This window comes from Nycticebus coucang, chromosome 5 (assembly GCF_027406575.1).
Source record: "Nycticebus coucang isolate mNycCou1 chromosome 5, mNycCou1.pri, whole genome shotgun sequence".
Taxonomy (NCBI): domain Eukaryota; kingdom Metazoa; phylum Chordata; class Mammalia; order Primates; family Lorisidae; genus Nycticebus; species Nycticebus coucang.
The window spans coordinates 58,062,184-58,327,591 of NC_069784.1; the positions used below are offsets into that span (position 1 = coordinate 58,062,184).

The following is a 265,408-nucleotide window of genomic DNA, read 5'->3' on the forward strand; positions in this document are numbered from 1 at the left end:
GATGAGGGCCCCTCATCCCCTTGCTGGGGTGGTTCCTGGCAGAGCTGTCCAGAATCCCAGCACTCCCCATATTGGAGCTCTCCACCTGCCTCCTGTGTGCCCCTCTTCCACTTAGCCCTTGCCTTGCTCCCACTGCAGGATGCCACTTTTCCTCTTTTTTGCAATTTAAGTCTCACGTGTAATGGCTTTGTTCTTATTTGTATGTTTCTCTCCTCACAGGAAAAGAAAGGTAAAGATTACTTGGGCAATGCGTTTGAGAAAGCGGACAAGGATAAAGATGGGAAGATTGACTTTTCCGAGGTCCTCTCTGTGCTGGGAGACATTGCCTCTGACTACCACAACCAGAGCCACGGAGCAGAGCCCTGCTCCGGGGGAGGCCAGTGATGCATCCAGGCCAGGGCCTCCAGAAACCCCAGGACAATAAAGTGTCTCCTCTCACCACACACTTGCTTTATTTCCTTCCTCCCTTTTGTTACCTCCATTGTCAAAACTACCAATTCCTGGTTAACTTTTTCAGTGAGTTCCAGCAAAGCTGGGCCACATCTCTCACAGGACCTCTGCTCCTGCTCCCTAAACGCAGTCAACAACATGGGGCCTGGGTGGAGTCCATGCAAAGCCAAGTCACAGGGCTGCTCCTCTTTGTTAAGGCACACCCCAAGGTCATTCAAGCACTGCACTGACAGTGGGCGAGGTGGCTCATTCCTGTAATCCCAGCACTCTGGGAGGCCAAGGTGGGTGGATTGCCTGAGCTCACGAGTTCGAGACCAGCCTGAGCCCCAGCGAGGCTGCATCTCTGAAACATATCCAGGTTTTGTGGTGGGCACCTGTAGTCCAAGATACTTAGGAGGCTGAGGAAAGAGAATCACTTGAGCCCCAGGAGTTAAAGGTTGCTGTGAGCTGTGACACCACGGCACTCTACCAAGGGTGACAAAGTGAGACTCTGTCTCAAAAAAAAAAACCACACTGAGGACAAGCATGAAGTGCCTCCCATTGGCCCTTGCCCACCTACTCCTGCCCCAGCTGCTCCTCCAGGGCAGGGTAACAGATACCACTCACACAGGGCTTCCTTGGAGGACTGGGGGGCCTCATTGCATCTGGCACTGTGATTAGGAAATAGCAGTGCCCTGAGGGCTGGCCTCCTTGCCCAGTGTCCTAGGCTCCTGGGGCCATGCCCTTGCCCGGTGGTGTACGAACCTGTCCATGACCCTGTGGAAGTGAGGTTGAGTCTTCCCAATGCTGAGCTGGTCCTCACAGATGATTTGCTAAATACTAGGACTGGGCATCTGGGACATTCAGATGGTGATGAATAAATGTTCCAGATTTTGAAGAACTCAAAGTGGCCTTGGAATCTAGACAACATACAGGAATCAAGTAAGGAGACTGGGCTGATGACCACAGCAGTATTGGAAACACCCTGAAGACCAAGACAGGGAGCTCACATCAAGAGTTACAAAAAATCACAGCCACTGTGCCTGCCAAGTACAAAAGTTTTGTTTTAGGTCACCTGCCCCAGACCAGCCACTGTGCTAGGGGCTGAGGATCAGAAACCAGCAGGGTACAGGGATGCTTGGCAAAGTGCTGGCTCTGCCCAGAGATGTTGGTCTCTTAGTGGGGGCCGCAACTCCAGGCCAGCATTCATCTCATCCCCAGTGCCACTTCTAGATCATGTCCCCAGCAGCTGCCGTTAGCACCTGCTCTGAGGTTCACACCCTCTGTCCATGTCACCTCTACCCCCTGATCACATTATCCGGCTAATCTCTCAATCAGGCAAACAGTCTTCTCAGAGAAATCAGGCTGTGGTCGCACACACTTCTTCCATCCCACACAGGATTTGTCCGTGTGGATGGACAGACAGTCCACTACCTGTTCACGGTCCCAGAGCCCCACTACTCACAGAGCATCATTGCCTCTCTCTCCTCATCAGGACCACCCTCTGCTGACCATATTCTGCACTTTGGCATCATTCAGAGTTTATCCTGTAGGTTCTCCCTCCTCCATCCCAATGCCTAACCATTGCTTTTCTTCTCCCTCCTGTCTCCCACCCTCATTCTCATTCCAGCTGATCTCAGAGCTCACACAGACCTGCAGTTTCCAGGCTGTTTGTTTTCTCTCCTTATTGGCCCCTGCCTCCTGCTCCCTGCAGCCTGCCCCCAGGATCCATCAAAGTGCTCAGTCTTCTAACCCCACCTCTGCTTTTTGCTTTCCTCAGGCTGTTTCCTGTGCATCTCCAGCTCTGAGCCAGCCTCCCTCCATTTGCCCCAGAACTGCTGCTCCCTGCTAGGAACTGTCCAGGGCTCCTGCAAGCTGGTGTCTGACCTCTCTGCCCAGCCCTCCCACAGCCCCTTCTGTTAACCTAGCTCTCATTATTTTTGCAACCCTACCCACTAACATACCTTAGCATTTCCTGTCTCATTTCTAATTGTCCCTTCTGCCTGAAATGGCTTTTAATCCCTCATCCCTCATTAGTACCAAATTTCAAGACTGAGCTTAAAGTCAACTTCTCTGTGGACACTGAAAGGGTGAATCGCCATCACTTCACCCCAAAGAAATGAAGCCTGCCTCACTTATACATTAGCAACCATATCACCTCATTTTGTCTCTTCTCATTCAGACTTAGAGTCATGGAGAAGACACACCATGACCATAGCCCAACTGGATCCCCAGTTCCTGGCAATACTGCATCCTATTCCTATTAAATAAATACTCCAAGAGTTTTCTCATTAAAATTCATTGGTCCAAATTTTTTCCAATATCACCTAAGCTAAACAGCAGTCCAAAATCTAAAATTTTCCAGGCCCCAGAAACAGGCTCTGAGGCTTAGGAGAGTCCTCCAGATCTGGAGACAGATCAGAAAGAACAATGCAGCCACTACCAACTGCCCTCAAGACTCAGCTCTGAACTCCCAAGAGCAGAGGGACTCTCCTGCCAGGTGGGGGTTGCTAGACTCCCAAACCTAAACCCATGGCTGGTGTCCAGAAGACATGGAGAGCAGCACAAAGATCCTCTTACTGAGCCCCTCTACCCTTCACTCTCCCACTCATGTTGAATCTTATAATGATCCTTCCATGGGCAATGGTACATTAAATCAGGGTGAAGTATATGGACAAATATTCATCTTCCTATCTGGAATCAGAAATCACCTCCCCAAGGGAGCCTTCTCCCATACTCCTGAGATCTGCTCACACTCTCCCGGTGTGCATATGCCAGTTGTGGAACTCATCACATTTATGAGACTTTCCCTGTCCACACCCATGTCATCCCAGGGAGGTGATCTTTTTGAGGGCAGGGACCGCATGTCTGTCACGCAGTTCCTAGCTAACACCCACTGTCCTGAGCTAGTGCTGCTACTGCACTATGGAAGATTGTCAAAAGAAAAATATTCTTCCAAACTCACAAGGGTGGATTACAAAACTGAAGACCACTGATGTAAAGACAGGAGGAAGGCAGGTCACATCCCCCACAACATCTGAGAGCTCCAAACAGTCACCAGATGGAAAATTGAATTGGTTTTAGTCTGTGTTCAAACTACTTCAAGGAATAAAGTGGGAGTCAATATGTCATTCTGAACTGGATGTTTTAGAGTATGGCATAAGAGCTAAGTTTTAGTGTCATGTTGATCAAAATTGAAACTTTGTTCTGAAACATGCTAAAGAGCAATTAGCTTAAGAGCAATTAGCATATATGTTATATTGGTATTAAAGAGAAAGAGTAATTGAAAAGTCTGTGCCCACACTCACATGACAGCTAAAGTGGCAGAGATTCTGGGAATCTAAAAGGTCCCAAGGAATCTTGATATCAAAAGACCCCCATCTGCTTTAGCATCATGTACAAATATGTATAACCAGCATGTGTGTGCTGTCTGTGGTATCGAATCACTGTGCCCTCATGCTACTCACTCCTGCCTCTCTTTGCTTTGCTGTGATTCACATCCCTTAATCTTCTCTATAGGAATCTCTTTTTTTCCCTAATATTCATTTGAAAGATGAGCTCAATTTTTTAGGTAGAGAAGAGGACAAAGGGAACAATGTAGAGAAGAAAATCATAAAAGAGCATGACATGTTTGATAAGCAGCCAGAAAATTATACCATAGGCAGAAGCAGACATATTAGCAGTAATGCTGAGCTATAGGCAGTCCTTGTTACTACTAGCGAGAGTATCAGTCAAGCTGAAAGAACATATAATCCGAACATATAAGCACCATAAATGCACTGTGACAAGCACCCTTATACGTGACACCCATGGATGGATTTATGAAGTAATTTCTTCTGTACTCTTGCCTAGAATAGGAATTGATGGGTCATAGAAAAGACATATATTTAACTAAGTGTGAGATGACATCTAATTTTTCTTTAATTTGTACTTCATTTTCCTATTTAAATATTTTTAATTTTTTATTGTCATTTACCACTTTAAAACTAAATTGAAGTGGTTTATTTGAACCAACTAGCTTCCATGGGAGTCACATGAAAGAGCATGAGACCCTTTATTTGATGCACTCCCACAAAGCAGCCATAAAGAACTCTATAGGGGCAGTCCAACATGTGTCCCTGCTGCTCTGCGCACCACTGTCATCACTACATCTGAGCTGCATTGACGTCAGACTGTGCACCACACATGCCTAGCCCATTCTCATTAAGCCACCCACAAGCAACGCCATTATGAACATCAGTACACATATTCCCTTATATTACCTACATGAATGTTTTTGCCTGGGACACAGATTATGTGTTTCCCTGCGCATGACAGATATGCTCTTGCCAGCAGGGACTCCCTATAGCACAACGTTACGGCTAACATGTATACTTCTGGCTATAGTTTATTTTTATAGCAGACCACTTATCTCAATAAAACCTACAGAAAAATTTCAAAAAGTAATCTATTTAAAGCCATCATAATGCTACCAAAGTAGCCAGGACTTTAAAAACTACCCAGGAGAAAGAAGACTCTGTGAATGACCTCAATATTCTAAGCTGCTTCTCATCCTGAGAAATTTATTGATTCACAAGTAGTCTCAACAAAGATGTTAACATACCAGACAGAAAGTAACTTCTAAGAAGCAAAGAAGATTATTTGATATTTTAACAAACATTAGTGACATTAAATTTCAGGATTTCTAATGCAGCCAGAACTTGAAAGACCAAGATTCTAGATTAAAGGGACAGCAAAGCCACACATGCTCACTGTTAAACTGGAGCTAATCGGTCAACACCCATATGCATAGTAGGTAGTAAACCTCAGTAGAAAGCAAGCAGGTGAGAGGGACAGGAGTATATGAGTAAATTCACATGTGATGGGCACAGGCACACTCTCTGGGTGATGGGCACACTTACAATTTCAATTCAAACAGTACAAAAGCAATTCATGTAACCAAAACATTTGTACCCCTATAATATTCTGAAATTAAAAATGAATGTAATTTTTTTTACAAATAAAGGGAAACCAAGAATGGTGAATATGTCACTCTAACTCGCATTTTCCCTGTAAGGTATGCACCTATTCACATGCTGTACAGGACTAGAGGAAAAGCTAATCAGGGTGTTTTTGTTAAGAGCCTAAATTTCTAAATAGAATCTTTGGAAGATAAAAATCATTGCTCAGAGGATCGCTGAGGTAGAGGGACCCTTCTAAACATTCTGAGATTGCAGTTAGAATGCTTAAAGTGTTACTCCTACTAGTAAGCAAGCATATGGATCAAAAATATAACAAACTTACAAATCTTACAACTCAATTTTAAATCAAATTTATTCCAGATTGTATGACCTGCTACTCTAATTGCTCTTTAAAAACTAAAGAAAATTCTCTGGAGGGAGACAAATTATCTATACCCTGAAGTGAAAATTTTTCATATTCAATGGTCAACATTCAATTAAGGAATGCCAAGCACACCAGGAGAGAAGACAAAGAAGGAAACAGAAGTTGGAAATGAATCCCCACATGACCTGGTTATTCACATAAACATCAAGAATAACTGTGGCTAACTGCCCAGTTGCATGCACAGGAGGAGGGTTGCTGGTCCAGGGGCACCTAGTAAGGGGAGAGGCCGTTGTTCCAATGGGAACCATTAAAACAACAGCCTAAAACACAAACTGAAGCCACTTCCTGGTGAGCTTGCATAATTATTTCAGATGCAAAGTAAAGTTCATGTATTGAGCCTAACTTTTTAATAAACACAGTGCCTTTTTTTAAAAAACTGTGATTAATATGTTCAAGAAAATAAAGGACAAAATGAAAGATTTCACCAGAAAACTGGACTCTATATTAAAACATAAGACTCTTCAACTAAAAGGAAGGGAGTATGAGAGGAAGCAAGGGATAGAAACTTGCCTGTCAGGTACGATGTACACTATTTTGGTGACAGATATACTAAAAGCCCTAACATTGATATTATACAATTTATCCATGCAATAAGAACACTTATATCCCCTAATATTATTTTTTAAACTCTAATAGCAATTCTAGAATTAAAATAAAATAACTGGAATTAAGAATGCAATTAAACAATGCAATCAGTAGGAGAGGGGCAAGATGGCCAACCGAGAGCAGCTTCCAAGGGAGGCTCCTGTCCAAAAGGAAAGATAACATCCAAAAACAGCCCAATTTAGCTAAAGACTGGGAGCCCAGCTGAGAGAAAGATGATAACTGCAGGTCACCTCTTCTAAGGCAAGCTGTGACTCCGAGAAACCAAGCTTCAGGTACAAAATTCATCTGGAAGGAGGAATGTCCATCCCCTCCCCCAAGAAAGCTGTGGGTTTTTTTGTTTTTCTGTCTCCTTTCTTTTCTCTCTTTGTTTGCTCCTGCAGGTTTTCTATGGACAAGCAGTGAACTGTGGACCTCTTGCCTCACCCCACGGGTGAGTGCTGTGGGAAGTGGGGACTACTTCCTCAGAGGGACCTTGCTGTGACTCTGAACACTCTCTTGCTAGGCAGAAATATCAAACTTCCCTGCCATTCTGAACTTCCAGTACGCCCTTCACACCTTACCCAATGAACCAGAAGCCTAACCCCTGCTGAGACTGAGGAAGGAGGTTCTTGAGCAGTGCCCCCCATACCTGTCTACCAGACGAAGCACCCGCCCAGCAAGAGACTCTGGGGCCGCACAGAGCCCCCACCCCACCAGGATCTCTGCCAGCAGCCACGTGACCTTGCACAACACACCCTGCACCTACCCGGGTCTTCGTATGCCCACCCCAGCCAGGGACTCACCGGAGGCAGCAAGACGTCATGACACACAACCCATGCCCGTGGGGCCTCCGCACACCCTGGCCAGGAACTCCAGGAGCTGTGCAACCCGCGTCCTCCCTTCTGTACCCTCCCTGCCACCACACCAGCCCGCTTGTCTGGCCAGGGACTCTGGTAGCTGTGCACCCTCCAGAGCCCTCCCTCCCTCTGGATGGAGCTCTTCTCCTGGCCAGAAACTGCTGGAGCCTTGGGATCTCTATGACAAAGTCACTGGGTGCCAGGCACTCCCAGAACTGTGTGCACCACCCCCCGCCTTGTTGCTGGATCCGGGTGTGTCACACTCCGGAGCTGTTCTCACAACCAGAACTCCCTGGCTGGGGCATCCCCAGAGGAGCTACACAGGGTCACTCCCTACAAAGATCCAGCAACAACAGAGTCATCCTGCTGGGGTCTAATCTTGGAGAGACACCTCCCCAACTCTGAGGATGGCCAGAGGCAACGGTGAAAAACAATCATGAGGCAAAATCAACAGGAAAACTGTGGCACTATGAATAATCAGAGTAGATCAACTACCCTAAGGAACAATAAGGCAAACACAGCACAAGATCCCATCCACAAACAAATAGCTAAGATATCAGAAATCAAATTCAGAATCTGGATAGCAAATAAGATCGAATTAGAATTCCAAGCAGTAACCCAAAGATGTCTCAAGAACTCAACAAATTCAAAGACCAAATGACCAAAGATTTTGACACATTGAGACAAGAAGTTGCAGCCCTCAAAGATCTGAGAAACACAGTAAAATCCCTCAGTAACAGAACAGAGCAAGCAGAAGAAAGGATTTCTGACATTGAAGACAAAGCTTTCAAATGCTCCCAAACTCTCAAAGAGGATGAGAAATGGAGGGCAAAAACAGATCACTCTCTTAGAGAACTCTGGGATAATCCAAAGGAAACCAATATTTGTCTTATAGGGATCCCCAGAAACGATGAAGTGGCTTCACAAGGCACAGAGTCTCTTCTTCATGAGATTATAAAAGAGAACTTCCCAGACATGCCAAGAGATTCTGAAATTCAGATAGTAGATAGTTTCAGAACTCCAGCACGACTTAACCCAAATAAGATATCCCCCAGACACATCATAATCAATTTCACTAAAGTTAATAGGAAGGAGAAAATTCTGAAAGCAGCCAGACAAAAGAAAACCATAACCTACAAGGGAAAGAATTTTGAATAACTATAGATCTCTCTGCTAAAACCTTTCAAGCTAGAAGAGGATGGTCATTGACTTTTAATCTCCTAAAACAAAATAACTTTCAACCCAGGATCCTGTATTCAGCTAAACTGAGTTTCATTTATGATGGAGAAATTAAATACTTTAATGACATTCACATGTTGAAGAAATTTGCCATAACTAAACCAGCTCTCCAGGATATCCTCAGACATATCTTCCATAAAGACCAGCATAATCCTCCACCACAAAAGAAAACTCACACAGAAACTTTTGATTAAATTCCAACTTCCACAGTCACAAAAGGATTAAAAATGTCCACTGGACTCACAAAAGGCTTATCAATAGTCTCAATTAATGTGAATGGTTTATTTTTTTTTTTATTAAATCATAGCTGTGTACATTAGTATGATCATGGGGCACCATACACTTGGTTCATAGACCATTTGACACATTTTCATCACACTAGTTAACATAGCTTTCCTGGCATTTTCTTAGTTATTTTACTAAGACCTTTACATTCCACAGGGAGGTAGGTGGAGGGAGGGAGATTAATGGGATTACACCTGCGGTGCATCTTACAAGGGTAAATGTGAATGGTTTAAATTGTCCTCTAAAGAGGCACAGGTTGGCTAACTGGAAACAAAAACTCAAGCCAGATATCTGCTGCATACAAGAATCTCCTTTTACCTTAAAAGATAAATATAGACTGAAGGTAAAGGGATGGTCATCTATATTCCAGGCAAATGGAAGGCAGAAAAAAAGCAGTCAATGCAATTCTATTCGCAGATACAATAGGCTTTAAACCAACCAAAATAAAGAAAGATAAAAATGGACACTTCCTATTTGTTAAAGGTAATACTCAATATGATGAGATTTCAATTATTAATATTTATGCACCCAACCAGAATGCACCTCAATTTATAAGAGAAACTCTAACAGACATGAGCAACTTGATTTCCTCCAGTTCCATAGTAGTTGGACATTTTAACACCCCTTTAGCAATGTTGGATAGATCCTCCAAAAAGAAGCTAACCAAAGAAATTTTGGATTTAAACTCTCTGATTCAACATCTGGACTCAACAGACATCTACAGAACATTTCATCCCAACAAAACTGAATACACATTCTCCTCATCAGCCCACAGAACATACTCCAAAATCAATCACATCCTTGGTCACAAGTCTAACCTCAGCAAATTTTTAAAAATAGAAATTATTACTTGCATCTTCTCAGACCATCATGGAATAAAAGTTAACCTCAATAACAACAGAAATCTGCATACCCATAAAAACATGGAAGCTAAATAACCTTATGCTGAAGGATGATAGGTTATAGATGACATTAAGAAGGAAATTACCAAATTCATGGAACAAAACGACAATAAAGACATGAATTATCAGAACCTCTGGGATACTGCAGAGACAGTCCTAAGAGGAAAATTTATAGCACTGCAAGCTTTCCTTAAGAAAACAGAAAGAGAGGAAGTTAATAATGTAATGGAACATCTCAAGCAACTGAAGATGGAAGAACATTCCAACCCCAAACCCAGCAGAAGAAAAGAAATAACCAAAATCAAAGCAGAATTAAATGAAACTGGACTTCTGGACAAGATGGCGGACTGAAGCCAGCTTTCAACAAAGGCTCCCGTCCAGAAGGAGAGTTAAGGGACAGGAATTTAGTAAGTATCCTGGTGGACTTGAGCCTCACCAAGAGAGAAGGCTGAAGAACGCACATCAACACCGCTGAGGCAAGTTGTGATCACAAGGACACAAACAAAAGGTACAAAATCCACCACCAAGCGGACGGGAGTCCCCCTCCCCCATGAGACCGGCTCATGAGCCCCACAATTGAACAAGTGGGCAGAAATTAAAGGCCCTCCCACTACACTCCACGGGAGAGACCTTCTAAAAACTGGACCTACCTCCCCTACTGGGGTGCCGTGGTGTTCTCCTGCAGGACATAGGGCTGAATAAAACTTTGGGAATCCTTTGCCGGCAACCCTGAATCCCCGGCGCTCCCCTCCCACCCACTGAGGTCTGGAGGCCTGTCCCCCAGGACTTCGGATCCTTGGGTGATTTCTCAAGGGGAGTGGACAGTCCCCGAGTTGCGACTGGTCAGCATTGACTCTGAGGCGCTCAAGTGAGGAGAGGGCACCGGGCTGAGGGGGAGTCACGCCTCACGGCACTTCCCTGCGGTGCAGTGCAGCAACCCTCCCCGGGCATACGGAGCCCAAGACTGAATCAGACTCTGGCCTCCCCGCTGAGAGCTGAGAACCCCTACTCTCACTCGGGGTCTGAGGGCCTATCCCCCAGGAGTTCGGCTCCTTGGGTGATTTCTCGAGGGGAGTGCACAGTGCCTGAGCTGCGTCAGGTCAGCGCTGACTCTGGGACACGTGAGCGAGGAGAGGGCACTCTGCTGAGGGGAAATCAAGCCTTGGCGGCACTTCCCTGCGGTGCAGTGCAGGAGCCCTCCCCAGACAGTAGTATTGAGTAAAACTGAAAGAAACTCTAGCTTCCCCCCCCCAACTCCCAATCGGGGTCTGGGGGCCCATCCCCCAAGAGTTCTGATTCTTGGGGGATCTCTTAAGGGGTGTGGACCCAGCAAAAACTGCGGCCGCTCAGTGCTCACTCTGGGGCGCGGGACAGAGGAGAAAAGGGTCGCCTGAGTGCCCACACCAGAGCAGCAGTTCCCTGGAGGTAGATCAACAGCCGTTTTTTCTTTAACGGCAGAACGCTCACTTCTGGATATTCTGAGGCCACACCCCCTGTCTCCCTGGGCAACCAGAGGAGGCCACCGGTGACACGGCTCAAAAACCCGGAAGCCTCCAGGGCGGGGCCGACCCAGAGAGGTGTTCAGACGCAATTCTCCAGCAGCAAAGACGTTTGAACTCAAAACAGCCCGTCTCCTGTAGGCGACGACAGGAACAGAGACAGAACCTCACAAAGTTGTCTGTTCTCTTCTGTTCTGTTAGCAGCATCCATCAGGGATGGGGCTAAGCCTGAGTGAACACCTCCTTCCCATCACCTGCATCAAACACTCAAAGATGTCAGGCCCCATCTCCTCCTGCTAGATAGTGGCAGTCTGCGGGGGCCTGGCAGACTTCCTTGCGATTCAGGCAGGTGCAAACATCTGGAGTGTCTGTTCACTGCAGGCAACTGGGTTAGCCATCTGCAGAGATACCAGTGACTGGGTCCGACGGAGGGGCAAAGTGGGGAAGGAGACGTCAACCTTCCCAGACTGCTCTGTTTGCTGGGTGGCTCCTCCTGACTCCACACTGCACTGAGGTGAGCTGTGTCAGAGGAGTCACCAGGCCCCTGTGATCCAGTTCCCAGAGACCTCTTGAACTCTTCCACCTGACACAAGAGCCGATTGAGACAGTTGATTCGGACCTTTTGAACTGGGCTAATAGACTGAGGACTTTTCAGGCGGTGCCCTGGGTGTGCGATTGTAGGAAGGTTTGATTCTCCTTTTCCAACTGGGGCCAGCGGTGGGCAGGCGGGGCGACTTAATTGCTGATTTTTCCACACAGCTGAGACTTCAAGCCAGAGTAGAAGTTGCAATAGGATCAAACAGAAACCAGCTGAAAACAAGACAGAACCACTTTGCTCCACCACACCAGACAGGGCCCCAGTTTCTCAGGCCACAACACTGTACGGGCCCTCGATAAAACCCCAGGGGAAAAACCAAAGGGAGTAAACCATGGGGCGGAATCAGCGGAAAAACTCTGGTAACATGAATAACCAGAATAGATCAACCCCCCCAAGAAAAGATACGGCAGATGTGATTGAAGATCCCATTCATAAACAACTGGCTGAGATGTCAGAAGTCGAATTCAGAATTTGGTTTGCAGACAGAATTAATAAAATGGAATTAGGAATTCGAGGAGAAATTCAAAAATTGTCTCAAGAATTTAACGAATTTAAAGACAAAACCACCAAAGACTTAGACACACTGAAACAAGAACTTACAGCCCTCAAAGATATGAAAAATACAGTAGAATCCCTCAGTAACAGAATGGAGCAAGCAGAAGAAAGGATTTCTGACATTGAAGATAAAGTCTTCGAACGCTCCCAATCTCTCAAAGAGGAAGAGAAATGGAGAGCAAAAACGGATCACTCACTCAGAGAACTCTCAGATAATTCGAAAAAAAACAACATAAGGGTTATAGGAATTTTGGAGAACGATGAAGTGGCTGCCAAGGGCACAGAGGCCCTTCTACATGAAATTATGAAAGAAAATTTTCCAGACATGCCTAGAGAATCTGAAATTCAGATAGCAGACAGCTTCAGAACCCCAGCACGATTCAACCCCAATAAGCCATCTCCCAGACATATCATAATTAGCTTCACTAAAGTTAACATGAAAGAGAAGATTCTCAAAGCAGCCCGGCGAAAGAAAACTATAACGTACAAAGGTAAGAATATTAGAATAACTGCAGATCTCTCTGCTGAAACTTTTCAAGCAAGAAGAGGCTGGTCATCAACTTTTAATCTCCTAAAGCAAAAAAACTTTCAACCCAGGATCTTCTATCCAGCTAAACTGAGTTTCATCTATGATGGAGAAATTAAATACTTCAATGACATTCATATGTTGAAAAAATTTGCCATAAGTAAACCAGCTCTTCAGGATGTTCTCAGACCTATCTTCCACAATGACCAACCCAATCCTATACCACAAAAGTAAACTCACTCAGAAACTTCGGATCAAACTCCAACTTCCACACTGGCAAAAGGATTAAAAATGTCCACTGGACCTTTGAAAAACTCGATACCCAAAATTCCACCAGACTTATCAATACTCTCCATCAATGTGAATGGCTTAAACTGTCCTCTAAAGAGGCATAGGTTAGCTGACTGGATACAAAAACTCAAGCCAGATATTTGTTGCATACAAGAGTCACATCTCAACTTAAAAGACAAATACAGACTCAGGGTGAAAGGATGGTCATCCATATTTCAGGCAAATGGTAATCAGAAAAAAGCAGGTGTTGCAATTTTATTTGCAGATACAGTAGGCTTTAAACCATCAAAAGTAAGGAAGGACAAGAATGGTCACTTCATATTTGTTAAGGGTAATACTCAATATGACGAGATCTCAATTATTAATATCTATGCACCCAACCAGAATGCACCTCAATTTATAAGAGAAACTCTAACAGACATGAGTAACTTGATTTCCTCCAGCTCCATAATCGTTGGAGATTTCAACACTCCCTTGGCAGTGTTGGATCGATCCTCCAGAAAGAAGCTGAGCAAAGAAACCTTAGATTTAAACCTAACCATCCAATATTTAGATTTAGCAGACATCTACAGAACATTTCATCCCAACAAAACTGAATACACATACTTCTCATCAGCCCACGGAACTTACTCCAAAATTGATCACATTTTAGGTCACAAGTCTAACCTCAGTAAATTTAAAGGAATAGAAATTATTCCATGCATCTTCTCGGACCATCATGGAATAAAACTTGAATTGAGTAACAATAGGAATCTGCATACCCATACAAAAACATGGAAGTTAAATAACCTTATGCTGAATGATAGCTGGGTCAGAGATGAGATTAAGAAAGAAATCACCAATTTTTTGGAACAAAATGACAATGAAGACACAAACTATCAGAACCTATGGGACACTGCAAAGGCAGTTCTAAGAGGGAAATTTATAGCACTGCAAGCCTTCCTCAAGAGAACGGAAAGAGAGGAAGTTAACAACTTAATGGGACATCTCAAGCAACTGGAAAAGGAAGAACATTCCAACCCCAAACCCAGTAGAAGAAAAGAAATAACCAAAATTAGAGCAGAATTAAATGAAATTGAAAACAAAAGAATAATACAACAGATCAATAAATCAAAAAGCTGGTTTTTTGAAAAGGTCAATAAAATAGATAAACCTCTGGCCAACCTAATCAGGAAAAAAAGAGTAAAATCTCTAATATCATCAATCAGAAACAACAAAGACAAAATAACCACAGACTCATCAGAAATCCAAAAAATCCTTAATGAATATTACAAGAAACTTTATTCTCAGAAATATGAAAATCTGAAGGAAATAGACTGATACTTGGAAGCACGCCACCTTCCAAGACTTAACCAGAACCAAGTGGAAATGTTGAACAGACCCATATCAAGTTCAGAAATAGCATCAACTATACAAAACCTCCCTAAAAAGAAAAGCCCAGGACCAGATGGTTTCACGTCAGAATTCTACCAAACATTTAAAGAGGAATTAGTACCTATATTACTCAACCTGTTCCAAAATGTAGAAAAAGAAGGAAGACTACCCAACACGTTCTATGAAGCAAACATCACCCTGATCCCCAAAGCAGGAAAAGAACCAACAAGAAAAGAAAATTATAGACCAATATCACTAATGAATATAGATGCAAAAATATTCAACAAGATCCTAACAAACAGAATCCAGCAACACATCAAACAAATTATACATCATGACCAAGTTGGTTTTATCCCAGGGTCTCAAGGCTGGTTCAATATACGTAAATCTATAAATGTAATTCAGCACATAAACAAATTAAAAAACAAAGACCATATGATTCTCTCAATTGATGCAGAAAAAGCTTTTGATAATATCCAGCATCCCTTCATGATCAGAACACTCAAGAAAATTGGTCTAGAAGGGACTTTTCTTAAACTGATAGAGGCTATCTACAGCAAACCCACAGCCAATATCATATTGAATGGAGTTAAATTGGAATCATTTCCACTCAGATCAGGAACCAGACAAGGCTGCCCATTGTCTCCATTGCTTTTCAACATTGTAATGGAAGTTTTAGCCACCGCAATTAGGGAAGAAAAGGCGATCAAGGGTATCCATGTAGGGTCAGAAGAGATCAAACTCTCGCTCTTCGCAGATGATATGATTGTGTATCTGGAAAACACTAGGGACTCTACTACAAAACTCCTAGAAGTGATCAAGGAATACAGCAGCGTCTCAGGTTACAAAATCAACATTCATAAATCGGTAGCCTTTATATACACCAACAACAGTCAAATTGAAAAAGCAGTTAAGGACTCTATCCCATTCACAGTAGTGCCAAAGAAGATGAAATATTTGGGAATTTACCTAACAAAAGACGTGAAAGATCTCTATAAAGAGAACTATGAAACTCTAAGAAAAGAAATAGCTGAAAATGTTAACAAATGGAAAAACATACCATGCTCATGGCTAGGAAGAATCAACATTATCAAAATGTCCATACTACCCAAAGCAATATATAATTTCAACGCACTTCCTATTAAAGCTCCACTGTCATATTTTAAAGATCTTGAAAAAACATTACTTCGTTTTATATGGAATCAGAAAAAACCTCGAATAGCCAAGACATTACTCAGAAATAAAAACAAAACAAGAGGAATCACACTACCAGACCTCAGACTTTACTACAAATCAATAGTGATCAAAACAGCATGGTATTGGCACAAAAACAGAGAAGTAGATATCTGGAACAGAATAGAGAACCAAGAGATGAATCCAGCTACTTACCGCTATTTGATTTTTGACAAGCCAATTAAAAACATTCAGTGGGGAAAAGATTCCCTATTTAACAAATGGTGCTGGGTGAACTGGCTGGCAACCTGCAGAAGACTGAAATTGGACCCACACCTTTCACCATTAACTAAGATAGACTCTCATTGGATTAAAGATTTAAACTTAAGACATGAAACTATAAAAATACTAGAGGAGAATGCAGGGAAAACCCTTGAAGAAATTGGTCTGGGTGAGTATTTCATGAGGAGAACCCCCCGGGCAATTGAAGCAGCTTCAAAAATACATTACTGGGACTTGATCAAACTAAAAAGCTTCTGCACAGCTAAGAACACAGTAAGCAGAGCAAGCAGACAGCCCTCAGAATGGGAGAAGATATTTGCAGGGTATATCTCTGACAAAGGTTTAATAACCAGAATCCACAGAGAACTCAAACGCATCAGCAAGAAAAAAACAAGGGATCCCATCGCAGGCTGGGCAAGGGATTTGAAGAGAAACTTCTCTGAAGAAGACAGGCGCACGGCCTTCAGACATATGAAAAAATGCTCATCATCTTTAATCATCAGAGAAATGCAAATCAAAACTACTTTGAGATATCATCTAACTCCAATGAGACTAGCCTATATCACAAAATCTCAAGACCAGAGATGTTGGCGTGGATGCGGAGAAAAGGGAACACTTCTGCACTGCTGGTGGGAATGCAAATTAATACATTCCTTTTGGAAAGATATATGGAGAACACTCAGAGATCTAAAAATAGATCTGCCATTCAATCCTGTAATCCCTCTGCTGGGCATATACCCAGAAGACCAAAAATCACAACATAACAAAGATATTTGTACCAGAATGTTTATTGCAGCCCAATTCATAATAGCTAAGTCATGGAAAAAGCCCAAGTGCCCATCGATCCACGAATGGATTAATAAATTGTGGTATATGTATACCATGGAATACTATGCAGCCTTAAAGAAAGATGGAGACTTTACCTCTTTCATGTTTACATGGATGGAGCTGGAACATATTCTTCTTAGTAAAGTATCCCAAGAATGGAAGAAAAAATACCCAATGTACACAGCCCTACTATGAAACTAATTTGGGACTCTCACATGAAAACTATAACCCAGCTACAACTTAACAATAGGGGGAAGTGGGAAGGGGGGGTGAGTAGAGGGAGGGGAATCGGAGGGATCACACCTGTGGTGCATATTACAGGGGTATTTGTGAAACTTGGTAAATGTAGAATGTAAATGTTTTGGCACAGTAACTGAGATAACGCCGGAAAGGCTATGTTAACCACTGTGATAAAAATGTGTCAAATGGCTTATGAAGTGAGTGTATGATGCCCCATAATCATATCATTGTATACAGTTATGATTTAATAAAAAAAAAAAGAATTAAATGAAACTGAAAACAAAAGAATTATACAACAGATCAATAAATCCAAAAGTTGGGTTTTTGAAAAGATCAATAAAATAGATAAACCTTTGGCCAACCTAACCAGGAAAAAAAGAGTAAAATCTCTAATTTCATCAATCAGAAATGGTAAAAATGAAATAACAACAGACCCTCAGAAATTCAAAAAATTCTTAACGAATATTACAAGAAACTTTACTCTCAGAAATATGAAAATCTGAAGGAAATCGACCAATACTTGGAAGCACACCACCTACCAAGACTTAGCCAGAATGAAGTGGAAATGTTGAACAGGCCTATATCAAGTTCTGAAATAGCATCAACTATACAAAATCTCCCTAAAAAGAAAATCCCAGGACCAGATGGCTCCATATCAGAATTCTACCAAACCTTTAAAGAACTAGTACCTCCATTACTAAACCTCTTCCAAAATATAGAAAAAGAAGGAATATTACCCAACACATTCTATGAAGCAAACATCACCTTGATCCCTAAACTAGGGAAAGACCCAACAAGAAAAGAAAATTATAGGCAAATATCACTAATGAATATTGATGCTAAAATACCCAATAAGATCCTAACAAACAGAATCCAACAACACATCAAAAAAATTATACACCATGATCAAGTGGGATTTATCCCAGGGTCTCAAGTCTGGTTCAATATACATAAATCTATAAATGTAATTCAGCACATGAACAAACTAAAAAATAAGGACCATATGATTCTTTCAATTGATGCAGAAAAAGCTTTTGATGATATCCAGCAGCACTTCATGATCAGAACACTTAAGAAAATGGGCGTAGAAGGGACATTTCTTAAACTAATAGAGGCCATCTACAGCAAGCCCACAGCCAATATCGTATTGAATGGAGTTAAATTGAACTCATTTCCACTTAGATCAGGAACCAGGCAAGGTTGCCCATTGTCTCCATTGCTCTTTAACATTGTAATGGAAGTTTTAGCCATTGCAATTAGAGAAGAGAAGGTGATCAACGGTATCCACATAGGGTCAGAAGAGATCAAACTTTCACTTTTTGCAGATGATATGATAATATATCTGGAACAAATGGTGCTGGGTGAACTGGCTGGCAACCTGTAGAAGACTGAAACTGGACCCACACCTTTCACCATTAACTAAGATAGACTCTCACTGGATAAAAGATTTAAACTTAAGACATGAAACTATAAAAATACTTGAAGAAAGTGCAAGGAAAACTCTTGAAGGAATCGGCCTGGGTGAATATTTTATGAGGAGGACTCCCCAGGCAATTGAAGCAGTATCAAAAATATATTACTGGGACCTGATCAAACTAAAAAGCTTCTGTACAGCCAAGAACATAGTAAGTATAGCAAGCAGACAGCCCTCAGAATGGGAGAAAATATTTGGAGGTTATACCTCCAATAAAGGTTTAATAACAAGAATCCACAGAGAACTCAAACATATTAGCAAGAAAACAAACGATCCCATCTCAGGGTGGGCCAAGGACTCGAAGAGAAACTTCTCTAAAGAAGACAGATGCACAATCTATAGACACATGAAAAATGCTCATCATTCTTAATCATCAGAGAAATGCAAATCAAAACTACTTTGAGATATCAGCTAACTCCAGTAAGAGTAGCCCACATAACAAAATCCCAAAACCAGAGATGTTGGCATGGATGGAGAAAAGGGCACACTTCTACACTGTTGGTGGGAATGCACACTAATACATTCCTTCTGGAAGGTTGTTTGGAGAATACTTAGAGATCTAAAAATAGACCTGTCCTTCGATCCTATAATTCCTTTACTAGGTATATACCCAGAAGACCAAAAATCACGATATAACAAAGACATCTGTACCAGAATATTTATTGCAGCCCAATTCATAATTGCTAAGTAATGGAAGAAGCCCAAGTGCCCTTCAACCCACGAATGGACCAACAAATTGTGGTACATGTATTTATGCAACCTTAAAGAAATATGAAGACTTTACCTCTTTCATGTTTACATGGATGGAGCTGGAACATATTCTTCTTAGCAAAGTATCTCAAGAATGGAAGAAAAAGTATCCAATGTACTCAGCCCTACTATGAAGCTAATTTATAGCTTTTATATGAAGGTTATAACCCTACTATAGCACAAGAATATGGGGAAAGGGCCAAGAGAGGGGAAGGGAGGGGGGAGGTTGGGTGGAGGGTAATTAGGGGTTCCACACCAAAATAAGCTTTTTGTTAGATAATTTTTCCCAACTGTAGGCTAACATAAGTGTTCTCAGCACATTTAAAGTATGCTGGGCTGAGCTATAATGTTTGGTAGTTTAGGTGTGTTAAATGCATTTTCAACTGACAATATTTTCAATTTATGATAAGTTTATTGGGAAGTAACCTGATTGTGAGTTGAAGAGCATACAGTGATGTGGAATTTTTCAAAAATGATGAGTGATTTCAAGAAACAAATTGAATTAGTGCTATGAACCTCAAGCAGAATTGAGAATTGACAATTAACTTTTCAAACTCATGCTAGAAAAAGTGCTGCATACCTCATTGTTGAGTAATTATGGTCATGTTCAAATTGGTACCCTTGGGAAGCTATATATCAATTCCAGCCCCTAGCCCAACCTTCAAAGCAACTTTGGAACTTTTTTCTGTAATGACTATCAGAGCTGTCACACAACTATAATGAACAGCACTCAGGAAGACATCGCCACACATCAACATGAACACACCTGTGAGACACTGATATAAAGGTTATGAAACCATACCAAGTTGTTTGTACAATACTGCCAATGTAAGCACGCTGTGGCTAGTTTGCAAACTTCATTGTTAAACCTTCTATATTCAAATAAAACCATATTTAAGCATGTCATTGCAAATTGTTACAAAGCAAAGACAAGGAGAAAAATCTAAAGCACTCAAAGGGGAAAAGACTTTCCCTCCAAAGGAGCATCATTAAGACTCAGTGCCTGACTCTTTTTGGGGGGCGGAGGGGACAGAGTCTCACTACATCACCCTTGGTAGAGTGCCATGGCATCATAGCTCACAGCAACCTCAAACTCCTGGGATCAAGCAATTTTCTTGCCTCAGCCTCCCAAATAGCTGGGACTACAGGCACCCACCACAATGCCTGGTTATTTTTTCTTGCAGTTGTCATTATTGCTTCACTTGCCCAAGCCAGGTTTGAACCCACCAACTTTGGTGTATGTGGCTGGTACCATAACCACTGTGCTATGGGCACCAAGCCACAGCCTGACTTCTTAACAGATATGTTCAGAGCCAGAAAGCAATGGAACAATATCTTAAAAGAGAATAACTGCCAACTAAGAATACTAGTCACAGTGAAAACAAGCAAACAAAGAACCTTTTTTTAATTTCTTTTTATATTTTTTTATTTTTTATTTATTTTTTATTAAGTCTTTTGTACATAGATCATAAATTTATGCCCATTTCTGTGTGTTGATTATTTATACGAATTGGAGTTCTTACATCATACTAATCAGCATAGCTTTCATCTCATTTACCCAATTATAGCATTTGGACATTTGTGTTCTACACATGATAGAACCCACTTGTACTTGCAGTGTGCTCCATAGTTGTGGTCCCCCCCTACTGTCCCTCCCACCCCCTTCCCATTCCTCATCCTTCCTTTCCCTCCATCATCATTAAAGTTGTGTTTCATTCTTCATATGCAAGTGTGAGTTATTATAAATTGGTTTCTCATTAGTACTGAGAACATTGGATACATTTTTTTCCATTCCTGAGATACTTTGCTAAGAAGAATATCTTCCAGCTCCATCCATGTAAACATAAAGGAGGTAAAGTCTCCATTTTTTTTTACTGCTGCATAATATTCCATGGTATACATATACCACAATTTATTAATCCATTCATGGGTCGATGGGCACTTGGGCTTCTTCCATGACTTGGCAATTATGAATTGAGCTGCAATGAACAATCTGGTGCAAATATCTTTATTGCCAAATGATTTTTGGTCCTTTAGATATACACCCAGAAGAGGAATTGCAGGATCAAATGGCAGGTCTACATTTAGATCCCTCAGTGTTCTCCAAACTTCCTTCCAAAAGGAACGTACTAGCTTGCATTCCCACCAGCAGTGCAGAAATGTTCCCTTTTCTCCACATCCATGCCAACATTTGTTGTTTTGGGGTTTTGTTATGTGGGCTACTTTTACTGGAATTAGATGGTGTCTCAGAGTAGTTTTGGTTTGCATTTCTCTGATGATTAAAGATGATGACTATTTTTTCATGTGTCTGTAGGCCATGAGCCTGTCTTCTTTGGAGAAGTTTCTGTTCATGTCTCTTGCCCACAATGAAATGGGATCACGTGTTTTTTGCTTAGTAGTAAGTTTGAGTTCTCTATGGATTCTGGTTATTAGACCTTTGTCAGTAGTATAACTTGCAAAAATCCTTTCCCATTCTGGGGGATGTCTATTTTCTTTACTTAGTGTGTTCTTGGCAGTGCAGAAGCTTTTTAATTTGATCAGATCCCAGTAATGTATTTTTGACGTTGCTTCAATTTCCCAGGGTGTCTTCCTCATGAAGTATTCTCCCAGGCCAATTTTCTCAAGTGTTTCCCCTGCACTCTCTCTAAGAATATTTATAGTTTCATGTCTTAAGTTTAAGCCCTTTAACCAGTGAAGGTCAATTTTAGTTAGAGGAGAAAGGTGTGGGTCCAGTTTCAGTCTTCTACAAGTTGCCAGCCAATTCCTCCAGAACCATTTATTGAATAGGGAATCTTTCTCCCAATTTATATTTTTAATAGGCTTATCGAAAATCAAATGATGATAAATGTCTGGGTTCACCTCTTGGCCTTCAATTCTGTTCCATACATCTACCTCTCTATTTTTGTGCCAGTACCATGCTGTTTTGATCACTATCAATTTATAATATAGTCTGAAGTCTGGAAGCGTGATTCCTCCTGATTTGTTTTTGTTTCTGAGTAATGTCTTGGCTATTCAAGTTTTTTTCTGTTTCTTTTTTTTTTTTTTTTTTATTGTTGGGGATTCATTGAGGGTTCAATAAGCCAGGTTACACTGATTGCAATTGTTGGGTAAAGTCCCTCTTGCAATCATGTCTTGCCCCCATAAAGTGTGACACACACCAAGGCCCCACACACCTTCCTCCTTCCCTCTTTGTTTCCCCCCCATAACCGTAATTGTCATTAATTGTCCTCATATCAAAATTGAGTACATAGGATTCATGCTTCTCCATTCTTGTGATGCTTTACTAAGAATAATGTCTTCCACATCCATCCAGGTTAATACGAAGGATGTAAAGTCTCCATTTTTTTTAATGGCTGAATAGTATTCCATGGTATACATATACCACAGCTTGTTAATCCATTCCTGGGTTGGTGGGCATTTAGGCTGTTTCCACATTTTGGCGATTGTAAATTGAGCTGCAATAAACAGTCTAGTACAAGTGTCCTTATGATAAAAGGATTTCTTTCCTTCTGGGTAGATGCCCAGTAATGGGATTGCAGGATCAAGTGGGAGGTCTAGCTTGAGTGCTTGGAGGTTTCTCCATACTTCCTTCCAGAAAGGTTGTACTAGTTTGCAGTCCAACCAGCAGTGTAAAAGTGTTCCCTTCTCTCCACATCCACGCCAGCATCTGCAGTTTTGAGATTTTGTGATGTGGGCCATTCTCACTGGGGTTAGATGATATCTCAGGGTTGTTTTGATTGTTTTTTTCTGTTTCTATATAAAATAAAGTACTAATTTTTTCAGGTCTTTAAAGTATGAGAGAGGTGCTTTAATAAGGATCACGTTAAATCTGTACATTGCTTTAGGTAGTATAGACATTTTAACAATGTTGATTCTTCCCAGCCATGAGCATGGTATATTTTTCCATTTGTTAACATCTTCAGCTATTTCTTTCCTCAGAGTTTCATAGTTCTCTTTATAGAGATCTTTCACGTCCTTAGTTAGATACACTCCCAGATATTTCATCTTCTTTGGCACTATTGTAAAGGGAATAGAATCTTTGATTGTTTTTCCCCCTTGACTGTTGTTCGTGTATATAAAGGCTACAGATTTATGAGTGTTAATTTTGTATCCTGATACGTTACTATATTCCTTGATCACTTCTAGGAGTTTTGTAGTTGATTCCCTGGGGTTTTCCAGATATATAATCATATCGTCTGTGAAGAGTGACAATTCGATCTCCTCTGGTCCTATTTGGATCCCCTTGATTGCCTTCTCTTGCCTGATTTCGGTGGCTAAGACTTCCATTACAATGTTAAAAAGCAGTGGAGATAGTGGGCATCCTTGCCTGGTTCCCGATCTGAGTGGAAATTATTTCAATTTTACTCCATTCGCTATGATATTGGCTGTGGGTTTGCTGTAGATGGCCTCTATCAGTTCAAGAAATGTTCCTTCTATACCTATTTTCTTAAGCATTCTAATCAAGAAAGGATGCTAGATATTGTCAAAAGCTTTTTCTGCATCAATTGAGAGAATCATATGGTCTTTGTTTTTTAATTTGTTTATGTGATGTATTATGTTTATGGATTTACATATATTGAACCATCCTTGGGACCCTGGGATGAAACCCACTTGGTCATGATGTATAATTTGTTTGATGTGTTGTTGGATTCTGTTTGCTAGGATCTTATTGAATATTTTTGATCAATATTCATTAGAGATATTGGTCTATAATTTTCTTTCCTTGTTGGGTCTTTTCCTGGTTTGGGTATCAGGGTGATATTTGCTTCATAGAATGAGTTGGGAAGTATTCCTTCTTTTTCTATGTTTTAGAAAAGATTAAGTAATATAGGTACTAGTTCCTCTTTAAAGGTTTGGTAGAATTCTGATGTGAAGCCATCTGGCCCTGGGCTTTTCTTTTGGGGGAGATTTCTTATAGTTGATGCTATTTCAGAGCTTGTTATAGGCTTGTTCAACATTTCCACTTCTTTATGTCTAAGTCTGGAAGAGTGACATGTTTCCAAGTATTGATCTTATTTCCTTCAGATTTTCATACTTCTGAGAGTAGAGTTTTATGTAGTATTCATTAAGTATTTGCTGAATTTCTGAGGAGTCTATTGTTATTTGGCCTTTATTATTTCTGATTGATGAAATTAGAAATTTTACTCTTCTACTTCTGGTTAGGTTAGCCAACGTTTTATCTATTTTATTGACCTTTTCAAAAAACCAACCCTTTGATTGGTTGATCTGTTGTATGATTCTTTTGTTTTCAATTTCAAGTTCTGTTTTAATTTTAGTTATTTCTTTTCTGCTGGGTTTAGGGATGGAAAGTTCTTCCTTTTCCAGTTGCTTGAGATGACCCATTAAGTTATTAACTTCCTCTCTTTCCATTCTCTTGAGGAAGGATTGCAACGCTATAAATTTTCCACTTAGGACTGCCTTTGCTGTATCCCAGAGGTTCTGATAGTTCGTTACTTCATTTTTGTTTTGTTCCAAAAATTTAGTAATTTCCTTCTTAATCTTGTCTATGACCCAGCTATCATTCAGCATGAGGTTATTTAGTTTCCATGTTTTTGTATGCGTGTGCAGATTCCTGTTGTTACTGAGTTCAACTTTTATTCTGTGGTGGTCTGAGAAAATACAGGAATGCTTTCTATTCTTTTAAATTTGCTGAGGTTAGACTTTGACCTAAGATGTGATCAATTTTAGAGAATGATCCATGGACTGATGAGAAGAATGTGTATTTGGTTTTGTTAGGATGCAATGTTCTATAGATGTCTATTAGATGCAAATGTTGAATGGTTAAGTTTAATTCTAAAATTTCTTTGCTGAGCTTCTTTTTTGAGGATCTATCCAACACTGCCAGAGGAGTGTTAAAGTCTCCAACGATTATGGTGCTGGGGGAAATCAAATTGCTCATGTCAGTTAGAGTTTCTCTTATAAACTGAGGCTCATTCTGGTTGGGTGCATAGATGTTGATAATTGAAATCTCATCATGTTGAATGTTGCCCTTAACAAATAAGAAGTGACCATCATTGTCTTTTCTTACTTTGATTGGTTTAAAGCCTATTGTATCTGCAAATAAAATGCAACACCTGCTTTTTTCTGATTTCCATTTGCCTGAATTATAGACCATCCCTTCACCCTGAGTCTATGTTTATCTTTTAAGGTAAGGTCAGATTCTTGAATGCAGCAGATGTCTGGCGTGAGTTTTTGTATCAAGTCAGCCAACCTGTGTCTCTTTAGAGGGCAATTCAAGCCATTCACATTAATTGAGGGTAATGATAAACCCAACAGAGTTTTGGGTGTCAAGTTTTTTGAAAGTCCAGTGGACATTTTTAATCCTTTTGTCACTATGGAATTAGAATTTGATCAAAGTTTCTGAGAGATTTTACTTTGGTGGTGGAGGACTCTGTTGTTCATTATGGAGGACAGGTCTGAGAATTTCCTGAAGAGCTAGTTTAGTTATGGCAAATTTCTTCAACATGTGAATGTCATTAAAGTATTTAATTTCTCCATCAAAGATGAAACTCAGTTTAGCTGGATACAGGATCCTGGGTTGAAAGTTATTTTGTTTAAGGAGATTAAAGTTCAATGACGCCCTCTTCTAGCTTGAAAGGTTTCAGCAGAGAGATATGCAGTCATTCTAATGCTCTACCCCTTGTATGAAATGGTTTTCTTACGTCTTACAGCTTTCAGAATTTTCTCCTTCATATTAACTTTAGCAAAATTAATTATAATGTGTCTATGAGAATTTTTGTTCTGGTTGAGTTGTGCCATTGTTCTGAAACTGTCTGATATCTGAATTTCAGAATCTCTGGGCATTAAAGAGAATTAAATTCTCTTTAATTATTGCATGAAGCAAAGCATCTGCATCCTTCTCAGCAACCTTATCAATTTCAGGTATTCCTATAAGGAATTAGACCTCTTCAAATTATCCCAGAGCTCTCTGACAGAATGATCCATTTTTGTTTTCCACTTTTTTCCTCTTTGAGTGTTTGGGAGCATTCAAAAGCTTTGTCTTCAATATCAGAGATCCTTTCTTCTGCCTGCTCCATTCTGTTACTGAGGGATTCTACTGTATTTTTTAGATCTTTGAGGGCTGCAAAGTCTTGCTTTAATGTGTCAAAATCTTTGGTCATTTTTTCTTTAAATTCGTTAAATTTTTGAGACATCTTTTGAATTTCTGCTTTAAATTCTAATTCATCATTTCCTCCATTTTGTTGATCCTATTTGCTATCTAAATTCTGAACTCAATTTCTGTCATTCCAGCCATTTGTTTGTGAATAGGATCTTGTGCTGTATCTGCTTTATCATTTCTTGGGGAAGTTGGTCTACTCTGATTGTTCATGTTGCCTGAGGTTTTTCTGCTGATTCCACCTCATGATTGTTTTTCACTGTTGGCTAGGTGGTCTGGTAAGGTGAGATTGGATTGGGGTTTCCTGGGGTTGTTGTTAACAAGCCCCTTGTTAAGGATCTGGGATTGATGACTGCAGCTTTTTCCCCTTTAGCTTTGCAAAGGACCTGTACACTATTACAGTCTGAGGCTGGGGAAACCTGCTTGGTGTGGTAGGGTTAGGTGGCTCAGTCTTGTATTCAACTGGTTCTTGTCTAATCCTTGTTGATCAGTGACTCTGGTGAAGTCTTAGCTGGAGATTGTTGTCTTGGAACTGCAGCTTGCCTCAGCAAGGGTGGCCTGTAGTTATCTCTCTTCTCTCTCAGCTGGGCTTCCTGTCTTTAGCTCAATTGGATACCCTCTGGACATTATCCTTCTCTCTGGACAGAAGCCTATGTTGGAGGCTGCATCCAGTAGGCCATCTTTCCCCTTCCTCCCAAAAGAAACCTTTTTATATGAAGGCAAAATAAAGACATTTCCAGGATACTCTCATTAAACAAATAAATATATATTCTAAAAGTTCTACAGCAGTGGTTCTTAACCTATGGGTCATGACCCCTTTCTAACAATGAAAATACATCCTGTGGGCCAGAGCAAGATGGCTGACTGGAGCCAGCATTCCACAGAGGTTCCTGTCCAGAAGGAAAGTTAAAACACAGAAGTTCAGAAAATAAACTGATGGTTTGGAGCTGAAAGAAAGAAGGTTGAAGAATGCACATCAACCCTGCTGAGGTGAGCTGCGACCCCAACAATAAAAATAGTAGGCACAAAATCCATCGCCAAGCAGACAGGAATCCCCTCCCCTATGAGAATGGCTCACAGTATACTTTCTATAAACAAGTGAGCAGAGTTCAAACATCCTCCTATTTTATCCCATGGGAAAGATCCTCTAAAAACTGGACCTCCTTCCCCTACTAGGGTGCCATGGCACTCTCCTGCCAGGCATAAAACTATAAAACTGTATATATTATCTACCTGCAATTCTGAACTCCCAGCACTCCCCTCCACTCTCACCCTGAGGTCTGGAGGCCTGTCTCTCATGGAGTCCAGATTCTTGGGCATTTTCTCAAGAGGTTTGGACAGGGCGTGGGCTGTTGCAGGTCTGTACTGATTCTGCTGCATGGGAGCAGGGAGAAGATGGTGGACTGAAGGAACCGTGCAAGACAGGGAGAGGTGGTGCTCTGTGGCACAGAGCAGCAGCAGCTGCTGCAGGAACAATAGGGCTCACATACCTGGGGATATTTTGAACAGACACTCCCTGCCTCTCTGGGCAACCAGAGAAATCCAGTCATCTTCTCTGGTGGAGGACACCGGTGGAGCATATCTGGGATGGAAACACAGGCCCTGTGAGTAAAGGGTATGCCTGAGGTGGTACCTGCCTGGGCAGGGCATGGCAGGGATGGAGAATAGAAGATGCACACGCAGAGATGGCATACCCCCAGGGCGGGGCTCAACCAAAGAACTGCTTTAGTGAGCCTAAGAAGCACCTGGCCCCCAGGGCATCATACTTAAGAGAGGAGCAGGCAGGCAGGGCTGGAACTGATTGCTGATTGTGAGCTCTACCTGTGCCTGCCCTAACACAGATGCAATGGAGTCAGACACACCAGCTCTGGGCAGCAGCACAGACCGGGGATGAGTTTCAGTTTCTGTGAACTCAAACAGTGTCTGGTCCACAGGGGAATATAGCTGGGACAGAGCCACTAATCCTGAGAAAATATAGGTGTCAGCAACATCAATCAGGAACGGGGCTAGAACTGAGTGAACCACCCCAGCTTCCATTAACCACCCAAGGTTGTGAGGCCTCAGCTCCCCCTGCTGGATGGTGTCAGACTGTGGAGGTCTGGCTGAGGAGACATAGATCTTCCTGTGACTCAAGCAGGCACAAACCCCTGGAGCATCTGCTCATTGGAGGGAACTGGGTCACAGCCCTGTGGAGTTACCACTGATTGGGTGTGATAGAGGTGCAAGGTGGGGAAGGAGGCATCAACCTTCCCAGACTAATTTATTTGCTGAAGGGGGGTCCTTCTGACTCCATGAAGCACCAAAATGAGTCATACTCAAGCTGCCAGCAGATCCCTGCTATCTAGTTGCTGGGGACTTTTTAAACTCTCCAACTTGAGACTCAGTGCTTACAGGGACAATTGATTTGGGCCTCTTAAACTGGACCAATCACCTGAGGACTATCCAAAGTGGTACCCTGGGTGTGTGGTTATGGGAAGGTTTGATTTTCCTTTTCCAGTTCTTGCCCATGGGGGGCGGGGTGACTTAATTGCTGGTATTTCTCCACAGCTGAGACTTCAACCCAGAGTAACTGATTCACTAGGATAGGACAGAGACGAGCTGAAAACAAGACAGAGCCACTTATCCCCACCACACCAAGCAGGTCCCCAGTTTCCCAGGTCACAGCACTATACAGTTCCTTGGCAAAGCTCTAGGGGAAAAGGTACAGACACCAGTCCCAGATCTTGGGCAAAGGCCTGGTTAATCACTCTAGGAGCCCCCCAACCCAACTTCACCTTATTTGCTCATCTAGCCAAATGGTGTAAAATAATCATGGTGTGGAATCAGTGGAAAAACTCCAGTAACATGAATAACCAGAATAGAGCAACTCTCCCAAGGAACAATATGGCAGACACAACTGAAGATCCCATTCATAAACAAATGGCTGAGATGTCAGAAATTGAATTCAGAATTTGGATTATAAATAAGATTACTAGAATGGAGGGAAAGTTGGAATTAAAAATTCAAAGAGCATTTCAAAAGATGTCTCAAGAATTCAATAAATTCAAAGACAAAATCACCAAAGATTTTGACACATTAAGAATTTGCAGCCCTCAAACATCTGATAAATACAGTAGAATCCCTCAGTAACAGAGAGGAGCAAGCAGCAGAAAGAATTTCTGACATTGAAGACAAAGTTTTTGAATGCTCCCAAACTCTCAAAGAGGAATGGGATAATTCAAAGAAAACTAATATTCACCTTATAGGAATCCCTGAGGGTGACAAAGTGGCTTTGCAAGGCACAGAGGCTCCTCTTCATTAGATTATGAAGGAGAATTTTCCAGACATGCCAAGAGATTCTGAAATTCAGATAGCAGACAGTTTCAGAACCCTAGCACGACTCAACCCAAACAAGATATCTCCTAGGCACATCATAATTAACTTCACTAAAGTTATAATGAAGGAGAAAACTCTGCAAGCATCCAGAATGTCATCTACCAAAGTGATGAAAATATGTCGAATGGTATATAAAACCAGTGTATGGTGCCCCATGATTGCATTAGTGTACACAGCTATGATTTATTAATAAATTTCAAAAAAAGAATGTCATCTACATACTGAATAAGAGTCACTATAGGATATGAAAATGACTCAAGTCTTGGGCTAAGTCTTGTCCAAACAAGTGAGGGCTGCCCCTAAATCCCTGGGGTAACATAGTCCATATGAGCTGGGTGTTAGAGTCAGAGGGGTCTTCAAAAACAAAAGGTATTGGGAATTCTCATGAAGAGGAATGCAGAAAAAGGTATCTTTTAAGTCTGGGACTATGAAACAGGCAGTCTTTTCAGGGATATGAAATAAAGTATACGGATTGAGAACTACAGGATGGAGAGAATTACTGCTTCATTTATAATGTGGAGGTCCTGTGCTAGTCTCCAAGTTCCGTTTGGCTTTGGCACTCCTAGAATACAACAGTTACATGGACTTTTGCAAGGTACTAATAATTTCTGTCACTTTAGATTCTGTATTATAGATATTGGCCCATTCTTAGCATCTGCTTTTAGAGGATATTATTTTTTGTTGGAATAGATGATGGAATTTTTAAACTTAATTTGGACTGGTTGAGCATATCTTGTTTGCCCCACCAGTCCCTCAGTAGCCCACACTTCTGGGTTAATTTCTGTCTCTAATAGGAGAAGGCAGAGTATATGTTCTTGTCCCATATTCATATAAATGGTTGTTCCCACTTTAGTTAGTATGTCCCTTCCCAAAAGGGGAGAAGGACTTTCAGGCATGATTAGGAAGGTGTAAGAGAACAGCCAGTATCCCCAATTGCAGCTTAAAGCAGCCTTTAAAGAGGATAATTTGGTAACTGGCTTTCCAGACATCCTCTGTATGGTTACAGATTTGGGAGATAGAAGACCAGGGTTACAGAGGAGTACAGAAAAGGTTGCTCCAGTCTCCAGAAGAAATTCTGTCTCCTGGACCTCCACTATGAGGCAAACCCGGGGCTCCTGAGGGATGATGACACAAGCTGGAACCATGAGAATCTGTCAGGCACCCTCAGTCCAGTTTGAGCACTGATGAGATCACTGTCCCAGGATGCCTTTGCCTCTGGGGACAGGCCACTCTCCAGTGGTCACCCTTGCATTCTGGACAGGGGCCAGGTGGCTTGCCCAGCTGGTGGTGCTGCTGGGGGCAGTATTTCCTGAAGTGGCCAGTCTGACCACATTGGAAGCACTTGTTCTTAGCTCCTCGGGCTTCCCTCTGCCCCTGAATAGTGCCCATTTGTTGGAGTGCCATTAGTAGAGCTGTCATTCTTCTTCTATCCCTTCTCTCTTTTTCCTCCTCTTTCTCCTGATCTCAGTCATAAAAGACCACTGTGGCCATTTTAAGAAGAATCTCCAGGTTATGATCCAGGCCTAGAGCCAATTCCTGGAGTTTTCTTTGAATGTCTGGGGCTGCCTGAGTGATAAATTTATCTTTTAAAATAATTTGGCCCTCTGGGCAGTGCCTGTGGCCCAGTGAGTAGGGCACTGGCCCCTTATACTGAGGATGGTGGGTTCAAACCCAGCCCTGGCCAAACTGAAACAAAAAAATAGCCAGGCATTGTAGGAGGCATCTGTAGTCCCAGCTGCTCAGGAGGCTGAGGCAAGAGAATCACGTAAGCCCAAGAGCTGGAGGTTGCTGTGAGCTGTGACGCCACAGCACTCTACTGAGGGTGGTAAAGTGAGACTCTGTCTCTACAAAAAAAAATAAATAAATAATAATAATAATAATTTGGCCCTCCAAGGAGTTGGGTGTTAACTGAGTGTGTTTTCTCATTGCCTCCCTAAGCCACTTAAGAAAGGCTGAGGGACTCTCATTTTGTTCCTGGTAAATGGTAGACAACTTAGAATAGTTCATAGAATTTTTCTTGGATCCATGTAAACCTTCCAGATAAATGTTAGAAAATGTTTACACTACCAGTCACCTTGTCTCTCAGGGTCCCATTTGGGATCCTCAAAGGGAACTGCCTGCCTTCTCATGGGGTATCTGTCCCTTTCCACAGGGAACATATTGCCACCAGTATTGGCCATGAACCACAAGTCACCCCCACTTTCCTGCTTCATCTAAGACTTCATTTTTTTTTCATTAAAAGTTAAAGTTTGATCTAGTAGTAGCATTACATCTCTACTAGAGAAGTCAAAACTTTGTCCTAACCCTTGGAGAACATCTGTGTACTTATCAGAGTCATCAGAAAATTTCCCTAAATCTACCTTAATTTGTTTTATATCTGCCAGAGAAAATGGAGCGAATACTCGACCATTTCCCCTTTCACCACTCCGCAGTTTCAACCAAAGGACATGAAGAAGGATACAGTTGCCTTTGGGGGGTCCCAATAGGAACTGAAGAAACTCTAGGAATAAACTCCTTCTTGGGGGTTTCTAAAGATATGGAAGAAGGTGCAGGAGAAGTTGATGGCAGGTTTGAACTAGGTGGTGATGGTGTCTCTCTTGGGAATTGCTGGCCCTTTGGGGAAGTTATTACAACAAGGAGAACTAGATCCATCTGACAGGTTTTACACAGTTGAGGGTTTTCCCTGAGGAAAAAGAAAGCTTTCACATAGATAATTTAGACCATTTCTCCTCTTGTTTACCATAATTTTAGAATACCTTCTGGTAGTTATCATTCACCATTAGCAATACTAAGGCTAGCCCTGGGTGCAGAAGAAAACCATACATTCTTTTCCTAGCATTTGGGGATAAAACATGTCCCAACATAACTCAGTGGGGTGTTCCAGCAGCACAGGATGAAATGTGAGGTATCCAGGGGCCTGGTCCCACCTGATGGCAAGAGAACATGATACCTGGATGTTCTCTTACAGAGAAAATGTTAACCATCTGTGGGAAGGAACGTCCAGGACTTTAATCAATCCCACCCTGTATTCCTGGGTTGTCAAAGCATTCTCTGACCAACCCAGGAAAACTTCCAGCCAAACAAAAGGAAGCATTCTTCCAATGTTTGGGGAAGAATCCCTGAGGAGAGTGGCCTCCTCAGCCCCTGCACTTTTCTGGATTTAACCACTCTTACCAGTGTAGCGCTTTGTACTCGTGGGCTCTCCTGTGCTTATTACTTCCCAGCAGCACAGCCTAAGAAATCAGGTATCTGAGAGCCTGGTCCCACCTGATGCAAGTTCTTCCCCTTTCTGCACCTGCCCCAGAGTATCAATTAAAGTAGGGATGAGCCCTGCCCTGGAGAAAACAGCTGCGTGGTGCTTGCACTTTTAACCTTTTATAATTTTTACAAGCTTTTTTCTAAATTCCCAGTAACAAAGGAAATTAGGCTTTTTATTATGAGTAGGACTTAAATGCTATGTTTTCTTTCTTCCATCCAAAGTGAGCAAGACAACAATAATTAAACTCAGTAACAAATCACAGTTGAGAGACAGTATGAAACTTTTGCATTATAATTAGTTACAATTAGCCAAAGTCTTAGAGAAACCTGGAGTTATTTTAAACTTTCCCTTTTATACCAATAAACCAGAAAAAAATATATATCCAGGGTCATTTTCCTTGCCTTTCTTCATTTCAAGAGACTGAACTACAGCCTAGGGTTTAGGGCCATTCTTTCCTTGGGGAGTTGCTCTGGACTTCCCATCACAGGTCTCTGGTTGCCCAGAGAAGACATAGAGTCTGGAGCTGACTTCTAGGCCTCTGTTAATATGGTTCAGCTTCTTTCTCAAACACACACCAAAAAAAGCCAATTGAATTTAATTTTGCATAAAAGGCAATAAAAAGGAACTTACAACACACCTACAACATCAGAATACCAGAATAAGCCAGTAAAAAATTAGCTACATACGTAAAGCAATCCTTTACCAACATTCAGACAAAGCATGCAAACTACAAGGAGAGAGAGAAAAGCAGCAAGGGTCTATTGCAGTGGTTCTCAACCTTCCTAATGCTATGACCATTTAATACAGTTCCTCATGTTGTGGTGACTCCCAACCATAAAATTATTTTCATTGCTACTTCATAGAACAAAAATAATTTTATGGTTGGGGTTCACCACAACATGAGGAACTGTATTAAAGGGTCACAGCATTAGGAAGGTTGAGAACCACTGGTCTACAGAGATAAATAGGAAAAGTTTAGGACCATGGAAGACAAGAGCAGGTAGTAAAAGAGCTGGAAGAGCACATTTTTAGAAAGCCTTCCAGTGTCCTGGGGTCAGAACCATTGCTGGAGACCCCAGGTCTTCTTGTGCTACTTCTTTGCTTGCTCTCAACCAGAGAAAATGAATGAATACAGAACAGTTTCAAAAGCCTTCTAACATTGCCTTCAGTTCCTTTCTGGAGCCAATGGGATTTAGAAAGTTCATTCCTGAACAGCCTCTTGCCAGTGACCTGGAAGTCAGCAACTCCACTATGCACCTTTGACAGCTGACAGACCTCAAAATTATTAGTCTCCATTATTATAACTATAGAGAAAAGCAGGATAGAGGTAAGTGGTCACATTGCTAACCACAGATCAGCTTCTATCCTAGACAAGCCCCCCAAATATGATACTGGAATTTCATCTTCAGTAGGTTCTTGGTGTCAGTGATTTGAAGAATGAATCCATGAATCTCAGATCAGTGGTAAGACAGGATTTATTTTACAGAAAATAATACAAAAACACCAAAGCTCCTGGCAGAGAGAAACAACCCAAGGTGGGTGGAGCTCTCTCTCTGGGCTCTTTGCCCAGGTGTGTGTGTGTGTATTTTTTTCCTCTGTAGTTACATTTGGCCAAGACTAGGTAACAAAAGAATGAGTACAATCCCTTTGGTTCCCAGGCCCAGGAAACCTACATGAAATTGACCAGGCCTGGGAAATGGAGGTTCCCTGTTCAGCTGCAAGTGCAATGGGAGGGAGATACTAAGGCACTGGTATCTCCCCAAGAGTTGTCTGGCCCACCAGCTACTGGAGACTTCTGTGCCACTCACCCTGCCTACCCTCCAACCCGCTGGTTCCTCTGCCCACTGCCAGGCACCAACGCCAACAGACAGGGCAGAGGCTACAGGTCCTCCCCACAGCTAGGCTGAGCTGGCTGGGGCACCACCTGCCCTATATCACTGGCTCCCAGCCCAGAGGCTCCCCCATCTCATGTGAGCAAGGAGCAAAGTGCTTTGTGCCTTAGACCTAGAAGTAGTGGAAAGGAAGAGGGGAATGCACCAGACCCTGAAGAAGAGGCCCAGGGAGTAGATGAGGGATGTGCAGTAGGATAACTGGACGTCCTTTTTATGGTGCCTGCTGTCCGGCCTTTTGGCAGCTGCCTTGCTGGGGTCTCCTCAGGAAATGGGTGGGTGAGGGTGACCAAAAGGGTCCCAGCCCTCTCTTCCTTGAGGACCCACCACACGCCTGCACAGGGCCACCAGTTTCAGCAGCCATGCAGGGGGTGGGCGGAGAGCATGCGCCAAAGGACTTCACGGTGGTCTCAGGCGTGGGAACTTAGGGCTCTGCTCCAGCGTGGGTATTAAGCTGCCAGCACCACCTGTTGGGAGCTGCTGCCTGGTCTGGGGACTAGACAGCAGCCAGCGGCGGGGACAGAGTGCCCAAGAGCTAGGGAAGCGTAAGGGGCGCTGGCAGGAGGAACTTCTCAGAAGCAGGGGGACCCGTGGGCACAGGGCATCAGTGTAGCGCCAGAGCTCCAGGGACAGCAGCGTCCTCCCATCCGCAAGCCCAGCTGCCTGAGGGCGAAGTCTCGGCACCTGCTCCCCGCACGGATGCCCGGTGGCGGGCACCTAGCGGGACGCATAAACCACAGCTCTTGATGAGGGGTGAGATCATTTTTGCTGCCAAGTGCACAGAAGCTGAGGTCGCAGTAGGCGCAGGAAACGCGTCTACCTTGAATGTGAAATGGTTCTAGGAGGACAGGTGTATATTCCCCGAGTTACAGACGCCCAACTTACATATGACTCACACTGCCAAATGGAGCCTATTACCGGAAATAAGTAGACGTATTGTTCCAACTTACATTCAAGAACAAACCTACAGAACCTATCTTGTTCATACCCCAAGGACTGCCTGCATATCATGAAGGATGGTCACCCATTCTGCTGCGGCTGTTTTGAATCTCTGTACAGAATACTGTGAAACTTGGGGGGCAAAATTGGGGTCAGCCACGCGCTGACTGATGTTGGCATCACTCACACGCCCTACTGGCAGGCCTTTCTCCTGCCCAAGGGTAAAGCCACTTCAATGGGATCTCCTTCCTTCCCCACCAAGCTCAGATCTATTGCTCAAATTCATGCAGCCTTGGTGAGGATGTCGGTGCCTCTGATTCTAGCAGCGGCTACAGAGTGAAAAAACACATTGCTCTTTATAATGTAGTATTTCAGAATTTGAGTGTTTTTCTAATGTAGGGGTTCAAATATTAATCTTCAGATTTTAAAGCTGATATTTTTACATCCCTGAATTTTAAGACGTTTCTCTGCCATGCTAGATTTATTAGGAAACTACAAACATTATTTATGAATGAAATGATTCCTTATATTTTAGCCAGGGTTTTTAAATTTAGATGGTCAAATTCATGTCGTCTAGTGGTGGAAAGTTCAGGGGTTTTTTATTTTTCAATATTAAAGGGTCTCTGTATGCATGGTGGGGGCTATGAAAATACTCTTTAAAACTATAGCCCTATTAATTTTATGAGTGTTATTTATGAATCAAGCAATGTAAAATGTGTAACTGCAAAACCAAATAAGAACCCATACACCTGGTAAAAAAAAAAAGTAGAAGTTATGTGAGTGAATGGCTCTTTTCTTCCCTGAGGGAGGGGTGCCTTTCTCTCTCTCAGCAAAGGTAATAATTACCCGTTGTGAAGAGACCAGAGCAACAAGGATGTGCTCTGTGTGGTAAAGAACTTCTTAGGTTTATAGCTTGGAGAGTGTATTCCTTTTTATCCCTCTCTTCCAGCTAATTTGTTGACTTTTAACACAAATTTTAAAACTGGGAGTTTTTCCTTCTAATTTTTTTTTTTTTTTGAGACAGAGCCTCAAACTGTTGCCCTGGGTAGAGTGCCATGGCATCACAGCTCACAGCAACCTCCAACTCCTGGGCTCAAGCAATTCTCCTGCCTCCACCTCCCCAAGTAGCTGGGAGTACAGGCACCCACCACAATGCCCAGCTATTTTTGGTTGCAGCCATCATTGTCGTTTGGCTGGTTTGGCTGGATTCCAACCCACCAGCTCAAATGTATGTGGCTGCCGCCTTAGCTGCTTGAGCCACAGGCCCCGAGCCAGGATTTTTTTCTTTTAAAACCTTTTAATGAAAAAAAGTTAAAAAAATAAAACCTTTTAATGAGAAACTTCAGAAATTGCAACTGCCACAGGCACCTTTTCACATGGGCCAGGTGTGGCAATTTGAGTCTCACCTGCAGGCAGCCATCCCGGCACCTAAAACTGGTCTAGGATACCCCCACTTCACAGGAACAGCTCCACGGAGAGTTTGTGAAACCTGCCTGTAAAGATTTTTTTTGAGATTGGTGAAATCAACACTTTGGCAGGGTCTAGGAGGCAGAGCATAATGGCTGACCAGACAGACTTTAGCTCAGCTGTCCCAGAACAACAGGTGAGAGTGAGTGGGCTAGATCATTCCCAGCAGGGAATATCAGCCTAGACAGGCAGTTTGGGGTGTGCAGCAAAGGGGATTGCTGGACTCAACGTGTAATCTGGAGCTGCAGAGACTGCCAGAAAAATTTCTGTGCCTCTGCTGAAGTGACAGGTAGCAACAGTGGTTACCAGCCCCTCCCCCCCAGAGGATTACAATTCCCAGTTTGTGGGGAAGCTAGGTGTTGTTTGGAAAATTGGTGAAGTGTGGACTCCTGAGTAGAATTTGGCCGTCAGATAAGGATGCCATCTGGAGTGGCACTGCAGGGGCTAGGCAGCCAGAGAGACACTCAGGCGGGAAGGAGGCAGGTTAGGAAGTGGACATATTTTGAAATTTTGGAAATGGTGACTGCCACAGGCACCTTTTCCCGTGGGCCAGGTGCCGTGATTTGAGTCTCAGCTACAGGCAGCCATCCTGCACCCAAAGCAGGTCCAGGATACGCTGCACTTCACAGGAACTGTTGCAGGGAGAATTTGTGAAACCTGCCTGTGAAGATTTTTTGAGATCAGTGGAATCAACAACTCGATGGAGTCTAAGCGCCAAGTGGGTAGCCAGGTAACCACCAAAAAGTGTAAACTGTGAATTAGGTATAAGCCTCACAGCCTCACCTGGTGTCTAGAAAGTATATTGCAACATAAATATATTACCTACTAAAGTTGATCCCTACGGCATACATATAGTCGTATGTTTTTATAACATACGACTGTATGTTTTTATATATATATAAAATATTATTCAATATATGAATATATGAATAATATTTATGTGAATAATATATGAATAATACTTTTGTTCTTGGTGCCATTTTTTTCTTTCTTTTTTCTTTGCTCGCTCTTTTTGCTCTTTTGCATTTTTTCCTTTTCTTTCTTGTGGAAGTTTTTGTTAATTTTTAAATTATTATTAATACTATTTTTTTCCTCTTCTTCCCTTCTTAGGTTGCTGAGAGTGCTTATATCAGCCTATTAGAGTCTTTTGTTGTTGTCGTTTTGTTTTGTCTGTTTGTTTATTTGTTTCTGATTGTCTGTGCATCTGTGTACTTGTATGTCTGGTTGGTTTTTTGTTTGTTTATTTGTTTGTTTTGTTTCGATGTGTCTTGTGTTTTGCTAAATCCTCAGGTTGGCTATTTTCTCTAACTCTAATTTTTACATTCAACAAGAAAAGGGGAGAATGGGGGATGATGGCTGACTGGACCCAGCTTTCAACAGAAGCTCCAGTCCAGAGGGAGAGATAATGTCCAGAAAGAACCCAACAAAGCTAAAGGGTGGGAGTCAAGCCAAGAGAACAGAAAGATAATCACACGTCTTCTCTGCCAAGGCAAGCTGCAACACCAAAGAAATAAATTTCAGCTGAGACTTCAAACCAGAGTTACTGATTCACTAGGATTGGACAGAGATCAGCTGAATACAAGAGAGAGCCACCTAGCCCCACCACACCAAGCAGGTCTCCAGAGTCTCAGTCTGTACTACTGTGTGGGTACTTGGCAAAGCTGTAGAGGAAAAGCTGCAGTCACCAGTCCTAGCTCTTTAGTAAATGGCTGGTCACTCACAAACCCAGAAGTTCCCAATCCAATTTCACCTTACCTGCTCATCTAGCCAAATGATGAAAAACAATCCTGGGGTGGAATCAGTGGGAAAACTCTGGCAACATGAATAATCAGAATAGATCAACTCCCCCAAGGAGCGACAAACCAGCCCCACCAGAGAATCTCATTCATAAACAGATGGTTGAGATGTCAGAAATTGAATTTAGAATTTGGATGGCAAATAAGATTAACAGAATGGAAGTAAAGTTGGGATTAGAAATTCTAGGAATAATTCAAAAGTTGTCTCAATAATTCAATGAATTCAAAGACAAAATCACCAAAGATTTTGACACATTGAGAAAAGAAGTTGCAACCTTCCAAGACATGAGAAATTCAGTAGAATCCCTCAGTAACAGAATGGAGCAGGCAGAAGAAAGGATTTCTGACATTGAAGACAAAGCTTTTGAATGCTCCTAATGCACAAAGATGAAGAGAGTGGAGAGCAAAAATGGATCATTCTCTCAGAGAGCTCTGGGATAATTCCAAGAAACTAATATTTGCCTTATAGGAATGCCTAAAGGCAATGAGTTTGCTTCAAAAGGTACAGATGCTCTACTCCAAGAGATAATCAAGGAGAACTTACCAAATGTCACAGGAGATTCTGAAATTCAGATAGCAGTTTCAGAATCCCAGCACAACTCAACCCATATAAAGCATCTCCAAGGCATATTATACTTAACTTCACCAAAGTTAATATGAAGGAAAAAATACTGCAAGCAGACAGACATAATAAAACCATAACCTACAAGAGAAAGAATATTAGAATGACTGCAGGTCTCTCCGCTGAAACTTTTCAAGCTAGAAGAGGATGGTCATCTATCTTCAACCTCCTAAAACAAATTTTCAACCTAGGAACCTGTATCCAGCTAGACTGAGTTTCATTTATGATAGAGAAATTAAATACTTTAATGATATTCACATGCTGAAGAAATTTGCCATAACTAAACCTGCTCTCCAGGATATTCTCAGACCCATCATCCACAATGACCACCACAATGCTTTACAACCAAAGTAAACTCACTCATAAATTTTAGATCAAAGCCCAACTTCCACAGTGGCAAAAGGATTAAAAATGTCCTTAGGAGTTTCAAAAAACTCGATACCCAAAATTCTACCAGGCTTATCAATATTCTCAATTAATGTGAATGGCTTAAATTGCCCTATAAAGAGGCACAGGTTGGCTGGCTGTATACAAAAACTCGGGCCAGATATCTGCTGCATACAAGAATCCCATCTTACCTTAAAAGATAAATATAGACCCAGGGTGAAGAGATGGTCATCTATAATTCAGACAAATGGAAATCAGAAAAAAGCACGTGTTGCAATTTTATTCGCATATACAATAGGCTTTAAACCAACAAAAGTAAGGAAAGATAAGGATGGTTACTTCATATTTGTTAAGGGAAACACTCAACATGATGAAATTTCAATTATTAATATTTATGCACCCAACCAGAATGCTCCTCAATTTATAAGAGAGACTCTAACTGACATGAGCAACTTGATTTCCTCCAGCACTGTAACAGTTGGAGATTTTAACACCCCTTTGGCTGTGTTGGATAGATCCTCCAATAAAAAACTAAGCAAATAAATTTTAGACTTAAAATTAACCACTCAACAATTGAATTTAACAGACATCTACAGAACATTCATCCTAACAAAACTGAATACACATTCTTCTCATCAGCCCACAGAACATCCTCCAAAATTGATCACATCTTAGGTCACAAGTCTAACCACAATAAATTTAAAGTAATAGAAATTATTCCTTGCATCTTCTCGGACCATCATGGAATAAAATTTGAACTCAGTAACAACAGGAATCTGCAAATTCACACAAAGACATGGAAACTAAATAATCTTATGCTAAATGATAGCTGGGTCATAGATGAGATTAAGAAATAAATTACCAAATTTTTGGAGCAAAATGACAATGAAGACACAAACTACCAGAACCTCTGGGATACCGCAAAGGCAGTACTAAGGTGGAAATTTATAGCATTGCAACCCTTCCTCAAGAGAATGGAAAGAGAGGAAATCAACAACTTAATGGGACATCTCGAGCAACTGGAGAAGGAAGAACATCTCAACCCCAAACCCAGCAGAAGAAAAGAAATAACCACAATTACAGCAGAGTTAAATTAAATTGAAAATAAAAGAATTATACAACAGATAAATGAATCAAAAAGTTGGTTTTTTTAAAAGATCAATAAAATAGATAAACCTTTGGCTAACCTAACCAGAAATAAAAGAATAAAATCTCTAATTTCATCAATCAGAAATGACAGAGACAAGATAACCACAGACTCTGCAGAAATTTTAAAAATCCTTAATTATAAAAAAAAACTCTGCTCTCAGAAATATGGAAATCTGAAGGAAATTGACCAATACTTGGAATTGTGCCACCTTCCTAGAATTAGCCAGAAAGAAGTTGGAATGTTGAACAGGCCTATATCAAGTTCTGAAATAGTATCAACTATACAAACTCTTCCCAAAAAGAAAATCCAGATGCCTTCACGTCAGAATTCTACCAAACCTTTAAAGAGGAACTAGTGCCCTATATTACTTAACCTTTTCCAAAACATAGAAAAAGAAAGAATACTTCCCAACAGATTCTATGAAGCAAACATCACCCTGATCCTCAAACCAGGAAAAGACCCAACAAAAAAAGAAAATTATAGACCAATATCTCTAATGAATATAGATGCAAAAATATTCAATAAGCTCCTAGAAAACAGAATCCAGCAACACATCAAACAAATTATACATCATGACCAAGTGAGTTTTATCCCAGACTCTCAAGGCTGGTTCAATATATGTAAATCTATAAACATAATACAGCATATAAACAAATTAAAAAACAAAGTCCATATGATTCTCTCAATTGATGCAAAAAAAGCTATTTTTTTTTCAGAAAAAGCTTTTGATAATATCTAGCATCCTTTTATGATCAGAACACTTAAGAAAAAAGGTATAGAAGGGACATTTCTTAAACTGATAGAGGCCATCTACAGCAAACCTACAGGCAATATTATATTGAATGAAGTAAAATTGAAAACATTTCCACTCAGATCAGGAACCAGGCAAGGTTGCCGACTATCTCCAATGTTTTTTAATGTTGTAATGGAAGTCTTAGCCATTGCAATCAGGGAAGAGAAGGCAATCAAGGGTATCCATATAGGGTCAGAGAAGATCAAACTTTCACTCTTCGCAGATTATATGATTGTATACCTGGAAAACTCCAGGGACTCAACCTCAAAACTCTTAGAAGTGACCAAAGAATACAGCAGCATTTCAAGCTACAAAATCAATACTCACAAATCAGTAGCATTCGTATATACTAACAATAGTCAAGCTGAAAAAACAGTCATGGACTCTATTCCCTTTACAGTAGTGCCAAAGAAAATGAAATATCTGAGAGTGTACCTAACAAAGGATGCAGAAGATCTCTATAAATAGAACTATGAAACTCTGAGAAAAGAAATAGCCGAAGATGTCAACAAATGGAAAAACATACCATGCTCATGGCTGGGAAGAATCAACATTGTTAAAATGTCCATACTACCCAAAGCAATCTACAGATTTAATGCAATCCCCATTAAAGCACCTCTGTCATATTTTAAAGATCTGGAAAAACTAGTACTTCATTTTATATTGAAACAGAAAAAACCTCACACTATCAGACTTCAGACTATACTATAAATCTATACTGATCAGAACAGCATAGTACTGGCACAAAAATAGAGAGGTAGATGTATGGAACAGAATTGAGAACCAAGAGATGAATCCAGACACTTACCATCATTTGATCTTCAAGCCTATCAAAAACAAAAATTGAGGGAAACACTCCCTATTTAATAAATGGTGCTGGGTTCATTGGCTGGCGACTTGTAGAAGACTGAAACTGGACCCACACCTTTCACCTCAAACAAAAACCGACTCCCACTGGATAAAAGACTTAAACCTAAGATATGAAAACATACAGATTCTTGGAAAGAGTGCAGGGGAAACACTTGAAGAAACTGGCCAGGGAGAAAACTTTATGAGGAGCACCCCCAGGGCATTGAAGCAATACCAAAAATACATTACTGGGACCTGATCAAACTAAAAAGCTTCTGCACTGCCAAGAACACAGTAAGTAAAGCAAGTAGACTGCCCTCAGAATGGGATAGGATATTTGCAGGTTACATTTCTGACAAAGGTCTGATAACCAGAATCCACAGAGAATTCAAACTTATTAATAAGAAAAGAACAAGTGATCCCATTTCACTATGGGCAAGAGACCTGAACAGAAGCTTCTCCAAAGAAGACAGGTGCATGGTCTACAGACACATGAAAAAATGCTCATCATCTTTAATCATCAGAGAAATGCAAATCAAAACCACTTTGAGATACCATATAACTCTAGTAAGAGTAGCCCACATAACAAAATCCCAAAATTACAGATGTTGGCATGGATGTGGAGAAAAGGGAACACTTTTCCACGACTGGTGGGAATGCAAGCTAATATGTTCCTTTTGGAAAGAAGTTTGGAGAACACTCAGGGATCTAAAAATTGATCTGCCATTGGATCCTGCAATTCCTCTACTAGGATTATATGTAAAAGGCCAAAAATCACTTTGCAAAAAAGATATTTGCACCAGACTATTCATTGAAGCTCAATTCATAATAGCCAAGTCATGGAAGAAGCCCAAATGCCCATTGACCCATGAATGGATTAACAAATTGTGGTATGTATACCATGGAATACTATGCAGCCTTAAAAAATATGGAGACCTTACCTCTTTTATGTTTACATGGAGGGACCTGGAACACATTCTCCTGAGTAAAGTATCTCAAGAATGGAGGGAAAAGTATCGAATGTGCTCAGTAATTCTATGAAACCAACTTATATTTACTCACACTTTCTTATGAAATATGGAAAACAACTATAACCCAGGATGAAGGAAAGAAATGGAGTGGGAAAGGAGGGGATGGGGGAGGTTTGATAGAAGGAGGGTAAACAGCAGGACTACACCTATGGAGCATATTGCAAGGGTACAAGTCAAATCTATCAAGGGTAGAACATAAATGTCTTAACACAATAATCAAATAAATGAGGTGAAAGCTATATTAATTAGTTTGATGTAAGCATGTCAAATTGTATTAAAAAAATCAACACATTGTACCCCATATATTCATAAATGTATTCATGATCTATGTGTATATGACTTAATAAAAGGAAAAAACCTATTTTTTTAAGTATTTTATGTATTTTATTTAATTCTTGCAAAAACCTAATAGGTACATTATTATCATCCTTTTGGTGATAATCCTACAGGAAGAACTGAAGCAAAGGGAGGTTATCTAATTTGTTCCAAGTTCACAAGGCTTAGCTCCTAATTGTTGGAACTAAGATACTAAGAATGAAGATATTAACCATGCAGTTATAATTTCAAAGAGTTGGCTATTAACCGCTATACATTTCCAGGATTATAAAGTTTTATGCCTCCATTTCCCTAAAAACAGATAGTGTGGAATTAAGGAGACAGGCTTGGTAGCTCACATTTCAAAACTTTTTTTTTTTTTTTTTTAAGAATAAGAACAATAGGGTCAGCCTAGAGATTTGTGACAGACTGGCTCCCAAAAAGGCACATTCTATCTTTGGCTGCATTCATAGAAATATTGTATCAAGGAGCCACGGTCATGGTGTACCTCCATACTGCCTCCGCTCCCACCTGCACTTTGTAACTCACTTGAAGAAACACATCAACAAAGACAAGAGGTGGGGTTTGAGAGGAGACTAAGAATCAACAAGGGTGCCTTAGAAAAATGTGTTAAGAAACTGCAACTATTAGCTTGCAAGTAAAGGCCCAACTCAAAGCAGGAGGTAGTTACGATAACTGTCTTTACATATTTCAAGTGCCATATGTAAGAGGGATTAGATTGTTCTGTATGGTCCCAAGGAAATAGAAAAAAAGGAACAATTTGTGAACTTAAAAGTTGAGAAGTTACGTTAAGTTTGGGAAGAACTTTGTAGTGGTCAAAACCATTTGAAGATGAAATGAAATAGATTATCTTGGGAAGAAGGAGTTACCAGGACCTGGATGTGTCCTAGCAGAAGTTCCTGGTTGGGTATGTTGTTGAAACTTCTTTTTTATTTTTATTTTTTTTTTTATTGTTGGGGATTCATTGAGGGTACAATAAGCCAAGTTACACTGATTGCATTTGTTAGGTAAAGTCCCTCTTGCAATCATGTCTTGCCCCCAGAAGGTGTGGCACACACCAAGGCCCCACACCCCCCCCTTCCCTCTCTCTGCTTTTCCTTCCTCCCCCATGACCTTAATTGTCATTAATTGTCCTCATATCAAAATTGAGTACATAGGATTCATGCTTCTCCATTCTTGTGATGCTTTACTAAGAATAATGTCTTCCACTTCCATCCAGGTTAATAAGAAGGATGTAAAGTCTCCATTTTTTTTAATAGCTGAATAGTATTCCATGGTATACATATACCACAGCTTGTTAATCCATTCCTGTGTTGATGGGCATTTAGACTGTTTCCACATTTTGGCAATTGTAAATTGAGCTGCAAGAAACAGTCCAGTACAAGTGTCCTTATGATAAAAGAATTTTTTTCCTTCTGGGTAGATGCCCAGTAATGGGATTGCAGGATCAAATGGGAGGTCTAGCTTGAGTGCTTGGAGGTTTCTCCATACTTCCTTCCAGAAAGGTTGTACTAGTTTGCAGTCCCACCAGCAGTGTAAAAGTGTTCCCTTCTCTCCACATCCACACCTTTTCTAATTAGAACACTGAAGAGTATAGGCATAGGGGGCACATTTCTAAAACTGATTGAAGCTATCTATGACAAACCCACAGCTAATATTTTACTGAATGGAGTAAAACTGAAAGCTTTTCCTCTAAAAACTGGAACCAGACAAGGTTATCCTCTGTCACCTTTACTATTCAACATAGTGCTGGAAGTTCTAGCCAATACAATTAGGCAAGACAAGGAAATAAAGGGAATCCAAATGGGAGCAGAGGAGGTCAAACTCTCCCTCCTTGCTGATGACATGATCTTATACTTAGAGAATTCCAAAGACTCAACCACAAGACTCCTAAAAGTCATCAAAAAATACAGTAATGTTTCAGGATATAAAATCAATGTCCACAAGTCAGTAGCCTTTGTATACGCCAATAGCAGTCAAGATGAGAAGCTAATTAAGGACACAACTCCCTTCACCATAGTTTCAAAGAAAATGAAATACCTAGGAATATACCTAACGAAGGAGGTGAAGGACCTCTATAAAGAAAATTATGAAATCCTTAGAAAGGAAATAGTAGAGGATTTTAACAAATGGATGAACACACCATGCTCATGGATGGACAGAATCAACATTGTTAAAATGTCTATACTTCCCAAAGCAATCTACCTATTCAATGCCATTCCTCTCAAAATACCAACATCTTACTTTCCAAGATTTGGAAAAAATGACTCTGCGTTTTGTATGGAACCAGAAAAAAACCTGTATAGCTAAGGCAGTTCTTAGTAATAAAAATAAAGCTGGGGGTATCAGCATACCAGATTTTAGTCTGTACTACAAAGCCATAGTGGTCAAGACAGCATGGTACTGGCACAAAAACAGAGACATAGACACTTGGAATCGAATAGAAAACAAAGAAATAAACTAACATCTTACAACCACCTAATCTTCGATAAACCAAACAAGGAAAAAACCTTTTAATGAAAGGATAATATTGTGCCACTGAGCACTTCAGGTTAATAGGAGGTTCTAGTTCAAGGGAAAATTATGTTGAACTATTGAGCAACTATTTTGATATGTGCCATTCTTGAATTGGGTTGCAGTCCTAACTAAAGGTCCTACTGGCTTCTGGGACTTTTAGAAAGGTATTTAATAAATTCTTACTATGTAACCAAAAAAAGAAAAAAGTAGGCAAATAATCTGAATAGACGTTTCTCAAGAAAAATACATACTTACATATGGCCTACAAATATATGAAAAAATACTTAACATCACTAATTAGGGAAATGCAAATCAAAACCACAGTGAGATATCTCATCCCAGTTCAGACTGTTGCAGAAGGAAAGTGGTTTGGTCACCTGTCACGATAGCCAAACACAGAGATAGGGAGTAGATCCTCATATAGCTTTATTATGAGAAAAGCTGGCAATTCTGGAGAATAGTGAGAGTAACCTCTCCAACACTGCTCTGCCAGTGGTATAACTTCAGCAGTTTTTATAAACCAATTTAATGAAATAATAGCTAAAAAATATAATTTATGTGCCTGAAACTACATGAAAAATAATGACTAAAAAAATTAAGGAACGATTGAAAGGTAGCAATGATCAAAAAAGGTATGTCAAGGTCTTACAGCCACAATGATTGAAAGGCAACAATGATCAAAGAAAGCATGTCAGGGTCTTACAGCTACATTAAACTTTTCATTAGGGGCCAGGCACAGTGGCTCTCACCTGTAATCCCAGCACTTTGGGAAGCCGAGGTGGGTGAATCGCCTAAGATCACAGGTTCAAGACCAGCCTGAGCAAGAGCAAGACCCCATCTCTAGAAATAGCCCAGGTGTTGTAGAGCAGCTGTAGTTCCAGCTACTCAGGAGGCTGAGGCAAGAGGATCGCTTGAGCCCAACATTTTGAAGTTGCTGTGAGCTGTGATGCCAGAGCACTCTATCAAGGGCAACAAAGTTAGACTCTGTCTCAAAATCAATCAATCAATCAATAAAGTTTTCATTATGCCCCATCACCTCCCAGGTTTCCCTTTAAGATTACCTTCTTTGTGGCCAGTCTCCAGCTGGGTCTGTGCTCCTGCACAGACATTATCAGTTTATAGCTCAGTTCACAAGAACAATGTCTTTGACTGTTCTATATGTTAACTGTAATGAGATAAACAGTGTTCATATCCTGCTTCTAGATGGCTATTATCAAAAAGAGAAGAAATAGCAAATGTTGGTGAGGATGCAGAGAAAAGGGAACTCTTATACATTATTGGTGGGAATGTGAACTAGTACAGTCACTATGGAAAACAGCATGGACTTTCCTCACAAAACTACAGATAGAACCTTTTATATGGCATTTATTCAAAATAAAGTAAACAAGTACATTGAAAAGACATTTACACACCAATGTTTATTGCGGCACTATTCACAATAGCCAAGATATGGAATGAACCTAAGTATCCAACAAAAGGTAAATGGATAAAGACAATGTGATATATAAACACAATGCAATACTTAACCATCACAAAAAGTGAAACACAGAAACAGGGATGGAACTGGAAGACATTATGTTAAGTGAAATAAACCAGGAACTGAAAACTAAGCTCCCCATGTTCTCACTCACTTGTGGAAGCTAAAAAGGTTGATCTCATAGAAGTAAAAAGTATAGCAGAAGATACTAAATATTGAGAAAGGTAGAGGAAAGTGAAAGATAGAGATTTGTTTAAGGATACAGTGAGATAGGAGGAATCAGTTCTAGTGCCCCATACCAATATAGAATGATCATAGTCAGCAATATATTACATAGTTCAAATGACTAAAAAAAAGATATTCAATGTTCCCAACTCAAAGAAATAATAAATGTTTAAGTTAAGGTAAATGACATGCCCTGATCACTATACATTATATACATCAAAACATCACAAACATGTACAATTATGTGTCAAGTAAAAAAAGTATAAAACAAACACAAACACTTGCCCAAAGTGAAGCCTGGCTTCTGCCCTTGGCTTTTGGAAGTAATCTTTTTTGAAGTTTTTGGCTGGGGCTGGGTTTGAACCTACCACCTCCAGCATATGGGGTCAGCACCTACTCCTTTGAGCCACAGGCGCCACCCCTCTGCAGGTAATCTAAGTCTTTGGAATATCATGGCTGATTAGAGTGTTCTTATTTACCTGGAGCTTTGGACCACTGCAGAAAATCTAACAATTTTATGTATAGGGGGAGGGAGGTCATGTGATATCACCTTGACCTCTGAAGGGGTTGGAGACTGAGGTCAGCCACGTAGGCGGTCAACTGTGGGATTTTCATAAAAACTTAGAGCACCAGGCTCAGCACCCATAACTTAGCAGTTAGGGTACCAGCCACATACACGGAGTCAGGCGGGTTAGAACCCGGCTGGGCCTGCTAAACAACAATGATAACTGCAACAAAAAAATAGCCAGGCATTGTGATGGGGGGTCTGTAGTCCCAACTACTTGGGAGGCTGAAGCAAGAGAATCACTTAAGCCCAAGAGTTTGAGGTTGCTGTGAGCTGTGACACCACAGCACCTTACCGAGGGCAACATAGTAAGACTCTGTCTCAAAAAAACAAAAACAAAAACAAAACACTTACGGCACCAAAACTCAGGTGAATTTCTCTGGTTGGCAAAACTGCATGTGTATTAATCACAAATTGTCAACAGGAGAATTGCAGTGGGGAGAGAGGATGACTGGAAACTGCATGTGGAGCCCTCCCAGGTTCTGCTCCACCTCTTTTCCTGGTTGATTTTTTTTCCTTTTTTTTATTTGATTATAACTGTGCATATTACTCCATTTATGGGGTAAAATATGCTGATTTTACATACAATTTGGAATACTTACATCAAACTGGCTAACATAGCCTTCACCTCACTCATTTAACTGTTGTGTTAAGACATTTATACTCTACTCTTAATATATTTGACACATACCTTTGCAATATGACAATAGGTGAGGTCGCATCAATTACGCTCCCTCCATCTACTCTCCTCTCCTTCTTTCTGGGCTATAATTGTGTTTTATCATTCATAAGAAAGTGGGGGTGATTATGTATTGTTTTCATAATAGTACTGAGTACATTGGAAACTTTTTTCTTCCATTCTTGAGATACTTTACTAAGAAGAATATGATCCAGCTCCATCCATGTAAACATAAAAGAGGTAAAGTCTCCATCTTTTTTATGGCTGCATAATATTCCATGGTATACATATACAGCAATTTGTTAATCCATTCAAGGGTTGATGGACTTTGGGCTGCTTCCATGACTTAGCGATTATGAATTGGGCTGCTGCAATAAGCATTCTTGTGCAAATGTCTTTGTTGTAAAATGATTTTTGGTCATCTGCATATATACCTAGTAGAGGAATTGCAGGATCAAATGGCAGGCCTGGTTTTAGTTCCCTACGTGTTGTCCAAACTTCTTTCCAGAAGGGATGCACCAGTTTGCATTCCCACCAGCAGTGCAGAAGTGTTCCCTTCTCTCCACATCCATGCCAACATCTGTAGTTTGGGATTTTGTTATGTGGGCTAATCTTACTGGATGATATCTCAAAGTGGTTTTGATTTACATTTCTCTGATGATTAAAGATGATGAGCATTTTTTCATGAGTTTGTGGCCATGCACCTGTCTTTTTTTTTTTTTCTTTTTGAGACAGAGTCTCAAGCTGTCCCCCTGGGTAGAGTGCCATGGCATCATAGCTCACAACAACCTGAAACTTGGGCTTAAGCAACTCTCTTGCCTCAGCCTCCCAAGTAGCTAGGAATACAGGCACCTGCCATAATGCCTGCCTATTTTTTGGTTGTAGTTGTCATTTTTGTTTGGCAGGCCCAGGCTTGATTCGAACCCACCAGTCCAGTGTATGTGGCTGGTGCCCCAGTCCCTGAGCTACAGGCGCTGGAGCCAATGCACCAGTCTTCGTGAGAGAAACTTCTGTTCAAGTCTCTTGCCCACAATGAAATAGGATCACTTGTTCTTTTCCTATTAATTAGTTTGAGTTCTCTGTGGATTCTAGATATCAAACCTTTTGTCAGAAACATAACCTGCAAGTGTCTTCTCCCATTCTGAGGGCTGTCTGCTTGCTTTATTGTGTTCTTGGTTGTGTAGAAACTTTTTTTTTTTTTTTGTAGAGACAGAGTCTCACTGTACCGCCCTCGGGTAGAGTGCCGTGGCATCACACACGGCTCACAGCAACCTCTAACTCTTGGGCTTACGCGATTCTCTTGCCTCGGCCTCCCAAGCAGCTGGAACTACAGGCGCCCGCCACAATGCCCGGCTATTTTTGTTGTTGTTGTTGTTGTTGTTGTTGTTGCAGTTTGGCTGGGGCTGGGTTTGAACCCACCACCCTCGGCATATGGGGCCGGCACCCTACTCACTGAGCCACAGGCACTGCCCATGTAGAAACTTTTTAGTTTGATCATACCCAAGTAATATATTTTTGGTGTTGCTTCAATTGCCTGGGAGGTCCTCCTCATAAAATATTCTCCCAGGCCAATTTCTTCAAGTGTTTCCCCTGCACTCTCTTCTAGTATCTTTATAGTTTCATGTCTTAAGTTTAAATCTTTTATACAGTGAGAATCAATTTTTGTTAATGATGAAAAGTGGGGATCCAATTTCAATCTTCTACACACTGCCAGCCAATTCACCCAGCACCATTTGTTTTTGGGTTTTGTTTGTTTGTTTGTTTGCTTGTTTGTTTGTTTGTTTGTTTTTGAGACAGAGCCTCAAGCTATTGCCCAGGGTAGAGTGCTGTGGCATCACAGCTCACAGCAACCTCCAACTCCTCGGCTCAAGCAATTCTCCTGCCTGAGCCTCCCAAGTAGCTGGAACTGTAGGCGCCCACCACAACACCTGGCTATTTTTTGGTTGTAGTTGTCATTGTTTGGTAGGTCCAGGCTGGATTCAAACCCACCAGCTCAGGAGTATGTGGCTAGCACCTTAGCCACTTGAGCCACAGGTGCCAAGTCGCACCATTTGTTAAATAGGGAATCTTTCCCCCAATTTATGTTTTTGATAGGCTTATAAAAGATCAAATGACAGTAAGTGGCTGGGTTCATCTCTTGGTTTTCTATTCTGTTCCATACATCTACGTCTCTGTTTTTGTGCCAGTACCATGCTGTTTTGATCACTACAGATTTATAGTATAGCCTGAAGTCTGGTACCATAATTCCTCCTGCTTTGTTTTTATTTCGGAGTAATGTCTTGGCTATTTCAGGTTTTTTTTTCTGATTCCATATAAAACAAAGTACTATTTTTTGAGATCTTTAAAGTATGACAGTGGTGCTTTAATAGGGATTCTATCAAATTTTTATATTGCTTTGGGAAGTATGGACATTTTAACAATGTTGATTCTTCCCAGCCATGAGCATAGTATGTTTTTCCATTGCCTTTCTAACCCCAGCTATTTCCTTTCTCAGAGTTTCATACTTCTCTTTATAAAGATCTTTCATGTCCTTTGTTAGGTAAATTCCCAAATATTTCATCTTCTTTGCCACTACTGTAAAAGGAATAGAGTGCTTGACTATTTTTCAGCTTGACTATTATTGGTATATGTAAAAGCTACTAATTTGTAAATACTGATTTTATAGCCTGAGAAGTTGCTGTATTCCTTGATCACTTCTAAGAGTTTTGTATTTGATTCCCTGGGGTTTTCCAGGTATAAGATCATATCATCTGCAAAGAGTGAGTTTGATCTCCTCTGACCCCATTTGGATAATCTTGATCACCTTCTCTTGCCTGATTACAATGGCTAAGACTTCCATTACTATGTTGAATAACAGTGAAGACAATGGGCATCCTTGCCTTGTTCCAGATCTCAGTGGAAAAGTTTTCAATTTTGTTCCATTCAATATGATATTGGCTGTGGGTTTTCTGTAGATGACCTCTACCAGTTTAAGATATGACCCATCTGGGCAGTGCCTGTGGCTCAAAGAGTAGGGTGCTGGCCCCATATGCCAGGGGTGGCAGGTTCAAGCAAAGCCCCAGCCAAAATTGCAAAAAAAAAAAAAAAAGAAAGAAAGAAAAAGAAAAAGAAATGACCCATCTACACCTATTTTCTTAAGTGTTCTGATCATGAAAATATACTGGATATTATCAAAAGCTTTTTCCGCATCAACTGAGATAATCATATGGTCTTTTTTTATTTTGTTTATATTTGTATATGTATTATATGTATTAAATATAATATAATATATGTATTATATTTATAGATTTACATATGTTGAAACAACCATGTAACCCTGGGATAAAACCAACTTGGTCATGGTGTATAATTTTTTTGATGTGCTGTTGAATTCTGTTTGCTAGGATCTTATTGAATATTTTTGCATCAGTTTTCATTAATGATGTTGGTCTATAATTTTTTTTCTTTGTTGGACCTTTTCCTGGTTTGGGGATCAGGGTGATATTTGCCTCATAGAATGTATTGGAAAGTATTCCTTCTTTTTCTATGTTTTGGAAAAGGTTACATAATATATAGATACTAGTTCCTCTTTAAAGGTTTGGTATAATTCTGATATGAAGCCATCTGGATCCAGGCTTTTCTTTTTGGGGAGATTTCATATAATTGTTGCTATTTCAGTGCTTGATAATAGGTTTTTTTTTTCTTTTTGTGATTTTTGGCCCACCACCTCCGGCATATGGGACCGGCGCCCTACTCCTTGAGCCACAGGCGCTGCCCTTGATAATAGATTTATTCAACATTTCCAATTCTTTCTGGTTGAATCTAGGAAGTTGGTATGCTTCCAGGTATTGGTCTATTTCCTCCAGATTTTCATATTTCTGAGAATAGAATTTTTGTAGTAATTATTAAGGATTTTTTTTTTAATTTCTGAGGTGTCTGTTATTATTTCTCCTTTATCATTTCTGATTGATGGTATTAGGAATTTTTCTTTTCTGCTTCTGGTTAGGTTAGCCAAAGGCTTTTTTAATTTTGTTAATCTTTTCCAAAAATACAACCTTTTGATTCATTGATCTTCTGAATGATTCTTTTGTTTTTGATTTCATTTAATTCCATCTAATTTTGGTTATTTCTTTTCTTCTGCTGAGTTTGGGGTTGGAATGTTCTTCCTTTTTCATTTGCTTGAGATGACCCACTAAGTTGTTAATTTACTCTCTTTCTGTTCTCCTGAGGAAGGCTTGCAGCACTATAAATTTTCCCCTTATGACTGCCTTTGCAGTATCCCACGGGTTTTGATAATTTGTCTTCATTGTCATTTTGTTCCAAAAATTTGGTGATTTCCTTCTTAATCTCATCTTTGACCCAGCTATCATTCAGCATAAGGTTATTTTGTTTCCATGACTTTGTTTGAGTATAAAGATTCCTGTTGTTGTTGAGTTCAACTTTTATTCTGTGGTGGTCCAAGAAAACATAAGGAATAATTTCTATTCTTTTAAATTTGCTTAGATTAGATTTTTGAACTAAGATATGATCAATTTTGGAGGATGTTCATGGGCTGATGAGAAGAATGTGTATTCAGTCTTGTTAGGATGAAATGTTCTGTAGATGTCTGTTAAATCCATTTGTTGTAGGGTCAAGCTTAAGTCCAATATTTCTTTGTTTAGTTTTTTCTTGGAGGATCTAGCCAATACTACCAAAGGGGTGTTAAAATTTCCAACGGTTATAGTGCAGGAAGGTATCAAATTGTTCATATCTGTTAGGGTTTCCTTTATAAATTGAGGAGCATTCTGATAGGGCACATAAATGTCAATAATTGAAATCTCTTCCTGTTGAGTGTTTCCTTTGACAAATATGAAGTGACCATCCTTTGTTGCTTTAAACCCTATTGTATCTGCAAATAAAATTGCAACCCCCGCTTTTTTCTGATTTCTGTTTGCCTGAATTATAGATCTCCATCCCTTCACCCTAAGTCTATTTTTATCCTTTAAGGTAAGATAAGATTCTTGTATGCAACAGATATCTGGCTTGAGTTTTTATATCCAGTCAGCCAACCTCTGACTCTTTAGAGGACAATTTAAGCCATTCACATTAATTAAGAGTATTGATAAGCATGGAGATTTTGGTTGTCATAAATTTCAAGGGACAGTGTATCTTTTTAATCCTTTCACCATTGTGGATATTAGGTTTTGTTCAAGGCTTTCCAGGTAAGTTTACTTGGTGGTAGACCATTTAGCTGATCTTATGGAGGATAGGTCTGAGTGTATCCTTGAGAGCTGGTTTAGTTATGGCAAATTTCTTCAACGTGTGTAAGTGAGTAAAGTATTTGATTTCTCCATCACAGTTCAAACTCAGATTAGCTGGATACAGGATCCTGGGCTGAAAATTGTTTCGTTGTAGGAGATTCATTCTAATATTTTTTCCCTTGTAGGTTGTATTTTTCTTATGTCTGGCTGCTTGCAGAATTTTCTCCTCCATATTAATTTTGGCAAAGTTAATTATGATGTGTCTAGGAGATACTTTATTTGGATTGAGTCATGCTGGGGTTCTGAAACTGTCTGCTATCAGAATTTCTGTATCTCTTGCCATGCCTGGGAAATTCTCCTCCATTATATCTTGGAGTAGAGCATCTATGCCTTTAGGACCATCCTCTTCTCCTTCAGGAATTCATATAAGATGAATATTTGCTCTTTTGTAGTGGTCCCACAACTCTCTCAGAGAACGATCTGTTTTTGTTCTCCACTTCTCTTCTTCTTTGAAGAAGCACATATAAAAGCACTCAAAAACTTTACCTTTATCTTCAGAGACCCTTTCTTCTGCCTCCTCCACTCTATTATTGAAGGATTCTACTGTATTATGAAGCTCTTTGAATATCTTTCTCATTTCTTTAAGATCTGCAATTTCTTTTTGCATTATGTCCAGATCCTTGGAGATTTTGTCTTTGAAATTATTGATTTCTTGAGACATCCTTTGACCTACTCCTTGAATTTCTTTTGTTGTTGTTGTTGTTGTTTATATTGAATATATGGAACAGTTGGGGTCATACATTCCAACAATTTACAATGATGTACTGCTAAGTAAAATACTAAACAACTCTTTTCAGATTTCTTGAAAGAATATCTAGCAAGTGAATATATTATAAAGAGAAACAGATCTTAAAGCATTTTCCATATTTTTTTTTTCCAACATGTTCTGGGCCTTTGTGTTAGCAATGAAGTTGCTTTAGTTGTCTTTATTGTGCAGAATAAAGATTTTCTACTTTTATTTTTCTTAATTAAATCATACCTGTGTACATTAATGTGATCATGGGGCACCATACCCTGGTTTTATAGACCGTTTGACACACTTTCATCACACTGGTTAACATAGCCTTCCTGGCTTTTTCTTAGGTATTGTGCTAAGACATTTACATTCCACATTTACTAAGTTTCACATATACCCTTGTAAGATGCACTGCAGGTGTAATCCCACCAATCTTCCTCCTGCTTCCCACCTCCCCCCTCCCTCCCCTCCCTTTCCCCCTTCCCCCTATTCTTAGGTTGTAACAAAGTCATAGCTTTCATGTGAAAGCCATAAATTAATTTCATAGTAGGGCTGAATACACTGGATACTTTTTCTTCCATTCTTGAGATACTTTACTAAGAAGAATATGTTCCAGCTCCATCCATGTAAACATGAAAGAGGTAAAGTCTCCATCTTTCTTTAAGACTGCATAATATTCCATGGTGTACATGTACCACAATTTATTAATCCATTCATGGATCGATGGGCACTTGGGCTTTTCCCATGACTTAGCAATTATGAATTGGGCTGCAATAAACAAATATCTTTGCAATGGTACAAATATCTTTGTTATGATGTGATTTTTGGTTTTCTAAACCAAAATAATAAACAAATATCTTTGTAATGGTACAAATATCTTTGTTACGATGTGATTTTTGGTTTTCTGGATATGTGCCTAGTAGAGGAATTATAGGATTGAATGGCAGATCTATTTTTAGATCTCTTAGTGTTCTCCAAACATCTTTCCAAAAGGAATGTATTAATTTGCATTCCCACCAGCAGTGTGGAAGTGTTCCCTTTTCTCCACATCCACACCAACATCTCTGGTCTTGGGATTTGGTGATATAGGCTAATCTTACTGGAGTTAGATGATATCTCAAAGTAGTTTTTTTTTTTTTTTCTTTTGGCCGGGGCTGGGTTTGAACCCACCACCTCCGGCATATGGGACTGGCGCCCTACCCGCTGAGCCACAGGGGCCGCCCAGCTCAAAGTAGTTTTGATTTGCATTTCTCTGATGATTAAAGATGATGAGCATTTTTTTCATATGTCTGTCAGCCGCACACCTGTCTTCTTCAGAGAAGTTTCTCAAGTCCTTTGCCCAGCCTGCAATGGGATCACTTGTTATTTTCTTGCTTATACGTTTGAGTTCTCTATGGATTCTGGTTATTAAACCTTTGTTGGACACATAACCTGCAAATATCTTCTCCCATTCTGAGGGCTGTTTGCTTGCTTTACTTAATATGTTCTTGGCTGTGCACAAGCTTTTTAGTTTGATCAAGTCCCAGTAGTGTATTTTTGAAGCTGTTTCAATTGCCCGGGGGGCTTCCTCATAAAATATTCGCCCAGACTGATTTCTTCAAGAGTTTTCCGTGCACTTTCTTTTAGTATTTTTATAGTTTTGTGTCTTAAGTTTAAATCTCTAATCCAGTGAGAGTCTACCTTAGTTAATGATGAAATGTGTCGGTCCAGTTTCAGTCTTCTACAGGTCGCCAGCCAGTTCACCCAGAACCATTTGTTAAATAGGGAATCTTTTCCCCACTGAATGTTTTTAATTGGCTTGTCAAAGATCAAATAATGGTAAGTAGCTGGATTGATCTCTTGGTTCTCTATTCTGTTCCATATATCTACTGCTCTGTTTTTGTGCCAATACCATGCTGTTTTGATCACTATCAATTTGTAGTAAAGTCTGAGGTCTCGTAGCGTGATTCCTCCTGCTTGGTTTTTATTTCTGAGTAATGTCTTGGCTATCCAAGGTTTTTTCTGATTCCATATAAAACAAAGTATTGTTTTTTCAAGATCTTTAAAGTATGACAGTGGAGCTTTAATAGGGATTGCATTAAAATTATGTATTGCTTTGGGTAGTATGGACATTTTAACAATGTTGATTCTTCCCAGCCATGAGCATGGTATGTTTTTCCATTTGTTAACATTTTCAGCTATTTCTTTTCTTAGAGTTTCATTCTTCTCTTTATAGAGATCTTTCACGTCCTTTGTTAGATAAACTCCCAAATATTTCATCTTCTTTGGCACTACTGTGAATGGGATAGAGTCCTTAACTGCTTTTTCAACTTGACTATTGTTGGTATATATAAAGGCTACCAATTTATGAATGTTGATTTTATAACCTGAGACACTGCTGTATTCCTTGATCACTTCTAAGAGTTTTGTAGTAGAATCCCTGGTGTTTTCCAGATATACAATCATATCAACTGCGAAGAGCAAAAGTTTGATCTCTTCTGACCCTATATGGATACCCTTGATCACCTCTTCTTCCCTAATTGTGGTGGCTAAAACTTCCATTACAATGTTAAAGAGCAGTGGAGACAATGGGCAGCCTTGTCAGGTTCCTGATCTGAGTGGAAATGATTTCAATTTAACTCCATTCAATATGATATTGGCTGTGGGTTTACTGTAGATGGCCTCCATCAGTTTAAGAAATGTCCCTTCTATACCAATTTTCTTAACTGTTCTGATAATCAAGGGATGCTTTATATTATCAAAAGTTTTTTCTGCATCAATTGAGAGAATCATATGGTCTTTGTTTTTTAATTTGTTTATGTGCTGAATTATACGTATAGATTTACGTATATTGAACCAGCCTTGAGACCCTGGGATAAAACCGACTTGGTCATGATGTATAATTTGTTTGATATGTTGCTGGATTCTGTTTGTTAGGATCTTGTTGAATATTTTTGCATCTATATTCATTAGTGATATCGGTCTATAACTTCCTTTTCTTGTTGGTTCTTTTCCTGGTTTGGGGATCAGGGTGACGTTTGCTTCATAGAATGTGTTGGGTAGTCTTCCTTCTGTTTCTACCTCTTGGAACAGGTTGAGTAATATAGGTACTAATTCCTCTTTAAAGGTTTGGTAGAATTCTGACGTGAAACCATCTGGTCCCGGGCTTTTCTTTTTAGGGAGGTTTTGTATGGTTGATGTTATTTCAGAACTAGATTGGGCCTGTTCAACATTTCAACTTGATTCTGGCTAAGTCTTGGAAGGTGATGTGCTTCCAAGTATTGGTCAATTTCCTTCAGATTTTCATATTTCTGAGAATAAAGTTTCTTATAATACTCATTAAGGATTTTTTGAATTTCTGAGGAGTCTATTGTTATTTCATCTTTGTTGTTTCTGATTGATGAGATTAGAGATTTTACTATTTTTTTCCTGATTAGGTCGGCCAAAGGTTTATCTATTTTATTGACCTTTTCAAAAAACCAACTTTTTGATTTATTGATCTGTTGTATAATTATTTTGTTTTCAATTTCATTTAATTCTGCTCTAATTTTGGTTATTCCTTTTCTTCTACTGGGTTTGGGGTTGGGATGTTCTTCTTTTTTCAGTTGCTTGAGATGTCCCATTAAGTTGTTAACTTCCTCTCTTTCCGTTCTCTTGAGGAAGGCTTGCAGTGCTATAAATTTCTCTCTTAGGACTGCCTTTGTGGTATCCCAGAGGTTCTGATAATTCATGTCTTCATTGTCATTTTGTTCCAAAAATTTGGCAATTTCCTTCTTAATCTCATCTCTGACCCAGCTATCATTCAGCATAAGGTTATTTAACTTCCATGTTTTTGTATGAGTATGCAGATTACTGAGCTGAACTTTTACATGAGTATGAGTTACTGAGCTCAACTTTTACTCCATGGTGGTCCAAGAAGATGCAAGGAATAATTTCTATTCCTTTAAATTTACTGAGGTTAGACTTGTGACCTAAGATGTGATCGATTTTGGATTATGTTCCGTGGGCTGATGAGAAGTATGTGTATTCAGTTTTATTGAGATGAAATGTTCTGTAGATGTCTGCTAAATACAAATGTTGGATGGTTAGGTTTAAATCTAAAATTTCTTTGCTCTGATTCTCATTTGAGGATGGAACCAATACTGCCAAATGAGTGTTGAAATCTCCGACTATTATGGAGCTGGAGGAAATCACGTTGCTCATGTCTGTTAGAGTTTCTCTTATAAATTGAGGTGCATTCTGGTTGGGCGCATAGATATTAATAATGGAAATCTCATCATATTGAGTATTACCCTTAACAAATATGATGCAACCCTTCTTTTCCTTCCTTACTTTTGTTGGTTTAAAGCTTATTGTATCTGCAAATAAAATTGCTTTTTTTTTGATTACCATTTGCCTGAAATATGGATGACCATCCTTTCACCCTGAGTCTGTATTTGTCTTTTAAGGTAAGATGTGACATTTGTATGCAACAAATATCTGGCCTGCGTTTTTGTATCCAGTCAGCTAACCTGTGCTTCTTTAGAGGACAGTTTAAGCCATTCACATTAAGGGAGAATATTGTAAGTCTGGTAAAATTTTGGGTATCGAGTTTTTCAAAAGTCCAGTGGACATTTTTAATCCTTTCACCAGTGTGCAAGTTGGAGTTTGATCAAAAGTTTCTGAGTGAGTTTACTTTTGTGGTAATGAATTGGGCTGCTCATTATGGAGGATAGGTTTGAGAATATCCTGAAGAGCTGGTTTGGTTATGGCAAATTTCTTCAACATGTGAATGTCATTAAAGTATTTAATTTCTCCATCATAAATGAAACTCAGTTCAGCTGGATACAGGATCCGGGGTTGAAAGTTATTTTGCTTTAGGAGATTAAAAATCGATGACCACCCTCTTCTGGCTTGAAAAGTTTCAGCAGAGAGATCTGCAGTCATTCTAATATTCTTCCCTTTGTAGGTAATGGCTTTCTTGCATCTGGCTGCTTTCAGAATTTTCTCCTTCATATTAACTTTAGTGAAGTTAATTATGATATGCCTGGGGGATGTCTTATTGGGATTGAGTGGTGCTGGGGTTCTGAAACTGTCTGCTATCTGAATTTCAGAATCTCTAGACATGTCTGGAAAATTCTCTTTCATAATTTCATGGAGAAGGGCCTCTGTGCCTAGCAAGGCCACTTCATCAGATGCAGGGATTCCAATGAGGCAGATATTAGCCTTCTTCGAATTATCCCAGAGTTCTCTGAGAGAATGATCCATTTTTGCTCTCCATGTCTCTTCCTCTTTGAGAGTTTGGGAGCGTTCAAAGGCTTTGTCTTCAATGTCAGAAATCCTTTCTCCTGCTTGCTCCACTCTGTTACTGAGGGATTCTACTGTCTTGTTTCTGGAACTCCAATGATTCAGATATTGACCTTCTTCAAATTATCCCAGAGCTCTCGGAGAGAATGATCTATTTTAGCTCTCCATTTCTCTTCCTTTTTGAGATTTTGGGAGCGTTTAAAGGGTTTATCTTCAATGTCAGAAATCCTTTCTTCTGCTTGCTCCATTCTGTTGCTGAGGGATTCTACTGTATTTTTCAGATCTTGAGGGCTGCAAATTCTTGCTTCAGTGTGTCTAAATCTTTGGTGGTTTTGACTTTAAATTCGTTAAATTCTTGAGACAACTTTGAATTTCTCCTCGAATTCCTAATTCTGACTTTTGAATTGCTGCTCAAATTTCTAATTCCAAATTTTCCTCCACGTTATTAGTTTTATTTGCAATCCAAATTCTGAATTTGATTTCTGACATCTCAGCCAGTTGTTTATGAATGGGATCTTCAGTTACAATCTGCCATATCTTTCCTTGTGGGAGTTGCTCTATTCTGGTTACTCATGTTACCAGAGTTTTTTCGCTGATTCCACCCCATGATTGTTTTACACCCTTTGATTTTTCTCCTGGAGCTTTGTTGAGGACCCGTACAGTGCTATGGCCTAAGAAACTGGGGCCCTGTTTGGTGTGGTGGGGCTAAGTGGTTCTGTCTTGTTTTCAGCTGGTTTCTGTTCAACCCTAGTGAAACAGTTACTCTAGGTTGAAGTCTCAGCTGTGGAGAAATACCAGCAATTAAGTCACCCCGCCCACCACAGGCAACAATTGGAAAAGGAAAATCAAACTTTCCTGCAACCACACACCCAGGGCACCACCTGAGTAGTCCTCAGGCGATTGGCTCAGTTCAAAATGTCCAAATTAATTATCTCAGTCAGCACCTGTCTCAGGTGGGAGAGCTTAAGAGGTCTCTGGGAACTGGATCACAGGGGTCTGGTGACTACTCTGATATGGCTTGCTCCAGTGATGCGTGGAGTCAGGAGGAGCCACTCAGCAAATAGATCAGTCTGGGAAGGTTGATGTCTCCTGCCCCACCTTGCACCTCTGTCACACCCAGTCACTGATAGCCCTGCAGTTGGCTCACCCAGTTGCCTGTAGTGAACAGATGCTCCAGGGGTTTGCACCTGCTTGAATCTCAAGGAAATCTATTTCTGTTCAGCCAGGCCACTGCACTCTGCCTCTACCTAGCAGGAGGAGGTGAGGCCTGATGACCTCGGGCACTCGATGAAGGCTGGGGGGTGTTCAGTCAGTTCCAGCCCCGCCCCTGATTGATGTTACTGACAGAACAGAACAGAACAACTTTGCAGGATTTTGTTTCTGTTCCTGCTAAATTCCTCTATCAGTTCTATCCTGCTGCCTTCTTTGTCTATAGGCTGACGATCCCCTGAGGGCCATACGTGTCTTAGGCTCAGTAAAGCGGTCCTCTGGTTCAGCCCCTCCCTGGGAACTGTTGGGGTCTGCAAGTGCGTTTCTAGTCCCTGCGCTCCACCCAGGTCGGTACCGCCTCAGGCAAATCCTTTACTCACAGGGCCTGCATTTCTGTCCCAGATCTGTTCATGGTGGTTGCTGGCCTCCTCTAGTTGCCCAGGGAGACAGGGTGTGTGGCTTCAGAATATCTGGGAGTGAGCCGTATTGTTGCTAAAAGACAGCTGCTGTTCTGTGCCTCAAGGAACTGCCTGCTCTGGTGTGGTTCCCTCTCAGCCGACCGTCCTCTCCTCACTCCCATGCCCCAGAGTCAGCACTGACCAGCTGCAGTTTAGGCACTGTCCACACCCCTCAAGAAATCACCCAAGAATCTGGACTCCTGGGGGACAGGCCTCCAGACCTCAGAGTGAGAGTGGAGGGAAGTGCTGGAAGCTCAGAGTTGCAGGTAGAGAATATATACAGTTTTATGCCTGGCAGGAGAATGCTGTGGCACCCTAGTAGGGGAGGTAGGTCCAGTTTTTAGAGGGTCTCTCCCGTGGAGTGTAGTGGGAGGACCTTTGAACTCTGCCCTTTTGTTTGTGGGGCACTCTGAGCCATTCTCATGGGGGAGGGGACTCCCGTCTGCTTGGTGATGGATTTTGTACCTTTTGTTTGTATCCTTGTGGTTGCAGCTCACCTCAGAGGGGTTGTTGTGCGTTCTTCAACTTTCTCTCTTGGTGCAGCTCAAATCCACCAGGTTACTTGCTAAATTTCTGTCCTTTAACTCTCCTTCTGGACAGGAGCCTCTGTGGAAAGCTGGCTTCAGCCAGCCATCTTGTCTCCTCCTCCTTGAATTTCTAATTTCAACTTTACTTCCATTCTATTAATATTATTTGCCATCCATATTCTGAATTCTATTTCTGACATTTCAGCCATTTGTTTATGAATGGCATCTTCTATTGTATCTCCTTTGTCATTCCTTGGGGGAGTTGATCTATTCTGATTATTCATGTTGCCGAGTTTTTCTGCGGGTTCCACCCCATGATTATTTTTCACAGTTTGGCTAGTGAAGCTGGTAAGGTGAGATTGGGTTGAAGCCTCCAGGAGTTGTAGTTGACCAGTACTTTACCAAAGAGCTGGGACTGGTGACTGTGGTTTTTCCCGTACAGCCTTTTATTTTTTTTTTTTTTTTAGACAGACTGTCTAAAGCTGTCACCCTGGGTAGAGTGCTATGGCGTCACAGCTCACAGCAACCTCAATTTCTTGGGCTTAAGTGATTCTCTTGCCTCAGCCTCCCAAGTAGCTGGGAATATAGGAGCCTGCCACAATGCCCAGCTATTTTGGGGGTTACAGTCATCATTGTTGTTTGGCAGGCCTGGACTGGATTTGAACCCACCAGCTCTGGTGTATGTGGCTGGTGCCCTAGCTGCTGAGCTACAGGCACAGAGCCATTCCCCTACAGCTTTACAAAGGTTCCTTACAGTCCTGCAACCTGAGACTATGGGGACCCAATTGGTGTGATGGGGCTAGGTGGCTCTGACTTGTGTTCACTCTATCTGATCTGAATGAATTGCTGGCTTTGAAATCTCAGCTAGAGGGAGGTACAGCAACTAAGACACCCCACCACCACCCCACCAGCAACAACTGGAAGAGGAAAATCAGTCCCTCCTGCTAAAACACCACCAGGGCTCAACCTTGAAGGGTCTGCAGGTGGCCAGCCCAGGCAGGTCAAGAGTTCCAACCCAATTGTCCCAGGCAGTAAAATCACTGTTCAAGTGGGAGAGTTCAAAAGGTCTCCGGCAACCAGACTGCAGGGGGCCCTTGGCAGCTCAAATGTGACTTGCTCCAGTACTCAGTGGAGTCAGAAAAGCCTACCCAGCAAAAGAGTTAGTCCAGGGGGGTTGTAACCTCCTTCCCCACTTTGCACCTCAGCTATGCCCAGTCACTGGTAACACCGCAGGGCTGTGGTCCAGTTCCCTCCAATACACAAGTGCACCAGAGATTTGCATCTGCCTGAGTCAAAGGGGAGTCAATGCCTCCATGGCTGGGCCGCAGCACTGTCATCTGCAGGCAGGAGGAGCTCAAGCCTGACTCCCTCCAGTGCTCATTGGAAACCTGGGAGTGTTCCACCTGAGTCTGTTCCAGGCCAAAGGTTACCATCACAGCACGTGATTCTCTCCCTTACAGACCAAGCCTCTGCCCTGGCCACACTTCTCCTCTGAAACCCCTTCAGGGTGAGGTCTGGCTCACTCTGGTGGTCCACAGAATTAGGAAGGCATCTCCCAAATTTGACCCTGGCTGGAGGGTGAGAGTGCACCACTGTGATGGAGGTGCCACTGTGGGTCGGAAGAGCTGCCACCTCCAGTCAGAGGTGCCACTGCTGTTTGGAGGTGCAGGCACCAAGGGTAGAAGGTTCCACTGCACAGATCCCTGTGCTATGCTCTTTCCCAGCACAGGGCCAATCCCCCGCCCCTTGCAACTCCCTGCTTCTACTAGAGTCACAGCTTCAGTGCAGCTGTACCACAGCCCATGAGAAGCTCAGCCATAGCAAGGAACCACCAGATACTCTGGATTCTGCAGGGGGTATGCTTCCAGACTGCCAGGAGAGGGTGAAAGAGTAGACTGGGATTTCAGGAATGCAGGGAAAATATTTGTTCAACTTTTATTTTTTTTTTATTAAATCATAACTGTATACAATGATATGATTATGGGGCATCATACACTCACTTCATAAACCATTTGACACATTTTTATCACAGTGGTTAACATAGCCTTTCTGGCGTTATCTCAGTTACTGTGCCAAAACACTTACATTCTACATTTACCAAGTTTCACAAATACCCCTGTAATATGCACCACAGGTGTGATCCCACCGATTCCCCTCCCTCTACCCACCCACCCCCTTTCCCACTTCCCCCTATTGTTAAGTTGTAGCTGGGTTATAGCTTTCATGTGAGAGTCCCAAATTAGTTTCATAGTAGGGCTGTGTACATTGGGTATTTTTTCTTCCATTCTTGGGATACTTTACTAAGAAGAATATGTTCCAGCTCCATCCATGTAAACATGAAAGAGGTAAAGTCTCCATCTTTCTTTAAGGCTGCATAATATTCCATGGTGTACATATACCACAATTTATTAATCCATTCGTGGATCGATGGGCACTTGGGCTTTTTCCATGACTTAGCTATTATTAATTGGGCTGCAATAAACATTCTGGCACAAATATCTTTGTTATGTTGTGATTTTTGGTCTTCTGGGTATATGCCCAGCAGAGGAATTACAGGATTGAATGGCAGATCTATTTTTAGATCTCTGAGTGTTCTCCATATATCTTTCCAAAAGGAATGTATTAATTTGCATTCCCACCAGCAGTGCAGAAGTGTTCCCTTTTCTCCGCATCCACGCCAACATCTCTGGTCTTGAGATTTTGTGATATAGGCTAGTCTCACTGGAGTTAGATGATATCTCAAAGTAGTTTTGATTTGCATTTCTCTGATGATTAAAGATGATGAGCATTTTTTCATATGTCTGAAGGCCGTGCGCCTGTCTTCTTTAGAGAAGTTTCTCTTCAAATCCCTTGCCCAGCCTGCGATGGGATCCCTTGTTTTTTTCTTGCTGAGCGTTTGAGTTCTCTGTGGATTCTGGTTATTAAACCTTTGTCAGAGATATACCCTGCAAATATCTTCTCCCATTCTGAGGGCTGTCTGCTTGCTCTGCTTACTGTGTTCTTAGCTGTGCAGAAGCTTTTTAGTTTGATCAAGTCCCAGTAGTGTATTTTTGAAGCTGCTTCAATTGCCCGGGGGGTTCTCCTCATGAAATACTCACCCAGACCAATTTCTTCAAGGGTTTTCCCTGCATTCTCCAGTATTTTTATAGTTTCATGTCTTAAGTTTAAATCTTTAATCCAATGAGAGTCTATCTTAGTTAAAGGTGAAAGGTGTGGGTCCAATTTCAGTCTTCTGCAGGTTGCCAGCCAGTTCACCCAGCACCATTTGTTAAATAGGGAATCTTTTCCCCACTGAATGTTTTTAATTGGCTTGTCAAAAATCAAATAGCGGTAAGTAGCTGGATTCATCTCTTGGTTCTCTATTCTGTTCCAGATATCTACTTCTCTGTTTTTGTGCCAATACCATGCTGTTTTGATCACTATCGATTTGTAGTGAAGTCTGAGGTCTGGTAGTGTGATTCCTCCTGTTTTGTTTTTATTTCTGAGTAATGTCTTGGCTATTCGAGGTTTTTTCTGATTCCATATAAAACGAAGTAATGTTTTTTCAAGATCTTTAAAATATGACAGTGGAGCTTTAATAGGGAGTGTGTTGAAATTATATATTGCTTTGGGTAGTATGGACATTTTGATAATGTTGATTCTTCCTAGCCATGAGCATGGTATGTTTTTCCATTTGTTAACATTTTCAGCTATTTCTTTTCTTAGAGTTTCATAGTTCTCTTTATAGAGATCTTTCACGTCTTTTGTTAGGTAAATTCCCAAATATTTCATCTTCTTTGGCACTACTGTGAATGGGATAGAGTCCTTAACTGCTTTTTCAATTTGACTGTTGTTGGTGTATATAAAGGCTACCGATTTATGAATGTTGATTTTGTAACCTGAGACGCTGCTGTATTCCTTGATCACTTCTAGGAGTTTTGTAGTAGAGTCCCTAGTGTTTTCCAGATACACAATCATATCATCTGCGAAGAGCGAGAGTTTGATCTCTTCTGACCCTACATGGATACCCTTGATCGCCTTTTCTTCCCTAATTGCGGTGGCTAAAACTTCCATTACAATGTTGAAAAGCAATGGAGACAATGGGCAGCCTTGTCTGGTTCCTGATCTGAGTGGAAATGATTCCAATTTAACTCCATTCAATATGATATTGGCTGTGGGTTTGCTGTAGATAGCCTCTATCAGTTTAAGAAAAGTCCCTTCTAGACCAATTTTCTTGAGTGTTCTGATCATGAAGGGATGCTGGATATTATCAAAAGCTTTTTCTGCATCAATTGAGAGAATCATATGGTCTTTGTTTTTTAATTTGTTTATGTGCTGAATTACATTTATAGATTTACGTATATTGAACCAGCCTTGAGACCCTGGGATAAAACCAACTTGGTCATGATGTATAATTTGTTTGATGTGTTGCTGGATTCTGTTTGTTAGGATCTTGTTGAATATTTTTGCATCTATATTCATTAGTGATATTGGTCTATAATTTTCTTTTCTTGTTGGTTCTTTTCCTGCTTTGGGGATCAGGGTGATGTTTGCTTCATAGAACGTGTTGGGTAGTCTTCCTTCTTTTTCTACATTTTGGAACAGGTTGAGTAATATAGGTACTAATTCCTCTTTAAAGGTTTGGTAGAATTCTGACGTGAAACCATCTGGTCCTGGGCTTTTCTTTTTAGGGAGGTTTTGTATAGTTGATGCTATTTCTGAACTTGATATGGGTCTGTTCAACATTTCCACTTGATTCTGGTTAAGTCTTGGAAGGTGGCGTGCTTCCAAGTAACGGTCTATTTCCTTCAGATTTTCATATTTCTGAGAATAAAGTTTCTTGTAATATTCATTAAGCATTTTTTGGATTTCTGATGAGTCTGTGGTTATTTTGTCTTTGTTGTTTCTGATTGATGATATTAGAGATTTTACTCTTTTTTTCCTGATTAGGTTGGCCAGAGGTTTATCTATTTTATTGACCTTTTCAAAAAACCAGCTTTTTGATTTATTGATCTGTTGTATTATTCTTTTGTTTTCAATTTCATTTAATTCTGCTCTAATTTTGGTTATTCTTTTCTTCTACTGGGTTTGGGGTTGGAATGTTCTTCTTTTTCCAGTTGCGTGAGATGTCCCATTAAGTTGTTAACTTCCTCTCTTTCCGTTCTCTTGAGGAAGGCTTGCAGTGCTATAAATTTCCCTCTTAGAACTGCCTTTGCAGTGTCCCAGAGGTTCTGATAGTTTGTGTCTTCATTGTCGTTTTGTTCCAAAAAATTGGTGATTTCTTTCTTAATCTCATCTCTGACCCAGCTATCATTCAGCATAAGGTTATTTAACTTCCATGTTTTTGTATGGGTATGCAGATTCCTGTTGTTACTCAATTCAAGTTTTATTCCATGATGGTCCGAGAAGATGCATGGAATAATTTCTATTCCTTTAAATTTACTGAGGTTAGACTTGTGACCTAAAATGTGATCAATTTTGGAGTAAGTTCCGTGGGCTGATGAGAAGTATGTGTATTCAGTTTTGTTGGGATGAAATGTTCTGTAGATGTCTGCTAAATCTAAATATTGGATGGTTAGGTTTAAATCTAAGATTTCTTTGCTCAGCTTCTTTCTGGAGGATCGATCCAACACTGCCAAGGGAGTGTTGAAATCTCCAACGATTATGGAGCTGGAGGAAATCAAGTTACTCATGTCTGTTAGAGTTTCTCTTATAAATTGAGGTGCATTCTGGTTGGGTGCATAGATATTAATAATTGAGATCTTGTCATGTTGAGTATTACCCTTAACAAATATGAAGTGACCATTCTTGTCCTTCCTTACTTTTGTTGGTTTAAAGCCTACTGTATCTGCAAATAAGATTGCAACACCTGCTTTTTTCTGATTACCATTTGCCTGAAATATGGATGACCATCCTTTCACCCTGAGTCTGTATTTGTCTTTTAAGTTGAGATGTGACTCTTGTATGCAACAAATATCTGGCTTGAGTTTTTGTATCCAGTCAGCTAACCTATGCCTCTTTAGAGGACAGTTTAAGCCATTCACATTGATGGAGAGTATTGATAAGTCTGGTGGAATTTTGGGTATCAAGTTTTTCAAAGGTCCAGTGGACATTTTTAATCCTTTTGCCAGTGTGGAAGTTGGAGTTTGATCCGAAGTTTCTGAGTGAGTTTACTTTTGTGGTATGGGATTGGGTTGGTCATTGTGGAGGATAGGTCTGAGAACATCCTGAAGAGCTGGTTTACTTATGGCAAATTTTTTCAACATATGAATGTCATTGAAGTATTTAATTTCTCCATCATAGATGAAACTCAGTTTAGCTGGATACAAGATCCTGGGTTGAAAGTTTTTTTGTTTTAGGAGATTAAAAGTTGATGACCAGCCTCTTCTTGCTTGAAAAGTTTCAGCAGAGAGATCTGCAGTTATTCTAATATTCTTACCTTTGTACGTTATAGTTTTCTTTCGCCGGGCTGCTTTGAGAATCTTCTCTTTCATGTTAACTTTAGTGAAGCTAATTATGATATGTCTGGGAGATGGCTTATTGGGGTTGAATCGTGCTGGGGTTCTGAAGCTGTCTGCTATCTGAATTTCAGATTCTCTAGGCATGTCTGGAAAATTTTCTTTCATAATTTCATGTAGAAGGGCCTCTGTGCCCTTGGCAGCCACTTCATCGTTCTCCAAAATTCCTATAACCCTTATGTTGTTTTTTTTCGAATTATCTGAGAGTTCTCTGAGTGAGTGATCCGTTTTTGCTCTCCATTTCTCTTCCTCTTTGAGAGATTGGGAGCGTTCGAAGACTTTATCTTCAATGTCAGAAATCCTTTCTTCTGCTTGCTCCATTCTGTTACTGAGGGATTCTACTGTATTTTTCATATCTTTGAGGGCTGTAAGTTCTTGTTTCAGTGTGTCTAAGTCTTTGGTGGTTTTGTCTTTAAATTCGTTAAATTCTTGAGACAATTTTTGAATTTCTCCTCGAATTCCTAATTCCATTTTATTAATCTTGTCTGCAAACCAAATTCTGAATTCGACTTCTGACATCTCAGCCAGTTGTTTATGAATGGGATCTTCAATCACATCTGCCGTATCTTTTCTTGGGGGGGTTGATCTATTCTGGTTATTCATGTTACCAGAGTTTTTCCACTGATTCCGCCCCATGTTTTACTCCCTTTGGTTTTTCCCCTGGGGTTTTATCGAGGGCCCGTACAGTGTTGTGGCCTAAGAAACTGGGGCCCTGTCTGGTGTGGTGGAGCAAAGTGGTTCTGTCTTGTTTTCAGCTGGTTTCTGTTTGATCCTATTGCAACTTCTACTCTGGCTTGAAGTCTCAGCTGTGTGGAAAAATCAGCAATTAAGTCACCCCGCCTGCCCACCTCTGGCCCCAGTTGGAAAAGGAGAATCAAACCTTCCTACAATCGCACACCCAGGGCACCGCCTGAAAAGTCCTCAGTCTATTAGCCCAGTTCAAAAGGTCCGAATCAACTGTCTCAATCGGCACTTGTCTCGGGTGGAAGGGTTCAAGAGGTCTCTGGGAACTGGATCACAGGCGCCTGGTGACTCCTCTGACACAGCTCACCCCAGTGCAGTGTGGAGTCAGGAGGAGCCACCCAGCAAACAGAGCAGTCTGGGAAGGTTGACGTCTCCTTCCCCACTTTGCCCCTCCGTCGGACCCAGTTACTGGTATCTCTGCAGATGGCTAACCCAGTTGCCTGCAGTGAACAGACACTCCAGGGGTTTGCACCTGCCTGAATCGCAAGGAAGTCTGCCAGGCCCCCGCAGACTGCTGCTATCTAGCAGGAGGAGATGGGGCCTGACATCTTTGAGTGTTTGATGCAGGTGATGGGAAGGAGGTGTTCACTCAGGCTTAGCCCCGTCCCTGATGGATGCTGCTAACAGAACAGAACAGAACAGACAACTTTGTGAGGTTCTGTCTCTGTTCCTGTCGTCGCCTACAGAAGACGGGTTGTTTTGAATTCAAACGTCTTTGCTGCTGGAGAATTGCGTCTGAACACCTCTCTGGGTCGGCCCCTCCCTGGAAGCTTCCCGGGTTTGTGAGCCGTGTCACCGGTGGCCTCCTCTGGTTGCCCAGAGAGACAGGGGGTGTGGCCTCAGAATATCCAGAAGTGAGCGTTCTGCCGTAAAGAAAAAACAGCTGTTGATCTACCTCCAGGGAACTGCTGCTCTGGTGTGGGCACTCAGGCGACCCTTTTCTCCTCTGTCCCGCGCCCCAGACTCAGCACTGAGCGGCCGCAGTTTGTGCTGGGTCCACACCCCTTAAGAGATCCCCCAAGAATCAGAACTCTTGGGGGATGGGCCCCCAGACCCCGATTGGGAGTGGTGGGGGGGAAGCTAGAGTTTCATTCAGTTTTACGCAATACTACGGTCCGGGGAGGGCTCCTGCACTGCACCGCAGGGAAGTGCCGCCAAGGCTTGATTTCCCCTCAGCAGAGTGCCCTCTCCTCGCTCACGTGTCCCAGAGTCAGCGCTGACCTGACGCAGCTCAGGCACTGTGCACTCCCCTCGAGAAATCACCCAAGGAGCCGAACTCCTGGGGGATAGGCCCTCAGACCCCGAGTGAGAGTAGGGGTTCTCAGCTCTCAGCGGGGAGGCCAGAGTCTGATTCAGTCTTGGGCCCCGTATGCCCGGGGAGGGTTGCTGCACTGCACCGCAGGGAAGTGCCGCAAGGCGTGACTCCCCCTCAGCCCGGTGCCCTCTCCTCACTTGAGCGCCTCAGAGTCAATGCTGACCAGTCGCAACTCGGGGACTGTCCACTCCCCTTGAGAAATCACCCAAGGATTCGAAGTCCTGGGGGACAGGCCTCCAGACCTCAGTGGGTGGGAGGGGAGCGCCGGGGATTCAGGGTTGCTGGCAAAGGATTCCCAAAGTTTTATTCAGCCCTATGTCCGGCAGGAGAACGCCACGGCACCCCAGTAGGGGAGGTAGGTCCAGTTTTTAGAAGGTCTCTCCCGTGGAGTGTAGTGGGAGGGCCTTTAATTTCTGCCCGCTTGTTCAATTGTGGGGCTCTTGAGCCGGTCTCATGGGGGAGGGGGACTCCCGTCCGCTTGGTGGTGGATTTTGTACCTTTTGTTTGCGTCCTTGTGATCACAACTTGCCTCAGCGGTGTTAATGTGCGTTCTTCAGCCTTCTCTCTTGGTGAGGCTCAAGTCCACCAGGATACTTACTAAATTCCTGTCCCTTAACTCTCCTTCTGGACGGGAGCCTTTGTTGAAAGCTGGCTTCAGTCCGCCATCTTGTCTCCCCCCTCTTGTTCAACTTTTATTCTGGGCAAGAGACTACCCCAGCTCCCAGCGGGATCTCTCTGGAGAAGGAGTCCCAGCCTTCAGTCACTCTCTCCCATGGGGTGAAACAAGAGGTCTTCTGTTCACTGCTCGCTTATACAGAGCACACAGAGAACACTGTCTTGGGGGAGGGGACAGACTCTCATCCTCTTTGGGATGGGTTTTGTACCTGAAATTTGCTTCCTTGGAGTCCCAGCTTGCCTTCGCAGGGATGACTTAAACTTACCAATCTACTCTATCAGCTCAGCTTTATTGGGTTCTTTCTGGCCATTATCTCTTCCTCTGGATGGGAGCTTCTGTTGAAAGCTGGCTCCAGTTGGCCATCTTACCTCCTCCCTCCCTAGTTGATTTTAATCTGAATCCTTTCCCTGTAAACAAACTATAACCATGAGTATCACTGCTGCCAGTGAATTCTGTGGCAGCAGAGTTCCTGTGTCCGCTGCCCCTCACATCCTCTCAAGCCCCATTGAAAGCTCCCTGGGCAAACCAGAATCCCCATCTTATTCTCTGCTTCGAGGAAATATGACTGTCAACTTGCCCTGTAGATGTTCTCCTGGTAGTGTAGAAGGGTGAGTGTAAGCCAGGGTTTGACTGAAAACACCCTTCTGACAAGAAAGGAAGATAAAACTGTGTCAACATAGCATGAGCCCTTGGGGAAGGTTGTAGAGGTGTGAGGTGCAGTGGGGAGCTGACCTGAACAGGCCCTGCCAGGGCCTGGAGGTATTAAAACAGAATTAGCAGCCCCCAGTAGAGACAACTAAAATGATGGCACTTTCCGAGGAGGGGCCACCATTGCATCACTTTTATTTCTGCATCCTCTGCTGAGCAGAGTACCAGGCTCAGAGATGAGCAGCAGCAGCCTTCTCCTCCCTGCCCCTTCACCTGCCGCTCCTTCTCCTTTAATGACCACCCCAAAAGCACAGGCCTGAATCAGCTAGACTTGTGACTAGACTCACATGTGTTGTGAGGACTTCACTACTGGACTGGGAAATGACTCTTTGTCCTGTGCCTCCCCAGCTCCCAGCAGAATGCCTAGCATTCAGCAACCTGCATCCAAGAGCAAGAAAACCACATCTGCTCCCACTGGTCCCAACGTGCAGACACAGGAGAAAGGCATAGACAGCTGCAGAGGCCAGGCCTGGTGCCCAGACCGCTGCTGCCCCTCCAGGCACAAAAGTGGTTCAGAGAGCAAGTGTCAATCTGGCACCTGGCAAGGTCCCCGGCAAGAGCTCCAGCTGCATCCTGATTGATGCTCTCTGAGGGAGGTGGGTGCCTGAGCCCAGGTTTCAGAGTGCAGGTGAATCTTAAAAACCCATGCAGACCAGACTCCAGGGGAAGTTCACTGGGAGCAGACTGGTGCTAGAAAGGACTTCTGCATCTAGGGAACAACATAAAAAGCAGCTAACCCAAAATTTTCTATTCTAAGATATATACACAGCCAAAGAAAAGGAGGAAGTGATGCAGCATCTGGTGGGAGGAGACATTTTATTGTCCTGGGGTCGCTGGAGGCCCTGGCCTGGATGCATCACTGGCCTCCCCCGGAGCAGGGCTCTGCTCCGTGGCTCTGGTTGTGGTAGTCAGAGGCAATGTCTCCCAGCACAGAGAGGACCTCGGAAAAGTCAATCTTCCCATCTTTATCCTTGTCCGCTTTCTCAAACGCATTGCCCAAGTAATCTTTACCCTTCTTTTCCTGTGAGGAGAGAAACATACAAATAAGAACAAAGCCATTACACGTGAGACTTAAATTGCAAAAAAGAGGAAAAGTGGCATCCTGCAGTGGGAGCAAGGTAAGGGCTAAGTGGGAGAGGAGTGCACGGGAGGCAGGTGGAGAGCTCCAATATGGGGAGTGCTGGGATTCTGGGCAGCTCGGCCAGGAACCACCCCAGCAAGGGGATGAGGGTCCCTCATCCTCCCTGGCCCACCTGCCTCCCTACCTTACAGGTGCTGTCCACACTCTCCCTGGGGCCCCCACCGGCTGACCTCCCTTCTCATCTTGTAGTCAACTCTCCTCCCGTTCAGCTGCTCTCACTTGTGAGTTCAGGATTCCCTTACTTCAGGGCCCAGCTCTCTGTTAACATTTTGCTAATAAGTTCAGTGCATTCTAACAGAAAAAAAACAGCAGGTGTATGAATGAGCTCTGCCAAAAATAAGGGGTTCTGCTCCTGTCATAGTATTATGGTTTCCATTGAGCACCATCCTGGCAAGGCTCTGCTTGAACCAAGGAGTGACTCTAAAAGAGGAGGAGGAAGCATTAGGCAGGAGAAAAGGGGGCTAGGAGAGTGCAGGGAACCTGTGCAGAGCCATGTAGCAGGTGTGTCAGGGGCAGGACCGGAGATCCAGGCTCCATCCCCTGCATGCTCCACCTGCCCATTGGGCTGGTCCTGCCTAGGGCTGGGAGAGGATGATGAGGCACACTGGGCTCAGCGTCACCCAGTAAGACTAGTGAATTCACCTACCAGACGTGAGTCTGTGGGCATACCAGAACCCTTACAACCTGCCCAGGCATCACTATCCTCTTGACCTTACAAATACAAAACCTCTCCCTGCCCAGGGCAGGCACACTCCAACTCACACAGGCACTGAGGAAGTTGGGAAAATGGTCCTTGACCATCCTCGACAGGCCCGGCTTGTCCATCTTATCATCACTCCCAACGTATTTGTGAAACAGGTCGACCAAGGCCATCATGGACTTCTCAGCTGGAGTGCTGCCCATCTTTGCTTTCAGAAATGCTGCAGGAAAGATAGACAATGATATGTTTCCTACTCTGAAAATGACCAAAATTAGGAAGATGGGAAGGAATTACAGAGCAAGTGACAAAGTCTGTGGTGGAGAGGAAGGTGCATCTCTGTGTGCTGAGCTGAAGGCCCCCAAACGGGAGTCAGGGACCTGAACTCACACAGGCAGGGACAGGGGGACACGGAGAAGAGCACTACCAGCTGTGGATGGCGCTGGGCAGGAGGGCAGGCAGGGAGAACTGGAGACCACCCAGAGAAAGGGCCGAACCCTGACTGACACCCCTGAGCTGGCATTTGGCCTCCTCCCCAAACGGTATCAAGCCCACCTCCCTCAGCCTCACAGCTGGGGTGAGAGTCACAGGGGCAGGGGATGTCCTCGGTGGCCTGGTGTCTGACCCTCCCAGCTGCTTCACAAACCAGGTCCCACCCTGATCCTAGTGGGAACTCTGCCTGGAAAGGTGTGTGAAACCTCCAGAGGCAGGTGTGGGTGTGAGTGTGAACAGAAAGAGCCCCATCCATGCCTTCGGGGAGGCCTCCCCAGACCACCTGGGAGCCAGACAGGGGCACTGCCACCACAGCTGGCCTCAGATTTAAAATGAATACAAAAACCTGCCCTGTTTCTTAAGGAACTGGGTAGGGTAGACTGGGGGGGTCCTTCTGTCTGTCTGCTCTTGGGGATCATCTGCCCTCTGCTCCTGTCCTCTCCAGATCACCAGGCCTTGACTGTTTTTGTGTAAAGGGAAGGCTCTAGAGTCCACAGTCAGCATCCAGGAGAGCCTGGAGCCCAGGCCAGAGAACCGGGCAGTGCTGCCCCACACTCAGACATCCCAAGACCAGAGACTGACTGTGGCTCCCACATGTGGACACCTGATAACCAGCCATCACCACCTCCCAATGCAGGAGCGAGCCCTGTGCTGGTGTGTCACTGAGGGAACCCGAGAGGCTTTGGGGAGCCGTGGCCTTGGCCAGAGGCCCAGCTCTATGCCCAGTGGGTCGCTGGGCATTTCCTGGGCTGGGATTGGTGCAGAAGGCCTGGCTGAGCAGTCCCTTGCATGTGTGGGGACAGGTCATCTTGCCAGGGCTATTCTCAGTGGAGTCCCCAGGCCTGGGACTAGGAGAGCCCGCAAAGCCCTCTCAGGGCACCCTCAGCCCTCCAGGATCTGGGATGGGACTAGGGAGGGGGCTCAGCACCCTGGACCCTGGCAGGAAGGTGAACCAGGGAGGAAGAAGATGGGGGGAAGGGAGGGCCTTGACCTCAGCTCCCACTGGGGACCTGTCACAGGAGTGGACTCGGAAGATCCACGTGAGCCCTAGGGAGGGCATGGCCCAGAGACCTGATAGATGAGGACTCTCGGCTGGGATGGAGCTGGCACGGTCCTGTGATGGCACATGGGACTAGACCCCGGCCGCTGAGTTCTCACATAGCCTTCCCCTCCTGCAGGCAGCAGAGCAGCTGGGCACTGGGCCCTTCTGGAAAAGGCAAGGATGCAGGTGCAGACTTACCTGGGCTGAGGAAGCGTCAGGTGAGAAGGTCGAGTGAAATGCGTGTTGAGACAAAGAGCAGTCCCCTTATGAAGCTCAGCCTGGCTCCTCCCAGGGCTGGGAGCCCTGGGGCTCCTGTCACCTGCTTCCTGGAGCCTTGCCCACTGCAGCTGGGTGGGACGCACCTTGGGGGCTGTGCTCAGCATTTCCAGTAAGCTGAGGGTGGGAGAAGCAGGTGCTGCACCTACTAAGGGACCTCACCTGGGAACTTCTCCTGTCCCCATCTTGATCTGGGGCTGGGAAGGGCAGTGGATGTATTAGAATAGGATGGGGTTGGGGGAGAAGGCTGAGACTCTGGACCCAAAGAGGATGGAATTTTGAACTCTGGAGGGCAGGGTGCAGGTCTCTGTCTCTGCACCCATTCTACTGACTTGTTCTATGGCAGTTGTTACCGCCACCCCCTCACTGTGCATCTCAGTCTGCTGGGGTCAAGACACCTGATGTACCTACATTTCACTTCAGTCTTCTCAGCCCCATCAGGCAAGTGCTGGTATTGGAAATACCTACAATTTGCGGAAGAGGGCATTGAGACATAAGCAACCTTCTGAGTTTACTCAGCTAGTAAACAGCAATGTAAAAAATGATTCCAGAAAAGCCTGCTTAAATCCTAATTCCTACACCCTCTACTAAACCTCTAGGGTGTCACAAGGGCCTGCCCCGGGAAATCAAAGTCCAGGAGGAAGAAGGGTCACTTCCTCACAGGGGCTACGGGGAGAAGGGTGGTCTGGTGTCATAACCAACAGTGTCTGTCAAGGGATCCAGAGAGGGTTATGGTGTGCACAGTGAACAGCTGAGGAGGGAACACACAGGGCAGGCCAAGTCGTGACATCTAATAGCCCCAAGAGGGTCCCTGGCCCACACTGGGCCCTGCTTCCTGGATTCTGGGATGATATGCCCCCCCTGCAATGGAATTGGCTTGATCTCAGGGATTGAGTAAAGTTCCCTCCCAACCTTGTGGCAGGGACTTCCCACATATGTCCTTCCTTCTTGCTTTATGCAAAGCAGTGCATGTAAGAGTCTACCAGGCCCTCATTTCTCATATGCCCCAATCTGCTGCAGAAAGGCCTTCCTAGGTGCAGACCCAGAGCCTGGATGTCAACACCAGCATCCTGGGGCATCTGGGGCCGTCCTGATGATTTACTGAGGAGCTCTGCCTGGTGTAGATGTGGACCCCCGGACAGCTTCACGCTGAGCCTGGCAGGCCCCTCCCACTATGTCCACACCTCCTCCAAGCAGACTTTGGGGGTGCCTTTGCTCCACTCTCAGGCCTCTCAAAAGGAGACACAGGAAACTGGGAGTGGGTGTCACCTTCTGCAGGGGACCTGTGGGGAAAAATGGTCAGGGGAGAAAGAGAAACTAAAAAATAGTTCGTAATTTTTATATTTAAAATATTTCTTTTGAGGGCCAGGTGCGGTGGCTCACGCCTATAATCATAACACTCTGGGAAGCGGAGGTGGGTGGATTGCCTGAGCTCACAGGTTTGAGACCAGCCTGAGTCAGAGGAGGCCCCATCTCTAAAAATAGCCAGGCGTTATGTCAGGCTCCTGTAGTCCCAGCTACTCAGGAGACTGAGGCAAGAGAATCACTTGAGCCCAAGAGTTTGAGGTTGCTATGAGCTGTGACACCATGGCACTCTACCGAGGGCTACAAAGTGAGACTCTGTCTCAAAAACAACAAAAAGAAATATTTTGTTCAGTTTTTGACCTCAGGTTCAGAGGCTGTGTTAGGGAATCCTTCACTCCTGAACTTCAGTATCAGTCACTTGTTACAGGCACCTCTCTTTTTTGCTCGATGTGTCTTCTCTCTCACTAATCTCCACTCCCATTCCATGCCCCCACACAAAAAAAATATTTTATTTTCATTTCCATGTATTTTTGCAGAACATTTGTGCATTATGGCCCATGCACTGTTTTACCTATTTTATGAAATAAATCAACCTCACAGAGAGGAACATAAAACAAAGATGTAGATGAAGAGCCCTGAACGCCTGCCTCTATCGCCCAGGTCACAGATTCAAAAGTAGCTAGTGCCTCTCCCTAAAGCGGCCCCCTGCTCTCTCCTGAGACAGCCACTCTCTGCACTTTGCTGACAAAGCTCTATCTTTATTTGATCCACACCTTGACTAGCTGAGCACATCTCCCAAACACTGCAGTTTTGCCAACTTTCTGCACTTTAAATGATAGAAAATATACTCCGTACATTCTTTCCCATCTGCCTTTCTTTGCTCAGTATTAAATTTATAAGGTTTATCTATGCTAAAGTATTTGTTTCATTGTCATGTAATATTTCTTTCTATGAAGATGACCATAATTTCCAATAATCTTCCTCAGGTGCCATATGTAGTTCATTTCCTATCTTCTCCCCTGAGCAGCCGCCAACCAGGAATTTAAGCCAGTGGCCTTCCATTGTGCTGCTGCACCAGCCCCCATCTGATGAGGTAACCGGGAAGGTCCCTGGTGCTGGTGTGTGCTGGGCTGTTTAGGGAATGAGGAAGGGAAGCAGCCCAGGACAGAGCCCCAGGCCTCACGACAACTTCCAATCAGTCTTGTTTATTGCCAAATGCATAATGTTGACAGCTGTCAGCAGCAGCAGGTCACACTGCAGGCACACCCAGTATCACTCACCACGCCCGGAAGCACTGTGAGAATCTTTCAAGGCCTCAGCCAGAAAGGCCTCAGGCACCTTCAACTGCACCACATCAATTCTGTCCTGTGACCAAATCTTCTAAGGCATTTGTTCCAGTTCACTCTCTCATCTCATCCCTGTGGCCTCTTGGACTTCAACTTTTCTCAGCCATGTTCAACTGAGACCTGGACCCATTCCATTCCATCTACAACATCTATTAAGCATAAAGAACACACATAGCTTTTACCTTGAAGTTAGGACAAGGCGGCTCAGCACCTGTGGCTCAAGCGGCTAACGCACCAGCCACATACACCTGAGCTGGTGGGTTCAAATCCAGCCCGGGCCCACCAAACAACAATAACGGCTACAACCAAAAAATAGCCGGGCATTGTAGCAGACACCTGTAGTCCCAGCTACTTGGGAGGCGGAAGCAGGAGAATCGCTTGAGCCCAGGAGTTGGAGGTTGCTGTGAGCTATGATGCCACAGCCCTCTACCCAGGTCGACAGCTTGAGGCTCTGTCTCAAAAAAAAAAAAAAAAAAAGGATAGGGCAGTGCCTATAGCTCAGCGGGTAGGGCACCAGCCCCATATACTGAGGGTGGCAAGTTCAAACCTGGCCCCGGCCAAACTGCAACAACAACAACATAAAAATAGCCAGGTGTTGTGGTGGGTGCCTGTAGTCCCAGCTACTCAGGAAGCTGAGGCAAGAGAATTGCCTAAGCCCAGAAGTTGGAGGTTGCTGTGAGCTGTGACGCCACAGCACCCTACTGAGAGTGATAAAGTGAGACTCTGTTTCTAAAAAAAAAAAAAAAAAAGATAGGACAATGCATTTTTTAAAAAAGAAAAGGAATTTATCTCACCTAGAAATGCTCACACTTTAGAAGAGAAGGAAAGATAGAAAATAGAAGCTGTAGCTGCTCAGCAATGCACATGGGGGCACTGTCCAGCCCACAAGAGACAACAGCTTCTGCAGGGGCAGAGATGGGCAGAGGAAAGCCAGGCTGGACATGGCATCTGAATGAAGGCTGCACCTGATGACCATCCAACAAGCAGAGTAGGAGAGGGACCCAGACACTGACCTGTGGGCAAACGCTCAGGGGCAGAAAAACAAACCATGTCACTCCTGAACCAATTTTGACAAAGCTAAAATTGGTGCTGAGGGTTTGGGGAAAGAGGTTTGGGACAAGCAATCCCTGTGGCCCACCAGGCACCCAGCCCTTCTTCCAAGTTAACTGATCGCCAGTTGTGTTTGGTGATCAGACTGCCCAGGGTCAGGATATGGGTCCTGCTTAGTCTGAGATTCCTAAAGGTCCTGAACCTGCTTTCCCTGCCTCCTTGAGCAAGACCACGTCTGCCACTCAACTTCAGCCCCAGTTCAGCTAGGGGGCACTCCTAAGAGCTCTGCTTTCCTGGCTGAGGGGTGGGGGCAGCCAGTCCAGACTTCTGCTCCTGCCCTGCACCATGACTGAGCCCAGCAGCTGGCATGGAGCCGTCCATCAGGAACTTCACCTACCCAAGGTCCCATCCTGCAGGCCATATGAGCCCCCGTAGCTCCCAGCCATGAACAGTGGCCCCCTCCCGCCTTAACCCTGCCCTCTGCAGCGGTGGAGCATGGTCCGTGCAAGTTCCTGGTGTCCTCCGGCCCAAAGGCCCCTGCCTCAGCTTCAGTGTAGGGGCATCATTCCCCTCTCTGCCCCACAGGTGAACAGGAGGCCAGGCCCTCACTGGGACATACTAAGTTTATCTACAACCATTAGAAAGTTAGACTATTTTCTTTCATTAGCAGTGTTGTGAGTAGTAGCTATTTTAAGTCATCTACTACCACTAATTTAAGACACTATGCTGGACTAAGTTATTTCACACTAGTGTATTCAGGGGTTCCATTTTCAGTCCTCGATAGATTTTGTGTATTCCTCATACTCTTCTTCGCTCATTAGCTCATCTAGTTCTGAAGAGTTACTCAGCATCATCTTGGTCAGCCAGCCGTCTTCGTAGCAAGATTTGTTGACGAATCCTGAATTTTCTGCCAGAGCTTCATTAATTATAGTTGCTTCTCCTGATAAAGGAGAACAGGTTCCCCTAGCAGCTTTCACACTTTCCAAAGCACCTACCTCATTTTATTTGTTTAGTACCAACTTCAGGCAGACAATAGTAAACAACATCCCCAAAGCTTCCTGTGCAAAATTGCTATTTCCACACAACACCATTTTCCACTATTATCCATTCTTCTTTCTCCTTGAATTTACACACTGAGAGCAGAGTGGGTCCCAGTGCAGCACCCTGTGCCAAGTTCTCAGCATACCAAGAATCATCTCGCTCCTCCTCCATCACTCTATTAATTGATTTCTATTTTAATTTTGTTGTGGTCTGAAAGCACACATTGCATGATTTCTATTATTTTAAATTAGTTAAGGTGTGTTTTATGGTCCAGAATTTGGTCTATTTTAACATGCTATCAGAACTTGAGAAGAATGGCTCAGCACCTGTAGCTCAGTGGTTAGGGTGCCGGCCACATGCACCAGGGCTGGCAGGTTTGAACCAACCCTGGGCCTGTTAAACAACAATGACAACTACAACAAAAAAGTAGCTGGGCGTTGTGGCAGGGGCCTGTAGTCTCAGCTACTTGGGAGGCTGAGGTGAGAGAATCGCTTAAGCCCAAGAGTTTGAGGTTGCTGTGTTTTGTTTTTGTTTTTTGGCAAATACAAAGGCTTTACTCACTTCTACCTTTAGAGCACAAAAAATGATGTGTAAAAGGCACCCCTTCCCACTCCCCCCAAGTTCAGTGTGCGCTCCAGTGCTGGCTGTCCAGGGAAGGCTGCTGTCCACTGCCATGGCCCTCAGGAAGACAGCTGACCTGAGCAAGCCTCAGCCTTTGAACATGGCACAGCTGGCACACAGCACTTTCTTGTAAACATCACTGCAGTCCACGAGGCCACAAAGGGCAGGCCACGGTGCCGCAGCCCCAGCAGGTGCGCACCCACTGCTCACACAGAGCCCATTCACACTGGCCACAGACAGCCTTCCCGTCCACAGCTTGAATGTACGAAGAGCAGGCGATGGATGCTGCCCCACGTGGGTCAGCTTCAGAGGCCTGCCCAGCCTCCTGGTCAAGCGGCCATCAGGTTCAATCAGCATTTGCCCACTTGCAGCCCTCGGGGCCCCCCCTGGGCCACAGCACTCTACTGAGGGCAACATAGTAAGACTATCAAAAAAAAAAAAAAAAACTTGAGAAGAATATGTATTCTGCTGTAATTAAATAGTCTATTATTAAATTTTTGATTTGTAGGTGTTTCTATTTGTTATTCTTATTTTTTGTAATTGGTTTTTTCATATTTCATAATAATTACTAAATAGTTAAATAGTCAATTATATCAAGCTGATTAATGGTTTTGTTGCATTTAAATGTGTCCTTATAGATTTTCTGCCTGCTGGTTTTGTCCATTTTTGACAAAGAGGTATTGAATTCTCTGGCTATGACACCGGGCCCCTCTGTTTTGCCTCCTGTAGTTGTATGTTTTAAATAAAAAATAAATATATTGCCAGCTTGTAGAGACCTGGGGGACCCAGCATTGTCTATAAACTTTCATTATCATTTTTCTACAAATGCTGCCACTGCCATCAGAGTCCTCATGCTTCCTCTTGCTGAAGCTGTCAGTTCTTCAATCTCAGCATTTAATTTATGTATTACCTGTCCCATTGTTTCTTGGCCTTTACTAGCATTTAAAGATATGGTACTTGCCATCAGTCCTTCAAGTTAACTGCTAAGGCTGACTCCTTTCACAGTGATCATGGCTTCTTGAGTCAAAATAGTTTTTTCTGGATCCTGAGGATGTGGTTTGTATATATGCCTCTCATCTACTGAAACCATATTTGTAAATGAAATATTAGTAGATTTAAGTTCCATTGTCTTCTCCGTAAAAAGTAACAAGTAAATCCCTGCAATTAACTTTATCAGCTGTAGGGTTATTCTAGTTAGCAGGAATGCAAGCACAGCAAGAACCTTGACAAGACTGTTTGCCTTATTTTCATGAGATTTATGACTGTAACACTTATGTATGAAATAAATACAGAGCCAGCCTGATACTCGGGCAGCATACTGGAAGCCTCATGAAGAAGGGCGCGCCCCTCCCAAGCCCCACTGCTCTTAAAACTGTCTCTTTCGGGGAGGCAGAGCAAGATGGCGGCTGAGTAACAGCTTCCTTGCATCTGGGCACCGTGAGTCTGGGGAGATAGGACTCCAGGCATCTCTGGCTGGTGGGATCTGCCTATCATCACCCCTGAGAGGAGTCAGAGAGAGACTTCTGCACCCCAAGAGGAGGACTAAAACAGTGGAAAAACGGCAAGTGGTCGCGTGTGTTCAATCCGTCAAACCCGCCTGCAACTGTAAGTTCAGTAGCAGCGAGACTGCAAACCAGAAAGACCTTACCTGTGAACTGTTTTGGTGTCTTTGGACTTGGCACTCAGTTGAACTGCCTGGGGGAGAGCCTGAGCAGGAGTGCGGAGAACATTGGCCGTGGTCTAGGGCCCCTTTCTGAGCCGCTGAGCCAGACAGAGCTAATAGTGTTTGGCTGTGGGTCAGAGGGAGCCATTGTGAGCGATCTGCCCCGGCAAGCTCGGCCCTCAGGGTGGCAGAGCTAGAAGTGGGTGGGAGCTGGTAACCCAGCGACCAAGTAGCCTAATGGCGGGGTCTGAGCCGCCTTGCAGCCCTAACTCTCAGGGGCAGAGTGAGACCAGTTTTGGCACATTGGGTAAGAGGACACCCACTTCAGCATTGATTCCAGTGACAAGCACTTTCCCGGGAAAGCTTCTGCTCAGCAAGTGAACAAGTTCAAAGTGCCTTTTAAGTGGGCTGAAGAGAGATTTAGGGTGTCTACCTGCTGGGGTTTGAGAAATCAGCAGCCTCCAGTCGTATCAGAACTGTGATTAACATCTCATACCCCAGAAGACCACATGTTGCCCAGACAGTATTCAATAACATATACATACTGCTTTGTTTTTGGTTGTGTTTTTTTTCTTTTTTTTTTTTGGTTTGGTTCTTCTTTTTGTTTAGCTCGATGTTGTTGATGTTGTTTTGTTTTTTAAGTTCAACCTTTTCCATACAGATCCTTTTTCTTTCTCAATTTTTCTAGTTTAATTATAATTTCCCATTGCTGCCTTTTTCAATAATTAGAACTTCATTTTTGCTAGTGTTTCTACTGCTATTATTTGGTTTTCCACCCAATTTTATCCCATAAAGTTTTCTGTTTGCTTGTTTTAGTTTGATTTATAGCATTTTTGTCTTTCCTCTCTATTTGGTGGAGGTGGGGTACTGTGTCTGATCAGGTTAGCAAAGAGCTGCTGACCTCAAGGAAACCACCCAATTGGGCACCCCCAGAAGGTGGGGTTTTTTTAAGGTTGTGTCACAGTACCCTACTGTACACCTATATTGCTCTATCTCCCTCTTTCTGTGCCTCTCTTCTTTTTGTCAATATTCCTTTTACCCACCCCCTCTCCTTTCTCTATCTTTCTTTTTTTTCTTATCACTCGGTCCTCCTTTCTTTCATCCCTTTTTTGCTCTTCAACCTTCTCACCCTTCTGGTCCTGTAACCCTTAGTCCACAGGCACGAGAACTTAAAGAGCAAAAGGAAGTGAAAGGAAAATTAGGGCAAGGAAACAGATAAAAGAAATCACTCATGAGGAAGAATCAGCAGAAAACTCCAGGCAACATGAAGAACCAGTCCAGAACAACCCTGCCAAGGGACCATGAGGTAGCTACTGCAGAGGATTCCACCTATAAAGAAATGTTAGGAATGACAGAAAGGGAATTTAGAATACACATGTTGAAAACAATGAAAGAAATGATGGAAACAATGAAGGAAACTGCTAATAAAGTGGAAAATAACCAAAAGGAAATCCAAAAACAGAATAAAATAAGAGATGAACGATATGAAGAATATAAAAAGGATATAGCAGAGCTGAAGGAACTGAAACAGTCAATTAGGTAACTTAAAGATGCAATGGAAAGTATCAGCAACAAGTTAGACCATGCAGAAGAAAGAATTTCAGAGGTAGAAGACAAAGTTCTTCAGATAACTCAGATAGTAAAAGAGGCAGAAAAGAAGAGAGAGAAAGCAGAACGATCACTGTCAGAATTATGGGACTTTATGAAGCGTTCCAACATACGAGTTATAGGAATTCCAGAAGGGGAAGAAGAATGCCCCAGAGGAATTGAAGCCATACTAGAGAATATTATAAAAGAAAATTTCCCAAATATCACCAAAGATTCTGACACACTGCTTTCAGAGGGATATCGGACCCAGGTCGCCTCAACTCTAACCAAGCTTCTCCAAGACACATTGTGATGAACCTGTCCAAAGTCAAGACAAAAGAAAAGATTCTGCAAGCTGCCAGGAGTAAGCACCAGTTGACCTACAGAGGCAAATCCATCAGAGTGACCACAGACTTCTCTAATGAAACTTTCCAAGCAAGAAGACAATGGTCATCTACCTTTAATCTACTTAAACAGAACAATTTCCAGCCCAGAATTCTGTACCCTGCTAAGCTAAGCTTAAAAATTGATGGAGAAATCAAATCATTTACGGATATACAAACATTGAGGAAATTCGCCACAACAAGACCAGGAATTCGCCACAACCTCTACAGGAAATACTTCAACCTGTTCTGCACACTGACCACCACAATGGATCAGCAGCAAAGTAAGAACTCAGAAATTAAAGGACAGAACCTAACCTCCACACTGATGCAAAAGATAAAACTAAGCAATGGACTCTCACCAAATAAAACGAATAGAATACTACCACACTGATCAATTATCTCAATAAATGTTAATGGCTTGAATTCCCCACTGAAGAGGCATAGATTGGTTGACTAGATTAAAAAACACAAGCCATCCATTTGCTGTCTGCAACAAACACACCTGGCTTCAAAACACAAATTAAAGCTCCGAGTCAAGGGTTGGAAGACAATTTTTCAGGCAAATGGAATTCAGAAGAAAAGAGGAGTTGCAATCTTATTTTCAGATACATGTGGATTTAAAGCAACTAAAGTCAAAAAAGGCAAAGATGGTCACTTTATATTGGTCAAGGGAAAAATACAACAAGAAGACATTTCAATTCTAAATATTTATGCACCCAATTTAAATGCTCCCAGATTCTTCAAACAGACCTTACTCAGTCTGAGCAATATGATATCTCATAATACCATAATAACAGGGGACTTTAACACTCCTCTTACAGAGCTGGACAGATCCTCTAAACAGAAATTAAACAAAGATATAAGAGATTTAAATGAGACCCTAGAACAACTGTGCTTGATAGACGCATATAGAACACTCCATCCCAAAGATAAAGAATACACATTCTTCTCATCACCCCATGGAACATTCTCCAAAATTGATCATATCCTGGGACACAAAACAAATATGAACAGAATCAAAAGAATTGAAATTCTACCTTGTACCTTCTCAGACCTTAAGGCAGTAAAGGTGGAACTCAACTCTAACAAAAATGCTCGACCCCACCCAAAGGCAAGGAAATTAAACAATCTTCTGTTGAATAACAGATGGGTGCAGGAAGAAATAAAACAGGAAATCATTAACTTCCTTGAGCATAACAACAATGAAGACACAAGCTACCAAAACCTGTGGGATACTGCAAAAGCAGTTTTGACAGGAAAATTCATCACTTTAGATGCCTACATTCGAAAAACAGAAAGAGAGCACATCAACAATCTCACAAGAGATCTTATGGAATTGGAAAAAGAAGAACAATCTAAGCCTAAACTCAGTAGAAGAAAAGAAATATCCAAAATCAAATCAGAGCTCAATGAAATTGAAAACAAAAGAATCATTCAGAAAATTAATGAAACAAGGAGTTGGTTATTTGAAAAAATAAATAAAATAGATAAACCATTGGCCAGCCTAATGAGAAATAGAAAAGTAAAATCTCTAGTAACCTCAATCAGAAATGATAAAGGGGAAATAACAACTGATCCCACAGAGATACAAGAGATCATCTCTGAATACTATCAGAAACTCTATGCCCAGAAATTTGACAATGTGAAGGAAATGGATCAATATTTGGAATCACACCCTCTCCCTAGACTCAGCCAGGAAGAAATAGAGCTCCTGAACAGACCAATTTCAAGCACTGAGATCAAAGAAACAATAAAAAATCTTCCAACCAAAAAATGCCCTGGTCCAAATGGCTTCACACCAGAATTCTATCAAACCTTCAAGGAAGAGCTTATTCCTGTACTGCAGAAATTATTCCAAAAAATTGAGGAAGAAGGAATCTTCCCCAACACATTCTATGAAGCAAACATCACCCTGATACCAAAACCAGGAAAAGACCCAACCAAAAAGGAGAATTTCAGACCAGTCTCACTCATGAATATAGATGCAAAAATTCTCAACAAAATCCTAGCCAATAGATTACAGCTTATCATCAAAAAAGTCATTCATCATGATCAAGTAAGCTTCATCCCAGGGATGCAAGGCTGGTTTAACATACGCAAGTCCATAAACGTTATCCACCATATTAACAGAGGCAAAAATAAAGATCATATGATCCTCTCAATAGATGCAGAAAAAGCATTTGATAAAATCCAGCATCCTTTTCTAATTAGAACACTGAAGAGTATAGCCATCGGTGGCACATTTCTAAATCTGATTGAAGCTATCTATGACAAACCCACAGCTAATATTTTACTGAATGGAGTAAAACTGAAAGCTTTCCCTCTTAGAACTGGAACCAGACAAGGTTGTCCTCTGTCACCTTTACTATTCAATGTAGTGCTGGAAGTTCTAGCCAATATAATTAGGCAAGAGAAGGAAATAAAGGGAATCCAAATGGGAGCAGAGGAGGTCAAATTCTCCCTCTTTGCTGACGACATGATCTTATACTTAGAGAACCCCAAAGACTCAACCACAAGACTCCTAGAAGTCATCAAAAAATACAGTAATGTTTCAGGATATAAAAGCAATGTCCACAAGTCAGTAGCCTTTGTGTACACCAATAACAGTCAAGATGTGAAGCTAATTAAGGACACAACTCCCTTCACCATAGTTTCAAAGAAAATGAAATATCTAGGAATATACCTAACAAAGGAGGTGAAGGACCTCTATAAAGAAAACTATGAAATCCTCAGAAAGGAAATAGCAGAGGATATTAACAAATAGAAGAACATACCATGCTCATGGATGGGAAGAATCAACATTGTTAAAATGTCTATACTTCCCAAAGCTATCTACCTATTCAATGCCATTCCTATCAAAATACCAACATCATACTTTCAAGAGTTGGAAAAAATGATTCTGCGTTTTGTATGGAACCAGAAAAAAAACGTATAGCTAAGGCAGTTCTTAGTAACAAAAATAAAGCTGGGGGCATCAGCATACCAGATTTTTGTCTGTATTACAAAGCCATAGTGCTCAAGACAGCATGGCACTGGCACAAAAACAGAGACATAGACACTTGGAAACGAATTGAAAACCAAGAAATGAAACTAACATCTTACAACCACCCTATCTTCGATAAACCAAACAAGAACATACCTTGGGGGAAAGACTCCCTATTCAATAAATGGTGTTGGGAGAACTGGATGTCTACATGTAAAAGACTGAAACTGGACCCACACCTTTCCCCACTCACAAAAATTGATTCAAGATGGATAAAGGACTTAAATTTAAGGCATGAAACAATAAAAATCCTCCAAGAAAGCATAGGAAAAACACTGGAAGATATTGGCCTGGGGAAAGACTTCATGAAGAAGACTGCCATGGAAATTGCAACAACAATAAAAATAAACAAATGGGACTTCATTAAACTGAAAAGCTTCTGTACAGCTAAGGAGACAATAACCAAAGCAAAGAGACAACCTACACAATGGGAAAGGATATTTGTATATTTTCAATCAGACAAAAGCTTGATAACTAGGATCTATAGAGAACTCAAATTAATCCACATGTAAAAAGCCAACAATCCCATATATCAATGGGCAAGAGACATGAATAGAACTTTCTCTAAAGACGACAGACGAATGGCTAACAAACACATGAAAAAATGTTCATCATCTCTATATATTAGAGAAATGCAAATCAAAACAACCCTGAGATATCATCTAACCCCAGTGAGAATGGCCCACATCACAAAATCTCAAAACTGCAGATGCTAGCGTGGATGTGGAGAGAAGGGAACACTTTTACACTGCTGGTGGGACTGCAAACTAGTACAACCTTTCTGGAAGGAAGTATGGAGAAACCTCAAAGTACTCAAGCTAGACCTCCCATTTGATCCTGCAATCCCATTACTGGGCATCTACCCAGAAGGAAAAAAATCCTTTTATCATAAGGACACTTGTACTAGACTGTTTATTGCAGCTCAATTTACAATCACCAAAATGTGGAAACAGCCTAAATGCCCACCAACCCATGAATGGATTAACAAGCTGTGGTATATGTATACCATGAATATATACTATTCAGCCATTAAAAAAAATGGAGACTTTACATCTTTCATATTAACCTGGATGGAAGTGGAAGACATAATTCTTAATAAAGCATCACAAGAATGGAGAAGCATGAATCCTATGTACTCAATTTTGATATGAGGACAATTAAGGTTATGGGGGGGGAAGCAGAAAGAGGGACGGAGGGAGGGGGGTGGGGCCTTGGTGTGTGTCACACTTTATGGGGGCAAGACATGATTGCAAGAGGGACTTTACCTAACAATTGCAATCAGTGTAACCTGGCTTATTGTACCCTCAAGGAATCCCCAACAATAAAAGAAAAAAAAGAAATGTAAACTGAACGTGTAAGAAGCTACTGAGTTTCTTTTCTTCACATGGATGGAGCTGGAACATATTCTTCTTAGTAAAGTATCTTAAGAATGGAAGAAAAAGTATCCAATGTACTCAGCCCTACTATGAAACTAATTTATGGCTTTCACATGGAAGCTATAACCCAGTTACAACCTAAGAATAGGGGGAGGAGGGAAAGGGAGGGGAGAGAGGAGGGAGGTGGGCAGAGGGAGGGGGATTGGTGGGATTACACCTGCGGTGCATCTTACAAGGGTATATGTGAAACTTAGTAAATGTGGAATGTAAATGTCTTGGCACAATAACTAAGAAAATGCCAGGAAGGCTGTTAACCAGTGTGATGAAAATGTGTCAGACGGTCTATGAAACCAGTGTATGGTGCCCCATGATCACATTAATGTACACTGCTATGATTTAATAAAAAAAAATTATAAATTCAAAAAAAAAACTATCTCTTTGTCTGTGTCCATTATTTCTCTATATTAATATTCTATAACTCCTACTAATAATTTTCCAGTCTCCTCGCACCACCAGGCCACAAGGAAGTAAACCCACTGCATGTTGAGGCTGGTCCATGACACTTTTGGCAAATCTTCAAGCTCATGATCCTTTCCTTGGTTATGTCCAATCTACTGATGAGCCTGTTGAAGGCATTCTTCACCTCTGATACAGTGTTTTTTTATTTCTAGCATATCCATCTCATTCTTTCTTAGAGTTTCTATATTTCTTTCTATATTACTCACCTGGTCTTGCATGTTGTCCATTTTTCCACTATTGCCTTTGGCATATTAATCATAATTATTTTAAATTCCGAGTCTTAAATAGCCAGGCGTTGTGGTGGGCACCTGTAGTCCCAGCTACTTGGGAGGCTGAGGTGAGAGAATTGCTTGCGCCCAAGAGTTGGAGGTTGCGGTGAGCTATGATGCTCGACACTCTACCAAGGGTGACAAAGTAAGACTCTGTCTCAATAAAAAAATAAAATAATAAAATAAAAATAAATTCCCAGTCTTTTTCTTATATACTCTGGATTATACATTTATTACAACTTCATGAAGCTTATAACAAACACAAAATGCCAAACTGGAATTTATTGATAATTCTTACAGGAAGGACAAAACTATTACCAACACTTGCAACATTGCCCTGCTGTAAAATTCTTAGAAACAGCTGGGATACTAAGATAACTGAATATTTGTAGCTCTAATAAAAAGTACTGAAATTATTATTTAAGGATACTGAACAGCACCGGAGAAAAATGAAGAGAAATATCAGTAGAGCTATCAAGTAGGAAAACAGTGATTTCCTTGATTAATATATTTTTACTGTGTTCAAATGCTTCTTCTTACTAGGGAAAAAAAACTTGTGCTTTTTACTGTCATCTCATCTTCTTATTCCAGAAAGCCTAAACCTACATGTAGCTTCTCCTGGTTAAATTCAGGCACCACAACTGCCTTTGGTTGGTATCTCCTGGCTCCCCACTTTCCCAATCACAGTTGTCATGAGTCTTGAGAACCAGAGAGCAGAAAAGGGAAATCCCTGCTCTGCAAAGCAATAGTGGAACTCAGTTCATTCCCGGAATAGAATCATGTTTTCAAACAGAAAACTCAGCTGGACCCCACACAGCACTCTCTGCAAGAAGCCAGAGGAGCTCATTTCTCCAAAGTTGTCTACACCCAGAAAAGTAGTCCACACCTTGAAGTTTCACACCCCAAAAAAGAAAAGCTTGTCCATACGGATGACAGTGCTGAATCTGGAGGTCAAGGGAGGCCACAGGGGTTTATTCTCCACTCTGGCTACACAGTACAACCACCCAGAGAAGTCTTTTGAAAAACCCTAATGCCCCCACTGCCACCCTAGGCCAATTTAATCAGACTACCTGGGCATAGGGCCTGGGCATAGGTATTTTTTAAGGCCTGCCTCAGGTAGTTTGGTTTTATTTAATTGACAAGGAAAACTTGTATATACTTATTTATGGTGTACAAAATGATGTTTTGATATATATATATATACACACATTGTGAAAGGGCTAAATCAAGCTAATTAACATATATATTACCTCATATATAATTTTTTGTGATGAGAACTCCTTTTTTTTCTAGAGACAGAGTCTCACTTTACTGCCCTCGGTAGAGTGCCGTGGCATCACACAGCTCACAGCAACCTCCAGCTCTTGGGCTTATGTGATTCTTTTGCCTCAGCCTCCTGAGCAGCTGGGACTACAGGCACCTGCCACAATGCCCGGCTATTTTTTTGTTGCAGTTTGGCCGGGGCTGGGTTTGAACCCACCACCCTCGGTATATGGGGCCGACGCCCTACTCACTGAGCCACAGGCGCCACCCCATGATGAGAACTCTTAAAATCTACTCTCTCAAAAGTTTTTCTCTCTCCCTTTTTTTTTTTTTTTTTTTGAGACAGAGTCTCACTATGTCGTCCTCAGTAGAGTACCATGGCATCACAGCTCACAGCAACCTCCAACCCTTGGGCTCAAGCAATCCTCTTGCCTCAGCCTCCCAAGTAGATGGGATTACAGGCACTGACCACAAAACCCATCTATTTTTGTTGTTGTTGTTGTTATTTAGCTGGCCCGGGCCAGGTTCAAATCCACCAGCTCCAGTGTATGTGGCCGGCACCCTAGCCGCTGAGCTATGGGTGCCGAGCCACTCTCTCAACAGTTTCCAAGTATATATTGTTGCTAACTGTAGTCATTACTAAGGTGTATGATAGCTCTCTTGAATTTATGCCTCCTGTCTAACTGAAATTTTTTGTCCTTTGACCAACATCTCCCAGGTCTCCCCAGATCCTCCTGCCTCTGGTAGTAACCACTTTACTCCCTGTTTCTATGAGTTCGACATTTTTTACACTCCACATGTAGTGAGATCATCTGATATTTGTCTTTCTGGGACCAATTTATTTCACTGAACATAGTGTCCTCCAGACATTCATTCACGCTGCTGCACTGACAAGATATCCTTTTTAGAAGCTGACTTGTATTCCACTGTGTATATACACTACATTTCCTTATCCAGTCATCCACTGATGGACACTAGGGTGAGTCCAGATCTTGGCTGTAGTGAATAGTGCTGCAGGGAACATGGACACCTGCCATGTCTCTTCAATGTGCTGGTTCTATATACTCCTCAGTGGAGTGTCACACACGTCTGAGCATAACGCTAACTGTGGGTTGGGCATAGCCATCATTTGTTGAGGTACAGTCCTTCTACAACAAACTTGGTGAGTTCATCATGAGTTTTATCAGTTTACTGATATTCTGTTGAGGGTTTTGCATCTATGTTCATCAAGGACATTGTCCTCTGATTTTCTCCTCTTGCAGTGTCCTTGTCTGGCTTTGGTACAGATCAATGGGTGAAGAAATGTGGTCTATACATACTAGAACACCATTCAGTTATCAGAAAGAATGGAATCCTGTCATCTCTTGTAAAACAAGTGGAACTAGAGGGCATTATGTTCAGGAAAATAAGCCAGAAACAGAAAGTTAAATACCATATGTTCTCACTCATGTGGAAGCTTAAAAAAGCTTAGGAACATGCTGTTTAATTTACACATATTGGTGAATTTTCCAATTGAATTCTCAGTCTTGGAATTCCAAAATCCCTACCTATCTATGTTTCATTCTAATGTTTGTTTTGTCTCTTCAGATTATGATTTTTTTGCCGTTTAGCACACAATTTTTTTCTTAAAAGCTGGACATCACATATCAGGTAAAAGGAAGTGAGGATGTTTATCTGGCCAGGAGCTGTTTGCTATATTTGTGGTGTCAGAAGCTAACATTCCCTTTAGTGTTCTTTCTGTCTCCTCTCTTGTCTCAATTTCCCTAGAGACTCCTTCCCAAATAGAGTTTGAAGCCTGCAGTTCTTTCAGTTTTAATTCCCTGTTACTAAATAGGAGCCCTACTGACATGGCAGTGAGGTACAAGAAAAGAGGAAGCATCTTGTAGTCCGGTGATTAGGGCTCAGCCTCAGGGCTGCAACTGTCACAAGTGCTTCTCAGCTGCCCCCACCATAAGTGAGACTAGAAAAATGGGAGAGACTACAGCATGGCATTTCCCTTCTTGCAATTGGTTAGGCTTTGGTAAAACCCCAGCCAGTTTGTCTCTGGTAAAATAGTTTACCTTGAAGGCAGAGAAAAAGAATTGAAATCTCTAGCCTTCTTTCAAAATGGTTACTTTTCCCTTCCTCCTGCTAGAAACCCTTCTTTAATCTTCACAGATGAATCAGCTGGGGTTCCAGAAGATAAAACTTACAGATGTCTGGGGTCTCCCCTAAGGTTGGGCCTCCAGTAGTTTCCGTCTCTTAGCTTTATTCACACTGAGCTTCCAGCAATTAGTAAACTGCCCTTTAAACATTCCCACCAGGCTCCAGTGGTGGCATCTGCTCTGGTAAGCTGCAATCCTCTGTCTCTGCAACTCTCTCCTCCTAGTTCCCTGTCCACTTCCTTCACTGCCATATCACTCTCCTGGTCCCCTCTGTTCTTCACCACTTTGCCATTCCTAGCCAAAAGCAGCCACTAGGACCATTTAGTTAAGATAGCAGTTACTGTTGGAAAGCATCTTGAGAGGTTCAGGAAGGATGAAGATACCAAATTGCATCTGATTATGACAGACAGCTGAATCAATGACTGGCTCCATATTACAGGACCGAGTTCTTCCTCCCAACTGAAACTAGGAGTCATCCCAGCCACTGCCCTGGTTGCATAAATTTGTCTATGAACTCAAGCAATAAAAAAGTCAGTTGTATTCCTATATACTAGCAGCAGTCCAAAATATGTACAATTGTGATACATCAATTTACAAAAACAACAACAAAGAAAAAGAATGGAGAGTTTTTTTCTCATTCGCATACTAATCACCCAGAGAACCAACAGCATCTGAGCTATAACTGGGATTAAGAGAGGCCAAGTGGATGTCTGTCTAGGGCAGGTGGCATTCTCCTCCCACATCCCTCCCCTGAGGCACCCCACTACTACTTGTCCTAGAGTTATCAAGAAAGAAATCTGACAGGGCTGGGCCTCCTCATGCAAAAGCTTGTACATATCATGGACATCACAGATTAGGAAACTCTAGAATGTGGGCACACCCTACGCAGAAGTCCAGGCCTGCCAGCATCTTTATTGTGTTAAAATCACATGTGGGGCCGGGCGCAGTGGCTCACGTCTATAATCCTAGTGCTCTGAGAGGCCGAGGTGGGTGGACCACTTGAGCTCAGAAGTTCAAGACCAGCCTGAGCATAAGCAAGACTCTGTCTCTACTACAAATAGAAAAACCAGCCAGGCATTGTGGCTGTCACTTGTAGTCCCAGCTACTTGGGAGGGTAAGGCAGGAGGATCACTTGAGCTCAGGAGTTTGAGGTTGCTGTGAGCTGTGATGATACCACAGTACTCTTGCCAGGGTGACACAGTGACACTCTGTCTCAAAAAAATAAAAAGCCCTTATGCCAAGTGCCAGGGTCATGATGTAGGCCTACAAGTGAAAGAAAGATGTGTGAGACACTGAGACAGTGCCCCTGTGCTGAGAAAGTGACACAGTTGAGGAGGCTGATGTGTGTGACCCCATGGTAAAGAGCAGTAGGCCTTGGGGCCAACCAAGCCCAGGTTTGAACTGGGCCTTCTACCACCTAGCTATGTGACCTTGGCATCTCCAAGCCTCAGTCTCCTTGCCGGTAAAGTGGACATAGTGCCATTCACTTCGCAGAGTGGTTGAGGGTTATATAAGACAGGCTTCACTGAGTGGACAGCACAGACCTGCCACAGAGTCAGCTCTCAGTGAGGGGCCTGCTGGGTGGTGTGTGTGGCAGCGGCAGCACAACAGCAGGGTGGAGCGTGCTGGCGTCAGGCCTGTACTCAGCCCCATCTGTGTCTAATCAGCAGGGAGATAAGGACACAGTGAAAACAGAGCCAGACCTTTCTTCTGCAGCCCCAGGCAGCTGCTGTCACAACAGGCAAGTTCACAAAAGCCCGGAAAGTGGTGCTGGTCCTGTCCGGATGCTCCTCTATAGGCAAAGCCATCATCATGAACAACATTGATGATGGCACCAAGGACTGTCCCTACAGCCACTCCCTCTGACTGGGATTGATTGCTATCCCTGCAAGGCGACAGCTGCCATGGGCGAGAAGATGCCACACAAAGATGAAGTCTTTTGTAAAAGTTTGTAACTACAGTCGCCTCATGCCCACGAAGTATTCTGTGGGTATCTCCTTGGACAAAACCATCATCAATGAGGATGTTTTCAGAGACTCTGCTCCTAAACATAGGCCAGATGGGAAGCCAAGGTCAAGTGTGAAGAGAGATTCAAGTCAGGTAAGAAAAAGCGGTTCTTCCAGAAGCTGCATATTTAGATGGGTTTTGTTTCAGTCATTAAAAATTTTTTAATTAAAAAATAAAAATAGTGATATTCTGCTCAGGTATAAAATGGGAGACAGGAAACCCAGTTCCTCATGCCATCTTAGTTCTCACAGAGGGTCATCTCAGTTAAAGTGAGTATGACATCGCTGATTAGGACATATACTCACCGCAAAATCTGGCCCCTCAACCCAAGTCTCACCTAGAGCTCATCTCAGGCCAGGCATGGTGGCTCACACCTGTAATCCCAGCACTCTGGGAGGCCGAGGCAGATGGATTGCTTGAGCTCAGGAGTTCAAGATCAGCCTGAGCCAGAGCAAGACCCCCATCTCTAAAAAAACAGCTGGGTGTTGTGGCGGGCACCTGTACTCCCAGCTACTTGGGAGTTTGAGGCAAGAGAATCGCTTAAGCCCAAGAGGTTGAGGTTGCTGTGAGCTATGAGGCCATAGCACTCTATAGAAGGTGATCAAGTGACATTCTGTCTCAGAAAAAAAGAAAACAAAATAGAGCTCATCTTAGGCACTGGGAAATTGGGCTATGTTAGACCAGCTAAGAAGCAGCATGTCTGTCATCAGTGGAGCAACAGCCTGGAGCGTTTCCAAGGATACAACTCTTTACCCCAGTTAGTTCTCTTGATAGTGGATGGCAGCCTCACTCTGGACACAAGCCAGCCCTGTCCTTCCTGGTGACTGAATGAGATAGGCTCTGTTTTGTTTTGGTTTTTCACTGCTGCTGCTATTGCTATTATACTCTGCACCTGGCAGAAGTAAACGCCATGCATCTGGACTTGAATGGCTGGAACAAAATAAAGCCTCAGCAAGAAAAAGGAGAGGCTCACACTCACTGAGCACCAGCTCTGTCCCACACACTGCAGCGTCCACACCAATAGCCCAACACCCATTCATGAAGGAGGAAACCAAGGGAGGAAAGAGATCAGATAACTCGTCCAAAGTGACGAACTTGGGTTACAGATGCTGACCTGGCATCCCATGGGAGTCAATCTGTCCTCACTGCCCTTACCTGGGCTGCCCTTTCATATGAGATGAAACCCAGGCTGGGAAGAACAGAGGCCCTCACCCTCACTACAAAGAAGCAAACCCAGACACTTGGCCCTTCTTTGGGTACATGGGGACTCTGCTGACTTCTGAAAGAAGGAATACCTGTGAAATTCACTGACTTCTTACTTGACAAGCCAAGGGTGTGACAGAGTGAAGAGGAGGCATAGTGTGTCCTCACTTTTGGGGTGGGAGGCCCAGGCACTCCCACCTTCATCCCAAGCATTTGTGAAGAACCCCACCTCCAGACCAGGGCCCCTTAGGCCTTTCCTCAACTCCTCCTGCCAGAATTCTTTGGAACACTCCCGACCCAACCCTCTGCCTGGCACCCCCATGCACACTTGAATCCTCTCCCCACAAAGACTCCCACAGTGGGCCGCCAACTTCCAACCCAGCCTCAGCAGAGCACTGAGCCCCACCACCTCTCACAGAGGTGGAAGCTCCCCAAGCTGGGCTGCCACTTCCCCACCAGGCAGCTGTGTGCCAGCATCCTCCCTCCCACAGCTTAGAGCAGCAGTCTCAGACCTGGACATGGGAGAGAAAGAGATGTGTTCTCCTCCCTTCCCTCCCCAGTCCATCTTTTCCACCCTCTCCCAGGAATGCCTGGCTCTGAGTTTGTCCAATAGAGGCAGAAGGGATTCTGTTGCCAAGGATGCAACCCTAGCCTCCACCCTATGGACTCAAGGTGAATCCTTATGGTTGAAACTGGTAAGATGGGAAACAGATACTGAGATGACTCACTTTGATCTCACTGTCTAAGTAAACACCTGCCCAGTGTGATGAGTTGTTCCTCGTGCCAAACACAGGCTCCCTGGTATGCTGTGGACCCAGCATACAGACCATTCTTAGACCCAGATCTCCCTCCACCTCCTCCTGAAAGGCTAAGAGCTCAGTCTTCTTGCCTTTCTTCAGCGATTGTGCCACCGCTTTGTCCATCACATTTGCAACAATCGCTGTTCACCAGCCATCCACTGGGCCCCTTCTGCTCCTGCTTGCTGCCAGCTCCCACTTTCCACAACAAAGGCTGAAAATGCCAGAGACCTGGTTTCCATGCCTCCCTTGCATCTAAATGTGGCCTAGATGGGACCTTGCTCTGGCTGGTGATGGGATGAAGTTTTCTGGAGAGGTCATAAGAACGATGCTCTCTCTGCTTTGCTAAGAGAAGGGTGGAACAGTTCCCTGTCCTCCCTTCCTACTTTGGACACTGACATGGAATGAGGTGTGACCTTTGCTTCTTGAGAAGAGAAAAAAGAATCACAGAGAAATTGGCATGTTTGAGCTGCAGAATTACCCAAACCAGGTGCCTCTTAAGTCCGGATTTCTTGTTATATGAGACAATAAACCTGTATTATAATCTGCTTTAAATCAGTTATTCTGGGTTTTCACAATGAGAAGGATGCCAATTGGCGCAAATTTCCTCTTCCCAGACCAATTCCAGAGGGATGCTCAGTCTCCATCTCCCCTTTTTGGTACTCCCCAGAAATGAAGCATCATTTGTGAGTTCCAGCTGGACACTCTGTGGCCATGGAGCCCACTTGGGCTGAACTCCCATCTTCTGCTGTATGACTCAGCGGAGAAGAGATGGAACCAAGTTATGGGAATTGAGCACTAAACCAGATAATGACACCCCAAAGGGAGGCTGGAGCGATGCCGGGTGCGTTCAATTTGTTTTTTTCTGCTGATGCAGCTAGGTGTCATGTTTCTGCCATCTTTTAAATACCCAGACACTTGGCCTCTTCTTCCTGAACACCCTCCTCTTTGTTGAATTCCTGCTTCTCAGGGTGTCAGTTCCAACCCACTCTGCCCTTGCACCAAAGGCACTCCACAGCCACACCTGCAGAGCCTTTCCCAATAGCAAAAGCAGCACACTCTGCCCCAGCCTGACAGGTCTCACAGTGCCACTGCCCTGCCCCAGTGCTTGCCCTCAGGCTGTGCCTCCTTCTCTAGCCCACCATAGCTATTCCACCACCCAAGCCCAGGACAAGCCCCACTGGATCCATGAAGCCTCCCTGCTTTCAGCAACCCTGCTGCCCTTTCCCTTCCATAAACACCTAAGATTTCATTTCTCCACCACATCATTCAGCCTGGAATCATAGTTATCATTATTTAACTCCCACCAATATTTGCTGCATGTCACAAAGCCCGGCCAGGACTGTACTCTTGTCAGAGCACAAAGAAGATAAAGGCCACCCTGGCTTGCAGGTTCTCCAGCCCACAGAAGCAGGCCCTGCCTTTCTCCATTCTGACTCCAAAAAGAACACATTCACAAGGACTTTATCTGTGAGCAGCATGCTCTCCGGTACCATGCCAGCTGGGCCCAGCCTTTCATCACCCAAAGCAGTACACCCCATAAATAACAGCTGATGCCTTTAACAAGTAAGGGTAGCACCTGACATTTGCTGTCCACCTACCTCTAAACCATGCTGTCTTTATGTACTCCTTTCAACCAGAATCTGTAAATTTAAAATTCTAAATTTCATTTGGTATCCATGTGTCAACAGGGACCCCTCTGTCCATCACAACCACCAGCCCTGCCCTGATTCCACCCCCACATCCCATGTATGTCCAAAGCTGTCCCCAAGATCCCTACAAATGGGGGACCTTATATCCTGGTGCTCACCCCTGCCTCTGGAGCCTGCTTTCATGCAGGAAACATCTGTCCTGTGCAATAAGCCACATGCAAAATTCAACCCTTACCTCCATTTCCACACAAAACAAAACAAAACACAGATATCCAAAGCATTCCTGAAGGTAGATGATGTCACTGAGTATCAGGAGAGTCTCAAGAAAACCTCGTTTCTATCCTAAAAGGAAAGCCAGCAGACCTTCCATCAGAAAAGATTAAAAATGCACTAGAAGACCTTATTCTTCCTCAAAGCCAAGTATGACTAAAGGGGAGGAGGGAAGGAAAAATCAGAGCTGGGAGCCTCTTGTGGGCAGCCCAGACGGCTGTGCAAACCTGCCCTCCCCTGTCAAGGCCCTGGTGTAAAGCAGGATGGGCACCTTCCAATCCCCCTCTCCTCTGTGCCCACCAGCTCCCACCAAGCAGTCCTCTTTCTGAGCATCCTCTCCACCAGGACCAGCTTCCATAATTTTCACTCCCTCCTCCAAGACCAGCTTCCCTACTTTTCCCTCCCTCCTCCAGGTGCCCACCTCACTCCCCCAAGTCACACTCTGCCCCCTGCCCGACAGTCCTGACAGTGGCTCTGGTCTGCTCCCAGCCTGCTCCCTTCGTCCCCCCTTCTCTGCATTAACAGTGATGTTCCCACCCCATGTCCAGGACCCAGAGTTCAGCTACTGCCCCAGGGAAGCCAAGGGACACTTCAGAAGGCAAGGCAGGGGTCAGTGTCAGGGTCCCTCTAACTCACCCAAGGAGGAACTACATGACACCTACCCTTACCATCACACCACCAGCTCCAAGGCCCTAGAGCTTCCTGGGGCCACTCTGTGGTTAGGGTCGTGGTCTCTGGTTCTATTTGAATGAAACCAACAGAAAGGAATTTAACCAACCCCCAACAGTGGCCAATGAGGGTGAACATGGTAGATGAACCCATTCCAGCTGAGGAGGACAGGCTGTTCTCAGGAGACAGGTCACAACTGGGGTCACATCTGCTCTGAATTGCACTGTGACAGAGGATCTACTCCCATCAAAAATTCAAGGTGTGTTGAATTTTTCCCAGAGGTTAATCTCATTACAAAAGTGCAGAACACGTAACCTCCTCTGCCTGCCCAGGCTACCCCACCTGCCTGCTGTGACAGCAGGTCACAACCTCCTGGCTCCCCGGGGCCAGGCTGCTGATCACCTCAGCGCCCTAAGCCTCACCTCACATCCATCCTATCACTTCCTCCTGTCACGTGGGCTCCCCCAAATAGCTCAGGCCATGGCAGACACAAACACCAGGAACTCTGGAGGCTCTTCAGCAAGAGCCAAGGACCCAAACCCAGCTCTACAGACCCAGAGACCACAGAGCCATTTGGGGCAGTAAAGTTCAGAGAGGCCAGCAGGGAAGGGCCCAGGTCTCCACCCAACTCACATTGGAAACTGCCCCTGCCTCCCTCTTCTGCCAGGCACCTTCTCTCCGTGACTGTCTTCCCAAACCTGCAGAGCCAGGCTGCCTGGCCCTGGGAAAACAGACCAACAGGCCAAACTAGAGTCACACCCTCTCCAACCTTTTAGTGTGAGAATTAAAAAGTCTTTTTTTTTTTTTGTCTTCTTTTGATTTATTAATTATAAAAAATAACCCATCCTCCTTGGCTTGGCACCCATAGCACAGTGGTTAGGGTGCTGGCCACATACACTGAGGCAGGTGGTTTGGAACCCAGCCTAGGCCTGCTAAACAACAATGACAACTACAATAAAAAAAAAAAAAAATAGCCTGGCCTTGTGGCAGGTGCCTATAGTCCCAGCTACCTGGGAGGCTGAGGTGAGAGAATCACTTAAGCCCCAGAGTTTGAGGCTGCTGTGAGCTGTGATGCCACAGCACTACCAAGGGCAACATAGTGAGGCTGTCTCAAAAAAAAAAAAAAAAGTAACCTATCCTCATTGCAGAAAATGTAGACTATATGAAAGCACATAAATTAGAAAATAAGAACCATTATGTTAAAAATGATTTTTACTTTGTTTTTCTGCTTTATAATGCTTCTTTCGTTTTTATATTTTTATAAATATATATATATATATTTTTTTTTTTTTTTTTTTTTTGAAGAGACAGAGTCTCACTTTATGGCCCTTGGTAGAGTGCCATGGCATCACACAGCTCACAGCAACCTCCAACTCCTGGGCTTAAGCGATTCTCTTGCCTCAGCCTCCCAAGTAGCTGGGACTACAGGCACCCGCCACAACGCCCAGCTACTTTTTGGTTGCAGTTCAGCCAGGGCCGGGTTTGAACCCGCCACCCTCGGTATATGGGGCCGGCGCCTTACCGACTGAGCCACAGGTGCTGCCTTATATTTTTATTTTTTTTTTTTTTTTTTGGCCGGGGCTGGGTTTGAACCCACCACCTCAGGCATATGCGACCGGCGCCCTACTCCTTGAGCCACAAGCGCCGCCCATATTTTTATATTTTTAAGAGACAGAACCGAGCCCTGTCACCCAAGCTGGAGTATAGTGGCTGTTCACAGGCACAATCCCAGCTCACAGCAACCCCAACCTTCTGGGCTCATGCAGTCCTCCTGCCTCTGCCTCCCAAGTAGCTAGGACTAAAGCGCCCATCGTATCTGGCTGATTTTTCTATTTTTGGTAGTGATGGGGTCTCTCTGTGTTGCCTAGGCTGGTCTCAAATTCCTTAGCTCAAGCCTCCCATCTGGACCTCCCACCTGGGCTTCCTAAAGTGCTGGTATTACAGGTCTGTGGCACCACGTCCAGCACACATAGCTTTTTGAAAGTTAATTCATTCGAAAGTTTATTTAACAAAATAAACATTTCAGGCCCTGCCTGCAGTCCCTCTCCTCAAATGCAATTACTTTACAGATTTCTCCATCACTATTTCTGTGTACTACAATCATTCCAATGCAGTGGCTATGCTTCTGTAACCTCAGCCATTGATTTTTGATATTATCTGTTGAATTCTGGCAATGAAAGATTTAACTCTCCTTTGTGCCACTTCCCAACTCCTCTATCATCATCCCAAGTTTTGACAACCATAATTTTAGTTCTTTTCTTGACTCCCTATGTAACTTTTTATGATGAAGCCAAGCTTCCCTTTGTTTTGGACAATGCCTCTTAACTCCTAACTCAGTAAGATGAGGACCCTTCCCTCCACTTCCCTCTTCAATTCCCCCTCCCACCTTCTGTCAGTCACATTTTTACTTTTACATTGGTTGGTTCTGGCATGATAATTAGATCTTCAGGCTTTGTTTATAGGTTCATCAAAAATAATACTTTTTCAATAAGTTTCTTCAAGAAGAGAATATAATTGGTACATTTTATGAACCTTTGCATATCTGGGAATATTTTCTTGGTGTCTTCACAGATGACTAACAGCTGAGAATTACAAAATTCTAAATCAAAACCTTTTTTTCCATTGTTGGGCGGCACCTGTGGCTCAGTCAGTGGGGTGCCGGCCCCATGTACTGAGGGTAGCGGGATCAAATCCGGCCCTGGCCGAACTGCAACAAAAAAAATAGCCGGGTGTTGTGGCGGGCGCCTGTAGTCCCGGCTGCTTGGGAGGCTGAGGCAGGAGAATCGCTTGAGCCCAGGAGTTGGAGGTTGCTGTGAGCTGTGTGATGCCATGGCACTCTACCTAGGGCCATAGAGTGAAACTCTGTCTCTACAAAAAAAAAAAAAAAAAACTGCCTGGCTTATTGTACCCTCAATGAATCCCCAACAATAAAAAAAAAAAAAAAACTGAAAGTTGTGCTCATTTATCTTGTGACCCTTATGATTAACATCTAAGAAATATGGGATTCACTTGATTGCTCCTTCATAGGTAACATTTTTTTTCTTCTTTCTTTTCTGGTTTTTTGTTTGTTTGTTTGTTTTTCCCTGGATTGTAGGGAGCCCTTTTGGTCTACAGACTCATGTATGTTTTCAGTTTAGGAAAGTTTTCTTTCTTTGTGTTGTAAATAGTTTTTCTCTGTTCTATTTATTCTGGCTTTTCCTCAGGAACAAAGCAAGGCAATTTTTCTGTTCAGGGTCCAGGAGCCACACGCCAGCTCATATCCAGCAAGCTCTGTAACCTTCGGTACATTTTTTTAGTCTCCCAAGCCTGTGTCCTTGACGAGCAAAGATTAAAGATGATGATCAATATATGTCATTAGCATAGCGACTGCTACCTGGGAACTGTCAGGTAGCAAAGTACCTAGAATTTTAACTTCCTGTTCAAAATCAGTGAGGGGGAAATAAAGAGCAAGGAAGTAACTGTTTATGATAATTTCAGATTTGCTTCATCTTAATTTCTACTTGATACTTATCCACAATGCTTAGAAAAATTGTATCTTTAATTTTTCCTCTGCTAAAAATGATGCTGCCGAGCACAGTTGCTCACAACCGTAATCCCAGCACTTTTGGAGGCCTGGGGAGGAGGATGAGCCCAGTAGTTCAAAGACCAGCCTGGAAAATGATGAGACTCTGTCTCTACAGAAAAATTTTTAAACTTAGCTAGGAGTGGTGGTGTGTGTGTAGTCCCAGCTACATGAGAGGCTGAGGCAGGAGGATCTCTTGAGCCCAGGAGTTGGAGGCTACAGTGAGCTATGATGACACCAGGGCACTCCAGGCAGGGCCACAGAGTGAGATTTTGCCTAAAAAAAAAAAAGATTTGACCCTTTTACATAATCTAATAATTTTTTGTAAGGTGAATAATTTCATCCTCCAGTTTACCCATGTGCGATGAATGTAACTGAGTATTAATGGTAATATGTATGTCACGTTATGAACATTATGCACAATATGTTGTGCTTTTCTCCTCCTCTCGTTGAGTGGTTTTCCAGCGTCCACCCACCACCCAGGCAGCTGGACCAGAGTTGCCAGCAAACTTAGTGTGTGTGGTTAGGACAGGACCCAGAAAAAAAACAGGCATTACATTTTTGACACTTGCATTTAGAAAAGCCAGGGTGGAGATGCAAGTTCATAAGGATTTGAAAGCACCTATAACCCTTCTCTAAGCAAGGTTCCTCCTGCCCCCATCCAGGGAGTCCACACGGGGGAGGTGGACAGAAGCAGAGAGCCCTGAGCTGGCGACAGCCACTCCCAGAGATGACGGGGCCATCAGGAGGGCAACGCTGGGCCTGGGAACTTTATGTACAGTACATATTAACATTATGTACTTTATGTACAGTACACATTCAAACTATAGCAACTTTATGTACAGTACATATTAACATTATGTACATTATGTGCATTATGCTGTCCAGGGGCAAAGCCTCCAGGACAGTAGTCCTCAAAGTGTGGTCCCCAGGACAGCAGCACCAGCACACCTGGGATGTGCTAGCACTGCGTGTTGTCAGGCTGTCACAGACCTGCTGTGGTAAAGGCTCTGTGCCTCTGTGCACACTCACGTCCAGCAGCGCGCTTCAGATGCAGGGTCCTTCCACACTTCCCAGCCTGCAGGGACTAGTTAAGACAGGACAGAAGAGCAGAGTGCTGACCATCTGCACATTCTCTTATATTTGCTGTCTGCTGGGCTACAAAGTGCAGAGATTTTTGTCTTTCTCCCACCCTACATAACCTATTTCAAAAAATTGTGCTGGCGTCAGGGGCTGCAGGTCAGGGTACCCTCCAGAGATCTTCCTCCAGGAATATCTCTTCTAAATCTCAGGCAGCTTTGCAGGCTAGGTACTGTCACCCCCATTGCTATAGTTTGAATATTTGTCCCCTTTAAAACTTGTGTTGAAATTTAATCCCTACTGTGGCAGTATGGAGAGGTGAGGCCTTTCAAAAGTGATTGAGTCATGGCAGTAGAGCCCATTAATAGATTAATGAATTAATAACCTAATGGCTCATTATGAGAGGGGGACTAGTGGCTTTGGAAGGAGAGGAAAAGAGACCTGTGCTCAGCCATCAGCCACATCCTGGCCTCCACCGCCCCCACGAGCAAGAAGATCTTCACCAGATGTGCCCCCTTGACCTGCGACTTCCAAGATTCCAGAACTGTAAGAAATAAGTTTCTCACTTACAAATATTTTCTTCTGGAAAAAAAAAAAAATAATTCCTTTTCTAGAAAGCCAGTTTCAGGCTTTCTATTATCAGCAACAGAAAACAAACTAAGACATCCATTTTCAGATGATGAAGAATTAAATTGCAAAGAAGTTGGTGCCTTTTTTTAGTCAAACTCCAGCTCCCTGCCTTCTGAGATCCATGCTGCATAGTTGTATTGCCACCCCAGCCCGGCAACACCCGAACTCCTGGGTTTGCATCTCAGTTGTGGGCACAGCACCTCACTTCCCAAGCCTCTGTTTCTTCATCTGGGAAGTGGAGTAAATGCAGTGTCAGGGAAAAAAAAAGAAGAAGTCAGGCAGGCATTGTGTCGAGCCTGTAGTCCCAGCTACTCAGGAAGCTGAGGCAAGAGGATGGCTTGAGCCCACGGTGTATTAACAACTGCACTCCAGCCTGGGCACACATCAAGACTCCACCTCTAAAGAAAGAAACAAGAAAGAAAAGAACAGAGGGGAGGAAGAGATGATTCTCTCCCCCCCTCACTCTTTCACTCTCCCTCCACCTCCAAGGGCTCCTCCATGAGGACACAGGCAGCTCCAGTTCCCTCCATCTGTACTCGGCAGTCCCAGGGGAAAGAGGGCATTCTTCCCCCAGCACACTTCCCCCAGGAAAGGACTTCAAGTGTCCCAATTTAGGTCACATGCCTACCATTTCAACCATCACCATGGCCAGAGTAACATCCACAAAAGCTGAGTTTAAGTTTTGGAGAAAAGAGCACTCTGATGCCTCATTTGTGTAAAGTTGGTATCTTTTGCAGAAGACCCAGAGAACTCCCTTTCCTCACAACATTCCAGAGGATGTCAGACTGGAGGATGTTTGCTGTGCACCTCCTCAGTTTCCCCTCGTGTTCTCAACCTTGTCCTACTGAAACTGTAGCATGGTGACCTGACGTGGCTCCAAAACTGCATCTAGGAAGCTGTGTCACCTGGATCTGGCCTCTAGGTTTCAAGCCAATTTCTTCTCAGCTATGACCCCCATCTTGCTGCATCACCAACGGACCCTGAGTCACACAGCACCCAGGTCACGAAGGCCACTCAGCCTCCTGTAAGTGGCCTCCTATGTTACAGGGCTTTTAAGGATCAGGCAGGGCAGGCCCATCTGCCAGGTCCCGTCAGGGGACAGGGCTGTCAGGTCAGCCAGGCCTACAGTAGGAGTAAGGGACCACCAAAACCACATGGAAGTGGGGAAGGAAACTGCCCTAAAAAGGAGGGATGAGGTTATCAGAAGGGGGACCACACATGGTCATTCCTGAGGGCATGCAGATGAACACAGGAATGACACCAAGGCCCACTAGCTGCCCCTTTGCAGGCCCTCTGACCTTACCAGGCCCTCTCATGCCCACCATCTGGTCCCAGTTGCTGGCCCAGCTTTACGCAACCACCTGACTTTTTTTTTTTTGAGACAGTCTCACTTTGTCACCCTTGGGAGAGTGCCATGGAGTCACAGCTCACAGCAACCTCAAACTTTCTGGCTCAAGTGATCCTCTTGCCTTAGCCTCCCAGGTAGCTGGGACTATAGGCACCCGCCACAGTGCCTGGCTATATTTTAGAGACAGGGTCTCACTTTGCTCAGGCTGGTCTCAAACTCATGAACTCAAGCAATCCACCTGCCTCAGCCTCCCAGAGTGCTGGGATTATGGGCGTGAGCCACTGTGCCTGGCCACAACTGGCTGACATAACCAGCTCCATGAACAACAGTTTCTACTTCTAACGCCAGGGCTGAAGGAGTTGTGAAATTAATGCTAGAGAATCTAAAGAGCACATGAGTCAGCTGCCAGAGTGGAGGCCCAGATCCCTGTGGTAGGACCACCAGAGAGGAAGACCAGGCCCAGAAGAGAACAAGGGGAAGCAAAGAAACCCAGACTGGGGTGTGGGCAGCACAGGCTTCTGCCTACCACATCCACGTGGAGGGAGAAGGCTGGTGGTGCAGGACTGAGATGCACCCTTAAGGCCAAGATGAGGACCACACCGGGAGGGATGGGACAGTGCCTGTCTCTGCCTTTCTCCTCCCAGGGCCCAGAACCTGGCCTCCCCTCTGCCCTGAATTCCTCACCCCTGTCTCCGACCTCCCACCCCCCAGTGCTTTCAGCCAGGCCAAGACACCCAAACCCTCACCCACCCCTGCCCTGGTTAGCACAGCTATCACTATTGCTCCCAGGAGCAAAAATGCCAAAAATAATGAAAATACCAGAATGGGCTCAGCACCTGTAGCTCAGTGAGTAGGGTGCCAGCTACGTACACCAAGGCCGGCGGGTTCAAGCTCAGCCTGGCCTGCTAAGCAACAATGACAATTGCAACAAAAAAAATAGCCAGGTGTTGTGGCTGGCTCCTGTAATCCCAGCTACTTGGGAGGCTGAGGCAGGAGAATCGCTTAAGCCCAAGAGTTTAAGGTTGCTGTGAGCTGTGACGTCATGGCACTCTACCAAGTGCAATATAGTGAGACTCTGTCTCAAAAAAAAAAAACAGAAAATAGAGTGAAGTGTGTCTTGAGGATAAACACTAATCTACACCATCTCCTCCACCCTAACCCTATACGGTAGGCTCCACAACTGTCCCTATCTTAGAGATGAGGGGAATGTGAGAGTGGACAAGTGACTTTCCCAAAAACAAGGAGGCCAGGTTGCAAACCCAAGTCCACCCCTGCTTCCCTCACTCTGGCCTCTGGGAAGTAGACCTTACCGCAGGCCTCCATATTCTAGATTCCTCCAGTCACTGAGTCACTCTACAGCTCTTTACTTAGCAGGATGCTAAGACAGAACTCTGTCACTGCCACCTTCTTCACTGTGCCCTCAAAGCTGAGGACAGGGTAATAATGAAAGGAAGGCTACCCAAAACCTCGGTCCAGGGACTTTATCCCTCACATCAGGGATAAAGGCTGAGTTTGTTCAGTGAGGGTGGGGAGGTGTTGGGAGTGGTGTCGTTTACTCCCCACTTCCACCCTCCATGGAGGGGGCAAGGTGCTTCCCACCCCTTCAATCAAGTGAGACGAGCTTTAAGAGACCTGCTCAGAGAGCATGATTAGTAAGCTCTTATATGCTAAGCCGGGGGGCTGGATGTGAGGGCACAGTAGTGGACACAACGTCCAGGCCTCCTCCACAGGACTGAGCCCTTTCCACTTCCCTAAGAGGGTGACTCACACACTCCCTGCTTAGTGCAACAGTCCCAGCCCCCACCTGAGGACCTGGTCTCAAATAATTCCCCCATCTTCCCACCTCAGGACTGACCTGGATGAGTGTATCCAGGTACCGTAAGAAAGAGGAGACACTTACCCATGTCTAGGACCTAGATGTCACCAGGAAGGTGACATTTAGAGGGTGATAGCAAGAGACAGGAGAAATTGCATGAACAGATCAGGCTCAAGAGGCCAGGCTGGTGTCTGCCTCGAGCACTGCGCTCCTTCTTTCCGCCAGTGGGGGTTTGTTCCACAGAGCAGGTTAATGGGTGCTTTATCACTAGTGGAGTGCAAACACACCAATGTCTTCCTACATGAAGGATATACATTCCCCTGCTTATACCCCTTCACATCCTCTTCCTAAAGCACTGGCTTTATCATGCTACACTGTTTAATCTTTCAAAGGATACCACGTGAGCTGTGATTCCTCTGTGGGAGTCACCGGGCCAAATGGCTCCTTGCACCTGCATCTTGTCCTCACCCAGGTTTCTCTATACACTATAGCAAAGCTTTCTTTTGCCTCCAAAAGAGGCACAGATCCAAGCCTGGGAAAGGGACAAGTTGCAAAAAGTCAGAGAAGAGGTTAAGGCAAAGTTGTGAAGGCCCGTGGGAGCAAACGTAAAGAGCCATAACTTGGTCTGCACGCAGTGTGGGGAACAAGTGTAGTTCAAGCTTTGGAACCAGGTTCATTGCCCAATGGGGTAAATGTTAACAGAATGCAGAGGGCAAACAGGCTGAGAAGTCTAATTGGGCATTTTCCTTACACGATGGGGTTGCCCTTCCCTGGAGCTTGACAAAGAGGAGCAGAGGAGTCTGGCGCCTGTTCCGAACAGATGCTGTGCAACATCTGGCCACAGAGTCCTCCCAGGCTGTCCCTCAGGAGCCCACCACCCAGCAGATTCCCTCAGGCCTCCCTGCTGGCAGGAGCACGCAGAGTAGGGGCCGCATGGTCAGCAGGGGGCGCCAAAGCACCAGTGGTGGCGCCCCAGGCTGGTCGCATCCTCCTGCTGCATGAAAGAAAAGGAAGTCTTCCCGCCGCCAAGCCAAAGAAGTTGTCCAGTGTACAAGCCCTGGTGCAGCCTGATCCCCATGCTCTGACCCAAAATGGGAGGGAGAAAAGAGGGTGTGACTTAAAATTTTGAGCCTCCTGGCTGACAAATGGACCCCTTTCATGGCCAAGGGGACCCCACAAATATGAAGCTGAGTTGCTGACCAGGAGAAGGGAGGTCAGACATGCCTCTTCATGGCCCTTTCCCTCTTGGAGTTGTCCTTTGTAATTCATTGGCAGGCCTAAGGTTATGCAAGACAGAGCTGAGACCCCACCTGCAGGTCCTTAATTTACTTACTAGTGTAAGGACCAAATTAACTCCATTTTGTTAAAACTGAATTCATCTTGTCCCTCAGTCTTCATTTTGCAGCTGCATACCAAAGGCATCAGGCAACCTGCTTCCTCCACCGCCCCCACCACACCCCCCCCCGTCCTTGCCCCATGATCTACACCCTTGCACAACGTCTGCTCCGAGTGATAACAACACTCTCCCAGACAGCCAAAGACAACTGCTCGGTCCCCTAGACCCCTATCAGCTAGCCCCAGTGGCTCACCTCACAACCCCTCCCTTTTCTTTCCTTTCTGTACCCTTAAAAACCTCCCTCCTTTTTGAGATCGTGGCTTCTCCACTCTCCCGCTACACCAGGACCAGAGAGCCCAGGCTCAAGCTTGTAAATAAACAACCTCTTGCTTTTGCATCAGACTTGGTCTCCAGGTGATTTGTGTGGGGGATCCTGTGACTTGGGCACAACATTTGGGGGCTCGTCCAGGAAAAATCCCCAAAATCACCGAGTACCTGGTCCGGAGGTGAGTATGTGTGTGCCGGCATTTGTCTCATCCTGTTCCGTTTTGGTTCTGTTTGTTGAATCTGTAGTTGGGACATGGAATCCCTGGCAGAGTAGAAGAGGGGATGCCCCGTGATGAGGGATTGGGATGTGGATTCCCCAGTCCCTGGTCAAGAAGACCACGGAGAGGCGAGCCTTCTGGTTGAGAAACAAGGCGGGTCGCGACTGCCAGACGGGGTTACACCATCATTTCATTTTCAGTTTTGCCTGAAAACCCGCAAGGGCAGGCTTCTGTCTTCTGGAGGAATCTTGGGTGTTATTTGTTTTGTCTGTGTTTTATTATATTTGAAGGGTGACATGGGACAGACGCAGACAACCCCCCCTCCCTAACTTTGACTCATTTCCAGGACTTCAAAGACAAAACCCAGGAGTACAGCTTTAATGTGTCCAGAGGTAAACTTGTGGGGTTTTGCAGGAATGAATGGCCAGTGTACCACATTGGATGGCCACCAGAGGGCACTTTTCATCTCCCTATTATCTTTCAGGTCAAAGATATAGTCTATTGATCTGGGACCGGGCACCGGGACCAGATCCCATATATAATTGCTTGGCAGGACCTCGTGGAGAACCAGCCATCGTGGTCTAAACCCCTCCTTCCTCCATCAGGCAAGGAAGTAGCTAAACTCCTAGCCTTGAAGGAGAAAAAGGAGAAGTCCCCTGAACCCACTGCCCCTCCCCTGGTCCTCTAAGGATGAACTGATCCAGAAGTGCTCTTCCCCCCCTCCCTATCAACCCTCACCTCGGGAGGCACCTCTTCCTCAGAGTCCACCAGGCAGTGAGGTCCAGAGGGTAGCCACCGGAGCCCACCTCACACCTGCCGTAGAGCCCTGCGCGATCTGACAGCAGACTCCACAGTGTTGCCTCTCCGCGCAGCAGGCCCCCCTGATGGAGCAAACCCCCCGAATCAGCCGTACCACTATTGACCCTTCACCACAAGTGATCTCTATAACTGGAAAATGCAGACCCCTAAGTTCTCCGAAAAACCTACTGCCTTAATTGGCCTCTCAGACTCAATTCTTTTTACCCACCAGCCTACCTGGGACAATTGTCACCAATTGTTACAGGTTCTTTTCACCACTGAGGAACGGAACTGCATCTTGGCTGAGGCAAGGAAGGCTGTCAAGGATTCAGACGGAAGCCCCACCACCAACCAGGCTCTCATCGATGCTGCTTTTCCTCTTACTCACCTCAACTGGGACTTTAATATGGGAACAGGTCAGGTAAGACTCCAAGTCTACCACCAGACTCTAATGAGGGGTCTCCGTAAAGTGGCTAGAAAGCTGACTAATTTGGCCAAGGTAGGTAATGTACAGCAGGAAAAGGCAGAATCCCCAGCAGCTTTCTTAGAAAGAATTATAGAGGCATTCCGCATGCACACACCCTTAGACCCTGAAGCTGAGGAGAATAGAGCAGCAGTTGTCATGTTCTTTGTTAATCAGTCAGCTCCAGACATTAAGCGCAAGCTGCAGAGAATAGATACACTGGGCGAGAAGTCTTTGCAGGACCTCCTAGAAGGTGCTGAAAGAGTCTACAACAACCATGAGACCCCCGAAGAAAAGCAAATGAAGGCGGCTAAAAAACAGACCCAGGAATTAGCCAGGATTCTCCTGGCCTCCATGGCTGCGACCTCGGACGAAAGAAACAGGCGGCTGCACCGACTGGCGGCAGGAGGTAAGGAGGGCTCCCCAGGCAGGGAAAGGCTCTGCCTCCAGAAAGACCAGTGTGCCTATTGTAAGGAACATGGACACTGGGCCCAGGAGTGCCCCAGGAAACCACCTCCCAGACCTTCATGTCCCCCCTTAGTGCCAGTCTTGGAACTGAGCGGGCTCGAACGGTAGGGGGGTCAGGGCTCACCACCCCTCCCCTAGCCTCGGGTAACTCTTAGAGTGGAGAGGACCCCAATTAATTTTCTGGTAGATACCAGAGCCCAGCATTCAGTCCTGACACAGGACCACAGCCCTATGGATGCCAGGAAATCATGGATCCAGGGGGCCATGGGCATCAAACAATATTCATGGACTACCCAAAGAACCGTGAACTTAGGCATGGGCTGGGTATCCCACGGGTTCATGGTTATCCCAGATTGCCCCTACCCTCTTCTTGCGCGAGACCTCCTAACCAAGATAGGGGCTCATATCATCTTCAAAGACAAAGGACCCCTTGTCACAGACCAGTATGGGAATCTCATACAAATACTCACCCTACAACTTGAAGATGAGTACAGACTGCACCAGCAGCAGCCTAAGGGCCATCAGCCGACAGATGTCACTGTATGGCTGAAAACTTACCCACTTGCCTGGGCTGAGACTGGAGGAGTGGGGCTAGCTGCCCACTGACCACCATCGTAGAGCTCAAGCCAATGGCTGAACCTGTATGAGTACGGCAGTATCCCATGTCTCAAGAGGCCCGGCGGGGCATCATGCCTCACATCCGGAGGCTTTTTAAGAGCGGGATACTAGTGCTCTGTCAATCTGCATGGAACACTCCCCCGTTGCCTGTAAAAAAGCCACTGACTAATGACTACAGACCAGTCCAGGACCTAAGAGAGGTCAACAAGAGGGTACTAGACATCCACCCCACCATCCCAAACCCTTATACACTATTAAGTGCTCTCACCCCTGATCGAGTATGGTACACTGTTCTTGACTTAAAAGATGCCTTCTTTTTGTGTGTGTGTGGGTGTGGTTTTTGGCCGGGGCTAGGTTTGAACTCATGACCTCCGGCATATGGGACCAGCACCCTACTCCTTCAGCCACAGGCACCGCCCAAAAGATGCCTTCTTCAGCCTCCTGCTAGCCCCCTAGAGCCAGGCAATATTTGCTTTGAGTGGAATGATGAAGAGCAAGGGATCCATGGTCAACTTACCTGGACCCGGCTGCCACAAGGGTTCAAGAACTCCCCCACCATCTTCAATGAAGCTTTACATGAAGACCTGAGTGAGTACTGGCAGCAATACCCTCACCTGACTCTTTTACAGTATGTAGATGACATTCTGATTGCAGCTGAGGCAGAAGCAGAATGCCACCAAGGCACCTAGGACTTGCTGATAACACTAGGAGCTCTGGGGTACTGGGCCTCTGCCAAGAAGGCTCAGGTTTGTCAACAAACTGTGAGTTATCTGGGGTACATCCTTAAAGATGGGCAGTGGTGGCTGTCCCAGGCAAGAAAAGAAACAGTTCTGAAAATCCTCCCCACCACCACCACACAGCGAGGAGTGGGGGAGTTCCTTGGGTCAGCCGGGTTCTGCTGTCTGTAGATTCCAAGGTTCGTGGAGATAGCAAAGCCCCTCTATGAAGCCACCCGGGACAGCCTGCCTTTCCAGTGGAGTGCAGAACAAGAAAGAGCCTTCCAGGCCCTGAAACGAGCTTTGCTCTTGGCCCTGGCCCTAGGACTCCCAGATATTACCAAGCCCTTTCATCTGTATGTACATGAGCACAAAGGCATAGCAAAAGGGGTGCTTGCTCAACCACTTGGTCCTGGACCCGGCCAGTCGCCTACCTGTCAAAGAAACTAGACCCTGTAGTGGCAGGCTGGCCCCAATGCCTACACATCATTGCAGCTACTGCATTGCTAGTTAAAGACGCAGATAAATTAACTTTAGGGCAAGATCTGTTGATCATGACCCCTCACCCCATTGAGGGAGTCCTCAAACAGCCACCGGATCCATGGGTTAGCAATGCCCAACTCGCCCACTCCCAGGGCCTTCTGCTGAACCCTCCACGAATCCGATTCCTACCAAAGACCTCTCTCAATCTGGCAACTCTACTGCCAAATCTGGACCAAGACGCCCCCCTCCATGACTGTGTTAACATCCTAGCCCAGGTTCACAGCATATGCCAGGACCTTATGGACCAGCCCCTCCCTGACGTGGAGGCCACCTAGTACACAGATGGGAGCAGCTTCGTACAAGATGGATGCAGGTACACGGGAGCAGCAGTGGTGTCTGAGACCGAGACTGTATGGGCAGAGCCCCTCCCAGCTGGACGTCAGCTCAAAAGGCTGAGCTCATAGCTCTGACACAAGCCATGACCCTGGGGAAAGGCCTAAGACTTAACATCTATACCAATAGCCGATATGCCTTTGCCACTGCCCACATACACAGGGCAATTTACCAAGAGAGAGGACTCCTTAAGGCAGAGGGAAAGACTATCAAAAATAAAAATGAAATACTCAACCTCCTAAAAGCCTTATGGCTTCCCCAGAAACTAGCCATCATTCATTACCCTGGCCATCAGCGGGGCAACTCCCCTGTAGCCAGAGGCAACCAGCGGGCTGACCAGGTCGCCAGGACTACAGCCACTTCGGCTATCCAAGAGCTTCCTATTACTACATTGCCAGACCCTGGACCCTCAACACTTCCACAATCCCCGGAGTATACTCCAGAGGACCTAAAATGGATAAAGCAGATCTCACAAGCCCACTCCCCCGAGAAGTACAATGGCTGGTACGTTACCTGTGATGGCAAAGCGCTTGTGCCAGCAAAACTAGGGCAGGAAGTCCTCCATAGGATCCATTCATCCACCCACCTAGGGACACACAAAATGAAAGACTTGCTGTGCCACGCCAAAATCAAAATACAAAACCAGAATACTAAAATTGACAAAGTCGTAGCTTCATGCAAAGTATGTATTATGACTAACAGTGTATCTAGCTCCCACAATCCAGGGTCCAGAGAGCATGGGACGGAGCCAGGTACGTACTGGGAAGTGGACTTTACTGAAGTTAAGCCAGGTAAATATGGATACAAATATCTTCTTGTTTTCGTAGATACATTTTCAGGATGGGTAGAAGCATTTCCGACCAGAAATGAGACTGCGCGGGTAGTAGCAAAGAAAATACTGGAAGATATAATGCCTAGGTTTGGAATTCCTAACCAGATAGGATCAGATAATGGCCCAGCCTTTACTTCTCAGGTAGTGCAGAGTTTAGCAGAAGCCTTGGGGACTAATTGGAAATTGCACTGTGCCTATCGACCCCAAAGTTCAGGGCAGGTAGAGCGGATGAATCGCACCCTAAAACAGACTCTGACTAAATTAATCATGGAGACTGGTGGTGACTGGATGTCTCTCCTCCCCCTTTGCCCTGTACAGGGTGCAAAACTCACCCTACCTTTTAGGAAAAACTCCTTATGAAATTCTCTTTGGAAGGCAACCCCCTATAGTCCCTAAGTTGCATTACAACTCACTTCCAAGGGTCTGGATTTTAAAGCTTGGAAAGATTATGCAGTAACTTTACATTTCTATCAAAAGGCACAATGAGCTGATTGGGAGAGACTTATAGCCCTCTACAGCTCAGGACCTGTCCCTGAACCACACGCTTTCCGGCCTGGAGACTGAGTGTACCTGAAACGTCACCAACAAGAAATGCTGGAGCCCAGTGGAAGGGCCCATACACCATGGTCCTCGTTACTCCCACCGCACTCAAGGTTGACGGCATCACCTCCTGGATACATCACATGCACATTTGCCTAGCCGACCCGTTCGCCATCAAAGAAGACTCCACCCCCCAGTGGAAACTCCAACGGGACCCTGATAACCCACTGAAGCTCAAACTGCAGAAATGCCAGTATCCCTGATGCCACCGTATGTGTACCACTTACTAACTTATTCTGCCTTGCTGATTACACCCCTCGCCACCAACCCTCATCACCCCATTAAGATAACATGGCTAGTTACTGATGCCAGCATAGGGATGGTGCTCAACCAGACCTCTGGAGTTCATCCTAAGGGTACTTGGTTCCCCGAGCTCTTAGTGACCTATATAATCTGGTAGGAATTAGACCCTGCCCCTCAGGGTGGCAGTCATATTGATCCAGAAACACTCTAACCAAGTACTTTTATGTCTTCCCCAGTCACCTTCCTAATAGATGTGGAGGAGCAAGTTCATATTTCTGTAACTCATGGAACTGTGTTTCCACTGAGCAATTATGGTGGAACCCCCCGAGACAAGGAGACTTGATCCAAGTAAAGAGGAAGGGTGTTTGGAGAGGGCACACCTGTGCAGGAGGCCCCAAACCTGACACAGTTAGTATCACCTTTACAGAGAAAGGAAAGCGAATGTTGGATTGGGAACTCAGCAAATGCTGGGGCATGAGACTGTACGACATGCACGGCGCAGACCCGGGTAATGTTTTCCAACTAAAAATCTTATACACCCCTATTAATAATAAGCATGCTACAGTGGGCCCCGATATAGTGCTTAAGCCTCCCCCTGTAGTCATCCCTAAGCTCCGTGACTCCCCTGACTCCCTGGACCAAGCATTCAGTACACAAAGTCTGATTCTAAACCCCATACCTGTCCCTACCACAGATCCCGATCCACTTTGGAAATTGGTCATTGCTACATACCAAGTCTTAAATACTTCCAGACCAGACCTTACTAAGTCCTGTTGGTTATCTATAGAAGCCAGACCCCCATACTATGAAGGAATTGCCCTAATAAGCAAACCTAGGATCAGCTCCCAGGCTAGCGACTGCCATTGGCAACAGTCTAAGCCCCGAGTCACCCTACAGTCCATTATAGGACAAGGAACCTGTATAGGTCAGACACCCCTCCAATACCAACATCTATGTAATCAAACTCTCACCTGGGATGGGACTGGATATATAATTCCCACCAATAATTCCAGGTGGGCTTGCTCAACAGGGCTCACCCAATGTCTACATGGGGCAGTCCTTGATTTAACTCAGGGCTTTTGTGTCTTAGTGCAGCTCATCCCCAAGCTGATATATCACTCAGAGGAGGACATATCAGGCATACGAGTCAGCTGCAGGCACACTTACAAGAACCAAGAGAGAACCAGTCACAGCAATAACTCTAGCCATGCTCATGGGACTAAATATAGCAGGAGCAGGCACAGGAATCCCCTCCTTAGTCCTACAAGACAAGAACTACAGAGCTCTGTGTGCTGCAATAGACTTAGACATAGAAAGAATAGAAAACTCCATTTCCCACCTTCAAGAGTCCCTAACTTTCCTCTCTGAAGTAGTACTCCAAAATAGGCAGTGGCTAGACTTACTGTTCCTTCAGCAAGGTGGATTATGCATAGCCCTAGGAGAAGAATGCTGTTTTTATACTGACCACTCAAGAGTAATCAAACAGTCCATGGAGTTAGTGAGAGAAGGTCTCTGCAAAAGAAAACTCAAGCAGGAACAGTCTCAGAGCTGGTATAAATCTTTGTTTAGCAAGTCACCCTGGCTCACAACTTTAATTTCAACCATAGCGGGCCCACTTGTAATCCTATTACTACTATTAACTTTTGACCCCTGCATAATTAATAAATTACTGGCTTTCATCTGAGCTAAAATTAATACTGTTCAATTAAGGGTCTTATGGGCACAGTATACCCCTCTCAGCACTGAACACACCAGCAAGGGCATAGAGCTAGGGCTTGTAAAATGCACTGAAGACCCATGATTGGATCTTCTAGGCACAAGAAAAGGGGGAAATGTAAGGACCAAGTTAACTCCATTTTACTAAAACTAACTTCATCTTGTTCCTCAGTCTTCATTTTGCAGCTGCATACCAAAGGCGTTAGGCAACCTGCTCCCTCCACTGCCCCCCGTCCTTGCCCCATGATCTGTGCCCTTGCACAACGTCTGCTCCAAGCAATAACAACACTCTTCCAGACAGCCAAGGACAACTGCTGAGTCCCCTAGACCCCTATCAGCTCATCCCAGCAGCTCACCTCACACCCCCTCCCTTTTCTTTCCTTTCTATACCCTTAAAAAAAACCCTCCTTTTTGAGATCGGGGTTTCTCTGCTCTCCTGCTGCACCAGGACCAGGGAGCCCAGGCTCAAGCTTGTAAATAAACAACCTCTTGCTTTTGCATTGGACTTGGTCTCTGGGTGATTTATGTGGGGGATCCCACGACTTGGGCACAATAGATCACTTGAGTCTCCCAATACATCCAGTGGCTTGTCTCTGATTAGCAGACTTGCTTATCTTAACATAAAGCATTACAAGTCTTTAGACAAAGCTTCATTTCTTTAACCAATTACAAGTCAAAGATCTTTAAAGTTTAAACCCACCTACAAGCAGTAATCTCCTGTTTTAGATGTCCTGCCCTTGGGTCCAAACCAATGTTTCCCTTCTGTGTATTATCATTCTACCTATAATCCCTGTCTCCCTGACGGGAATAAATCCAAACTGCAACCCCATCACTGCTAGTCCACTTGCTCAAGGCTTCTTGGGTATGGCTCCAGGGTATTTACAAAGCTCTTTAAATTAAATTATTTTACAGAGTTTGGGGTCTTTTCTGTTTTTCTTGGCTGGAGATTTGAAGTATTTGTGTTTTATTTGATGTCTTGTAGTGTGTTTCTAAATTTTTTCAAAATATATTAAATACATAGTCCTGATGTTTTTAGTGCTATAAGTTCTGAAAATTATTACATAGAATATGTAGTATAGGCACTCACCTTCATATTTGATTGTGTGGAATGAATACCAGAATATAGGTATTGACATTTTACTCCCATAGAACAAGAGCTAAGAACGAGCCTTCTCAGGCTTGACTGCTTTTCATGTAGCTACTTTAAATTTCAGCTGCAGTGGCTCAGAGCCCTTAGCTCACTGGTTAAGGTGCCAGCCACAGCACCAGGAATGGTGGGTTTGAATCTGGCCCTGGCCTGCTAAAGCAATAATGACAACAACAACAAAAATATAGCCAGGCATTGTGGCAGACACCTGTAGTCCCAGCTACTTGGGAGGCTGAGGCAAGAGAACTGCTTAAGGCCAAGAGTTTAAGGTTGCTGTGAGCTGTGACACCTCTGCACTCTACCAAGGGCAGTAAGACTCCGTCTCAAAAAAAAATTTTTAATAAATAAATAAACTTAAGATGCAGTCAGATAAGGCTTTTGGAGTGAAGGGATGAAGGTGGTATAGAAAGGACAGCAGAAGGAAAAGGAAGTCTATAATGGGGAGTGTGGGATGGGGGCCCAGCAGCCTAGAAGGACTGTCAGGGGTGCTAGGCAGCTGGGCAAGAAAAGGAGCCCTGCAAAGGAGCCCTCTAAGGGTAGAACCAGCTCTCATGGCAGACCCCTCAGCCTTCACACCATGAGCACCAAGGACCTAGCCTTCCTTCAAGTGATGCTTTCTTTCTCCGGGCCAAGCACCAAAAGCTAACCATACAGGGAGCTCTGCCTGGCCTGAGGCAGTCATTGCCCTGATGCCACCAGATACACACACATCAGAGCAGCTTTCCATAGCACTCGTAGGACACTGACACAACCAAAGGGCACCCCTGCACACCAGAGGGATGGTGGGGAGGAATCCCCTCTGACACAGACAGCAGAAGGGGCAGATTTATGCTGTTGCGCCCAACAAAGACAGCATAATGCCCAATGGTGCTCTCACCCAAGGCAGAAATACAGAAAGGTAATATGAAAATCCAACTGTAAATTACTATGAGGGTAGAACTTTGAATTTTTAAGTGTTTTTATTTTTGTATTCTGTCATAGCATCTTCTCAATATTTCCAAAAGTTTATTTCCCCATGCTCTTCTCATGGCCTGACTATCCTCCACAGTAGACAAATTTGCTCCCATCACACTCCCCAGCCTCATCCTCTGATCACCTGCTACCAAATGGAACTCCTTTTACCCTACACCTGCCCTCCCTAGTCCCACCGGCTCCATTATTTCTCCTGTTTCTCCCAGATCCACAGGTATCTGTCCTAGAAGCTTCCCAGGAAGCCTCCCTCCTCCCTGCCCACCAGCTCCTCCCCAGTGTCCAAGGTGAGCAGGGAAGTTCAGAGTGCAGTGGCTTTGGCCACTTAACTCTATGTTGGTATTTTTTCTTATTGTTTTCATCAAAACAATAACCACACATGGTGACAAACTGAATTTGAAATTCTGTTGTCCCAGCTTCTGTACCCACAATCACTTTGGCTAATTTCTTTCAACTATTTCTGCCTTGAATGTCACCTATCTTCTGGTGACCACTTGGGTAATGGCAGATACAATGTTTATTTCCCTATTAATTGATCTATCACCTTTGTGGTGTTATTATTGTTTTGGCAAATGGATATTTGGTTGAAAAATAAAGAATTTGAGTAGCACCATATATACCTCCTATCACAGTCACAGAAAGAAAAAAAAACACCATGTAACAAAAACAACTTTCCTCTGCCCCCTACTCCATTCTCACTCAACCACTTTTAACACTTTGACCTATTACTTCTAGTCTCAAGCCTAACCTTGGTCACTTCAGCCTCGTCCTTGCCAGAGCCCAGAGTGGCTCCTCAGTAGGCCAGCAGGAGGCTTTGCCACCTTGGTGAGTGGCTGAGGCTTGGCTCATAGCTGTCCATCCTTGAGTTGTGAGGGATCTGCCCATGGAAATGTGTCTTTATTCTCTATCAGCAAATGCTTAATACTACCTAGTAAGTATTTACTATGGTGTTAATTATTGTTTATTACTTACTATGCTAATAATTATTATTATCATTTGCTATAGTACTGTGCTAAGTATTGTAAATACATGATTTCACTTAATTCTCACAATATCCCTAACAGGAAGGTATTTGAGTCTCCATTTAATATTGAGAAAATTGAGGCTCAGAGTGGTTTTTTTTGTTGTTGTTTTGTTTTTTTATTAAATCATAGCTATGTACATTAATGCGATCATGGGGCACCATACACTGGTTTTATAGACCGTTTGACATGTTTTCATCACACTGGTTAACATAGCCTTCCTGGCATTTTCTTAGTTATTATGTTAAGACATTTATATTCTACATTTACTAAGTTTCACATATACCCTTGTAAGGTGCACTGCAGGTGTGATCCCACCAATCACCCTCCCTCCACCAATCCTCCCCCTTCCCCTCCCTCCCCTCCCTCTCCTCCTTCCCCATATTCTTAGCTTATAACTGGGTTATAGCTTTCAAATGAAAGCCATAAACTAGTGTCATAGTAGGGCTGAGTACATTGGATACTTTTTCCTCCATTCTTGAGATACTTTACTAAGAAGAATATGTTCCAGCTCCATCCATGTAAACATGAAAGAGGTAAAGTCTCCATCTTTCTTTTTTTTTTAATTAATATTAAACCAAAGCTGTGTACATTAATGCAATCATGGGGCACCATACTCTGGTTTTATAAATAGTTTGGCACATTTTCATTACACTGGTTAACATAGCCTTCCTGGCATTTTCTTAGTCATTGTGTTAAGACATTTATATTCTACATTTACTAAGTTTCACATGTACCCTTGTAAGGTGCACCGCAGGTAATCCCACCAATCACACTCCCTCTGCCCATCCACCCCTTCCCTCCTATCCCTCCCCCTTCCCCATATTCTTAGGTCATAACTGGGTTATAGCTTTCATATGAAAGCCATAAATTAGTTTCATAGTAGGGCTGAGTACATTGGATACTTTTTCTTCCATTCTTGAGATACTTTACTAAGAAGAATATGATCCAGCTCCATCCATGTACACATGAAAGAGGTAAAGTCTCCATCTTTCTTTAAGGCTGCATAATATTCCATGGTGTACATATACCACAATTTTTTTCTTTTTCTTTTTATTGATTTATTTTCATTGTTAAATCATAGCTGTGTACATTAGTGCAATCAAGGGGTACAATGTGCGGGTTTCATATACACTCTGAAATATTCTCATCAAACTATTCAATGTAGCCTTCATGGCATTTTCTTAGTTACTATATGCAGGCATTTGTATTCTGCATTTAGTAAGTTTCACTATACCTATTCTTTTTTTTTTTTTTTTTTATTGTTGGGGATTCATTGAGGGTACAATAAGCCAGGTTACACTGATTGCAATTGTTAGGTAAAGTCCCTCTTGCAATCATGTCTTGCCCCCATAAAGTGTGACACACACCAAGGCCCCACCCACCTCCCTCCTTCCCTCTTTCTGTTTCCCCCCCCATAACCATAATTGTCATTAATTGTCCTCATATCAAAATTGAGTACATAGGATTCATGCTTCTCCATTCTTGTGATGCTTTACTAAGAATAATATCTTCCACGTCCATCCAGGTTAATACGAAGGATGTAAAGTCTCCATTTTTTTTAATGGCTGAATAGTATTCCATGGTATACATATACCACAGCTTGTTAATCCATTCCTGGGTTGGTGGGCATTTAGGCTGTTTCCACATTTTGGCGACTGTAAATTGAGCTGCAGTAAACAGTCTAGTACAAGTGTTCTTATGATAAAAGGATTTTTTTCCTTCTGGGTAGATGCCCAGTAATGGGATTGCAGGATCAAATGGGAGGTCTAGCTTGAGTGCTTTGAGGATTCTCCATACTTCCTTCCAGAAAGGTTGTACTAGTTTGCAGTCCCACCAGCAGTGTAAAAGTGTTCCCTTCTCTCCACATCCACGCCAGCATCTGCAGTTTTGAGATTTTGTGATGTGGGCCATTCTCACTGGGGTTAGATGATATCTCAGGGTTGTTTTGATTTGCATTTCTCTAATATATAGAGATGATGAACATTTTTTCATGTGTTTGTTAGCCATTCGTCTGTCATCTTTAGAGAAAGTTCTATTCATGTCTCTTGCCCATTGATATAAGGGATTGTTGGCTTTTTTCATGTGGATTACTTTGAGTTCTCTATAGATCCTAGTTATCAAGCTTTTGTCTGATTGAAAATATGCAAATATCCTTTCCCATTGTGTAGGTTGTCTCTTTGCTTTGGTTATTGTCTCCTTAGCAGTACAGAAGCTTTTCAGTTTAATGAAGTCCCATTTGTTTATTTTTGTTGTTGTTGCAATTGCCATGGCAGTCTTCTTCATGAAGTCTTTCCCCAGGCCAATATCTTCCAGTGTTTTTCCTATGCTTTCTTGGAGGGTTTTTATTGTTTCATGCCTTAAGTTTAAGTCCTTTATCCATCTTGAATCAATTTTTGTGAGTGGGGAAAGGTGTGGGTCCAGTTTCAGTCTTTTACATGTAGACATCCAGTTCTCCCAACACCATTTATTGAATAGGGAGTCTTTCCCCCAAGGTATGTTCTTGTTTGGTTTATCAAAGATTAGGTGGTTGTAAGATGTTAGTTTCATTTCTTGGTTTTCCATTCGATTCCAAGTGTCTATGTCTCTGTTTTTGTGCCAGTGCCATGCTGTCTTGAGCACTATGGCTTTGTAGTACAGACTAAAATCTGGTATGCTGATGCCCCCAGCTTTATTTTTATTACAGAGAACTGCCTTAGCTATACGGGGTTTTTTCCGGTTCCATACAAAACGCAGAATCATTTTTTCCAAATCTTGAAAGTATGATGTTGGTATTTTGATGGGAATGGCATTGAATAGGTAGATTGCTTTGGGAAGTATGGACATTTTAACAATGTTGATTCTTCCCATCCATGAGCATGGTAAGTTCTTCCAATTGTTAATATCCTCTGCTATTTCCTTTCTGAGGATTTCATAGTTTTCTTTATACAGGTCCTTCACCTCCTTCGTTAGGTATACTCCTAGGTATTTGATTTTCTTTGAAACTATGGTGAAGGGAGTTGTGTCCTTAATTAGCTTCTCATCTTCACTGTTAGTGGTGTACACAAAGGCTACTGACTTGTGGACATTGCTTTTATATCCTGAAACATTACTGTATTTTTTGATGACTTCTAGGAGTCTTGTGGTTGAGTCTTTGGGGTTCTCTAAGTATAAGATCATGTCATCAGCAAACAGGGAGAGTTTGACCTCCTCTGCTCCCATTTGGATTCCCTTTATTTCCTTGTCTTGCCTAATTGTATTGGCTAGAACTTCCAGCACTATGTTGAATAGTAAAGGTGACAGAGGACAACCTTGTCTGGTTCCAGTTCTAAGAGGAAAAGCTTTCAGTTTTACTCCATTCAGTAAAATATTGGCTGTGGGTTTGTCATAGATAGCTTCAATCAGTTTTAGAAATGTGCCACCTATGCCTATACTCTTCAGTGTTCTAATTAGAAAAGGATGCTGGATTTTATCAAATGCTTTTTCTGCATCTATTGAGAGGATCATGTGATCTTTATTTTTGCCTCTGTTAATATGGTGGATAACGTTTATAGACTTGCGTATGTTAAACCAGCCTTGCATCCCTGGGATGAAGCCTACTTGATCATGATGAATGACTTTTTTGATGATAAGCTGTAATCTATTGGCTAGGATTTTGTTGAGAATTTTTGCGTCTATATTCATGAGTGAGATTGGTCTGAAATTCTCCTTTTTGTTTGGGTCTTTTCCTGGTTTTGGTATCAGGGTGATGTTTGCTTCATAGAATGTGTTGGGGAAGATTCCTTCTTCCTCAATTTTTTGGAATAATTTCTGCAGTACAGGAATAAGCTCTTCCTTGAAGGTTTGATAGAATTCTGGAGTGAAGCCATCTGGACCAGGGCATTTTTTGGTTGGAAGCTTTTTTATTGTTTCTTTGATCTCAGTGCTTGAAATTGGTCTGTTCAGGAGCTCTATTTCTTCCTGGCTGAGTCTAGGGAGAGGGTGTGATTCTAAATATTGATCCATTTCCTTCACATTGTCAAATTTCTGGGCATAGAGTTTCTGGTAGTATTTAGAGATGATCTCTTGTATCTCTGTGGGATCAGTTGTTATTTCCCCTTTATCATTTCTGATTGAGGTTACTAGAGATTTTACTTTTCTATTCCTCGTTAGTCTGGCCAATGGTTTATCTATTTTATTTATTTTTTCAAAAAACCAACTCCTTGTTTCATTAATTTTCTGAATGATTCTTTTGTTTTCAATTTCATTGAGCTCTGATTTGATTTTGGATATTTCTTTTCTTCTACTGAGTTTAGGCTTAGATTGTTCTTCTTTTTCCAATTCCATAAGATCTCTTGTGAGATTGTTGATGTGCTCTCTTTCAGTTTTTCGAATGTAGGCATCTAAAGCGATGAATTTTCCTCTCAAAACTGCTTTTGCAGTATCCCACAGGTTTTGGTAGCTTGTGTCTTCATTGTTGTTATGGTCAAGGAAGTTAATGATTTCCTGTTTTATTTCTTCCTGCACCCATCTGTTATTCAACAGAAGATTGTTTAATTTCCATGCCTTTGGGTGGGGTCGAGCATTTTTGTTAGAGTTGAGTTCCACTTTTAGTGCCTTATGGTCTGAGAAGATACAAGGTAAAATTTCAATTCTTTTGATTCTGTTGATATTTGTTTTGTGTCCCAGGATATGATCAATTTTGGAGAATGTTCCATGGGGTGATGAGAAGAATGTATATTCTTTATCTTTGGGGTGGAGTGTTCTATATGCGTCTATCAAGCACAGTTGTTCTAGAGTCTCATTTAAGTCTCTTATATCCTTGTTTAATTTCTGTTTAGAGGATCTGTCCAGCTCTGTAAGAGGAGTGTTAAAGTCCCCTGTTATGATGGTATTATCAGATATCATATTGCTCAGACTGAGTAAGGTCTGCTTCAAGAATCTGGGAGCATTTAAATTGGGTGCATAAATATTTAGAATTGAAACGTCTTCTTGTTGTATTTTTCCCTTGACCAATATAACGTGACCATCTTTGTCTTTTTTGACTTTAGTTGCTTTAAATCCACATGTGTCTGAAAATAAGATTGCAACTCCTCTTTTCTTCTGAATTCCATTTGCCTGAAAAATTGTCTTCCAACCCTTGACTCGGAGCTTTAATTTGTCTTTTGAAGCCAGGTGTGTTTCTTGCAGACAGCAAATGGATGGCTTGTGTTTTTTAATCCAGTCAACCAATCTATGTCTCTTCAGTGGGGAATTCAAGCCATTAACATTTATTGAGATAATTGACAAGTGTGGTAGTATTCTATTCGTCTTATTTTGTGAGAGTCCATTGCTTAGTTTTATCTTTTGCATCAGTGTGGAGGTTAGGTTCTGTCCTTTAATTTCTGAGTTCTTACTTTGCTGCTGATCCATTGTGGTGGTCAGTGTGCAGAACAGGTTGAAGTATTTCCTGTAGAGCTGGTCTTGTTGTGGCGAATTTCCTCAATGTTTGTATATCTGTAAATGATTTGATTTCTCCGTCAATTTTGAAGCTTAGCTTAGCAGGGTACAGAATTCTGGGCTGAAAATTGTTCTGTTTAAGTAGATTAAAGGTAGATGACCATTGTCTTCTTGCTTGGAAAGTTTCATTAGAGAAGTCTGAGGTCAATCTGATGGATTTGCCCCTGTAGGTCAACTGGCGCTTACTCCTGGCAGCTTGCAGAATCTTTTCTTTGGTCTTGACTTTGGAGAGGTTCATCACAATATGTCTTGGAGAAGCTCGGTTAGAGTTGAGGCGACCTGGGGTCCGATATCCCTCTGAAAGCAGTGTGTCAGAATCTTTGGTGATATTTGGGAAATTTTCTTTTATAATATTCTCTAGTATGGCTTCCATTCCTCTGGGGCATTCTTCTTCCCCTTCTGGAATTCCTATAACTCGTATGTTGGAACGCTTCATAAAGTCCCATAATTCTGACAGTGAACGTTCTGCTTTCTCTCTCTTCTTTTCTGCCTCTTTTACTATCTGAGTTATCTCAAAAACTTTGTCTTCTACCTCTGAAATTCTTTCTTCTGCATGGTCTAACCTGTTGCTGATACTTTCCATTGCATCTTTAAGTTCCCTGATTGACTGTTTCATTTCCTTCAGCTCTGCTATATCCTTTTTATATTCTTCATATCGTTCATCTCTTATTTGATTCTGTTTTTGAATTTCCTTTTGGTTATTTTCCACTTTATTAACAGTTTCCTTCATTGTTTCCATCATTTCCTTCATTGTTTTCAACATGTGTATTCTAAATTCCCTTTCTGTCATTCCTAACATTTCTGTATAGGTGGAATCCTCTGCAGTAGCTACCTCATGGTCCCTTGGCGGGGTAGTTCTGGACTGGTTCTTCATGTTGCCTGGAGTTTTCTGCTGATTCTTCCTCATGGGTGATTTCTTTTATCTGTTTACTTGCCCTAATTTTCCTTTCAATTCCTCTTGCTCTTTAAGTTCTTGTGCCTGTGGACTAAGGGTTACAGGACCAGAACGGTGAGAAGATTTAAGAGCAAAAAAGCGATGAAAGAAATGAGGACCGAGTGATAAGAAAAAAAAAAAAAATGAAAAAAAAGAAAAATAGAGAAAGGAGAGTGGTTGGGTGAAAGGAATATTGACAAAAAGAAGAGAGGTACAGAAAGAGGGAGACAGAGCAATATAGGTGTACAGTAGGGTACTTTGATACAACCTTAAAAAAAAAAACACCTTCTGGGGGTGCCAAGTGGGGTGGTTCACTTGAGGTCAGCAGCTCTTTGCTAACCTGATCAGACACAGTACCCCACCTCCACCAAGTAGAGAGGAAAGACAAAAATGCTATAAATCAAACCAAAACAAGCAAACAGAAAGCTTTACGGGATAAAATTGGCTGGAAAAACCAAATAATAGTGGTAGAAACACTAACAAAAATGAAGTTCTGATTATTGAAATAGGCAGCAATGGGAAATTATAATTAAACTAGAAAAATTGAGAAAGAAAAAGGATCTGTATGGAAAAGGTTGAACTTAAAAAACAAAACAACAATCTAGAACGTCAAAATAAACAAAAAAAAACCAAACCAGAAAAAAAACCAAACAAACAAACAAAAAAAAACACACACGCAACCAAAAACAAAGCAGTATGTATATGGAATTGAATATTGTCTGGGCAACACGTGGTCTTCTGGGGTATGAGATGTTAATCACAGTTCTGATACGACTGGAGGCTGCTAGTTTCTCTAACCCCAGCAGGTAGACGCCCTAAATCTCTCTTCAGCCCACTTAAAAGGCACTTTGAACTTGTTCACTTACTGAGCAGAAGCTTTCTCAGGGAAGTGCTTGTTGCTGGATTCACTGCTGAAGTGGCTATCCACTTACCCTGTGTGTCAAAACTGGTCTCCCTCTGCCCCCGAGGGTTAGGGCTGCAAGGCGGCTCAGACCCCGCCCTTAGGCTACTTGGTCGCTGGGTTACCAGCTCCCACCCAATTCCAGCTCTGCGACCCTGAGGGCGGAGCTTGCCAGGGCAGATCGCTCACAATGTCTGCCTGTGACCCAGAGCCAAACTCTATTAGCTCCGTCTGGCTCAGCGGCTCAGACTGGGGCCCTAGACAAAGGCCAGAGTTCTCCGCACTCCCGCTCAGGCTCTCCCCAAGGCAGTTCAGCTGAGTGCCAAGTCCAAAGACACCAAAACAGTTCACAGGTAAGGCCTTTCTGGTTTGCAGTCTCGCTGCTACTGAACTTACAGTTGCGGGCGGGTTTAGGCGGATTGAACACACGCGACCACTTGCCGGTTTTCCACTGTTTTAGTCCTCCTCTTGGGGTCCAGAAGTCTCTCGCTGACTCCCTGTATCCTCTCAGGGGTGATGATAGGCAGATCCCACCAGCCAGAGATGCCTGGAGTCCTATATCCCCAGACTCACGGTGCCCAGATGCAAGGAAGCTGTTACTCGGCTGCCATCTTGCTCCACCCTCAACTATACCTATTCTAAGATGCACTATAGATGTGGTCCCACCCATTACCCTCCCTCCACCAAAACCTCCCCCCTCCCTTCCCCTTCCTTGGCCCTTTCCCCATAGTCTTGTGCTATAGTTGGATTATAACCTTCATGTGAAAGCTATAATTTAGCTTCATAGTAGAGCTGAGTACATTGGATCATTTTTCTTCCATTCCTGAGATACTTTACTAAGAAGAATATGTTCCAGCTCCATCCATGTAAACATGAAAGAGGTAAAGTCTCCATCTTTCTTAAAGGCTGCATAATATTCCATGGTATACATGTACCACAATTTGCTAGTCCATTCGTGGGTCAATGGACACTTGGGCTTCTTCCATGACTTAGCAAATATGAATTGGGCTGCAATAAACATTCTGGTACAGATGTCTTTGTTATATTGTGACTTTTGGTCTTCTGGGTATAAACCTAGTAAAGGAATTACAGGATCGAATGGCAGGTCTATCTTTAGGTCTCTAAGTATTCTCCAAACATCCTTCCAGGAGGAACATATTAGTGTGCATTCCCACCAGCAGTGTAGAAGTGTGCCCTTTTCTCCACATCCACGCCAACATCTCTGGTTTTGGGATTTTGTTATGTGGGCTATTCTTACTGGGGTTAGGTGATATCTCAAACTAGTTTTGATTTGCATTTCTCTGATGATTAAGGATGATGAGCTTTTTTTCATGTGTTTGTAGATCTTGCGTCGGTCTTCTTTAGAGAAGTTTTTCTTCAAGTTCCTTGCCCACCCTGACATGGGATCACGTGTTCTTTTCTTGCCAATATGTTTGAGTTCTCTGCAGATTCTGGTTATTAGACCTTTATCAGAGGTATAACCTGCAAATATTTTCTCCCATTCTGAGGGCTGTCTGCTTGCTTTACTTACTATGTTCTTGGCTGTGCAGAAGCTTTTTAGTTTGATCAGGTCCAAGTAGTGTATTTTTGATACTGCTTCAATTGCCTGGGGAGTCCTCCTCATAAAATATTCACCCAGGCTGATTCCTTCAAGAGTTTTCCCTGCACTTTCTTCAAGTATTTTTATAGTTTCATGTCTTAAGTTTAAATCTTTTATCCAGTGAGAGTCTATCTTAGTTAATGGTGAAAGGTGTGGGTCCAGTTTCAGTCTACTACAGGTTGCCGGCCAGTTCACCCAGCACCATTTGTTAAATAGGGAATCTCTTCCCCACTGGATGTTTTTAATTGGCTTTTCAAAGATCAAATAACGGTAAGTAGCTGGATCCATCTCTTGGTTCTGTATTCTGTTCCAGACATCTACTTCTCTGTTTTTCTGCCAATACCATGCTGTTTTGATTACTATCGAGGTCTGGTAGCGTGATTCCTCCTGCTGTGTTTTTATTGCTGAGTAATGTTTGGCTATTTGAGGTTTTTTCTGATTCCATATAAAATGAAGTATTATTTTTTTGAGATCTTTAAAATATGACAATGAAGCTTGAATAGGAATTACATTAAAATTATATATTGCTTTGGGTAGTACAGACATTTTAACAATGTTGACTCTTCCCAGCCATGAGCATGGTATGTTTTTCCATCTGTTAACATCTTCAGCTATTTCTTTTCTTAAAGTTTCATAGTTCTCTTTGTAGAGATCTTTCATGTCCTTTGTTAGGTATACTCCCAAATATTTCATCTTCTTCGGCACTACTGTGAAAGGAATAGAGTCCTTGACTGTTTTTTCAGCATGGTTATTGTTGGTATATATAAAGGCTACAGATTTATGGGTGTTGATTTTGTAGCCTGAGACATTGCTGTATTCCTTGATCACTTCTAAAAGTTTTGTAGTAGGATCCCTAGTGTTTTCCAGATATACGATCATATCATCTGCGAAGAGTGAAAGTTTGACCTCTTCTGACCCTACGTGGAAACCCTTGATCGCCTTTTCTTCCCTAATTGCAATGGCTAAAACTTCCATTACAATGTTAAAGAGCAATGGAGACAATGGGAAACCTTGCCTGGTTCCTGATCTAAGTGGAAATTAGTTCAATTTAACTCCATTCAATACGATATTGGCTGTGGGTTTGCTGTAGATGGCCTCTATTAGTTTAAGAAATGTCCCTTCTATGCCCATTTTCTTAAGTGTTCTGATCATGAAGGGCTGCTGGATATTATCAAAAGCTTTTTCTGCATCAATTGAAAGAATCATATGGTCCTTATCTTTCAGTTTGTTTATGTGTTGAAATACATTTATAGATTTACGTATATTGAACCAGCCTTGAGACCCTAGGATAAATCCCACTTGGTCATGGTGTATAATTTTTTTGATATGTTGTTGGATTCTGTTTGTTAGGATCTTATTGAGTATTTTAGCATCAATATTCATTAGTGATATTGGGCTATAATTTTCTTTTCTTGTTGGGTCTTTCCCTGGTTTGGGGATCAAGGTGATGTTTGCTTCATAGAATGTGTTGGGTAATATTCCTTCTTTTACTATACTTTGGAAGAGGTTTAGTAGTATAGGTACTAGTTCTTCTTTAAAGGTTTGGTAGAATTCTGACGTAAAGCCATCTGCTCCTGGGCTTTTCTTTTTAGGGGGATTTTGGATAGTTGATGCTATTTCAGAACTTGATGTAGGCCTGTTCAACATTTCCTCTTCGTTCTGGCTAAGTCTTGGTAGGTGGCGTACTTCCAGGTATTGGTCGATTTCTTTCAGATTTTCATATTTCTGAGAGTAGAGTTTCTTGTAGTATTCGTTAAGGATTTTTTGAATTTCTGAGGGGTCTGTTGTTATTTCATCATTACCATTTCTGATTGATGAAATTAGAGAATTTATTCTTTTTTTCCTGGCTAGATTGGCCAAAGGTTTATCTATTTTATTGATCTTTTCAAAAAACCAACTTTTGGATTTATTGATCTGTTGTGTAATTCTTTTGTTTTCAATTTCATTTAGTTCTGCTCTGATTTTGGTTATTTCTTTTCTTCTGCTGGGTTTTGGGTTGGAGTTTTCTTTCTTCTCCAGTTGCTTGAGATGTTCCATTAAGTTATTAACTTCCTCTCTTTCCGTTTTCTTGAGGAAGGCTTGCAGTGCTATAAATTTTCCTCTTAGGATTGCCTTTGCAGTATCCCAGAGGTTCTGGTAATTCGTGTCTTGATTGTTATTTTGATCCAAAAATTTGGTGATTTCCTTCTTAATCTCATCTATAACCCATCTATCCTTCAGCATAAGGTTGTTTAGCTTCCATGTTTTTGTATGGGTATGCAGGTTCTTGTTATTGAGTTCCACTTTTATTCCTTGATGGTCTGAGAAGATGCAAGGAATAATTTCTATTTTTTTTAATTTGCTGAGGTTCGATTTGTGGCCTAGGATCTGGTCCATTTTGGAGTATGTTCCATGGGCTGATGAGAAGAATGTGTATTCAGTTCTGTTGGGATGAAATGTTCTGAAGATGTCTGTTAAGTCCAGATGTCGAATGGTTGAGTTTAAATCTAAGATTTCTTTGCTTAGCTTCTTTTTGGAGGATATCTCCAGCACTGTTAAAGGGGTGTTAAAATCTCCAACTACTATGGAATTGGAGGAAATCGAGTTGCTCATGTTTGTTAGAGTTTCTCTTATAAATTGAGGTGCGTTGTGGTTGGGTGCATAAATATTAATAATAGAGATCTCATCATATTGAGTATTACCTTTAACAAATATGAAGTGTCCATCCTTATCCTTAATTATTTTGGTTGGTTTAAAGCCTATTGCGTCTGCGAACAGGATTGCAACACCTGCTTTTTTCTGCTTTCCATTTGCCTGGAATATAGATGACCATCCCTTCACCTTGAGTCTATATTTGTCTTTTAATGTAAGATGCGATTCTTGTATGCAGCAGATATCTGGCTTGAGTTTTTGTATCTGGTCAGCCAACCTGTGCCTCTTTAGAGGACAGTTTAAACCATTCACATTAATTGAGAATATTGATAAGACTTTCGAGAGTCCGGTGGACATTTTTAATCCTTTTGCGACTGTGGAAGTTGGAATTTGATCAAAATTTTCTGGGTGAGTTTACTTTTGTGGTGGATGATTACATTGGTCTTTATGGAGGATAGGTCTGAGAATATCCTGGAGAGCTGGTTTAGTTATGGCAAATTTCTTCAGCATGTGAATGTCATTGAAGTATTTAATTTCTCCATCATAAATGAAGCTCGGTTTAGCTGGGTACAGGATCCTGTGTTGAAAGTTATTTTGTTTCAGGAGATTAAAAGTCGATGACCATCCACTTCTAGCTTGAAAGGTTTCAGCAGAGAGATCTGAAGTTATTCTAATATTCTTGCTCTTGTAGTTGATAGTTCTCTTTCATCTGGCTGCTTTCAGAATTTTCTCCTTCATATTAACTTTAGTGTGTCTGGGGGATGTCTTATTTGGGTTGAGTCATGCTGGAGTTCTGAAACTGTCTGCTATCTGAATTTCAGAATCTCTTGGCATATCTGGAAAGTTCTCCTTCATAATCTCATGGAGAAAAGACTCTGTGCCTTGTGAAGCCACTCTCATCCCTATAAGACAAATATTGGTTTTCTTCTAATTTCCCAGAGCTCTCTGATAGAGTGATCTGTTTTTGCCCTCCAATTCTCTTCCTCTTTGAGAGTTTGGGAGCATTCAAAAGCTTTGTCTTCAATGTCAGAAATCCTTCCTTCTGTTTGCTCCATTCTGTTACTGAGGGATTCTACTGTGTTTCTCAGATCTTTGAGGACTGCAACTTCTTGTCTCAATGTGTCAAAATCTTTGGTCATTTGGTCTTTGAATTTGTCGAATTCTTCAGATATCTTTTGGGTTACTGCTTGGCGTTCTAATTCAATCTTATTTGTTATCTAGATTCTGAATTTGATTTCTGACATCTCAGCTATTTGTTTGTGCATGGGATCTTGTGCTGTATCTGCCCATTGATCCTTGGGGGAGTTGATCTACTCTGATTATTCATATTGCCAGAGATTTTCTGTTGATTTTGCCTCATGATTGTTTTTCACCATTGCCTCTGGCCATCCTCAGAGTTGGGGAGGTGTCTCTCCCAGTTTAGATCCCAGCGGGATCATTCTATTGTTGCTTGATCTTTGTAGGGAGTGACCCTGTGTACTTACTGTGGGGCTGCTCCAGCTAGAGAGTTCTGGTTGTGGAAGCAGCTCTGGCGTGTGATACACCCGGATCCAGCAACAGGGCGGGAGGTGGTATGCATGGTTCTGGGAGTGTCTGGCACCCAGTGACTTTGGCACAGAGAGCCCAAGTCTCCAACATCTCTGACCAGGAGGGCTCTGCGCAGAGGCAGGGAGGGCTCCAGAGGGCACACGGCTACCAGTATCCCTGGCCAGACGAGTGGACCAGTGTGGAGGCTTGGAGGACACAGGAGGGAGGACGCAGGGTTGCACGGCTCCTGCAGTTCCTAGTCAGGACATGCGGAGGTCCAGTTGGTGCTGTCCCATGACACAGATCTTAGGGAGGTCTGGGCAGCACCAAGCCCAGGAATTGAGGTTGCTATGAGCTGTGACACCACGGCACTCTACCCAGGGCAACAGCCCGAGCCTCCAGTGTGCCAAAACCGTCTCACTCTGCCCCTAAGGGTTAAGGCTATAAGGCAGCTCAGTCCCCGCCTTTAGGCTGCTCAGTCACTAGGTTACTAGGTCCTGCCCGATCCTTGCTCTGGGACCCTGAGGGCAGAGCTTGCTGGGGCAGTTCTCTCACATAATGGCTCCCTGCAACCCAGCTCAGTGGCTCAGTCTGGGGCCCCAGACAATGCCCAAAGTTCTCCGCACTCCTGCTCAAGCTCTCCCCAAGGCAGTTCAACTGAGTTCCAAGTCCAAAAACACTGAAACAGTTCACAGGTAAGGCCTTTCCGGTTTGCAGTCTCACTGCTGCTTGTACTTACGGTTGCCAGTGTGATTAGATTGATTGAACACACGCAACCACTTGCCAATTTCCCACTGTTTTTGTTCTCCTCTTGGGGTCCAGAAGTCCCTTGCTGATTCCCTGTATCCTCAAAGGGATGATTATAGGAAGATCCCACCAGCCAGAGATGTCTGGAGTCTTATATCCCCAGACTCACCGTGCCCAGTTGCAGGGAAGCTGTTACTTGGCCACCATCTTTCCATATACCACAATTTATTAATCCATTTGTGGATCGATGGGCACTTGGACTTTTTCCATAACTTAGCAATTATGAATTGGGCTGCAATAAACATTCTAGTACAAATATCTTTGTTATAACGTGATTTTTGGTCTTCTGGGTATATACCTAGTAGAGGAATTATAAGATTGAATGGAAGTCTATTTTTAGACCTCTAAGTGTTCTCCAAACATCTTTCCAAAAGGAATGTATTAATTTGCATTCCCACCAGCAGCATAGAAGTGTTCCCTTTTCTCCACATCCACGCCAACATCTCTGGTCTTGGGATTTTGTGATATGGGCTAATCTTACTGGAGTTAGATGACATCTCAAAGTAGTTTTGATTTGCATTTCTCTGATAATTAAGGATGATGAGCATTTTTTCATATGTCTGTAGGCCATGCACCTGTCTTCTTCAGAGAATTTTCTCTTCAAGTCCCTTGCCCAGCCTGCGATGGGATCACTTGTTCTTTTCTTGCTTATACGTTTGAGTTCTCGGTGGATTCTGGTTATTAAACCTTTGTTGGAGACATAACCTGCAAATATATTCTCCCATTATGAAGGCTGTTTACTTGCTTTACTTACTGTGTTCTTGGCTGTGCAGAAGCTTTTTAGTTTGATCAGGTCCCAGTAGTGTATTTTTGAAGCTGCTTCAATTGCCCAGGGGGGTCCTGCTCATAAAACCGATTTCTTCAAGGGTTTTCCCTTCTAGTATTTTAATAGTTTCATGTCTTAAGTTTAAATCTTTAATCAAGTGAGAGTCTATCTTAGCCCATAAGATTAGCCCATAATGGTGAAAGGTGTGGGTCCAGTTTCAGTCTTCTACAGGTCGCCAGCCAGTTCACCCAGCACCATTTGGTAAATAGGGAATCTTTTCCACACTGAATATTTTTAATTGGCTTGTCAAAGATCAAATAATGGTAAGTAGCTGGGTTCATCTCTTGGTTCTCTATTCTGTTCCATACATCTACCCCTCTGTTTTCGTGCCAGTACCATGCTGTTTTCATCACTGTCGATTTATAGTATAGTCTGAGGTCTAGTAGCATGATTCTTCCTGCTTTGTTTTTATTTCTGAGTAATGTCTTGGCCATTCGAGATTTTTTCTGATTTCATATAAAATAAAATATTATTTTTTCAAGACCATTGAAGTAGGACAGTGGAGCTTTAATAAGGATTGCATTAAAATTGTATATTGCGGGGTGGCGCCTGTGGCTCAGTGGGTAGGGCGCTGGCTCCATATACTGAGGGTGGTGGGTTCAAGCCCAGCCCCGGCCAAACTGCAACAAAAAAATAGCCGGTGTTGTGGCGGACGCCTATAGGCCCAGCTACTCGGGAGGCTAAGGCAAGAGAATCGCCTAAGCCCAGAAGTTGGAGGTTGCTGTGAGCTGTGTGACGCCATGGCACTCTACCGAGGGCGATAAAATAAGACTCTGCCTCTACCAAAAAAAAAAAATTGTATATTGCTTTGGGTAGTATGAACATTTTAACAATGTTGATTCTTCCCAGCCATGAGCATGGTATGTTTTTTCAATTGTTAACATTTTCAGCTATTTCTTTTCTTAGAGTTTCATAGTTCTCTTTATAGAGATCTTTCACATCCTTTGTTAGATAAACTCCTAAATATTTCATCTTCTTTGGCACTACTGTGAATGGAATGGAGTCCCTAACAGTTTTTTCAGCTTGACTATTGTTGGTATATATAAAGTCTACAGGTTGATGAATGTTGATTTTGTAACCTAAGATGCTGCTGTATTCCTTGATCACTTCTAAGAGTTTGGTAGTACAATCCCTGGTATTTTCCAGATATACGATCATATCATCTGCAAGGAGCGAAAGTTTGATCTCTTCTGACCCTATATGGATACCCTCAATTGCCTTTTCTTCCCTAATTGCAATGGCTAAGACTTCCATTACAATGCTAAAGAGCAGTGAAGACAATGGGCAGCCTTGTCTGATTCCTGATCTGAGTGGAAATGATTTCAATTTAACTCCATTCAATACGATATTGGCTGTGGGTTTGCTGTAGATGGCCTCTATTAGTTTAAGAAATGTCCCTTCTATACCAATTTTCTTAAGTGTTCTGATCATAAGGGATGCTGGATATTATCAAAAGTTTTTTCTGCATCAATTGAGAGAATCATATGGTCTTTGTTTTTTAATTTGTTTATGTGCTGAGTTATACTTATAGATTTATGTATATTGAACCAGACTTGAGGCCCTGGGATAAAACTGACTTGATCGTGATGTATAATGTATTTGACGTGTTGCTGGATTCTGTTTGTTAGGATCTTGTTGAATATTTTTGCATCTACATTCATTAGTGATATTGCTCTATAATTTTCTTTTCTTCTTAGGTCTTTTCCTGGTTTGGGGATCAGGGTGATGTTTGCTTTTTAGAACGTGTTGGATAGTCTTCCTTCTTTTTCTACCTTTTGGAACAGGTTGAGTAATATAGGTACTAGTTCTTCTTTAAAGGTTTGGTAGAATTCTGACGTGAAGCCATCTGGTCCCTGGCTTTTCATTGAGGGAGGGAGATTTTGTATGGTTGATGCTATTTCAGAACTTGATATTAGCCTGGTCAACATTTCCACTTGGTTCTGGCTGAGTCTTGGAAGGTGACCTGCTTCCAAGTATTGGCCAATTTCCTTCAGATTTTCAAATTTCTGAGAATAAAGTTTCTTGTAATATTCATTAAGGATTTTTTTAATTTCTGAAGAGTCTGTTGTTATTTTGTCTTTGTCGTTTCTGATTGATGAGATTAGAGATTTTACTCTTTTTTTTCTGGTTAGGTTAGCCAAAGGTTTATCTATTTTACTGACCTTTTCAAAAAACCAGCTTTTTGATTTATTGTTCTGTTGTATAATTATTTTGTTTTCAATTTCATTTAATTCTGCTCTAATTTTGGTTATTTCTTTTCTTCTACTGGGTTTGGGGTTGGGATGTTCTTCCTTTTCCAGTTGCTTGAGATGTCCCATTAAGTTGTTAACTTCCTCTCTTTCCGTTCTCTTGAGGAAGGCTTGCAGTGCTATAAATTTCCCTCTTAGGACTGCCTTTGCGATATCCCAGAGGTTCTGATAGTTCATGTCTTCATGGTCGTTTTGTTCCAAAAATTTGGCCATTTCCTTCTTAATCTCATCTATGACCCAGCTATCATTTAGCATAAGGTTACTTAACTTCCATGTTTTTGTATGAGTATGCAGATTCCTGTTATTACTGAGTTCAACTTTTATTCCATGGTGGTCCAAGAAGATGCAAAGAATAATTTCTATTCCTTTAAATTTGCTAAGGTTAGACTTGTGACCTAAGATGTGATGGATTTTGGAGTAGGTTCTGTGGGCTGATGAGAAGTGTGTGTATTCAGTTTTATTGGGATGAAATGTTCTGTAGATGTCTGCTAAATCCAAATGTTGGGTGGTTAGGTTTAAATCTAAAATTTCTTTGCTCAGCTTCTCATTGGAGAATCTATCCAACACTGCCAAAGGAGTGTTGAAATCTCTGACTATTATGGAGCTGGAGAAATCAAGTCGCTCATGTCCGTTAGAGTTTCTCTTATAAATAGAGGCGCATTCTAGTTCGGTGCATAAATATTAATAATTGAAATCTCATCATATTGAGTATTACCCTTAACAAATATGAAGTGACCATTCTTATCCTTCCTTACTTTTGTTGGTTTAAAGCCTATTGTGTCTGCTAAAAGAATTGCCACACCTGCTTTTTTCTGATTACCATTTGCCTGAAATATGGATGACCATCCTTTCACCCTGAGTCTATATTTATCTTTTAAGGTAAGATGTGACTCTTGTATGCAGCAAATATCTGGCCTGAGTTTTTGTGTCCAGTCAGCCAACCTGTGCCTCTTTAGAGGACAGTTTTAGCCATTCACATTAATGAAGAATATTGATAAGTCTGGTAAAATTTGGGTATCAAGTTTTTTGAAAGTCCCGTGGACATTTTTAATCCTTTTGCCACTGTGGAAGTTGGAGTTTGATCAAAAGTTTCTGAGTAAGTTTACTTTTGTGGCAGAGGATTGGGCTTGTCATTATGGAGGATAGGTCTGAGAATATCCTGAAGAGCTCATTTGGTTATGGCAAATTTCTTCGACATGTGAATGTTATTAAAGTATTTAATTTCTCCATCATAAATGAAACTCAGTTCAACTGGATACATGATCCGGGGTTGAAAGTTATTTTGTTTTAGGAGATTAAAAGTCGATGACCACCCTCTTCTGGCTTGAAAAGTTTCAGCAGAGAGATCTGCAGTCATTCTAATATTCTTCCCTTGGTAGGTAATGGATTTCTTATGTCTGGCTGCTTTCAGAATTTTCTCCTTCATATTAACTTTAGTGAAGTTAATTATGATATGCCTGGGGGATGTCTTATTCGGGTTGAGTCATACTGGGATTCTGAAACTGTCTGCTATCTGAATTTCAGAATCTCTTGGCATGTCTGGAAAATTCTCTTTCATAATTTCATGGAGAAGGGCCTCTGGGGCCCTTCATCACTTTCAGGGATTCCAATGAGGTGGATATTAGCCTTCTTTTAATTATCCCAGAGCTCTCTAAGAGAATGATCTGATTTTGCTCTCCATTTCTCTTCCTCTTTGAGAGTTTGGGAGTGTTCAAAAGCTTTGTCTTCAAGGTCAGAAATCCTTTCTTCTGCTTACTCCACTCTGTTACTGAGGGATTCTACTGTATTTTTCAGATCTTTGAGGGCTGCAAATTCTTGCTTCAGTACCTCAAAATCTTTGGTGGTTTTGTCTTTAAATTCGTTAAATTCTTGAGACAACTTTTTAATTTCTCCTCAAATTTCTAATTCCAAATTTTCCTCCATTCTATTAATCTTGTTTGCAATCCAAATTCTATTTCTGACATCTCCGTCAGCTGTTTATGAATGGGATCTTCAGTTACATCTGCCGTATCTTTCCTTGAGGTGGATTCCACCCCATGATTATTTTACACCATTCCACTTTTCCCCTGGAGCTTTGTTGAGGACCCATACAGTGCTATGGCCTGAGAAACTGGAGACCTGCTTGGTGTGGTGGGGCTAAGGGCTCTGTCTTGTTTTCAGCTGGTCTCTGTCTGACCCTAGTGAAACAGTTACTCTGGGTTGAAGTCTCAGCTATGGAGAAATACCAGCAATTGAGTCACTCCACCCCTCACAGGTAACAATTGGAAAAGGAAAACAAACCTTCCTACAACCATACACCCAGGGCACCACTTGAATAGTCCTTGGGTGATTGGCTCAGTTCTAAAGGTCCAAATTAATTGTCTCAGTCAGCACCTGTCTCAGGTGAGATAGTTTAAAAGGTCTCTGGCAACTAGATTGCAGGTGTCCACTGACAACTCAAATATGACTTGCTCCGGTGCTCCGTGAAGTCAGGAGTACCCACCCAGCAAATAGATTAGTCTGGGAAGGTTGATGCCTCCTTCCCCACCTTGTACCTCTGTCACACCCAGTCACTGATAACCCTGCAGGGCTGTGACCCAGTTGCCTCCAATGAGCAGATACTGCAGGGGTATGCACCTGCCTGAATCACAAGGAAATCTATATCTGCTCAGCCAGGCTGCTGCTCTCTGCCTCTATCCAGCAGGGGGAGATGAGGCCTGACAACCTCAGGCTCTTGATGGAGGCTGGTGGGTGTTCACTCAGTTCCAGCCCCACCCCTGATTGATGTTACTGACAGAACAGAACAACTCTGTGGGAATTTGTTTTTGTTCCTGCTAAATTCCCCTGCAGAAGAGAAGCTGTTTTAAGTTCCCAGAACTGCAACCAAAAAATAGCCAGGCAGTGTGGCGGGTGCCTGTAGTCCCAGCTACTTGGGAGGCAGAGGCAAGAGACTCTCTTGAGCCCAGGAGTTGAAGGTTGCTGTCAGCTGTGATGACACAGCACTCTACCCAGGGCAACAGCTTGAGGTTGTCTCAAAAAAAAACAAAATTGAAAACTTGTCCACCCAAAACCCTCTATGGGAATGTTCACAGCAGTACTCTTTATAACAACCAAAATGTGAAACTGACCCAAATGTCCACCAACTGGAGTTTCATTTCTTTTAAAAGCAGAAGAAATTTAACTATAATAATAGTAATGAATGTTTAATAATGAACATTATTGGATTGGATTTGCCTTGAGTTGGATTTGCCTTTTTACCAATGCAGTAATAAAATGTAATTCTTACTATTTTTCTATGGAGAAAAGGGCCCACATTGGCCTGGGGCCCGTGGGAGTGGTAATCGGCTGTTCCTACTGAGCTGCTGAGGAAACTGGTCCCAGTCTTCCCACTCCGCATCTTCCTCGCCCCTGAGTCTAAGACTCTGCCCCACCTGGGACACTGCAGAACTTGGGAGTCTTGAAGAACTGTGAGAGGAGCAGGGAGAAGAGCCATTGGCAGAGAGGCACAGGACCACGCCATCTAAAAGCCCACCTGGGCCCAGAGGCAGGAGAGCAGCTCTTCCTGACGCAATGACTCTCGCCCTCCCTCAGTGGAGGACGGGACGGGGTGCCTCCGGACCTTCCTCCATCCCCTCCTGGTGGACAGAGAGCTGGGCTGCTTTCTCTGGACTCTGGGAGGACACAGGCAAGGAAGCTGGGCCCTCAGAGGAGGGGAAAGGATCTGAATGGCCATCCCGCAGAGCCATGGGGCAGGGTTCCCCTCGCTTCCTCTGCTCCCCAGGCCCCACCCTGCTGAGTCTGAGTGGAGCTGCTGCTAAGCCCGGCTCCTCCCCTCCCGCACCCCCTGTGGGAGGTGCCCTCACCCAGCTCCTCCTCCTGCAGGCCCTCTAGGTGTGCACCTGCCCACTGCCTGGACTAGATGCCCAGGTGAGGCCCAAGGTGACCCGAAGGCTGGGTGCTATCTCCACTGAGTGCCCACGCACACCTCCCACATCCTAGATTCCCTCCCTAGACCCCATTCTACCCCAGAGCCCGGTTACCCCATACCAGTCTACATGTTCATCTGTGGGCACCTGTCTGCCATCTTCCTGTCATCGCACTCCACCCCTAGGCACGTCTTCACTTATCACTGGAGGTGCAGGACACCAGCTTCCTGGGAGGGCGCTTGGCCTCCACCCCCGACCTAGAACCCCTTCAAGTCCAGGCTTTCATCAGGTCAGCAAAACTTTCACTATTCACCCAATGCACCATAGCTTAGGGATGGAGCTTTCAAATATTCCTTTCTCCCTAGAACTTTTCTTTTCTTTTCTTTTCTTTTTTTTTTTTTTGTAAGATAGAGTCTCACTATGTCACCCTGGGTAGAGTGCCATGGTGTCACAGCTCACATCAACCCCAAACTCTTGCGTTTAAGTGATTCTCTTGTCTCAGCCTGCCAAATAGCTGAGCCTACAGGTGCCCACCACAATGCCTGGCTATGTTTTTGTTGCAGTTGTCATTGTTGTTTAGCAGACCCAGGCTGGGCTCAAACTCCAGCCCCGGTATATGTGGCCAGCGCCCTAACTACTGAGCCATGGGCGCCACCCTAGAAACTTTCTTTAAAATAAACTTTATGGGGAAGTCTGATATACAGGATGTCCATAAAATTCATGTGCAACTTAAAACAGACAACTATGCTCTGATTGAAACAGGGTAAGAGGCCAGGAGACCCACCATTTGAGCCACTGACCCTGGGGGAAGCTTTTTAAAATGATAGTCCCTAAGTCTGTCAGGAATGCCAGGAAAGGCTGTTCTCAATCTATTACTAATGGGGATTCGAATTGTTAACTGCTGTCTTGTAAAATAATAAACACAGCGGTAGCTATTTACATTAATATAGGTATGTGGGGCGGCGCCCATAGCTCAGTTGGTAAGGCTCGGCCACATACACCAAGGCTGGTAGGTTGGAACCCAACCCAGGCCTGCTAAAACAACAATGGCAACTGCAACAAAAAAATAGCCCAACGATGGCTCAGCACCCATAGTACAGTGGTTATGGTGCAGCCCTAGCCACATACACCAAGGCTGGCAGGTTCGAAACCCGCCCAGGCCAGCTAAACAACAATGACAACTACAATAACAACAACGAAAAATAGTTGGGCATTGTGGCAGGCACCTGTAGGCCCAGCTGTTTGGGAGACTGAGGCAAGAGAATCGCTTAAGCAGAAGAGTTTGCGGTTGCTGTGAGCTGTGATGCCACGGCACTCTACCAAAGGTGACATAGTGAGACTCTGTCTCAAAAATATATATATATAGACATAGATATGCCTGACAACCCAACAGTTTCACTTCTGGAAATCTGTGCTATAAAAATGAAATCATCAATCCTTATGCATATATATATACAAAGATATTTATTATATATTCCAAGATATTTATTATTATTATTATTGCTTGTAGTGAAAAAATATTAACTTGGGAAGGGACCATCACTAGGGAAACAGGAAATGGCAAGATAAATTATGAAGGATTTACATCTAGCTCCACTTGACCTGAAGAAATTTTCATGACATATTGTTAAATGGAGAACAAATAAAATGCAGAGAATATATATCACAGTATCATTTTATAATGCAATTACATTATACAAAAACATCTCTTATAAGCTGAGCTAACTTAATTTATATACAGTGACATGATCATAAAGAAAGCTATGGGAGAATGTATTCTAGTCTATTAAGATTGGTTATTTGAATGGGAGAAATAAACAGTCAACTTCAGTGAATTTCTCAATGCTTCCTAAAGGCTTTAGTCTCCTGGAATTCTTCACATACCTGAAGAATTAGTTACAGCCATTTGTATAGTTAATAGCTGTGATCTAAAAGAATAAAAAAAATTCTCTTATCTCCAAAAGAGGATGTCAAATGCTCACCCCCGGAGTAGGTCCCCAGGTTAATCCCTGTACCTGGAAGGCTGGAGTGTTACCTCCCCAGGGATTTAGACTTCAAAAGGGTTGAAGACCCAGAATTTAAAGACAACTCTAGGACAAAGCCAGAATGGGGGGGCGGGGGGCATGTATCTTGTTCCAGGATAGAATTTTACATTCCAAAGGGTCAGGCCCCTGACATTTCCAAAAAGACTCTTTCAGAAGGAGAGGAACACAACAGCCCTCTTCCCCTTTTGTAAATTGAGTAAAATCATTTTTCTGTGTCTTGAGCCTTTAGACGTTTGGTCCTCAAACAGAATCTGGTATTGGTTGTGTTTTCCCAGGGTAAGACCTGGGCCAAGGTGGGCACTGACATGGTGTTACTTACTGTAAGGTGATTAATGAGAAATCTATCTGTCCAGGACCTCAGGTGTGCATTCAGCGTAAAATGAGTAAAAATGGAGCCTGGCACAGTGGTTCATACCTATTATCCTAGCACTTCAGGAGAAGGAGAATTTCTTGAGGCTAAGAGTTCAAGACCAGCATAAGCAACATAGGGAGACCCCCATTTCTATAAAAAAAAATACTGAAAATACTAGCCTGTCATGGTGGCGCACACATATAGTCCTAGCTACTTGGGAGGCTGAGCCAGGAGGATCACTTGAACCCAGGAGTTTGAAGTTGCTGTGAGCTACAATTACACCATTGCACTCTACCCTAGGCAGCAGAACAAGACCTTGTCTAAAAAATGAAAATAAAATAAAAATATGGGAGGCCCCAGTAGCTCAGTGAGTAGGGCACCGGACACATACACCAAGGCTGGTGGGTGTGAACTCAGCCCAGCCAGCTAAAGCAACAATGACAACTACTACAACAACAACAACAAAATAGCTGGGCATTATGGCAGGCACCTATAATCCCAGCTACTTGGGAGGCTAAGGTGAGAGAATCACTTAAGCCCGAGAGTTTGAGGTTGCTGTGAGCTGTGACACCAGAGCACTCTAACCAGGGCAACCACTTGAGACTCTGTCTCAAAAAATACATAAATAAAATAAAATATAATATAATATAATATAATATAATTAATATAATATAATATGATACAATAAAATAACAATAGTAAAATGGTCCAGGCATGGTGGCTCAAGCCTGAAACCCCAGCACTTTGGGAGGCCAACGCAGAAGGATCACTTGAGGCCCCATCTCTAAAAAAATTATAATTAAATATTAGAGTCAGCCTAAATGTCTATCAAAGGATGAACGGATAAATAAATTGTACATATACACAATGGAATATTATATAGCTACAGAAAAGAAAGAAATATTGCTGTTTGCAACAACATGGATAGAGTTGGAGAACATTGTGTTAAGCGAAATAAGCCAAGTACAGAAGGATGTCACACGTTCTCACTCACATGTGGGAGCTAAATATTAAAACAATTGACCTCATGGAGACAGTAGAATGATGGTTACCAGAAGCTGGGAAGGGTACCAGGGAGGTGGGGATAAAGTGGGGATGGTTAATGGGTGCAAAAATATGGTTAGATAGAATGAACAATATTTGATAGCACAACAAAGTGACTATAATCAACAATAAGTGGCTCAGCACCTGTAACTCAGCAGTTAGGGCACTGGCCACATGCACCAGGGCTGCAGGTTCAAACCCAGCCCAGGCCTGCTAAACAACAACAACAACAACCACCACCACCAAAAAATAGCCAGGTGCTGTGGTGGGTGCCTGTAGTCCCAGCTACTTGGGAGGCTGAGGCAAGAGGATCGCTCAAGCCAGGACTTTGAAGTTGCTGTGAGCTGTGACACTCTACCCAGGGTAACAGCTCAAAAAAAAAAGAAAAAGAAGAAAGAAGAAGAAAAAAATTCACGGAGAGAGCAAGATGGCGGCCAAGTAACAGCTTCCTTGCATCTGGGCACCATGAGTCTGGGGAGATAGGACTCCAGGCATCTCTGGCTGGTGGGATCTGCCTATAATCATCCTTGTGAGGATACAGGGAGTCAGTGAGAGACTTCTGGACCCCAAGAGGAGGACTAAAACAGTGGAAATCCAGCAAGTGGTCACGTGTGTTCAATCAGTCTAAACCCGCCAGCAACTGTAAGTAAGTACAGTAGCAGCGAGACTGCAAACCAGAAAGGCCTTACCCGTGAACTGTTTTGGTGTCTTTGGACTTGGCACTCAGTTGAACTGCCTTGGGAAGAGCCTGAGCAGGAGTGTGGAGAACTTGGCCGTTGTCTAGGGCCCCAGTCTGAGCCGCTGAGCCAGACGGAGCTAATAGTGTTTGGCTGTGGGCCACAGGGAGCCATTGTGAGTGATCTGCCCCGGCAAGCTCCACCCTCAGGGTCGCAGAGCAAGAATCAGGTGGGAGCTGGTAACCCAGCAACTGAATAGCCTAAGGGCGGGTTCTGAGCCACCTTACAGCCCTAACCCTCAGGGGCAGAGTGAGACCAGTTTTGGCATACTAGGTATGTGGACAGCCACTTCAGCAGTGATTCCAGCAACAAGCACTTTCCTGGGAAAGCTTCTACTCAGCAAGTTTACAAGTTCAAAGTGCCTTTTAAGAGGGCTGAAGAGAGATTTAGGGTGTCTACCTGCTGGGGTTGGAGAAATCTGCAGCATCCAGTCGTATCAGCACTGTGATTAATGCTCATACCCCAGAAGACCACGTTGCCCAGACAATATTCAACAACATATACATACTGCTTTGTTTTTGGTTGTGTTTTTTTTTTCTGTTTTTTTTGCTTTGGTTGTTTTTCTGTTTATTTTGATGTTATTGATGTTGTTTTGTTTTTTAATTTCAACCTTTTCCGTACAGATTTTTTTTTTTTTTTTTTTTGGTTTTTGGCTGGGGCTAGGTTTGAACCCGCCACCTCCAGCATATGGGACCGGCGCCCTACTCCTTGAGCCACAGGCACCACCCAGATATTTTTTTTCTTTTCTTTCTCAATTTTTCCAGTGTAATTATAATTTCCCATTGCTGCCTTTTTCAATAACTAGAATTTCATTTTTGCTAGTGTTTCTACCGCTATTATTTGGTTTTTCACCGAATTTTATCCCATAAAGCTTTCTGTTTGCTTGTTTTGGTTTGATTTATAGCATTTTTGTCTTTCCTCTATACTTGGTGGAGGTGGGGTACTGTGTCTGACCAGGTTAGCAAAGAGCTGCTGACCTTAAGGGAACCACCCAACTGGGCACCCCCAGAAGGTGGGGTTTTTTTAAGATTGTGTCAAAGTACCCTACTGTACACCTATGTTGCTCTGTCTCCCTCTTTCTGTGCCTCTCTTCTTTTTGTCAATATTCCTTTTACCCACCCCCTCTCCTTTCTCTTTTTTTGTTCTTTTCGCTCATTCCTCCTTTCTTTCATCCCTTTCTTGTCCTTCAACCTTCTCATCCTTCTGGTCCTGTACCAAAAGAACTCATGAAAACCTTAGTCGACAGGCACGAGAACTTAAAAAGCAAGAGGAAGTGAAAGGAAAATTAGGGCAAGGAAACAGATAAAAGAAATCACTCATGAGGAAGAATCAGCAGAAAACTCCAGGCAACATGAAGAACCAGTTCAGAAAAACCCCACCAAGGGACCATGAGGCAACTACTGCAGAGGATTCCACCTATAAAGAAATGTTAGGAATGACAGAAAGGGAATTTAGAATACACATGATGAAAACAATGATAGAAACAATAAAGTGGAAAATAACTAAAAGGAAATCCAAAAACAGAATCAAATAAGAGATGAATGATATGAAGAATATAGAAAGGATATAGCAGAGCTGAAGGAACTGAAAGAGTCAATTAGGGAACTTAAAGAGGCAATGGAAACTATCAACAACAGGTTAGACCATGCAGAAGAAAGAATTTCAGAGGTAGAAGACAAAGTTCTTGAGATAACTCAGATAGTAAAAGAGGCAGAAAAGAAGAGAGAGAAAGCAGAACTTTCACTGTCAGAATTATGGGACCTTATGAAGTGTTCCAACATACAAGTTATAGGAATCCCAGAAGGGGAAAAAAAATACCCCAGAGGAATGGAAGCCATACTAGAGAACATTATAAAAGAAAATTTCCCAAATATCACCAAAGATTCTGACACACTGCTTTCAGAGGGATATCAGACCCAGGTCACCTCAACTCTAACCGAGCTTCTCCAAGACACATTGTGATGAACCTGTCCAAAGTCAAGACAAAAGAAACAATTCTGCAAGCTGCCAGGAGTAAGTGCCAGTTGACCTACACGGGCAAATCCATCAGAGTAACCGCAGACTTCTCTAATGAAGACTTTCCAAGCAAGAAGAAAATAGTCATCTACCTTTAGTCTACTTAAACAGAACAATTTCCAGCCCAGAATTCTGTACCCTGCTAAGCTAAGCTTTAAAATTGACGGAGAAATCAAATCATTTATGGATATACAAACATTGAGGAAATTCGCCACAACAAGACCAGCTCTACAGGAAATACTTCAACCTGTTCTACACACTGACCACCACAATGGATCAGCAGCAAAGTAAGAACTCAGAAATTAAAGGACAGAACCTAACCTCCACACCGATGCCTAAACTCAGTAGAAGAAAAGAAATATCCAAAATCAAATCAGAGATGAATGAAGTTGAAAACAAAAGAATCATTCAGAAAATTAATGAATCAAGGAGTTGGTTTTTTGAAAAAATAAATAAAATAGATAAACCACTGGCCAGACTAACGAGGAATAGAAAAGTAAAATCTCTAGTAACCTCAATCGGAAATGATAAAGGAGAAATAACAACTGAGCCCACAGAGATACAAGAGATCATCTCTGAATACTACCAGAAACTATATGCCCAGAAATTTGACAATGTGAAGGAAATGGATCAATATTTGGAATCATACCCTCTCCCTAGACTTAGCCAGGAAGAAATAGACCTCCTGAACAGACCAATTTCAAGCACTGAGATTAAAGAAACAATAAAAAATCTTCCAACCAAAAAATGCCCTGATCCAGATGGCTTCACACCAGAATTCTATCAAACCTTCAAGGAAGAGCTTATTCCTGTACTGAAGAAATTATTCCAAAAAATTGAGGAAGAAGGAATCTTCCCCAACACATTCTATGAAGCAAACATTGCCCTGATACCAAAACCATGAAAAGACCCAACCAAAAAGGAGAATTTCAGACCAATCTCATCATGAATATAGATGCAAAAATTCTCAACAAAATCCTAGCCAATAGATTACAGCTTATCATCAAAAAAGTCATTCAACATTATCAAGTAGGCTTCATCCCAGGGATGCAAGGCTGGTTTAACATACGCAAGTCCATAAACATTATCCACCATACCAACAGAGGCAAAAATAAAGATCATATGATCCTCTCAATAGATGCAGAAAAAGCATTTGATAAAATCCAGCATCCTTTTCTAATTAGAACACTGAAGAATATAGGCATAGGTGGCACATTTCTAAAACTGATCGAAGCTATCTATGACAAACCCACAGCTAATATTTTACTGAATGGAGTAAAACTGAAAGCTTTTCCTCTTAGAACTGGAACCAGACAAGGTTGTCATCTGTCACCTTTACTATTCAACATAGTGCTGGAAGTTCTAGCCAATACAATTAGGCAAGACAAGGAAATAAAGGGAATCCAAATGGGAGCAGAGGAGGTCAAACTCTCCCTCTTTGCTGACGACATGATCTTATACTTAGAGAACCCCAAAGACTCAACCACAAGACTCCTAGAAGTCATCAAAAAATACAGTAATGTTTCAGGATATAAAATCAATGTCCACAAGTCAGTGGCCTTTGTGTACACCAATAACAGACAAGATGAGAAGCTAATTAAGGACACAACTCCCTTCACCATAGTTTCAAAGAAAATCAAATACCTAGGAATATACCTAACGAAGGAGGTGAAGGATCTCTATAAGGAAAACTATGACATCCTCAGAAAGGAAATAGCAGAGGATATTAACAAATGGAAGAACATACCATGCTCATGGATGGGAAGAATCAACATTGTTAAAATGTCTATGCTTCCCAAAGCAATCTACCTATTTAATGCCATTCCTATCAAAATACCAATATCATACCTTCAAGATTTGGAAAAAATGATTCTGCGTTTTGTATGGAACCGGAAAAGACCCCGTATAGCTAAAACAGTTCTTAGTAATAAAAATAAAGCTGGGGGCATCAGCATACCAGATTTTAGTCTGTACTACAAAGCCATAGTGGTCAAGACAGCATGGTACTGGCACAAAAATGGAGACATAGACACTTGGAATCGAATTGAAAACCAAGAAATGAAACTAACATCTTACAACCACCTAATCTTCGATAAACCAAACAAGAACATACCTTGGGGAAAAGACTCCCTATTCAATAAACGGTGTTGGGAGAACTGGATGTCTACATGTAAAAGACTGAAACTGGACCCACACCTTTCCCCACTCACAAAAATTGATTCAAGATGGATAAAGGACTTAAATTTAAGGCATGAAACAATAAAAATCCTCCAAGAAAGCATAGGAAAAACACTGGAAGATATTGGCCTGGGGAAAGACTTCATGAAGAAGACTGCCATGGAAATTGCAACAACAACAAAAATAAACAAATGGGACTTCATTAAACTGAAAAGATTCTGTACAGCTAAAGAGACAACAACCAAAGCAAAGAGACAACCTACACAATGGGAAAGGATATTTGCGTATTTTCAATCAGACAAAAGCTTGATAACTAAGACCTATAGGGAACTCAAATTAATCCACATGAAAAAAGCCAACAATCCCATATATCAATGGGCAAGAGACATGAATAGAACCTTCTCTAAAGAAGACAGACGAATGGCTAACAAACATGAAAAAATGTTCATCATCTCTATATATTAGAGAAATGCAAATCAAAACAACCCTGAGATATCATCTAACCCCAGTGAGAATGGCCCACATCACAAAATCTCAAAACTGCAGATGCTGGCGTGGATGTGGAGAAAAGGGAACACTTTTACACTGCTGGTGGGACTGCAAACTAGTACAACCTTTCTGGAAGGAAGTATGGAGAAACCTCAAAGCACTCAAGCTAGACCTCCCATTTGATCCTGCAATCCCATTACTGGGCATCTACCCAGAAGGAAAAAAATCCTTTTATCATAAGGACACTTGTACTAGACTGTTTATTGCAGCTCAATTTACAATCACCAAAATGTGGAAACAGCCTAAATGCCCACCAACCCAGAAATGGATTAACAAACTGTGGTATATGTATACCATGGAATACTATTCAGCTATTCAAAAAAATGGAGACTACATCCTTCATATTAACCTGGATGGAAGTGGAAGACATTATCTTAGTAAAGCATCACAAGAATGGAGAAGCATGAATCCTATGTACTCAATTTTGATATGAGGACAATTAATGACAATGAAGGTTATGGTGGGGGAAGAAAAGCAGAAAGAGAGACAGAGGGAGGGGGGTGGGGCCTTGGTGTGTGTCACACTTTATGGGGGCAAGACATGATTGCAAGAGGGACTTTGCCTAACAATTGCAATCAGTGTAACCTGGCTTATTGTACCCTCAATGAATCCCCAACAATAAAAAAAAAAAAAAAGAATACTTTGGAAGGTACTCAAGTGAAACAGCATGAAGTATACTTTTTCCCAGGGAGGAATGGTGGCAGGCCTCATAGCTCCAAGACGAGCCTCTCCATACTGCAAATCCATGGCTATCTCCTCTGTTATCAGGAATCTAATTATTGCTCTGCCTTCTGCTCAATTACTAAAGACAAGGCCGTGAAGAGCCATGGAAGAGGGGGAAAGTCTGTTTTGCAGTAATGACAAACCGTATTTCATATGCATAAAGGGGAGAAATAAAAGAGCATTGCTTTTACTCTTAAAAAAAAAAAGAAAGAAAGAAAAAGAAAAAAATCCACAATAAGTTAGGGTATACTTTAAAATAACTAAAAGAGTGGACTGGAATGTTCCTAACACAAAGAAATGATAAATGCCCAAGGTGATGAAACCCCAATTACCGTGATTTGATTAATTCACATTGTATGCCTATGTTAAAAGTAGGGAGCTGGCACCATATACTGAGGGTGGTGGGTTCAAACCTAGCCCTGGCCAAACTACAACAAAAAAAATAGCCAGGTGTTGTTGTGGGTGCCTGTAGTCCCAGTTACTCAGGAGGCTGAGGCAAGAAAATCACCTAAACCCAAGAACTAGAGGTTGCTGTGAGCTGTGACGCCACAGCACTCTACCATCAGAGGGTGACAAAGTAAGACTCTGTTAAAAAAAAAAAAAAAAAGACTACCCTGGGCAAAATCAAGACCCTGTCTCTACTGAAAATGGAAAATATGAGGCAAGAGGATCACTTGAGCCCAAGTTGGAGGTTGCTGTGAGCTAGGATGCCATAGCACTCTACCCAGGGCCACAGATTGAGACTCTATCTCAAAAAAAAAAAAAACTTCACATCTACTCTGTAAAGACATACAACTATTATGTACCCATAGTAATTAAAAATTAAATAAAATATTGACAGCGAAAAATAAAATGAAAACATCTCTACCTGGAAATGAACATACCCCTTCCATCCACTCACCATTCCATTGTGAGAACAGTCTGTTCAGTATGTATGGCTGAGAAAGGCATTCCCTGACTGAATGGCCACTTCTAGCAATTCAGGTACATGATGGAAGGAGGAAGCATAACTTGATAAATAGCTGGTCCTGTTTGATTATGAATATCACAACATTCATAAATGATATTGGTCAACATTGCTTTTGCTTTATATTTCTCATATTTACATGTCAAAGCTATTCATGTTTCACAAAATAAGTTACAAGTACCTTTTCATATTTTTTCCATGTTCTGGAAACATCACAACAATTATTTGCTTAAAAACATTGCTTATGGGTGGCACCTGTGGCTCAAGGAGTAGGGCGCTGGCCTCATACTGCATCCACCATAGCCCACGTGTAGATTTCTTCCTGGTCAGGAATTTGCACCCAGGCAGAATAAAAGTCACATTGATAGAACAGAACCCTGACTCCATTTTCCTTTTGTCTCACGCCTGGGAATAATCTTTCATCTTTGGGTCCAGAAACTCTCAACATGAACATTAAAATCTCAACATTTAAGGCCCAGCATGGCAGCTCACACCTGTAATCCTAGTACTTGAGATTGCTTGAACTCAGGGGTTTGAGATCAGCCTGAGAAAGAGTGAGACCCTGTCATCTAAAAGTCATGGGGCATTGTGGTGGGGGCCTGTAGTCTCAGCTACCCATGAGACTGAGACAAAAGGGTCTCTAGAGCCCAGAGTTTGAGGTTGCTGTGAGCTATGACATCACAGCACTCTACGCAGGACCACTGAGTAAGACTCTATCTCAAAAAAAAAGGGCGGCACCTGTGGCTTAGTGGGTAGAACGTTGGCCCCATATACTGAGGGTGGTGGGTTCAATCCCGGCCCCAGCCAACGTGCAACAAAAAAAATAGCCAGGCGTTGTGGTGGGCACTTGTAGTCCCAGCTACTCAGGAGGCTGAGGCAAGAGAATCGCCTTAGTTCAGGAGTTAGAGGTTGCTGTGAGCTGCGATGCCATGGCACTCTACCAATAAAGTGAGACTCCATCTCTACAAAAAAAAACCTTAACATTTAGACAGCAGAGATGGAGGAGTAACCAAATGGAAAAAGGAAGAGGCGAGAGAGAGGAAAGTAAAAAGAAGAAACACTGACTTTTTTTTTTGAAAGAGAGAGGCTCTTACTCTTACCCAGGCTGGAGTGCAGTGGCACAATCACAGCTCACTGTGACCTTGAACTCCAGAGCATAATAGATCCTCCTGCTCAACCTCCTGAAATCCTGGGATTACAGGCCTGAGCTTCCACACTTAACCAGAACTGCCTTTAAAAAGTATCAATGCCTTAAAAAGGAAGGAATCCTGTCACATCTATAACATGGGTGAGCTTTGAGGACATTATTTATTCTAAGGGAAATAAGTCAGACACAAAAAGACCAATACTGCATAGAGGCCATCTACAGCAAACCCACAGCCAATATCGTATTGAATGGAGTTAAATTGAAATCATTTCCACTCAGATCAGTAACCAAGCAAGGCTGCCCATTGTCTCCACTGCTCTTTAACATTGTAATGGAAGTTTTAGCCACCACAATTAGGGAAGAAAAGGCAATCAAGGATATCCATATAGGTCAGAAGAAATCAAACTTTCCCTCTTTGCAGATGATATGATTGTACATCTGGAAACACCAGGGATTCTACTACCAAACTCTTAGAAGTGATCAAGGAATACAGCAGTGTCTCAGGTTACAAAATCAACATTCATAAATTGGTAGCCTTTATATATACCAACAATAGTCAAGCTGAAAAAACAGTTAAGGACTCTATTCCATTCACAGTAGTGCCAAAGAAAATGAAATATTTGGGAGTATACCTAACAAAGGATGTGAAAGATCTCTATAAAGAGAACTATGAAACTCTAAGAAAAAATAGCTGAAAATATTAAGAAATGGAAAAACATATCATGCTCATGGCTGGGAAGAATCAACATTGTTAAAATGTTCATACTACCCAAAGCAATATACAATTTTAATGCAATCCATATTAAAGCTCCACTGTCATACTTTAAAGATCTTGAAAAACTAATACTTCGTTTTATATGGAATCAGAAAAAAACCTCAAATAGCCAAGACATTACTCAGAAATAAAAACAAAGCAGGAAGAATCATGCTACTGGACCTCAGACTATACTATAAATCGACAGTGATCAAAACAGCATGGTACTGGCACAAAAACAGAGAGGTAGGTGTCTGGAACAGAATAGAGAACCAAGATATGAACCCAGCTACTTACCGTTATTTGATCTTTAACAAGCCAATTAAAAACATTCAGTGGGGAAAAGACTCCCTATTTAACAAATGGTGCTGGGTGAACTGGTGGCGACCTGTAGAAGACTGAAACTGGACCCACACCTTTCATCATTAACTAAGATAGACTCTCACTGGATTAGAGATTTAAACTTAAGACATGAAACTATAAAAATACTAGAAGAAAGTGCAGGGAAAACTCTTGAAGAAATCAGTCTGGGCGAATATTTTATGAGGAGGACCCCCAGGCAATTGAAACAGCTTCAAAAATACACTACTGGGACCTGATCAAACTAAAAAGCTTCTGCACAGCCAAGAACACAGTAAGTAAAGCAAGAAAGCAGCCCTCAGAGTGGGAGAAGATATTTTCAGGTTATGTCTCCGACAAAGGTTTAATAACCAGAATCCACAGAGAACTCAAACGCATTAGCAAGAAAAGAACAAGTGATCCCATCTCAGGCTGGGCAAGGGACTTGAAGAGAAACTTCTCTGAAGAAGACAGGCGCACGGCCTACAGACATATGAAAAAATGCTCATCATCCTTAATCATCAGAGAAATACAAATCAAAACTACTTTGAGATATCATCTAACTCCAGTAAGATTAGCCCATATCACAAAATCCCAAAACCAGAGATGTTGAAGTGAATGTGGAGAAAAGGGAACACTTCTACACTGCTAGTGGGAATGCAAATTAATACATTCCTTTTGGAAAGATGTTTGGAGAACACTTAGAGATCTAAAAATAGACTTCCATTCAATCTTATAATTCCTCTACTAGGTATATACCCAAAAGACCAAAAATCACGTTATAACAAAGATACTTGTACTAGAATGTTTATTGCAGCCCAATTCACAATTGCTGAGTCATGGAAAAAGCCCAAGTGCCCATCAATCTACGAATGGATTAATAAATTGTGGTATATGTACACCATGGAATATTATGCAGACTTAAAGAAAGATGCAGACTTTACCTCTTTCATGTTTACATGGATAGAGCTGGAACATATTCTTCTTAGTAAAGTATCTCAAGAATGGAAGAAAAAGTATCCAATGTACTCAGCCCTACTATGAAACTAATGTATGGCTTTCATATGAAAGCTATAACCCAGTTATAACCTAAGAATATGGGGAAGGGGGAGAGGGAAGGGAGGGAGGGGGGATGGGCAGAGGGAGAGTGATTGGTCGGATCACACCTACGGTGCATCTTACGAGGGTACATGTGAAACTTACTAAATGTAGAATATAAATGTCTTAACACAATAACTAAGAAAATGCCAGGAAGGCTGTGTTAACCAGTGTGATGAAAATATGTCAAATGGTCTATAAAACCAGTGTATGGTGCCCCATGATTGCATTAATGTACACTGCTATGATTTAATAATACATAAAAAATAAATTTTAAAAAAAGACCAATACTGCATGATTCCAACTACAGGAGGTATCCAAAGTAGTCAAATTCCTAGAGACAGAAAGCAGAATGGAGGTGCCAGGGCTGGGAAGAGGAGGAGATGGAGGCTGATGTTTAATGGGTATAGAGTTTTCCTTTCCCAAGATGAACAGAGTTTGGGAGGATGCATGCTCAGCAGTGTCAATGTGCTCAACACCACCCAGCTGCAGGGTTAGAAAGGGTGAAGGGGAGGGGTGCGGTGGCTCTCCATTGTCCTCCCAGTGTCTTGGGAGGCTGAAGTTCAAGGTTTACTTGAGCCCAGGTAGTTTGACACCAGCCTCTGTCTCAACAAAAAAATTTTAAAATCAGCTGGGTGGAGTGACACCTACCTGTAGTCCCAGCTACTTAGGAGGCTGAGACAAGAGAATCTCTTGAGCCTAAAAGTTTTGCTGTGAGCTATGATCCCATAGCACTCTACCCAGGGCACAGAGTAAGATCTGTCTCAAAATAAAAAGAAGTATCACCAATAAATAACTATACAATCCCATACATGTAAAACTATATATCTAAAAAGAGATGCTTGAAAGGATGTAATCAAACCAATGGTTATTTCATGGAGATGAGATTTCAGATGACTTGTTTTTCTTCACATTTTAAAATACTTTTAAAATTATTTACAATGACTATGTTTATAATCAAGGAATATGCATATTGTTGTGAAAAAAACATATAAAAATAAGCATCTCATGCCAGAATACTTCCACCTCCCCTCTCCCTCCAGGCTGGACTGTCCTACTCATCACACCACACCCACAGCTGAACTCTGACTGTCCTGCAGGTGAACATGCTGCCTTCTGGTCAACCTCTGACTCTGTGATCCCAACCAATTAAGCCACTAAATTACTTTTCTTTTTTGGGATTCTAGCACTTAAACTGCAGAATGGAGGAAGGGGGAACCATAGTAATGTGTTTTTTGAAAAATCAAAAACCTTATATGAAACCAGCTCATTGTACCCCTTGATTGCACTAATGTACACAGCTATGATTTAACAATAAATAAATAAATAAATAATAAAATAAAAATCTGTTAGAACTAGTAAATGATTCAGTAAGTTTACAGGATTAAAGAAATCAATACACAAAAAAAAAATCAAAAACCTCATGTTGGTTTGTTAATGAATTTTTACAAGAAACTACACATATTATAGGTAAAAGTAAGTGTCCTCATCAGAAAGTAGGAAGAGGTCCCAATGAGGCAAGGGAGTAAAGCAGAGCTGGACTCTGTCCAGTAACTCTGTACAGGCATTAGCCAGGCAGTCTGTGTCAGGTAGGAAAGCCACTAATTGCTACCCCTACTGCAGCAGATCTCTCTGTTATCTATGTGTTGGACCTATGTAGTAACCTTATAACTTCCCTAACCTTCTGTAATCTTTGAGGACAAGTGGCCCTGCACCAAGGGCACAGGCCAACCTGACCTTTCCCTGAATCACAAGACTTTCACCTGCACCCAAGCCCTAAAAAGTATAAAAGGAAGGCCAGAGATTGAGCCAGTGGGCTCAGTTTTTGGGACACTAGTCCTTCGAGTCTCCCAGCCAGTGAATAAAGCCACTTCCTCTTCCAACTGGTGCCTGGGGTCTTTCATCTGTATTGGCTCTTGCTACACCAAAGCTACCCAGAACACCCCCAGGTCTGCTAATCTGTACCCAGCCTTTGTGCAAATAAGAAAAAGGTGTCTCATCCTCCAGACAGATGTTTCCAGGCCCCAAGCTGGTGGCTTAGAAAGCTCAGCACAGGCTGAATTTCAGACCCCACTGACTCCCCTACTGGGGTCTTTTTGTGCACAAGACAAACTGTATTCCTGCCAAGAGGAACTCCAGGGAGCACAGCCTTGACACTCCAGACTAGACTTTCTCCAATATCCCGCCCTCCACTGGTACAGCTTCCTTCTTGAGGTGTGCAGCTCACTCCTGGGAAAGCAGTTGGGCCATGTATTCTTGTGAGATATTCTATTGCAGCTGTGAAATCCATTAAAACCCAAGTACCTAAGTAAACTGAAATGTCTTCCTCTGAATGGCCGTGGACAGGGAATTCCCTTAGGGCAGAGTGTGGATTTCATCCATCAAGACAGCCCAGCAACAAGGACAGCTACTGGTACACAGAAGGCTCTAAGTACTTATTTGTTGAATAAAACATTAAATAATGATAGAATAGGTACCTTGCTGAGCCAGAAACATCTTAAAATGCTGCATAAAATATGAACCCCTTTTAAAGTGCATCAGCAAAGAAACAATTTAGTAAGAAATATTCAGAAACTACATATGAATAAGAATGCAAATCCAATGAAATAAGAATACTTTGAACTGAGTTTTGCCTTGAGGGCATTTCCCAAACTTGGTGAAATGGAGCTTCTATTGGCTTAGCCTCCCAGGGTGATAAAACAGAAGACAAAGACCAAGGTCTTCTCTAAGAAGGAAATTTATTGGGAGAACCCCCTCCTTTCATCTCTGCATAAAGCTGAGGAGTTTTTTTTGAGACAAAGTCTCACTATGTCACCCTTGGTAGAATGCCATGGCGTAGCAGCTCACAGCAACCTCAAACTCTTGGGCTTAAGTGATTCTCTTGCCTCAGCCTCCCAATTAGCTTAGACTACAGGTGCCCGCCACAACGCCCAGCTATTTTTCTTTCTTTTTTTTTTTTTTTTTTTTGAGACAGAGTTTCATTTTGTTGCCCTCGGTAGAGTGCTGTGGCATCACAGCTCACAGTAACCTCCAGCTCTCGGGCTTAGGCGATTCTCTTGCCTCAGCCCCCTGAGAAGCTGGGATTACAGGCGTCCGCCACAACACCCAGCTATTTTGTTGTTGTTGTTGTTGTTGTTGTTGTTGTTGTTGTTGCAGTTTGGCCGGGGCCAGGTTTGAACCTGCCACCCTCGGTATATGGGGCCCGTGCCCTACCCACTGAGCCACAAGCACCACCCCATTGTTATTTAGCTTGCCTGGGCTAGGTTTGAACCCACCAGCCTCGGTGTATGTGGCTGACTCTATAACCACTGGGCTATCGGTGCTCACAAAGCTGAGATTTTTTTTAAAGCCTCACCTGTAGAGTGAGGTAAAATAGAGCTAAATCTACTCTTTTCCAGTCTCAAGAAAATTTGCCTTTTTTGAATCTGGATACTGAGTTCCCTCTTGGATGTGTATCTGGAATTCATACCACAGGGTGATTTAAAAAAAAAAAAAAACTTCAAATTAGTAACTTAGTTAAAAATGACTCCAGGAAAATAATACCCCAGGTGCGTGGTAGAAACCAATGCAAATCTGCTCTTTAAAAACCCACTTTGACCTAGGGCCCTAAAAAATTTCACATATAAGTTTTCCAGAAACATATGCTCACAGTCAAAAATTACAAAACACAGGTGGTGCTGGTAGCTTAGTCAGCAGGGCACCAGCCACATACACCTAGGGTAGCAGGTTCAAATCCAGCTCGGGCCTGCTAAGCAACAATGACAACTGCAAACAAAAAAGTAGTTGGGCGTTATGGCAGAAACCTGTAGTCCCAGCTACTTAGGAGGCTGAGGCAAGAGAATTGCTTAAGCCCAAGAGTTTGAGGTTGATGTGAGCTGTAACACCCTAGCACTCTACCCAGGGTGACAACTTGAGACTCTGTCTCAAAAAAAAATTTTTTTTTACAAAATACACAAGGAAACTAGGCAGTACGAGCAACAGCCAGAAGAAGCAGAGATCAGAATTTACCTTCAAAAGGCTCTAACACTGAAACATTAGCTATAGAATATAAACAATGTGTAATATGATGAACATAGGGAGTTGAAAATATTAGCTGTAGGCTTGGCAATTATAGCACAGTGGTTACAGTGCCAGCTACATACCTTGAGGCTGGCAGGTTCAAACAAGACCCGGGCCTGCTAAACAACAATGACAAATAAAACAAAAAATAGCCAGGCGTTGAGGTGGGTCCCTATAGTCTCAGCTACTTGAGAGGTTGAGGCAAGAGAATTGCTTAAACCCAGGAGTTGGAGGTTGCTGTGAGCTATGATGCCACAGCACTCTACTAAGGGTAACATAGTGAGACTCTGTCTCAAAAACAAACAAAAAAAAAATATTAGCTGCAATGCAGAAGGTTGAGACCAAGGAGGTTCACACAGGATTTGGACAAACCAAAATAAATAAATAAATAAATAAATAACCAAAGCACCAAAGGCAACTGTGATGCACCCTTTATTCAGCTCGTGACAGCAGGTGAGCAAGGGCAAAAAACTCTGTACAGGTGGAAAAATATCAGAGCCATATACATAGTGGCCAGAACAACAGTGGCTCTGAGTCAGCGCTGATTACCTAAAGATGATGTCATATTACTTAATCATGGTTATTTAGGCTAACATAGCACCTGCCATTACTTAAAATAACACAGCACCTGCCAGCCTTCAGCGGAGAGAGTCTAATTAACTCATCTTCCCCACATTAGCAAAGAGCAAAAAACTCCAAAACAGGCTCCGTGCCAGAAGTACAGTGGTTACTGCACCGGCCACATACACCGAGGCTGGCAGGTTCAAACCCAGCCTGGGCCAGCTAAACAACAATGACAACTGCAACAAAAAATAGCCAAGCCTTGTGGCAGGTGCCTGTAGTCCCAGCTACTTGGGAAGCTGAGGCAAGAGAATCACTTAAGCCCAAGAGTTTGAGGTTGCTGTGAGCTGTGACACTACAGCACTCTACCAAGGGTGACATAGTGAGACTGTCTCAAAAAAAAAAAAAAAACTCCAAAACACTAAGTATATCTGAAGAACTAAATATAGAAATGAAACATAATAGGGTGGCGCCTGTGGCTCAGTGAGCAGGGCGCCGGCCCCATATAAGGAGGGTGGTGGGTTCAAACCCAGCCCCGGCCAAACTGCAACAAAAAAATAGCCGGGCGCTGTGGCGGGCGCCTGTAGTCCCAGCTACTAGGGAGGCTGAGGCAGGAGAATCGCCTAAGCCCAGGAGTTGGAGGTTGCTGTGAGCTGTGTGACGCCACGGCACTTTACCGAGGGCAATAAAGTGAAACTCTGTCTCTACAAAAAGAAAAAAAAAAGAAATGAAACATAACAAAAATAAAATATAATATAATAATTAAAATTTAAAACTCAATGATGAAGTTTAACCACAAATTACATACAGCCAAAAAAACAATTACTAAACAAGAGAAAAAACTACATAGAATGTGGTACAGAAAGACAAAGAGACAGAAAACAGGAAAGAGAGGTTAAGAATGAAAAACATTCCATGACTTAGCAATTATGAATAGGGCTGCAATAAATATTCTGATACAAATATCTTTGTTATGGTGTGATTTTTGGTCTTCTGGGTATATGCCCAGTAGGGGGATTACAGGATTGAATGGCAGATCTATTTTCAGATCTCTAAGTGTTCTCCATATCTCTTTCCAAAAGGAATGTATTAATTTGCATTCCCACCAGCAGTGCAAAAGTGTTCCCTTTTCTCCACATCCACGCCAACATCTCTTGTCTTGGGATTTTGTGATATAGGCTAGTCTCACTGGAGTTAGATGATATCTCAAAGTAGTTTTGATTTGCATTTCTCTGATGATTAAAGATGATGAGCATTTTTTCATATGTCTGAAGGCCATGCGCCTGTCTTCTTCAGAGAAGTTTCTCTTCAAGTCCCTTGCCCAGCCTGCGATGGGATCCCTTGTTCTTTTCTTGCTAATGCGTTTGAGTTCTCTGTGGATTCTGGTTATTAAACCTTTGTCGGAGACATAATCTGCAAATATCTTCTCCCATTCTGAGGGCTGTTTGCTTGCTTTACTTACTGTGTTCTTGGCTGTGCAGAAGCTTTTTAGTTTGATCAAGTTCCTGTAGTGTATTTTTGAAGCAGCTTCAATTGCCCGGGGGGTCCTTCTCATAAAAAACTCGCCCAACCCAATTTCTTCAAGGGTTTTCCCTACACTCTCTTCTAGTATTTTTATAGTTTCATGTCTTAGGTTTAAATCTTTAATCCAGTGAGAGTCTATCTTGGTTAATGGTGAGAGGTGTGGGTCCAGTTTCAGTCTTCTACAGGTTGCCAGCCAGTTCACCCAGCACCATTTGTTAAATAGGGAATCTTTTCCCCACTGAATGTTTTTAATTGGCTTGTCAAAGATTAAATAACGGTAATCCCACAAATGGATCAATAAATTGTGGTATATGTACACCATGGAATATTATGCAGCCTTAAAGAAAGATGGAGACTTTACCTCTTTCATGTTTACATGGATGGAGCTGGAACATATTCTTCTTAGTAAAGTGTCTCAAGAATGGAAGAAAAAGTACCCAATGTACTCACCCTTATTATGAAACTAATGTAGGACCTTCACATGAAAGCTATATCCCAGTTATAACCTAAGAATAGGGAGAGAGGGGAAAGGGAGGGGAGGGAGGGGGGAGGGAGGGGAAAGGAGGGGGATTAATGGGATTACACCTGCGGTGCATCTTACAAGGGTATATATGAATCCTAGTAAATGTGGAATGTAAAGGTCTTAGCAAAATAACTAAGAAAATGCTACAAAAGCTATGTTAACTAATGTGATGAAAATGTGTCAAATGATCTATGAACCAAGTGTATGGTGCCCCACGATCATACTAATGTACACAGCTATGGTTTAATAAAAATAAATAAATAAATAAATAATAATAAAAAAATAATAAAGTTTGATACTGTACTATAATGTATATATACAACATAAAATATAAATCACTCAATAAAAATTATAAGTATTAAACATAAAAAAAAAAGAATGAAAAACATTCAGACCCGTAGGGGTCCAGCCCCCACACAACTCATGGGTATCTCCAATGCTCATTGGTGGTGACAGAATGAAAGAAATAAAAGCAATAGGGACAGAGTAATATTTAAAAGAATGGGCATGGAGACCAAGGCCACTTGAGACAAAGACAGTGAATTATGTTAACCAGTGTGATGAAAATAAGTCAAATGGCATATAAAAACAGTGTATGGTGCCCCATGATTGCATTAATGTACACAGCTATGATTTAATAATAAATAAATAAATAAATAAGACACTGAAGGCCCTGAACTGTAAATTGTGTACATTACCATTTAAATCAATCACATGAATAATCACAAAAAGAAAACCTTCTTCCCTGTGCTGTCATTCTTCTGGCATTTGCAATTTCAACTCATCTGTCAACTTTTTTTTCTCACTACATCACCCTCAGTAGAGTGCAGTAGCGTCATAGCTCACATCAACCTCAAACTCTTGGGCTTAAGCAATTCTCTTGTCTCAGCCTCCCGAGTAGCTGGGACTACAGGAGCCCTCCACACCCCCTGGCTATTTTTGGTTGCAGTTGTCGTTGTTTGGCAGGCACAGCTGGATTCAAACCTGTCAAGCTGGGTGATGTGGGCAGCACCCTACTCACTGAGCTACGGGCGCTAAGCCTAATCTGCCAACTTTTGTGGTACTTGCTATTTCATTCTGTTTTAATTGTAAAGAAATGGAATACGGTTGAACAAGGAGCCAAGCTTCCATGCTTTGAAGTAGGATGTGAAAGCAGTGGCAGGTTTGACCACACGCAGGCAGATTCTGCAGGAAGGGCTTATACCTCTGGGTCCCTGATAGGCTGATGTCACACCCATATCAGGAGCTGAGTAGAAAAGGGGAGATTTTCCCTATCTAGCCCCAAGACGCTTTTCCTCTTATCAGAGAACCAGATGCTTACACTGTCCCCAAGGCACGTTGCAGCAGTCCATTAGCCTGCAGAAACCTTTGTACAAGAGTCTATGTTAGGACGAGGTCCGGCCTGAGGAAGACGTTTTCCATCTTTTACGCTAATGGACTTTCCGTCGTTTTCAGCAGACTTTCCAGGGCTCTGGATAAGCATTTTGGTCTTCCTATGGACATCCTTTGCCCAAATGTTCTTTTCTCCATTAGCCACTTGTTCCTTGCCTAGAAATCCACCTTTTTTTTTTTTAGAGACAGAGTTTCACTTTATCACCCACAGTAGAGTGCTGTACAGTCACAGCTCACAGCAACCTCTAAATCCTGGGCTTAGGCGATTCTCTTGCCTCAGCCTCCCAAGTAGCTGGGACCACAGGTGCCCGCCACAACGCCCAGCTATTTTCTTTGTTATTATTGCAGTTTGGCCGGCTCTGGGTTTGAACCTGCCACCCTCAGTATATGGAGCCAGCACCCTGCCCACTGAGCCACAGGTGCCACCCTCACCTTTTTTTTTTTTTTTCTGAGACAGAGTCTCACTATGTCACCCTCGGTGTGCCATCACAGCTCACAGCAACTTTAAACTCTTGGGCTTAAGTGATTCTCTTGCCTCAGCCTCCCAAGTGGCTGGGAATACAGACGGCCGCCGCAATGCCTGGCTGTTTTTTTCTTGTAGTTGTCACTGTTTAGCAGGCCCAGGCCAAGCTCAAACCCTGCAGCCCCCATGTATGTGGCCGGCACCCTAAACACTGGGCTACAGGCACGAGCCAAGAAATCAATCTTTAATTACTTCATCAATCAACTGATAAAATTAAATCAAACAAAAACTTAAAAATTCAATCTTATAGGCCGGGCACCATGGTTCACACCTATAATCCCAGCACTCTGGTGTTGCATAAGATGAGGCCCAACGGAGAGAATGAGCACCACATTTATAAGAGGAAGGGCTTTATTCACCAGATGGGAGCTTACAGCATAGAAGAATTCCAAATGGCCACTCCCTGACTGGGTGGGTCTTTCCCTTTTTAGCAACAGTCAAAAAGTTCCACCCACAGGTACCCTTCTCATTGGCCAGTTTGAATCAAGTGGGAGATGCTATTCCAGCCCCTACAGAGCTACAGGATTTCACAGAACTTGGAAATTTCCAAGTTCCAGGAAGTTAAGTCTATAAATACCGTAGAGATGAGTCACCATGGAGAGGACCCTGCAGGTGTATCCTGTGGTCTCCTTGAGAAGACCTGTTCTCCCAGACCTTAACCTTATTGGGTATCCTCTCTCACTGGGAGGCCAAGGCAGGTGGATTGCCTGAGCCTCTCAGGCAGGTGGATTGCTGGTTCAAAACCAACCTGAGCAAGGGCAAGACCCCCATCTTTAAAAATATAGGGTTTTATGGTGAGCACCTGTAGTCCCAGCTACTCAGGAGGCTAAGGCAAGAGGATGGCTTGAGCCCAAGAGTTTGAGATTGCTGTGAGCTATTGAGAGAGGATACCCCTGTCGGTGGGTCTTCAAGGAGTCAAACACCGGGAGGAACTGGCATGCAGGAACAGGTACCTACACAGGAAGACGTCTAAGGCAAGGTATGATCGATCTGGGGATCCCACTACAATTTTAGTGGAAGAAGGAGACTGATCAACTCCTTGGGCATTAGATCACCAGCATGTCTGTTGCGAAGTGTGTGAGAGTGTGTGGATGTGGTGTGACTGAGAGAACGCCAAGGATGGAGTTGGACCTCCCTTCACAGGGCCTAGGGGAGTATTGGTTTGCCTCCTATGACTAAGTGGCAGCTCGAGTGAGAAATCGAGGCTGCCCAGGTTAAGAAATGGGTTGGAATTGTGTGCATGTGAGTGCTCTGAGAATGACTGAGATGGGTAACAATAGGTGGGGTGAAATTTCCAAGAGATGAGTCACCCTGGAGAGGACTGAAACCTTTCACCATTCATAGGGTGAAAGGAATCTGTGAGTGTGCCCTTCTTCCCTGCTCCAACTTTTCCCCCTAGCTATTCTGAGAGAAACTGGAAGTTCCAGGTTTTCCACTTTCTGTCTTTGGCAGAGGCCATGTGGCCATGTGGGACATGGGGGAAAATGAAAAGACATTAGAAAGAATGTTGTTGTAGTTTTGTTACTGGAATGTCTTTGGTGAGTGTTTGGTCTCAGGAATTTGAGAATTGAGCCTGTGGGCCACAGATCAGTGATAAAATGGCATTTTGTTGGACTGAGGGGCATGCAGAGAGAGTGGAGAGTAGCCAGAGCTATTGTCAGAGGGGTCGTGCCTTGGAAAGTGTTGTGGTTCAGGCAGTCCAGTGAGCTCTGCATGGCCCTTGAAAATCTGAGGAAGAGAATGTAAATCTTGTGCTGGACGAGGCTGTATCCACATAAGCAACAGGTCTCCAAGGTGAACAGCCTCTGGAAGGGGGGAGGAGGTCCAGATCGGAGGTTTCCTGCGTAAGTCCTTTTCCTAGGGGTAAATAATTGGCCCTGAGAGATATTTTGGCCAGCACTTGGTAGATGGAAAAACACCTTTACAAACTGAAGGGGTGTTCTAGCAAATGAATGAATGCAGCGCCTCACCTTGGACAAGGTTATTAGGTCTTTGCTGCAGTTTTTGTCTGGGGAGGGGATTAGGATGTGTACTCCTTAGTCAGGGTGGAGCCATCCAAAAGGTTTCGGGCTGCTTTGTCCATGACCTTGCTGGGGCTCAGAGGGTTTGTTCCTGGAGATGGGAGTCTGATGTCTAAGCTCACCTGAGCCTGAAAAATGGGGGTTCCCTATCCAGCCCTGAGTGGGAAAATCCTGTATCAATATTACATCTCATAAAATGTCTCTCATTTGTAAAATGTAATAATTTGGTTGTTTAATTTTTTTTTTTTTTTTTTTTTTTTTTTTGCAGTTTTTGGCCAGGGCTGGGTTTGAACCCACCACCTCCAGCATATGGGGCCAGCACCCTACTCCTTTGAGCCACAGGCACCACCCAGTTGTTTAAATTATTGGAGAAACTGAGTCTTTGTCAAAGGATAAGATTCTTGCCTTTTAAGCCTTCTAATTATCAGTTTGGCTGAATGAATGGGTGACTTCATGGTAAACCGGGATCCTGTTTTGTGGGAAGTGAGTTTCTGAGAGTAAGAGAAATTAAACAGAAAGGAGAATGGCATTCTGTAAAGAAAGAATCTTGTGTGCTAAATTTTGTCCTGAAACAGAATGGTTGTGTAAGAAAGTGGAAGGCAGGGCAAAAGTTAAAGAAAGTTTAGAATGTTTGTAGATGGTCTGTGCAGGTTAAATGAAGCTCATAAAAGAGAATTTGTGAAAGAATTTAAATGGGATCCAGTTGACTATGTGTATTTCCATTAAAATCTTTTGGCTTGTAATTTTGTTTAAACAAATGCTTTAGGCCTTTGATATTTGACAAACCTTCCAAAATAAAAACTCTAAATCTGAGGGTTGGTGCCTGTAGGGCAGTGGTTGCAACGCTGGCCACATGCACCAAGGCTGGTGGGTTCAAACTTGGCCCAGGGCAATAAAAAACAAAAAAACAGAACTCTAAATTTGGTCTTCTTGAAATATTAAGACTACTGAAAGTCATGGGAAAACAAATTAAACTTATTTGATTTATTAAAAATATGTAGGAAACATTGTCAAATATGAAATGGTGATTAATTTTATGTGGGTTATGGTTATATATATGTTCCAATATTATAAAGCATTGGCCTGTCCTCACCTGTCCTAATGTATAAGATATTGGTCTGTCCTAACATATATTGTCAGTTATAATTTTAATTCATCTAAAAAATAATTTTTTTTTTTATGTAACTGGCTGAGTCCAAATTTTATCCTTAAAAGAAAAAGAAATATTAAGAGAGGCTAACAAATTCTCTTGAATTCAAATTTCTGATGTCTTTGGAAATTTAATACCTTCGGACTAAAAAGCAGATTTTTAGAACTTTCATTGGAAAGTTAACATGTCTATGAGTATTGCTAACCTAACTTCAATAGAATAGAAATCAGTTATGTGGAACTGGGCTAGTTTGTAATGGCTTTTTGTTTGAAATATTGTTTATTCTTTCTGTGTTCTGTTTTCCAGAAGTCAAGAAAATAATTTTCTGTCTTTTGAGCTATTTGTAGCTTTTCAAGCAATGAATGTACTCACGGGCAAAGTTTGAAACATGTATTTTTCTCTCTCCTTGATTTCTCCGGAATTTGAAAGCCATTTGTAAGTATTCTTAATTTCTGACAATACAGTTATTTGCATAAGTTCAATAAGACTCTGTTTTGTTCTATGGGACATGATGAAGGTACTGGTTATTTTACCAAGGCTTTGGCTGGAATAGCATTTCCAGAGGTGTCCAGACTGCGTTAAGGAATTAAGGTTGACTTTATAAAGCCAATAAAAAAGCCCTTTGGAAAACTGGCCAGATACCCATCAGTAACATTTCCTGATCTATGGTAAGTAACGAAGGTCGCTTGTTGATGGGTCCGGGAATCAAAATGTACTTAGGGACCTCAAGAGAAGAGGGATTTACCCAATGCATACAGGTATCTAATGGCACAGATGAAACCTGGGCTCTGAAAGGCTTTTAAAAAGTCCAGCCTGAGATTCCTTATAAAAGGTTCCAGCAAAGCCAATTTTAAAGGAAAGAAGAGCCTAGATGGCTAATAATTAATTATTCTTACTGCACTTTATGCAAATAATCAGACCCCATATACTGAAGGTACAGTTTATTTTGGCAAATAAGTTAATTCTACTATAATTTGCCTTTAGTAAAGAGAGAAATTAGAGAGAGAAAAATGATTCAAAGAAAAAAGAGGCTGTGGTCCACCTGTATTTACATCCCAGCCTTGTCTGTACTGTCAACTCATAAAATGAGGCGTAACTGTTTTACCAAATTGATCTGTAAAATGGGACTAAGAGACTGGCCAAAGAGCATAGAATTATATGCAGTAGTTATATTTACTCTGAAACCTTAAGACTCCACAAAGGTCACCTGTTGGCTACACTGGAAAAATTTGTGCAGTATTAAATGTTATCTACTGTGTCTATATAGATACCTCAGGAAAAATTAAAACCTAAAATGAGAATTTCCCAGTAAATGGTGTAACTGTAACATTGTATACTACTATGCCTAATCTGTATACTCTGCTGAGTCTGCTGCCATCAGAAGCCAAGTGGCCCACTTGCCTGGACTTAAAAGATGCCTTTTTCAGTATAGGGCTGGCTCCGGGAAGCCAGAGACTGTTTGCTTTCCAGTGGGAGAGACCAGACATGAAAACTGCGATCCAGTACACATGGAACAGGTTGCCACAGGGATTCAAAACACCCACAATTTTTGGAGAAGCGCTGGCTCATGACCTCCAGAAATTCCCAGCTGAGGAATTAGAATATGTGCTGTTCCAATATGTCGATGACCTCCTTTCAGGACACCCTACCCAGGAGGGGTACACCCGAGGCATGGACTGTCTTTTATGACATCTAGAGGTATGTGGCTATAAAGTATCCAAACGGAAGGCCCAGATTTGCCAGCAGCAAGTACGTTATCCTAGATTTAGTATCCAGCAGGGGTAGAGGTATCTAGGCATGAAATTGAGGCAGGTCATTAATTGCCTCCTCAGCCCCATTAGCCAAAAGCAGGTTTGGAAATTCTTAGGCCCGGTCGGCTTCTGTCGTCTTTGGATTCCCAACTTTGCCATGTTGGCTGTCTTGGCTAAGCCCTTGTATGAGGCAACTAAAGGAGAGGAAAGAGAGCCCTTAGAATAGGGAGGAGAGGAGCAAGATGGCAGCCGAGTAACGGCTTCCATGCATCTGGGCACCGTGAGTCTGGGGTGGGCATCTCTGGCTGGTGGGATCTGCCTATCATCACCCCTGAGAGGATACAGGGAGTCAGCGAGAGACTTCTGGACCCCAAGAGGAGGACTAAAACAGTGGAAAACCGGCAAGTGGTCGCGTATGTTCCATCCGTCTAAACCCGCCCGCAACTGTAAGTTCTGTAGCAGCAAGACTGCAAACCAGAAAGGCCTTACCTGTGAACTGTTTTGGTGTCTTTGGACTTGGCACTCAGTTGAACTGCCTTGGGGAGAGCCTGAGCAGGAGTGCGGAGAACTTTGGCCTTTGTCTAGGGCCCCAGTCTGAGCCGCTGAGCCAGACGGAGCTAATGGTGTTTGGCTCTGGGTCACAGGCAGCCATTGTGAGCGATCTGCCCCGGCAAGCTCCACCCTCAGGGTCACAGAGCTAGAAGTGGGTGGGAGCTGGTAACCCAGCGACCAAGTAGCCTAAGGGCGGAGTCTGAGCCGCCTTGCAGCCCTAACCCTCGGGGGCAGAGGGACACCAGTTTTGGCACACAGGATAAGTGGAAAGCCACTTCAGCAGTGATTCCAGTGACAAGCACTCCCCTGGGAAAGCTTCTGCTCAGCAAGTGAACAAGTTCAAAGTGCCTTTTAAGTGGGCTTAAGAGAGATTTAGGGTGTCTACCTGCTGGGGTTTGAGAAACTAGCAGCCTCCAGTCATATCAGAACTGTGATTAACATCTCATACCCCAGAAGACCACGTGTTGCCCAGACAATATTCAATAACATACATACTGCTTTGTTTTTGGTTGTGTTTTTTTTTTTGGTTTGGTTGGGGTTTTTTTGTTTATTTTGATGTTGTTGATTGTTCTTTTGTATTTGAAGTTCAACCTTTTCCATACAGATCCTTTTTCTTTCTCAATTTTTCTAGTTTAATTATAATTTCCCATTGCTGCCTATTTCAATAATTAGAACTTCATTTTTGTTAGTGTTTCTACCGCTATTATTTGGTTTTCCACCCAATTTTATCCCATAAACTTTTCTGTTTTTCTTGTTTTGGTATGATTTATAGCATTTTTGTCTTTCCTCTATACTTGGTGGAGGTGGGGTACTGTGTCTGATCAGGTTAGCAAAGAGCTGCGGACCTCAAGGGAACCACCAAACTGGGCACCCCCAGAAGGTGTTTTTTTTTAAGGTTGTATCAAAGTACCCTACTGTACACCTATATTGCTCTGTCTCCCTCTTTCTGAGCCTCTCTGCTTTTTGTCAATATTCCTTTTACCCACCCCCTCTCCTTTCTCTATTTTTCTTTTTTTTCTTATCACTTGGTCCTCCTGTCTGTCATCCCTTTTTTGCTCTTCAACCTTCTCACCCTTCTGGTCCTGTAACCCTTAGTCCACAGGCACGAGAACTTAAAGAGCAAGAGGAAGTGAAAGGAAAATTAGGGCAAGGAAACAGATAAAAGAAATCACTCATGAGGAAGAATGAGTGATTCTCATTCTGCAGAAAACTCCAGGCAACATGAAGAACCAGTCCAGAACAACTCCACCAAGGGACCATGAGGTAGCTACTGCAGAGGATTCCACCTATAAAGAAATGTAAGGAATGACACAAAGGGAATTTAGAATACACATGTTGAAAACAATGAAAGAACTGATGGAAACAATGAAGGAAACTGCTAATAAAGTGGAAAATAACCAAAAGGAAATTCAAAAACAGAATCAAATAAGAGATGAACGATATGAAGAATATAAAAAGGATATAGCAGAGCTGAAGGAACTGAAACAGTCAATTAGGGAACTTAAAGATGCTATGGAAAGTATCAGCAACAGGTTAGACCATGCAGAAGAAAGAATTTCAGAGGTAGAAGACAAAGTTTTTGAGATAACTCAGATAGTAAAAGAGGCAGAAAAGAAGACAGAGAAAGCAGAAGGTTCACTGTCAGAATTATGGGACTTTATGCGTTCTAACATACGAGTTATAGGAATTCCAGAAGGGGAAGAAGAATGCCCCAGAGGAATGGAAGCCATACTAGAGAATATTATAAAAGAAAATTTCCCAAATATCACCAAAGATTCTGACACACTGATTTCAGAGGGCTATCGGACCCCAGGTCGCCTCAACTCTAACCGAGCTTCTCCAAGACACATTGTGATGAACCTGTCCAAAGTCAAGACAAAAGAAAAGATTCTGCAAGCTGCCAGGAGTAAGCGCCAGTTGCCCTACAGGGGCAAATCCATCAGAGTGACCGCAGACTTCTCTAATGAAACTTTCCAAGCAAGAAGACAATGGTCATCTACCTTTAATCTACTTAAACAGAACAATTTCCAGCCCAGAATTCTGTACCCTGCTTAGCTAAGCTTAAAAATTGACGGAGAAATCAAACCATTTACAGATATACAAACATTGAGGAAATTCACCACAACAAGACCAGCTCTACAGGAAATACTTCAACCTGTTCTGCACACTGACCACCACAATGGATCAGCAGCAAAGTAAGAACTCAGAAATTAAAGGACAGAACCTAACCTCCACACTGATGCAAAAGATAAAACTAAGCAATGGACTCTCACAAAATAAGACGAATAGAATACTACCACACTTATCAATTATCTCAATAAATGTTAATGGCTTGAATTCCCCACTGAAGAGACATAGATTTGTTGACTGGATTAAAAAACACAAGCCATCCATTTGCTATCTGCAACAAACACACCTGGCTTCAAAAGACAAATTAAAGCTCCGAGTCAAGGGTTGGAAGACAATTTTTCAGGCAAATGGAATTCAGAAGAAAAGAGGAGTTGCAATCTGCTTTTCAGATACATGTGGATTTAAAGCAACTAACGTCAAAAAAGACAAAGATGGTCACTTTATATTGGTCAAGGGAAAACTACAACAAGAAGACATTTCAATTCTAAATATTTATGCACCCAATTTAAATGCTCCCAGATTCTTGAAACAGACCTTATGCAGTCTGAGCAATATGATATCTGATAATACCATTGTAACAGGGGACCTTAACACTCCTCTTACAGAGCTGGACAGATCCTCTAAACAGAAATTAAACAAGGATATAAGAGATTTAAATGAGACCCTAGAACAACTGTGCTTGATAGACGCATATAGAACACTCCATCCCAAAGATAAAGAATATACATTCTTCTCATCACCCCATGGAACATTCTCCAAAATTGATCATATCCTGGGACACAAAACAAATATCAACAGAATCAAAAGAATTGAAATTTTACCTTGTATCTTCTCAGACCATAAGGCACTAAAGGTGGAACTCAACTCTAACAAAAATGCTCGACCCCACCCAAAGGCATGGAAATTAAACAATCTTCTGTTGAATAACAGATGGGTGCAGGAAGAAATAAAACAGGAAATCATTAACTTCCTTGAGCATAACAACAATGAAGACACAAGCTACCAAAACCTGTGGGATACTGCAAAAGCAGTTTTGAGAGGAAAATTCATCGCTTTAGATGCCTACATTGGAAAAACCGAAAGAGAGCGCATCAACAATCTCACAAGAGATCTTACAGAATTGGAAAAAGAAGAACAATCTAAGCCTAAACTCAGTAGAAGTAAAGAAATATCCAAAATCAAATCAGAGATCAATGAAATTGAAAACAAAAGAATCATTCAGAAAATTAATGAAACAAGGAGTTGGTTTTTTGAAAAAATAAATAAAATAGATAAACCATTGGCCAGATTAATGAGGAATAGAAAAGTAAAATCTGAGTAACCTCAATCAGAAATGATAAAGGGGAAGTAACAACTGATCCCACAGAGATACAAGAGATCATCTCTGAGTACTACCAGAAACTCTATGCCCAGAAATTTGACAATGTGAAAGAAATGGATCAATATTTGGAATCACACCCTCTCCCTAGACTTAGCCAGGAAGAAATAGAGCTCCTGAACAGACCAATTTCAAGCACTGAGATCAAAGAAACAATAAAAAATCTTCCAACCAAAAAATGCCCTGGTCCAGATGGCTTCACACCAGAATTCTAGCAAACCTTCAAGGGAAAGGAAGAGCTTATTCCTGTACGGCAGAAATTATTCCAAAAAATTGAGGAAGAAGGAATCTTCCCCAACACATTCTACGAAGCAAACATCACCCTGATACCAAAACCAGGAAAAGACCCAAACAAAAAGGAGAATTTCAGACCAATCTCACTCATGAATATAGATGCAAAAATTCTCAACAAAATCCTAGCCAATAGATTACAGCTTATCATCAAAAAAGTCGTTGATCATGATCAAGTAGGTTTCATCCCAGGGATGCAAGGCTGGTTTAACATACGCAAGTCTATAAACGTTATCCACCATATTAACAGAGGCAAAAATAAAGATCACATGATCCTCTCAATAGATGCAGAAAAAGCATTTGATAAAATCCAGCATCCTTTTCTAGTTAGAACACTGAAGAGTATAGGCATAGGTGGCACATTTCTAAAACTGATTGAAGCTATCTATGACAAACCCACAGCCAATATTTTACTGAATGGAGTAAAACTGAAAGCTTTTCCTCTTAGAACTGGAACCTGACAAGATTGTCCTCTGTCACCTTTACTATTCAACATAGTGCTGGAAGTTCTAGCCAATACAATTAGGCAAGACAAGGAAATAAAGGGAATCCAAATGGGAGCAGAGGAGGTCAAACTCTCCCTCTTTGCTGACGACATGATCTTATACTTAGAGAACCCCAAAGACTCAACCACAAGACTCCTAGAAGTCATCAAAAAATACAGTAATGTTTCAGGATATAAAATCAATGTCCACAAGTCAGTAACCTTTGTGTACACCAATAACAGTCAAGATGAGAAGCTAATTAAGGACACAACTCCCTTCACCATAGTTTCAAAGAAAATGAAATACCTAGGAATATACCTAACGAAGGAGGTGAAGGACCTCTATAAAGAAAACTATGAAATCCTCAGAAAGGAAATAGCAAGGATATTAACAAATGGAAGAACATACCATGCTCATGGATGGGAAGAATCAACATTGTTAAAATGTCTATACTTCCCAAAGCAATCTACCTATTCAATGCCATTCCTATCAAAATACCAACATCGTACTTTCAAGATTTGGAAAAAATGATTCTGCATTTTGTATGGAACCGGAAAAAACCCTGTATAGCTAAGGCAGTTCTCTGTAACAAAAATAAAGCTGGGGGCATCAGCATACCAGATTTTAGTCTGTACTACAAAGCCATAGTGCTCAAGACAGCATGGCACTGGCACAAAAATGGAGACATAGACACTTGGAATCGAATTGAAAACCAAGAAATGAAACTAACATTTACAACCACCTAATCTTCGATAAACCAAACAAGAACATACCTTGGGGGAAAGACTCCCTATTCAATAAATGGTGTTGGGAGAACTGGATGTCTACATGTAAAAGACTGAAACTGGACCCACACCTTTCCCCACTCACAAAAATTGATTCAAGATGGATAAAGGACTTAAATTTAAGGCATGAAACAATAAAAATCCTCAAAGAAAGCATAGGAAAAACACTGGAAGATATTGGCCTGGGGAAAGACTTCATGAAGAAGACTGCCATGGCAATTGCAACAACAACAAAAATAAACAAATGGGACTTCATTAAACTGAAAAGCTTCTGTACAGCTAAGGAGACAATAACCAAAGCAAAGAGACAACCTACACAATGGGAAAGGATATTTGCATATTTTCAATCAGACAAAAGCTTGATAACTAGGATCTATAGAGAACTCAAATTAATCCACATGAAAAAAACCAACAATCCCATATATCAATGGGCAAGAGACATGAATAGAACTTTCTCTAAAGACGACAGACGAATGGCTAACAAACACATGAAAAAATGTTCATCATCTCTATATATTAGAGAAATGCAAATCAAAACAACCCTGAGACATCATCTAACCCCAGTGAGAATGGCCCACATCACAAAATCTCAAAACTGCAGATGCTGGCGTGGATGTGGAGAAAAGGGAACACTTTTACACTGCTGGTGGGACTGCAAACTAGTACAACCTTTCTGGAAGGAAGTATGGAGAAACCTCAAAGCACTCAAGCTAGACCTCCCATTTGATCCTGCAATCCCATTACTGGGCATCTACCCAGAAGGAAAAAAATCCTTTTATCATAAGGACACTTGTACTAGACTGTTTATTGCAGCTCAATTTACAATCGCCAAAATGTGGAAACAGCCTAAATGCCCACCAACCCAGGAATGGATTAACAAGCTGTGGTATATGTATACCATGGAATACTATTCAGCCATTAAAAAAATGGAGACTTTACATCCTTCATATTAACCTGGACAGTCGTGGAAGACATTATTCTTAGTAAAGCATCACAAGAATGGAGAAGCATGAATCCTATGTACTCAATTTTGATATGAGGACAATTAATGACAATTATGGTTATGGGGGGGGAAACAGAAAGAGGGAAGGAGGGAGGGGGATGGGGCCTTGGTGTGTGTCACACTTTATGGGGGCAAGACATGATTGCAAGGGGGACTTTACCTAACAATTGCAATCAGTGTAACCTGGCTTATTATACCCTCAATGAATCCCCAACAATAAAAAAAAAAAAAAAAGAATGGGGAAGAGAACAGGAACATGCCTTCTCACAGCTAAAGATGAGGCTGATAAATGCACCTGCACTGGGGCTACTAGACTTGGCAAAGCCCTTCACTCTGTATATCCCAGAGAGAGGAAAGATGTCTGTAGGTGTGTTAACCCAGCTGGTTGGGTCCTGGCCAAGGCCTGTAGCTTACCTCTCTAAGCAGTTGGATAGAGTGGCAAAGGGATGGCCACCATGCTTACGGACTCTAGCTGCTACTGCTCTCTTTGTGCAAGAAGCTGATAAGCTGACTCTAGGGCAGGATCTCAGAGTGAAAGTACCCCAGTCTGTGGTCACTTTGATGAATACAAAGGGACATTTTTGGCTCTCTCATGCAAAAACTCCCTGAACCCAGCCACACTCCTTCCATTCAGTGGAAGAGAGTCTGAGCATGACTGTATGCAAGTTATAGATAATGTGTATTCTAGCAGACATGACTTGTGTGACCAGCCATGGACAGATGCAGACTGGGACTTGTATGTAGACAGAAGCAGTTACATGAGGGCACAAAGTGAGTGGGGGGCTGGCTATGCAGTTGTCACCTTAACAGAGACTGTGGAGGCTAAGCCCCTACCTCAAGGGACATCTGCTCAGAAGGCTGAGTTAATTGCCTTGACTAGAGCCTTAGAATTAAGCAAAGAAAAAAGTGTAAATATTTACACTGACTCTAAGTATACTTTTCTGACTCTCCAAGTGCATGGGGCATTATACAAGGAAAAGGGACTTTTAAACTCTGGGGGAAAGGACATTAAGTATCAGCAGGAGATAACTTCAGTTGCTAGAGGCAGTATGGAAACCCAGGAAAGTGGCAGTCATGCACTGTAGTGGACATCAAAGAGATGCTTCCACCATCACTAAGGGGAACACCAGAGCTGATACAGAGGCAAAGAGGGCTGCCTCCCAGCCATACCAGGTGTCGCGAGTGGCTCCCCTCATCCCATGGGTCCCAGAGCTCACCCTTATCTACTTCCGGGAGGAGGAGGAATGGTTGGCAGCAGAGGGAGTTCAGGAAGCAGAGGGAGAATGAATAAACATGCCAGACTGACGAGTAGCTGTCCCCCAATTCTAGGAGCCACTGTGGTGACAGGAGTATTTGATAAAGTTGCTGGGCCAGTACTTCTACATCTCCCACCTGGCAGCCCTGGCCAAAACTATCAGTCTATAGTGTGTCACCTGCAGCCAGTTCAACACATGCCAAGGACAAATGGTACCCCCAGGAATCCAGTCGTATGGTGCAATGTCCTTCAAGGACTTCCAGGTAGACTTTACTGAAATACCCAGGTTAAAAGGAAACAAGTACTTGCTGGTAATGGTCTATCAGACTTGGAATAGGTAAAAGCCTTCCCCACCAGGATAAAAAACAACTCCTAAAATAGTAAAAATATTGCCCAGAGAAATCATCCCATGGTTTAAGCTGCCACCCTGTTTTAAATTTGGCAATGGGCTAGCCTTCATAACAAAACTAGTGCAAATGATAAGCTAAAGTTTTGAATAATATATAGGCCTCAAAGCTTAGACTGAGTAAAGTGCATGAACAGGATCATAAGAACAGAAATTATTAATAAACTCTGGCAGGAAGCAAAGTCTAATTGGATACAGGCCTTGCCACTGGTATTGTTCAAAGAGGCCTCTGTCAATTCTCTGCAATTTAGCAGAAACTCCTAAAGGAACTGGTAAAGGACAAAAACCCTAGAAAGAATGGCAAGGAAAATCTCCACTGGAATAATTAACCTTATTCTGTTTAGTCTTTTGTGTCTGTACATCCTTTCTCTCTGGAGGATCAAGGGGACCAAGTCTAGGTCCAGAATCAAAACCTGATCCCCCTGCACCCAAGGTAAAAAGGACTTTCCACCATCATCCTGACCACATGCACAGCAGTGAAGGTGAAATAAATCCTCACCTGGAGTCATCACAACTGGCTGAATAGGGCTTCACTGCCCCTTGGGAAGTAAAGGTAACTAGACCTTTTAAGACAGTCAACATGCCCTGCTCCAGCCACATACTGGGAGCTGGCTGGTCAATGCACGGCTGAAGCCTGAGGAAACTCCTCGAGGCACTTGTCTTAATTGGACTTTGAACTTTGGAAAAAGAGGGGAAAATGTCACAGGGAAAAGTGAAAACTCGTATGTATATTAGCCCACCACCACAGTACTATTAAGGCCTGAATAGAGAACCCAAGAAGAGTCATAGTCCCTAAAACCTCAGTGCTAAAAAGTAATTAATATTGGCACCTGTGGAAACAAGCTGATATTGAGACCCCAAATTAAAATACATTGGAGTCTCGAAAGGGAGGAATGAGAGAGGATACCCAAAAAGGGTGAGGTCTAGGAGAACAGTTCTTCTCAAGGAGACCAGAAGGATACACCTGCAAGGTCCTCTCCATGGTGACTCAACTCTTGGGAACTTGTAAACTTAACTTCCTGAAACTTGGAAATTTCCAAGTTCTGTGAAATCCTGTAGTTCAGTAGGGGCTGGAATAGCATCTCCCGCTTGATTCAAACTGGCCAATGAAAATGGTACCTGTGGGGTGGAACTTTTGACTGTCAATAAAAAGGGAAAGACCAAGGTAGTTGGGGAGCACGGCCATTTGGAATTCTTCTATGCCATAAGCTCCTGGCTGGTGAATAAAGCCCTTCATCTTATAAATGTGGTGTTTGGGTGCTCTTTCTCTCCATTGGGCCTTGTCTTCCTGCAACACTATAACCCCATTGCACTCTACCAAAGGTCACTGAGTGAGACTTTTCCCTCCCCCCACCCAAAAAATAAGAAATAGCTGACACAGGGCTGACACCTATAATCCTGGTACTTTGGGAAGCTGAGGTGAAAGGATCATTTGAGCCCAGGAATTCAGAGGTTGCACTGAGCTATGATCACACCACTTACTCTAGCCTGAGTGATAGAGTGAGATCTTTTTCTCTTAAAAATAAAACAAAATTAATTAAAATAATAAAATAAAATTTTTTAATTTTTAAAAAAATTAAAATGTAAAAAGTAGTCAGAAGAAAGGAATGAATATGAAAAAGTAAAAATTAGACTGACAACTGACTCCTCTAAAACAAAAATAGTGACAGAAGTGAAAAAATGCTTAAATGAGCAATGAGAAAATAAAATAACTGTCAACCCACCAAAAATAGGCAAAGGCAAAGTAAAGAAATAAAACCTGAGAGAATTCACCACCAAAAGATAAGACAGTGCTTAAGGATTTTCAAGAGCCTGCTCAGAGAAGGGGAACAAAGCAGAGTGGAAATGGTGGGGATGAGGAAATATAACACAAGAGAAGACACAGAGACTAAAATAGGATCGGGAGGACTGACTCAGCTGATGGCTGCAGCCAGCCCCAAAACACAAAATCACCTTTATTTTATAGTATCTCAGCAGGGTTGTTTATGGGGAAATGGCATAGACAAAAGACATCTTTTTTGGTCTTACAATATGATTGGAAAATGTAAATAACTTTAACAAAAACAAATTATCCTGTTAATGGTTTCTACTTAACTTTATTTACATATGTTAAGTAAAAAGGGAAAGATCACAAGGATTTCTGCATAGTTCCTAAAGATTAACTAGACAAAGAGCTACTGTGACTTCTGGCAGAGGGAGTAGGAAGAAAGGAATATGGCTGTTTTGGTTAAGAAGGAAGAGCAGTTGGGGGTTCATTCTCTGAACCCCAGGCTGTGGGGGCCCTGCTGCCTCACAACCCACTCTCCACAAAGGATAAATTTCAAACATAAGGAAAATTAAACAAAACATAGGAAATGTGTGGCTAAATTAAATACACATTAACTCCATAAAATAATGATGGCATGTGGTGTTGCCAGAAGACTAGGCCCAATGGAGAGAAAGAGCACTCAAACACCGTGTTTAAAGAGGAAGAGCTTTATTCACCAGCTGGGAACTTGTGGCATAGCAGAATTCCAAATGGTTGTGCTCCCCAACTGGCTTGATCTTTCCCTCGTTATCACCAATCAAAAAGTTCCAACCCATAGGTACCTTTTTCATTGGTCAATGTGAATCAAGCAGGAGATGCTATTCCAGCCCCCACGGAACTACAGGATTTTACAGAAGTGGAAATTTCCAAGTTCCAGGAAGTTAAGTTTACAAATTCCCAAGGGCTGAGTCACCATGGAGAGGACCCTGCAGGTGTATCCTTGTGGTCTCCTTGAGAAGACCTGTTCTCCTGGATCTCACCCTTCTTGGGTATCCTCTCTCAGTGGAACCAAAAAAGGAACAACAAGATGTTTGACTAAAACAGTGGATAAGTCAGGAGTGGGTGATCAGAATTAATTATTATAAGGTCCTTATTTCTTTAAGAGAAAACAAAAAATAGTGAATTACATTATACTGTAATTAATCAATATACACTTGAATGTATCTATGGTAACCACTGAAATAACAAGAATAGAATATATTCCAGACTTGCTAGGTGCCCGTAGCACAATGGTTACAGCACCAGCCACATGCACCAAGGCTGGTGGGTTTAAGCCCGCCTCAGGCCAGCTAAGCAACAATAACAACTGCAACAAAAAGAAATAGCCAGGCACTGTAGTCTAGCGGGCACCTGTAGTCTCAGCTATTTGGGAGACTGAGGCAAGAGAATCACCTGAGCCCAAGAGTTTGAGGTTGTTTTGAGCTGTGAGGCCAGGGCACTCTAGTGAGGGCAACATAGTGAGATTCTGTCCCCTAAAAAAAAAAAGAATATATTACAGACTAATACGGGGGGGGGGGGGAGGGCAGAATGAGAATATAAATACTTCAATCAATCAAGAAGGATAGGAAGGGCGGCACCTGTGGCTCAGTAGGTAAGGCGCCGGCCCCACATACCAAGGGTGGCGAGTTCAAACCCGGCCCTGGCCAAACTGCAACCAAAAATAGCTGGGCATTGTGGCGGGCACCTGTAGTCCCAGCTACTCAGGAGGCTGAGGCAAGAGAATCGCTTAAGCCCAGTAGTTGGAGGTTGCTGTGAGCTGTGTGAGGCCGTGGCACTCTACCGAGGGCCATAAAGTGAGACTCTGTCTCTACAAAAAAAAAAAAAAAAAAGAAGAATAGGAAAAGGAAACCTAAAATATGAGAAAAAGAAAAAACAGAAAACACAAAGTAAGATAGGAATAAGAACAAATGTATCAGTAATCTCAATACATACGAATGATTTAGTTATTCTGGTTAAAAGAGAAAGATCATCAGATCACATTGTTTAAATTCATATGTGCTGTTTACAAGAAAAATACTAACCCAGAAGAACATCAAAAGATTGATGGAAGAAAAATGAAGAAGCAAAGAGGCAGATCATGATGATGATGGGATGGACGTGTAGCCCACCTCTCCCAAGTCATCAGGTGAGAGGAAGGGGGGTCTGGACCTTTTCCCCGCGTGGATTATTGGTGTGGATGGACAGCTGGAGATGCACAGCAAATTGGCAGATTGCTATATATGAGGTGCAATTTAAAACCATGGACTCTGTTGTAGAGATTCTCCCTGTCTGGCCATGATGGCCAGCAGGCCCCTCTCTCACAGAGGACAGCAGCTTGCAATTCCTGGCAAAACTCAATTGATGAAAATTTATTCCTGAGCCAACTTTGGCAACCAGAAAGGAGTGCCGCTAAGAGCCACAAGGCGCTAAGCAACCCGATGGAAAATTGAAGGAAAGGGATCCCACCAGGGAAACAGACATTTTGAATTGTCCGAAATGGCGGACATCTTCTCCCAGAAAAGCAGGAGTGATTAAATAGACCAGACCATTCCTGGAGGGGAATATTGGTGTGGGCTGGCAGTTCAGGCTATGCAACAAACTGGCGGGTGGCTGGACTCAAAGTCCAGATTCAAAAGTGAAACTCTGAGCCACGAAAACTAAGGAAAAGGTCTCCATGTGCACAGCCAGGGGAGCCGGAGGCAGCCAGCCCCTCCCCCCCAGCCAATTACAGTTGCCAGTTTGCAGGAGAATGTGGGAGCAGAGTGGAAAGATTTGTGAAGTGTGGACTCCTGAACCAAGTTGGGAGGTCGGATGGAGTGCTGTCTGGAACAGAGCAGCTGAGGTCAGACAATTAGGTAATAAACTTTTACAGAAACTCCAAAATGGCGATGGGCCAGGTAGGGTGGTTACTGTGGTAGCAATGTAAACTGTGAATCAGGTATAAGCCTGGGAACCACTCACAGCACCACCTGATGTCCATAAAGTATATTGCATATAAATATATTCCTACAAAAGTTGATCCCTATATCATACATATAGATGTATATTTCTACATATATACAAGAATAATATTTTTGTGGTTGGTGCCTTTTTTTCTCTTTTTTATTCTCATCATTTTCTTGGAGGAGCTACTGTTAATTTTTTATTTTTTATTTTTATTTTTTCTATTTTTAATTTTTTCTTTCTTCTTTTTTAACTTTTTTAAGAACAACACTTTTTTTCCCTTCTCTCTTCCTCTTCTTCCCTTCTTATGGTTTCTGAGAATGCTTACATAAGATTTTTAGAGGTTTCTTTGTTTGTTTGTTTTGTTTGTTTGTTTTTTACCTTTTTTCAATTATTTTACGATTATCATTATTTTTTATTGTAGTTTTTGTTGTTGTCTGTATGTCTATGTGTTTCTGATTGTTCATGCATCTGTGGGCTTGTGTGTCTGGTAGCCATTTTATCTGTTTATTTGCTCATTTGGTCTCAATGTGTTTGGTGTTTTGCTAAATCCCCAGGTTGGCTATTTTCTCTAACTCCAATTATCACATTCAACAAGAACAAGGGGGACGGGGGATGATGGCTGATTGGAGCCAGCCCTCAATAGAAGCTCCAGTCCAGAGGGAGAGATAATGGCCAGAAAGAACCCAACAAAGCTGAAGGAGGGGAGCCGAGCTGAGAGATGAGATAGATAATTGCTCATCTTCCCTGCTGAAGCAAGCTTTGACTCCAAAGAAACTATTTTCAGGTACATATCACATTCCAAAGAGGTTGTGTGGCCATCCCCTCCCCTAAAAATGTTGCTTGCTTACTGTGGGATCTCTACTGGTGGACAATAAACTGAGGCTCTCCTTCCTCACCCCACCAAAGGGAATTGCTGGAAGTTGGGACTCCTTCTCAAGAGAGCCCCTGCGATGAGTCTAGGAATTCCCTTGTCTGGCAGGAAATTTGAACAAATATTTTCCTTGCCATCTTGATCCTTCAGTCTACCCACCACCACCACACCACATTCCCCTGGCCTGGCAGTCTAGAAGTCCAACTCCTTCAGAATCCAGAATGTCTGTATTTCTTGGCTAGGGTCGGGCATTGCATAGACAGTGGCAGTACACCTGTGCTGTACCTGTGAATCCAGTAACTGCACAGAAAGACATAGAGGGAAAGGTGACTGACCAGGCCCAAAAAAAGAGTATCTCAGAAGCAGACGGAGGCTTGGGTTCCTGCACTGCAGGTGGAGGCTCAGAAACTGCTGAGGTGCATGAATCCAAGAGGAGGCACCTCCCACCCACCTTCAGCATCAGTAGAGTGATCCTGCTGATGTCTAACTCTGGAGAGTCATCTCCCCAACTCTGTGGCCTGCCAGAGGGAACCATACCTTGCCCAATAGGGATTCCAGAGCTCCAGAACAGCAGCAACAAAGGTGCAGTGGCTGAGGGACAAATTCTTTTGCTGTCTGGATATCCTCGGGTTTGGACTGAGCTCAGGTGGAACTTTCTTCACTTGCCATTGAGCTCCTGAGGCAGGCAGACCTCAGCTTCCCCTGCTGGATGGTGGTAGACTGTGGTAACCATGAGGAGGAGGCAACGACCTCACTTTGACTCTGGCAGGCAAATAGCCCTGGCATATTTGCTGATTGGACAGAACAGGGCCACAGAGACTGGGTTAACAGAGACTGCCAGTGGGAATACTAGAGGCTGGGGTGACCAAAGTCCGGTGGTGAAGAACGACCAAGATGGGGTAAAAGGCATCAACCCCCTGGCTCTAAATCTCCCACTGGACAGGCCTCTCTAACCCATCAGAGCACCAGATGCACTCAAATCACACTTGAGCTGCCAACAGACCCCTAACATCTAGTTGCTGAAGTCCTCTTGAATTCTCCAGCTAGAGAGTGGGGGCTGTCTGGGACAATTGGTCTGAAACTCTTGAACTGGACAAATTACCCAAGTACCCTCCAAGGAGGGACCCTGGTTTTACTGTAGTGGGAAGGTTTGATTGTCCTCTTCCAGATATTACTGGTGGGGGAAGGGATGTCCTAGTTGCTTGTATTACACTAAAGCTGAGACTGCAACCTAGAGTTGCTGATTCACTAGGATTGGACAGAGATCAGCTGAATACAAGGTAGAGTCACCTACCCCCACTACACCAAGCAGGCCTCTAGAGTCACAGACTGTAGTACTGTACCAGTCCTTCTGCAAAATTATATAGGAAAAGTCGCAGTCACCAATCCCAGTTCCTAGGTGAAGGGCCGGTCAACCACAACCATAGGACTCTCCAGTCCAATTTTACCTTACCAGTTCATCTAGCTAAACACTGAAAAACAATCATGGGGCAGAATCAGCAGAAAAACCCTGGCAACATGAATAAAAGAACAGTTCTACTCCCCCAAGGAATGACAAAACAGCCAATCCAGAGGATCCCACTTACAAAACAGATAGCTGAGATGTCTGAAATTGGATTTAGAATTTGGATTGCAAACAAGATCAACAGAATGGAAGTAAAGATGGAGGTAGAAATTGTAGGATTAATTCAGAAGATGTCTCAAGAATTCAATGAATTCAAAGACAAAATCACCAAAGATTTAGACACATTGAGAAAAGAAGTTGCAGCCTTACATGATATGAGAAATGCAGTAGAATCCCTCAGTATCAGAATGGAACAGGCAGAAGAAAGGATTTCTGACATCAAAGACAAAGCTTTTGAACGATTCCAAACATTCAAAGAGGAAGAGAAATGGAGAGCAAAAACAGATCATTCTCTCAGAGAGCTCTGGGATAATTCAAAAAAATAATAATATTTGCCTTATAGGGATCCCTGAAGGTGATAAAGTAGCTTCACAAGGCACAGAGCTCCTTCTTCATGAGATTATGAAAGAGAACTTTCCAGACATGCCAAGAGATCCCAAAATGCAGATAGCAGATAGTTTCAGAACCCCAGCACGACTCAATCAGAATAAGACATCCCCCAGGCACATCATAATTAACTTCACTAAAGTTAATATGAAGGAGAAAATCCTGAAAGCAGCCAGATGTAAAAAAAAAAAAAAACATAACCTACAAGGGAAAGAATATTAGAATGACTGCTGATCTCTCTGCTGAAACCTTTCAAACAAAAAGAGGGTGGTCATCAACTTTTAATCCCCTAAAACAAAATAACTTTCAACCCAGGATCCTGTATCCAACTAAACTGAGTTTCATTTATGATGGAGAAATTAAATACTTTAATGACATCCATATGTTGAAGAAATTTCCATAACTAAACCAGCTCTTCAGGATATCCTCAGACCTATTCTCCACAATGGCCAGCGCAACTCTCCACCACAAAAGTAAACTCACTCTGAAACTTTTTATCAAATTCCAAATTCCACAGTGGTGAAAGGATTAAATATGTCCAATGGTCTTTCAAAAAACTCGATACCCAAAATTATACCAGGCCTATCAATATTCTCAATTAATGTGAACAAATTAAATTGTCCTCTAAAGAGGCACAGGCTGGATGACTGGGTACAAAAACTCAGACCAGATATCTGCTACATACAAGAATCTCAACTTACCTTAAAAGATAAATATAGACTCAGGGTGAAGGGATGGTCATCTATATTCCAGGCAAATGGAAAACAGAAAAAAGCAGGTGTTGCAATTTTATTTGCAGATACAATAGGCTTTAAACCAACAAAAGTAAGGAAAGATAAGGAGGGTCACTACATATTTGTTAAGGGCAAGACTCAATATGATCATATTTCAATTATTAATATTTATACACCCAACCAAAATGCACCTCAATTTATAAGAGAAATTCTAACGGACATGAGCAACTTGATTTCCTCCAGGTCCATGGTAGTCAGAGATTTTAACACACCTTTAGCGATGTTGGATAGATCCTCCAAAAAGAAGCTAATCAAAGAAATTTTAGATTTAAACTTAACCATCCAGGGCAGCACCTGTGGCTCAAAAGGGTAGGGTGCCAGCCAAATATGCCGGAGGTGGTGCGTTCAAACCCAGCCCTGGCCAAAAACTGCAAAAAAAAAAAAAACTTAACCATCCAACAATTGGATTTCACAGGTATTTACAGAACATTTTATCCTAACAAAACTGAATACATACTCTTCTCATCAGCTCACGGAACATACTCCAAAATTGATCACATCTTAGGTCACAAATCTAACCTCAGCAATTTTTAAAGAATAGAAATTATTCCTTGCATCTTCTCAGACCATCATGGAATAAAAGTGGAACTCAAAACAACAAGAACCTGCCTACTCATACAAAAACATGGAAACTGAATAACCTCATGCTGAAATATAGCTGGGTCATAGACGAGATTAAGAAGGAAATAAACAAATTTTTGGAACAAAACAACAATGAAGACATGAATTATCAGAACCTCTGGGATAATGCAAAGGCAGTCCCAAGAGGGAAATTTATAGCACTGCAAGCCTTCCTCAAGAGAACGGAAAGAGAGGAAGTTAACAACTTAATGGGACATCTCAAGCAATTGGAAAAGGAAGAACATTCCAATCCCAACCCCAGCAGAAGAAAATAAATAACCAAAATTAGAGCAGAATTAAGTGAAATTGAAAACAAAAGAATTATACAACAGACCAATAAATCAAAACGTTGGGTTTTTGAAAAGGTCAATAAAATAGATAAACCTTTGGCTAACCTAACCAGGAAGAAAAGAGTAAAATCTCTAATCTCATCAATCAGAAATGGTAAAGACGAAATAACAACAGACCCCTCAGAAATTAAAAAAATCATTAATGAATACTACAAGAAACTTTATTCTCAGAAATACAAAAACCTGAAGGAAATTGACAAATACTTGGAAGCATGCTACCTCCCAAGACTTAGCCAGAATGAGGTGGAAATGTTGAACTGGCCTATATCAAGCTCTGAAATAGCATCAACTATACAAAATCTTCCTAAAAAGAAGAGCCCAGGTCCAGATGGCTTCACATCAGAATTCTACCAAAATTTTAAAGAGGAACTAGTACCTATATTACTCAAACTTTTCCAAAATATAGAAAAAGAAGGAATACTACCCAACACATTTTATGAAGCAAACATCACCTTGATCCCCAAACCAGGCAAAGACCCAATAAGAAAAGAAAATTATAGATCAATATAACTAATGAATATTGATGCAAAAATATTCAACAAGATCCTAGCAAACAGAATCCAGCAACACATTAGACAAATTATACACCACAACCAAGTGGGTTTTAGCCCAGGGTCTTAAGGCTGGTTCAATATACGTAAATTTATAAATATAATTCAGCACATAAATAAATTAAAAAAATAAGGACCATATGATTCTCTCAATTGATGCAGAAAAAGCTTTAGATAATATCCAGCATCCCTTCATGATCAGAACACTTAAGAAAATGGGTATAGAAGGGACATTTCTTAAACTAATAGAGACCATCTACAACAAACCTACAGCCAATATCATATTGAATGGAGTTAAATCGAAACCATTTCCACTCAGATCAGGAACAAGGCAAGGTTGCCCATTGTCTCCATTGCTCTTTAACATTGTAATGCAAGTATTAGCCATCACAATTAGGGAAGAAAAGGAGATCAAGTGTATCCATATAGGGTCAGAAGAGATCAAACTTTCACTTTTTGCAGATGATGTGATAATATATCTGGAAAACACTAGGGATTCTACTACAAAACTTTTAGAATTGATCAAGGAATACAGCAATGTCTCAGGCTACAAAATCAACACCCATAAATCTGTAGCCTTTATATATACCAACAATAGCCAAGCTGAAAAAACAATCAAGGATGCTATTCCATTTACAGCAGCGCCAAAGAAGATGGAAATATTTGGGAGTTTATCTAACAAAGAACGTAAAAGATTTCTATAAAGAGAACTATGAAACTCTAAGAAAAGAAATAGCTGAAGATGTTAACAAATGGAAAAACATACCATGCTCATGGCTGGGAAAAATCAACATTGTCAAAATGTCTATACTACCCAAAGCAATATACAATTTTAATTCAATACCTACTAAAGCTCCATGTCATACTTTAAAGATCTCGAAAAAATAATACATCATTTTATATGGAATCAGAAAAAACCTTGAATAGCCAAGACATTACTCAGAAATAAAAACAAAGCAGGAGGAATTACACTCAGACTATACTATAAATCAATAGTGATCAAAACAGCATGGTACTGGCACAAAAACAGAGAGGTAGATGTCTGGAACAGAATAGAGAACCAAGAAATGAACCTAGCTACTTACTGTTATTTGATATTTGACAAGCCAATTAACAACATTCAATGGGGAAAAGATTCCCTATTTAACAAATGCTGCTGGGTGAACTGGCTGGTGACCTGTAGAAGACTGAAACTGGACCCACACCTTTCATCATTAACTAAGATAGACTCTCACTGGATTAAAGATTTAAACTTAAGACATGAAACTATAAAATTACTAGCAGAAAGCACAGGGATAACTCTTGAAGGAATTGGCCTGGGCGAATATTTTTTGAGGAGGACCCCCCCAGGCAATTGAAGCTGCATCAAAAATACACTACTGGGACCTGATGAAACTAAAAAGTTTCTGCACAGCCAAGAACACAGTAAGTAAAGCAAGCAGATAGCCCTCAAAATGGGAGAAGATATTTGCAGGATATGTCTCCGACAAAGGTTTAATAACCAGAATCCACAGTGAACTCAAATGTATTACCAAGAAAAGAACAAGTGATCCCCTCTCAGTCTGGGCAAGGGACTTGAAGAGAAACTTCTCTGAAGAAGACAGGCGCACAGCCTACAGACACATGAAAAAATGCTCATCATCATTAACCATCAGAGAAAAGCAAACCAAAATTGCTTTCAGATATCATCTAACTCCAGTAAGATTAGCCCACATCACAAAATCCCAAAACCAGAGATGTTGGCCCGGATGTGGAGAAAAGGGAACACTTCTGCACTGCTGGTGGGAATGCAAACTAATACGGTCCTTTTGGAAAGATGTTTGGAGAATACTTAGAAATCTAAAAATAGATCTGCCATTCGATCCTATAATTCCTCTACTGGGTATATATCCAGAAGACAAAAAATCGCACTATAACAAAGATATTTGTACCAGAATGTTTATTGCAGCCCAATTCATAATTGCTAAGTCATGGAAAAAACCCAAGTGCCCATCGACTCATGAATGGATTAATAAATTGTGGTATTTGTACACCATGGAATATTATGCAGCTGTAAAGAAAGATGAAGACTATACCTCCTTCATGGTTACATGGATGGAGCTGGAAAATATTCTTCTTAGCAAGGTATCCAAAGAATGGAAGAAAATGTACCCAATGTACTCAACACTAATAAGAAACTAATCTATAGCTTTCATACGAAGGCTATAACCCAATCTCAGTACAAGAATATGGGGAAGGGGGCAAGGGAGGGGAGTGGAGGGGGAGGTAAGGTGGAGAGAGGGTGATTGGTGGGTCCACACCTAGGGTGCATCTTGGAAGGGTGCAGGTGAAGTTTACTAAGTGAAGAGTTATAAGCATTTGAACACAATAATTAAGAAAATGCCATGAAGGTTATGCTAACCAGTTCGGTGAAAGTATTTCAGATACTATATGGAACCAGCACATTGTACCTCATGATTGCATTATTGTACACAACTATGATTTAATAAAAAAATACTAAAAAATTTAATTAATTAAAAATAATTTTAAAAAAACAAAAAAAAAGAAAGAAAAGAAAAATGAAGCATATACCATGTAACTATTAACCAAACAAAAGCCGGTTAACATAAAATTATAGCATGCAAAGAGCATTATTACAGAAAATAGTTGAGAGGTCAAAGACCAAAAATAAAAGCTTATTTCAAGGCAAGAGATAAAAGGAAAACAGTATCCAGGCTCTGTGTGGGCAAACCACGGCCTTTATTCCACCCTGGTGAGGGTGAGCTGAGTTCAAGAAGGAAGTCAGCCATGGGTCAAGATGGAGGGGGATTTTAAAGGTCAAGAAGGTGGGGGTCGGACAGTCCCTTTCCTGGGTTGGACATCTGTTGGAAGATAGGGGATGGCCCATTTACCTTTCCCAGGTGGGACATCCGGTGGGGTAGGGCAGGGGGTTGAGTCTTTCAGGCAGATCCATCCTATTTGGGGGGGGTTTGATCTATCGATAATCACTACATATTAATACATTTTCAGAAGACATAATAATTCTAAATTTGCTTGCACCTATTAATATAGCTTCAAAATATATAAAACAAATACTGACTGAATTACTACTCACGAGAGAGATGTACAAAATTACAGTTTTGGTGGGATATTTCAGCATGCTTATTTCAGTAATTGAATGAACAAGCAGACAACAGACCTTTTTTTTGAGACAGTCTTACTCTGTGTCCCTGGGTAAAGCGGCATGGCATGGCATCAGCCTAGCTCACAGCAATCTCACAGCCCTGGGTTCAAGCGATCCTCCTGCCTCAGCCTTCCAAGTAGCTGGGACTACAGGCACTACCATACCCAGAAATTTTTCTGTATACAGCAGAGATGGGTGTTGCTCCTCCTCCATCTGATCTCAAACTCCCAAGCTTGAGGGATCCTCCCACCTCAGCCTCCCACAGTGTTGGGATCACAGGCATGAGCCATGAGGAAAAAAGGAAAATAGATAAATACAGAATACACATTCTTAATTATGAACATTGACTGACTACATGCTAGAGCAAAGCAGAAGTTTCAAAATATTTCATAGAATTGATATCACAGATTCCCTGCTATCTGAACACAATGCAATTAAAAATTAATAACAACTATGTTAACCAGTGTGATGAAAATATGTCAAATGGTATATAAAACCAGTGTATGGTGCCCCATGATTGCATTAATGTACACAGCTATGATTTAATAAAAAAATTAATAACAAAAAGATAACTAGAAAAAAGGCATATGTTTAAAAATTAAAATATAGACTTCTAAGAAATACTTGCAGGAAGATAGAAAATTATAATGGAAATTAGAAAACATTTAAAACAGAACAATTACATATTTATGCACATTTATACAACAATATAAATATCTGTGGTGTGGCTAAAATAGTATGTAGAGGAAAGGGTATAGTCTTCTTTTTTTTAAGTGAAGCAAATACTTTATTTAAATTCGTCGTCAAATCACAATTTATCCAAATAAACATAATGCAACACTGTTCTTAAAAGAATGGGCACAAATATGGCACAGACACAATTCAGTATCTATCAAAATACCATTTGTAAGAACCTGACTTATTTCATGCTGTGTGTAAGAAAGTGTATCGTCTTAAAGTCGTCAATCAGAAAAGACAAGTCTAGTGGCGCCTGTGGCTCAGTCGGTAAGGCGCCGGCCCCATATACCGAGGGTGGCGGGTTCAAACCCGGCCCCGGCCAAACTGCAACCAAAAAATAGCCGAGCATTGTGGCGGGCACCTGTAGTCCCAGCTACTCGGGAGGCTGAGCAAGAGAATCGCTTAAGCCCAGGAGTTGGAGGTTGCTGTGAGCTGTGTGAGGCCACGGCACTCTACCGAGGGCCATAAAGTGAGACTCTGTCTCTACAAAAAAAAAAAAGAAAAGACAAGTCTGGGTGGCACCTGTGACTCAAAGGAGTAGGGCGCTGGCCCCATATGCTGGAGGTGATGGGTTCAAACCTAGCCCCAGCCAAAAACTGAAAAAAAAAAGAAAGGAATCAGGTGCCCACTTTGGCAGCACACATACTAAAATTGGAGTGATACAGAGAAGATTAGCATGGTCCATTAGAAAGCATGACACACAAATTCTTTTTTTTTTTTTTTTTTGAGACAGAGTCTCAAGCTGTCACCCTGGGTAGAGTGCTGTAGAGTAACAGCTCACAGCAACTTCAAACCTTAAACTCTTGGTTAAGCGATTCTCTTGCCTCAGACTCCCAAGTACCTGGGACTACAGGTGCCTGGCTTTCTTTTTCTTGCAGTTATCGTTGTTTAGCAGGCCCAGGCTGGGTTCGAACCCGCCAGCCCCGGTGTATGTGGCTGGGATCCTTCCCACCGAGCTACAGGCCCCACCCAACACACAAATTCTTTAAGTGCTCCGTATTTTACATAGATGCTGGAGTGGTGGGATTCCAAAGTATGGAAAGAAATATAAAGAGTCCTCAAAGAATTGAACATAGACCTCCCTTTTGGGGGGGAGACAGTCTCGCTCTGCTTCCCTGGGTAGAGTGCTGTGGTCATAGCTCACAGCAACTCCAACCTCCTGGGCTCAAGTGATGCTCCCACCTCAGCCTCCTGAGTAGCTGGGACTACAGGTGCCCACCACCACGCTCGGCTAGTTTTTTTATTGTTAGTAGAGACAGGTCTCGCCCTTGCTCAGGCTGGTGTGGAACTCCTGAGCTCAGGCAATCCACCTTCCTTGGCCTCCCAAAGTGCTAGGATTACAGGCGTGAGCTGCCTCACCTGGCCATAAGCCTTCCATTTGATCCTGCAATCCCCTTCCTAAGTATCTATCCAAACAAAAAAAAAGTCATTTTTGTCATAAGGACGTTTGCTCCTGAATGTTTATAGCAGCTCAATTCACAATAACAAAGATGTGGAAGCAACCCAAGCACCCATCAACTCATGGATGGATTAATAAACTGTGGTATATGTATACCATGGAATACTATTCAACCATTAAAAAGATGGAGATTTTGTATCTTTTGTAACAATCTGGATGGATTTAGGGAATACTTCTTAGTATCCCAGGAACATACAAACAGGAATGTAAGTTTGGTTTAATTTTAGAAAATAAAGTTATATAATTCATTTTTGTTATAATTCATAACAAAGGAGAAAATTGAATAATCATCTTAACATATGTAGAAAAAGCATTTGAAAAAACTTAATATAATTTTATGACTTTAAAATAAAATGCAGAAAACTAAGAATAAAGAGAACCTGTTTCTGATTTCTAATAAAAGATATTTTTCTTTAAAAAAAAGTAGAGCAAATATCATATTTAATGGTGAAATGCTAAAATACGATCAGAAACAAGAAAACCATACTCACTATCGCCTCTATTTAACAATGTGCTAGAGCTTCTTATCAATGTAATAGACACAAATAAGAAATTAAAGAAATAAGAATTAAGAATTGATTATTTTAGGCTGGGTGCGGTCCTAGCACTCTGGTAGACTAAGGTGGGTGGATTGCCTGAGCTCAGGAGTTCAAGACTAGGCTGAGCAAAAGTGAGACCAGGTTTCTATTAAAAAACAGAAAAACTGAGGCAAGAGGATCTTTTGAGCCCAAGAGTTTGAGGTTGCTGTGAGCTATAATGCCACAACACTCTACCCAGGGCAACAGCTTGAGACTCTGTCTTAAAAGAAAGAAAAGAAAGAAAAAGAAAGACTAGTGCCGGACTTTGTGGCAGGCACCTGTAGTTCCAGCTACTTGGGAGGCTGAGGCAAGAGGACCACTTGAGCCTAAGAGTTTGAGGTTGCTGTGAGCTATGACCGCACGCCACTATACCCAGGGTGAATGAGTGACACTCTGTCTCTCAAAAAAAAGAAAGAAAGAATTGATTATTTGCAGATTGATATAATTGGCTCTGGAGAAAATCCAAGAGAATCTCAAATATTTGAAATAATAAGAGAATTGGGCGGTGCCTGTGGCTCAGTGAGTAGGGCGCTGGCCCCATATACCAACGGTGGCGGGTTCAAACCCGGCCCCGGCCAAACTGCAACAAAAAAATAGCCAGGCATTGTGGCGGGTGCCTGTAGTCCCAGCTACTTGGGAGGCTGAGGCAAGAGAATCACTTAAGCCCAAGAGCTGGAGGTTGCTGTGAGCTGTGATGCCACAGCGCTCTACTGAGGGTGACAAAGTGAGACTCTGTCTCTAAAAAAAAAAAAAAAAAGAAAAAGAAAGAAATAATAAGAGAATTTAGCAAAGTTTCTAGATATAAAATCGGCACGAAATTCAAGTACAAAAGGTAAAAAATCCTTTCAAATGCAACATGAATGAACCTTGAGGATCTGGTTTTAAGTGAAATAACACAGTCACAAAAAGACAAACACTGTATGATTCCACTTATGTAGGGTGCTGAGAGCAGTCAAACTTACAGAATCAGAAAGTGGAATGATGGTTTCCAGGGGCTGGGGAGAGGGGAAATGAGGAATTGTCATTTAATGGATACTGTTTCAGCTTTGCAACCAAAAAGGTTCTAAAGATCTGTTGCAGAATAATGTGAATATAGTTAACACTACTGAACTGTCATTTAAAAATGATTAATATGGTAAATATTTTTTAATTAACTTTTTATGAAATTATAACTTTTACTGCTTCAATATACAATGTAAAATGCTTACATTGAACTAAGTAACACATCCATCACAATTATACTCATTTCTTAATAGTTTTGAAATGTACCATTGCATCTGCACATTAGGTGAGGGCCCCCTCAAATACCTTCCCTCCTCTCATACTCCCCCTCCCCTTCCTCTCTCTCTCCTCTTCTCTTCTACTTTCTGGACTATAGTTATGTTTTGCCATTTGTATGAGTGTGTAGGTGGTTATATATTGATTTCATAGTAGTATTGAGTACATTGGATACTTTTTTTCCCATTTTTGAGATACTTTACCAAGAAGAATATGTTCCAGCTCCATCCAGGTAAACATAAAAGATGTGAAGTCTCCATCTTTTTATGGCTACATGGTGTACATATACCACAATTTGTTAATCCATTCATGGGTCGATGAGCACTTGGGCTGTTTCCATGTCTTGGCTATTATGAATTGGGCTGCAATAAACATTCTGGTGCAAATGTCTTTGTTGTAAAATAATTTTTGATTATCTAGGTATATACCTAGTAGAGGAATTGCAGGATCGAATGGTAGGTCTGCTTTTAGTTCCTTGAGTGTTCTCCAAACTTCTTTCCAAAAAGGTCATATTAGCTTGCATCCCCACCAGCAGTGTAGAAGCGTTCCCTTCTCTCTGCATCCATGCCAACATCTGTACTTTTGGGATTTTGTAATGTGGGCTAATCTTACTAGAGTTAGATGATATCTCAAAGTGGTTTTGATTTGTATTTCTCTGATGATTAGGGATGATGAGCATTTTTTCATATGTTTGTAGGCCATGCGCCTATCTTCATGAGAGAATTTTCTGTTCAAGTCTCTTGCCCACATAGAAATGGAGTTATTTATTCTTTTTTTATTGATTAGTTTGAATTCTCTCTAGATTCTAGTTATCAGACCTTTGTCAGAAGCATAACCTGCAAAAATCTTCTCCCATTCTGAAGGTTGTCTGTTTGCTTTACTTACTATGCTCTTGGCTGTGCAAAAGCTTTTTAGTTTCATCAGATCCCAGTAATGGACCTTTGGTGTTGCTTCAATTGCCCAGGAGGTCCTCCTCATAAAATATTCTCCCAGGCCAATTTCTTCTACTGTTTTCCCTGCACTCTCTTCTAGTATTTTTATAGTTTCATGTCTCAAGTTTAAATCTTTTATCCAGTGAGAATCAATTTTTGTTAATGGTGAAAGGTGAGGGTCCAGTTTCAGTCTTTTACAGGTCTCCAGCCAGTTCACCCGGCACCATTTTGTTAAATAGGGAGTCTTTTCCCCACTAAATTTTTTTTTTTGTAGAGACAGAGTCTCACTTTATCATCCTCGGTAGAGTGCCGTGGTGTCACAGCTCCCAGCAACCCACTGAATATTTTTGAAAGGCTTGTCAAAGATCAAATGACGATAAGCAGCTGGGTTCATCTCTTGGTTCTCTATTCTGTTCCATAAATCTACCGCTCTGTTTTTGTGCCAGTACCATGCTGTTTTGATCACTATAGATTTATAGTATAGCCTGAAGTCTTGTAATGTGATACCTCCTGATTTGTTCTTATTTCTGAGTAATGTATTTGATATTCAAGGTTTTCTCTGATTCCTAAAATGGTAAATATTATGCTATGTTCTTTACTACAATTAAAAAAAATTTGAAGCCAGGCATGGTGGCTCATGGCTATAATCCTGGCATTTTGAGAGGTCAAAGCAAGAGGCCAGAAGTTCAAGACCAGCCAGGGCAACAGCAAGACCCCATCCCTACAAAAAAATTTTTAATCACCAATCATAATGGTATACATGTATACTTCTAGCTATCCAGGAGGCTAAGGCAGGATGGTGAACACTGGAGCCCAGGAATTCTAGCCTGCAGCGAGTCGTGACTGCTTGGTACCCCAGGCTGGGTGACAGAGAGAAATCCTGTTTCTAAAAAAAGGAAAAAAAAGGGCAGCGCCTGTGGCTCAGTGAGTAGGGTGCCGGCCCCATATGCCGAGGGCGGAGGGTTCAAACCCAGCCCTGGCCAAACTGCAACAAAAAAATAGCCGGGCATTGTGGCGGGCGCCTGTAGTCCCAGCTGCTCGGGAGGCTGAGGCAAGAGAATCGCTTAAGCCCATGAGTTGGAGGTTGCTGTGAGCTGTGTAAGGCCACGGCACTCTACCGAGGGCCATAAAGTGAGACTCTGTCTCTACAAAAAAAAAAAAAAAAAAAAAGGAAAAAAAAAACTTTTTAGTATAAAAACTCAATTACCTGGGGTGGCACCTGTGGCTCAGTGGTTAGGACACTGGTCCCATATACCAAGGGTGGCGAGTTCAAACCCGGCCCTGGCCAAACTGCAACAAAAAAATAGCAGGGCATTGTGGTGGGTGCCTATAGTCCCAGCTACTCAGGAGGCTGAGGCAGGAGAATCGCCTAAGCCCAGGAGTTGGAGGTTGCTGTGAGCTCTGGCACCATAGCACTCTACCAAGGGTGATAAAGTGAGACTCTGTCTCAAAAAAAAAAAAACTCAATTACCTTTCCACATCAGCAATAGAAAATATATCTTTGAAATATATCTTATATACTTAAAGCATTGCCACAATGTCAATAAACTGCACAATTATGCACTTACATGGTGAAAATGATAGCATGTTATTCAGAGCCATTAAAGAGAACCTAAGTAAATGGAGAGATAAACCATGTTCATAGATTGAAAGAGTCACTATTCTCCAGAAATTGATCTTTAGAATAAATTCAATGCCAGCCAAAATTCCAACAAGTTGTTTTGTGGAATTTGGCAAGCTCACTCTAAAATGGATTTTTTGTTTGTTTGTTTAAAATTCTTTTATCATTATGGCATTACACCTTTTTTAAGTTTTTTATTTTATTTTCTCTATACATGTACATGTGTTTATTTTATATATGTACATTTATTTTATATATACATGTACATGGTTTCCACTTTTTGCCTTCACAAAATTAAAGAGGCTTAAAATTTAATAACAATAACAATGTTTAAGATAAGGATTAGAGACAAAAACCTCATAAAGAACTAATGAAGATGCATATAATCAGAAATCAGATGATTGCTGCAATGAAATATTGAGCAATAATAATAATAATAATGCAAAAAAAGTAACATTCACATTGTCAGATAAAAGTATGTCAGTCATAGAATGCTTTGACTCTGAGGTTCAGTATGGAGTCATCAGTTAACTTCTTTTTTTCTTTTCCAAAGTCTCAAAAAATAGAGAATATTTATTTTTATAAACAAAAATAGAAGATAATTTCTTTTTTTTTTTAATTGTTGAGGATTCATTGAGGGTACAATAAGCCAGGTTACACTGATTGCAATTGTTAGGTAAAGTCCCTCTTGCAATCATGTCTTGCCCCCATAAAGTGTGACACACACGAAGGCCCCACCCCCCTCCCTCCGTCTCTCTTTCTGCTTCCCCCCCCCATAACCTTAATTGTCATTAATTGTCCTCATATCAAAATTGAATACATAGGGTTCATGCTTCTCCATTCTTGTGATGCTTTACTAAGAATAATGTCTTCCACTAAAATAGAAGATAATTTCAAAAAACAGATCATGCCAAATCTTATGGACAATAGAAAAAGAAGAAATACTTCAAAATCATTCTACTTCATCTGGATATATCTGATATTAAAATTGGGGAAAAAATATTATTATAAAGGGAAATTACAAACATATTTCACTTATAAATGAGGATGCAGTATCCTAAACAACATATTAACAAGTTGAATTAAAAATTGTTGTTCAGGGCGGCGCCTGTGGCTCAGGGAGTAGGGCGCCGGCCCCATATGCCGAGGGTGGCGGGTTCAAACCCAGCCCCGGTCAAACTGCAACAACAAAAAAAAAATAGCAGGGCGTTGTGGCGGGCGCCTGTAGTCCCAGCTACTCGGGAGGCTGAGGCAAGAGAATCACGGAAGCCCAAGAGTTAAGAGGTTGCTGTGAGCTGTGTGACGCCACGGCACTCTACCCGAGGGCGGTACAGTGAGACTCTGTCTCTACAAAAAACAAACAAACAAACAAACAAAAAATTATTGTTCAAACAATGTACTTTGGTCAACATTAAATCCAATTTATGTGAGAATTAGTCACTATTTTCTTTTCCTTTTTTTTCCTTTCTCTCATCCCTCCCTCCTTCTCTCTGTCCGTTCTCCCCTTCCCCCACCCCCCCACTGTGTCATTAATTGTCATTAATTGTCCTTATATCAGAGTTGAATGCATAGGATTCATGCTTCTCCATTCCTGTGATGCTTCACTAAGAATAATGTGTTCCACCTCCATCCAGGTTAATACAAATGCTGCAAAATCTCCATTTTTTAATGGCTGAATAGTATTCCATGGTATACATATACCACAGCTTGCCAATCCATTCCTAGGTTGAGGGGCATTTAGGCTGTTTCCACATTTTAGTGATTGTAAATTGAGCTGCAATAAACAGTCTAGTACACATGTCTTTATAATAAAAAGTGTTGTTTTTTTCCTTCTGGGTAGATGCCCAGTAATGAGATTGCAGAATCAAATGGGAGGTCTAGGTTGAGTTCTTTGGGGTTTCTCCATACTTCCTTCCAAAAAGGTTGTATTAGTTTGTAGTCCCACCAGCAGTGTAAAAGTGTTCCTTTCTCTCCACATCCACCCCAGCATTTGCAGTTTTGAGATTTTGTGATATGGGCCATTCTTGCTGGGGTTAGATGATATCTCAGGGTAGTTTTAATTTGCATTTCTCTAATAATTAGGGGTGATGAACATTTTTTCATATGTTTGTTAGCCATTCATCTGTCTTCTTTAGAGAAGGTTCTGTTCATATCTCTTCCCCATTGATGTATGGGATTGTTGGCTTTTTTCATGTGGATTAATTTAAGTTCTCTATAGATACTAGTTACTAAGCTTTTGTCTGATTCAAACTTTGTAAATATCCTTTCCCATTGAGTAGATTGTCTATTTGCTTTGGTTGTTGTCACCTTAGCTGTACAGAAGCTTTTCAGTTTAATTAAGTCCCATTTGTTTATTATTGTTGTTGTTGCAATTGCCATGGCAGTCTTCTTCATGAAGTCTTTCCCCAGGCTAATTATCTTCCAGTATTTTTCCTATGCTTTCTTTGAGGTTTTTTTTTAATCATTTCAAGCCTTAAAGTCCTTTATCCATCTTGAATCAATTTTTGTGAGTGGAGAAAGGTGCAGGTCCAGTTTCAGTCTTTTTTATGTTCATAACCAGTTCTCCCAGCACCATTTATTGAATAGGGAGTCTTTCCCCCCAGTGTAAGTTCTTGTTTGGTTTATCGAAAATTAGGTGGTTATAAGTTGTTGGTTTCATTTCCTGTTTTCTATTCGATTCTAAATGTCTCTATTTTTGTGCCAGTACCATGCTGTCTTGACCACTATGGCTTTGTAGTACAGCCTAAAATCTGGTATGGTGATGCCCCCAGCTTTGTTTTTATTACTAAGAACTGCCTTGGTTATACGGGTTTTTTTCTGGTCCCATACAAAATGCAGAATCATTTTTTCCAAGTCTTGAAAATAGGATATTGGTATTTTAATAGGGATGGTGTTGAATCGGTAGATTGTTTTGGGAAGTATAGACATTTTGACAATGTTGATTCTTCCCAGCCATGAGCCTGGTATGTTCTTCCATTTGTTAAAGTCCTCTGCTATTTCCTTTCTTAGTGTTTCATAATTTCCTTTATAGAGGTCCTTCACCATTATACCTTTTTCAGAACAAGTATAATTTACAGAAATTTTACCAGGCAAACTTTTATCAAATATTAATATTTATCAATGTTTTGTTTTGCTGAAATGTTATTTCAGTTGTAAAAACCATTTGTGGTTACAAAAGGAAAAATCAGAAACTTTATCAGATTTAGCCTGCTTTTTACAAATGAGCTAAGAATTCCTAAGCTGAACAATATTTTAAGTAGAAAAACAATTTTAAAATAGTTTGTTATACTGTTTCTGTGGTTTATGTATATATATATTTCCTACATATCTATCTGTACATATATATATAGGAAACCTTTTTTTTTTTTTTTAATTGTTGGGGATTCATTGAGGGTACAATAAGCCAGGTTACATTGCAATTGTTAGGCAAAGTCCCTCTTGCAATCATGTCTTGCCCCCATAAAGTGTGACACACACCAAGGCCCCACCCCCTCCCTCCGTCTATATAGGAAATCTTTAAAATAAAGGCAAGAGATAATCACCTTTTAACAAAAATACTCTGTATGCTACAAATGCACACATCAAAAATATTATTTAGAAGTTAATCATTGCCTGCTACAAAATCTTAAGCAAAGTACATTTACTGGATTGTTTTTCCAGTTTGCAGCTGCCCTCTCCCACCCAAAATAAGAATTTCCCATAAATAAAAGCCTTAATGCAATTCACTTAGTGGTTAGTTTTGGCCAATCCTCTCCTCACTGCCCCTGCCTCTCACAGTGACACCGTATTATTAAAAACATTAAGTACCTGGGGTTTACGCTGCAGATCAAGACCAAATGATGTATAGATTTTCATGTAAAAAAGATGTTTTGTGGTCACAATTACTTCAAAAAGTAATTACACTCAAATAAACTGACATATCATGCCTTAGCAATTACAAAAGAAGGATTTTGACACATGGCAATTTATAAGTTAGGCAAATGTGAATTGCTAAAAGATACGAACAGCTGTTCTGTTTAAGTTTAGAGTGCTGCAAAACTCAGGTAATGACTTTATCTTTTTCGGCTAGCATAACCAGCCCCCAGCACAGCACACTAAAGCCACGAAGCACAAATCCAACGAGGGTAACATGATGCCTTCACTAAGTCAGAGCTCTGGGAAACCAGCACAGTGACCTTAATACAGTAAAAGCATATTTTTGTTGGAGCCATGTATTACTTTAGAGATAATTTTCATGCCAAAAATTTTAAGTATGAAACTAAAACACTGTGGGGTTTTTTTGTTGTTGTTGTTTACAGACAGAGTCTCACTATGTTACCCTGGGTAGAGGGCTGTGGAGTCACAGCTCACAACCTCAAACTCTTGGGCTTAAGTGATTCTCTTGCCTCAGCCTCAGCCTCCCAAGTAGCTGAGACTACAGGCGCCCGCCACAATGCCCAGCTATTTTTTTGTCGTACTTGTCATTGACATTTTCTGTTTTTTATTTTTTTAATTAATTTTTTATTGTTTGGGGTTCATTGAGGGTACAAAGAATGAAATTACACTAATTGCATTTGATGAGTCCCTCATAATTATGTCTTTCCTCCAAGAGGTGTGCCATACCCTATAACCCTAAAACCCTTTTCTCCTCCCTGCTCCCTCATTCACTTGCCCCCCACTTCGAATTGATTTGAGTTTTTCCTCTTATGAGGGTATATGTTAGGTCATCTACTAGCTTCATATTAGAATTAAGTACATTAGATTCTTCCTTCTTCATTCTTATGATACTTTATTAAGAAGAATGTGTTCCAACTCAATCCAGGTTAATACAAAAGATGGAACGTCTCCATCTTTTTTAATGGCTGAATAGGATTCCATCATACACATACACCACAGCTTGTTAATCCATTCCTGGGTTGGTGGGCATTTAGGCCGTTTCCTCATTCCAGCGATTGTAAATTGAGCTGCAATAAACACTCTAGTGCAAATGTCCTTATGGTAAAATGATTTTTTTTTTTTTCTGGGTAGATGTCCAGTAATGGGATGGCAGAATCAAATGAGCAGTCTAATTTGAGTTTTTTGAGGATTCTCCATACTTCCTTCCAAAAAGGTTATATTAGTTTGCAATCCCACCAGCAGTGTAAAAGTGTTCCCTTCTCTTCGCATCCATGCCAGATCTGTAGCTTTGAGATTTTTGTAATGTGGGCTATTCTCACTGGGGTTAGGTGACATCTCAGGGTGTTTTTTTTATGGTAAAAGGGTAAAATATTAATATTTATTACATTTGGAGGAAAGGTACCTAGGTTTTTACTATATTAATCTTTTATTTTTTCCATATACTTTGCTAAGATTCAAAAGTTATCATTAAATAATTTTAATATACCATAGACCAGGGTCCTCAAACTGCAGCCCACAGGCCACATGAGGCGGTGTGATTGTACATGTTCCTGTTTTGTTTTTTTACTTCAAAGTAAGATATGTGCAGTATGCATAGGAATTTGTTCATAGTTTTTTGTTGTTTTTTTTTTTACTAGAGTCCGGCCCTCCAATGGTCTGAGGGACAGTGAACTGGCCCCCTGTTTAAAAAGTTTGAGGACCCCTGCAACCCTTTGAACTAGCAATTCCATTTTTAGAAACTTCGAAAAATAATTATCCTGACATTATATATAAATGGTAGATATTTACTGCCACATAGCTTTCTTTTCATCATTGTGGTTTTTAGCAGGTCCAGGAGGGTTTGAACCCGCCAGCCTCAATGTATGTGGCCAGCACCCTAACCACTGAGCTATAGGCATAGAGCCAACACTGTGCGTGTTTTGGGGGTTTGGGGGGTTTTTTTAGACAAAGCCTCAAGCTGTCACCTTGGGTAGAGTGCCGTAGCATCACAGCTCACAGCAACCTCAAACTCCTGGGCTCAAGCAATTCTCCTGCCTCAGCCTCCCAAGCAGCTGGGACTACAGGCACCCGCCGCAATGCCTGGCTACTTTTTGGTTGCAGCCATCATTGTTTGGCGGGCCCAGGCTGGATTCGAACCCAGCTCAGGTGTATGTGGCTGGCCCCATAGTGGCTTAAGCCACAGGCATGGAGCCTTTTTGGGTTTGTTTGTTTCTTTTTGACTGGGGCCAGGTTTGAACCCGCCACCTCCGGTATATGAGGCTGGTGCCCTACTCCTTTGAGCCACAGCCACCACCCCAACACTGTGGTTTTTAATGGTCATTTATAGCAAAACAAGTTATTTTATATAAATTAATACCTTTTGGCTCGGCGCCTATAGCTCAGCAGCTAGGGCGCCAGGCACATACACTGGGTCTAGGGGGTTTGAACCAGCCTGGGCCTGCCAAACAACAATAACAACTACAACAACAAAAAAAATAGCCGAGCGTTGTGGCAGGCACCTGTAGTCCCAGCTACTTGGGAGGCTGAGGCAAGAGTTTGAGGTTGCCGTGATCTGTGACGCCACAGCACTCTACCAAGGGTGACAAAGTGAGACTCTGTCTCAAAAAAAAAAATTAGACATTCATTTCAAACAGCACTAAGTTCAGGTGATCCATTTACTCCAAAGACTTGAGTCCCTCTATTTTGATCAAGTTACTGTATAAACATTGCCACCTGGAAGAAAGACTCTGACCCCACTTCAGGTATAAATTAGATGGTGATTTATTACACCTGTGCAGGGGACCGCTGCCCAAAGGGCAAACAGCCCCAAAGTGAGGGACAGGCGGACTTTTATACCATTTTTGTTGCCATGAAAGCAAGCAGAAAGAAAAGTGGAACATGGCTGGTTAGCTCAGGGGTGGGGTTACAATCAGGGGGCTACAGCGTGGCAACTGTGTGGCATATTTCATAACAGTTAGCATGGAGACAGCTTGGGAGACACAGTGGCCTGGGAACTTTGTGTAGGTAATTTTTTTCCATTTTGTTTACCCATTGCTAGGAGGTTGGGGTAAGTTCAGGGGGGTTACAGAACCTGGGAAATTCTGCTTGATTGACTTTTTGCTACAGTCTGGCAACAGAGCCAAGGAACTCAGAGAGAACTTCCTTGTACTAGTCTGAAACCTGTTCTCAGAATTAACCTGGGGTGGGGACTGAGATGTGCGGGGACTCAGGCTTAGACAGGGGCCTTTAGGGGTCCTTTGGCTGGGTACTACATTACATCAGCTTAGTAAAAAAATTACACCTAAAATATAGTTGCATTTTTTAAATAACAAGTAAGTATATTGCCAGCTTGTTGAGACATGGGGGACCCAACATTGTCTACCAACTTTTATTATCAACTTTCTGCAAATGCTACTGCTGCCATCACAGTCCTTATGCTTCCTCTTGCCAGAGCTGTCAATTCTTAGTCTCAGCATCTAATTTATGTGTCACCGTTCCATTGTTTCTTGGCCTTTACTAGCATTTGAAGATATGGTACTTGCCATCAGTCCTTCAAGGAACTTCTAAGGCTGACTCCTTTCATAGGGATTATGGCTTCTGGAGTCAAAAGAAAGCCATTTCTGGGTCCTGAGGACATGGTTTGTATTTAAGTCTCTCATCTACTGAAACTATATTTGTAAATGAAATACTAGTCGATTTAAGTTCCATTGTCTTCTCTATAGGATCAACTACAGAATGTTCTTGCACATATGTTTTGGTTCTTGCTGCATCAATAAGAGACTTTACAATGGAAGGCAGTCCCCACTCTATGCTGAGAAGCCTATGGCTGTGCAACTTTCTGGAGTGATCTATGTGTCTGTCCAATACATCACCTCCAACCACACTTAAGTTCATCATAGAGTTTGAATATTTCTGCGTCGCCACTGTTGTAGCAGTTTCCCATGGCTGCTCAAAGACATGCTCCAAAGTCCAGATCTTCATGGTGCTGGTGGCCTGCGCAATGTACGTATGGGTGGCACTAGAGCACAAAGGGGCCTCAAGTGGACATTTGATGGTAAAGGGCCAACAATAGCCAAGATATCCTTGAAAAAGAAGAGCAAGTGGGAGATAATTTTAAAGTCATAACAATTAAGACAGCATTGTATTGGCATAAAAATAGATCAGTCAGTGTATAAAACAGAAAAGAGAGTCCAGAAGCAGACCTAGTATGATGTCGGGAAATAAACATTTGATTTTCACCCATTTCCTGACATGGAGGTCCTTAAACCCTTGCAATCTCCAGGGTGTTAATAGTGTCCTTTGTATACTAATAAAATGACTAGTGGCTGTGGACCCCTGGGTAGTTTCAGGTCACCAGAAAAATCAAGGCATTATTAGAGGGTTGGGACTTTTATCCTCTTCTCCACAACCTCCCAGGAGAGCAGAAGGGTTGAAGATTAAGTTGATCACCAATGGGGTGGCGCCTGTGGCCCCATGAGTAGGGCGCCAGCCCCATATACCAAAGGTGGCAGGTTCGAACCCAGCCCCAGCCAAACTGCAACAAAAAAATAGCCAGGCATTGTGACAGGTGCCTGTAGTCCCAGCTACTCGGGAGGCTGAAACAAGAGAATCGCCTAAGCCCAAGAGCTGGAGATTGCTGTGAGCAGCGACTCCACAGCATTCTACCAAAGGCAACAAAGTGAGATTCTGTCGCTAAAAAAATAAATGGTCAAAATGGTCAATGTGTAATCGTCACGCCCACGTAGTAAAGTTTCCATAAAAACCCATAAAGACTTGGTTTGGAGACTAAACCAAGACTTGGTTTGGAACTAAATAGAAATCAGGTAGGTGGGAGGGGAAAAAGGTTGAGTAAATTCAACCTAACTGGTCTAATGCACACATTCTGGGTGAAGGGCACTCTGACTTAAAATGTATAAAAGCAAATTATGTAACTAAAACATGTGTACCCCGTAATATTCTGAAATAATAAAAAAGACCTAATACAGGTGCAAATGTAACATATTAAAATTTGTAGGAATGTCAAATTAAAAGCTGACAAAATGCTGACTCTGCATCCTTTAAGCACTCAGCTCTCCCTCACTTATTCCCTTAGTCCTGCCACCTCTGCTTCCTAGAATGCTTTAGAAACTCCGGCCATTCCACTGGCTGCCTCCTTCTCACACTTCAAGTCTCAACCGACTTGCTTCTTCCTCAGTAGGCCTCCCTTCCTCTGTGATCCAGTCTAAATAGCGCCCCTGCTCATACTTTCTACTTTCAGAAAATTATTTCCCTCGCACACCCCACTGGTCACCATGCAGCTAGGTGATTTGTTCTCTTAAATGGCTATTTGTTCTCTTAAATGGCCCGGCTATTTTTTTGTTGCAGTTTGGCTGGGGCTGGGTTCGAACCTGCCACCCTTGGTATATGGGGCTGGCGCCCTACTCACGGGACCACAGGCGCCACTACATTGGTGATCAACTTAATGGAGAGTTTCCATCCTTGATCTTAGCCAAAAGGCTGAGAAGCAATGGAGTTTCCAGACAGCTGAGCACGTGGAGCTTCCTAGAGGATGGCATGCCCAGGGAAAGAGGGCCTGGAAGCTCTGTCCCCTTCCCACGTGACTTGCCCTATGCATCTCTTTCATGTGGATGTTCATCTGTATCCTTTGTAAAAGGTAAAAACTGGTAAAAAGCAAGTGTTTCTCTGAGGCTGTGAACGTCCAGCAAATTAATCTAATCCAAGGAGGTGCATGGTAACACCGATTTATAGCCGATTAGTCAAAGCACAGGTCATAATCTATGCTTTGGATTGATATCTGATCTTGTGAGGCTGAGCCCTCAACCTACGGGATCTGACTCTCTCAAAGTAGGTATGCCCAAACCAAACTGACTCACCTGGGGTCCACCCAAGAACTACTTGGCAGGTGTGAGGGTGAAAACCCACATCCATTTCAGGCCAAGAAGTATTCTGTATTAGCCATTGTGTAAGGGCAGGAAAAACACACGCTGGTATTTGAGTGTGTTGAATGGAATAGAGAATGGAGAGGAAGGCTGGGTAAGCCTTGCTCACACCTATAATCCCAGCACTCTGAGAAGCTAAGATGGGAGGATCACTTGAGCTCAGGACTTGAGACCTGAGCAAGAGTGAGGACCCATCTCTACTGAAAACAGAAAAACAAGCCAGGCATTGTGGTGGGCACCTAGAGTCTTAGCTACTCCAGAGGCTGAGGCGGAGGATTACTTGAACCCAGGAGTTTGAAGTTGCTGTGAGTGAGGCTGACACCACCGGGCTTTAGCCTGGACCAACAGAATGAGACCCTTGTCTCAAACTAAATAGAGTAGAGAGTGGCTCAGCACCCATAGCACAATGGTTACCATGCCAGCCACATACACCGAGGGTGACAGGTTCGAACCAGGCTGGGGACAGCTAAACAACTGAAACAACACCAAAAAAAATAACCGGGCATGTGGTGGGCACCTGTAGTCCCGGCTACTTAGGAAGCTGAGGCAAGAGAATTGCTTAAGCCCAAGAGTTTGAGGTTGCTGTGAGCTGTGATGAGGGCGACATAGTGAAACTCTGTCTCAAAAAAAAAAAAAAACACAGAGTAGAGAGGAAAAACTGCTTTTTCCTCTTTCCTCTACCACCCACACGTACATTTATTACACAAATGGCATTGCAGAATGATAGAGAAAGGAGGGGCTTTTCAGTACATTTTTCTAGCACAGTCATTTACTACATGGAAAACAATTCAATTTGACTCCTACATCATGCTGTGTACAAAGATTAAATGTGGATTAAAAACATGTAAAAGCAAACATATAAAAATTTTTAGAATACTATAGGAAAATACATCTATTACCTCAGGATAGGGAAATAGTTCTTAAATAATAGGCAAACATAGTACAAACCAAGAAAAGAAGGTTAATTTTAATTACATTTAAATTAAAACCTTAAGCTTCAACCCATAAGAGAGTAAAAAAAAAAAAATCAGCCAGGAACTAAGAGAAGTTATTTGCAACACATGTAAAGACAAGAGCCAAACTCTTGAACAGACAGTTCACAGAAAGAGAAACTTACAGCCAAGAAACATGAAAAGATGCTCAGCATCATCAGTAATCAGAGAAATACAAATTTTAAAAATCAGTTCATTTTTCATACCACTAGATTGGCAAAATTTTTACCCAACAAAAAATAAGGATGTGGAGTAACTGCAACATGCAGTGCTGGTGAGAGTGTGAATTAGTACAATAACCTAGAAAAACAGTTGGCATCTTCTAGTAGAACTGAAGGTGCCAGTCGTGGGTGGGCACAGACCTGGCACATCCAGGGCTACCCTAGACACATGTACAGGAATGTTGGTCCAAGAGGCCCTGTTTGTAATGGGAGAAAACAGAAGAAACATGCCCAAATGACAATCAGAAATAGGTAAGATAAATAAATTATGTGATAATCATATGAGGAACTATTATAATATATAGTGGTGAATTACAGTGACTTAGATGAATCTCAAAAACATAATATTGAGTGAAAAAATCCAATAGCATAAGAATGCATATGGTTTTGCTGCATTCATACAAAGCTCACAATCATGTAAATCCACAAATTGTTTAGAAATGAAAATATATGCAGTGAACATTATTTTCAAAAGAAAAGAGATAAACACAATTACTAGATACTAGTTCCACTGAGAGGGAAGAAAACAGGATGGAGAAGGCAAGTTAGGGCTTAAAAGGTAATGGTAATGTTCATTCCTTACTTTTTTGTTTGTTTGTTTTTTGGCCAAGGCTGGGTTTGAACCCACCACCTGCAGCATATGGGACTGGCGCCCTATCCCTTTGAGCCACAGGCGCCGCCCTCCTTACTTTCTTAAACTAGGTGAGTTTGTGCTATTGTTCTTATTATCTTAGATATAGTTTATAAACAGTTTATAAACAGTTTCGTATTTTCCAATATCTAATTAAAACACTTATAAAAAAAAAGATGAAGAAGAAGAGATGGCGTGAGTACATCGTGAGACAAGCCTAACGAGCCGGCCGTGATCCAGAAGGAGCGCATGGTTTTGCCCCAAGCTCCCTACTTCTGATCCGAGCGCGGCCCTGGCCCCTCCCCCGCAGCTCAGTCTTCTCACTTGCTGACTCATAGAGTCAAACCGAGGGACCCGCCCAGGAAGAAATGAGCTCACATGTCTCACCGAGGAAAGAGTACTATACCAATCTCTTCTCTTCCGACCCGTTAAAATTCCCACCCACGTGCTGACTGCCTTCTCGAACTTCCGTGTGGGAACAAAGGCCGCTGTTGCCCACACAGAACCTGGACTCCATTTTCTTTCATTTCACGTTTTGGAAGAATCTTTCATTTAGGTCTTCGACCTCTCACTGACTGGAGTTAATAATAATCCTCTGAAGATGACAAGAGACAACAAATACGACAGAGCCTTGTATAAACAAAAGTGCTGTACAAATGTAAGGTGGTGGCACCCTGACAATTTCAGATCTGCTGGCCCACCTGTAAGGCTCCTGGAGGAGTAACTAAGATTGCAGGATTAATGTGAATTGCAGGATTGGGAACAGATGAAGCTGAGCGGCTTTATTTGGGAGTTGATTGCCAGGAGTTAAAAGATTCCCCTACCCTGACTTTTCTTGGGCGCCCTAGTCCCCACTTTCTCTTCGCTGGGAGCGTCCCCAGCTCCTAAACTCCCGCCCTCACTCCAGCCCCAGCCTTCCTGTCCCCGCAGTGCCCCTGTCTGCCCACACAGGGGCGCGCAGCGCCCCTCAAGCTGTCGGCCGCCGGGCGGCGGTGGAGAAGGGCGGGGTCAGGGTACTTTGCCAGAGCGAACTGAACTGAACCAAGGCTTGGACAGGGCTATGCAGAGGGGGAGACTGGCCCGGAACGTTCCTGCTGCCAACTGCGTGACTTCTCCCTCCAGAGAAGAGAAGGGTCCCGGCCGTTCAGCAGTCCCCGCCTGATGGCGACAGAAGACAACTTCATTCCGCAAAGCTACCCGCCCCACCCTAGGAGTGGGAAGAAGGGAGGAAAGACGGAGTCTCCATCTGATTCTGGGATCTTTTCCCCAGGACCTAGAGAGGAATTTTCACAGCTTGCACTAGACCTAAAGGCCATCACCCTGAAACACAGTTTACTCCTTTTCCCCTAACCCCCCTGCCTGAAAATACTGGGGCAGTAATGCAGTTAGTCATCTCTATGGAGGCTGAGGACCAGGCTCTGAATAATTGGGTGATTCATTCTGCTGAAACAGCAGGGACAGCCTGGGTCGATATTGACTGAAAGGATTGAAGCTTTTTGGCCCAGCTCCAGGGACCCCCACCCTGCCCAAAAAGGACACTGTACCCCATGGTCCCTGTGTTCATTCAGCTGCCAGCTCCTCAGGCCACCACCTACGCCCAAAAAGGACACTGTACCTGAATACATGGACAGCCTCCCTCACCTGCAGCTGGAGCATGGGCAGCCATGTCATATACTATCCTCCTTGGTCTGAAGAAATTCCCCTGGACCAAGCCTCCAGCATCTTGGGTGAACCTTCTCTGCCCCTTTCACTGTGGTGAAAAAGTGGACTGGCCCCACCCCAGGCCCCCCTCACCATACCCAGAACAAAGCACATCTTCCAGGACTGTCTCTGTCTAACTTCTAGGGGCCCTCAAACTCCATCACAGCTTGGTGTAGGCATTGTCCCATCTCCAGGCTCCCAGGATCCTCTACTGGAGACCACATAAGCACCCCCTTAAGGTGGTTCTACCAAGGGATCCATCGTTTCTAATCCACACAAAAGGCACCTGAGGAGCTGGCAATGGCCCAGTGGGTCCACTGGCCTGTGAGGCACCTCAGAGGTGAGCTGTGAGCACATCTGATGGCTGGTGCAGCACCTGACGGAGGCTCAGAAAGCCCTGGAAAGCCAGGACACAGGGTCAACTTGACCAAAAAATATTTATTGTACAATTACCCATCCCTGGATTTGATGCAGGCCCCTAGAAGGTGTCTCCACCTTCCTGATTTATTTTCAGCCCCTGAGGGCTTCATTGTAGATCAGAGTCAAGGCCCCCAGGAAGGAGACATACTCCTGGAAGTTCACCTCCTGGTCTCTATTCCGGTCCAGGTCTTCCATCAGGCGTGCAATCTCTGCGTCCTGCAGCATCTGATGTTAAAAAAGGAAATCCAGACTCAATGGTGATAAGAACCTGGACCCTCCCTTCCCGGGCCCAGCCGGCCCCCTCACTTGTCACAAAAGATCTGTGACCACCTGGGCTTTGCTTCTCCTCAGCTCCTGTCCCTCACTCAGGGCAGAGAACACCCCACTCCAGGAGGGACCAGGTCTGCCAGCTTCCTCCACTGTGTGCCCCAGGCCTCAGAGTGAATAAATGGGTGTCAGAGGCACCTGTTCTGCTTGAGGTAGGAAAAGGGGCCTCCAGAGCAGACCACTCACCGGGCCAACGGTGAGCTCGTTCTGGATCAGCTCCTTCAGCTCCTTCTTGCTCAGGGTGTCTCTGCTACCCTCTCTCCTGGAGTACTTGTGGAAGATGCCCACAAGGAGGCCAATGGCCTGATCCAGGGGGCTCGCCATGGCTGAGGGCTGGACTGGAGGCCCAGAAGCTGGTCAGTGCCCTTGGCAGCAGCAAGGACACCTCACTCACCCCCACACTCCAGGAGCCCTGTCGCCACCACCTCCCACTCTTTTTGACTTCCCTGCCCAAACCACAGTCTCCAGCCATGCACAGCGTCCTTGGGAGACAGCCCAGGGCTGGAGAGGAGTGAAAGATGCAAGTAGGGCCAAGGGAGAAGTGGTTTAAGGGGTAGCAGCTTTGGGCACAGCTGAAAATTGTCCTCCCAGGGTTCCAGAGAAGTTAGGGAGTGTGACCAAGAAAGGACAGAGGCCACATACACAGCCTCGTAGGGCCAGACACACTAGCAATGACACACCCAAAGCACACCCTCGCGCACCCCAAAAGAGCTCAGGGAGCCTCCCATGAGGATGCCTTAGGCTGGGACCTGCCTGACACAGCCCGCAGCCCCTGACTCTGCCTCCAACCCGGGGAGCTCACGACCGGCCGGTCCGGATGCCGATGCCTACTACCACCCGCGGAGCCCACGGCCGCCGGGCTGGGGCAGCGGGCGGCTCGACTCCCAGCCTGAGGAACGCCCTGGCGAGAACTCACCAGAAGGGAAGAAGTGAAGCGCCAAGACAAGGGACGGGCTGTGTCGCAGTCCCGCCAGCCTTATAGCGGCCGCCGAGTTGGAGGCGAGAGCCCAGCCCCCACCCGACAGCCCGCGCCGCACCCCTCCCCCGCCTGCCCCGCCCCGCCCCGCCCCCATAACTTACGCTGCACACACCCCGGCTCCCCTGTGAACATTCCCCTCCATCCCAACACAGGGCTGCTCTGGGTTAGCACAGGAAGGGGCAACCTAGTGGAGCCCACTGCAAGCCCCCCAATCTCCGTTACTCAGGTTGCTCTTCCTGACGTGTGACACGGCGTGGGGGGAGGCAGGGGCCGGCAGTCACTTCTGCCTGCCCCTCTGCGGTGTGTGTGCTGATGCAAAAACTACTCTCGAGGCCAGCGTCAACATGAGGGAGGGATGAGACCCTCACGGAGGTGGGGGGCCGGGATTCTACCCTTCCTGCGCCAGGCCCTGTTATCCTGGGGTGACAGTTTCAAATGAACCACTCGGGAAGAGATTTTGATAGAGGGAGGTGGGAAGAAAAGACAGTATTGGCCCCAATACTGAGAGGATGGGGGTGGGTCCTACAGAAGGGAAATGGAGGAGAGAAAACATGGCATGGAGGCAGACTCCCCCTTCTCACTGCTGCTACCAGGACAGCCTCCTGTGGGTTAGGCCTCTGCTATGGGCTAGGTCGCACCACTGTCCTCAGGAACCACCACACTCCATTCCCTCCCAGGATCCTCACTCTCAAAGCACTTCCCCCTTAGCTTTCTTCACATCTGGCAGAGGTCCTGGGAGGCAGCAGAAGCCTGGTGAGTTTCCCCATTTTCCAGGAGGGAGAAACTAAGCCAGGACAACCTCAGTGACAGACATCTATGCTGAAGGACAGGAAGTGGGGTAGGGATAGGACCCAGGACACTAAAACCTGGAGGCCATCTCAACCCACCCCAGCCAAAGTGGCCAAAACATCTTCAAAACCAACCTCCCAATACCAGGAATGGAAAAATTTTTATTTCCTCTGTTGGAAGGGTCCATCTTGGAGGGAAAGAGGGGCAGAGACCAAAGAGGGCCTGGAAGAGGCCCTGCACAGGTCAGGGACAAGGGGCTGGTGATGAGGGCAGCGGGGACCCCTAGTCATTTGTTGTCCTCCAAGAAGAAGTCGTTGTAGGCCATGCACAGCGTGGTCAGGAACACCGAGTACTCCTTGAAGTCGATCTCCTGGTCACTGTTTCTGTCCAGGCTTTTCATCAGGTCATCAATGCTGCTCTCCTTCATTTTCTGCAAAAGCCAACCTGAGGGACAGCTTGGGGACCCTGCCAACCTTGCCCCCACTGCAGGGTGCACACACATACACACACACACCTGCAGCCTATGGGTGACCCCTGCTGAGTCAGGACTCTGAGTATCTGGCCTCTCAGAGCCTGGCCCCAGTCCACACTTTGTGAAGGGCTTGGCACCAGGTAGGGGCTCAGCAACCTGACTCCTGAATCTAAATAAATTACAGTAGGAACGCTAGTCCAGCCTTTCTGCTCCTCAACACCCTCCCCCACCCAAAAAATAATACCTAGATTGGATACCAACACCTAATTAAAATAGCCTGGTGGTTATATGGCTTACTCTGTCCTCATGTTAGGGGCTAGTTGAGTTCCATATCCCTGTGTTGTGTGCAGCTTGACCTGGACACCCTGGACTCCTTCACCACCCATTGCTGAGTCTAGCCCCACATCCCTCTGAGCCCTCAGATGAGCCACAGTCCCATCCAGACTTAGCCCTTCCTCTTTCCTAGTGAGACCCAAACTCATCCCCCAGCACAGAGTCCTAGAGTTCTGTTGGTCCAAGATGTCCACCTCCTTCCTTCCGTCTCAGTCCATACCCTTGGGCCACCCTGCCCCAGCTTAGGCCAGAGTACCCCAAAAGCAAGTATGACCCCCCACAAGGAACACTCAGACTTGGAGGGGAGAGGGATGGAACTGCCATCTACCTCCCCAAGACTCAGTTCCTTGGTGATAAGCTCCTTAAGCTCCTTCCTACTCAGGGTCAGTTTGCTGCCCTCTCTCCCAGAATACTTGTGGAAAGTGGTGACCATAGTGGTCAGGGCCTTCTCCAGAGGAGTCTCCATCACCGTTTGCAGCTCTGCAAGCGGACAGGGGGAAGATCGCTCTGTTTAGGAAGCCAAACTTTCTGTACCCTCCCGCCCCCCACCGCACTACCACCAGCCCAATCCCAAGGCCCCTCCCTCAAAGGACCAGAGACTGAAGCCCATGCTGAGACGGAAGCCCACCAAACAAATGACCCATGTAGACACGGGAGGGGTGGGAGGGGAGAGTGATAAGACCAGAGGCAACTCTGGAGCAACCAGGACAGGAAAACGGCCACCCTCCCCGCTAGGGGACTGCAGACTGTCCTGCCTAGAAGATGTTGACAAGGACCTGGGCAGAGCATGACAAAAGAACTGGCAGGTGGTAGGGCAGATAAAGGCTCAGGATTTTCTCTCTGCCCCTTCCAGTGTGGCACTAGTTTTCCAGTCCAGAGGCAGTTCCCACCTTAGTCACCTCCTTTTGCCCCAGTGCCTGAATCACCTGATATAAAGTAGTGTCCCTTATTAAAGTGGAGGACAGAGCAAAGACAGAGTCCAGGGGCCAGAGAGGGCTAGAGTTAGAACTGGGCAGTAAGGTCTTAGCAGGAAGCAGCAGAGAGGTGATAGGCCTGCAGCCCAAAGAACACACAGACTGCCTGGGAGGGGGAACGGGACCTACTGGAATCTCTAGGACGATTTTGAGACCTGAGCACAGGGGATGGGCTTGAAGGGGGGTCCTCCATTCCTTCAGCACAGCTACCTCCACCCAAGGGAAAAGGCAGCTGGAGCTCAGTGACTCAGGCTTGGAAACCACTTCCTCCTTAGGGAGGAAGGAGGCCACACCCACGGGCTGCAGGTAAATCCTGCCAAGAGCCCTCCCTGCGATTCTTAAACTGAATCTGTCATTCACCTCCCACTACCTAAAAACCCACCTCAAAGGAACTCAGCCAGCCCCACAGTGGAAGTCAGCTGCCTCAAGGCGTCTGCAGGGGGCGTCCTGCTGACCCCTACCTCCACCCTGCTTGGGGGGGGCCAGGCCTTTCTTGGTGGGGGTTACCACCACTTGTTACCCTCATCACCCAAGGTGGCCCACCAGGTAGGTGAACAGGAGCTAAGAAAGAAGGACTCACCACAGCAGAAGCAAGAGCAGAGAACTCTGGCAACAGACACAGTCTCCCTCCCTCTGCTTGCAGCCTTTGTTCCCTCACTCCCAGTCCCCAGGAAACAGGGAGACAGGCAGGACCAATGAGAAAGGGTCAGGGACAGTAGAGGCCCAGGTCAGAGCCTCCTGGTGTGGAGCTGGGGAGAAACCCCCCTGCCTACTTCCAAGTCCTTGTTTACACACAAGGCTGGGGACACATTGAGCTCATCATGGCACATGTCCTCAGTCCCAGAAGTCCCATCTTCCAACCAGAAATCAAAACTCACCATCTGAATCTGATGAACAATAGGCATGAGGGGGCGTCAGGCTGTCCTGGAGAGAAACCTGGGAGGCATGGCCCCAGCCCAGGGCATCTCCCCAAGTCTAGGCCACCCACCACATGGGGACCCTCCCACCCATCCTGCCACCCACTGTAAGAGAAGAGAAGATACACCCCAAGATGAGAATCCACGGGGGAAGAAGATATTCCCTGCCAAAGGCACGGTCAAAGTCATCAGCTTGCCTGGAACTAGAGGCTTTGAAGGGGCTTTTGTGCCTCACGGGCCCTCAGGGGAAGGACTTGTGAGACACTCTTGGCATAGAAGACTGAGCAAGGCCAGGGGAGGGACAAGGCCCAGTGATGGGGTGGAAGATGAGGACTGGGCAGGGTCTAGGTTAGGGTGCAGTCACGGGTAGGGTGGGGACAGGGAGTTGCCTGTGTCCTGGCACACACTCAAGAGTTGTTCTACCACCAGCCAGCTGAGTGTGAGGGCAGAACTGAGTCAGGCCCTTATTGCTCACCACTGCGCAACCCCTTCACCCCCCCGTCCTCCCACTGCCCCCACTCACCCCCACCCTGCCGCAGGCCCTGGTCGCTAAGCAGCAGGAGTGTCCAAAGTAGAGAGTGATGCCCAGGGGGCCTGCCAGAGAAGGTGCCGAGGTAGGGAGGCCAACTTGGTCCTAAACCAAAACTGGACAGAGTCTCCGCAGTCAGACCCTGAAGGAACATCCAGTTCCTGCCCCCTCCAAAACCTGAGAGGAAGCCAGTGCCAGCAGAGCTAACAGGAAGCCTGAGAGGTCAGGGCCACCAAGCCCTCAAGCATCTGGCCCTACCATCTCCACACTTAGTTCTCAAAGGTCCTGTGACCACCAGCCATAGCCTTGAAGTGTAACCTCAAACCCCCACCCCCACCGCACCCTGAGCCCCTCACCTCTAACCTTCCCTACAGGGAAGCACCTCCTGATCTCAGTTTCCTTCCTGAGATCATGTGTCTGGAACTTTGTCTTTAAAACTATGGCCACTACCCACCACCTAGCTCACTGCCCCCACCAGCCACTGTCCCCCACTCATCCCTCTGCAGTCACTGGTCCTTCTGAGGGAGCATGATTCCCAAGTGAGTACAGCCTGGCCTAGGCCTTGGCGACAGAGACAGGGCAAAGTGTGACTGCATTCTCATGCTGCCACCAGCCTGTTCCCCTGCAGATCACCCTCCCTGATGTAGACAAGGACAGGAGAGGGTTAATCCTCTGTGGCAAGGATTTCCAGTGATCTGGAAAGGGGCCGTAGAACAGGCTGGCCCCATACATGCTAGCCAGCCCTCCTCCCCATCCCTCCAACATGTTCCCTGGTCACCCAGACTCCACTCCAGATCCCAGCCAAGGGCAGATGTGACCTTCAATTCCTCCCCAGCCTTCATTCAAGGTCCTGACAGAGGCAAGGCTACAGTGAGGGGGTGGGGAGGAATGGGCTGGGAAACCCTTCTCTGCCTTTGGTCCCAACAGTCAACTCTGTCTGGTAGGTGTATACACTGCCCCCAAATCACCCCACATCCCTGTCCACCCTTCACTAGTCTGCTTTCTCATAAACTGCTTCAGCCCCACACACCCCACGCCACCACAACCAACCCCCAACCCAGGACCTGAGTGCCTCAGACCACCAGCCTTGCAGCTTCTAAGAATCTTTATTGTGCTTGCTCAACATGGCACATGTGACTGCAGGAGCAGAAACCAGCTGGCAGACACCCCCTGCCCTGGGGGGAGCCTTCATTTCTTTCGGGGCTCCTTATCTGGGAAACCTTCGAAGAACTCGTTGCACATCATGGCAATGCAGGACAGAAAGACGCAGTACTCCTGGAAGTCCACCTCGTTGTCCCTGTTGCTGTCCAAGTTGCTCATCAGTTTCTGGAACGCAGCTTCATCTGTCCTTTTCTGGAAGGGGAAGAGACTGCAGATAGAGAACAGATGCCTGGGACAGAGCTGAGACTAGACCAGGTTTCCGCTCAGGGCCTCTGCTGGGGAGGCCCAGGTTTGGAGCTCCAGCTCTCAGGGCTAAGAAAGGGTGTTTCTTAGAAGAGCCTTGAAAAATGCTGGGGCCACATCTTCCCCCAGTGTTGTTCTAATAGATTACATAATAGTTGTGAAAACAATGTAGAAATCTTTTTTTTTTTTTCTTTGAGACAGAGTCTCACTTTATCACCCTCGGTAGAGTGCTGTGGCATCACAGCTCACAGCAGCCTCCAACTCCTGGGCTTAGGCGATTCTCCTGCTTCAGCCTCTCGAGTGGCTGGAACTACCAGCAACCACCACAATGTCTGGCTATTTTTTGTTGCAGTTTGGCCGGGGCTGGGTTCAAACCTGCCACCTTCGGTATATGGGACCGGCTCTCTACCCACTGAGCCACAGGCACCGCCCGCAATGTAGAAATCTTAAAGGGAAGAAAGTCTGTGGGGGTGTGAGTATCTCCATATCTATGTTTGCACATCCACAAGCCAGTAGAAATTCAGACATCACCAGTTGTTATAGTGATGGCCAGAGTCAGACCATCCTGGCGCAGATCATAGTTTCATGCACCACCCTGGGAAGTTGCTTAGTGCCCTGAGCAAAGCCCTTGGCCGTGTCTGAACCTAGCCTACTTGCCCATCCTCAGCCCTTTTTCTGCTGAGGGCAGTACATAAGTGGTGCTGGTCACTGTTTTTCCATCCCAGGCAGCCAGAGCAAGTGCTCTGCCCTGTCCCCACCCCCAGCAATGGTTGCTCTGCTCAGACTGCTGTCCTCAGGGCCTGGCCCTCCTCTCTGGGACATGCCCGTATGGCACACCCCAGGCAGCGCCCCTTACCCCCAGGAAGCTGGGCAGCTCCCGAGTTAGCAGCTCCTTTAGCTCCAACTTGTTGAGCTTGTACTTGTCACCCTCTTTGCCTGAGTACTTGTAGAAGGTGAACACCATCGCATCCAGGGCCTTCTCCAAGGGGTATGACATGGCAGCAGTCAGGATCTGGGGGCAGGAGGCACAGAGACAGCCTTTACCTACCCCTGAGTGGTGGGTGCGCTCAAATGCCTCACTATACTACTCCCCTCCTGGACTGTTTGGTGAAATTCTGCTCCCACCCTTGGGGGACACAACATGGGCTCAGCTGCCTGCACAGTGACAAATGCATGTTTGCTTCCGGGGTAGGCTGGGCACAGGCTCTGTGGCTCAGGCCTCCTGCAGCACCAGGCACTTTTTCTACTACTGGCTCAGCCCAAGTACCCTCAGCTCAGCTGCAGCTGCCCTACCCACCCATTTTTCTCCATCCGGGTCTGGGCGCGGCTGCTGGCAGCCTGCCCAGGGAGCCCAGAGCGGAAAAAACCAGCCGCCTAGTGCCTCGTATAGGGAGGGGCAGGGAAGGTGACAGGCAGGAATACAAGAGGAAGGCAGGGATGCCAAGGCCTCTTGGGCTGGGCTGCCAGGCGCAGGGCACTACCACACAGAAGCCCACAGGCGCCTCTGCCTTCACTTTGCTTCTTGCGCTCAAGTGTGCACACAGGCTTGTGCAAGCCAGTGTGAGTCCAGAGGTGCCCAGCACACCCACACACATGGCAGCACATGCCAGCCCTGCTTCTTAGAAGTGCTGAGAGCTCAAGTTCAGCCCCCTGTCCACTCCTGTCAGCTCCCTCCCGTGCACGCATTCATGCATACACTCACTCACACCCACCACATTCCACACTCACATCAGGGTCCACGCACCACATCTGGACCCTCCAGCCAGCCGCCCCTTCTCCTGCCCCAGCCTTGGCCATCCAAACCCCTTGGGTGCCAGTTAGGCTAATGCCACTCACCAGGCTCACCAGGCTGAGAGAGAGAGGAAATGCTGAGGAGAAGGGTTGGGGAGAGGAAGCTTAGGGAGAGCCCAGCAGTCTGCCCTATTTATACCCCAGCCAGGCCCTGCCCCTGACAGGGGTGGGAGAGAGTGGACTACCTTCCTCTGTGGGCTCGTGTGAGTAGTGCCTCAGCCCCCTCCGACTGGAAGCCTGGGGACAGGGCTTCCTGTTCCCCTCTAAACAGATAAGCAGTGGGTAAGCTCCAGTGAGCACAGGCAGGGATCTTGAGGGGGTGGGCACCACACTGGGTTCTTAGATCAGCCTGAGTTTTAGGGAACTGGAGGAAGGGGCAGCCTGTGCCTGGGGTAGGGGGATAGCCCCGCTGACAGCTGTGACACAACAGGTAGGGAGTTGGATGACAAGTGGGAAATTGCCTAGAAATGTGGCTGCCCAGGTGGCGGCACAGTCCCAGTGCTGGGGACCATCTCCATCAGCCCTTCCCCACCCTGAAGAGCAAGGCCGGGTGAGGCTGGATAGTCAGGAGGAGGCTCTGTGACTACCTCAGGAAAGTCAGTGGATAGGTCTTGGGCCAGAGAATGATGGAGCAGGGCTGGCTGTGAGGTGTGGGGGCTTCCGGGCACATCAAAGGAGCAGAGGAGTGCCAGGTCAGGGTGGAGATGGGGACCAGAAACAGGGTGATCTCTCAGCGTGGGGCAATTGGGACTGCATGGAGCCAGAACTAGGGGGCTAAGTCACTCAGTGGGCTGCAGTTTCAGGGTAGGGGGCTGCTTCATGCAGTGCCCTTTCCCTCCACACAGGGCAGCCTCTCTGGCTGGGAGTGAGAGACTCAGATACCCTAATCCTATTAGTGCTGCTCTCTGGGCTCCCACTGCCTGGGGCAGGGAACAAACACCCACCCACCCCACACCCCGCCGTCCTCTCAGAACACAGGGTCATGAGGACTGAATTTCATCCCCCCTCCCACCTCCCCACGCCAGGAACCTCAGGCAGCCTTCTCAGCCTCCTTGACAGCCCGATGGGGTCAGCTCAGAGACCCCAGAGCAAGAGAGACAGGCCCTCCAGCCTCCACTGGATGGGAGGATGGGTGTCCCTGTGTTGGCCCCAGCCCCTCCTAGGGACCCTTGAGACCACTGCATTTCTGTAGGATCTGAAACTGCTCTCAGGGCCAGTGGGGAGCTCCCAGCTCCTGTCTTCGGAGCCTCCTTTCTCCAGTGGAAAAGGCCAGAGAGGAGCAAAGATCTCAGCAGGGCTGTGTGTCCTCTGAGAAGAATCAAACCCAGCCAGGCTGACATTGGTCTTTTATTAGGAGTTAAACAAGCATTTTCCCATCGTGGGCTCACACTCTGCTGAGAATCCTGGCCTCAGAGCAAATCCCACCCCTCCCACCCACACAGAGAGGCAGTGGGGCCCAGCAGGGGCTGGGGCTGCTCTAGCCCTCACTAGCTGGGCATCCTGAGAGGCTCCTACACACTCTGAGCCTCAGGGGAAAATGTGGTAACAGATGGGGAACCCAAGCCAGTCCTGACTGAAAGGGGTACAGCAGGGAGGGGAGCAAGTCCCCCAGGGTGGGGACTACTGGGAGCATGGAGGCTCTGGGGGGCAGGCCTAGTAGAGACACAGGCAGGCCAGAGAGCGCACATACTCCACAAAGTCCACCTCAAAGTCCTTGTTGGTGTCCAGTATACTCATGAACCTGTTGTAGTTACACTCTTAAAATTCAGTCTATGCAAAGGCAGGGTGGGTAGTGGAAAGGCAGGATGATGAAGGTAGAGCAGTCTGGGCACCGCCTCACCTTCCCAAGCCCTGTCCTATCCTGGTCTCATTGGTGCACACTCTGCTGAGCCTGGGTGGCCACTGGGCAGATTCCTCGCCTCCCATCCACACTGACAGGCACCAGTTGGCCACCCCAACTCACATCCCACCTGTCCTAATAGTGCACCCATTTCAATCTCTCTCCCAAATCCTCCTCGGATCCTTACTGAGGACCTGTGATTTGCACTGAGTGCCACTGTGGGGTAGGCATTCTTCATAGCACAAGGTGGCAGGCCCCACTTTATGAGTGATTGTCACCCCACTTTACGAGTGAGAAAACTGAGGCTCCTACCATGTCAGTTCCCTTCTTCCAACCCCCTCCAAACAGTCCAACCCCCCCGCCCCACTCACCCACCCCCCACTGTCCCTTGCTGTCCCATGTCCATGCCTGTCCCCTGGTCTCACCTTGCTGAGTCAAGCAGTGCCTCCCAGGGGCTCCCTGGTGCTCACTGGGGTCCAGTTAGGCATCTCCTTCTGCAGCAGCTCCTTGAGCTCCACCTGGCTCAGCTTGTGCTTGTCCCCAAAGTGTACTGAATATTTCTGGAAGGCGTCCACAATGGTGGCTATTGCCTGCTCCAGGGAACTGGCCATCCTCACTTTCACAGAATAAGGATGTGACTCACCTCTGCCCTTGGTGTTTCCCAAAGACTGTTCCCAGACCCATCTTAGTCTCCACCAGGCTCCAGGCCTCACAGGCCACCTCTTCTGTGCAGCTCTCCCTGACCACACCAGTCTCTCTTAATTTATGTCACAACTGTCTCCATTGTTATTTTGCTGAACAGAGGTCTCATTTCTCCAACATCACTGCAAACTCCTCAGGGAGGGAGCATCCCACCCCACCACCTGCACCCCCACAGGGCTCTCTGAAGACTCTCTAGCTCTCTGCCACCTCTTCTTACCCCCAGCACCCAGAAATGCCTGAGTCTCAGTCTGCCCCACTCATGAGATGAGGCCTCCTCGCCTGTGCAGCTACGCAAGAAGACCCTTGCCCCATGCTCCTTTGCCCTCAGACCCTTGGAGAAGTCTGCATTAGCAGAGAGGGTTGGGTATGAGAGGACCCCAACACATCTTCTCACCACTCCCCTCACCATGCTACTTGCCCCAAACTCAAGCAAAAACTTGTGGGATTGTCTCTACCTCTTACTAGCTATGCAATCCTGGCTGTGCCACGTACCCTCTCTGGCCCTCAGCTCCTCACCTATAAAGTGGTGTTAATCCTACCTCCCAGGGTTGTCAGGGGCCTAAACCAGATGTTCTCTTGAGAGCTGCCCACCTCAGGTTTTGTGGGTTTCTTGTTTTTTTTTAGACAGAGTCTCGCTATGTTCCCCTAGATAGAGGGCCGTGGTGTCACAGCTCACAGCAACCTCAAACTCTCGGGCTTAAGCGATTCTCTTACTTCAGTCTCTTCAGTCTCCCATGTGGCTGGGACTACAGGTGCCCACCACAATTCCTGGCTATTTGTTGTCATTGTTGTTTGGCAGGCCCGGGCTGGGTTCGAACCCGCCAGCCCCAGTGTATGTGGCTGACAACCTAGCCGTTGAGCTACGGTGCTGAGCTCAGTTTTTTGTTTGTTTGGTTGGTTGGTTGGTTGGTTGTTTTTTGGAGACAGAGTCTCACTCTGTTGCCCTGGCTAGAATGCCATGGCATCATAGCTCACAGCAACCTCAAACTCTTGGGCTCAAGAGATCCTCTTGCCTCAGCCTCCCAAGTAGCTGGGACTACAGGTGCCCACCACAATGCCTGCTATTTTTAGGGACAGGGTCTCACTCTTGCTCAGGCTGGTCTCAAACTCCTGAACTCAAGCAATCCTCCTGCCTTGGCCTCCCAGAGTGCTAGGATTACAGGCATGAGCCACTGCACCCAGCAAGACCAGCTCAGACATTCACCAATCTATGACCACCTACATTGAGCTTGCTCCCCGGACCTCTGGGGGACTGAGGTAGAGGCTGTGTAGGGCACCCTGTTCTGTTAGAGGGGAAGCCCTTCCTGGAGTTGCTCACCTACTCCCAGTTCCACTGTGCCTTCCACAGCCTTCTGGAATGATGCCTCCTGCCTGGGAAAGCCATAGGTAGCCAGGACAACCAGCCCAATGTTGTTTCCATGATTGCCCAATGACTCACTCCTAGATCCCCCAGGGCTGGGGGGCCTGCAACACAGGGCAGCCAGAGCCAAGACTCTCCCTGAAGATTTCCCTCTGCTGGAACCACTGCCCAGAGTGAATGGCTGGCATGGCTGTGGCTTGCAGGGAACTGGGGTGCCAAGCACTGCCTGGGGTCTAATTCCTTGTGACAGCCCAGGATTGGAGCAAGTGTCCAGGTTACCAGGAGAAGTGAGGGCCATGGCCCCAGGGGATGAGGAGCCTCAGAGGTATGCAACATACCCTCATGGGCCCCTGCCAGCCAGCCTGGCAACATCACTGCTGCTGTCTTGGAAGCCCAGTGCCTGGAGGCTGGTGGAGTCCTCTCTTCCCCGTGTAGCCCTGGCCAGTATCAACCCACCCTCAGGAATGGAGGAAGGAGGAAGAGGGTGCTAACGGGGGCAAACTGGACCTCAGGTCTCACACCCCCTCATCATGCCAGAGAACTCCTGAGAGTCCTCTCTTCTGACCCCCTCACACCAACAGTCCCTGCTGTGGTCATCTCTCTCTCTCTACGCCAGACACTCGGTCAGGAGAGAGGCTGAGCTACCCCCATGCCAACCCAGGGCCAGACCTGGGCAGCTGGTACTCACCACTGGTGCTGGCATCTCCACTGTGAGGGCCTAAAGATGGTGCTGCCTATTTGTACCCTCCCAACCAAAGAAGGGAGCAATTATAGGGACCAAGTAGGTCAGACCTGCTGAGGACGCCCAGGACATCCCCTGCCTCCTCCCTCCCACAGCCCCTGCTACATGCCCCACCTGCCCACCTATGGCACACTTCAAAGGCAATCTGAGCCTCAGACACCATCCCCCATTCATCCCCCCACCCCCTGGAGTGAGGACAGCCTCCTGCCCTTGTCCTTCCTGCATCATGGGAGGACAGGAGCAGGGCTAACCCATGGCATCCATCCCCCAAGTCTTCACTCTGAACAGGCACCCAGCTGAATGCAGTAATGCACTTTAGCATTGCTTGGGTTGTACCCCAGCAAATCCTTATGGGGGTGACCTGGAGAGCATCTAGCTGAGTGTTCACAGATGAGAAGATGGAGCCTGATGAGACACCCTCTGTGCCTGGCCTACAGGTTACTTTGGCTATGAGCTGCTTGCTTACCTAGGGGAAGTTATTACAGGAAGTCTTTGAGGCATAGGAGGAAAGTGTGTTCCTCCCAGGGGTGCTTTCAGCAATACGAGCTTGTGTTTTCCTGCCCTTCCACCCCTTGGGATGTGAATGGACTTGGACTACAGACTCGTGTGTCTGGCCTGGGCTGGAGCTCCTCCTCCCCGGCTCTGTTCAGTATGAAGACAACTTTCCTTGAGCCCTCTTTTGGGTGGAGCAGGGTGTCCTCTGGCTTTTAGCATAAGTGTGTAGCTTTTTGGGGTCCCAACATCATGGAGGGTCTCCCACTTGTGTCCCTTCCTCAGGTGAGCCCTGGGGATCTCCTCACTCCCCAAACCATTCAGGCCACAGCTCAGGTTCAGCTTGGCTTGGTCAGTGCCCTCAGGGCATGAGGGACCTGCTCACTCCGGGATTCTGCCCTCCCTTAAGGTTTTGATCTACTCCCTCCTTACTGCCTTACCAGCCCCTCAATTCTTTGAAAATGATTGATTTAATTCTATCCAGCATGTTTTGTTGTTTTTAGCTGGAGTTAGGCACAGACATCATGTTACCAAAAATGGATATTCCTTCATCAATCCTCTGTCCTCTCCCTCATCCCAGAGCCTGAGAGACCTCTCCCCACTTCACGGGAAGAGAACTCAAAACTTGGAAGTGTGTGAGAGGGAAGAGGAGGTTGACTCCCAGGCCAATGAGGAAGCCTTGGTGTGCTCAGAGGCAGCTAATGATACCTGGCCTCTCCTGGCACCGAACCCCTCCCTATGCCATGCCTCCTGGAAGATGAGCTCCTATGCGGGATGGGGGATGGAAGGGCTGTGATTAGCCCTGCTTTATAGGCAAGGAAGTACCAGGAGCTGGGGGCAGAGAAGGGCAGACAGTCACACAGCACAAGTGCACCAGCAGTTAACCCAGCTCTGGTCAAGCTGGATTCCCTCCTAGGATATCCCAGCTCTGTACCAGCCGCCTCCAGCAAGCAGATCACCCATCTCCCTGGGCTTCATTTCACTCCTCTCTCATGATGGAGGATAATAATTGTGACTACCTCAGGGATGTGTGGGGCTTAAATAAGTTAATTATATACAAAGCTCATCGAATACATAATGCCCAGCACATGGCAAGGCCTTGATAAAAGCTAACCAAGAGGTACCCATCCATATGTACCCAATGTCTCATAGCTAGTGAGCTGCTGGCATAGGAGGCATTCATTTTTCATATAAATATTTAGAGGCACCTGCATGCAGCGTTGAGAGCAGTAGACTTTATCTGCAGCATAGATAAAGTCCCTGCCCAGTGGAAGTGACAATCTAGGGAGAAAAACAGACAGCAACAATAAACGTTGAATAGATAGATGACACAAATGCAATGAAGATAAATAAAGTAGAGCTAAGAAGAAGAAAGTGAGGGTGGGGAGTGAGGTGGTGACACCAGGGAAGACCCCTCCCCCAGCCTCTGAGTTCATCACCATCACGCACCCTGCATGTCCTGTTGGGATCTGGCACCTCTGTTTGTGCACCAGGAGATAACTGGGGGAGGCCCAGAGGGGACAGCAGAGAAATCAGGAGCTCACTCTGGAAAGTGCTCCCAAGGGGCCAAGTGGGGAGATGGGCATCTAGATACAGGCACTTGGGGGCTGGGGGACTGCCATGGAAGGCGGCTCACAGCTCCACCACCCTCTCACCAGCAGACTGCAAGCAGAGACTGTTACGTTCTCTGTCATGTCAGGCCCTCTGTTTCCTCACCTCTGTGTGGGTTTGGAAGATCCCTGCCCTCAGAGTCCCATCCTCTGCCCTGTCAGGCCTTCTGTTTCCTCACCTCTGTGTGGGTTTGGGAAATTCCTGCCCTCAGAATCTAGTGCAGATGTGCTTTTTTTTTTTTTTTTTTTTTGAGACAGAGTCTCACTATGTCACCCTCAGTAGAGTGCTGTGGCATCACAGCTCACAACAACCTCAAACTCTTGGGCGTAAGAGATCCTCTTGCCTCAGCCTCCCAAATAGCTGGGACTACAGGTGCCTACCACAATGCCTGGGAGGGTCTCACTCTAGGCTGGTCATTGTTGTTTAGCAGGCCCAGGCCAGGTTAGAATCTGTCAGCCTAGGTGTATGTGGCTTGCGCCATAACCACTGTGCCTTGGGCACTGAACCCAGTGCAGATGTGCTTTGTCTCACTTGCCGTTGCCGTGGACAAAGCCAGGGCAAGGTCTGAGTCTGACTCAACACACACAGCTCAGCTCAACTCAGAAGAGACCACAGAGAGTGGACAGAGAGGACCAGCACCCCTCACCAGGGCATTTGGTCTTGTCTGCACATAGAGGGTGAGCAGAGCTGCCACTTCTCTTCCCTTGCTTTCCCCAGCTTTTCTTGGAGAAAGTGGATCACATTCTTATCCCATCTGCCCTGATCCTCTTCTCTGCAGTGGCTCCCCCTCCAAGACCCAGACAGGAAGCAGCCTCCTCCCTTCTTCCCTCCATGGTTCACATACTCAGTTCCTCCCCTTGGGCTGAGCCCAGGACCCTTGGCCTCTTACCTTTCAGAGATCCCCCACTGCAAATGTGGAGCTCAGCACTGGAAAATGCACTGTATATGGAGGGAAGGGAACTCTCTCCCCAAAGGGCTGGCAAGAAGGTGAGAGCAGATGCTGTCTCATAAGGCCGGGCTGCCCACAGCATGACTCACCCTCTGTCACTACATCAGCTTACCAAGGCCCCTGGGAACTGCATCGTCCTCCTGTGTAGCTCTGCACCTCAGGGAGAAACATGACAAAGTGTCCTAAGCACCTGGACATCCCACGTGTTTGTGCCAAAAGGGCCTGGGCCCCAGGGACAGGGTGACCCCACTCCCAATCCCTGGGGCAGTGAACCTTGTCAAAATACTGAACTTCTTTCTCACCATCCAAGCCAAATATGAGGGAAATGTGGGAAGGGTATTTGACTCCTGGAGTTAAGGCTGGAGCCGGAAGGCCTTTACTACAGACCGGGGAGCAGGAGGTGGACCTGAACTGGGATTAAAAAGAGATGGTGGAGCTACTTGATTTGACTCCCAAGTCAGTGAGTCATAAGGGCTCCTATCTCAGTCACTCTCTTGTGTCAGAGGCCCCCTTTTGCCTTCAGTCTCCCTTTTCTTAAAGAGTTAACAGGCTGCCCGGTGTTGAGCCCAAAAAGCAGGAGCCAAAGTAGTAGGACAGGATAGGGTAGGTGCCGGTTCTTAGGGCTCTCCTTCGGCAGTAATTCCCAAGGAAGTGGAAGAAAGCCTGCCCCAAAACCTTTCTAGGACTTCCTCCTCTCTGCCGCAGCAGAGAGTTGGGATGAGAGAAGATTGTAAAGACTGGCTAGGAAAGTCTGGTGTTTGTTAGTTTGTCAAACACCCAGAAAGAAAGGAAATCCAGCCCCCTTCAGAACCTACCCAGCTGGGGGGCAGCTCCAGAGGCAGCCAGCTGAGACCAGTCCCTACCAGCCAAAATAGCCCAGAACCTTCACCTGAGCCCCCAAAAGAAGCCAGGACCCACTGCGAGCCTAAGGCCAAAAAGAAAACAGTCTGTGCTAGTCCAAACAGCAGTGAGTGGGCCTGGGGAGACCAGGAGCATCTGGACTCTGCTGGGCAAGTCCCCTTCACCTTACACAAAGCCCAAGTCTTTGGGAGTGGCTGTGGGAAGAGGAGGAAGGCCCAGACTGCCACCTGAGTGTCCCATAGACATAGAGACTTCTCTTACAAACGCAGTCCTGATGCAATTCCCAGCCTCTATTTTCTCATCTGTGAAGTGCAGAGACTAGTAGCACATCCCTCATCTAATTGCTGCAGGGACTGAACGAGAGGCTTGGCAGACAGCGTGGCCAGGGAGTGCTCATGCTGCTTCCGCTAGGTTCCTCAGCTGTAGAAAGGGCCTTAATGACACAGGTCCTCTAGGATTACCAAGAGGCGGAAAGTGTGCACCCAGGAGCTTTGAGAACTGCTATAGAAATGTTAATATAGCAGTTAATGAATGTTAATATATTCATTTATAATAATAAATGAATTCCTGTGATTCCCTGACCTATATTTACTGGATCCCTTTCCTACAAGGTATTAAGAAGGTGGGCTTCTCTCTTTTTATTGCTATCAAAAGAGACCATTTGCCCTGGAAGACCTGTCCAGCCTTACCTCCCCAGCCCCGAATGTATGCTTAAGGCAGAACAGAGAGCAGGAGCACACAGGTGTCCCAACACCTACTCCCTCAGCCCCTTTCCATCTCTAGGGAACTCTAAGCTACTCTGTAAGTGGTTCCCAAGCATCAGAGTTTTCCCAAGAAGCAAGGAAAGTGAGAAAACAACTCAGGAAAACATTGCCTATCACACATACTTGCTCGCCATCCAGCCCCTCTTTCTTTATTATTAAAACCCTTTTTCTGGGCGGCACCTGTGGCTCAAGGAGTAGGGCGCCGGTCCCATATGCCGGAGGTGGTGGGTTCAAACCCAGCCCTGGCCGAAAAAAAAAACCCTTTTTCTTTCAAGGTGTCAACATACCCAGCAAAAAACACTTGGTTACAGCTAGGAATAGCGATAGCACATAGTCAAGGTCAAAAAGATATAGATTGAAGTCTCTGGGGAGGGCACTTCTACCATAATAAAAAGACAAAAGCTCCTGAAGAAAAAGCTTTTTGCACCTCACCCTTCCTCTGTCTGCCAACTTGGAACGTGGCGAGTGAGACCTGGAGGCACAGTAGCCATTCTGGGCTCATGAAGCAACATGTATGAGGCTTTGTCTCAAAAAAAAAGTGCATGTGTTATAAATTAAAAGACCCTGGGTCTCAGACAACATCTGAACCAGTCCTGCACTGCCTGCTTCAGACTTCTCAGTTTTTCTGTAACTTAAAGCTGAATAAACTCGTAAGTAGTATAGAATTTGTTATCTTCAAGTGGAATCCTCAAGTAAAAAAAACCTAAAATGTGGCTTGGTGCCTGTGGCTCAAGCGGCTAAGGCGCCAGCCACATACACCTGAGCTGGCAGGTTCAAATCCAGCTGGGTCCCACCAAACAACAATGACGGCTGCAACCAAAAAATAGCCAGGCGTTGTGGCAGATGCCTGTAGTCCCAGCTACAGGGAGGCAGAGGTAGGAGAATCGCTTCAGCCCAGGAATTGGAGGTCGCTGTGAGCTGTGATGCCACGACACTGTACCCAGGGCCACAGCTTGAGGCTCTGTCTCAAAAAAAAAAAAAACCTAAAATGTGGAGCTGGCAAAGTACAAAGTAGAAGGAGGCAGGCAGTGAGATATAAGAACCAATCTATCAGGCTGGAAAGTAAGAACCTTCACTGCGAAATAACAAGACATTTAATCACGTCTTACCCTGACATGTGTTGGAATGTAGACCAACTAGAAACCTAGATGTAGTGATAGAGGAAGTGGTAGAAAAAGCTTAGAAAGTTAACAAGAGCTGGCTCTTTGCATCAAAGTCCTGTAGGAGTAAGATGCCGCTATTATGAAAAACTAAAACAAGCATCACTGGCTTTGGGGCCAGGCCATGGATGGAAACTGGACGGGCCTCAAAGAGTTGTTAGTAATGATGTGAAGGACGTTGAGGAGTGACTAATGGAAGCTGGAGAGAAGGGGACCCTGTTAGTGGAGTGTCTGGCAGAACTGTGGTCTGTGGTTACGTGGGAAAGAAAGGATGCCTAACGAAAATAAAAGGTCCTCAATAGGTGTCTCCTCCCTAGAATAGAAAGGCAGCTAATGGGGCCGGGCTGGTACAGTGGCTCACTCCTGTAATCCCAGCACTCTGGGAGGCTGAGGCAGGAAGATGGCTTAAGCCTAAGAGTTTGAGGTTGCTGTGAGCTATCGTGCCACGGCACTCTACCAAGGGCAGAGTGAGACTCTGTCTCAAGAAAAGAAAAGAAAGGGCTTTCGGCCAGAGACGCCATCTTCCAGTAATTCACCAAAATGACAAACACAAAGGGAAAGAGGAGAGGCACCGATACATGTTCTCTAGGCCTTTTAGAAAATATGGAGTTGTTCCTTTGGCCACATATGTGCGAATCTACAAGAAAGGTGACATTGTAGACATCAAGGGAAAAGGCATGCCACACAGATGTCACCATGGCAAAACTGGAAGAGTCTACAGTGTTACCCAGCATGCTGTTGGCATTGTTGTAAACAAACAAGTTAAGGGCAAGATCCTTGCGAAGAGGATTAATGTTCGTATTGAGCATATTAAGCACTCTAAGAGCCAAGATAGCTTCCTGAAACATGTGAAGGAAAATGATCAGAAAAAGAAGGAAGCCAAAGAGAAAGGTGCCTGGGTTCAATTGAAGCGCCAGCCTGCTCCACCCAGAGAAGCCCACTTTGTGAGAACTAGCGGAAAGGAGCCTGAGCTCCTGAAACCCATTCCCTATTAATTCATGGCATAATAAGCATCTAACACAGCACACAGGAGTACCACTGGACTCATGTTTTGAGGTGCAAGAACCTAGTTATTCTCATGAACCCATGAGCTCATGGCATGGTAGGTGTACACCATAGCACACAGGATAACCAATAGACCCATGGAACAGTGATACAAGGTGCTGGAACCTATTTCCCATGAATTCAAAAGTCAATAAACACTTTGTCACATTCAATGGCAAGGTGCCTCCCTGAGCTACTGGAACCTATGAATTCATGGCATGGTAGATACAAATAATAGCGTAAAAATGTGTCATGTTCATTCACTACAAGTGTGATTTTTTTTCCCCAAAGAAGTATTAAAGCAAATTTTAATGTGTCCTAAAAAAAAAGAAAAGAAAAGAAAGTTACCTATTGAGAATAGAAAGGTACCTTAGGAATTTATATATCTGACTAAGGAAATTTTTAGCCAGAATAGTGAAAGTGCCAATTGGCTTCTTCTGTCTGCCAATGATAAAATGTGAGAAGAGAAAGTTGAATAAAGAAGGAACCCTTCAATTTTTTAGCAGAATTTAGCGGGAATATTGAGGGGCCAGTATAGTCCTTCCAGCCAGCAAAAGGCTCTCAAAATAATAAATGGCCTCAGGGCGAAACCCAAATCCAAGGTCTGACCAGTAAGGAGGGTCCCAGGGTAAAGATGAAGTCAAAGGCAAGACCGTTGAGTGAGACCTCAGAAACACTTAAAAGACAAGCTTCATTGATCTTTTCAGACTAACATGTTTAAAAATATGCCTCCTCGGCCCTTTCCAATAAGAAGGCTTTTAAGAATCTCACAGTCGGGCAGCGCCTGTGGCTCAAAGGAGTAGGACACCAACCCCATATGCCGGAGGTGGCGGGTTCAAACCCAGCCCTGGCCAAAAACTGCAAAAAAAAAAGAATCTCACAGTCATTTATTCACGGCACTTTGGCACTTTGCAGAAGTAGCAATCTCAGTGAGATTTGTAGGGTGGCTTTTGTCTTAGTAAGTGAACTATGAGTTGATGTACAGGAAGCCCACAACATTTTTAAAAGAATTATATCATTTAGACCAAAAGGTATGGAGACAGCCCAAAGCAAAAAAAGAAGATTTGGGTTCTAACTTTTATTTTTTTTTATTTATTTTTTTTTTTGTAGAGACAGAGTCTCACTTTATGCCCCTTGGTAGAGTGCCGTGGCATCACACAGCTCACAGCAACCTCCAGCTCCTGGGCTTAAGTGATTCTCTTGCCTCAGCCTCCGGAGTAGCTGGGACTACAGGTGCTCGCCACAGCACCCGGCTATTTTTTTGTTGCAGTTTGGCCAGGGCTGGGTTTGAACCCACCACCCTCGGCATATGGGGCCAGCGCCCTACTCACTGAGCCACAGGCGCAGCCCGGGGTCTAACTTCTACAGGCAACAGGCAGGCTGAGAAAGCCGCTGAGCTATCAACACAGATGTTTCTTGTGGAAAAGAAAGTGTTAACTCAGAAAAGGAAGTCAAAAACCAAGGGCCAAGAAGAGCCACAGAGAGAGCAGAACTGAACCCCAACCAAGAGCCTGGCTACAGGTGCGTAATGCGATTTCAGAATCACTGTTGTTCCATGTCCACTTTGGGCCCCAATACACATTTCCCCCTTCAGATAGGAGTGTTTATCACAGTCTTTGATCTTTCTATCTTTGAACACCGGCCATGTTCTTCCAGCAAAGAAGAACCATTGTCGTGGAGCTGTACAGGTATAAATGCTCCTGAGAGTCTCACTCATGACTAGATGCTGCAGGTCATGGAAAGAAGGCATGTGTGCGTCACACATGGGAGGGCTGTGGACTGTGGCTGCTAGAAGACGGACTATGGTGTATAGTCTCTGAGGATGGCCACCCCAGTGGCCAAGCTCACATTAAGAGATGTGTAAGCCTCCTCCGCTTGCATCTGGGCCAGCTTTAATGACTTGTTTGATCAATAGAATGCAGCAGAAATGATGTCCTGGAGTTTCTGAAATGATTCTTAAGAAGCCCACTTTCATTTGGGCCATACTCAATGCTCGCTGTGGGATCCATCTTTTCGTGACTCAGCTGCCACTCTTCAAGAAGCCCAAGCCACACAGAGAGGCCACAGGTAGGCACTAAAGCTAACAGTTTCAGCTGAGTTCCCAGCAACAACCAGTGTCAATTGCCAGGTGTGTTGTGTGAGACACCTTAGATCTTGAGTCAGCTTGAACTTTCAGATGTGTCCAGCTCCAGTTTCCATCTGCAACTGCATGAGAGACCCCAAATGAGAACCACCAACTAAGCCTGCTCTATCTACATAGCTATGAGAGGTAATAAAGTTATGTCTTAGGCAACCACATGTTGGGGTGGTTTTTTATGCAGCAAAAGGTAAGCCTTACAGCATCTCTGAGTCACTGAACCCAACCTGAACTGCCTACCCCAGACTTTTCTCTTTTTTTGAAAGAGTCTTACTGTCACCCAGGCTAGAGTGCTCTGGCATCATAGCTCACAGCAACCTCAAACTCTTGGGGTCAAGCAATCCTCTTGCCTCAGCCTCCCAAGTAGCTGGGACTACAGACGCCCACCACAGTGCCCAGCTAGTTCTTCAATTTTTAATAGAGATGGAGTTTGCTTTGCTCAGACTGGTTTGAATTCCTGAGCTCAAGCAATCCACCCATCTTGGCCTCCCAGAGTGCTAGGATTACAGGGTGAGCCACTGCGCCCAGCAACTCCAGACTTACTGTATAAGTCATGTAAACACTAATTTATTTAAGCCACTGCTAGTCAGGTTTTCTGTAATACATTCCTGACTGGTAGGGAGTTGGGTAACTAGAAGTGGGATGCACCAAGAAAAAGAACCTAAAATGTAGAATTAGATGGAGATAGGAAAGAATGAAATATGAGGACCTAACCTTCTCAGGCTAGAAAGTTGGGGACCCTTATTATTAGATGGAACAGCATCTGGCCAGTCTGTCACCTGGGCACCTTAGGATGCAGAATATATGACAACCTAGGCTGCAGCTTTAGGGCATATGGCAGGGAAAAATCAGACTTTTGATTCAAGTGGCTCCCAGTAGTAGCTTTTAGCAGAGACCAACAGAAAAGGAATGAACTCAAACCAGAGCTAGTCAGTCTGACAGCAGATGTCAAAAAAATACAGCTTTTTTTTTTTGGTGACAGAGTTTCACTTTGTTGCCCTCAACAGAGTGCTATGGCGTCACAGCTCACAGAAAGCTCAAATTCTTGGGCTCAATTTATTCTCTTGCCTCAGCCTCTCAAGTAATCTGGGACTACAGGCGCCTGCCATGACAACCGGCTATTTTTAGGGACAGGGAGTCTCACTCTAGGTCAGGCTGGTCTCGAACTCGTGAGCTCAGGTGATCTGCCTGTCTGGGCTTCCCAGAGCACTTGGATTACTGACATGAACCACCATGCCCAGCCTAAGAAATACGGCTTTTCCAAAAATAAGTACACTGCTTGCCTTATTCCATTTTGTACTGCTATAACAGAATACCACAGACTAAATAATTTTTAATAAACAGATTTTATTGGCTCACAATCCTGAAGGCTGGGAAGTCCAAGGTTGAGGGGCCAGCATCTAGTGAAGGCCTTCTTCCCACATCACTACATGGTAGGAGGACAAAGAGAAGGGGCAGCATGGGGCAGGGGGACTCATCCTTTATAAGGAGCCCTGTTCCCCTAGAATGGCATTAATCCATTCACCAGGGCAGAGCTCTCATGGCCTCATCACCTCTTAAAAGTCCCACTTCTTAACAGTGCTGCTCTGGACGCCAAGCTTCCAGTACATGAACTTTGGGGACACACTCAAACCACAGCATTGCTTATGGTCTGTAATCTGACAAGGAGTCCTTAAAACGAAGCTTTGTGGAGTTGGCTGATTTACATCTCTTGCGTAGGTCCTAGTGCCAACTCATTGCTCACAGTAATGAGTGCTCTAATCTGTCCTTCGTCATCAGACTATATCCTTCCTTCTGTATTGGAACTGAGATTCCTTCTTTTTATGAAATGATAGTGATGGGTGGGGTTATTTGCCTTTTTTGATGTCTTTATTTGGCAAAATAAAATATTGGCAACCTATTTCAATTTCCAAATTTTTTACTAGTATTTGTGTGGGGGGGGTTCTTTTTTACTGGTATTTGAACTCCAAAGTTGGGACCTAAGGCATAGCTCTGGCTTTGGAGAGATTTTCAGGTGACTCAGAGCTCAGAAGGGAATGGGACACAGGAGACACTTGGTTCCCAGGGCTCCAACTAAGCCAGTCGGGCTGTGGGACATCGCTGAGCAGCTTAGAACATTATCGACAAACAAAAAAAAGTGTATTGAGTACAAAACCAAAAGGGATTGGCAGTCCCAGACCAAGAGCTCCAACCATGGCAGGGAGTCAAGGGCTCTGCTTCAGGGGTAGTGGGCGTAGCCCTGGAAGATTTCATTGCACATGGTGCTGACAAGGGCCAGAAACACAGCATACTCCTGGAAGTCCATCTGCTGATCACTGTTCTCATCAAGGTCACTCATCAACTTCTTCAGCCCCTCTTCATCCACCTTCTCCTGAATGCAAGAGGGAACAAGGTCAATGTAAGCCAGCCCCAGGCCAACTCCACACCAAACACCAAGAGCCCGCACAGACTCACAGGCCAGCAGCTGGGCACACAGGGCAGGGAGCTTGGGGAGCTACTAAGAGGGCCCGTGAGTATGGACAGAAGACACTCCTTAGTGAGTCTCCAGCATGCCCCCTCCCCCAGGTATGGGGAAGACACTGGGCCCCTAAGCCACACCACAGGAACCCCACGAGGTAGGTGCTGTCCTTTACCAGCGGGTGAACTCAGAAAAGGCAAACACTTTTCAATACCAACCAAAATGATTAGAGTCTCGGCACCTGTAACTCAGTGGTTACATACATTGGGGCTGACAGATTCAAACCCAGCCCAGGCCTGCTAAACGACGACAACTACAACAACAACAACAAAAATAGCTGGGCATTGTGGCAGGCGCGTGTAGGTCCAACTACTTGGGAGGCTGAGTTTGAGGCTGTGAGTTTTGATTCTATAGCACTCTACAGAGGGCAAAATAGTAAGACTCTGTCTCAAAAAAAAAGAAAGTTTAATCAAAAACTATAAAAGGAAAAAAAGGACCTCTTATGTTCAAAGCCTGAGGCCTGACTTTGGGATTACCCATGAGGGCATGGGGCAAATGCAGAGCTGATTGCGCCTCCCTGCAGACTGTCCCAGCTGTGTGTTGTCAATGGGCTCTCCTCTCCCTACACACCTTCTTAGTCTGGCACCTAAACATGGAGAGTCAGGCCGGACATGGTGGCTTGTGCCTGTAATCCCAGCACTCTGGGAGGCCCAACTGGGTGGATCACTTGAGTTCAGTAGTTCAAGACCAGCCTGAACAAGAGGGAGCCCCCATCTCTACTTAAAACTAGCCAGGTGTTATAGAGAGCACCTGTAGTCCCACTTGAGCTGGAGTTTGAGGTTGCTGTGAGCTATGACCCCATGGCATTCTACCCAGGGCAACAGAGTGAGACTTTGTCTGAAATAAATAAATAAATAAACAAACAAACAAACTTGGACAGTCAGAAGGAAAGAGAGCACACACAATATGTGATCTTGGCCAGTCACATCCCCTTTCTAGCCTCTCCAGTGAGGGGACCAGACAGACAAATTGCACAGCTCTCAAACCTCACTCCCACTACCATAAGCCCTGAAGCAAAAGTGGGGAGGAAGGAAGGGCTTGCCCTACCTGGTGCCCTGGGCCTGGGGAGGGAGAGGTATATCCAGCACTCCATACTCACACTGGGCCTGCCCTCCCCCCAGCCTTCCCCCACTCACCCCCACAAAGCTCGGCAGCTCCTTCTCCAGAAGTTCTTTCATCTCCCCCTTACTCAGCTTGAACTTGTCCCCCTCTTGGCCGGAGTACTTGTGGAAGGTGGTGACCATCACAGCCAGTGCCTGCTCCAGAGGACTGGACATCTTGGATCTGGGGCCCAGAGGTGGCAGGCGAGGAAGATAACCACCAAGGCTTTTGGGGCCTCATTCCAGCCTGTAGGACCTGTTTCTTCCTGTGCCCCAAACTACCTCACCAAACTATCTTTGATGGGAAGACAGGAGCTCTAACTTCTCCTCAGACCCTGGCTCCCTGAGGGCAGGCCATGCCCCCTGCCCTCACCCTGCAGGCAGATGCTAACCCTCCCCCCACGTCTGGAGTCACCAAGAGGAGGGCCTCATGCCTCTTCCAATCATGAGGAACACACCCTTGACAACAGGGCTCCCATTTGAGTGTCCATGGGAAGGGAAATGACAGGGTGAGCAGGGTCTCATTTGACCCCTGTCTGTGCCAAGGGCTGGCAGAATGGGCAAACCCATGGGCTAGCGAGCTGGGCCAGTGCGCTGCCTGCGCTGCCTGGCAGTAGCCAGGGCCACCGCCCAGTAGTGGGGCACTCCTTGAAAGAATCGTTTCCCAGACCAAGTGCAGTGGCTCACGCCTGTAACCCCAACACTTTGGGAGGCTGAGGCAGGTGGATCCCTTGAGCTCAGGAGTTCCAGACTGAGCAAGAGTGAGGCCCCATTTTTACTAAAAACAGAAAAACTAGCCAGCGTTGTAGCAGGCACCTGCAATCTTAGCTTACTCAGGAGGCTGAGGCAAGAGGATCACTTGAGCCCAGGAGTTTGAAGTTGTTGTGAGTTAGTCTGATGCCAGGGCACTCTGGCCTGGAGCAACAAAGTGAGACGCTGTCTTAAAAAAAAAAAAAAAAAAGTGGGACAGTCCTCAGAGGCCTTGCTTCCAAGAATGTTCAGACCAGCCTGGAAAGGTTAGGTAGGATCAGGGTGTGGCCAGAGAAGCTGATGCCAGAGGCAGGAAAAGCCCTGGGATGTCTTGCCACCCCACCTTCCCTATGGCAAACCTCTGCCCCTACCCAGTACCACAACTCAGGGGAACTGTGTACTCAAGAACTCCTCTTGTTCCTTAGTCCTCTTCGAATCCAGAACTTTGGGAAAAACAGAAACGAAAACTCAGGACTCTGTTGCAGTGCCCCCACATGTAAACTCAGGACTCTGTTGCAGTTCCCCTACGAGCACACCTCCTACTCCTTGGCCTAGACCCCCAAAGAAGGACCCATCCCCAGACTGAGAGACCTAGCAGAGGGCCTCAGTGTAACCCCTGATCTAAGATCTCACAAAGAAACCTGGAAAAAGACCCTTCAATGATCTGATACTTCACAGAAGATCCTGTAAAGTGGAAACCCCAGAGAGGCCCCAGCCCAATCCACCCAAGAAAGCCAGAATGAAAAAACTATGGGGATTAGATCAAAGCAGGGTGACAAAGGCAGAGACCTCCCCACCCAGCCCTCAGCAGGATAGAGGTACTCACCAGACTAGGCAGCACAGAGAGACCCAGGAAGGAGAAAAAAGTGGCCAGGCACACAGGCTGAGGATTTATATACCAGCCCCACCAGCCCCCAACTTGGCATGTTGGGAAACCAAACCTGCCTTAACCTGATACTGCCACAGCCTGGCCTCTGGCCCCCTCCCTCCCAGGACTGCCCACTCTACAAACACCTGGAGGAGGGCTCTAGACCTGGCCCAGGGCAGCCTTGGAGCCAAACCAAGCCATATAGAGAAATGGGAGGTGTCATGGGGACAGAGCAGCCTGAGCCAGGGTTGATGGACTATCTCCTGCCAGGCCCATTCTCATAAAAAAAAAAAATGCCCATGAGTCATAGCCCCTCCTGTGTCAGAGGCTGCAGGCACATGCCAAGACTTAACAGCATGGATACATGTGATATGCCTATGCATATGTGCATGGATGTGTGTCTCTGCGTGTGTGTGTGAGAGAGAGAAAGACGGTCTGGGGCCACCCTTAAGTAGCTAGGGGTTAGAGAAGGCAGCTGGGGACACCAGGTAGAGGGCAAGGCTGACCTCAGGAGTTCAGGGAGTGAAGTTACTTCTTTTTTTTTTTCTTTTGAGACAGAGTCTCACTTTGTTATCCTCCATAGAGTGCCATGGCATCACAGCTCGCAGCAACCTCAAACTCTTGGGCTCAAGCGATCCTCTTGCCTCAGCCTCCCTAATAGCTGGGACTACAGGTGCCCACCACAACGCTTAGCTTTTTTTTTTTTTTTTTTTTTTTTTTGAGACAGAGTCTCACTATGTTGCCCTCAGTGGAGTAATGTGGCATCACAGCTCACAGCAACCTCAAACTCTTGGACTTCAGTGATTCTCTTGCCTCAGCCTCCCAAGTAGCTGGGACTACAGGAGCCCTCCACACCCCCTGGCTATTTTTTGGTTGTAGTTGTCATTGTTTGGCAGGCCGGACTGGATTCGAACCTGCCAGCTCCAGTGTATGTGGCTGGTGCCCTAGCCGCTGAGTTACAGGCACCAAGCCACCCTGGCTATTTTTAGAGACAAGGTCTCCCTCTTACCCAGGCTGGTCTCAAACCCATAAGCTCAGACAATCCACCTGCCTGGACTTCCCAGAGTGCTAGGATTATAGGCGTGAGCCACCGTGCCTGGCCCCCAGAATACTTCTTAATGAGGTAATAAGGTAACTGGGTGTGCACAGTAGACACGAGATGAAAGGCCCTTTTCATGTATTTTGCTAGTTTTATTAGCTTTCTACTACAAATTATTGGCAGAAACAATGAGTTAAGCATTTAAAAAGTAACCCACCAAGGGGAGCGCCTGTGGCTCAGTGAGTAGGGTGCCAGCCCCATATACCAAGGGTGGCAGGTTTGAACCCCGCCCTGGCGAAACTGCAACAAAACAAACAAAAAAAATAGCCAAGCATTGTGGCGGGCGCCTGTAGTCCCAGCTACTCCAGAGGCTGAGGCAAGAAAATCGCCTAAGCCCAGGAGGTGGAGGTTGCTATGAGCTGTGATGCCACAGCACTCTACCAAGGGTGACAAAATGAGACTGTCTCTTAAAAAAAAAAGTAAGCCGGGCGGCGCCTGTGGCTCAGTTGGTAAGGCGCCGGCCCCATATACCGAGGGTGGCGGGTTCAAACCCGGCCCCGGCCAAACTGCAACCAAAAAATAGCCTGGTGTTGTGGCGGGCGCCTGTAGTCCCAGCTACTCGGGAGGCTGAGGCAAGAGAATCGCTTAAGCCCATGAGTTGGAGGTTGCTGTGAGCTGTGTGAAGCCACGGCACTCTACCGAGGGCCATAAAGTGAGACTCTGTCTCTACCAAAAAAAAAAAAAGTAAGCCACCAAAACAAAGGATTACAGTGGTGTCATCATCCCATCACAAGCTCAATTTTGAGCACGTTATTGTGTTTTGTTTTGTTGCAGTTTTTGGCCATGGCTGGATTTGAACCCGCCACCACTGGCATATGGGGCTGGCTCCCTACTCCTTTGAACTACAGGTACTGCCTTTTCGTTTGTTTGTTGTTGTTGTTGTTGTTGTTGTTGTTGTTGTTTTGCAGTTTCTGGCCAGGGCTGGGTTTGAACCCGCCACCTCTGGCATATGGAGCGGGCACCCTACTCCTTTGAGCTACAGGCACCGTCCCGTTCTTGTGTTTTCAAAGTCTCCTTCTGTCCCCATACTGGGGAGATGAGATAGTTACAGGTAACCCTGAATTTTTCCTGCATCTTTAGATACCCTCTGTCAAGGTTTCTGGTGGGGATGGAGTTAGAACCCACTGAGTAGGAGGCCTCTGAGACTGGAGATTGGACTTCTCTGCCTCTGTCCTCTGATGAGGCTACACCTAGGCAGGAGCCCTGGTGACATGCCTAGCCCACAGCCCCAAGCACAATGGCAGTGGTGGAAGGCTATGACTTGGAGTGACAGCTGCATTGACAGGAAAAGAACTTTTCAGAACTAAACTACCAGAGATTCCATCTGCACCACAGAGCATGAAGGAGCAGGGCATCAGCAGACAGGCCCCTATGTGTGGGAAGGTGTGTGGAAGGACAGGGAAGCTGTGAGAAGAGGGGTTGCTCTGCACACTGTTAGGGGTTGCAGGGGTTGCTCTGCACACCGTTAGGGGTTGCTCTGCACACCATTAAGGGTACAGGTCTATAGGAAGTGTAAGGAAGCCCTCAGGTGGCAAAGGATGAGGAGGAAAACTTTGGCCTCCTCTGTTCCAGGTAGAGGATGGGTGAATGGGTAGGGTGCTTGGGACAGAAGTATGGAGCTGGACAGTGTCCAGCTCTGGAGGCCAGGCCTGAGGCAGAGATCCAGCCAGGACCACAGCCACAGAGAAAGGCAAATACCCCAGCCACTCAGCCCTTCGCATCCCAGCCTAGTATACTCCTCCCAGGGCCTCCTTCTCTGGGCCTTTGTCTATCCCAACCCCAGTCTGGCCACCGCCCTTCCTGTGGGCCCAGGTGCCCTCCACATGCCAGATGCCAGGCAGCTTCTTTCCCCTTCTTCTGTCCCCTCCTCCAGATCTAGGTGACTCACTGTGGTTCCAGGCCCAGATGTCCAGGCAATGACTCAACGGCACCACCCTCCTCCCTCAGGGCCAGGGCAGCTGCAGTCCCAGAACAGCAGGTGGAAACCCCAACCAGCCTGGAAGCAACAGCACAAGCATAGAGACCTACAAAGTGGAACTGTGAATTATGACCCCCAGGAGAATCAGACTGAGAACTGACAGGGTCAGCTCTGATGATAAGCTGGTTTCTTCCTGGGGCCACCGTGGGACTCAAGGACCAGCCTGAGCAGCAGAGATAAAGTCAGGCCAGGATCCCCCAGTGTCCTCTGCTATACCTTGGCACAGCCATCCAGTGTCCTCTGCTCCCAAAGGCATTTGAACCCCTCATATTACTTATCTTCTTATCAAAAACTACTTCAGGGGGAACTCAGCCAAGGGTGAGGCCCAATAGCTTGCTGTGCCCAGCTCTTCTCTGCAGCTGTTATTATTTTTTTTCATCTTTTATGTGTTTTTTTAATATATGATTTTGAGATCCTCTTGGAAAGGATCTCAAAATCTTCTGTGCCCTGCCTTCTTTCTCTGTCTTTTTTTTTTCTTTTTTTTTTAAATCATAGCTGTGTACATGAATGCAATCATGAGGTACAATGTGCTGGTTTTATATACAATTTGAAATATTTTCATCAAACAGGTTAACATAGCCTTCATGGCATTTAGCTCTGTTATTTTAACCAAGAGCCTCAGCAGGGTCCTCCCTGCAGGGAAGCTGCAGTGGGTCCCATAAAGCCTGGCAAGGCTGTACTCTTGGTGGCCCACCTGCCTTCCAACCCCCCTGAATCCACTGCACTGCACGCACCAGTGCACACTCCGCGTGGCTGAAACCCGTTGCCTACGCTGCTCTTCCCTCTGTTCAGAATGTGCCTACACCACCTACCCTTCAAAGCCCAGTTAGATGCCACCCACCTTACAGTGCCTTCCCAGACTCAACCAGATTCGGTGTCTAGCTGTTTTGTCCTATACAAAGCACTCCTTCTGTCCTTTGTGTGCTGAGAGCATTCCGATTTTGACTGAACCACTTGTGTGCTTGTGGTCTCTTGCCCTTGCCCCTACGCAGTGAGCTCACGGGCAGGGGCTGGACCTTCCTTCTGAGTGATCTGGAGGCCTGTCTGCCCATACCAGCTGCCTGCCCGGCTTCACAGCTGCCCAATGGCAGCGGGGGTACCGGAGTAGCATACGTGAGCTAGGGGGTCCTTCTCACCTCCTGAAAACTCTGAACGTGCTACCGAGTAAGGATTTCTCCTCAGGATCCCAAGAATGGCACTGAGACACCCAGCTGGAAAACAGCTCTCAAAGCTGCAAGCCGCCGGGGCGCCTGCGGGAAACAGCTGGCTCTGCGCGGTCCAGGGACGCTGGGCGGTGAGGGAGCCGTGAAAGCTCCTCTGAGGGCAGAGACAGAGGCAGGAGGCAAGCAGGACCGACAGAGGCCGCCAGGTGGAAAACTCAAGGGGCAGAGAGGGCAAGGACCCACGGAAGGGACTTGGGGAAGGGCGGAGATAAATAGAACAGAGGGGCCATGAGGGGGAAGGAACAAGGCGAGAGGCCCGCAGGGAGAAGAGATTTCCAGGGGCAGCACTGCCTGTGATCAGGTGCTGTGTCTCAGGACCTGAGGCCAGGACTGTGCCAACAAATGGCCATATTCCTGAGACCGGTGATAAGCATACCAGTGTGCCCTTAACTTGCTCTGTGACCTTGGGCAATCCCCTGCTCAGGAGAGGTGAATGGGACAATCCCTGGAGGTTGATCCCACTCTGACAATCTCTGATGTTTTGTGAAGGCAGGAACTCGGGACACAGGCAGGCAGCTGGACAGCCAAGGCAATGGCTCTGCGGTGCCCCCCCACCCCCACCCACCCCCAGTCCCCACCGCCGCACGGTGCTGACTTTTCCACCAGCCTGCAGGGTTTTGCCTCCGGCTCTGCCCCCCGGCGGCCTCAGTGTGTCACTGCAGGGGCGCGGTCTGCGGTCCCCGCCCCGCCCTCTGACCGCCGGGTCCCCCGCCCCGCCCCGCCCCGCCCTGCGCCACAGTTCTCCCGGCGCCTGCCCGGCTCCAGACTCACGCTGCAGGAGCCGAGCGAACTCATCCCCAGGAGCATTTCCATAACCACACTTGCTTCACACAGAAGGGGTTTCCCGGACAGTCCCTGCTCGGAATTTCCCCACTGGACCTCTCAGATGGAAGCCAGATACCCGGGAGTTCTTTTAAAAGCGAGAGGATGGGGCCAGGGCGGAACTAGATGCCAGAAGGGCTGGCCAGTGCAACGTTCTGCGCGCCCCCCTTTTCATGGGCGGTTCCGTGGAAATGGTCTCACTGTGGGCCCCAGCTGGACGTCCCGGCGTTGTCTCTGACTCACTGTGTAATCTCGCAACTCTAGGCTTGTCGGATAGATCAGCATGAGAGAACTGGGTGGGTCAGGTCAGCGCGGATTTGCAGTGGATATTTGCCGCAGGGTTGGGGCTGACGCTCCGCAGCATCTGTGAGTCAGGCGCGGTCTGCGTATTACCCGGTTTAGTTCACAGGACAATCCCAGCAAGTTGGGACAAGCTGACCCCACTTTATAGAGGAGAAACTGACCCCTGAGAGCCCTAGCATACCGTTCAGGCTCAGCCCAGCATCTCGCGTGTCCTCTCCCACCTCCACACCCACTTCTCAGCCCCACTTTTAGGGCCCATTTTCTCTGCCTCTGTGGTTCTAGCATTTTTTTCTTGTCTTCGAATGCCCTCTGGCCTGAATTTAAAAATAAGCTTAATTGCTGGGTTCTGTTTATTGCAGCTCAATTCATAATTGCTAAGTCATGGAAAAAGCCCAAGTGCCCATCTATCGAATGCATTAATAAATTGTGGTACATGTACACCTTGGAATATTATGCAGCCTTAAAGAAAGATGGAGATTTTACCTCTTTCATGTTTACATGGATGGAGCTGGAACATATTCTTCTTAGCAAAGTATCTCAAGAATGGAAGAAAATGTATCCAATGTACTCAGTCCTACTATGAAACCAAGTTATAGCTTTCATATGAAGACTGTAACCCAAATATAGCCCAAGAATATGGGGAAAGGCAATGGGAGGGGAGAGGGGAGATGGGTGGAGGGAGGGTAATTGGTAGGACCACACCTATGGTGCATCTTACAAGTGCATTTCTTACATGTGAAATTTACTAAATGTAGAATATAAAGTCATAACACAATGACTAAGAAAATACTTTGAAGCCTATGTTAACGAGTTAGATGAAAACATTTCAAATTGTATATAAAACCAGCACATTGTACCCCACGATTGCATTAATGTACACAGCTATGATTTAATAATAAAAATAAATAAATAAGCTTAAAAGAAACCTTCCTTAGATCTCCGACCCCTTTTTGGCTCCCCCTTTGCCACAAATAACACCACCATCCACCCAAGGACCCACACCAGAAACTCAGCTGTCCTCCCAGCCTCCTGTCCCCACTCCCCACTTCGCTGTCTTCTGGACATCTGGTCACTCCACCTATCGTGCCACCGCCTCAATACCCATCAGCTCTGTCCACACCACCTTAGAGCCTGTCCATAGCATTCTTGCTCCTAAACTATTGCAGACACATCCAGACTCCTCCCGCCTACACCCTCGTCCCCAACTCTAACCCTTCTCAGCTCTGCCACCAGAGTGATCTTCCTAAAATTCACATCAGAGCATGTTGCTCCCCAGATGCAAACACTTAGCAAATCCCCATCACTTTCAGGAAAAGGCCGCCTCACATGGCGTGCCTCTCAGGGCACACCGACTGCAACCATGCAAGCTCCTGGCTCTCTTTCACACCTCCAAGCCTCTGCCTGCATCATGTAGTTTTCTGGAAAACCCTTCCTCGGTTGGTCCATCTCTCGTTCTCCTAATCACCCTTGAAGCAGCTCACAGATCATCTTTGTGCGACATTCCTGCATCTACTTCCCATCTCCCCCATGAGTGTGCTCCTGTGCACACACAGGCAAGAACACCCCTGTGTGCTTCTGCAGCCCCCTGCCCATCACCTTATCTCATTTCTTATAAGTAATTGTGACTATTTATTTACATTTCTTCCCCACTAGAGTGGGCTTCTAGAAAATAGACACTAAGTGTTGTCAACCCCCAGGACCCCTGTTGCCAGACACAGAGCAGGTGTTCAGTGGGTGGTGGATGGAGGTGTGCTGTCTCTCGGAGCCGCCATCCCTTCTCCTCCCTTCAATATTACTTTTTACAGACACATGCTATAAACATCTACCTACCCTCCTAGAGCTTTCTGAAAACCAACTCACTTCCCTTCTACAGAACCAGCTCTCTTCAATGTCACCAGAATCTCTTCTTGTCAGTGCTGGAGTTTGAGAGAGAGAGCAGTTTAACACACACTCCTTAAGAATCCTTCAGAAGGGAGGAGCCACCCTACTCCTCTCTCATCACCTCTTCCCTCCCTCTAGGAACAGGGGCAACTAAGGAACAGGCTCTGGGCAGGCTCCCTCTTCCCAGGCAGCCTGGTCTCACCAGGAGGGCGCCCCTCCTTCTGTGCTGCCTCCACTGATGCCCTCACCCCTAGGCAGCTGCTATCTCTGATGAGATGTGGGGATGGTCAGTTCAGGAAGCAGCAGGAGAGGAATATCAAGATCTTTGGGGCCTCAACTCCTAATTACAGTCTCTGGTCCATGGCTAAGATTAGTGAAACACTCTTTTGAGTCTTTGTTCTCAGAACTCCAAAGGGAGAAGGGTATGAACAGCACCCTCAGAAATCCCACTACTCAAACCTCCACCTTCTTGGCCACTCTGTTATGGTCTACATCATTAACCAGGTTTATTCCTCTGGGGATCTGGTCAGGAACAAACCACTCCTTGTGGCCCCCAACCTCAGACCACATTTACCTCATATGTATCCTTGTGAAATCTGAGAAGAAGGAACATGGCCACTCTGGGCCATTCCTCTACACCACTGAACTTCAGGGTTAGGGACCTGCCTGCCCAGCCTACAAATGCTTATGGAAAGTCCAAGTACAAGGGACTGTGTTCCCTGATTCTGATCCCTGGCACTTGACTCAGAGCCCAGGACACTTCCACCCTGGTCTGCCAAGTGCTCATGGCCTCCCACAGACACAGGCTGGCTGCTGTCCTGACAAATGCAGAGGCCTGGATATCAAGGAGGCTTGAGTCTGCAGCCAATCTTCACCATTTACCAGAACAGAGGTCCAAGAATGAACGTCTCTTGGTGAAACCGATGCTAACAGGAATCAACATACACCAGAGTGGTAACAATCTTCCCAGAAACACCCAACTTGAGAGATGTATTCTGATGTGCTCTGATAAACTCATGTACTTCCTAAGTCTCAGAAAGAGATTAAAGGCAGCTTCAGAAATAGAAAGGTGACTCAAGGGAGGGAACAGTGATTTTAAAAAATGATAGGGTGTTGCTCATGAGGAAGTGTTTTAAAGAAAGACATTTTAAGGGATCAATGTGTAATATTAGGAAATGGTTAGTGCAGAGGAGAGAAGACTTTGGATTCTGGATTTGAATCTTGATATCACCAGAGTCTATAATACCTCTATTTATCAAGATCATTCAGCTATAAGAAAGAGAAGGTCAATTTAAGCTCACAGAAGCAAAAAGATGATGTGATGTGTGTTACATAGCATAAGGTCACTATGATAATTCACAGGTTTGATAAACCACGGCCTTGGGAGCCAGAACAGAAAACTTACCATCATCTATCCAACCATCCATCCTTTTTGTCTCTCTGTGCATGTTGGCATAATAAGGAACATGACCACCACTCTTTGAACCCAGGATCTGCATACTAATTCAGGGAAGAGGCTCAGTGCCTGTAGCTCAGCAGCTTGGTGCCTATAGCTCAGCCAGCCACATACACTAGGGTTGGTGGATTCGAACCCAGCCTGGGCCTGCCAAACAACAATGACAAGTACAACAAAAAAATAGCCGGGTGTTGTGGCGGGCACCTACAGTCCCAGCTACTTGGGGGACTGAGGCAAGACAATCGCTTGATGAACCATATCCAAGTGAGCAATGTTTGGCTACTGCTTCTGTCTGAAATGATGCTGTGTTGTTTTGGTTGTGGTCCAAAGCTCTGAAGTGCTACTTGGCGTCTCCTTTCTTCCCATGGAGCTCTCACCATTCGAACATGACAGGTCTGGTAAAATACTAGTAAGGTTGAGTCTTGCTTGCCTCCACTCATCACCTTTGTATGAATCCAGTGGTTCTTTCCTTCCTTCCCCCTTCCATTTGTTTTGGTTCTTTTTTTTTTTTTTAACAGTTTTTAGAACTGTACCGTGAATGAAAGGAAATCCTACCTAAAAAGGTGCATTTCTTTACAGAGTTGTGTCATACCATCCTTTGGGCCCTCTGCTGGAAAAGTAGAATCAAGTCTCAAATAATGCCTTTTTAATTGTATCTTCTGGTATTACAGATGTAGGACAGTATTGTATTATACCTGTGTGAATGTAAAATATCTTGTACCTGCTTTATGACATGTAGTAGTGACCATACTTTATCAGAGCTGTTTTTAATGATGTTATTCTAGAATGTTTTCTTTCCAGATGATGATCAGAAGCTAATAAAAAAAAAAATGGTGCCAGATACCACAACGGTAACAGAACTTTGCTGTTTTCTGAGGTTTTGTTTTTTACCTTCCCCCCTTTTTTTTAATGAGTGTGCTGATGTCTCTGTAATTTTGTTCAGATGACTGCAGAACCTGGGAAAGCTGTTGCTGCTATTGATGCATAACATACTGCTATTATTGGTCTTTTTACATAAATATATATATACATATATATAATTTGAATTTTTTGAAACTTTAGCTGTGCTGTCAACTTTGGAAAAAGTATCCCAGTTTACTGTGTTGAGCTGGCATTGTACAGAAATTAACAGCCATATTGGTCTAGAAATGTTAAACTTAATTTTTTCCCATTTGTATAGGGGTAATGCACCATATTAAATATGTAAGGTCTTATCTACATGGGTTTGATTACAGAAACAAATAAAGTATTCTCTAAATAATGAAAAAAGAGAGAGAGAGAATCACTTAAGCCCCAGAGTTTGAGGTTGCTGTGAGCTGTGACTCCACAGCACTCTACCTAGGGTGACATAGTGAGATTCTGTGCCAAAAAATAATAATAATAATCCAGGGAAGATCCCCGATTGGCCCTGCCTGGCTCATGTACTCAGGCCAAACCCTGTTGCTGAACCCTGTTGCTGAACAGAGAGAGTGCTATGATTGGCCAATGTGGGTCAGATACCCTGCCCTGTGGTAAAAAAAGGAAGCAAGTTATCAAGATACGACACTCCCCCTGTGTGACCTTAGAAAGATTACTTAGCCTCCCTCTCTAAAACATCAGTTTCCTCTGCTGTAACATTAGGATACTATTGCCCACTTCACAGATCTAAGCAGATAATACATATAAAGTTCATAGTGAGGTTATTAAATGTAGCAATATAAGAAACCATAACACATGGGCAGCGCCTGTGGCTCAGTGGTAGGGCGCTGGCCCCATATGCCGAGGGTGGCGGGTTCAAGCCCGGCCCCGGCCAAACTGCAACAAAAAATAGCCGGGCGTTGTGGCGGGCGCCTGTAGTCCCAGCTGCTCGGGAGGCTGAGGCAAGAGAATCTCGTAAGCCCAGGAGTTGGAGGTTGCTGTGAGCCGTGTGATGCCACGGCACTCTACCTGAGGGCGGTACGGTGAGACTTTGTCTCTACAAAAAAAAAAAAGAAACCATAACACATAGTTAGAATCAGAGTGGAACCATCTGACAAGTCAGCAACACAGAACCTCGATCAAACCCCACTCATCCACCAGGACAGAGGACCATGATCTATCCCTGGTTTCCCTGTCAATGTTTGTGTATCCTTTGAGCCCTCTTTTTTTGTCATTATTAGTATTTGTTTTTTAGAAATAGTAAAGAAGACCTTAAAATTGAGAAAAGTCTGTTCATTTGTTTCATCCTTCCTCCTACCCTGTTTCCCCGAAAATAAGACCTACTTACAGGAAAGACATCCCCTGAAAATAAGACCTAGCGCATCTTTGGGAGCACACCTTAAAATAAGACACTGTCTTATTTTTGGGGAAACGGGGTAGTTTGGAAATGATCATATTTTTTTCATTATAATCGACAAACATCTAGGTCCAACTTCAAACAGTGGAATTTGGTGACAACCTAGGTTGATCTAGTTCAATGCCTTCCCTTACTCCATATCTTTCTTTTTTTCTTTTCTTTTCTTTTTTTTTTTAAGAGACAGGGCCTCTCTCTGTCATCCCAGGCTGAAATGCAATGACAAGATCACACACAGCTCACTGTAGCCTGCAACTCCTGAGCTCAAGTAATCCTCCTGCCATAGCCTCCCAAGTAGCTGAGACTACATTCAAGTGCTACCATACCCAGCTAATTTTTTTTATTGGTTTATTTTCATAGAAATGGAGTCCTTGGGCGGTGCCTGTGGCTCAGTGAGTAGGGCGCCAGCCCCATATGCCGAGGGTGGCGGGTTCAAACCCAGCCCCAGCCAAACTGCAACCAAAAAATAGCCGGGCGTTGTGGCAGGCGCCTGTAGTCCCAGCTGCTCGGGAGGCTGAGGCAAGAGAATCACGTAAGCCCAAGAGTTAAGAGGTTGCTGTGAGCCGTGTGACACCACAGCACTCTACCCGAGGGCGGAACAGGGAGACTCTGTCTTTACAAAAAAAAAAAAAAAAGAAATGGAGTCCTTTTTTTTTTATTGTTGGGGATTCATTGAGGGTACAGAGAACCAGGTTACACTAATTGCATTTGTTAGGTTATGATTATGTCCCACCTCCAAGAGGTGTGTCACACACCATGACCCTGCATTCCCCTCCCTCCTTCCCTGTCTCTGCTTCCCCATTCCCCAGCCCCCCACTATGTACTAAGTCATCAACTGTCCTCATATGAGAATTGAGTACATTGGATTCTTGTTTCTCCATTCTTGTGATGCTTTACTAAGGAGAATGTGTTTCAACTCCATCCAGGTTAATACAAAAGATGTAAAGTATCCATCTTTTTTAGAGGCTGAATAATATTCCATGTATACATATACCACAACTTGTTAATCCATTCCTAGATTGGTGGGCATTTAGGTTGTTTCCACAGTCTGGCAATTGTGAATTGAGCTGCAATAAACAGTCTAGTGCAGATGTCCTTATGATAAAATAATTTTTTTCTTCTGGGTAGATGCCCTGTAATGGGATTGCAGGATCAAACTCAATCAAACTCTAGTTTGAGTTCTTTGAGGAGTCTCCATACTTCCTTTGAAAAATATTGTATTAGATTGCAGTCCCACCTACATGCCAGCATCTGCAGCTTTGAGATTTTGTGATGTGGGCCATTCTCACTGGGGTTAGGGTGGTTTTAGAAATAGTAAAGAAGAACAGTAATTTCTCAGATAATTAGTGACAATGAGCATTTTTTCATGAGTTGGTTAGTGTTTCATGTGTTTGTCTATCTACACATGAAACACTGAATAGAGAAGGTTCTATTCATCTCTCTTAACTATTGATATTAAAGGGATTGTTGCCTTTTTTATGCTGATTAATTTGAGTTTTCTGTAGATCCTAGTTATCAAGCTTCTGTCTGGCTGGGCTATCAGCCTACCAGACTTTAAGCCATACTATAAGGCCATAAGTGATCAAAACAGGATGGTATTGGCACAAAAACAGAGACATAGACATCTGGAACTGTATAGAAAACCATGAAATGAAATGAATATCTTACAGCCACCTAATCTTTGTTAAACCAAAAAAGAACATACACTGGGGGAAAGAATCTCTATTCAATAAATGGTGCTGGGAGAACTGGATAACTACATATAAAACACTGAAACTGGACCCGCACCTTTATCCACTCACTAAAATTGATTCAAAGCCTATAAACCTAGCACTTGGGAGGGTGAGGCTGGTGGATTGCCTGAGCTCACAGGTTCCAGACCAGCCTGAGACCCTGTCTCTAAATGAGACCCTTGTCTCTAAAAATATCTAGGCGTTATGGTGAGTGCTACTCGGGAGGCTGAGACAAGAGAATCGCTTGAGTGCAAGAGTTTGAGGTTGCTGTGAGATATGACGCCACAGCACTCTACCAAGGATGACAAAGTTAGACTCTGTCTCAAAAATAAATAAACAAATAAAATTGATTCAAGATGGATAAAAGTTCTAAATCAGAGTCATGAAACAATAAAAATCCTTGAAGAAACTGTGAAGTTATTAGACTGGGGAAAGACTTTATGAAGAAGACTTCAGTGGCAATTGCAACAATAGCAAAAATAAACAAATGGGACTTAGAGATGGATCTTGCTATGTAACTCAGGCTGGTCTCATACTCCTGCTTTGGCCTCTCAAAGTGCTGGGATTACAGGCATGAGCCACTGTGCCTGGCCCTCAAACCCCATTTCATAATAAGAAATTGATTCTCAGGCCAGGCGCTATGGCTCACACCTGTAATCCTAGCACTCTGGGAGGCTGTGGAGGGTGGATTATTTGAGCTCAGGAATTTGAGACCAACCTGAACAACAGCAAAACCCCACCTCTACTAAAAATATAAAAACTAGCCAGGCATTGTGGCAGGTGCCTATAGTCCCAGCTACTTGGGAGGCTGAGGCAAGGGGATCACTTGAGCCCAGGCATTTGAGGCTGCTGTGAGCTATGATGCCACAGCACTCTACTCAGGGGGGCTGAGCAAGACTCTGTCTCAAAAAAAGAAAGAAAGAAATTGGTTTCCTGCATGGAGATAGACACATACACCATTATCCAGACCTACTTGTACAACTCTTCAAGATTACCCACCCCCAGTTACCCACGCTCTCTAGTGACTGATTTATCATTTGGATTTTTAAAGGGATTTTCCTTTTGAGAAGAAATTGAGCTGATTCCTGGGACATTTAAGTTCACCATGTAGTCGGCTCGGCGCCTGTGGCTCAAGCGGCCAAGGCGCCAGCCACATACACCTGAGCTGGCGAGTTCGAATCCAGCCCAGGCCCGCCAAACAACAATGACGGCTGGAACCAAAAAATAGCCGGGCATTGTGGCAGGCGCCTGTAGTCCCAGCTACTTGGGAGGTGGAGACAGGAGACTCGCTTGAGCCCAGGAGTTTGAGGTTGCTGTGAGCTACGATGCCACAGCACTCTACCCAGGGCAATAGCTTGAGGCTCTGTCTCAAAAAAAAAAAAAGTTCACTGTGTAGTCATAGAGATGAATAGGATTAGCCTGTCAGAATAAGAGCATCCCTGATTGAAGTGATAATGAATGGCCTTCTGAACTTATCCAGCTTCTGGCCAGATAAACATCTGCTCCTAAAGGAAAAAAAGAAGGCAATCAGGCAGGTAGGCAGAAAGCAGCTAAAACTTACCTAGTGTTTACTCTGTCTAGGCATTGCACTAAATACCATACATATCTTATCTAATTTAATCCTCCCAACCACTCTATAATGTAGGCAATGTCTATGATTAATAGATCAGGAAACAGACACTCAAGGGATTAAGTGGACAGTCAAGGCCAGATGCAGTGGCTCACACCTATAATCCTAGCACTTGGTTAGCCACAGGAAGATCTCTGAGTGAGACCAGCAGTTCAAGACCAACCTGAGTAAGAGCAAAACCTTGCCTCTAAAAAAAAATAGAAAAGTTGGGCAAGGGTGGTGACATGTGCCTGTAGTCCCAGCTACTTGGGAGGCCAAGGCCAGGAATCCCTTGAGCCCAGGAGCTTGAACTTCTAGGGAGCTACAATGATGCCACTGCTCTCTAGCCCAGGTGCCAGAGCCAAGACCCCTGTCTAAAACAAAGGAGCCAGGATTTGACCAGACCCTGTGGCTCACACCTGACTGATGGATTGCCTGAGATCAGAAGTTTGAGACCAGCCTGAGCCACAGTGAAACCCCCATCTTAAAAACTAGCCTGGTGTTGTGGTGGGGCACCTGTAGTTCCAGCTACTTGGGAGGCTGAGGCAAGAGAATTGCTTGAGCCCAAGAGTTTGAGCTGTGAGCTGTGACTCCAAAGCACTCAACAAGGGTGACAAAGTAAGACTCTGTCTCCAAAAAAAAAAATCCAGGATTTGAACTCAGATCAACCTGGCTGCAGAGCACCATTCCTCAGTCACCTTGGATCTGCCACTCTACCCAAAGTTCCTCCTCTGTCCACTCCCCGGTTCCTCTTACTCTCTCTAAGCCAGCTAAGGGGCTCACATTTGTCCTGTAACATTTTCTCTCTTGCTTTCCTCTGCCTTCTTTCTCTCTTTCCCTCTTTCATGTGGTATTTTCACCCCCTCAGTTTATTTATTTATTTTTTTAAATAGAGACAGGGTCTTGCTGTGTTGCCCAAGCTGGTCTCAAACTCCTGGCCTCAAGCAATCCTCCTGCTCCAGCCTCCCAAGTAGCTAGAAACTACAGATGCAAGCCACTGCACCCCACGACACCCCTCGGTTTATATAACTCCTAGAAAGGGTTTAAATCTGCCCTGTGCCAGCTCTACCCTCCCAGTCCCAGACTCTTCCGGTGACCTCACCTCTTCTTAGTCCCATCCCCATCAGCTAAGCCCCAACAAGGGCGTTATCTCTGCCTTGCTCTACTGAACCCCTAATGCTGCCAAGCAGCTGTGCCAGCCCTAAGTCCTCACTGAACACACACCAAGAGCGGCAGGGTATTCCCTGGAACCACACCTAGCCAATCCTTCCTCTCTGTGCCTATCACTGCCGCCTCATCCCAGCCTGTCCTGGGACAGCAGCTTCCTGGCCAGTGTCTCCTGGACTCTGGTCTTTCCCTGCTTCATCCATTCTGCTCCGCAGCTGTTCATTGCATAACTTGCTTGCTCAGCAGCCTCCTGGGTCATCCAGCTCACTGTTTATTCCTGCAGAAAACAGATGTTTGTTAAGTACTAACACTAGACTAGACCCTGCAGGCAGACTGGTGAATAAAACAGGCATATTCCCTGCCCTGTGGTGTTAATCTTCTTTCTTTTCAGTGCCACATTGGAAGAATAAGAAGTGTCTTAGGCCACACATTAAATACACAAATACTAACAAAAGCTAATGAGCAAAAAAAAAAAAGTCTGTGCATACTTTTCACAATATCCAACGCCACAGATAAGCAAAACAGTCCCCCAGTAATCTGCATTCAGCCCTTAGGGCCCTTCCCCATTTGTCTTTTCCTGGGGAAAGACAAATCACAGTAAGAGCTATGAACAAAAACAGTGGTGCAATAAGAGAATTGTGCCAGGCTTGGCACCTTTGGCTCAAGCAGCTAAGGCGACAGCCACATACACCTGAGCTTCCAGATTCGAATCCAGCCCAGGTGGCCAAACAACGATGACAGCTACAACCAAAAAATAGCCGGGCATTGTAGCCGGCTCCTGTAGTCCCAGCTACTTGGGAGGCACAGGCAAGAGAATCGCTTCAGCCCAGGAGTTGGAGGTTGCTGTGAGCTGTGATGCCACAGCACTCTGCCCAGGGCAACAGCTCAAGGCTCTGTCTCAAAAAAAAAAAACAGAGAGGGAGAGAATTGTGCAGGTGACAGGCACCCACTCGGGTCAGGAAAGATCTGGTCAGGAGGAAACTTTCTTCCAAAGCCTGGTGAGGAGTTACCCATGGGGCTGGGGGCCCCCAGGGTGAGAAGGAGTTTGCAGAATAAAGGAAGTAAAAGAAGGCAGCGTGGCTGGGCACAGTGGTTCACACCTGTAATCCTAGCACTCTGGGAGGCTGAGGCCAGTGAATTGCTTGAGCTCATGAGACCAGTCTGAGCAAAAAGTGAGACCCTATTTCTACCAAAAATAGAAAAACTGAGGCAAGAGGATCGCTTGAGCCTGAGTTGGAGGTTGCCGTGAGCCATGACACCATAGCACTCTACCCAGGCGACAGCTTGAGACTCTGTCAAAGAAAGAAAAGAAAGAAAGAAAGAAAGAAAGAAAGAAAGAAAGAAAGAAAGAAAGAAAGAAAGAAAGAAAGAAAGAAAGAAAGAAAGAAAGAAAGAAAGAAAGAAAGAAAGAAAGAAAGAAAGAAGTGTGGGTGGAGCACAATTAGTGAGGGAGAGAACAGTGTGAGATGGAATTATACAAAGTCAGTAGGGTCAAATCATTCAGAGCTTTGCAGATCAGCATGAGGAGTTTGGGTTTTATTCTTACTCCAACAGGAGACATTAGAGGATTTTAAATAATTGAATAACATAATCTATTATTATTTTTTTTTTTTTTTTTTTTTGTAGAGACAGAGTCTCACTGGAGTCTCACTGTACTGCCCTCGGGTAGAGTGCCGTGGCGTCACACGGCTCACAGCAACCTCTAACTCTTGGGCTTACGCGATTCTCTTGCCTCAGCCTCCCGAGCAGCTGGGACTACAGGCGCCCGCCACAACGCCTGGCTAGAATAACATAATCTAATTTAGGGTTTTTTTGTTGTTGTTGTTGTTGTTGTTTTTTTGAGGCAAAGTCTCACTATGTCACCCTTGGTAGAATGCCCTAGCGTCACAGCTCACAGCAAACTCAAACTCTTGGGCTTAAGCGATTCTCTTGCCTCAGCCTCCCAAGTAGCTAAGACTACAGGTGCCCGCCACGATGCCTGGCTATTTTTTTGTTTCAGTTGTTTAGCTGGCCCAGGCTCGGATTCGAACCCGCCACCCTCGGTGTATGTGACTGGCGCCATAACCACTGTACTCTGAGCACCGAGCCTAATTTAGGTCTTGAAGATAACTCTGGGGAGCTACCAACAAAATATGGCAAAATAGAGGTATGTGAAGGTTTTTCCTCCACTTGGGAACTTCCCTAATAATAAACAGAACAAAATACAGAGGGGAGTAAAAGACCACAGTTAGTGAAACTGATATAATATCAAGCTAGAAATTGTGAAGGGCATTGGCCAAATAGGGTTTTCTATACTTAACAGATCTAAGCAAAAGCATTAAGTGAGAACAGAAATACGCTACCCAAACCCTTGAGTGGAATACCCTCTGAAAGGGCTATGCAATATCCTCTTGGATTTTTTTGTTTTTGTTTTATGAGGCAGAGTCTCACTCTGTTGCCCTGGGTAGAGTGCTGTGGCATCATAGCTCACAGCAACCTCAAACTCTTGGGCTCAAGTGCCTCAGCCTCCAGAGTAACTGGCACTACAGGCACCCACCACAATACCTAGCTAGTTTTTCTATTTTTAGTAGATACAGGGCTGATCTGAATGGTCTGGAACTCCTGAGCTCAAGCAATCCGCCTGCCTCAGCCTCCCAGAGTGCTGGTATTACAAGCATGAGCCACCACAGTAGTTCCAATGTCCCTTTGATTGGAGCAAAAATATTTGAGGTTGAGAACAGGTTGAGGGAGAGGTGTCCCTGTGGAGATCTAGTTTGATATTCCAGGACAGCAGGAAAGGTAGCTCAAGAAGAAAACCATGCTGGCATGATATACCCATTGCCTTGGGACACGGTCTCCTAATCAGAGACCACCAGAGTGAACTGGGATAAAATAGGAGAGAAGACAGAGAATATCAGGCCACATCCCACCAAGTTTTGCCATGATGCAACCCTGTCTGCTGTCAGGTTTGAGAACCAGATGTTAGGTCCCCATGTTCTCAGGTTCTTGGTTCCCAGTATCAAAGAATGGTTACTGGTACCAAGTGAAGGGAGTAAATGAGCAGAGCAAGCAGGTGCGAGCAAGCAGAGTGGCAAGGTTTTATTAAAGCACAGTACATTCCAGAAAAGGAATAGGTCAGCCCCTGAGAGTAGAGGAGACCCTAGTTTAGCAAGATTTCTCTTTTTATGCTGATTTCCTAATTTTATGTTAAGTTGGGGGGTGGAATATTCATGGTTTTTCTTGAAACAGGCTGGAGATTTCCTGGAATTGGAAACCCTCCCCTCTTCTAACCTTGTAAGGCAATTTCTAAGGTTGCCATGGTATTTATGAGCTGTCACAGTGCTGCTGAGCGTGATTTTTACTAAGTTAATGAGAGCAGGTCATTCAGGGACACTCTGACCTCAACTGTGTGCATGCCCAGAGACTCCCCATCAGAACCTAGACAATATCTCTACTTTGTGGGTTTTCTACCTTTTTTTGGTTGGTCAGTCCTGGAAGACCCTCTATCATAGACCAAACATCTGGTCAGGCCTTGACATGTCATCGGCTCTTCCTTGGGAGCCCCCACTGGCCAACTGTTTCCTCCTAGTAAGCAGAGCATCTCCTGGGGTCATATCTTCTTAGTGGAAATCCTTAGAATATCTGTCCCCCTCCTCCCTATCCCTACCTAACACTGCCAAATGCCAGATTTAAGAAGAAACGTGTCCTCCATCTCCCACCCACAAGTACCACCCAAGCCCACAACACTCCCACCCTATTTTACACCACACTATCCTTCAAGAAATAACTAGCTCTATTCAAAGAAAACAATCAGAAAGGAATTAATTTGGGAACTCAGCTTTTATTTTCTTTATTTTTTTGAGACAGAGCCTCAAGCTGTCACCCTGGGTAGAGTGCCGTAGCATCACAGCTCACAGCAACCTCCAACTCCTGGGCTCAAGCGATTCTCCTGCCTCCACCTCCCAAGTAGCTGGGACTACAGGTGCCCACCACAACACCCAGCTATTTTTTGGTTGCAGCCATCATTGTTGTTTAGCAGGCATGCACTGGATTCGAACTCGCCAGCTCAGGTGTATGTGGCTGGCGTCTTAGCTGCTTGAGCCACAGGCCCCGAGCCTAGGAACTTAGCTTTTAAATGCTTTTACCAGTCAGGCACTGTGGCTCATGTCTGTGATCCTAGCACTCTGAAAGGGCAAGGCAGAAAGATCACTTGAGGCCAGAAGTCTCAGACTAGCCTGGGCAACATAGCGAGACCGTGTCTCTACCAAAATTTAAAATAATTAGCCAGTCGTAGTGGTGCACGCCTGTAGTCCCAGCTGCTCGGGAGGCTGAGGCAGGAGAATCACCTGAGCCCAGAAGGTCGAGATTGCAGTGAGCTATGATCACACCACCCCAGGCAACAGAACAAGACCATGTCTCAAAAAATAAATAAATAAACTCTTTTTTAAAAACAGAGAAATGGGAGAAAGAAACATAGCAAAAAATAAAGTATAATTATCAAAAAAATATATGCCCAAAGAAACTCAGGAAGAATTCTGACAAGCACTTCTCCACTGTCTGGGGGGTGGGGGGGGGAAGCCTAAAAAACTTATATGACATGTCTTCTTGTAAAAAAAGACACAAAGTTTCAAAGAAAAGATTGTATATATAGTCAAGGTAAAGAAAGAAGAATTAACATATTTCAGAAAACAAAAGGGAAAAATGAAAACATTGCAAAGTTGAAGGTCATATTTTAAAATAGAATAAATACAATGTGAAACAAAATTAGGAACACAATTGGTAAGTTTAAAACTGTTATAATAATAAGCCCATGCAGTAGATCACACCAGTAACCCCAGCACTCTGGGAGACCCAGGAAGGAAGATTGCTTGAGCTAAGGAGTTCCAGACCAGCCTGAGTAAGAGCAAGACCCCATCTCTACTAAAAGTAAAAAAACTAGGGTGGCGCCTGTGGCTCAAAGGAGTAGGGTGCCAGCCCCATAAGCCAGAGGTGGTGGGTTCAAACCCAGCCCTGGCCAAAAACTGCAAAAAATAAATAAATAAAAATAAAAATAGAAAAACTAGCTGGGCATTGTGGGCGCCTGTAGTCCCAGCTACTCGGGAGGCTGAGGCAAGAGGATTGCTCAAGCTAGGAGTTTGAGGTTGCTGTCAGCTATGACACCACAGCACTCTACCCAGGGCAACAGAGTGAGACTGTCTCAAAATAAAAGTCATAAAAATGAAATGGAAGAGCTTAACAATTAAATATAACAAATAATTAACCTATCATTATAGAAAGAAGAAGAAATGTGGAAAACAGAAAAATGCAAATGATATGTAACTGGTATTCCTGCCAGCACGGTGGCTCATGCCTGTAATCCCAGCAATGTGGGAGGCTAAGGCAGGAGAATTGCTTGAGCTCAGGAGTTCTAGACTTGTCTGAGCAAGAGTGAGACCCCAACTCATCAAAAAAGAAATGAAAAACCCAGCCAGGCACCAAGGCAAGGGCCTGTAATCACAGTGGCTTTGGGAGCCTGAGTCTGAGGTTGCAGTGAGCTGTGATGCCACTGCACTCTGCTCAGGGCATAGGGTAGGACTATGTCTCAACAACAACAAAAAATAATAATAATAATAAGATATATAACTGGTATTCCTGAAGAAGAGTGCAAAGCACAAAATAATCTAAAATAAATATTTGACTCTGTAAAGCAAATGGCCACAGTATATTCCAATGGAAAAAAAAATACAGATTTTCACAGGAATGAAAGTCTCAGTGTTGGGCAGCACCTGTGGCTCAATGAGTAGGGCACCGGCCCCATATATCAAGGGTGGTGGGTTCAAACCCAGCCCCGGCCACACTGCAGCTTAAAAATAGCTGGGAGTTATGATGGGCACCTAGTAGTCCCAGCTACTCGGGAGGCTGAGGCAAGAGAATCGCCTAAGCTCAGGAGCTGGAGGTTGCTATGAGCTGTGAAGCCACAGCACTCTGTAGAGGGAGACAAAGTGAGACACTGTCTCTAAAAAAAAAAAAAGAAAGAAAGAAAGAAAAGGCTCAGCGCCTGTGACTCAAGCAGCTAAGGCACCAGCCACATACACCTGAGCTGACAGGTTCGAATCCAGCCCAGGCCCGCCAAACAACAATGATGGCTGCAACCCAAAAATAGCTGGGTGTTGTGGCAGGCGCCTACTTGGGAGGCGGAGGCAGGAGACTCATTTGAGCCCAGGAGTTGGAGGTTGCTGTGAGCTATGATGCCATGGTACTCTACCCAGGGTGACAGCTTGAGGCTCTGTCTCAAAAAAAAAAAAGAGGGCAGCGCCTGTGGCTCAAAGGGCTAGGGCGCTGGTCCCATATGCCAGAGGTGGTGGGTTCAAACCCAGCCCTGGCCAAAAACCACAAAAAAAAAAAAAAAAGAAAGTCTCAGTGTTGAAGACCAGATGGAGCAGTCATTCTTGTACTTTTGGGACCTTTTGGAAGGTAGTGAGAAAGCAATGGTAGGAACGATATACAAACATATAAACAATCTGCTGTCTAGATTGCTGAACCCAGGCTATTTTGAAAGTATTCCCATTCCCAAAAATGCCAAGGAAAAATAAGTACCATTGGAAGAAGAAAAGCTAATACAATCAGAGAAGGAAAAACAATTATCAAAAACTGAATCTGTCGGGGCGGCACCTATGGCTCAAAGGAGTAGGGCACCAGCCCCATATGCTGGAGGTGATGGGTTCAAACCCAACCCTGGCTAAAAACTGAATCTGTCAAAGAATCAGAGTCTCTCATGGAACTTGCACAGCCAGAGATACAATCACAAGAGTTTCTTAACAGATGCTATGTGATGAAAGTAGATTATTCAGACAAACAAGAGGAAGAGCAATGTTGGGAAGCAGATTATGCTAGAAAACCAAATCTCCCTAAATGTTGGGATATGCTTACCGAACCCCAGGCTCAGGAGAAAAAATGGAATCCTTCAAGTCCTGGAAGTCTCCTGTTAAGCACCAGAGTTCACAAAGGCTCCGGTTTCCTTAGAACAGAGAAAACAAGAAATTTCAAAACTCAGGTCTACTCTGCCACAAGAGCAGAAACAGCAGGAAGTCTCCAAAGCCACCTCCTGGCCTGTGGAAGCAAGAAATGCCTAAATCCAAGGCAGGATACATTCAAGAGGAGCAGAAGAAAGAGACACCAAAGCCTTGGCCAGTAGCAGAAAGAACAGGATCCAAAGAAGAAAATTCCAAAGTCTTGGATACCTGTGCAGAGTGAACAGAACATCACCAAGTCGTGGACTCCCCCACCCCCGTGTGAAGAACAGGATTCAAAACAGCCAGAGATGCCAAAATCCTGGGAAAATAGTGTTGAGAGTCAGAAGCTTCTGTGACATCACAGTCACAGATTCCTCCAAAGTCCTGGGGAGCAGCTCCAGCAAGCCTCAAGTTTAATGCCGAACCCAAAGATGTGCCCTACGCATCAGCCTGTAGGTTCTTCCTCTACCCTTCTGAAGGATCCAGTATTGAGGAAAGAAAAACTGCAGGATCTGATGACCTAGATTCAAGGAACTCGTAACTTCATGCAAGATAGACTACAATCCAATCTATTCTGGATTTTGACAAACCTTCAAGTGCAATTCCATCATCACAACCGCCTTCAGCTGTTCCAGGTAGCCCAGTAACATCTACAGAACAAAATCTATCCAGTCAAAGTGATTTTCTTTAAGAGCCATTATAGGCTGTGTCTTCTCCTGTTACTTGTAGCTCAAATGCTTGCTTGGTTACTACTGATCAGGCATCTTCAGGATCTGAAACTGAGTTAATGACCTCAGAGACTGCTGATGCAGCAATTCCCCCAAGGAAGCAACCATCTTCACTAGCTTCTCCAAATCCTCCCAGGTCAAAGAGCTCTGACCAGGGCTTCCAGTCACCTCCAGCAAGTACCCTTTTTCCCCAAAAATAAGACATCCTCTGAAAATAAGACCTACTTACAGGAAAGATAAGATGTCCCCTGAAAATAAGACCTAGCGCATCTTTGGGAGCACACCTTAAAATAAGACACTGTCTTATTTTCGGGAAAACAGGGTAGTAGCTCAGTAACCATTAACACAGCGCCCTTTCAAGCCATGCAGACAGTATTTAATGTTAACACACCTCTGCCTCCATGGAAAGAACAAGAAATAAAAGAATCCCCATATTCACCTGGCTACGATCAAAGTACACAAATACCACCCCAGATCCAACTGCCAGCTATTCATGTAGAACAAACTGTCCTTTCCCAAGAGACAGCAAATTTTCATCCTGATGGAACTCTTCAAGTAAGCAATGGTAGCCTTGCCTTTTACTCAGCACAGATGAATGTATTTCCCAGACCTACACAGCCATTTGTCAATAGTCGGGGATCAGTTAGAGGATGTACTCATGGTGGGAGATTACTGACCAACTCCTATCGGTCCCCTGGTGGTTATAAACGTTTTGATACTTACAGAGGACTTCCTTCAATTTCCAGTGAAAATTATAGCCAGCTGCAGTTCCAAGCTAGAGAGTATCCTGGAGAACCTTATTCCCAAAGGGACAATTTCCAGCAGTGTTATAAGCGAGGAAGGACATCTGGTGGTCCAAGAGCAAATTCAAGAGCAGGGTGGAGTGATTCTTCTCAGGTGAGCAGTCCAAAAAGAGACAAAGAAACCTTTAACAGGGCGGCGCCTGTGGCTCAGCGGGTAGGGTGCCGGTCCCATATGCCGGAGGTGGTGGGTTCAAACCCAGCCCCAGCCAAATTAAAAAAAAAAAAAAAAGAAACCTTTAACAGTGGTGACTCTGAACAAGGAGACTCCCAAGTTTCTCCTAAGTTGTTCAGAAGAAGATCAAACACAATAGTTTGAACTAAAGTTCCAGGGACCAGATAAGAGGTTCTGGCTGCTGAGAGGGCAACTCGCATCTGCGGAGGCAGGGGGTAGACGTGGACTGGCAGAACTGTGGCTGCTGGAACAGTAGTCACTGGTACGTCCACAGGGGATTTAATTGCCCAGTGAACGGCACTTACGTTTTCATTTTTCACATGCTAAAGCTGGCTGTGATTGTGCCACTGTATGTCAACCTCATGAAGAATGAAGAAGTCTTGGTGTCAGGCTACGCCAATGATGGTGCTCCAGACCACCAAACCGCTAGCAATCATGCAATTCTTCAGCTCTTCCGGGGAGACCAGATATGGTATGTTTGCACAGGGGAGCAATTTATGGAAGTAGTTGGAAGTATTCTACATTTTCAGGCTATCTTCTTTATCAAGATTGAAAGTCAGTACAGAATTGATACTCAAAGGATGGTGTTCCAATTAGTGGGATTAAAGGAAAAGTCCTTGCCCTGTGACTAATTGGTTTAGGAAAATATTTTCTTTTCTTTTTTTTTATTTTGGCCAGGGCTAGGTTTGAACCTGCCACCTCTGGCATATAGGACCAGCACCCTACTCCTTGAGCCACAGGCGCCGCCCTAGGAAAATATTTTCATTCCTAGAGGAAAGAGGAAGTCCTTACTTTTTTGTTTTCCTCCTTAATGTGAAAAATTTCAAGCTGAATGACAATTAGCACTAATCTGGCACTTTATAAATTGTGATGTAGCCTTGCTAGTCAAGCTGTGAATGTATATTATTTGCACTTAATCCTTAACTGTATTAACGTTCAGTTTACTAAACTGACTGCCTCAAGTTTGGGCAAGTTACGATGCCTTGTGCCTCAATAAAAAAGTTACATGCAAAAAAATAAAAAACAAAAAGAAAGAAAGAAAATAGGGCAGCGCCTGTGGCTCAAAGGAGTAGGGCACAGGCCCTATATACCAGAAGTGATGGGTTCAAACCCGGCCCCGGCCAAAACCTGCAAAAAAAAAAAAAAAAGAAAGAAAGAAAATAATACAGATTTATCAAGGCTAAGATATATTCTGAAGTTATTATGTTAAGGAAAAAGAGACTTCCATTTCCACCTGGCTAAATATGACAGGGATCCGTTTTTAATTCATAACCTAGTTTACATGAAAGTAAAGAAAATTCTCCAAGGCCCAAAGCAAAAGGGGAATTAAAACCAAGTAAGCATGAGTTAATGCTAGAACTATTCTTGCAAAGGATGGTTTCTCATCTCAGAAAACAACAGCCTTCAGTTTTTAAGCACCAATAGAGAAGAGTCCTGACATCTTCAAGCAGCTAGAAACTGGAAAGCCCCTCTACATGAAGCAAGGATGCCCAAGGGACTGCTAGTCCCTTGGTGAAAGAAGGCTAAAGAAAAATCTCCCGGCCCCCTGCGCCCCCGACCCGGCGCTGCTGCCATGGAGAGCCGTTCAGAGTGGGTCCCTCTTGGCTCCGCAGCTCTCAGCGGGGGTGGGGAGGGAGGGGCGGTGGGGAATAGGCGATGGACCTGGGATTGGCGGGCTTGGGGGGCCAAGACGGAGGGGGGCAAGAAAAAAAAAAGAAAAATCTCTCCCTAGCAAAGTGAGTTTACACGAAATCTTGCATGTCTTGGCTTAGGCTCTGGATTGGGGAAAACAGTTTTCCTAGAGAAAATTTTTAGTGTTTTTTTTTTTGAGACAGTTTCACTTTCTCGTTCTCAGCGGAGTGCTGTGCCATCACAGCTCACAGCAACCTCAAACTCTGGGGCT

General features: G+C 44.0%; 6 protein-coding genes, 1 non-coding gene and 2 pseudogenes across 14 annotated transcripts in view; 3 read left to right on the forward strand and 6 right to left on the reverse strand.

Moving 5' to 3' along the window:
- LOC128586253 (protein S100-A7-like) overlaps window positions 1–441 on the forward strand; it is a 2,900-nt gene extending 2,459 nt beyond the window's left edge. For both annotated transcript variants that reach the window (XM_053591921.1, XM_053591922.1), the window contains exon 3: window positions 220–441. In XM_053591921.1, the coding sequence (XP_053447896.1) occupies window positions 220–384 (165 nt within the window). In that variant the 3' untranslated portion in view covers window positions 385–441. The remainder of the gene's footprint in view (window positions 1–219) is intronic.
- A 73,515-nt stretch (window positions 442–73,956) lies between these two features.
- Window positions 73,957–76,855, reverse strand: S100A7 (S100 calcium binding protein A7). Of its 2 annotated transcripts, none has more exons than XM_053591727.1 (3): window positions 76,730–76,855; window positions 75,063–75,220; window positions 73,957–74,180 (listed from the first exon to the last, which is right to left on the reverse strand). In XM_053591727.1, the coding sequence occupies exons 2-3, from the start codon at window positions 75,201–75,203 to the stop codon at window positions 74,016–74,018; spliced, it is 306 nt and encodes a 101-aa protein (XP_053447702.1). In that variant the 5' UTR covers window positions 75,204–75,220; window positions 76,730–76,855; the 3' UTR covers window positions 73,957–74,015. The 2 variants fall into 2 exon arrangements, with proteins under 2 accessions (XP_053447702.1, XP_053447703.1); XM_053591728.1 differs by lacking the exon at window positions 76,730–76,855 and adding an exon at window positions 76,561–76,686.
- Window positions 76,856–82,981: 6,126 nt separating this feature from the next.
- On the reverse strand, window positions 82,982–205,913 carry LOC128585808 (PRELI domain containing protein 3B-like; annotated as a pseudogene).
- LOC128586971 (U6 spliceosomal RNA) lies at window positions 192,831–192,933 on the forward strand. The gene has a single exon (XR_008380421.1). It is a non-coding gene; the product is annotated as a U6 spliceosomal RNA (small nuclear RNA).
- Window positions 205,914–211,836: 5,923 nt separating the features above from the next.
- On the reverse strand, window positions 211,837–213,201 carry S100A6 (S100 calcium binding protein A6). 2 transcript variants are annotated; one of them, XM_053591144.1, is made up of 3 exons: window positions 213,080–213,201; window positions 212,350–212,501; window positions 211,837–212,061 (listed from the first exon to the last, which is right to left on the reverse strand). In XM_053591144.1, the coding sequence occupies exons 2-3, from the start codon at window positions 212,485–212,487 to the stop codon at window positions 211,927–211,929; spliced, it is 273 nt and encodes a 90-aa protein (XP_053447119.1). In that variant the 5' UTR covers window positions 212,488–212,501; window positions 213,080–213,201; the 3' UTR covers window positions 211,837–211,926. The 2 variants fall into 2 exon arrangements, with proteins under 2 accessions (XP_053447119.1, XP_053447118.1); XM_053591143.1 differs by lacking the exon at window positions 213,080–213,201 and adding an exon at window positions 212,953–213,074.
- An 880-nt stretch (window positions 213,202–214,081) lies between these two features.
- On the reverse strand, window positions 214,082–215,932 carry S100A5 (S100 calcium binding protein A5). Its single transcript, XM_053591129.1, has 3 exons — window positions 215,840–215,932; window positions 215,065–215,216; window positions 214,082–214,361 (listed from the first exon to the last, which is right to left on the reverse strand). Exons 1-3 carry the CDS (start codon window positions 215,901–215,903, stop codon window positions 214,218–214,220), a joined length of 360 nt encoding a protein of 119 aa, XP_053447104.1. The 5' UTR covers window positions 215,904–215,932; the 3' UTR covers window positions 214,082–214,217.
- Window positions 215,933–218,249: 2,317 nt separating this feature from the next.
- Window positions 218,250–220,492, reverse strand: LOC128585810 (protein S100-A4). 2 transcript variants are annotated; one of them, XM_053591128.1, is made up of 3 exons: window positions 220,397–220,492; window positions 219,417–219,572; window positions 218,250–218,509 (listed from the first exon to the last, which is right to left on the reverse strand). In XM_053591128.1, exons 2-3 carry the CDS (start codon window positions 219,555–219,557, stop codon window positions 218,345–218,347), a joined length of 306 nt encoding a protein of 101 aa, XP_053447103.1. In that variant the 5' UTR covers window positions 219,558–219,572; window positions 220,397–220,492; the 3' UTR covers window positions 218,250–218,344. The 2 variants fall into 2 exon arrangements, with proteins under 2 accessions (XP_053447103.1, XP_053447102.1); XM_053591127.1 differs by having other exon boundaries at window positions 220,289–220,447.
- A 14,876-nt stretch (window positions 220,493–235,368) lies between these two features.
- Window positions 235,369–244,327, reverse strand: LOC128585818 (protein S100-A2). 4 transcript variants are annotated; one of them, XM_053591140.1, is made up of 3 exons: window positions 244,321–244,327; window positions 237,668–237,815; window positions 235,369–236,384 (listed from the first exon to the last, which is right to left on the reverse strand). In XM_053591140.1, the coding sequence occupies exons 2-3, from the start codon at window positions 237,806–237,808 to the stop codon at window positions 236,232–236,234; spliced, it is 294 nt and encodes a 97-aa protein (XP_053447115.1). In that variant the 5' UTR covers window positions 237,809–237,815; window positions 244,321–244,327; the 3' UTR covers window positions 235,369–236,231. The 4 variants fall into 4 exon arrangements, with proteins under 4 accessions (XP_053447115.1, XP_053447116.1, XP_053447113.1 ...); XM_053591141.1 differs by lacking the exon at window positions 244,321–244,327 and adding an exon at window positions 242,237–242,267; XM_053591138.1 differs by lacking the exon at window positions 244,321–244,327 and adding an exon at window positions 239,208–239,552.
- Window positions 244,328–261,549: 17,222 nt separating this feature from the next.
- Window positions 261,550–263,457, forward strand: LOC128585802 (caprin-2-like; annotated as a pseudogene).
- Window positions 263,458–265,408: the final 1,951 nt, after the last annotated feature.

Bases quoted from the DNA above. Each gene is read 5' to 3' on its own strand.
- LOC128585818 (XM_053591140.1), bottom strand. From the start codon at position 237,808: ATGTCCAGTCCTCTGGAGCAGGCACTGGCTGTGATGGTCACCACCTTC. The intron at 236,385-237,667 runs GTGAGTGGGGGA...TCTTGCATTCAG, and splicing joins AGCTGCCGAGCTTTGTGGGG to GAGAAGGTGGATGAAGAGGG.
- S100A7 (XM_053591727.1), bottom strand. From the start codon at position 75,203: ATGGGCAGCACTCCAGCTGAGAAGTCCATGATGGCCTTGGTCGACCTG. The intron at 74,181-75,062 runs GTGAGTTGGAGT...CTCTCCTCACAG, and splicing joins CCAACTTCCTCAGTGCCTGT to GAAAAGAAGGGTAAAGATTA.
- LOC128585810 (XM_053591127.1), bottom strand. From the start codon at position 220,357: ATGGCCAAGGCTGGGGCAGGAGAAGGGGCGGCTGGCTGGAGGGTCCAG. The intron at 219,573-220,288 runs GTGAGTGTGGAA...TCCTGCCCCCAG, and splicing joins TGTGGTGCGTGGACCCTGAT to ATCCTGACTGCTGCCATGTC. The intron at 218,510-219,416 runs GTAAGGGGCGCT...TTCCCCTTCCAG, and splicing joins AGCTGCCCAGCTTCCTGGGG to AAAAGGACAGATGAAGCTGC.
- S100A6 (XM_053591144.1), bottom strand. From the start codon at position 212,487: ATGGCGAGCCCCCTGGATCAGGCCATTGGCCTCCTTGTGGGCATCTTC. The intron at 212,062-212,349 runs GTGAGTGGTCTG...TTTTAACATCAG, and splicing joins ACGAGCTCACCGTTGGCCCG to ATGCTGCAGGACGCAGAGAT.
- S100A5 (XM_053591129.1), bottom strand. From the start codon at position 215,903: ATGGAGGACCCCCCTTCAAGCCCATCCCCTGTGCTCAGGTCTCAAAAT. The intron at 215,217-215,839 runs GTAGGTCCCGTT...GTCCGCTTGCAG, and splicing joins AAATCGTCCTAGAGATTCCA to AGCTGCAAACGGTGATGGAG. The intron at 214,362-215,064 runs GTAGATGGCAGT...TGGCTTTTGCAG, and splicing joins AGGAACTGAGTCTTGGGGAG to AAAATGAAGGAGAGCAGCAT.